Raw genomic sequence first — 282,916 nt, 5'->3', positions numbered from 1 at the left:
TGTTAGACCTGCCAAAAAAATTGGAAATAATCAAAAAAGTGCGATACTCAAAGTGTACACTGAAGGGGGTGCCATTTCAGTCCTGTGTGTCTGAACCATGAGTCAGCAGCCATAAATCATGTGCCAGCAGCCTAGTTTACCATGTTTTGATAATCCATTAATTATAATGAAACATGTTATATAAAGGTATTTTTAAACGAGTGCATTCTACTTTACATTACTATTATAGGACACCCAACATGTAGATTATTCATTCTAAATGTCTTAAAACATGTTTTCCCTACAAATTCAGATTTTTAATGACTCCTTTTCTTTCTGTGTGTAGATCAAGAACAGAAAAAAAGGAGAACAAAATAATCAACTACATAGGGAAATTCTTGGCCATGTCAATTGTCAAACCGTTGGTTACCATTCATTCATTAAACAAGAGAGGAATGAGATTTCAATATAGCTGTTGTTTTGACAGCGTATTTCAGTTACCTAAAAGATGGATGAACCAGTCCCATTCACACTCAGTTGAGGGTTCCTTACAGGCTTAATAAGTAGCTGCTTACCATTTTCACTCGTGGCTTATCAGAGAAGTGCAAAACTATTTCTGGATGCTCCAGTAATTTTATTGTATAAATTTTAATCGATTAGTGTATTCATTTTTCCCAAAACCTTTTTTGCAGTTTAAGGTTGACAAATGGAGCAGTATCTGGCAATATGCAGGAGTGAATAGTGGACGGTACACCAGCGTACGTGAGCTCAAGCTGCTACACTCATTCAGATAAGGCCAGTTCTGGACACCTATGCAATAAATGCTCTTTTCAGAAAGGACCCCTCCCTTAGTTCTGTTTAAGTTATTGATGCAGTACATTATACACTCAGCAGCCACTTTATTAGGTTCAACTTTCTGTTACCAGGTTAGAGCCCCATTTGCCTTAAGAAATGACATAATTCTTTGTGGCATAGATTCCAAAAGGTGCTGGGGAAAATTCCTCAGGGATTTTGGTACATATTGGCATGACAGCATCACGCAGTTGCTGCAGATTTGTCAGTTTCACATCCAAGAATATCCTATTCTGCCACATCCCAAAGGTGCTCTATTGGATTGAGATCTGGTGACTGTGGAGGCTAATTGAGTACAGTGAACTCATTAACATGTTCAAGAATCCAGCTGGAGATGATTTGAGCTTTGTGACATAGTGAGTTATCCTGGTGGAAGTAGCCATCAGAAGATGGGTACAGTGCGGTAATAAAGATATGGACATGGTCAGCAACAATACTCAGGTAGGCTATGGCATTTAAACAATGCTCAGTTGGTACTAAGGGGCCCTTAGTGTGCCAAGAAAGTATTCCTCACACCATCACATCACTACCATCAGCTGGAACCCTTGATACAAGGTAGGATGGATCCATGCTTTCATGTTGTTGACGCCAAATTCTCACCCTACCATCCAAATGTCTTTCCAATCTTCGAATATTCAGTTATGATAAATCTGAGCAAATTGTAGCCTCAGTTGCCTGTTCTTAGCTGACAGGAGTGGCACCCAGTGTGGTCTCCTGCTTCTGTAACCCATTTGCTTCAAGGCTTGACATGTTGTGCATTCAGAGATGCAGTTCTGCACACCTCGGTTGTATCGAGTGGTTATCTGAGTTACTGTTTCCTTTCTATCAGCTTGAAACAGTCTGGACATTCTCTTTTGACCTTGGGCATCAACAATGCATTTTCACCCCAACTGCCACTCACTAGATATTTTCCCTTTTTCAGACCATTCTCTGTAAACTCTAGAGTTAATTGTACAGGAAACCCAAGTAGATGAGCAGTTTCTGAAATATTCAGACCAGCCCGTCTAGCACCAACAGCAATGCCATGGTCAAAGTCACTTAAATCACCTTTCTTCCCTATTCTGATGCTCAGTTTCAACTTCAGCAGGTTGTCTCGACAATGTCTACAGGCCTAAATGCATTGAGTTTCTGTCATGTGATTGGCTGATTAGATATTTGTGTTAACAAGCAGTTGAGCAGGTGAACCTAATAAAGTTGCACATGTATTTAAAAATGTTGTTAGCTGAAAAAAAAGTATTTTTACACTTGAATAACCAAAGAAAAGCACACAAATGGCTTAATTAGAAACTTCCATGGAACATTATATCGAATGATATAACATAATGAGGAGAAAAGATTACAAATTGAAATTTTTCAGCTGAAAATGCTAGAGATAGATAGATAGATAGATAGATAGATAGATAGATAGATAGATAGATAGATAGATCATCAGGTAGGCAGGCAGGGGGGGGGGGGGGGGGGGGGTCGTGGAGAGAGAGAAAGAGAAATTCAAATCAGGAAAAAATTACAAACCAAAAGGAAAAAAACCCAACAAAAACAAAACAGTGTTGTGGCACTTTAATAACAAATATTATAGAGAGTGCTGTGTTCTTAACAGAAGAACCAAGAATTATGACCTCCATATGTTTAAACAGGTCCGAGCCCAGAAGGGGCAGGGTTTGAAAAGTGTAGTGGGGTGCAGCTTGGCATCTTCTCCCTGTGTTTGTTCAGAGCTGTGGTAGAAATAGGAGAAACAGTTAGCGACACCTCCCCCTCTTGTCATGGAGCAATATTGACAGGCTTACTCAGGCCTCTTACTCTGGGTGGTCCCTATTTGTACACATGTATGACAGGACCTATGGTGAAACATTAGATGAAACATATTACACAAAAATGTAACCAACATTTAGACTTGTCTAATGATTCATACAAATGATACCTGTACATTCCATGATTTAAGTCTGTGATGTATTTTAAAGTTTAATTTAGATGATGAATAGAAGTTGGGATGAAAGAGTATTTAAAACCTGTTACTTTTTATTCTTGGAACCTTGAGCCTTTGACTTGATTTCAACAACTAAAGTTAAGAATATATTGGGTGAGTTCTGTATGACAGCATGCACTCTGCTTTCCATATTACTTGCTTGTTAAACAGATCTGTCAGATTGAAATTTTGAGACCATGCATTTTACAGTTTGATTTATTCTGTTTTGTTGCTGACATTAAAATTTCAAAATCAGGCCAACAGATCAAAAATAAAGGGAGACTCAACACAAGATTTATAAAATTTGTAAAAGATTTATAAAAGAGTAACATAACAGTAGGACTCACATTAAGACTCAGCTTCCTTAGAGAGTAGGTGCCACTGTCCATTTTTATAGATGGCTTCTGTGTTTTCATTTAAAGTCAGTTTTAAATATATGACAGTTTCCAGATATTTATACATGTCAATAATCTTCATTGCCTGGTCATTGAGGATTGTTTCCTGTGTTTAGCTAAAATCATTAGTTTTTGTAAAATTTAGTTGTAGAAAAGACTCATCTCACCAGTTAACAAAATCACTGGACAATGACTGGTTTCATTTTCAGTCAGTAAGTTTTCAGTGAATTTTAAGATGAATCTGTTATCAAATTTACTGTGACAACCATATTATGATATAAATCTTTTGATGCAGTCTTCTCTTTTCTGCCATATTGCCAACTAGATATGCTAATCAATAATAAGACTTGAAAATGTAAGTTATTATAAATGTTTTTACAACTTTTTGAATTTTTGAACAATAAGTCTTTTTAAATGGTTGCTTAACTGAGTGGAGTAAAGGAGAACCTTTCTTCAGTTTACCGACAATTATAATTATGGCAGAAAAAAATGTATAGTAATAATAAAGTTTATCATATCATTAAGTATACCCACTGACGTATTGCACAAAAGAGATTTGTTTTTCGTTGACCTCACATCTTGCATCAGATACTTCAAGTGTGGCTTATAAAGTATTTCTTACAATAGTCATGCAAGAGAGTAACATGTGAAATCAACAGAAGTGTGAATGTCTTCATACTTCAAAGTCTTCTTAAAAATCATTTCTCCACATGCCTTGTAAACAACACAGTAAATTGTAAACTATTGAACTGTGAAACTAATGTATGCATGTTTTTAAGGCGTGAAACTAAACATTTCATTTTAAAATCCTTCATTTTATACATTTTTACCATTATTTTACCAAATATTTGCACATCTCCTGATGTCTATAAATGTTATTAAACTGAAACATAAGTATTTTTATAAAGTGGAGAATCAGAGTGCAACAGGCTTTTGGTGGCTTCAGAGATAAGAAAGTGACGCTACTATCTCAAATAACAGACTTCAGTTTTCTGTCAAATTTTCTGACTACGGGGCGGTTACACAGAGCGATCATTTATTCTTTACTACTTAACTTTGAATTTTCAGGCTTCTGACCAGATGCATTTTAAATTTTTTTTGTGGCTAGTTGCTAATAAGTGTAATTTGGCTTCACTACACAAATTCTAAGTGATGCTCCCTTCCCCAAATGTTGCTTGACGAACATCCATCCATTATCCAACCCGCTATATCCTAACCACAGGTCACAGGAGTCTGCTGGAGCCAATCCCAGCCAACACAGGGCAGGAAACAAACCCCAGGCAGGGCGCGCTCACACACACACCCACACACTAGGGACAATTTAAGATCGTCAATCCACCTAACCTGCATGGGAGGAAACCCACGCAGACACAGGGAGAACATGCAAACTCCACGCAGGGAGGACCCGGGAAGTGAACCCAGATCTCCTAACTGCGAGGCAGCAGCACTACCACTGCGCCACTGTGCTCCACTGCTTGACGAACAGTGAATGGTAATAGAACCTATTCTAGTTTATCACTAGTTTATGTCCATTGTTTATACTAATCTTTTCTTAAGGCTTTGTTTTTCATTTGCATTAGAGATCAGTTGTCATAATAATCGTTTTAAATTATCTAAATATTTAAATACATTTCTAAACCTGCCTCCTGATGTAATATTCATTGCCTGCAAAATCATCAACCTGTCCCATACAGACCATTCAGAATTTGTTCATTGCAAATTAATCAGCTTGTTTATCACACCTCAAACTATTTAATGTGACTGCATTTCTCTCAATAATTATCAATGCTGAAAATCTCTCTCTCTATCTAGACCTTTCCTCTTATCATTGGCATCTGCATACAGTAGTTCTAAAAAGGTGACTATTTCTTTTAGTCTTGTCTGAAATTCAATGCTTCACAAATCTATCATGGTGATTTGTAACATTTCTCTTTCTGAGTTTGTTTTCTCACCCCTGTCTTCTTTACTGTTGTTTAACAATTTTCTGTTTGAAGTTCTTATCATCTGCTTTCCTCTGCTCTACTATATTTGTCTCCCTTTAAAATCAGACTGTAGGTGTTCTTTTTGTCCCGCTGTTGACATGAATGTAGTGCTGATGCCAAGTGTCAGCATGAATTCTGTGGCTCTTTACATGGGTCTTTTAGGTAGCTCACTATCCGTAAAAGGACTCCTAGCCTTTGCTGCATAGATGTTATTTTGTTTGTGATAGTGCAGGTTTGCCATTTTTATAGGCATCGCTGCTGTTGGCTGATGGAATGTCAGTTCATACTATGGGTGACTCATTACTGGATGATGCAACTTGTCAGTGCTGTTACAATATATACTAATGTGTGTGCTTATTTGATTTGTCCAAAATATGGTGTAAAGTAATTTGCAATGAGCTCCACACTGTGAACACAAAAAAGATGTACATGTTGTTATAAGTATTCTTATTTTTGCTAATTCTTTCAGATATTTTGTGTCAGAATTTGGAGTTGTTTATCATTTTGGGACCATTTTGACTCTTATTTAGGGTTGTGTATGTTGGCTGTCATTCTAGGTGCCTGTCTCTAGGGCACACGCAGTTGTTATGGGTGTGTCTTGGACACTGATTTTGCAGTGATGGCATAAAGGTCTTCTGGAGTGATACTTATCTATCCACACTGCAGGTAAAATCCTTTTTCAATTGTACTACAAAAAAAATGTTGTGTATATGAAATCTCTTGTGTGCTGATCTTTGCTATTGCTTTTTGACTGTGAGTTTGTCTTTCATTTTGATTTGGTGCATGGCCTATCCTGATCTTTCTGGTTATGACAGGCCCTCTGATTCTAATTCATTTCAGTTCAAGTAGTGTGACACCAGCTTTATTATGCTGAAAGAAGACCTGAGGATTTAGCCTTCCTTTTGCACACCATGAATTTGTTTAGTAGTTGTTTCATTTTACCAATGTACAAACCTTCTCACTCTTCACTGCATTTGACCGCATAACCAATGTTGTTGCTCAGAAATAATTGAGAATAGCTGATTCATATGTGGACACCTGAAAGTTCTGTGTATCTTACTGGATCCACAGTCAGGACACATACAATCCTCCGTTTATCACTATCATTCATTGTACCATCGTTTTCATCATTACCAATGTTTTCTGCTCTCAGGTCCAGCAAAAATGCTCTCTTTCAATTTAGCCTCAGACTAACCAGCAAAGTTTTGTGAGAAATAATTTAAACAGACTCCATCTATTGACAGGACATTGACAAACTGCTTTACCTTATTTCTAGCTGGCCTTTCCTTCTGAACATATATGTCAATTCTTGTCTCTGCTGTCCCCTTCTCTAGGGAAAACCTTGGTATTATGCATGGCCTGACCATGGACCCAGAAAGATACACAGAGAACTTCCAGGAACCACATCAACAGTGCTCAATGTAGTTAATAGCTGTTAAAAAAGCTCTTCAGTATTAAAACATAGATTATAATTATTAGAGAAAATTAAATTCTACAAATAACCATTGAAATAAAATACTGATGTTCAACTGAGAAAACTTGGGAATTGTGTGTGTCCTGACTGCGGACCCAAAAAGATATACATTGAACTTTCAGGTCTCCACATAAACCAGTGGTACTCCATGTAGATAAATAAAAACTGTTAAAACAAAAAAAATGTTTGCTTTAGAAACAGATTTGACTATTTGAGAATATTTAAATTCAAACAAATTATCATTAAAATAAAATTTTATATTTAAGTTTGCTGTGAAAACATTCAAATTAAAAACATTTATAACCGTCGACTAAAAATATGATGGATGTTCAAAAACTTTCTGCACTTTCATATTTTCGTTCGGAGGAATAGTAATTGGGCATTAAAAAGTTGGTACGACGCTGGGAAAATTTCATTGCCAGCGAAGATGACTATGTAGAAAAGTGATGTAATTTGTTTTTGAAATTCTTAATAGAGTTAAAAAATCTGTGGAAACTTTTTGAACGTCCCTCGTATGTTTTGTGATGGAGAAAAATGGTTTACAATTCAGCAATCAAAAACATATAAATTACATGAAACAATCAAGACTCTTTTTTTTCAAATTATACCTAGGAAATCTAAAGCAAAGGCCTCAATCTGAAGTTGTTTGTTGTCAGTGTTTATACCCAGCACTCTGAAAGTTGTTTTTCAGAATCTCAGGGAATTGCTGTCCAGGTAAAAAAAATGGCACATTTCCACTCTGTTCGACAAACTGAAAATTTGAATCGTTATTATTATTATTTTTTAAATATTTAATATTTAAAACATGTTCTTTAAAAACCTATCAACATATGTGAAATTTGATTTTTTTTTTTATTTGTTTGGTGGGCAAACATTTTCTGCATATGGGCCAAGAAGCCTGGCCAAAGTAACTTGTTGAGCTTTTACCTTGCATTACTTTGTGTCATTTGACAAGATGTTTTTATTTCTTCTCCTCCTATTTTTTGTTATTCTTTCTTTTTTTCTTACGGTATACTCACTGTCACCTGCTTACTGAAATGACTGACACTGAGTCTTCATTCTCCACCCCCTTAAATCGGGTCTTCAGTGTTTTCAGAACCTCTACTAATGCTTCATGCACTAAAGCCATAAAATAGTGGGAGACTCTGGCAAGTTCAAATCAAATCAACCCCCACCCATAAGAAAGTGAGCTAGGCCAACAAAATAAAACTTTAATAGCAGGAAAAATAAGTAAATAAATGCATAAATATATGCATAAATAAATAAATAAATAAATAAATAAATAAATAAATGAAGAGAATCCACTTCCTCAAGTTAAATGCTTATTCTAAAATGTTATTGATTAGTTTCTGCCAAGTTCTAAAAAACGTTCTGCACAGATCCTCTAAGTGAGAATTACATTTTTTCCAATTTCAAATAATATATAACATCAGTTACCCACTGACTTAAAAGAGGTGGGTTAAGAATCTTCCAGTTGAGCAAGATAAGTCTACGTGTCAATAGTGTAGTGAAAGAAATGTGTTGTTCAAAAGTTAAACTTGGAGAGTAATTGTTCATAGGATTCAAAGACATTGTCTATGTATATATCTCTAAGTGATTAAATCTCAAATGTTTTCCAGAAATTAAAAATTACACACGTTTGAGTGGCTAGAAAAAGGTGGTTATCATGCAGAGGTACCACAGATTAAAGCTTCTTTATCTTGAAGTACTTCCTACATTGGTTCCATATTCTGAAGGAATGAAGCACAATTGGGTTGTTAGTACTGTATATTGACGATAAGTTGTATTTACTGGGGTACAAAGTACAAAGGACTACAAAGAAGTACTGCAGGATTTTATTTCTATTGCGGACCAAGCCTGTATATGTTCATCTATTTGTGTCCATGTCCAGGTTTTAATAGCTTGTATATTTGCTGCCCTGTAATAAAACTGAAAGTTAGGTAGAGCCATGCCACCTTCTGCCTTAGGTCTTTGTAGGGTCGCCCTTTGGATGTATGGATGTTTTGAATTCCAAATAAATGAGTTATGATTGAATCACACTTCTTAGAAAATGATTTATTGATGTATATTGGAATGATCTGAAATAGAAAAGAAGCTTAGGAAGGATTTTCATGTTGACAGTGATAATGCTTCCAGCTAAAGTGAGATGAAGGGTAGACCATCTATGCAAGTCTTGCTTAAATTTTTCCATGCAGACGGCAAAATTTTATTGATAAAGAGCTTTATGTTTACTTATAATGATTACCCCTAGGTATTTACGCACACGTTTTTTTGATGTCGCAGCTGGTGTGCATTAAGAGAAGCATCAATTTTGACACGTGATTTATTTGTAACGTGCGCAGCCAATTTTTGACATGTTCCTGTTGGTTGTATTGAGTCCTATTTTGTTGTGCAAATATCTTTCATGTGTGAAAACAGCAAGTGACTTCTACGCTGTCTATCTCACCACAGCAAATAATGGAGGATGGACGAATCAGGACTGGGCTTTCAAGACCAATCCCTACTATCATTTACCATTTGTTTAAGAACAATTTTGTGTGGATTGCAAATATGTATGAATATTACATTGGGTAAAACTAGAGCAAGAATTACAAGGGAAACTTAAAATAACTTTCAATCATTTAATTTGATCCCGAGTGTACATACATACAGTAACAAGTGATAAAAAAAAAAAATACCTCAAGCATGGCTACGGAAGAGAAAGACAGAAAATATTGCATGTCTGGAATTAATTCGGACAATAATCAAATCTGTATAAATCAACTGTCACCTAATGACATTTCTAACATGTGATCCAAAAAATGTAAGATTTAGGGCGGCTGTGGAATAAAATTTCATGTCTAATCTAGTATTACATGTTTTGCTATTACATTGAACTTTATTTTGCTGTCATGTTAACACCTGATTAATGCTTCTAAATTTCTGATTACATCTGTCATTTATAATTTTGAGGTTAGAAGTTTTGATGACATATAAATCTATAAAAAAATCTATAAATCTTTTGATCTAAGCCAAGAGTTCTTTTTTCACAGCCACCCTAAATCTGAAATTTTTTGGATCATACAATAATTTCATATAAACAAACATGATTTTTTATGGCCATGCTTGAGGTATTTTTTGTAAATCAGTTCTTAATTTTCACATACCTATATTTCTACATTTGCGGAATGCCATACTCGTAACATAACTTACATGAATATTTGTATCTATGGTTTCAAGCATGTTATAAAAGTTGTAGTTAATACTTTCAACTAGAAGAGCAATCAAATCAACCTCATATTGTATCAGGCTATCACAGATTACCTGATCACTTTAGTTTTGAAATGTCACTACCATCGTGAGCAATTGTTGACTGAAATGACTGATTGCGAAACCGTGTAACAATGTGTTTGGAAACATTACAAACATATTCACGCTGGCTGCATTCAGTTTAACACTAATTATGTTTTATTTTAAAGCACGCAGAATGAGTCCAAATCAACGCCTGGGCTATTCGAGTAACGTTTGTACTTCTTTTTTTCCTTTGTATTTATTATTGTTTTATTTGAAGATTTCTTCTTTTTTTATTTTCCATGTGACGCCAGGGCCACCCAAATGCTGGGGACTGTGTGATGTCTCACCCTACACACATGGTAGTTACCCCCCTGGGTAGAACTCCAAAGAAACTCCAGACTGATAAGGAGAAAGAAGAACGGAATAAAACATTTCACCACAGGAAATGAGTTAAAGGCATCCGTGTTGGAGAGTTTTAATCTCACGCTAAAATCTAAAATGTGGAAATTTTGAAGTGTGTGTAATACGAGAACCTACATTGATAAATTGCTGGATCTAGTATATTCTTATGACAAAAGTTATCATCAAAGGATAAAAATGGCTCCTTTTGATGTAAATACTTTAAATTAATGGAAAGTTTTAAAAAACCTTATATGACATCGCTAATACCCCTGGTCATCTGCTGTGGCCAAAACATCTGGGGCCTCATGTATAATGCCGTGCTTAGCGTATTGGCAAAACTGGAAATTTGCGTATGCACTAAAAAATTCAGATGTACAAAACCATGCGTAAACCAACTTCCACGCACTTCCGCTCCATAAATCCCAATCAGCATGAAATATAACGCATGTGCACAGGCCTGCCACCCCACCCCCTCTCAGAATTTTGCATATTTTAATATACAAATAAATATAAATATAACCTTTTCTAGTGTTTGGTTAAAAGACAATGGCAAAAGCATGTGAAAAAGAAGAATTTCAGCGAATATGAAGTGGAGGCAACGAAAAACGTACTATTTGTTAGCTTACTCAGTGGTATAAACAAAAACAGCTTGGCGGAGACACTCAAAAGTTCAAGTTCAGAAAGTTGCACAGTGCCCGAAATAAAAAAGAAGTGGTCAGACATCACAGTTGATGTGAAAAGACGAATCGTAGCCCACCATCTATTCTGTTTCAGACAATATTAGAAAAGCTGACCCATGTGCGATGGTCAGGCGGTGAAGGTGCTGCTGGCTGTGCTGAGCATGTGTTCAGGTGCTGGCTGCACACACACCTCTGCCTTGGAAACCGCTGGGAGGTCATCTGGCTAAGTGCTGAAGGACGCTGTTCCGGAGTCACAAAATGCAATAGTGGATGCAATTCAAGATGTGGCAAATGAACTAAGGAATATAAGAGCTGTACTATGTGATATTGACCATAAATTAAATTAATTGGTTAAAAAATAAATGCTGCATCTGATTACTCGTTTTTATATTCTGCTAATTACATTCAAATGAAATGAATGGAATGGTGTCAGATTTGGCTGATCATTTGGTGGGTCCGGTTTATCACACCACATCTCTTCAGGTACAGGTAAGCCACGATTGTGTGCCACATTATGAAGCACACTATATGCTTGCACAATGTGACACACATTGTGTGCACTATAGAGCAGCACATTAATAGTGTGGAAATGGTTTCTATTTATATAAGCAACTTTATTCTCTGAAGGTGTCTTTATAGTGTAGCATCAGCACCAAGCACCACAATGCATCGATTCTCTGCTCTTTATACTTTAAAGGATCTCTTGCCTTTTGCTACACTAATTGGAAAAAGCACCTATGACAGTGCAGAGTTGCCATTTTCATAGGCTCTCCTTCTATTGATGATGTAATGCCAGCTCATTCTTTTGGTAATTCATCCCTGGCTAAGGTAACTTTATCCAGCACTGTTGGAATAGCAACATGCGTGCAGTTGACTGCTCCGATTACATTTGGAAAACCTGACGTTACTTCGAATTGCTTTTCCCAGTTCAACCACAGTGTAGGGAAATCGTATCTATCTGGATGACAAGTGCATAATACCATCCTATACAGCTGGCATGGCGCGACTCAGTGATGACTGAAAAATTCCTGATCAGTCAGCAAGCTCACGTTGGAAAGCTCCTCTGGCTAAAGACCTGAGAGTGGACAGTTCCAAAGGAGCAGACAGAGCACAATTCCTCAAAGCTGGCCCCAGTTAAGCACACATCTCCAACAGGGTAGTTCTTGGAAATCGAAATCAACTCAGAAGCCAGACATCATCATCTATTAAAACGTGCTCTCTTCTAACTTCCATCTGTGATGTCGTCTAACAACGCTAAAGCAGGCATAGTAGTTGGAATAGTTTGCATCATTATATTGTTAGAGAATTAATACAATCAAGTGCATTAAATTTGTAAACGATATGCAGTTAATTTTGGTGTATTTGATAAAACCGGCATCAAAGATATAAATCTAAAAAAGAAAAGCTGACCACAGAAACACTAGCACTGCTTTGACGCTGGGTGCCGCCAGTGTGCAAAACCTAGAAGAAACGTGAATATCCAAGACGAGAGAGGGTTTATATACAGTAGTACATATCGAAGTGAGCATGGAAACGCAAAACACATTTTTTGCTTATGTACCCTTTATAAATAATGTCCCTGGTGTATCATTGTGCTTTTTATATGTGAATCTATACTAGATCATAAAGGAATAAGGAGGAAATGATTGGAATTGAAAGCCAGCTCTTCGGTGCTGCGCCTGCAGCAAGCTACGCAATGACAAGCTATTCCCTATTCACTTTACTCATCGGACGCAGACACTAGCGTCAATAGAGTTGGCCTCAGACTCGCGCATGCTCACTGACTTTTTTGCGTAAATTACGCAAGTTTTTTTCGCGTAAACCCTTCCTGAGTACACACCAGCGTAGGAATTTACGTGGCGCCTCCGAGCAGCCATGAGTCGAGGTAATTCTTGGTAGCGAAATCTAGTCAGATCGCTTTCTGCTACCACGATTCTGCCAAGAATTGAAAGCTCGGGCCAATCGCGGCCCGTATCTATACCAAGAACTGACCATGCACAACCCGGTTCGGCTACCAAGAATTGGCCAATGATGGCTCGGTCGGCTACCAAGAATTGGCGAGTCACGGCTCGTGTTGGCTACCAAAATTCAGAAAGGGCGGGCCAGCCTCTTGTCAGTTAATGTATTCTGCAGAAGCTTGTTCGAGTCTGCACACAGACGCTTTGCGATTTGCGTTTCATTTTGAACCTTCTAAAATTGTTACTCACGAGTGTCGGTTTGTGCAGATATATTTACATTCACGTACACATTTTCTGAATGATTTTTTTAACCATTCTTGGTGCAGTTTATTACATTTATTAAATATGTGTGCAAAACGTGTAAAGACATAATAATGTATAAATATAATAAACATTGAATTGTATAATCATAGTTTCATTTTTTATACTTAACACTAATTTCACAAGTTGTTCATATCAATGCTAATACAGAATAATAATAATACAGTAATTATAGTTATACTCGATATTAACATTGATGTTATAAAATATGCTTATAAAATAGACCTACACCTTTAATACTGAGACGATTCTAATCGTACTGTAGAACAGCATATATATGGGGTACAGGTCGTAACGTTTTATTTATTATGAACATGTTCTACTTAAGTTTGCATATGCTGGGTTTATGTCCAAATGTTCGTTAATGGCGTTTTTGTCTGATAGCCAAGATTTAGTCAGTTCTCTGGCACTTTTAGTACTGGCCTTAAATCTTACTTGTACATTGTCCCAGTTAAACGTATGTCCTGTTGATTTTGTATGCGTATAGATCTGTGATCGTGAGTCCTTCCTTCTAATGGCGTTGCGATGTTCCTGTATGCGAGTTGCAATTCTTTTTGATGTTTGTCCTGCGTATACCGCTGGACAAGAACTGCATGGAATGCTATAAACTTCGTTTCGCGTTTCTGCTGTCAATTTCTTGTTTTTAGCGTTGAAAAGGATAGTGCGCAGATTGTTCGTGGGTTTCTGTGCTATTCTTATGCCTGATTTGGCCAGGGTATATATAAAAGATGATCCGCTGTGGCATCCCCTAACGGGAGCAGCCGAATGAAGAAGAAGAAGATATATATAATTAACTAAATGGTGTGTGTGCTGTTTAGATAGATAGTTTACTATAAGAATATAAATATTTCCCTTTGCAATATTTCCAAATATTTATTTTTACCTACTTAAAATTAATTAAATGTCAGCATCAACTAGAATATATTACTTCCCAAATTTTATAAATACATACAAACACAAGGCTGTGAACTATTATTTATTCATTCTTATTGTGCTTTCATGGTTATTGTACGCCTCTTGATTATCTGTGCGGCCGCCTGAGACCATGGTAAAGGTGCTGTATAAGTAAGTGAAATGCGTTATTATTTGTTATAATTATGATTAAATAGAATTTGCAGGCAGTTTGTTTAATTGTGATTTTAACTATGCTTGTTGTCCATACGTCCATCCATCCATCCATTTTCCAACCCGCTGAATCCGAACACAGGGTCACGGGGTGTCCATACGTTCCTTAACAAATCAATCATTCATTAAACAGTTTTTGTTTAATCAAAAAATAAAAATAAACAACTAAATCTGTAAAGTAGAATTCAAAGCACCGTTCGTCAAAGAGAAAGTTTTAAAAAATATATATTTTAGAGATATGTTCTTTCACTCAGCAATGTGCCATGAACGGGTTTCGAACCCGGATCCCTGCAATAATTTCTGGTAGATTGTCTCTCAAGAATCGCAGCTATACCTCGACTAATACGTGAGAACCTTAGCCCAAGGCTCCCTACGTAAGCCTGGTTAAGACTTCGAACATCAGGACGCCCCTGCACAGGAACTGTTCATTTCAAGTTGACATGTTATAAACTTTCATTTCATGAGGACATTTTTTCAATCTTGATTACATGTACGGTAGCGCAGTGGTAGCGCTGCTGCCTCGCAGTAAGGAGACCCGGGTTCGCTTCCTGGGTCCTCCCTGCGTGGAGTTTGCATGTTCTCCCCGTGTCTGCGTGGGTTTCCTCCGGGCACTCCGGTTTCCTCCCACAGTCCAAAGACATGCAGGTTAGGTCAATTGGCGATTCTAAATTGGCCCTAGTGTGTGCTTGGTGTGTGGGTGTTTGTGTGTGTGTGTGACCTGCGGTGGGTTGGCACCCTGCCCAGGATTGGTGCCCTGTGTTGGCTGGGACTGGCTCCAGCAGGCCCCCGTGACCCTGTGTTCGGATTCAGCGGGTTGGAAAATGGATGGATGGATGATTACATGTAGCAGTCATCTTTTAATCACCATTTCAAATGCACGCTCTTATGTCAAGTTCACGCTCTGGAAGAATACTCTTCATGACCTGCTTGCGGCTGCAACCACTGCCGCCGCGAGACAACAAGCCACCGCTGCCGCTTGTAGTCTAAACCAGCCAGGTTCGCGTACCCTGCATTCTCCACCCAGGCTTCCTTTCTACCTTTGCATTTTCAAAGCCGATTCTTTATCTCATGTTCTGCACTTTTAATGTCACTTTTCCCTCGTGCCAGTTTCTTCATTCTGCGCTCTCAGCTTGTACTGTTCATTTCATACCTTCATTTTCTCTTCACTTTACGCGCTCCCTCCCAATGCCTCCTTCCACTCTCTGCATTCTAAAGCTTCATTTCAGGACGTCACTTTCTTCCTTTTTCCTTGCACTTACGCTTTTTATTATTCACTTTGAAAACTCGCGTTGTACTCTTCCTTTCGCACTCTTTACTTCATTACGAGACTACCGTGGGAAAAGTGTCTCTTCCATCTATGGTATTCTCGATCTTACATGACCGCAGTGTCACTTGCCTGCCTCTTCTTCTTTCTGACTCTGTTGCTTGTGTCACCTACCCTTCATCATATACTTTATTTCCCCAAAGTGTCAAGTTTTTGGATTACTGAGTAGTTCTGACACGTGGGAGCTAGCAGCCTCCCACTGAACTACTGCCTACGCACTGACAAAAGATTCTCTATTCACTGTACTCTTTGGCCGCATACACTTATGCTAGAAGAGTCAGCCTCATACTCACCCATTGTCCCAATTTTTTTTTCTGTAAGACACACCAAGAGTCCTTGCGCAAACCTTTTGTGAATACCAACCTGCATTGGAATTGAAGTAGGTAAAGGCTCCTTGCATAAACCTGTTGTAAATTTTGGACCGCAGGAAGCCCCTGCACAGGGCCTTTTCATTTCAAGCTGAGGTGTTTTAACGTTCCCATGCTGCTGACATTTTTAAATCTTGATCTTGCATGCTGCAGTCTTCTTCTAATGAAGATTACAAATGTATGCTTTGCTGTAAAGTTCACCCTTTTAAATGTTAGTCTTTTGACCATGCCAGCAGGGTATATTGCCAGCCACATCGTGGTGATGAGTGACATCTGCTGCCCACCGTTCAATAGACCCTAGTATACTTCATTTGTTTTTACTTTTCATTCTGAACTTTATCTTCAGGATTTTAATTACAATTCTTCATTTCACCTTGTGGATTTTTAATGTCACTCTGAGGTCATGCCATTTTCTTCATTCCATGCTGTCAGCTTGTAGCGTTCATTTTATACCTTCACTTTTTCTTCAGTTTACGCACCCACTTCTTGTTCTTCCTGTCATTCTCTGCATTTTAAATCTTCATTTCAGGCTGTCACTTGTTGTTTACCTGCACATTTGTTTTTCATTGTTGACTTTGCCTACTCCATTTGTTTTCTTCTTGTCCCACATTTTACTTCATTCAGAGACCACAGTGGGAAATGTGTCTCTTCCATCTATCTTATCCTCGATCTCACATGAACGTATTGTCATTCGCCTTCCTCTTTTTCTTTCTTGCGCCTTCACTCGCGTCATCTTCCTTTTCATTGTATCCTAATATGTCCACAAACTGTCATGTTTTTAGAATACTGAGTAGTCCTTACACGTTGGAGAGTAGTAATATCAGAAAGAAACTGTAAAAAAGGAAGAAATTGATGATTGATGACCTTAAGCCCTGCCCCCAATTATGATTTATGAAATATGGTTTATGAAATTTACTCCTGCCCCCTATGGGGGATAGACATCTACCATAATTGATGATCTCTAAGCCCCTCCTTTTAGGTGGAGAGGCTTCGTAAACCAAACCCAAACCAACCCCATTACTGATTCCCACAACCAGGAACCTTTGATAGCTGGACTAGTCGTCTCCCAAGTGAACCAGCTGACAAGTCAAATCCTGCTACTGTGGATTTGAGAATTCTATTTTGCAAGAATTATATGTTGCAATACTCTTGAAAACCATTCACTTGAGACATCTGCAAGGATAGCTCGGCTCAATGCAGAGCCATCTGAGAAAAGCTGCCTCAATTTATGACCTTAGTGTCTGGATACCCACAGGCCTCATTCAAATCAAATACAATTAACAACTTGCCTTTTTCTTTACTGACAAAATCTTCCTGTCTTTGATTGAATCAACACATTCCCTATTTCCCTTTTTGTCATTTTTGTTCTTTCTGGACTATTTAGAGCACGGACAGCTTGTATTATAAGCTTCTCGCCTAGCTGCAAATTTTAGAAAAGTCACGTCAATGGAAAGAGTCACATCTCACCTGTGTTTTCATGAAACAATGGAGTTTTTGGTTTGGGCTCTTTGTGGGGGAAAGATCTTCTAAATCATTAAGCCATCTGCACTTTGTTGTGTAGCGTGTACTCTACTACCATTACTAGGCAATTGATCAAAAGAAAGAATGTGTTGTGTTGTGAACCTGGCATAGTGGTGCTGTGTAATATAAAACATGGATTGATTTATTGAAGTCTAAAGTACTCACTAAAACATTTCTTTTTCTCCTCCTCCATGTTTAGGTAGGTCCTATTGAAGGTGATGTAACCAGATTGAGTTCTTTTCTAAGCAGCTGTGTCCAGAGTGTTTCAGAATAGCCAGTGGAGTATGAAAAGTAATTTTGAGAGATGTTTATACCCTATTGCTGGACAGTGAGGTTGGATTAAAGCAGCACCTCATGCAGAGACACTTCTCAGAGCATTGAATAAATGTCATTCAAAAAGCAGCGTGGAAAACCAGTATGAACCTTCTACAGTGTCATAAAAGACAACTTCATGACAAGAAAGATGACAAGCCATGAGTAGTTTGACATAAGCTCTTCATATGGTACGACCTCTGCCTCCAATTTCATGGTCTCTATTTATTGGTTCTTCAAGGATTACGTTAACAGCAGGGAGAAGTAAACTTCTGTGAGACTTTGTCAAGGTCTGTTTAAGGACTGAGTTAGCTGGACACTGCCATCTTCTCTCCAGGGATTAGCATTGCTTAACAGGCTTGTAAACCAAAGAGCAAATATGCAACCACATGGAACCCCTATGAATCTGTCAGTGTCATAGAAGGAAATACAAAAAACTATAGGAAAACTGAGCTTTAGTGGGTTATTTCCAGTCCTCTGTAAGCTTTTCATTATACATCACCTAGGACTGCTGACATGACTCTTCTTGGTGACGAAGCTGTACAATTCAGGATCTCCTTTGCTTAAAATGAATGGCAGCCAGGTGGCTGCCTTTTTTGGAGAAAACTGTGGTCTACCATTCAGCAGAATGCAGTGTTGACAGAATGAATCAACCAAATGTAATGGCCATGTTTGAATGGTAAGCTGAAATCATTTGTTGGTGAACCACACACACAGTGAAGATCATATCACTGTATGGAGATATTTATTGAGTGTTTTGCAGGATTTTGCTATCTGGTTTCCTGCTGTTTACAAAGAATTTCTGTAGGTTTTTTGTAACTTTTTAAATAACAGGTTTATTTTTTGGTGTCGTCAACGTTATTTCTGAAGAATGGCAACCATCCCTCATGGATATTTTATGTGTGAAAACCACAATGAGCCCTGAGCTCAGTATGATCAATAAAGAGGCATAGTATCACTTGCTTTGTGTTTATTTCCATTCAGCAGAAATAAGTTAATGTGCAGTGGCTGTTGTGAACATTTTGATCTTTTAATGTAATGTTGATCAAAGGTGAATTTTTGTGACTTGAGCAAGGTGGACAATCAAAAGGACAAGACAGGCAGGATGGAATTGGGGGTGAATCACAGAACTCTTAGAAAGTCACTGACAAATTAATAGGAAAACATGCGCTTGAAGTCAAAGCAAAAAGTCAAAAAACCTTGAAAAGAACTTGCTCGAGAAATGAGTTTGACACGTGTAGACAATAAAAGAGTTTATCACTAGCCTTTAAAGAAGATGGCCACCAAAACCATGTGAACATGCTCTAGTGATATCACTCACAAACACACATTCAGAACGTGTTGGCTAGTCTTAGCAGGTCAATACTAAAATTGTGTCAATCGATGACCTTACAAATATGATATAATAATAGTAATAGTAAAAGTTAAAAAAAAAATGAAAGCAAAAGAGCAAAACATGCAAAGTGATGGTGACTGTGATAAATTGCTTAAAGGGGACGTTGACTGTTTTAGAATTCCAAAATTCTGCAGGTCAGTGCAATCTATATAAGAAGCTCTCAATGCACAGAAGAATGTTAAAGCGTCCAGAAGAGCTTATTCTTTTTATACTGTACAAACACACTAGAGTGTGATTGTCATGTTCACATTTACTGAAATAAACCTGACTGCAGGGAAATCGCTCTAGAGTTCGAAGAAAACGCTCCAGTGAACTGGGTGTGAAAATGCTTTTGAAACTGTCCAAACTGAGTACCTTATAATGGCATAACAGTACAAGGTTTCTGTCATAGGCTTCATTTACATCATAAGAAAATCATACTGTGTTATGGACAGCCAAAGCTTAAGTTCATTTGAGTAGTGAGGTGCCCACAGATTCTCAATCATAGGGCTCTGTGACTCACTATGGCAAAACCAAAGTGGTTTGATTTCATGGTATCCAGTCACTGGACATAATGGTGGATTCATGCATGTGTGGGACACAACAGTGAGGGACAACTAAGCTCTATCTGAAATGTCTGATTTATACAGAATGAACCGGAGAGCTAAGTGTAAAGGGAGAAAAACTAAACTGATAGGCCACTTTGAAATATTGAAGGCTAACATAACTGAATAAAACAATGTAGTCCACCGTGAGAGGCAGTCCTATTTCTCTAAAATTATAAACTGTAATACTGGTAATCTGAGTTTTATTCTCAATTATCAATCAACTTTTAAACTCAGCTCACTCAATGGAATGCCTCTGAAAAACTACTAGTGAAACCTGCAAGGCTTTTGTTATATTTTATAAAAACAAAGAAAATTATATTAGATATAATATAGTACATTCCCCCATAGTTAATCCAATTGGATTGCAGCATTCCATTTTAAATAAATAAAATTCTTTGACTGGAATAGATCTACGAAAACTATGTAGAATTATTTCTTAACTGAAACCCTCCACCTGCGCCTTTGACCCAGTGCCACAGGCTTTTTAAAGAAGTCTCTGATGTGCTAATTGATGGTATACTTGACATAGTGAACCCATCAGTAGATACAGGGGGTCTTCCCTGACCATCTTAAGACCGCAGTTGTTAAACTCTTGCTCAAGAAAAATAATCTTGACTCCTTTGTTTTTGATAACTTTAGACCAATTACTAACCTGCCTTTCTTAAGTAAAATCTGAGAAAATGCAGTAATTAGGCAGCTAAATGATTACTGTATTCCATGTTTCAGTCAGGTTTTAGAACAAATCATAGTACAGAAAGTGCATTAGTTAAAGTACTAAATGATTTATGGGTTGATGTGGATAGAGGCTACATATCTATACTTGTTCTCTTAGATTTGAGCGTAGCATTTGACAACACAGACCACAGTATTCTTATAAATCGCCTTACACAGTGGGTGGGCCACTCTGGTAGCCTCTTAAATTGGTTGCAGTCTTAATTAATAAGTAGAAAATTCTTTGTTAGTTGTGGTGATTGTACTTTGGAGGCCCACAATATTGTATATGATGTACCACAAGGATCTATTCTGGTTCCACTTCTCTTTTCAATCTACATGCTTTCATTAGGAAAGATTATCTTAAAGCACAAGGTGAGCTACCACAGCTGTGCTGATGACTCAGAGATGTATTTTTATATAGCGCCTGATGACCCTGATGCTCTTGGCCCTCTGATCCAATGTCCTAGCAGCATTTCCAATTGGATGAGCATTAACTTTCTCAACCTAAATAAGGAGATAACAGAAATCTTAGTGACTGGCAAACATGGATATAGTAAGGGCATTAGAAATAAACTTGAGGTAAAAAATTTAGGGGGAACTATTAAGTCTGAGCTGAACTTCCATCCATCCATTTTCCTACCCGCTGAATCCGAACACAGGGTCATGGGGGTCTGCTGGAGCCAATCCCAGCCAACACAGGAACCAATCCTGGGCAGGGTGCCAACCCACCGCAGGACACACACAAACACACCTGGGCCAATTCAGAATCACCAATCCACCTAACCTGCATGTCTTTGGACTGTGGGAAGAAACCCACACAGACATGGGGAGAACATGCAAACTCCACGCAGGGAGGACCCGGGAAGTGAACCCAGGTCCCCAGGTCTCCCAACTGCGAGGCAGCAGCGCTACCCACTGCGCCACCGTGCCGCCCGAGCTGAACTTTAAATCACATATTAATCATATTACTGGGACTGCATTATTTTCACTTAAGGAATATAGTAAAAGTTACACCTCTTATAAATTTACATGATGCTGAAAAATTATAGTTCACACTTTTGTTTTTAGTTGACTAAATTATTATAATGCACTGCTAACAGAACTATCTAAGAAAGACATCAAACGAATACAATTAGTACAGAATGCAGTAGCCAAAATCTGAACTAGTAAAAGAAAATTTGAGCACATCTCACCAGTTTTAGCATTGTTATATTTGTTACCCATGTCATTTAGAACTGACTTTAAAATACTACTATTGGTTTACAAAGCTGTAAATAATCTTGCTCCGTCCTATATTTTGGAATTCCTATCTCCCTACAATCCAAGTCATAACTTTAAATCTTTGAATGGAGGTCTTCTTATAATTCCAACAGCAGGCTTAAAAGAAGAGTTTAGGTGGCCTTTTGCTGTTACGCACCTAAAATCTGGAATACTTTACGAACAGAAATTCGCCAGGCTAGTACTATGGTTCATTTCAAAAACTGCGAAGAACCCATTATTTTAATATAGCTTTTTTTGTAGCTACATTTTAATAGTATTTCCTGATAGACTATATGGGCATAGAATTATCATATTTTCAGGGATCTGCAATCTGTATTAATCTCTACTAAACTCTGCTATTTTTTCTGGTTCTTCACTACCACCACCTGAGCAAGGCAACATGCAGCACCCTGTGCTAGTGGACTGAAGGTGGGCATCTCAGCTTTCCACAAGACAAACATCAACAATTACAATCATGTGAAGACTGAAAACAAAGAGAACTGAGTTACAAACATTTATGTTAGAAAGAATGCCCAGTGGGGGCTTTGCGATCAATGTTGGCTTTGGAACCCCTGCAGATTTTATTTTGTATCTGCAGCCTAACTGGAGTTTCTTTTTGTCTGTTTTTTCTCTCCTCCCAGCCATCTGACCTTACTTACCTTTTGCCTTTGTTACTTATTCTTTAATATTATTGCCTAATCTTATTTGTTTTTCATTTCAGATAACTTTCTTTTTGTCATCTTGTAAAGCACTTTGAGGTACATTGCCCGTATGAAAATGTGCTATATAAATAAATGTTATTGTTGTTGTTGCCTGTTTTTGTATTTTCCTCTCCTGGTCACTCTCACATACTGTATACTTTGCAGTGATAACACATGTTTCTTGGAAAAAAAATGAAAAAACTGGACAGGAAAATATTATCTCAAATTATTACCCTAACAACCACATCACACAGAATGCTACATGGATAGATTAGTAAGATCAAATCCAATTGCACAATGGAATTATTTAAAATCAAACTAAAGATAAAATATCTTGGTCACATTAACTAAAATGAAGCAAGATTAGATAAAGCTCAGAAGTTAAATAGTCATAGAGGTGGACAAAATATAAAAAAATATGTTTTTTATGGAGTTTTGTAACACCATGCTTTAACACTTTACAAAACAAAACTACAGTGTCATTGTTTATACTGGCAGATACTTTGGTGCGGTGGTAATGGCTTTCATCTTTAACTGATGAGGTTATCTGTTCAGGTTATGTGTTTCTGAGAAAGTCATTTAACCTCTATACTTTAGTATATAAAAACAATGGTGTCCTCAACCTAAATAACCCAGTGAACTAATGATTGGATTTCAAAATACAGAATTATCTTTTACAGTTCTACAGTTGAGCTACTAGGGGGCCAAACTACTTTTATTACAAATACAGTACACTTGTTTCCATATTTCTGTACTGGGAGTACTAACAATAATAATAATAATAATAATTCATTACATTTGTATAACAATAAGTGAGTCACCAAGGATAGCACACAAGTAAAATGTGAAGTATACACAAGAAAACATCCATCCATCCAGTTTCCAACCCACTGAATCCGAACACAGGGTCACGGGGGTCTGCTGGAGCCAATTCCAGCGAATACAGGGCGCAAGGCAGGGAACCAATCCCGGGCAGGGCGCCAACCCACCGCAGACACAAGAAAACAAAGCAGCAAAATTCCATTAAGATGTTCAGTATAAAAAAAAATATCTATCTTTGCATTTACTAAAAGGCAGGTAGCCTGCTTATGAATCGATCAATCTTTAGTTTATTCAGCACTGTTCACAAAGTGCTATAACGCATGAAGTACGCCGCATACAATTCAACTGATTTTATATAGTGCTCTCACTGGACACAAGTTCAGAGTGCTTGCACAAATTTTCTGCTATAAAACAATAACTGAAATAGTTAAAAAATATATCTGTGTCATACACATACCATAAATTAGTTTCATCACACAGTAAAACAAAGCAGTAACCATTTAATTAACTTTAACAAATCAGGACAATATAACTTCATTTGTATTATTATTAAGACTAGGGGGCTTTGCCCCCTGCTCACTTCGCTCACCAATCCTTGTTTTTGTTTTTCCGGATACACACTTTTATGATTTTTTTTCTTTGAATTGTTGCTATTTCATTAGTTTCACTTTTATTTCTGAACTTCTGTAAAAACAATATTTGGAATCTTTTGAGTCCCAATGTGCTGAATCTTTTTAATGAGGTCAGTGAGACATGTGTTTAATGACTTTGTACCATAATTCAGCAGTTAATAATTTTTTTTTGCAAAGTAACCAATAAATGCATGTGAGGTAAACTCTGTTTTTGAAATTCTCTTGACTTAAACTTTAAAGCCTTACAATATTTAAATACTTCTGACATATCACCTGTGTCCATATATTTGATCTCTATTCGCCTTTTCGTTATTTCTCCAAGTAATAATTTCTCTTTCTTTGCGCTAATGCGATGTTTACTTTCTTTGTTTTGACAGTCATTTTTTTCTGCTTTCAAATTCTGTATCTTGCTCTGCATGTGTTTCACACCTACGTTTTTTTTGAGTCTTTTGAATTCCAGTTTTCATTATCTCTAACCTGCTCTGCATGTGTTTGGCCCCTTTGTTCTATAACCTGTTTATGACATTTTACTTTGTTTTCTACTCTGTCTTTTATTTCTGACCTCGCTTTGTCCTGCTTTTACTTCAATGACACCTGGTCTGTGGTGATTATTTTCCCTTTTTCGAGTAATAATTTCCATTTGTTTGCGCTACTGCAATCTTTACTTTCTTTTTTTTATACTTTCTAATTTTCCTACTTTCATATTCTTTAACTTTCTCCACATGTGCAATGAGCCTTTTTTTTTGAGCCTTTCGAATTCCATTGCTTTCATAATCTCTAACCTGCTCTGCATGTGTATAGTGCCAAAGTCCGGATTGGACGTGCTTTTTTTTTCAATTCCACTTGTTCCGGGCTGATAATTACTTTCCTTATTTTCTGAATTTGCACCTAGATTATTCTTTTTCTTTTTTGTTTCTCCAATGCTTTTGAGTCTCTTTTCTCCATGCTGCTTCTTCTTCGCTTAGTCGTCTATGTTTCATCTATAACATATTGTCCTTATATGCTTTATATGCGCTGAGAGCCCTGGATCTGTGTGTGCTCAAAGCCAAAACACGACTGAGTGTGTTGTCCGCCCCATGCTCTTATTTGGTTGTAAATAGGGCGTGTCTTGAAAGAATCGCATGTTCTATGTCATCGCGAGATGGTCCTGAGTCAATCTCTTGGCACAAAGTCTCATGTTTAAGGTCCCCGTGAGACGCTCCATGGCCAGTCTCTTTAGTCTCGCGGGTCTTTTAAGTGTCTTCCGTGATCTTAACGTGAAGATCATGTCTCAACGCCCTACTGTTTCTCTGCAAGATTTTTTTTTATAATAGAGAGACATAGCCAGTTGACAATAGAGGAGAGGAAAACATAAGCTTCTGTAAATTGCATTCCTTGAAAAAATTATTTGTGGAAGGGTGGGTGTCAATGACTGGATTCATCAACAGTGTTGGTTACCTAGACCAGCTGGCTACCCAACTTCTGGCCATTCTGTAATGCAAAAACATGCTGGGCATTCTAATTAGAAAACTAAATTCTTTTTTTCATTCTTGTATTCCAAAGCTCCCAATATCTCTGAGGTCACTTCCCATGTCAGAAGTAGCAACCTCTCAGTTTGTCAGTGATATCAAAACTTATTTCTACAGGTCTCTCCTTTGTGGTTAGTGAACTACCTCTGCAGAATGTGATTTGGTGGTAGAGAGGGAAAATTAAATAAGAGGGGCTGCTGGTTCAGTGATTGTTTTATGTATGGAATGTGCATCATTTTTTCATGGCTGGATTTGTTGTACATTTATTTAGTTTTTTTTCTGAGCTAACTCCCCAAAGATGTGTGTCAGTTTCTTTGCTGCTTAGAATTAGGACTGGACCACTGAGGAAGTGGTACCCTGTCTATAGTTGCTTCATACCTAAGGCTGCCTAAGGCAGTAAAGGTATACGTTTCTCCAAAATGAAATTGCTCAAGAACAGTTGGAATTTTAACAGCTGTTTACAGTTTGCAAGAAGCTTTAACTTTCACCTATTTCAAACTACACTTGTGGAAACTGCTAATGTTTCAGGATGGATTCCTACCATGTGTGCAGTTGATTTCCTTGTTTGATGACCTTTTTGTTCATTTTTGTGTCATTTATTTATGTTAATGTTACTTTTGTTTATTATTTGCTTTGTTCTCTGTGTTATGTTCCATATGTTTTCTGGCTGGTTTCCCAAGAGGTGGGACCACCTGTCCATCCATGCTCAGTCCCATAAATGCAAGGACTTTCCACATTTCCTGGCATGGTGCAGTGACAAGATCAGCAACTGCAATTGGCAAATCTGACATACCCCACAACAAAAAGTCGTGTAACGTGACATGAGCTTAAAGCTTCCTGCATTTCTTCTTCCATTTTTCATAAAGTAGTTTTGCTGTGCATATAGGGGTCAGGGAACAAGCAATAGACCTGCCAACTTGCTTGCATCTGACTCAGAGGCTGTTGGGTGCTCCCAATCCTGACCTTTTCCAAATAAGAATAGCCAGTGGAAGGCTCAGCCTTCCTACTTCACCCAGCCTAGAAAAGTGATGATCTGCATCCATGACTGGACAGGTGGGTGTGAGCCCCAGGAGCCACTCTTTCTACTGTGTTTTTTTGTGTTTTTTCTGGATTCCTGATCTTTTTTTACTCTGTTTTCTAACCATTGTTTGGATTCTGTACTGGGACTTCATTGTTTTTGGAATTGTCTTTTGCAGGCATTGTAGTGCTGTTGTCTCACAGTAAGGAGACCAGGGTTCACATCCAAGGTTGTCACTGCATGGAGTTTGGATGCTCTCTTCGTATCTGTGTGGGTTTCCACAGGGTGCTCAGGTTATGGAATTTTTAGTTAATGTATAATGTTTACAATTTATTACAAGTACATACTTATATGAAGTTTTGATAATGAATTTATTAAAACAAGAGGAAAGGGGCTGAAGGCAAATAAAGGGTTAACTAAACATGGCTTAAAGTTTGAGAATTTGTGAGGCTTTTGCCTCATCTTAGAGGAGCCACCAACATCATTACTAAGGTTAAAATGAAGTAAGTGAGTAATGAACACCTCCTTAAAAAGCGAGGACAAACTAGTGAGAAAACCTGTAGGACACCCCTAATAATGAAGCGATATTTAGAATAATGTAAGAATCGACATGTATATGAAGTTACTGGTGGCTGTAGTTGACTAGTTAAGATGATAGAATTCTGCATATTAAAAGTTAGATGACATGATGTATTGGATGAAGTAATTGGTAGCAGGAAAGCATAAAAGCAAATGAATTGGATTATTGATTACTCACTCCATGGACTGAGACATGTAGGCATATCTATGTGCAAGTAAAGAATTGTTCTGCATTCTCATGTGGTCTCCGTGAATGTCTTCTTTGAAAATAGGGGAAAGTTTTTTTTTCCAGAACATGGTTTCCTCCCACAGTTCAAAGACATGTAGGTTAGGTGTACCAGGGATATAAACTGGCCCCTGATGTGTCTGTGTGTGTTTGTTAACTAAGGATCAGCATGCTGCTCCGGCTTATATGGCTCATTTCACATCAAGATAAGCTCCAGTTCCTTGCAAATCTGAACTGTTTGGAATGAGTCCTAAAAATAGATGTATGGATTATAAATAAAATGTTAAAATCATTTTGCTCAGTTAAATGACTGAATACAACATGAACAACGTTCTCTGCTTCAAATGGATAAATAAAAAGGTTTAATTGCAACCTCATTAAAATACCATATCAAAGTATTACAGATTGAAAATGGGAGCTTATATACTGGAGTCCTTTACAGGCTGCACAGTGTACATCTTGGTGATAATGGTGATAAACGTTAAAGTGCAGTGTGATTGTTTTGCAGTGATCTATGATTGTGATTGATTGTAGATTGTGCCACACTTGAAAGGTCAGTAGTCCCCTTTACAGTTTTCAGTTGTACAATTAGTGTATTCATTGATAACCATAATGTAAAACTGCGGTGGGCTGGCGCCTTGCCCGGGGTTTGTTTCCTGTCTTGTGCCCTGTGTTGGCTGGGATTGGCTCCAGCAGACCCCCGTGACCCTGTAGTTAGGATATAGCAGGTTGGATAATGGATGGATGGATGGATGGATGGATAATGTAAAAGGAGAATGTCCATGCAAATTACACACATACCATCACTTTTTTCCTTCAAATGCCTAAGGCTGCATTGCCGTGCCATTGCTGAATTTGACTGCTCTCTCGCTGTGAAGAAGAATAGGCTCTAGTTCATTCTTTAGTTTTTTCCCCTAGTATAGATAGATAGATAGATAGATAGATAGATAGATAGATAGATAGATAGATAGATAGATAGATAGATAGATAGATAGATAGATAGATAGATAGATAGATAGATAGATAGATAGATAGATAGATACTTTATTAATCCCGATGGGAAATTCACAATATATATAGTCACATGCAAATAATATAAACAATGACCACATTGAAAAAAACATGTTTTCCTTGCCAAAAAAGTTTGAGGAACTATAGTCTTTGAATCACTTTCCACTGCAAGCTCTTTTTCCAGCTGAACTAGCAAGATGTGCTACATCCTCATCATTTTCACCTATTGGGGTACAGTAGCACCCTCAATACCCTGTGAGTAATGTTCTATGTGTTTTAGCTGGACAATGGCAAGTTACTCATGCACCACTTTGTTTGGTGCTCAGGCGTATTAGTTCCTTTCATTACTTTGAACTACCCCTTGTTCCCTTCTCTGGTTTGAGATGCTTTGTAAAGAAAATGGAGGCAATACCAGAACTGTCTTACTCTTTATCCAATTGTCTGAATATTTAGAGGATGTTTTGTTATTCATTTTGATTTCTAATTACTTTACAAGGTCATTAGCTGTGCTGCCTCTATATGATTGGTGGAAATCTAAAAAATCAATGTAAATGTCAGCATTAATATTTGCAGTGCATTTTATAATGCATGCACTAACTGAATCAATTGCATTTGGTATTTCAACAGATTATACATCATAAACATTTGTAGTAATAAAATGCATTGCATTTGTCATTCCAACAAATGGTGCATTTGTTGTATGCCATTTGGTGTGACATTTGTAAAAGCAGTGCCAGTGGTTGTGACGCACCATCTGTTGGATAAAAAAGACATAGTACAACACACAGACACACAAACACTTGTCCTTTTATTAAAGTAGATATTCAATTGTGTTTTCAATATAACTTTATTTGTTTTTTGTGTTGATCAGTGCCAAAAAATCCATGTTAAACACATTCCAATTTAATATTGAAATATCATAAATTGTTATAAAGACCAAGGGGACTAAATTTTTCCCTTGCTTTATACAGTCATATTTTATATATTTACTAGATATGTATAAGTCATCTTTTTTTATTTATCTCAATTCTCCTTCCCATTATCCTGCTCTCCCTTCTACAGGAAGCAATTTCAAGGCTAAATGTGATAAATTCAAAGCTTTGAAGAAGAAATAGTAATAAACTATACAATGTTCTCAAACAGCTGAAACTGATACATCACTGTGATACAGCCCATCATTTTCATATGAAACTGAGTACCAACAGAGCAACATCACCTATATGGTTGTGTTCATAAATGGGTTCTCCCATCAAAAAAATGCTGATATGTAAGAAGAGACACAGAAGAGGATGTACAGAAGGGAACTTCTTATATGTCTAGATTACTGTAAAACTGCCAGCATAAAACCAGACCTCTGCAACAATTGATAGCACAAGAACTTTAGGAATTAATAGATGGACAAATAAAACCAGAAAGCATAATCACGCCCAGGAGTAACAGTCCAATAAAAATGTTCACATGCTCTGGAGAAAAATGGCTCCAGATGAGAAGAAAAAAGTTGGAACTCACTTAAAAAAGAGATAAAACTGTTATCTTTTAGATTGTGGTTTAGCTGATATCATTTGCGTATATCATTGCAATTGTACATTGTAGCAATTAAATGAGATAGACAGATTTCCCATCCACCAATATCCACAAACCCTTCCATCTCTCCATAGCAGCTGTGAATCCCCACTTCTCAATATCTCCCTTCATGTTCTCGTGTAGCTCCTTTCCCAAAATCATTTCTACTCAGATGTGAATAGGTCTGGTTTGGGAGGAGCTCCTAATCTGAAAACCAAACCGGACACCTTCTTCTGGGGAATTCCGGGCTTGATATGAATTGTACCAGAAGGGATAGGAATAGTTGCCCTTACTGGACGTCTTCACTGTGGAATGAAGAAGGAAATTATATTGTTAGCAACAATGCCCCCTCGTGTCTCTGAATGGTATTGCATACCTCTGATGAGCCCGGAAGGCAATCCTTCAGCACACATGCGTGACACCCTTTTCAAAGCTTCTCTCTAAGAGAATCTGCAGTTGGACAATTCAAACACAGAAGAAATATGTCAAATGTTAAAGTGCCTGAAATGAAATATCAATGTACTGTCAGAACAGAATTGGTAACATTTTTACTTTTTTAATCTTTGACCCCTTCATAACAAACTTATTAGAAGCATGTCTCACTTCAGAGAGAACATAAAATGCAGAAAGTAATTATTCATTCAGTTTCTAAGCCCACTTATTTACATTTTTGGCCCATATCAGCAACTTTACAATATGTAAAAAGAACACATAGCGGAATTAATAAATTCACAACTGGTAGACATCAAGGTGAGTGTTGTTAAATATTTGGAAGATACCTTTACCCCAAGCCATTTTTAAGATTAGAAAAGATTAGAATTATGTGCTTTTTTTAAGCAAGTTGGCATCAAACCTGTCCAGCGACAAGTGTTACACAGCAATTCAAATTTATGGAATAAAAAAAAACCTTAGGTTTTAAGGTCCGGTGTTTCTACACCAAACTGTCCGTATACACTCTTAAAAATAAAAGTGCCGAAGTGTTTTCTCAGAGCGATGTCATGGAGGAGCCATTGTTGGTTTATAAAAGGACCATCCACATGAAGTTTCTAGAAAGAACTTTTATTTATTTAGCTACCTTACAGGTTCCATAAACAGCTATTGTCCTGCATTTGCGACCAGGGATCCTCTTTCCTTCTTCTCACTGAGGTAAGCACTGCCACTCCAGGGTGAGAGGGGGCGCTGTTGCAGTATCTTCTCTATTCCCCACAACCTGGAAATGATGCCTGTGATCTGAATTTAAGTTTAAAAAGAGCTCCCAAACAGTGAACTGTGCCCTCATGCACCATTTTTGTTTCTTTTGTTAAAATTAAATGGGGATTACTGGGTTGGTGCTACTCCTCCGCATCGAAAGGAGTCAGATGAGGTGGCTCGGGCATCTGATCAGGATGCCTCCTGGACGCCTCCCTGGTGAAGTGTTCCGGGCACATCTAACCGGGAGGAGGCCCAGGGGAAGAACCAGGACACGCTGGAGGGACTATGTCTCTCGACTGGCCTGGGAACGCCTTGGGATTCCCCCGGAAGAGCTAGAAGAAGTGGCTGGGGAGAAGGAAGTCTGGGCATCTCTGCTCAAGCTGCTGCCCCCGTGACCTGACCTCGGATAAGCGGAAGAGAACACAGGGTCACGCCGGAGCCAATCTCAGCCAACACAGGGCACAAGGCAGGAACCAATGCTGGGCCGGGTGCCAACCCACCGCAGGACACACACAAACACCAAGCACACACTAGGGACAATTTAGAATCGCCAGTCCACCATGTTTTTGGACTGTGGGAGGAAACCGGAGCGCCCGGAGGAAACCCACGCAGACACGGGGAGAACATGCAAACTCCACGCAGGGAGGACCCGGGAAGCAAACCCAGGTCCCCAGGTCTCCCAACTGCAAGGCAGCAGCGCTACCCACTGCGCCACTGTGCTATAGAACTACTCCCTTAATAATCCAGGGATCCCGATCTCATTCTCCACCAGAACACTTTCTGCATGGTGTTTATAGGTTCTTTTCAGGACTGAAAGTGTTTTCTCGGAGTAATTTTTAAACATACCACAGACAGGAGGGTTATGTTGATTGGTGACTTTCACAAGTATAAGAGAGTGTGGCTGTGGAGGTAAGTGTGCCTTGTGTTGGCTCTACATTCATGGTTGCTTTTGAGTGAGTTGCTTTTGTGGGAGGATTTTACAAGTACTGCAAGCTCAGCTGCTATCTCTGCCCTTTGATTCTTTTTTAAATCTACTGTTGTGTTATCATGTTATCAGATGTACTATACATAACATGAAAGGCACAAGCTAAGCTCTTAGATTCTTTTCTTAATGGAGATAGGAAAAAATGTTAAATGCCATGTTATACCACCATTACCCATAACCTCTTAAGTGTCTCACTGTCTGCCTTTTATTATATGTATTCAACTCTAGAGCCTCTTTGACACTTGGACTGTCTTTAACATTCAACTTTACTTTACATTTTCAGATCTCAGCAGATGGAGCAAGGTTACAAGTGTCCATTTTTGCCACTGAGCTGAGCTCTTTACATAAGCGGCAGATAAGCAGAAAGTGTCCATTTCAGCTGGACTGAGAGAACTCTTTGAAAAAAAGTCTAAAGCTGGGGTATATGAATGTGCCATGCAATGGACTGCCATCCCATAGAGAAATAACATTTGCTGTCAGTGAGTAGATTTAGAAAAACACAGTGATAAAATCCGTAAAAGATTTTTGTTTTAGAGGATACAAGCAAATGAAAGAGGGTTTATGTGGAATGAAGGCAATTTACAGTCACCATCCATCATAATAGCTGTACTTATTCCAAACCCAAAAAATCAAAGTCCAGGTGCATCTTTGCCGATCTGAAGATCCATGGTACCTCAGAAGGAACACTTTCAAAGATGAATCTGCACAATCTGCCCTACAGAACATTCACAACAGCTTTTCACAAATGTTTTACTGGACTTATACAAATATTCACCTTTAATTCACTGAATTTGTGTTGTCATATTGCAAAAGGTAGTTCAATGAATTTATTCAGAGGGTTAGGCTTTATCACTTTGAATTGCTAACATCATCGATCGTCAATCCATTATTGAACTAACCTGATTCAGTGCAGTGTTACCAGAGCCAGATCCTCATCATGAAACTCTACATTGTTAAGTCTGAAAAAAAGAGTGTTTGACTGTGACAGAATAATAGCAATATAGTGTTGTACCGTGTTAAGCCATATATTGATACAGGAGAAAGTAGGGCGAAATGACACCTTTTATTGGCTAACTAAACAGATTACAAATGCAAGCTTTCGACGCAGCTAAGGCCCCTTCATCAGGCAAGGTGTAATTAAAATAAAATGCATTATTAAAATAAAGATCACATTTTTTTCTTCCTTCGTCTTGAATTGAATTACAGGATAACAGCATTTGGTCTTAAAGAAATGCTGGGATGGACAAATAGTTATTTTCCCTGTGTATCTGCACTGCTGGATGGTTCTATTCAATAAGGGCGTGCACAAAAAGGCGACCTTCAAAATGGCGACCTCAATTGGGCGCGGAGAATAAAAGCGCACATAAATAAAAGCGATCTTCAAAAGGGTGACCTCAATTGAGCGCCGAATAAATGCGCGCGCAAATAAAGGAGCGCTTCAAAAGGATGACCTTCGGAGCGAATTAAATTAATTGTCCTTGATTATGCAAATAGACCGCATCTCGAATATCTACGTGGCATTGCACATAATCTACAGCTTCAAGTGTAACTTGCTTTCACCTTTTTATACATTCAGTCATACCGCCAACACCCTAAATATTCCCCATGCCAGGAGAAATCTGAACAATTTTCGTTTTTTTACTTTACATTTATTCAAGCAGTATTTACCTGCTGAAATATCTGCTGAAATGTTTCAAATAAATGGTCAATCAAAAGACGTAGCTTGAACAAGCGGTCACGGTTTGGATCTTTCTTATCTGGCTCAGGTAACGGGTAGCAGTCCAGTTGAGATGCTGGGGATACACCCACTCATCGCCATCATCCGATGCGTCGTCATTCACAGTATAATGCAGCGCATGTTGCTGATCATCATTGTCGCTAAAATCTTCTTCAGAACTGCTACAATCATGATCAGAATTATTGTCCAAAATCGCCTGCAAAACCTCACTTGAAGTCAGTTTTTATATGTTCAATCATTGCCTTTATCTAATAAATTTTCTGTAATTTTGTTGCGTTTGCATTTATTCGCTGCACCCAATTGACGTCACCCTTTTGAAGCACTCCTTTATTTATGCGCGCAGTTATTCGGCGCTCAATTGAGGTCGTCCTTTTGAAGCTCGCCTTTATTTGCGCGCGCCTTTATTCGGCGCTCAATTGAGGTCGCCCTTTTGAAGATCGCTTTTATTTATGTGCGCTTTTATTCGCCGCGCCCAATTGAGGTCGCCCTTTTGAAGGTCGCCTTTATGTGCGCGCCCTTATTGACGGATACCCTGCTGGTTTGCCCACCTCAGACAACTGGACACCAGGGGGCAGCATTTGCAGAACTGTTCCTGTGATGATCTTCAGCGGGAGCAATTGCCCTTTCAAAGACTTGCAAAACAATAAGAAAATGTTAGGCTCACCCTAGGCTTGCATGACTTAGTACAAAGGCAATAATACTCTATTTTAAAAGTGGACAAAAACTGGAGGAACAACTGTGTGGAGTAGAAAAAAAAATAGAGCAGATAACTGAGTGACAAATAGAGATGTGTTTATATTTTGTAAATAAGAGTAAAGTTTTCTCTTCTGTTTTCACTTTTAATAATAAAAAGCCAAACAAAATAGAAGCATGAATGTGATGACAGTTAAATGAATATCTAATAAAAATTGTTTTTGCCATTTGTATGCCATTCCGCATTCCCAAATAAAATATGCACACCCAATGTAGAACATGTAAAACCCCATGTAGCTCATTTTATATCAAATAAAGACATAAGATTAATTTATGTTAGCCTTTCATTTCATTACAGTGTGTGTGTGTGTGTGCATAAATATATGTAATAGACATGAGTGACAGAGGCAGAATAAGTCTAACATAAGCTGGGGTGCCAACAGGGCCAACCCCGTTTAATACTGGGAAATAAATAAATAAATCAACAGGTGCATGGTGGCCCTCTAACATAGATACTTCACAGGTAATGGCATTTAAGGAAGAAAATAGTCAGGCTTTGGGGAAGCTCAAATCTATCAGGCGCTCAGGTCCAAAATGCGACGCCACCTTCTGAGGATGTCCACTCTTATATCATCTGGACTGTAATGAACAGGTCTTTTCTGGCTCAGTTGCTCTCACTTGGCGTTTTCTAGGCACTGTGAGAGAAGGAGACAACAGATTTAGTGATAGCCCTTGGTGGTACTACATACCTCAGGTGAGCCAGGAAGGTGATCCCCTAACATTCATGAGTGTCTATATATTCATACTATACATACAGTATATATACTTCTGGGAGCTCTTGAACCTGACACCGTTGGTAATGTCACCAAGATGAGCTGACAAATGAGGACATTTCTCAAATGAAGCCAGGGGATATTTCCAAAAGTGCCAATGTGCTTTTATTTCAAAACAACAAACAGTGTCCAAACAAAAAGTGCAGTGCACAGACCCAACAGCCACGAGCTCCTTTCGGCCGACCTCCATCTTGGCTTCCTTACGGACATTACTGCCAGACCATCCGAGGTCGGCTCTCCTCCCTTCATCCTTTGTGCTCACGTAGTCGCTCCTCAGATCCCTTGGGAGGACACCTGCCTTGCTCACCCCACTCCAACAGAACATTCAGTGGGGCAGACTAGCCCCTAGAGTACTACCAACAAACGCTCCTTCGCGGGGCCCCAGCTTGTGCTGTCTCCTTACAGGTGGCCATATTGTACCTGCTAGTACTGCTCTTTCCTGTCCTTTAACCTCCCTTATCTTCCTCTTTTCCTCGATCCATCTATGATTTCATGATCCATCTATCCCCCTTTTCCTGGTATAAAAAACACTGTTGACAGTTCCAAAAATATTAATCTTTCAAACAAGCCCAAGTTCAGAACCAGAATATCATATATCAAAAACAAAAACAAACAAAAAAAAACATTACAGCATTGAAGAATCCTATGAAGAGCTGAAAGACAGAAGATTAATGCTAATACCCAAGTAGCCATCTTAAGTCTATTGTGATCCCCACCTGCAGGCTCAAAATACAAAAAGCAAGGAACATAAAAGAGAAGACTCATACTTGCGTAATATCTCATAAACAGCATGACAAAATAATATTAACTGAAGTACAACAAAATACACCTGAAAGAGAGCAGCAACACATTCAGCTACAAAACAAACCAGACATTAAACTAAGTAACTAAAAAAAGAAAAAACTTGAGGCAGGCATAAAACTGTGGATATACACTATAGCATAAGGCAGGCATTTTGCATATAAGCTGAATCTTTGTCATTTACTATGAGAATGTCACATATAAGAGTGACAATTGCTATGTTTTAAAATATTTTTTCTGCCTTTCCCTTTGTTTTCTGTAGAACCTGTTTAGGCACTTTAGGCATTTTTGACTGTGTGGAATCTATTTGTTTAATTTACTTTCTCCTTCAGCTTAATTACCTAGTGGTTAATTTATTTTCATGTTCTAAAGCAATGACGTTTGTTTTTTCATGGTTGCTATCATATTGGCAGTTGTTTGTTGAACGAGATATGTTGTTTCTATGGGTAGGTGACAATCTCTAATGCTGTACACTTCCTAGTTGTCTGAGATGAAGGATTCAAAACCAAAAATTTCGTTATGGTTATCGAGTCTTAGTGTTCATGGTTTAGATTCTTTACTTTCAATTTTTACTACAATTTTAATTTAGTGATTTACTGTAGCCATTTTGCTTATCAGAACCGTTGGAAACAATCCTTGACCTGTTGCTTGTGATCCCTATAATATTTATCTGCCTTTTTCTGTTTCAGTTTAATATTTCCAATTTTGCACAGAAAAGAAAAAACACTAAAAATGTAAAAAATACATATCAGTACTAGAAACAATGTGGAGTATAGCAGACAACTGCATCCTGGGACTAAAGGTTATGCCCTACTCCGACAGGACATAAAAGTAAGTCCTGAGCAAAGGCGATCATGGAGATCTTATCCAGATCTTCAGAATTCCCAGAGACATCTGTTAAACTATTGCAGTGCAATGAACAACATTCTTGAGGACATTGGTGGAAATAAAATGAAAGTGCATTCAGTACAGCTAAATGAATCTGGAACAGCTTCCTGAGCCATTCCTCTGGAGCAAAAACCTTGACAACTTTTAAAGGTATGTGGGTGAGACAACAGGACAACTAAACTATTAGCTGCTGGGCTGAATAATCTCTTCTTTTTGGCCAATAGTCTCTGTCTCTCATTGTTCTTCCATTCATCCATTGTCTAAACCTGCTTATCCAGACCAGGGTCACGGTGGGATCTGAACCCTATCTCAGCAAGCACTGGGCACAAGGCAGGAACAATCCCTGGACAAGGTGCCAGTCCATCACTAAGTGAATGCACACACAACATTTTATGTCCCTGCATATTTAAAATACGTTTACATCACCAGCATAAAAAAAACAATGTCACGCGCAGGTGCATGAGAGAAAGAGAGGCTGGGAACATGCATTGATTCAGCACGTTCCCAAATTAGGAACTGAGTGCAGCACAGTGAAAGATGACGCCTCAGAACCACACAAGTTTGAATAGGATATTGTGAGGTTTTTTACAGTGGCTGGAGTACCAGTCCTGCCACCAACCATCCATGTTTTCCCTTCAAATTGGATGACTTGCTAGCTGGGCATGATTCAGGTTAATGTCATTCCCAGGATAGAACAATTACAGGTTAAGGGCCTTGCTCAATGGCCCAATGGAGTGGAATCATTTGTGGCATGTACAGGATTTCAACCGGCAATCTTCCGATTGTCGGTGCAGATCTCTAGCCTCAGAGCCACCACTCCGATCCTGTACATGGAAGACCAGTAAATGTACCCTAAGCCAGGGGCCGGCGCTGTTATCTGATCTTTTATTTCTTTCTCCCTTTGCAGACTGGGTGGTTGATGGCTGTACCATCACTGACATCATCTCTGGTGTCCATCCTCCTCGGATCCGCCCCTTTCTTTCTGGGTTCGTAAAGACATTACTGCAAATAATTGTAAATTTATTCTTAACAACTGCCAAATTATACAGGGTTACTACTGTGTACCCCAAATCTTTATCTAAATTTGTTGTGTCATTTTGCAACAGATAATATTAACCAATGATACTGGCTTGTCATAACAGTTTAAGTAACAATTCTAGAGTCACATAGTAAGTCAGCAGGCTGTAGGTGCAATCTTTTTAGATTCAGAGCCCAGGACTACATGAGGTGTGTCACTTCTCACCTGGAAATAACTGAGACACTAGACATATTCATCTACACTATGTCTTGTCTAAGGCTTAAAGGCCTGAAACTAAACTTATCAATCCATTTGCAAAAAAAAAAAAATATATATATATAGCATATCAAAATCACTCTTTAGGCTGAGTCCCTCTGTCAGAGTTTTGGTGTAGCTTTAAAAAGAATGGGAATGGATATAAACCTACATAATACAGCCTAATCCAAGCAAAATTTCTTGGGATCCACCCATCCATCTGTTTTCCAAACCCATTTTATCCTGAACAGATAGTAAGACACTGAGCCTGGACAGGTTGCTGGTCCTTAGTTAACAAAGATGTTTAAATTAACTAACTCATTTATTTTCTAAACCGATTTAATCCCCAGGCAGGTTGCAGGGAAACTGGGGCCATTCCCAGCAAGCATAGGATGCAAGATGGGCCTAGGACAGGATGCCAGTCCATCACAGGGTGAACAAACAGACTCATATTAGGGATAGCTTAATAGTGCTAACCTGTGGGAGGGAACATTTCCGGAGATGTTAATTAGTCGTTTATCTTGACTATCTATCTCTGCTTTTAACCCCTTCCGAAATGCCACTCCTGTGCTTGGTCATCATAATTGTTTAATAAAATCTTCCATAAAAGTGCACAACATAAATACTGTAATAACCAATCTTAATGCACATAGAAAATCTAGGCAATACGGCATAAACACCAATAATTTAATTAAAGTTACTACTTTAGATGAACAATGTATTAAAACTATAAAAACATATCATAGATTAAACAAAAAATACACGCAGAGCGGCGCTAATAAAAATAACTTAATTCCTGTTCCATATATCAATAACGCACATAGTATTCATCTCTGCTCCTCCGAAACATTGAATATGGCTCTATTAAATGTTAGAGCTTTAACTAACAAGACGTTTTTTATCAACGATCTTATTAGTGATAAAAAAATAGATTTTATTGCACTAAGTGAAACGTGGCTTAGCTCAGATGGCGCAGCTGTTTTAATCGAATCTGCGCCTCCGGATTACAGTTTTACTCGTGCTGATCGCCAAGGAAAGAGAGGTGGAGGGCTAGCAAACATTTACTCAAGCAGGTTAAAATGTAAAAATATCAGTTTTGGTAAATTCAAGTCTTTTGAGTATCTCGCCATTGTTATTCAGGGAGATTCTCACGTTCTAGTATTATTCGTGTATAGACCTCCAAAAGTCAACGCGTCTTTCTTTGAGGAATTCTCTGACTTGATGTCAATCTTAATTACGAACTATGACACACTCTTAATAGTCGGCGACTTTAATTTTCATATAGATAATCAATGTGACCAGAAAGTAAAAGAATTTATGAACCTCCTGGACTCTTTTGATTTGAGACAGCTCGTTAATCAGCCTACACATAAAGCAGGTCATACGTTAGACTTAGTAATTACTAAAGGACTAAAAGTTGATATAAAACAGGTCATTGATACGGGTCTATCAGACCATTTTCTTCTACTCTTTAATATAGAAATAATGATAGAAAACACTCATGAGAAGCATATTGTTAAAAAACGGTTCTTTGACTCATCAGCAGCTTTAAAACTTTCAAACATTCTAACCAATCAGTCCGTTTATAGTGCCAACTATAATAGCGAGGAGAATGTAAATAGTAAGGTGGAAAGATTTAATACTAAAGTGAGGGCTGCTGTTGACTTAGTTGCACCTGAAAAGACAGTTAAAAAATCTTCTAGCATTGTTATACCATGGAAGACCCAAAGAGTGTCTGATTTAAAGAGAACATGCCGTAGAGCTGAGCGTAAATGGAGGAAAACTAAACTAACTATTGACTATGAAATATTAAAAATTAAAATAACAGAATACAATAACACAGTCCGTCTTGAGAGGCGCTGCTATTTCTCTAAGCTTATAAATAACAATGCTAGTAATCCCAGAGTCTTATTTTCGACAATTGATCATCTGTTAAACCCAGGTAACTCAAAGGAATGCCTCCTAAGTACTTCCAGTAAAACCTGTGAGGCTATCGCTGTATTTTTCAATCAAAAAATTAATGATATTAGAAATAACATAGTATATCTCCCCAACACTAAGGATCCTCCTAAACCCCAGTACCCCATAATAAACAAATTAAAGTCTTTCACTAGGATAGATTTACCTGATTTACATAAAATAATTTCTCAAATGAAACCCTCCACCTGTGCCCTTGACCCAATACCAACAAATTTTTTCAAAGAAGTATCGGGCGTGCTTAGTGATAATGTTCTTGACATAGTAAATTCGTCATTAGATACGGGGGTCTTCCCAGACTGTCTTAAGACTGCGGTAGTTAAACCCCTACTTAAGAAAAATAATCTCGATCCCTCTGCTCTTGAAAATTATAGACCCATCTCTAACCTGCCTTTCTTAAGTAAAATTCTAGAGAAGGCAGTCATTATACAGTTAAATGAGCACCTCAATAAACATGCTATTCTTGATAAATTTCAGTCAGGTTTTAGAACAAATCATAGCACAGAAACTGCACTCGTTAAAGTAGTAAATGACTTGCGGGTAAATGCAGACAGAGGCCATTTATCTGTTCTCATCCTCTTAGATCTGAGTGCCGCATTTGACACCATTGATCATAATATTCTTAAGAAACGCCTTAGTCAATGGGTGGGCTTCTCTGGCAGTGTCTTAAATTGGTTTGAATCCTACCTGGCAGGGAGAAAATTCTTTGTTAGTTGTGGTAATTATAACTCAAAGACACATGATATCCTATATGGTGTTCCACAAGGCTCTATCCTGGGTCCACTGCTCTTCTCAATCTACATGCTTCCATTAGGTCAGATTATCTCAGGGCACAACGTGAGCTACCACAGCTATGCTGATGACACACAGCTGTATTTATCAATAGCACCTGATGACCCCAAATCTTTTGATTCGCTAACACAATGTCTAACTTGTATCTCAGAATGGATGAATAGTAACTTTCTCAAATTAAATAAAGAAAAAAACGAAATCTTAGTGATTGGCAATAATGGATACAATGAGGCTATTAGAAATAAACTGGATGCATTAGGATTAAAAGTCAAATCAGAGGTAAAAAGCTTAGGGGTAACCGTTGATTGTAATCTGAATTTTAAATCGCATATTAATCAGATCACTAGGACAGCATTTTTTCACCTAAGAAACATAGCAAAAGTTAGACCTCTTATATCATCGAAAGATGCAGAGAAATTAGTTCATGCGTTTGTTTTCAGTCGGCTAGATTACTGTAACGCACTCCTCTCAGGACTACCCAAAAAAGACATCAATCGTTTGCAACTAGTGCAGAATGCAGCTGCTAGAATCCTTACCAGGAAAAGAAAATCCGAACACATTTCTCCAGTTTTGATGTCACTACACTGGTTACCTGTGTCATTCAGAATTGACTTTAAAATTCTGCTTATGGTTTATAAAGCTTTAAATAATCTCGCCCCGGCTTATATATTGGAATGTCTGACACCTTATATTCCAAATCGTAACCTCAGATCCTCAACTGAGTGTCTCCTTAGAATTCCAAGAGCAAAACTTAAAAGAAGTGGTGAGGCGGCCTTCTGCTGTTATGCACCTAAAATCTGGAATAGCCTGCCAGTAGGAATTCGCCAGGCTAATACAGTGGAGCACTTTAAAAAACTACTGAAAACACATTATTTTAACATGGCCTTCTCATAACTTCACTGTAATTTAATCCTGATACTCTGTATATCTAATTCATTATAATAACTATTCATTCAAAATCAGTACTAACCCCTACTCTCTCTTCTGTTTCCTTTTCCGGTGTCCTGTTGGTGGTGGCGCACGCCACCACCATCTACCCAAAGCACCATGATGTTCCAACAATGATGGATGGATTAAAAGCCAGAAGTCTGTATGACCATCAGCATCAAGTGACTCCGTGAAAAGCCCGAACTACAAAGAGGACTATTTCATTTATGTTAGTTAGAATGCCCAAAGGGGACTGGGCGGTCTCGTGGCCTGGAACCCCTACAGATTTTATTTTTTTCTCCAGCCTTCTGGAGTTTTTTTTTTGTTTTTTCTGTCCACCCTGGCCATCGGACCTTACTCCTTTCTATGTTAATTAATGTTGTCTTATTTTAATTTCTTATTTTGTCTTTTATTTTTCTTCTCTTCATTATGTAAAGCACTTTGAGCTACGTTTTGTATGAAAATGTGCTATATAAATAAATGTTGTTGTTGTTGTTGTAATTGGTACAATTTGCATCCCAGATTTTGTTAAACCTTGAACACAAAGGGTGAACTTATTCTACGGCTTAGTTAGCAGACCATACTTCCCATTTTACTTATTTGCCTCTGTATTCTCCTGTGATATAAAGAGGCACACCCTCACCATAACTTCAGTAAATGTTTAATGAGATTCTCTCACTAACATTCCTTTTTTCACTTTCTTGCTATGCTTCTAGCAGACTTTTGTCAGTTTCTACATATTGTGCCTTCTGAAGAGAGGATGCCACTTGCGTTGCAACACTATAGACAACCTAAGTCTTGTCAGACTGGTTTAGTGAATATAATATAGCCCAAAGAAATTACAGGTTCAATAAGAATATTCATATCTTTTCCTTGAGTCATGACTAGCTGTACTTTCCTAAAATCTTGAAGGAACCACTTAGCTAGAAAATGTGTCTGGTAGAATATCACAGCTGTATGTGGGTCATCTTCATACGCAGAGCTGTCTGTCTATGAATTTATGTTAATTTATTTGAGTATAGGATCCAGGAGCCTGAAGTTTTTCACAGAAGCAATAAATACAAGACAAGCATTGTGGAGAAGAAGATATGGTTGCTATCCTGACTCTAATTTGACTTCTGTTTCAGTTCACTTCTTGTGTAGAATTTGCATGGGCTCCATTTGCTAACAGACTTTTTGCTTTCCATTCACAGCCTAGTTTGTCTGGCCCCAGTATGAATTAAGGCACTTAAAAAAAGACAGAGTACACATATTTTCTAAATTATGCTTGAAGTTCAAAATGAGAGATTAAGACAAGTATGCATTTGCAAGTTTACTCAGTTTTCTTACAGTAAAATAGTGCTTTGGTGGCAATATGGCACAGTAGTTAGCACTGTTTTGTCACAGATCCAGAGTTCTGGGTTTGAAGCCCAAACTGGGGTCAGATTTATAAAACCTGTGTACGCACAAAAAGTGTCTTGAACTTAGGGTTAGGGTTAGAGCTGTGCATATGCAGCTTTCCACACAAAAGTTGGAATTTGTAACAATTTGACTGGAGAACTGGCGTATATTTACAACTCTGACCCATCAGTATGCAATATTTCAGATAATCTGGGAAATGACGATAACTGTGATCAGGTAGGGAAATGCAGTCAAACCATTAAATGAGGGCTTGCATGTATAATAATTAATATCTCCAAGCTATTATTATAATGTGTCTTGATGTGACAAACATATTAAATTTCAAAAGTGATGGCAGTAATGTATAGACTCTGTTTTAATTCTGTTTTAAGACAGCCAATGCGGTGACTCCTGGCTCCTTTTAAAAGGCACCCGGAAGTGCTCCAGATGCTTGATTGCCCATTTCCGGCTGCACTTCCGGTTGTGGTGAAAACACTGCCCATAAGGGCTCAGCAGCTCCTGCTGCAGCACCCCCTGGTGGCGCCTACGGATCCCAACAGGGCAGCACCGCACTCCAACTCTCATGAAGCCCTGTGGGAGTCCAAGGCACTGCTGCAACCCAGGGGGGTTGCCATCTAGCATCCCGGGGGTTGGTATTGGGTAGCCCCTGCTTGCTCCTCCGGAACATATACTGAAGGGGTGTCCCGGCCGGGCATGGGCTCCAGGCATCCACCACAGCATTTATTGTTTCTAATGAACCAGCTTACGAGCTACCTATACTTGCACACACAATATGTTTGAACTTTTTCAGATTATCTAACAACATGCATATGGATATTTGGATGAGGCAGTGGAAACTATCAAATTAAAATTCTTCTGTAGGAGATACTGAAAGGTTTTTGCTCAAAGTGACATGGTGGCTTATAAGCCAGTAGCCTTCACATTTAAATACTACATAAAATCTTAGCAAGTGTAATGTTGTAGCAAAGGCTTTTCTTTTTCCACGAATCCTAACCTTAGATTCTTTGCTATGTGGGAGCATATACTTCAGACTGTGCAAAAATACAAAGCTCTTTCATCTGGACTCTAGAATTGTTAGCCATGGTGTGTCCACTAGGAAGCTGGGATTTCTGCTTCTGAATTGCATCCTTACCACCGGAGCTGTTTCACCCAAGACTATGTGCAGACTACTGTATCTACTACACCCATGTGTTTGTGTTACCCAGACTCTTGCTCATGATTACCAGAGTCAAGGATTGTCAGCTATAGTATGTCCACTAAGCAGCTGGGGCTTCAACCACTAAGATACACCCTTGCAGATATAGACTACAACATACACAGACACTATTGAGAACGTCTTCTCTCATCCCTGCTGACCTGAACTCAATAATGATCTATTAATTCCCAGGAGAGAAACCACAGGCAAAAATACCAAAAGCAGAAGCATAGGAAGAAAAATTACATAAAGTTTACAACCTGGACTCTGTAGCTGCAGTGGTTTTAAGGTCATGTTCATTCTCTGTTCAAGCAGCAAATTTCTTAGTTACAGAACGTCTCCAGAAGCAGATTCACAGCAGTTTATGTCATTCTCAGATGGAAAAGAAGAAGACCACCTCTCCAGGTTATTGTCTGGTTTTATATCTCCTATCTATTAGGCGTGCCCATCCTGAGTGGGCTCAGTCATGGCCCCTTGTTATGCTTACGTTAAAGCAAAACACCCAGTAAATAACTAATATACAAATTCATTATTCAAATGGTCAGATTGGGCCTTTTGTCCAAATAGAAAAGCAATCAATTGATAAACCTTAACCAATTCAAATAGGGATGCTAAAATGAAGATCATTTGTTAAACCATAACCAAATTAAACAATTCCAGAGTGAAGTCCAAGGTAGTCCTCCTGTGGGTGCACCTCATTCATCAGAATGACACAGAAGAAAGTTAAACATAATGCAGTTCCAAATCAAAATTGTCATCTGCATGTCAGCCAGCAGTATATCTGATTCCTTAGAGACAAATAATAGCTTGAGCCTATCCTAGCAGCATGAAGTGCATGAGAGAAGCCTACTCTGGACACGAGACAACCATGAACAATTACATTAGGTCAGTGAAAAGTCCCGACAGGAAAGGGAACTGAAGTACCAAGAAGAGAGCCGACATAAACCTAAGTAGAATGTGCTAAATCCACATGACAGTGATGAGACTACACTGTTAAAAACTGCCAGAATTTCACAAGAATTAACCCTGATTTTTCAGAATAAAACACTTTAATGAAAAATATATCTCGTAGTAACAGCAGCCTAACCTCTTCTGTCATAAGACAGCAAATTGCTATGAAATTGTGTTTGGACTGGTCCGTGTTTCATTGTGGGACATTTTCACTGCATCCATTTTCATACTGCATTTCAATTATATGTGTGGTAAGGTGACAGTTAAAAGTCAAAGTCCTGGCTACTGTGACACTGATTGAAACTTGTCTGATGTTCTGCAAAAATTAGAAAGTTTTTAATTCACACACAGAGAACCAAGGACACAAGGAATAAGTGACCAAATAGAGAGAAGGACAGGAGACGGGCTTTAGGGACTTTCAAAACTCAACTTGTGGAATATTTTGGGGAAAAATAGGTGAATACACTGTAAAACAAAATCCTATAAAAAACATATTACATTAACTATGCATTTTCACAGTCAAAAAACTGTGATTTTAAAAAGATAAATAGATAAATGCAGGTATTCAGTTTTAGCTGTCAGTATCAATTTATTGTTTTATGTGCAAGACGATTTTTATGAATAATTGTTGTTTGCTGTAAAGTCACGATGGCACAGAAAACTAAATTTGCATAAAATTAGTAAATTTGCATAAGGAACGCCCCCTTTGCAGCAGCACTGTAAATTGTTCCCGATGACTCCCACAGCATTGCTCTGTGAGAAACAAAAACTTAAAGATGGCAAGCAAACAAGTTTTTTCTCTGTGTGCTGCAGGGTTTTTTTGTCGTGATTTATGGTAGTTTTTTGTTTCTGATATACTGACGAGCCTATAGCACACCCTACATCATAAAAACAACCTTTCCTTTTCCATAGGACAACATGAAGCAGTTCTACTAGACACTGGAATTGTACCCATAGAATAAAGTAGTTGAATTGCTAGTCATTTCGGTTACAAACAACTGAAACTTCTTTTCATAACCTTTTTAACTAAAATTGCTTTAATAAATAAACAGTAAATTACTGGCCATTGAATTGCCATATTATTACAGCTAATGTAAAAATTCAGGAAATTACTGTAAGTCAAATGCTTAATGACAGTAATTTTGTGGTCCAGTTTACCATGATGTCACTGCATAGTATTGTGTTTTTGTTGTCATATACAGTAATATGATACAGTAAAATACTGTGAAAGTAATCCAGTTAGTAGCAAGTAAAAAATTTACTTTAAGTTTATGATACATTTTTTTTTTACTGAGTAGGAATTGAACCTAGGTTCACAGAGCTTTGCAGCAACACTAATAATGGGTGGACCACCATGTATCCCCATGCCAGCAGCTCATGCTTTTCTGCAAATGTTGGTTTTGTAAATTTAGCTATGCAGGTGAAAATGAATGGAATGGTTATATTATCCTTAAAAAGAATACTCCACCCCAAAATGATGCTTTTCATATGTTGCTTGCCCTGTGTGTTTGTAGTTATAACTGAGTTAAATTTTTATTCTCCTGTTTACATGCAGAGTAGAGTGAAGTTTCTAATACAATATAAGTCAATGGTGACCAGCTTTAGACAATAGCAACCAAGATCAAAACATCAATGAAAAAATTCATGCAGCTGTATGGACGCAACCTTCCAAACCCATGTATTTTTACTAAAGTATTGTAGTCGTACAGTGTTGTACCATGTTAGCCATAAAGGATGCCATAAGAAGTCAGCAATATGACATGTTTTATTAGCTAACTGAACAGATTACAATATGCAGACTTTAGAGGCAAGTTAGGGCCCTTCTTCAGACAAATTGTAATACAGAAATTGAAGCTCCCTGTGCTTATATAAACACTAGGATAGAGACCACATTGAAAAAGCTTTACATGGGTCATCTTCAATGTAAAAAATATATATTTAATAAAAAATATTTTTTAAAAAGCATGCTTATATTAAGTTAAAAAGTGTACTAAAAAGTAAAAAATAAGTCTCTCATACATCACTCGTAAAATAAAAGCGTAGGTGCTTAGCTTTTGCTAAGATTTTATTGATTGATGAAAAGCACCCACGCTTTTATCCCTTGTGTGTGCTTGGTGTGTGTGTGTGTGTGTGTATGTGTGTGTGTGTGTGCCCTGCCCGGGGCTTATTTCCTGCCTTGCACCCTGTGTTGGCTGGGATTGGCTCCAGCAGACCCCCGTGACTCTGTAGTTAGGATATAGCACGTTGGATAATGGATGGATAGTCTTGGGTTTGTTTTAGTATAGTTTTGTAATCAATATTTTAACACTTCCTTTAATATTTCTATCCATTACTAGCGTCATCTATTGGTGAAATCTTTAACTATTCTTCATATGAAAAGTTCATTTCTTAATTAACAGGGATTAATTGATCAATTAGTGAAACTGATTATTGATTCATGTATTATCATGAAGTTAGTAAGTGTGCAAAATTTCAAGTCATTTGGAAAATAGAAAGTGGGTGAAATATTGATTACAAGATTTGTACCAGACAACAAACAGGTGAAGTTAAAAGAAGTGTGGTAATAATAATAATAATAGTAAAAATAATTAAAAAATAGACCTCTCCAGGCTACGATTCATGTAGCAGAAGAGAAGAACAATGTATAGTTAAGATCCTTTGATAAGATAACTATCTGAAAAAGTCTTTTGAAGTTTTTGATGAGTTTTCCATAAAATGTGGATCTGTGGTCAAATTGTCTGGGTCAGTCAGAGAGATTGAAATGTGTTAAATTTTAGCATCAGTTTCACTTCCCATTCCTTTCTCTCCTGCTGTGACTTGAGGTTGCCCATAAGCACTGTGACTTTAAAGTCCTTCTCACAGTGTCCATTGCTTCTGATGTGAGTTCCTATAAGAACATTTCTCTTGTCATGCTTAATGCGGAACCGGTGTAATTTCATTCTTTGGCGGAGTGTTTGTCCAGTTTCTGCCATATATAGGGCAATGTTGGGACATTTCATACACATGATTATGTAGGCCACATTAGATGATCTGCAGGGAAATGATCCCTTTAGGCAATGTTCTTGTTGGCAGTGTGGTATAATTACACAATCTGTATTATAAAGGTGACCACAAGTTTTAAATCTTTTCTGTAGGCAGGAAGTTAACTCAGGGAGATTCGGAGAATTAGTTGCTGCAGGTTTTGTGGCTGAAATAAATCATTTCTAGAAAACACTCCAGTGAACAAAAATGAAACTTGTTCAGGTGCCATTGAGAACTTCAACTGAAGACCCATTTCCCATCATCATATTTATATTCATATCCACAATTGCAGTACTTTGGGTTTATTTAGCAGCAGGCTGTGAAACTGCAGGGTGAATTGACCTTCTGAATCTTGAAGCATCTCATATACACAAGTCTGAAGCCTATTCCCTGCATAATAATGTTCTCTTTCGCTTTTCTTAAACTTTTAATCTTTAATTATACACGTCTGTTGGTGAACTTTACACTCTCAATATCATATGATAAGCAATATTAACCAATGAAAACGCTAGTACTGGGCTGGATTTGGGACCAATTAATGACAGGAGGCGGGTCTTCAATTCAACTGCTTTGTCTAATTTGAGCACATTCTGTTTTAATTCACAAATTTTTTTTCCAAACATGGTTTATTTAACAAAATGTTAATAAAAATACATGTATTTGGAAAGTTGTGTGCATATGACAGGATGACTTAATGTAAATTATGAAGGATTTTTCATGGACGTTTTGATATTGGATTATATGTTGGTCACCACTGACTTATATTGCATCAGAAACTTTTTATTGTTTAAATCTCCGCTCTGTATGAGAAATGCCATTACATTTTTTTTCTTGGCCATCACTACATACAAAACCAGGTGAGTCACATGTGGAAAATATAATTTGATGGCTGGAGTATTCCTTTAATTTTTACTGAAAATTTAAAACATTACTTAATTTAAAATATTACAGGTAGACACCCAAAATAGTTTCTGACCCCAAATATTGTATACGTGGTCATATTTTCTATGTCGCAAGCATTCTAATTTAAAGACATACCACAATGTCATCTTCTTAGCGCACTAAATATACCAGGGTGTTTAACTTTCTAAGCTTATTTTTTCAATGTTTGTCTGGGCTTAAAACAATGGCAGTATAATCTTACTTTTAAAAATAAAATGAAGCTGCAATCAAAAGTAAAGCAGACGTTAAAAAAATATTAATTCAGTTTGATTGAGCCCTAGTCATGGCCCTGACATATGAGATGTGACAAGTGAATTTTGCTGAGGATCTGGTGAGAAACACGCAGGGATTCGTTATGCAGGGTTGATGGTGTGTGCTTACCTTCCATAATCGTCAAATGCATATAGTAGTTACTTAATTTGTATAAAATGCACAAAGACTGGACAGACTTCATATTTCTCTTAGCATACCGTTTCATATGGCGAGATACAGCTTGGAGTTGACCGAGAATTTATCTTGCATTTCTCGATGCACTGCTGAAAGCGATGGCGGTGGCGGAGGCGTTAACTTCTCTTTTTCTTTCTCCTTCTCACAAACACGCACACACCTCTTCGGCTAAGAGACAGGGCAAACAGCAACGAGGAAGTACATCGGTGATTTACTTTTTTAGCGACTTCCCCCTCTTTCCCGAGCAGGTAGACAATACCGCGCAGCTTCCTCGTCAGGTGGAATTCTTCTCAGTCCCTGACAGGAGAGTCACGTGGATCGCACGGTCATCTCATTCGCAGTAAAGTTAATTTCGGCCAGCGATACAAAGCAATAGGTGAGTTCGAGCGTCTGCTCTCGAAGTGTATTTCTTAATCTTTGCTATTTAACGAGATTCATGTTCCATTGGTTAGCGTGCGTCGTCATGGAAACAGGGAATTTCCGAGAGACCCCCTCCCGTAAACTCAGATTTCAACAGGTGTTTGTAGCAGGTGTCAAAGACCAGTGCAATAAACGTCAGAGGAAGATTTTTTTCGTCTTTATTCTTTCTTAGAGCTAATAGAGTAGGACAGTAGGTGGCGGATGTTGTGTATTAACAAAAGTTTAATCGTATAGTGCGGAGTGACTTCTGTGGACTTTAAACTTGTCCCGTTGTCCTAGTCCAAAGAATGGTTATTTTTCCAAAGTAGGTTGTCTTGATGTGGTTCTGTACCAGAGTGTGTATTGCAGGAGAGTCGGGGTTGACCTTTTCCTGGCAATCGTGCAATTGCAAAAAAAAGTATCCAGAAATGACACGATTTCTGAATTAGTTTTCAACTTTTCCGCGAACATGAGCACACTTAAACGGTATAAATAAGCACAACTCCACTTGACACTTCCATATCTAACGGATTATTTGATAGAGGTGGTGTTCGGGTGGTCATTCTCGAGGTGTTCAAAATGCCAACAATGTGTGTCATTGGCGTAAGTGGGCGAGTGTGCCCTGCATTGAACTGGTTGGGCTGACACCCTGCCTGGGACTGATTCTGTTTGCTCTCAATGTCGTCTGGGTCCACCATCCCGTACTTTTAAAGACAGTTCAGAACATATAGATGGATACATCCATCTATCCATCTATTTTCCAACCCGCTGAATCCGAACACAGGGTCACGGAGGTCTATTGCAGCCAATCCCAGCCAACATAGGGCGCAAGGCAGGGCGCCAACCCACCGCAAGACACACACACACCAAGCGCACAGTAGGGACAATTTAGAATCTCCAATCCACCTAACCTGCATGTCTTTGGACTGTGGGAGGAAACCGGAGCACCCGGAGGAAACCCGCGCAGACACGGGAGAACATGCAAACTCCACCCAGGGAGGACCCGGGAAGCGAACCCGGGTTTCCTTACTGCGAGGCAGCAGCGCTACCACTGCGTCACCGTGCCGCCCCTATAGATGGATACATTTGTATTATAATTCTGTTGTTTTTAAGAGAATATTTAACAGAAGTGCACATTCAGTGTCTTCTGTTATTTACCAACACCGAAAGTAAAATTTACATTAACTGAATGAGCAATTGAAAGGCTAAAGGACTGGGGTCATCATGAAACTGTCCCACTAGCTTCAATGGGAAATCCTGAACATGTTTTCTTCTCTTGAAAGCGTTTACTTGCAACATTGAAATTGCATTAAGAACGCTTCCCCACAGGTCTGGGTTCCAGGGTTCAAATCCAGATCAGCATGCAGTTTGCTCTTCTCTGTTTCCTTTTTGAATGTGTCATGCAATGGAGTTACAATCCTTTCAAGCGTAGTTCTTACCCCTTGTCCAGAACATCTAAGATGGTATATGGCACCTGCAATTTTGAGTTAGATTAAGCAGTTTTGAGTGTTGCTGGATGAAAACATACATGTAAAATCAATTTAATCATAAAACGAGTGGTACAGTAAAATCATGGTTAGTGCTACTGCCTCATGAATTCAGTGGTCCTGGGTATTTGCATCTCACTGCCAATCATTGTCTGTATAGTGTTTGAATATTCTCCTTGTTTATTTATGGGTACTTCAAAGATTTGCAGGTTAGGTTAATTGATGATTCCAAATTGCCCCCTACATTCTTAAAATTACTGGTTCTGAAATGGCACTTTACTGGGCTGTGTGGCTCCTTGTAGCACCATTGATTGAGAGACAACCGTTTCATTCTGGGAAGGCTTCTTTGCAAGTAATATGTGGACAAAATAGAAATCTTGAGACCTGGCAGGATACAACAAATCAAGAAAACCTGAACTTATCCTAAATTATAAGCAGGAACATTTTGGAATTTCACAAAGCTATTACCATCTATTGATGGTTACTCTAGTTATGGAATCTTTTAGTGATCTAAGTAAATAAAGGTTATTTCTGGAGTCTTTATATGATTGGTTCTTATGTCAAGTGAAGTGGCTTTATTGTCATAACATCCATACAGAGTATTGCAGCATACAATGGCAAAATAACATTTTTCAGGACCGCAGTGTAACATTTACATAACCACAGGACAAGTGCAAAAAAGGTGAAAAAAAATACTACAAACAGATAAATAAATGCTAAATAATAACTGAAAATATAGTAATAACTTTGAAATAGTAATAAATAACAACAACTAGCAGCTAATAAAAAGCCAACAGTAGAAAAAGTTATAACAAATGTATAAATAAGCTTCTAGGAACAGATTTGAGGGCAGGTGGCATCACAGAGTTCAGAATCCGAAGAGCCAAGGGGTAGAAGCTGGTAAAGAACCTGGCAGAACTGCATCAGATGCTACTGCACCTTCTGCCAGATGGAAGTGGGCCAAAGAAACTGGGAGAATTGGGAGCGATCCTTTTTAATATTGTAGGCTTTGCGGTTGCAATGTTTTATAAAGATGCCTTAAATAGAGGGCAGAGAGATGTCAATGATCTTTTTTTTTTGTTTTTGGGGAACCAAAAACTTTGGCGTCTTTATTTTTAAGAGTGTATGTGGGTGTATGCTTGTGACTAGGCCCTAGGATGAACCACCATCCCATCCATGGTTGGATCCTGACTTGTGTCTAGTGCTGCAAGGACAGGCTCTGGCTCATCCCAACCTTGAATTGGATTAAGCTTGCTTGATTTCCTAATATTACTTTATAATGTTTTGTTTTAAATCAACTGATACTTGTGGAATTTTTGGGGTTGCAAAAAGTGGTGCAGCAGGCAATACTGCCGCCTCATATTACTTGATCTGTGGTTCGATTCCAGTTGTGAGTAGAGATTGATTATCCGTTCTGTGCTTGCATAGACTTCTTCTACTAAAGACTTTATTTTTCTCACAATTTGAGGGCACACCATTCATAAATTATGCTGGTGCTATGCTGATTTTTCCACTGGACCAACTTTGCCTTGTACTCACTGCTTCTTGGATGGGCTTTTGATTTTTTGTGACACCTTTCAGAGGTAAAGATACCTGGAAAAATGCTAGAATGCTAGAAAAATGGATTGGTGTTTGTGGAAAAAACACAGAATATCATATGATTTAAAATTCCTGTTCATTGCAGTGGTGAGCCCTGTTGTCTCACTGGTGGATTGTCTTGAGCTAAAATCCCATAAACTCTCTATTCTTCTAATGGCTAATTGGGCTTTCTTCTGAGTGCTCCAGGTTTCCTTCCACATTCCCAAAGATGTGCATGTCAGTCGGAGTGGAATTGTTTGTAAACGGATCATTAGACTAACTGGTGTCCTCTGCACCACTGGTTCCTTCTTTCTATCCAGTGACACCAGGGCAGGCTCCATTCTCTGAATCTCTGAATTGAATTAAATGGATTTGAGAATGTTATAGCTCTTTCTTTTGCTACCTGCTTGTGCGTCTGCTTTGTTTCTTTGTTGTTTTTTTAAGCTATTAACATTAACAGATCTAAAAGAAATAGTTCTTGCATATTTTGCCAGAGGTGTGGCCCTGTGGAAAGCAGAAAAACATATTCCTACTCAGCCCTGCCTTAATGGTTGGGCTTGGTAACATACATTGAGAATCAGCAGCTGAGGGCCATGGAGTTGTGCCTCTCAAAATTATTCACCCCTTAAAAGTTTGCACATTTTATCATTATACAACATTGAATCACACTGTAGGCAATGTGGCAATGAGTCTTTTTCTCTTAATCATCATTAAATCCACTGTGATTCAGTGTTGTATAATAATAAATTGTGAAAATGTCTAAGGGAGAGAATGTTTTTTAATAGGCATTTCAAGTGCAGCTCAGTAACCTCATTTTTCCACCTGTTCTATAATTGTATTAAAAATATCTCAGCACACTTAATACATGATACAATTGTTCCTAGTACTGTCATGTTCTGTGGTTTGATGGTGGTACTTGAATCAGCAGTCTCGTGGCTTATGGTCTAGTACCTTGTGAGTATAAGAGCATAAGAAATTTTGTGAACAAGAAGAGAATGTGCAGTTCATCAAGTTTGTTTGGTGCTAATTGCTATGTTTTCTCAGTATCTTATCCAGATTTTTTAAAAAGCTGTCAGGGTCTCCATGTCATCTTCATGACTCATTAGTTTCTTTCAGAGTCCATAAACCCTTTGCATGAGGAAGAGGTTCATTATTTCTATTCTGACATATCATGTAATATGATGCTTTATAACCTGCTCAACCTACTTCCTCTTGACCTCTACTTGTATCCTCATGTATTTGGCTATAATAATTACCAGTAAATTAAAAACTGTTCTGGATTAACTGCAGCTGTTGTTGATCAGTGCATATTGCTTGTTGGTGGTTCAGTGGTAAGCATTACTGCTTCACGGATTCAGCATCCTGGGTTAGAATCCCGTGCTTGCTTGGTGTTTGTGTCAAGTTTGTACATTCTCCCTGTGTCTGTGTGGGCTTTTCTCTGGATACTTTTTCATCTTCATCCCCCTTGACCTCTCGGTTGGGTTAATTGACAGTGCCAGTCTGGTCCTGTTTGACTGTGTATATTAATGAGTGGACTCTGTGATATTTCATTGCTGCTTTGTTGTTATGTTACGCTGCAGCCTCCCATGACCCTGGAGTGAATTAAGTGAGAATGTCACTTTATATTTGGAAAGGAGTTTATTAGACCACCCAACATAGATGAGATAAATTTTGCAATATGCCAAAGAGGCGGTTGACAGCCAGATGTTCTAGATCAGGGGTAGGCAACGTCGGTCCTGGAGTGCCACAGTATGTGCAGGTTTTTGTTCCAACCCAGTTCCTTAACGAGAACTCAATTATTGCTGATGAAGCACATATTGCTTAAGTGACATTTTAATGCTTCATTTTAGTGGTCTCGCTTGTTAAGGTTCTCCAATCTTAATTGCTTATTTCAATCTTAAACTGCTGCATTCAGTGTTTTAATTGCTCCTTATTAGCAATAAGATGTAAAACAGGGGTAGGCAATGTCGGTCCTGGTGAGCCGCAGTGGCTACAGGTTTTCATTCAACCCAATTGCTTAATTAGAAACCAATCATTGCCAATCTCAGACCTTATTTAATTTTATGGCTTGTTAGTCTGTGCAATGTAAGGCATTTATATCGTAGATTTTTTACCTTTCCAAGGATATCATCCAAATGATTTGAAGCCTAAAACAGATCATTTTCAGTCTGTCACATTTTTCTATTAAGTGTTTTATTAAATCAAACCGTGCATGATGAACACACACAGATGTAATTGGAAAAAAGCTAGCTGGAGAACTGCTAGCTGCTTTGTCTTTTACATCTTATTGCTAATAAGGAGCAATTAAAACACTGAATGCAGCAGTTTAAGATTGAAATAAGCAATTAAGGTTGGAGAACCTTAACAAGCGAGACCACTAAAATGAAGCATTAAAATGTCACTTAAGCAATATGTGCTTCATCAGCAATAATTGAGTTCTCGTTAAGGAACTGGGTTGGAACAAAAACCTGCACATACTGTGGCACTCCAGGACCGACGTTGCCTACCCCTGTTCTAGATCACCAGAACTGTGACCGTGTCTGACTTTTGCTGACTATAACTGACCGTCAACTCCCTCAGAGGTTTATGTTCTCCCTGAAGGCTGTTGACTGAATATTTTGTTTCCCTCTCATTCATTGTCAATTGGCCGTTTCGCAATTATCATGTTAATGGACATATATTGTTACAATTGCTATTTTCACCACATTAAATTTACTGTTTTTCTATGTGTTTACTTAATTTGTATTTTTATGCATGTAAATAATGTAATGTGCATTACAGCTATAAATATGTTACTGTGGTCTGGAACTTCACTGAGTGAAGAATACTATACAAATATAAATGGAATTCAATTGGTTTACATTATATATTGTTCACAGTGAGCAACAAAACATTGGTTGAGTGAATAATAAGAATGAAATTTTCTGTTATTAAGAAGAAAAGCAATATTTGGATACTTTTTTATTCTCCCTGAATTCATTTTTCAATATTCACATGACTATATACTGTACATTTTTATATCCATTTATTCTCATTGATCCTGTTTCCTGGATTCAAATCCCTCATTTAAGTTTCTGTCACATTATGTGACTTCTAGTCATAGAGCATGTCAGACTTGGTGCTATGCAAAGGTTTAAAAGGTATGACAAATTCAGCCACTACCTCTGTGCTTTTTCTCATTTTTCCATACCTCCATGGTATGCAAAACATGAGACATCATACAGATGAGTTCCGCTTGTATTTGTGATGTCCAAAACACCCACGTTCTAATTCCTTGTGGCTGAATTATATAAATTGAACTTCTGGAGAAGCATTCATTATTTGTCAGCTTTCGTGCATATGGAGCCCGCCAGTATAATTAAAGACAAAATTAAACCTTTTTGATTTCAGGGCGAGTCACAGATTAGTTGGAGCAAGTCATTAGTTTGGAGGTATGTCACATTATGTGGCTGTTTTCACAACAGTGTGCCGCTGATTGTCTTTGAGCCACTAAGGCTATGACTGAAAATGTCTGGAAAAGTCGTGTAATGTGACATGACCTTTAGTTGTTGTCACTTGGCAGTACATTGCACATTGCCCTGCCACCCCACAGACTTTCAGGTAAGCTTATTTTCCATCTCTATATTGAGTCCACTGTGAGTGAGTCTGTGTGTATGCCCTTCAGTTGGCTAGTACACCGTCCAAGGTTGTTTACCACCTTGTAACCAGTGCTGCCAAGTTAGACCTTGGATTGAACAAAGAAAGTTCAGAAAATAGACTGAAAGAAATACAAATAAAAAAACTGTAAAGCAGCAATTGGAATCTTTTATTACACTGAATGTAGATCCTCTAACAGGATTATTATAAGGCAATAAAAACATCAGAAAATATATTATCATGTTTTCAGTAGGAAATACTGTATTTTACAGAAATTATCTATATCTGTACATTCTACTAATTTTAAAATCATCATCTGCAATGGAAGAGCAATGTGTTGCTCTCTGTTGTGGGTTATTTCTTTTGGGCTTTGCCAATAGTACTTCACTTGGTTTTAGTGACATGAACAGCTTAATAAATAATAAAAAAGTTTGATGTTTGCTGTTCACCAGATGAATGAATAAATGTCAGGTGTGTGGACAGTATTTGGTAAATAGATAGATAGATAGATAGATAGATAGATAGATAGATAGATAGATAGATAGATAGATAGATAGATAGATAGATAGATAGATAGATATCCCTTGCAATTTATGATGTAGGACACCCACAAATGCAAAAAGCCATAAATACGTTTTACAACAACAACAACATTTATTTATATAGCACATTTTCATACAAATACTGTAGCTCAAAGTGCTTTACATGATGAAGAAAGAGAAAAATGACAAAATAAATAAGAATTAAAATTAAGGAACACTAATTAACATAGAATAAAAGTAAAGTTTGATGGCCAGGGAGGACAGAAAAAACCAAAAAGAAACTCCAGACGGCTGGAGAAAAAAATAAAATCTGCAGGGGTGCCAGGCCATGAGACCACCCAGCCCCCTCTAGGCATTTTACCTAACATAAATTACATCAATCAGTCCTCATTGTATTCAGGGTTCACATGGAAGAATTTTATGACTTCTGTCCTTTAAACCATCAATGTAGGCCATCACGGTGCTTTGATTAGGTGGTGGTGGCACAGGTCACCACTACAGAAAACTGGAGAAAGAACAGAAGAGAGAGTAGGGGTTAGTACGGATTTTGGAGCCACCATGAATAATAATGATTGTTAATTGAATATACAGAGTATCAGGATTTAACTAAGATGAAGCTATGAGAAAGCCATGTTAAAGTAATGTGTTTTCAGCAGTTTTTTTAAAGTGCTCCACATTATTAGCCTGGCGAATTCCTATTGGCAAGCTATTCCAGATTTTAGGTGCATAATAGCAGAAGGCTGCCTCACTACTTCTTTTAAGTTTAGCTCTTGGAATTCTAAGTAGACACTCATTTGAAGATATTAGATTATGATCTAAGGTTTTAGGCCCATAAATTTATGTTCTAAGCTTATTACACTAAAAAAGTTGGGAAAACGCAAGACAGAATGATCACTGTGCAAGCAAATCATGTGTGTGAGGTTGGCTGCTAAGACCTCCGACGAAATGTGTAGTTCAGCAGTTCTCTAATAAACTCTAACATTTTACAAAATTTTACTTCTTATAATAAATTTGTCAAATGGCACAGTGCTACCAGGGTAGTAGCGGGATTTGCAGTCCATTTAAGTAGCGCTGCTACAGTGTTGGCAGGGTTTTTCTACATCAGGCTGCAAAACTCGCAAAATAATTTACATATTAATTATTGATGAGGGCGGTATGGTGGCGCAGTGGTAGCGCTGCTGCCTCGCAGTAAGGAGACCTGGGTTCGCTTCCCGGTCCTCCCTGCGTGGAGTTTGCATGTTCTCTCCGTGTCTGCGTGGGTTTCCTCGGGGTACTCCGGTTTCCTCCCACAGTCCAAAGACATGCAGGTTAGGTGCATTGGTGATTGTAAATTGGCCCAAGTGTGTGCTTGGTGTGTGTGTGTGTCCTGTGGTGGGTTGGCGCCCTGCCCGGGATTGGTTCCTAACTTGCACCCTGTGTTGGCTGGGATTGGCTCCAGCAGACCCCCATAACCCTGTGTTCGGATTCAGCGGGTTAGAAAATGGATGGATGGATGGATTATTGATGATAATCCCACTAATAGGCAGATCCATGAATTGTAAACCCACGAATCATAAGGGCTAACCTGTACTTTATTTGTCCCCAAGAGGAAATTAAAATTTTACTGAAGCTCAAGGTGTATATATTTACCTTCTGGTTCTTTCTTCAATATCCACTTGTGTCTGAATAATGTGGCTCCGGTACTACATCTCTCAACTTCATTCCCCTTAAAGCCTGCTTCTTACACTCTGTCATTATTTTCAAAGCCCCTTTCTAACCTCCTGTCTAGTTTTATAGTATATAGCCCATTCTTGAAGGTGACTTTCTCAGTGTGCCTTCCATGCCTTTTCTCCACCTTGTGTGCTTCCTACTCACAGTTCCTCTTTTGATTGAATCACCAAGGCCAAACTGACCAATCAGATTGCTCTGAGGGACTAGCAAAACACACACTGTTTTATTATATAGTAGATTACAAGCATGGGAGTTCTGTCAATGCAACACCAGGGACTGATTATGTAATCCAGGACCCTGGAAGTGCTTATATTGAGATACAGTTTAATATGACCTTCTTTCCCTTGGTCGAGTTGTTCTAGAGAAAGGACGCAGCTGGTAACGAGGAGTTAAATAGCCAGAGGGAGAACGAAAAGTCAGGGTGTTGTAAAGTGAGCAGGGAGAGCACACCCAACAGAATAGCCAGAGTATATTAATGTTTGGCTAGACAATGAGGGTAGAGATGTCTGTTATTTTTCACTTTTGTCATACTTTGTGTTTATACCTGTGTATCTGGTACCTTCATTTAATAATGTTACTTTATTTGTTACTTTAAGATCCTGTGTTGATGTTTGGCGCTCGAGGACAGTTCAAGTGTGCCCTGACAGTCCACAATATTCTCAACTAATCTAAGATTCAATCTTTGAGTAGGTCATTTTCCTGATGGAAGTTCCAAAACTCGTTTTATTCATTTTTTTGTCATGCATGCATATCTGAGGGTCACCTTCCATACCCTCTGCCACTCTGAGTAACGTGGGGGCACTGTCACTGATGGTATTATCTCTTTTTTCACCCCGAACCCGGAGGAACCACCCAATGAGGGCAACTGATTCCACCACTTCCCGTCCAGTGACTATAAAGCCAAGGTGCTTCTGGCAGGGGTCATCAGTTCTGGGAAGAGCAGGACCCCTGAACGGAGTTCCTACCTGATAAAGTTACAGCTTTACAGAGCCTTGAAGCAACTCTCTCTTATTCAAATCATATTATTATTGGTGACTCACCCAGTTTTGATGGGTTAAAATTTAGAAAGCTTAATGGACATTGAGGTGGTGTGGTGGTGCAGTGCTGCCTCGCAACTTCAGAAAACTGTCTTGAGTGTATCATTTATGTGGACCTCACATGTTCTCCCCAAGTCTGATCACAGAGGTTTTCCCCTAACCATCTAGAGGACAAAAATAGAAAATTATTTAATGTGAAGTAATTATACAAACATGATGAAATATTCAAAATTTTAGCAATGGCTCAGAATTTCCATTTTGATCAATTCCAAGCAAGGTCATGATTAAAATTGTGTTTGTTTTTCTTTTATAGTGGCAGAGATCTAATCATAGCAGGCATTATTACATTGAAAGAGTAGAGGATGGCAACTTAATAAAAGAGCAAACAACCAAAAGCAAGTGATCATTAAATAATAGTGCCCACGGAAAATAAAATGGAGCTGAGCAACTGTCAGGAAGAGATAGATTCTGTGTCAATATTATTGTGTATTTTGTGATCAGGAGATTAAAAAGGCTAGACAGAGAGAGAAACAGGTTCAGGTAAAGGATAAGAAGAGCTCAAAACCAGCAAAACCAACAAGAACATAAAACTAAGTAGGTTTTTGGAGCAAAGGAAGACTTAAAGTTAAAACTCTGAGCATAATTCAGCAATCAAACTAACCAAGAATAAGACCCAAGGACACTCAGCAAAGATTTGTTTTGAAAATCCCTAAAGTAGGATATCCAGAGGCTGTGGTGGCATTTTTATATATGCTGTCAGTGATGATGTTGCACATCACAAAGTTTGGGTTATATGACCAAAAAAAGTTCACTTAAGTCTCAGAAAAGATGGCTGTAGAAATGAAAGAAGGACCTCACCAGACAGATGGCAGCAGGTCGCTGTCACAAAACTAAAAATAAGCAAGCACGATAAACCCAATTATAAACTCAAATGGCACATTGAACTGATGCAAATTTGAACATTATTAAGACAGCAAAAACAAGCCATGAATAAATAACGTTGTGCAAATTAAACAAAAAGTAGTAAAACAATGAAATAAAACAAATTCAAACAATCAAAAGAGCAGAGTTACCGAATCTCCTGAGCCAAAAAAGAGAACTACTATCATCCATCCCGCTATATCCTAACTACAGGGTCACGGGGGTCTGCTAGAGCCAATCCCAGCCAACACAGGGCACAAGGCAGGGCACGCACACACACACCCACACACCAAGCACGCACTAGGGACAATTTAGGATCGCCAATGCACCTAACCTGCATGTCTTTGGACTGTGGGAGGAAACCGGAGTACTCGGAGGAAACCCACGCAGACACAGGGAGAACATGCAAACTCCATGCAGGGAGGACCCGGGAAGTGAACCCAGGTCTTCTTACTGCGAGGCAGTAGCACTACCCACTGTGCCACCGTGCTGCCCCTCCAAGTACTGGCCGAACCCGAGTGTGTTTAGCTTCCGAGATCAGACGAGATCGGGTGCATTCACACTGGTGTGGCCGTAAGCACTACTATCATTACTGACAAATATTTAGTTACAGCAATATGTAAATAGTTGGTGTTTTCAGTTGACTTTTGCTTCATATACAGCACTACAGTATAATGTTGATGTGCGAGCAGCATGACAGAATCAGACTTCTGGTGACAGAAGTTCACACAATGCCTTGAAAAATAACTAAAATGCAGCAGTGTGCTTCACAACACAAATGATATAAGTGCGCTTTGACACATTGTTGTGCAGGTTATTAGCATCTGTGGCAGTAGTTCTCAAAGATTTCTTGTTTGTGGTGCTCTGTGTATAAATTGGGGGGTGTCCTAATTGTGGTGTTGGTTCAGTAATTGCTTCCATAATGTTTGAAGCGCAGTGTTTAAGAATCACTGATCTATGGCATAGGAGTCATGTGTTTAATCTGATGTTTCTTAAGAATTGTTCGATAGTTTAAAAAAAAAGGATGTAAATTGAAAAAAATAAACCTGAATGGGAATGATGGGTGGTAGTGTAAAAATCCAAGACAAACTGCCAGCTTTGTAAAAACCACCTGGACTCCCAGGTAGGCAGGTAAAAAGAGGACATTTTCAGGGAAACCTGGATGTATGTTAACCCTTCAAGTAGGCATCCGTCAGTCTCGGGAGACCATGGAGTTGAGCATTGTGTTCAGCTTCTAAAGCAACATCTGTTGTGATTTACCAGGTCTTTGCGGGAATGACAGTCTCTACTGCATTCAGTGCAGACAAAGTCTGATGTTGGTTTTTCTGTTCCGAGTTTAATCTTTCTTCTTAGACATTTCATCTCTGTCTGTCAAGCGAGTGATTCTTTGAAATGGGAGAAGCCTTTTGCACCGCCTGCTTCCAGGATTGCTGTTCAGAGGCTGTTGTTTCCCATGTGTCTGTGTCTATGTCTAAGGCCTTCATGTCTCTCTTGCAGACATCTTTGAATCACAACAGTGGTCTGTCTGCAGGCCTTTTCCCATTTACCAGTTCTTCATACAATAGGTCTCTGGGAATTTCGGCCTACACCCATACTACCGACATGTCCGAGCCAGCACATCTGCCTTTGCTTCAGGAGCATGATGTGCTACTGATGCTCCCACTTGGAATTTCCCTCTGTGTAAGAGCAGGAAGGTGGTTGATTAATTGCAATGTTTGAGAATCACTGATCTACAGTATTCTTGTTTTAGTTCATCTGATGTTTGTTAAGAAATGTACAATATTTAAAAAAAAAGAATAGAAAAGGATGTGACTTGAAAAAACGTAAACATCATAGTGTGAAAAACTTCCAGCTTTGTAAAAACCACCTGGATGCCCGGATAGGCAGCTAAGAAGAGGACATTTCCAGAGAAACCCAGACGTATGCTAACTCTGCGAAGTAGAGTACAAAGTAATATAAAAATGGAGTATGGTCAGAACAACTGAGGGCATACTCTGTAGCTTAGGGTCATTGTCATTCTAAAAGATAGTTCATAAAAGAGGACAGACATGTTGCAGTCTTAAGTAAAGTCAATCGTTTATTCATTATTTATTACTGATTACTGTTAACTTTCTCAAACTACAGTGTGTCAAGTTCTCAGTTTGTGCCACTGCCTGTTTTTGCCTAGGGAAAATACACACTAGGGAGCCGAAATATATGTCAGTCCTTCTGTGAATCATCCCAGCTAGTTTGTCACATTATTTTGGTAGCTGGCCTAAACAAAGGTGTATAATTTTTATTGGATCGTCTTGATTAAAGTGAAAAGCTACAATACCAAGAACTGAGGGCATGTTTAGAACTACCCAGTTAGAAGAGTTCTAAAATCAATAACTCAATAGTTAAGTAATGTTAGTGACATTAAACATGGTAAGGAGTTGCCAGTTTTTCACCTGTGACAGAGAGACCCCAAACGAAAGGCAGAATGTGCTGAACATAGTTCCTGTTCAACTTTAATGGAGTTATAATTCATTTGAACTATTCTAGACTTAGGTTTAAACATTTTGTGCATCATTTTTATTATACTTCTTTGTGTTGAATTTCAATGATTTTCTTGTTTTACTGTCATGTTAGTGTTATTTTCTCTTGTGCTCTTTTCATGGGTATAATGTGACTCATAAGGAAAAGAGGCAGAGAAATGTTTTAAGTGTTTCAGAAGATTGAAAGGAGCACAGCCAAGACTATTATAAAGAGTGATGTCAAAATACTGAGGGGCAAAACAGAGGAATCTTATTCAATAATGAGCAAAGGTCAAAACTAGAAGAACCAAAATATCTAGCACCTGTAATGTCTTAAGATGAAAAAGGCACACATATTTTTTAAAGGGAGATTGAGAAATAAAAGTCACAAAATCAGCAAAGGTCAAAACACTGAATCTTTTTTATCACAGCCAAATCACTAAATAAAGATGTAGACAAAATAATGTTACACAAATTCTGAAACCAAAAAGACTATATGAAGTACAGGCACACTCCAAGTTTTTAGACCCCCATCCAATCTCAGATAATTAGAAAATGTGTAACCCCTGACCTTTATATGCTCCAATGAGTAACATCACAGATTGTGACAGCTGCAGGATTGTTGTCCTGCAGAGCAATTTGTCTAGCAGCCCTACATTAGCTAAGTCCAAAATAGCAGTGTGGCAAGTGATGTGATTTTTGTATAGCTTACTTTTAGTTGTTTAAGACGTGCTCATCATTCTGGAAGCTCTATGCCCCTAGTGGTCCTGTTTAAACTGAATAATCACTAGGGGAGAGGTGAGTGTGATTGTTAAACAACATACTGTAATGACACTTTTAAGCACAAAGGCAGGTGCAGTGGAGCAAATTGGATGGTAAAAAAGATTGGTGGTGAAAAGATAGGATGAGGAAAAGAAGTAAGACAGGTGTAATCAGAGTGAAGCACAATCTCGATCAGAAAGAAATAAGGAAAGAGAAGAAGATTCTTTCAAATGAGCTAGGGAGTTTTTAAAGGACATTAAATTATGAGAGATGGAGAGCAAGTATGAGTGGAGCTGCAAGTGCCTGCTGGGAATATGTCGAGGAGGTCGGGAAGTGGGATGTGTTAAGTTCCACTGGGAATACAATGGGAAAGACATAAGGTGAGTCTGGCCATCAAGTGCCAGTGACAGCTGCTTTGAATACCTCTTATCGGTATAGGATGGGAAGGTGAGCTGGTGAAGATAGCACAGAGCACAATTAAAATGGGCTGCTAGGAATACTCAGGTGCTATGGAGATGCCAGCACGTGAGTCGAGGCCGAGTCAACTAGAGCTGAGAAGTGTGCATACCTATGAATATGACGAAGACCACTATGGTTTGAATTCTAAAATCAAAGATGTTTTTTAATGTTTTATTTCAGCAAGTGTTTACTCCAATTAACAAAATCACTCCATAAACTAAAGATAAAATTCTGTTTGTCAGAGAAAGCTAAAAATGTGTACTGTATCACTTTGCATACAATAAGTACTGTATCTCATGCTTTCTTTCCGAGGACATTAAGTGAGCTGGTTTCATCCATGTCAACCCTGAATATGTAGAGTTATAAATAGAACTCGTGGGGATGACGTCTGTGACTGTTTTTATGTTAAAATATCAATAACTTGGCCAATCCAGTCATAATTACACTTGAAGCCAAGCCCTTCTGTCACTTACTGTTACTAGGGAGCCATTAGGGAAAGCTTCTCCTTTCTGTAGATGGGACCACTAAGGTAACCACCTACTTTCTGTAAATTTTTTCTCTTTCAATTACTACTGGAGTGTTTCCATATTTTAGACTATAACTTTAATATGTAAAAATGCTCTTTAACTGTTTCTTTACTTTAAATTTTTTTTGAACTGCAATTTAAAACTGCTGTTTTACAGATCCAACTGACAATAAGGGTAACAGTTAAAAAATGCTGTTAGAAACGCCTCATCACAATTTGCCTCTTTATGCTGCACTTCGAATAGATGGAATATCAATTGTCTTGGGCATTTTAGTCCTTGTGGCACTCAGCCTGCTTCTGCTTTGCAGTTGGTGTGAAAAGGGGTGAGTAATGTAGGTTTTGTTCAAGTGTCTAATAAATAGACATTATTTACTTTTCATATTCTACCCAGACTTTGGACACATTTTCAAGAGAGTAGGGAATGCCATTAGGGACCATTGTTATTGCACATCCACCATGTGACTTAGCTTCAAAACTGAGTCCTAATTGCACTAAGTTAATTAGGCCTTTCTTTGGGATGACATTATATCTTCTCTTACTGACAGAGGGTATAAGTTATATGATAATCAGCAACAGAATATAGATTATCTTGTTACACATCAGTATTTAAAAACTAGACTTCTTTAAGGAAATATACCTTAACATTTTAAGTAAAATGTTAAGCATATTTAGCATATTAGCTTAAATAAATTTCCCCCTGGGGACAAATAAAGTTTCTATCTATCTATCTATCTATCTATCTATCTATCTATCTATCTATCTATCTATCTATCTATCTATCTATCTATCTATCTATCTATCTATCTATCTATCTATCTATCTATCTATCTATCTATCTATCTATCTATCTATCTATCTATCTATCTATGTCAAGTGGAAAAGAAATGTGTATACTTTTGTGTTTGCTTGCCCCTATAGGGTTGAGCTTCCATGCTCAATTCCTGTGGCCCCCATACAAACTAGGGCGGCTGCCCTCTCGTGGTCCAGGGGAGGCATAGTCAGCACTAAGCACAAAAATTCCCTGCAGGATTGCACCATTGTTGAACAATATATTGAGATAGTGAGATTTCTTTGAGAAGAGAGAGTGAAACCTGCTGAAATTTACCAAAAGCTGTTGGCATATGCAGATCAGTAAGATGTCTATGTCCCCATCTTGCACAAACTTTATGGTACCCCAAGTGACCATGCACTATGTGCAGATCCATAGCTGATATCCAAATGTGCAAGAACAGTGGGAAATGTAATCCATCGAACTTCACTGATGACAACTTTCACCACATCAGTGTGGGCTTGTATGAGGTTGATGGTCAACCAGATCGAGCTCTGTCAGTTACAGCTGTTCTTCCTGCTTTAAACCTTCCTACCCATTCATAAACCTTTTGATGAATCATGCTGTTTTATTTCCATACTGAACCAATATCCTTTGGTGAATTTCAGCAGCTTTCATTCCCTCTGCCCAAAGAAATCTCACTCCTGCATATTATTCAACAATGGTGCGATCACGCAGCATAGCATCCATGTTCATCTGACCTTGGCTTCAATTAGATTAACAACAGAGCACTGCACAGTGAGTCTTCCAACTACTCATAAGCCATCACAAACATGTTGTATTGTGTCAGCTTCTATCTTTTGTGGTTACTGTATAATTTTCAAATTGCCTTTACTTTTTGACTTGTCCTTTTACTAAAAAGGAGTATTGATTCAAGTAGCATAAATGTATAATAATATTCACAAGGTAAAAACAATGTGCGTTCAGAATTGGTGCAGGTACCTTAAGACATTAATCACAGCATGTACAGTATGTAATAGCTGATGTTTTGTCTCTTTCAGGAAAAAACGATTGTTTGCAGATTCTAATGGTGTTTTACCAGTGAGTTTCGTGAGTAAAGTTTATTTTCCATTTTTTTAATTAGGAACATCAAATAGTGACCACGTTTTAATTAAAATTTAGGACACAACACTCTTATTTTCACCCCTCTCTTAAAACCTCTAGACTCCTAGTTTCAATTGGAGGAGCAAGCCTCCTTTTTTATCTGTATTTTGCAGTAGCATCTTAAAAGAAGTCTGTTATCTGTTCTGTTTTTCTTTATCCATTTAAGGATGTGATCATATAGCAAAATTAGGATGCATTTGTCTGTCCATCTACTTGTGGACAACCAGTTTCACGCTTGCAGTGTTGTGAGAAGCCAGAGCCTATTCCTACAGCAATGGATGCTAGGCAGGAATGAAACCTGGAACTCCATCACAGAGAACATTTACATAAACATCCACATTCACATTCACATACTGGATGGATTAAGAATGGCTTATTAACCTCACCATTACATCTTTAAAATGAAGGATCACATTGTAGAAGCCACAGAAAAATTGCAGCATAAAAGCTTTACTCAGACATACTGAGCTTAGAAAATGTGGTCTTATCCACTGTACAATAATTCTGGACATTTGGAACCACAATCTATATAAAAATAGCTATATTGGAGACATAAAAATAAACAGTTCCTTCTATTATAGACTACAAAGACAAATACATCTAACATTAGGAACACGAAGGAGATGTCCTGTATGCATAATCTTTCTACTCATTTTTAGAATGGCCTTTTGCTCACTGCAGGGAACTGGAGCCTACTCTAAAGCTAATGCATCAGTAAAACCAACCCTAGATGGTATCACCAGTCCATCACATAGCAAACCCATCCATTCTGCATCATTCTTCATTTGGGATGGACCAGTTCACATTTATAAGCAACATTAAAACATATTTGAGTCTGAAAAGAAAAGTATACAAGCAAACACTCAAACAATATGCATACTCCACACAGAAGGCCTTCCAACTGATAATCAGAACTGAAACAGACACAAAATTAATCTACACTTCTTACACCAGACTTTGCTAAAAATGAAACTAAAATAAATTCAATGAGAGAAACACTTGAAAAAACACCATACCGTCATACCAGAAACACCTAATGGTCTTGTGTGGGCATGTTTGTAGAAGCATTGTTGGATTGGGAAATTGTTGTGCTACCACAAAATTCTGACCTCCACACTGTTGTTTTCCAGTAATAGTCTAGCTTCTCTAACACCCAGCCACAAATGTATTCACTCCCTCCTGATTACAAGATGCCAGATCAATGGGTTGGGTAAAGAGTTGTACTCAAAATTCAATTCACTAGTGACTTCTGAACTTATTGAAGCTGAAACCCCTGACTGATTAGTTTTAAGAGACAAGCACCTAACCTGCCATTAAACTCACGTAGTCTTCTCTGCGGCACGAAGGACGGGTTGGAGACAGAGCTTAGGGGACAAGAACGAAGCTCAGCACAACAAGGACAGACAAGGTCGGGGTTAGGATTTCATACTCGCCCGTGTAATGTTATCCTCATTTTGCATGGTTAGAGGTGAGCAGGTTGCAGTTAGCGGTCATTTGCCATCCCTCTTATGTCTGTGAGAAGCTTTATTTAATCTGCCAAAGCATTTCTTCATTTTCCTCTTAAAATAATCAGTTTATAAAATGCTGTATAAGCTCCAAAATACCCATATGAAAAGAGCAGTTGCTCAGGTTTCAATTAAGTTATTAAATAATTTTTAGAGTCATATTTATGATGAGTTTCTTTCTGCTGTCTTCCATTGAAATGTATGTGAACTGTTAACTTGTTATAGTCTGTGGGCTTTGAACCAAGGTAACGTCTATCTCATGTTACTTTATTTCACATAAGTTATGGTGTTTTAATTCACAGTTTTCTGTATGTGAAGGTTTGGACTGTAATGCATTATGTTTTTAAGACACAATTCCATATTATTGTGAATTAATGTGGTGGCTGTGGCCCTAAAGTTAAGAAACCACATACTTCACTGCAACTAATGTAAAGACATTGGACTGATTGTGTTTTATCCACTCCCCCCGTGCTCCATCCCCCCACCAATCTCTGTCCCTGCCCCATTCCAAGACCCGCAGTGAGGACCTTCTCACTAAGTGGCTTCAGTTCTCTATATATTCTATACTTTTTAGCATTTCTTAGCTGTAGTCATCTACTGTGTTAAGGGAGCCATTTCTCAGCCAGGTTCATTCCTGGATGGTGTCCAACTTCATATTTAGTGACTCCTTTGTTCATTTTTTTTTCTTCTATTTTTGTTGATTATGTACATTATTCTTTATATTTATTATTATTACATGATTTGAATCTGGGTTAAATTTTGCAATCAATTTTTTACCCACTTTTACCAAACTGATTTCCTTTAAAGTTTGCATTCATGCTAATCTCCAGTGACAATGCAATTTTTCATCAGTTTTGACTCGGAATGTGTACATTAATTTTGTCAAATTTAAATTTCTCTTTTCCTTATATTATACTTTTAGTAATTACATATATGTAGTGCTTTTAGCCAACACACATATGTATGAAAAATTAGTGGTGTTGATGAAGTGGTTAGTGTGTTGGACTTTCGATCAAACGGTCAAAAGTTCAAGACCAATGTAGACAAATTAATTAAAAAAAAATCATTTTCATTAATTGATATTGAAGTTTTGTCAAATTACTTCAATATGACAGTTTAGCAGCATTGGTCAAGTGGTTAGTTAGTATGTTGGACATTTCCAGTACTTCACATGTGTAAGGTTTCACCATGGTTAGGATTTTCTGAAATGAGAAATGAACATGAATTAATGTTACGTTTCACTTTAAGATCGTACGTTCCATTCCACTGTCACTAATGTAATTTCTGTCAAATCACCTTCCTACTGAGTCAAGGTTTTTGTAAAGTACCGAGGACTGTGTGGCATTAGGTTGGCTAAAAATATATATAAAAAGGTTCATAAGTGACATGATTTTATTCAAAAATGCACTAAGAAGTAAAACTTTTTTTTTCTTGTACAAAGATTTTGTTGGTGACGTGTGACTAAAATTCTTTAAATAATTCCATAAAAAATAACTTACAATTTGAAAATGTATCCAATTATAACCATTATCCTACATACTTTGATCAATTTTTATATGATGTGTCATTTTCTTTCCATAGTTAAGCTGGTTAGAAATTTCACTTTAACTGATCTAAGCATTGTAATTATATTAAATTAATTCTTTTATGGGTGCCCCAAGATTTTGTTCTTAGTCACTGTTTTGGCTCTGTTTGTGACCCTGTTTTAGGGCAGCACAGTGGCACAGTAGTTGCACTGTTGCCACCCAGTAAGGAGACCGGGTCCTCCCTGTGTCTGCATGGATTTTCTCCTGGTGCTCTGAGTTCCTCCCACAGGCGTGCAGGTTAGGTGTATTGGCAATTCTAAATTGGCCTTGGCGTGTGGTTGGACCCTGTTCAGGACTATGTGGGTTAGAAAATCACTGACTGCCTCTGTTTTGAAATATGAATATGACTATTGTTTCATATTCTGGGCTTTGCTTACTTGATTCTTGCTTTCCTGGTTTTGACCGTTCCTGGTTTTGATTGCGATGATACTATATCAAAGAGTGGGTTAGAGAGGATCATCCTTGGTTAATCAAGCACACATAAATTCATCTATTGGATTGAATAGTTAGGGGTGGGGGTAATGAATAAGGAAATAGCTGTGATTAATTTTTTTTTATCAAATTCCTGCTGGCCCATGCAGACAGTGCACACATGCTGACTCCTTTTGTGATGTTACCAGTTAACTTAAGCTGCAAAAGGATATGAGAGGAAAACCAAAATACCTGAAGGAATATCCATGTAAACATGGGGATGATGTGGAAACTCAATATCTTCTATTGTATTTTTTAATGATTTATACTCTTTGATTATACCTTTTCAATAAATTTGAGAGATGGCGTGTGAGAACGGCAGTCATATTAAATAATCTTATTGTTTAAATGCAGTATGCTGCTAATATCTTGTCAATGCATGGGGTTATTTAGAAAACCAAGTAACAATCACAAAAATCCAAACTGGCTTGTGTTTTTAATTCCAGTCTCCTTTTACCAGAATGGGGATTAACTTTCAGGTGAGTCCTCGAGTGGCTAGTGATTTTCTCTGCTGGGTGCCTTGAGCAATCTCTCAGGCAGAGTCTATTCTGCTTTGTCAAAGCATGATGAGCTGCCATCTCTGTGGTGGAGATTTCTTTTATACTCTTTCAGGTCCATGTAGTTGGAGGGGGTGATCCTCATGTCTCCTCTCTAACCCTTTTGAGTTAGGCTAGCACTCCTGAGTATCCAATCTCCCTTTTCTGGTGTGTCCCCATGTTATTCACGCTTGATCTCCTCCTAAAACAGAACAGGACAGACTCTGAGGCATCTTCAGTTTTCAGATAGATTTTCAGAGGACTTTCCTGTGCATCCCACTTGCGAACTGTGACAAAATAAATGCACATTTTTAATGTGTATATGAATTTTTTATGTTCTGATTATAAAAAAAAAATTCTCCTAACAACAATAAAAAAAATATAAAATAAAAGGATTTTATGGAAATGCTAGCTAAAATCAGGTAATTCACAAAATTTTATTGCATGTGCCTTGTGAGGGTGTTTGTGGCGAAAGTCACCAAATAACAAAGATTAAATGACAGATTGATTAAGTGTATCAGTTTTTAATCTGTCTTAAGAAAGCAGTTGTTTTCATTCTGCACATTTTACTATCTTTGCTTTTTTGCCAACTATATTTTCCATTTCAGAAACAGCGAAGAGATGTGGACAATACACCAGCAGACAATTCAACATCCTCAAAAAGCATTTTAGATAACACCACAAGATTTGAAGGGGGTATGCAGCCACCTTTATTTTTCTCTACAGTACATTATATTTTCTTAAGCAGTAAGTTAATTAGATTGTGTGACCTTTCCAAACTAGCAACTTTCAGATTACTTTCAATATTCCCAAATTTGTGATTTCATTACTTATGTCATCTGTAAAAACGGCCTGGCAATGCTTTTTATCTTCATCCTTTTAATGACTTGTTAGCCATAAACATTAATGTTAAAATGGTTTAAAAGAATATAAATACAGTACAGTACTTGTTCATTAGTCCTCTAACTCAGATTTATTTACTGAAGATTATTAACTTAAATCCAGACAGGCAACATAAGAACAAAAGAAATTTGACAAACAAAAGAAACCCAATCAGTCCATCAAGCTCATTTGTTCAGCTAAAAGCTAAGATGTCAGAATGTCTCATTCAGACACTTCTTAAAGGTTCTCAAAGTTTCTGCTCCAGCTCCATGACCCAGTAGTTCTTTTCAGATTCCCACAACTCTTTGAATGAAGAAGTGCTTCCTGAGTTCAGTCTTAAAACATTTTAGCAAAGTATTCGTTCAGAAAGCTTTGTGGACACCAGGGGGCACTCCAGCTCCCTACATACCAAACAGAAGCAGGCTCTGGACACAAGTTAAAAGACAAAGAGTCTATAATTGTGTGAAAACTCTCTTTTTAAGTGTTTCCAACAACCATAACCATAAATACATGCAATAAAGCACAACTGCAAGCATAAGCACAACTCTTTTTTTCCCTTTCACACCGGTCACTACTTCCTCCACTACTCCTCGCATGCTTCATTCACCTTCCACCCAACTCTGGCTCATCCATCTATGGCAGGCAGCTCCTTTTATCTTCCTTCCAAGAGTACTTCCAGTGATACAACACTGCAGCTCTGAAGCACTTCCAGGTGAGGTTGGAGCCATATGGAGTAGGGGTTCCCAAATCCCACAGCTCCCCCTGGCAGTCCACAGGGGACTCAGCAAGGTTTTCCCCTGGGACTACAATACTCAGCAAGCCTCGTAGGCACCCATACAAGAATCTAGTCTTATTACACTGCATACTCCACTTCCCTAAATATGTTTCAGTAATTATGACCCAGGACCATTATAACTGTGCTTTAATTGTAAATTAAGATATGTAAACAGTTGAACTCTGTATTTGTACTTGTAAATTGTGTTAGGACTGGTGTTTCGTATATAAAGACAATATATACAATAAAATATTGTGATTATTTCAAATAGAATTGTATTTGACATATTATACTGTATGGAAAATCTGTTGAAAGGGTACAGTAAGTTTGGTATTTTTCAAGTTGAAGTTATTTTCTTTGCAAGCATAGTCTACTTATATATGTATCTGTGAAATGAAATTATGTTCTAAAGTTAAGCATTTTCTATACTTTTTTTTAAATACATAGCCAATCATGGAATTTTATAATAAAAGCTATGAGGAACATGGAGCTACCAGAAAATAAAAGCTGGAATTACTGAATACATCCTCTTTGAATTGGCAAAGGTTTCAATATTCGAGTACATGCCTTCTGTGTTTCCAATGCATGTATGAGACAACAAAAAGGATCTGGAAATAAACATTTTATTATTGTCACAAACTAGGAGTCACAAACCATGCAAGTGCCTAACATACCCGCTAAATGGGAAAAAAATCAAACCTGGCTAGTAACAAGGAATAACACATCTCTCTCTATTATAAAAAAAAATCTTAGAAGGAGATGAGACACTTACATGTCCTGTGAGACAAGTCATTGTGCCAAGAGATTTAACCACCAGAGTAGATGACAAAGTAGAACATCATAAAGAATTTAAAAATGTTGGCGCAGTACACATGAAGAGCAGGTTAGAGATAATGAAAGTACTAAAATTCGAAAGTCTCAAAAAAAGGGTAGTAAACATCGTATTACCGCAAACAAACAGAAATTATTACTTGGTGAAATAATGGAACAGCGAAAAGAGATCAAATATATTGTTTGATTTAAACTTTAAGTTGGAGACTTGTAGATTGTCTAATTCGTGTTGCCAGTGAGAATTAAGAGATTCCAAAAACGTTGGCGCGGTATGAAGTCTCACGAGACGGTGACTTTTGCCATTAGATTCTTTCAAGTCAAGGCGTACTTATAACCATTTTCAAACAAGACCACGGTCATCTAACCTCAGTCCTGTGAATGCTTTTGGCAGACACAGTTCCTGTGCTCTCAGCTCATAAATTTAATCAGGACAATAATTTTATATGTTCTAGATGACATGTCAACGACTAAGCAAAGAAGAAAGAGCATGGACAAACATTCGAAAAAGTTGTTTTATTTATTAGAGAGAAAGAAACGATATTCACTCACGGGCAGTTATACATTGTGTTGTCACGATGTAAGTCCAAATGCAGAATCAAAATTCAATACAATCTCGAAGAGAAGTTAATTCTAAATATTGTTTTTACTAACGTATTAAACTAAAAGTGAAAATAATGCATATGTAACAATTCCCATGAAAATAACAATCTGTTTAAATCGTATATCTGGTTAACCAAACCTGGGGGTGGGCGAGCAAAGTGAGCAGGGGTCAGAGCCCCCTTGTAACTTTATAAAATGAAAAGGGTTATTTCCACAAAAATGTTCTGAAACAAAAGAAAGTTCCATATAGCACAAAAGGCAAAAAGGAGCTGTTTAAAATAGAAGGCAATCCAGGTTAACATATACAAAAATGCTGTGCAAAGTCAAAAACAGAGCAAACAGGTGAAAAATCCAGTAATTCACAAAAGTACTGAAAAATGCACAAGTACAGTAAACTTACCACTCCCAGGCACATTCAAAATGAACCACAAAGAACTGAGGAAGATTTATAGGGTAGAGGGTGGTTCCTGGTGGTGGCTGGCAGGTTGCTCTAGTCTTGGGGGTCCACCTATAAAATACATGGGCCATGACAGAGGGAGCTTAAAGATAGGATCAAAAACAAAGAACAATGCATGTAGTCAACAAAAGCAACATTAGCATAAATAACAGGCACAAAAACAAACCAACATGAAACAAGACTTTGAACCCAAGCTAGGTGAGGAACCCTGGCTAAATCATGACAATTACATATTCCTGGTACTAGTTTTTTTAGGTAAGGATATGTTTTGGATTTGCTGTGCCATAGAAGTGTGGCCTTCCTGTGAGGATTTCTCATATAACTACAGAAGTATATCAACACGATACCAAGGACATTATAATAATTATTTACATTTATATTAAACCTTTCTCACTACTCAAAGTGCTCTCCATGCACACGAACCCATGATCTCTTTACTGTAAGGCAGCAGTGCTACCACTGCGTCACCTACCACAAACAGTTTAATGGGATTTTTGTCTTTCGAGAGAAAACCATGCCACGGGGAGTGAAAGGTTGTTGCGAAGGAAGACAAGCGCTAATGTAGTGCACACATCTGGTCATCTTTTAAAATAGCCATTTTTTTAGTTCAAAAATGACATGTATAAGCTACAATGTGTGTGTAATCTCAAGACATTGATCAAACATTGATAACTTTCTTGACTTGAAAAATGGGCTCCTAACCAGACTTGATTGCTGCAGCAATGCTTTGCTTTACTTTGTATGTGCCATTGTGCACTATTTCTGTTTAATGTTTTTCTGTTAATCAAAAGGGGTAAACTGGCTGGTGCCCCAACATTTATTGAGATCTAGTGCCGTACCTCACACATTCACAATATTTATATTGCTACACGAGTGTGCACTGGGGGCAACTTAAAGGCTCAGATGATGGTTTCCCACCGGAACATAAGATGGCGCTGTTGACTAACACCTTCTCTCTTCCTCCCTCTGCAAAACCGGAAGATTGACAGATTTAACAATCAATGTCACTTTTTGTGTCCACCTGTTTTGAGACTTGCATCTGCGATGACGTTTTTCTTTTAACGCGTTTATAACTCGTATGTTCTTTAAGAAATGAGGGGTTTGCTTATGGGTGCCTCAACTCTTCACAGTTCACACAATTTTTCCCCACTCTTACAGTGGTGTAGTTGGCAGGAATTTCCAAACATTGCTAGATGATGGAGCAACAGGACACCATAGCCAGTATACACACCTTGACGGCAGAAATCTGGGCATTGAAATTCCAAGTAGGGGAGCAATGGGCTCGGCTCACTGAGGAGGAAGTACGTAACCAGACACGTGCTGTACTTCAACAGGAATGACCATTGGGAGTGTCCCAGGTATTACATCTGTTACACCCCAATTTGATTTGGCAGTAGAGCATGATCATGTGGTGACTGTATGATGTGGAAACGTAACACTGTCTCGCACAGATGTCTCTACAAGACTGATGGCAAGATGTTATGGAATGTCGATCCACTCACTAAAGTCACTCCGGATCCACTCTCTGACTTACATTTTCAATTTAGGCAAACTCCCGCCTCTTTCAATAGTGGAATAGTGGAACAGTGGAATGGCGATTCCCTTAAATTTGCCAAGAAAGCAGTGGTCCTTGTGCCTTTTGCTTACTGGGAGGTCCCACTAGACTCTACAGGTTTCTCACCATTTGAATTACTATATAGGCATCAACCCTGTGGGCTACTGGACATTCTAAAAGAGGTATGGGAGGAAGAGGCTGTCCTCTCTACTAACAGTTTAAAGTATATTGTGCAATTATACGATAGGTTTGACAAAATTTCACCAGTTCTAAAAGAAAATATGGAGCCCGTGCAATTAGCTCAGGCTTGCTATTATGACCATGGTACTATACTGTGGGTCTTTCAACCCAGAGACCAAGTCATGGTTTAAATTCCCACTACCCATTCTAAATTACTGGAACATTGGCAAGGCCCTTATGAAATTAAGGAGAGGAATGTGCTGGTCGACCATTTGGTGAATCAACCAAACTGTCGTCCAGCCGAACAAGTTTACCACATGAATCTGTTGAATCCGTGGAAGGACAAGGTCTCCAATCCCAACTCTGGACAACCTTATTCTTACTTCACTCAAAACACCAGCCTTAATTTCAGTCCCAATTTGATGGCCAAACAATGACAAAAGCTCAAAGCAGCTTTCTTGTTTGTTCTGGAAGTGGTGAATGAGCAACCTGGAAGAACTTCCCTGATTGCCCACAACATCATTGCGGAATTGGGGGTCATCACCCATATCATCTCCTGGAAGCAAAAAAAGCAGAAGTGGAGCTTGAGATCAGGAGGATGCTAGACCTTGGTGTTATTGAGGAAAATTTTAGTCCCTTGTCCAGCACCATAGTCCTGGTCCCTACACCTGATGGTAGGTAGCGCTTTTGCAATGACTCTCGTCAGCTTAATCAAGTTTCACAGTTCAGTGCGTATGTGATGTCACGTGTGGATGAAATCCTGGAGTGACAGGGTAAGGCTCAATACTTGACATGATGAGCGGGTACTGGCAAATTCCTTTAATGGTTTCTACCATGGAAAAGACAGCATTTAGTACCCCTTGTGGCCATTGGCAGAATTGTATTCTCCCATTTGAACTGCATGGGGCTTCTGTGACTTTCCAGCATCTGGTGGATAGAGTATTTCTGCCCCACAATACATATAGTACCGCCTATCTGGATGACGTGCTCATCTAATCCTACATGTGGGAAGAACGTACAGCAGATTCATGTTATACTCCTGACACTAAGTGAATGTGGCCTATGCATTGATCCGAAGAAATGTTTCTTTGGATTGACTGAGGTAAGATATTTAGGCTACTATGTGGACAGGGATACAGATTATCCACAATGTGGCCCCATAAGAAAAACAAGAGGTAAATCCAAGCTTTCTTAGGATTAATGAGCTACTACTGATGGTTTGTTCCTCATTTTTCTGAGAGAGTTGTGCCCTTGACTGATCTAACAAAGAAGCCCTTGCACGGTGGTATGGGATGCAAAAACAGAAGCCACATTCCGTGACTTCAAGCAGGCCCTTACATCGGCATCAGTATCGATAATGCCTCATTTAACTTTTCCTTTTATCTTACAGACTGACGCTTTTGACACAGGTCTTGGTACTGTGCTGTGCCAAGGCGTCAGTGTTATTGAACACTGTATCATATTCCTGAGCTGGAAACTACTTGATTGGGAAACCAGGTATGCGGTGGTGGACAGAGAGGCCTTGGCTATCTAATGTGCTATTAACCAGTTGCGATACTACTTCCTGGGTCGTGAGTTCACTATAGTGACTAACCATGGTCCATTACAGTGGATGGCTCTTCAGAAGGAGTCAAACCCACATATTACCAGGTGGTTCTTGGATCTACAACCTTTTCAGTTTAAAGTCCTTCATCATCAGAGCTATCTCCATGCCAACACTGATACTCTCTCTCAGGTTCTTGACCTTGCAGTTCGTAATTCCTGACCCGATGGGTCTGAGCTATGGGGGTTCCTGTCACATGCATGCACATTGGGGTAAAGCGTAAAGGCTCAGATAATGGTAATTTTCTGCCAGAGCACAAGAGGGCACTGTTGACTAATCCCTTATCTCTTTCTCCTTTGCGGACTGAGAGATTGATGGCTTTCACACCCTTAATGTCATTTCTTGTGTGTGCCTGTGCTGACCCAGTGCTTCTTGCTGGAAGTCCTTATCAACAGGAGCCCCACCATCTTGAGTGGTCTCTTTTGAGACTTGCTTCTGCGACAACATTTTTCTTTTCTTTTAACACATTGTGAGAGCTAGCCTGAACACCATCAGACAGACACTGGCTCTACTAGAAAACACACGCTTTTATTTACAATAAAGTCCCCAAACACAGTCCCGCACAGCACACAGTGCTCCCACACCAATCACCCCAAATCACGGGCCTTTTAACGTTTGTAGGCCGCCTTTCTTCTGTTCGCTGGAGCTTCATCCTCCTCCAGCATCCGACTCTTGCTTCCCAACTGTAGGAAGGCGGCCCCTTTTATAATCACCTGGATGTGCTCCAGGTGCTTGCTGATGTTCTTCTGGCGGCACTTCCTGGTGTGGCGGAAGTGCCGCATGAGCACCCGGAAGCACTCCGGGCGTCCCTGGAAGGTCTTTCCTCCACCTTCCCAGGTGTGGCAGAAGTGCAGATCTCCCAGGCTCTATGAGGCTTGGGGCACCCCCTGGCGGTAGCCACGGTCTCTAATGGGTTTGAGCCTCCACACTCTGTCTCTGTGGTCCCCTCACTATCCAGGAGCGGCTGACCCCTCATGGCCCAGGGGACGTATAGATTGCCTCCCGGTCCTTCCAGGTGTCCCGGCTGGGTCTGACCCCCAACCTCCTGCCACAACATTTATAACTCACATTTTTTTTAATTATATGAGGTTTGCCTATGGGTGCCCCAACTCTTCACAGTTGTCGTGTTCTTTCTTAAATTATATAATAAATATATTTTTTTGGTTTAGTGAATCTACAATCTCTAACAAAAATATACCTATGGTTCATGTGCCCCTGGCTGGATACACATATACCACGTTTGTGAGATGAAATAACTTTGACTAGAAAAATACCAAACTTATCCTTAAATGTACAGTATAAACAGCAGAGATATTAAGAGTGTTAGGTGTTAAAATGAATGATTATTGTTTTACTTTCCTGTTATTGTTTGTGGTATTGCAGGTGATGATAACCATGTAATGTCACATAAAAGGAAACTCCCACAGCTCCCAGATGGAAAAAGGCCATCAGTTCAAAGACGAAGCAGTCAAAATACAGCCAACCTGTATGAATCCATCAATGAAATTGAAAATGAATTGCCATTAAGCAACCAGGTACCACCTATTCCGGTGGCAGAGTGTAGCAATCTGTATGAAGAAATAAACTTAGCATTGGAGACAAACGTAAAACTTGATAATTACACCAAAAATGCTATGGGAACTGAAGATGATCAGAAATTGGCAATAGAAGTGGAAGATTGCAATGAAATAAGTGTACAGTCAAAGGATGGTTTTGAGAAGGTTGTGGAAGCTAAAAACAAGCATATGATTACAGTGGAAGTGGAAGACTTCAGTGAAAAAGTACTGACAACTGAAGATGGACATAAAAAGGCAGTGGAAGGGGAAGATGAACTTTCAGTTATAGTAGAAGTAGAAGACTGCACTATCAGTGATGAGCACAATGGCTCACACTATTCTAAAATTGGAAATCCAAAGAAAATTGTGCCAGTCGATTGTGAACTTGGAACACTGACACAAAATACTGAACCTGGAGATGTGGCACAAGCTATTGACAGTCTGAGTGTTTCAAAAATGGAGACAAACGGTGAATCTGGAGTGAAAAAGATACCACTCTATGCGAAAGTGAACAAATTAAGAGCCACGCCCAAGGATTCGGAGAACATTATACAGTCATCATAGATTTCTTTCATATTCTGAAAAGAACTAAAATCATTGTTTTCATGCGAAATGATGCTTAAATTACAGTTAGCATTTAAGTTCTTTCAGTGTCCAAGCAAATGCAGCAGGGGTCCTATCTGCTGAATATGATTATTGTGAAGGCTAGAATCATCCATTAAGAAAAATACTGAACTGTGTCATTATAGCAGCGCATTTACCAAATGTGTTGCTGTTGTGACAAAAAAAATCTATATATGGTGTGATTTTGGTACTCTGGTTTTCTTCTTACATCTTAAACATGTAAATAATTGGGAGCCCTATACTAGCCAAGTGTGAATCTGGTGGTGTGTTCTGCAGTGGACTGGATTACCATCCAGTGTTGGTTTCCAGTGCTGCCTGAATGATATTTTGGATCCGCCACTCAGAATTATATATGGAATATGGATATAGACTAATGAATGCATGGGATCCAGCGAATGCCAGGCAAATTATGTTTGACAATTTTTATTTAAGATCTACAGAAGCTCTGAACCGCACAATGAAACAAACTATGGGATAACCCCTATCCCGTACATACATGTAAAGAATTATTTCCAGAGACAGAAGAGAGTTTGGTTAAATGTGTTAAAGATGAAAATTGCCGGTTCAAATCCTGTAAACGCCAGAAGTGACTCTACTCTGTTGAGCCCTTGAGTAAGGCCCTTAACTCTTATTGACATTAATCTGCATCTAGCCCTGCAGGGAAAATTGGAGGTTGGTGGCAGGATTGCCATTCCAGCCGCCGTAATAAACCTCACACTGTTCCAGTGTGGTGCTGAGGTGTCATTCACTGCACTTGGGTCCTAATCCAGGTGGTTCATTGTGTGGTGGGTGCGGCTACGAGCTATCAGTGCATGCTCCCAACCTCTCTTTCTGTCTGGAACTTCCTATCTGAGGCTGCATTTCTCATTTATAGCCTATTATTTTGAGACAAGTAAACACGCAGACTTCTGGTCATCAAATAAACATGGTTCAGTTAAGTCAAGCTGAACATTTTCATTTTGGTTACACATTCTGTTGTTTTCACGGCCCATGGTTAGCACCTCACCAATGTAACCTTTGCAAATTGTGCTCTTCAACCAAACATTGATGCAAGGATGTCAAAGCAATGTTTGCATATGGGCAGAGGTTGTGAATATTGGACAATCTTCTTGTTTGTCAGCATGCATTTCTCTGTCATTGTCGTCCTTGCATTCCACATTGTGGAGTATGTCTGCATGCTGTGTTTGGCTTGACAATCAGGAAATGTCACTGCTAGAGTACTTTATCACTCAGTCATCATGGTGTGCGGCATGGTATTTTGCAATCATAACTATCGATTTGGTGTGAGGACAGGCGATTATCTGTCTTTGTCGCACATGCATTCTGTGTCCTGTTTTTGATGCTTAGCAGATGGAGCTGCTATTCTTCTTCTTCTTCCTATGAGTGGCCTCAGTAATGCGGTTCACACTCAGCAGATGTCACCACTGCTCTTTTATTTTCTGCCATGTCACCTTCTTGAACAATGTGTCGTAAGAAAATAGCAAATGCTGATCACCTGAATTAAGAACTTTTTTAAGAGTAGTGCTACCACCTGACAAATGTATGAGAGGCTAGTAAAAATTTGATGTAAGGACTACATATTAATCTTCCCGCTAGAGTCAGGTTCCAGAAATACAAACATACACATACAGTAATTACCAGAATTTTTTTTCTGCATTTTAATACATTTTTTTCTCATTTGAAATATTTAATTTTCTATTTCTAGCTCACATCAGACTGGAACAACCTATACAGGACAAATGGTATCCATAGAATGTAATTTTCTTTAGAAAGACAGCTAAAATATTCTGAAACCTTTATCATTTGAAAATGTATCCCTTAATAATACTATTTTAGTGTTGTCTTACAGCCAGGGATTTTTTTTGGTTTAGAATGGTGCATTCTGTTGTGAACTGGAGTTCTTTATCTGACAAAGTGTGTTGAGGTCTCCTAAAAGACCCATAAAGCAAGCCAGGATCTTCACTGGCCATTCCTGAAAAGGCCCAAATCTGACCAGCTTGCCCGCTAACCACTGCCTGCAGGCTTCAGCGAGACTAGGCCCGACATGAGGGAACTGGCCTTTAAAGTTCAAAATGCTCTTAACAGTCTCAAAAATATATAGAACTGCTCTGCAAAAGGGAGAAAACTGGGAAAACTGTGACTTGTAACCAAAAGGCAACAGGCATTCTTTATAAATAAGCATATTTAATTAATTGTGTTAATCTGACATCTAAGAGGAATATGTTAATATAACTAGTAAAAGATATAATATGAGCAAACATCACTATTAGTTCATTTCTTTGAGTGTTTTTGTGTACTTGATTTCACATTTGATATACATACTTTACTGTTCTCAAGGATTTGTGTTTTCTCTGCATTTGTATAATGGCATTTCTATTCCTGTTTAAATATGTATTTTTTTAACACCATTTTCATTTTTATGATTATTTTAAGTGTCTCTATGGTAAATTATTACATAGTAAAATCACTTCTCAATATAGGATATTTATTTTATAATTTAATTTATATTTATGGTAATAATCATAATAATTCTTTACATTTATATAACACTTTTCTCATTACTCAAAGCATGACTGGGGAGACACTTCTACCTCCACCTTCTAATGTGTTGCACCCACTTGGATGATATGATGGCAGTCAGTTTTGTGCCAGTATACTCAGCACATATTAGCTGTGGTGAATTGACAAGAAACAGTTAACTAATTCGAGACAGGAGATGATTATAGGGCCAGAATGACTAAGCTATGGTGGGCAATTTAGCGAGGACATCAGGATACATCTTGCTGTTTATGAAGGATGTCCAGGGATCTTTATGACCACGAATAGCATGGAACTCAGTTTTACATCTCATCCGAAGTATGTCACCATCACTGCACTTGAGCATTGTGATCCACATTCAGACCACAGATTAAGTGCCTCATGCTGGCCTCACTAACACCTCTTCCAGCAGCAACCCAAGCTGTTCCTAGATGGACTTCCAAACATACTTAGCTTCAGGTGGATTACTTGTCCAGTTCAATGGAGTCAACTTTTCATTAAGGGAATTGCTGCTTGTGGTGCTGAATGGCTTTGTTTGAGTTCACAGCAGAATGATATGATTTCTATACATCACCGACAACACAGGATCACCTTGGCTTTCACCAGTCAGATGTGCTTCACCAAAGTGCCTTTGAACTGATCCACACAAATGACCAAGCTATGTTTAGATGCCAGGTACATTTTGCTCTAAATCCTGATCCCTTCAAAGGGGAACCAGAAACTGAAGGTGTACAAAGATGTAAATGGCCCTGGAATTTCTAATAATATTGTCAACTATGATTCTCATTGAATACCACCAGAGAACTCTTCTTTTCTGGAGTGCAGTTTCTACTGCTGAGTGTCCCGTAGACAATTCTTTAGGTTTCCTGGCACTTAATTTTCAAGGATGGCTGAAATTCTTCCTGGATAAAATAAGATATTTTTAAAGAAGGCACCATGTTACCTTTCCATCTGGTGCTGTTTGCAATTACTACACCACTGCAACTACCATCCTTCCTTGAGATCAGAACCAAGACTTTGATATTTTAAACAAAGCACAAGCTGGAATTTACTCCAATGGAATGCTGTGCTAGGGGGGGATTGGTGCTGGGATTTTCAGAAATTTACCAGTTTATTCATGTAGCTGACATGATGTATTGTACGGAAAACCATATCACAGAGTGGCCTGATGGTGTTCAGCCTGCTGACAAAGCACAGACGACGGGTTTGAGTTCAGGCCAATAATGCCAGGCTGGCCTACAAAGGAGGAAGGCCAGATTATATTATTGCTTGTCAAAGAGCCTCAACAAATGATGAGGGAGAGGGAACATTTGCGTCAGCATTCCTTGCGGATGCCCTTCTGTTTTACTACAGGAAAGCAGTCCTATATGAACATGACCTCAATGGAAAAATCTTTTCTGTTCTAGACAAAGGAGTAAGGAATAAAAAAGTGGTGCAGAATCAGAAAAGAGGCCATTAGATCCAAATTCATTACTGGGTGCCATGATGAAGGAAGACCAATTCATCTATGTCTCCTACACAAGTGTAACTCCTCTATACTCTTTTGAGAAAGCTTTTAACCCTAATGTGTCTACCAGGAATGTAATTACATCTGGGTGATAGCCACAAAGCCAGTGACCACCAATCAAAGAGGAAAATGAATCATTTAGCATGATAGGCAGACTAGAGACGTTGATCAACAATAGTCATATCTGCAATACACTGAAAATATTTGGAGGACAATAAAGAGCTGCAGCATTGGGAAGATTCCTTAATAAGCTGGACCTTAGCAATGATTTAACCATCGAATTAAATGATATCCTCAACAATGACATATTTTCTAATTTGGAAGGTTTAAGTATATGGTGTATGAAAAGGATACACTGGTAGAGTGGTTTCCTCACAATAAATAATGAAAAAGCGGTGATTGCATTTGTCTACAGCGCTTTGTCTGTCAGCCGCAATTTAGATTTTAAGTGATTGATTTTGATTTACTTCAAATTTGTGCCTTTATGTTGGGCAGGATGGCGTTCTTTTTCTATAATCCGTAGTGGACGCACTCCCTCAAAGATTTGAATTGAAAATAATATGGACTTCATCTGCACTGTAATCCCACCACACTTTGAAAATACAGTGCTCCTGTACTCAATTTGTTCTTGCACTGAGCCTGGGTTAAACTGCAAGAAAACAAAAACAGAAATGCTGCATTCAGGTGTGATGTTTCACCTTCCCAGTTCACTGTGCTCATGAGAGTTTCAGGTTGGAATATTCTGAAAAATGTGAGGTCACTGTTGATTTGTTATTTGGTCTGCAAAAAAAAAAAGTCAATATAAATAGCATTTTTAGTGAAAATAAATAGCAAATAGGGCGGCACGGTGGCGCAGTTGGTAGCGCTGCTGCCTCGCAGTTGGGAGATCTGGGGACCTGGGTTCGCTTCCCGGGTCCTCCCTGTGTGGAGTTTGCATGTTCTCCCCGTGTCTGCGTGGGTTTCCTCCGGGGACTCCGGTTTCCTCCCACAGTCCAAAGACATGCAGGTTAGGTGGATTGGCGATTCTAAATTGGCCCTAATGTGTGCTTGGTTTGTGGGTGTGTTTGTGTGTGTCCTGCGGCGGGTTGGCACCCTGCCCGGGATTGGTTCCTGCCTTGTGCCCTGTGTTGGCTGGGATTGGCTCCAGCAGACCCCCGTGACCCTGTGTTCGGATTCAGCGGGTTGGAAAATGGATGGATGGATAAATAGCAAATTATACATATTGAATATGTATCGCTTTATTCCAAATGCATTTTGACCAAAATATGACATTTCTGGCTGACCAAGTTATTTCTTTAATTTTTAACAACTGACAAAGGTGAAAGGTCAGCATTACATCACAGGTCTGACAATTTTGTCGATTTTGACCAATACTGATACTCTGTGTAAGAAAGAACAGAGCTGACTATACTTCCTTAGAAGAATGGCGTCTTTGAATATCTGCAATAAGATGCTGCAGATGTTCTATCAGACGGTTGTGGCGAGCGCCTTCTTCTATGTGGTGGTGTGCAGGGGAGGCAGCATAAAGAAGAGGGACGCCTCATGCCTGGACAAACTGGTGAGGAAGGCAGGCTCTATTGTAGGCATGGAGCTGGACAGTTTGACATTCGTGGCAGAGTGACAGGCGCTGAGCAGGCTCCTGTCAATCATAGAGAATCCACTGCATCCACTAAACAGTATCATCTCAAGACAGAAGAGCAGCTTCAGCGACAGACTGCTGTCACTGTCCTGCTCCACTGACAGACTGAGGAGATCGCTCCTCCCCCACACTATGCGACTCTTCAATTCCACCCGGGGCAGTGTTATACCTGCATTGTTATCACTCTTTAATTTAATATTGTTCTTTATCAGTATGCTGCTGCTGGAGTATGTGAATTTCCCCTTGGGATTAATAAAGTATCTATCTATCTATCTATCTATCTATCTATCTATCTATCTATCTATCTATCTATCTATCTATCTATCTATCTATCTATCTATCTATCTATCTATCTATCTATCTATCTATCTATCTATCTATCTATCTATCTATCTATCTATCTATCTATCTATCTATTTTGGTAGCTTAATTTAGCATCAGCTGCACTGACCAGTGGTACATCGGGTGACTTGAGTTCAATCCCTGACCTGGATAAACAGGGATCGGGATTCAAAGCCCAACCATGACACACCCAACCTTGTCATGCAAACCAGCCACGTCAACATCAAAAAGCCCAATGAAATCAAAAGTTCTACTAGCAAACCAATAGGAACATGTAGATAAGGGACAATTTACGGATGGTTGGCAGATACATGAACACATGCCACGAGATAACTGAGGAGGTAATTTGGAATTTTCTCACAGACTGTGGCAATTACTCACATGTCTTCAGTGCATCAAGAGCTAGGAAAGGTTCCTGCATAAGCAAAAGCACTGAAGTCCAACTTAATGGGGGTGTGGCATGTCAGTCATTTCAGTAAACATGTAACAATGAGTGTTCTATCAAAATAAAAAAAGGAACAAAAAAGAAAAGAGAAGTAATAAATGCATTTCATCAAATGGAACAAAGCAACGCAAGGTAAAAACTCAATCAGTACAGGTGGAGAGTAAGGGGGGCATGGGGGGTCGGAATATGTTTTTTGGCCTAGGCCCCCATATTCTGAAGATGTTTGCTTCTCCAAAAACAATTCTTAAGCAAATTTCAGATACGTTTATATGTTTTTAAGAAACAAGTTTTTAACAAAAATGACCTGAATATAAATGACTGGCAGAAAGAGAAAAATGTGGCATTTTTATCACCTCGACCACAATTCGATGAGGTTCTGGAGGGCACTTTTAAAAGTGCTAGATAAAGACCCTGCTAACTAATGCCCTCATATTAAGGGCATTGCTTTAAATATCCATTGAAATTTTGATTAAAATTGATTATTTAATGTGATTTTTCTATAATTTTAGGCGCTAAAAACCATTTTTCTACATCACATATTTTTTTTCACAAAACACACTTTTTTGTAATCTATTGTCTTTTTAATTTTTTTCATTACAGTTTATTAAATATCAATATTTGAATGATTGTAAGATTTTCTAAAATTAATTTTTTAATAGTTACTAACTAGAATGAGCACCATTAGTTCATATATGGAGACCTGAAACTTCTGTGTATCTTACTGGGTCAGCAGTCAGGCCATACAAAATTCCTGGGTATTCTCTGTGAGAATACAGGTCTGTATTCTCCCTGCAGACATGGGGAGAACATGCAAACTCCACACAGGGAGGACTCGGGAAGCGAACCCAGGTCTCCTTACTGCGAGACAGCAGCGCTATTCACTGCACCCAATGTTGTTACATTTTAAATTAAATTTGTTTTAATTTTTTTTATTTAAATGTGCATAATGGACACATTCTAATTGCATTTTTATATTTAATTTCTTTGAGCTTTTAAAAAGTATATCACGTTAACTCCTGAAAATATTGAAGTATTCAGTAAATATATTATTTGCATAATGCAGTCCCTACCTCTGTAAAAGGTAGATAAGGTTAAAGCAAACTATTGATTATAACCTTTGCCTCACATGCAGACAATAATCCTTGTTTGCATAGCTCACATGTCAGAATTGCTTTCAGCACTCTATAAAACATTGCTCTTCCAGTTCTGTAGCTGTAGTTGGAAAAAGAAATAGCAACCATGTCAATCTCCAGCCTGCTTCTCTCGGACACTTCAACTGCGTGTCTGATTTGTGTTTTCACTCTCCTTGCTTTATACTTTTTCTTTTCTAAGAAATCCCAAAACTCAGAGTACAACTTTCCTCCTGGACCAACACCTCTGCCTCTGCTGGGCAACATCAACATTTTCAACATGAGGTTTCCGCATCTGACCCTTCACAAGGTGAGTAGTAAGAACAAGTTGGGGAGCAGGATTGCCAGATAATTACAGTCCTTGGAATGAAAAAGGATTGATGAATATGTGCTGCTGCACTGTCGGCAGGGAGTCTCTCAAAGTAGAAGTGAAACTGAGAATAATGTACAGTACATTAAAGTTTGCTTGTTTTTATTATAGAGAGAGACATAGCTGAATTTGTGCAGTATTTTATTATAGCAAATTGTATAATGTCATAGTGTGAGGATATGTATTGTAAGAGGGACAGGAATCCCATGCAGACCTCATTTCTGCCTTGTGCCAAGTGCTTTTGGGACAGAGAAACCCATACGTCCTTTACTCCAGTTACACTTGCCAACTCATGCTGTAAGATCCCAAGACATTCCTAGGCTAACTGAGAGACATAATCCTTTCAGTGCGCCCTGGGTCTTCCCCGGAGTCTCCTCCCAGCTGGTCATGCATAAAACCACCACAGGGAGGCATCCAAGAGGCATCAGTATCAGATGCCCAAACCACCTCAATTGGCTCCTTTTTGAGGCGGAGGGTCAGTGGCTCTAATCTAAGCCTCTCCTTGATGTCGGCACTTTTCACCCTGTCTCTATGGAAGAGCCCTACCACCCCGCTGGGAAACTCATTTCAGTAGCTTGCACCCATGATCCCATTCTTTCAGTCATTACCCAAAGCTCATGATCATAGATGAGGGTATTGACATAGATCAGCTGGTAAATCGAGAGCATAACTGTACTCACTACCCCAATCCATTTGTCTATCTCAGTATCCCTTTTCCCCTCAGTCATGAACAAAACCCTCTCAGAGAGGACGGTCCACCTTTTTCCTACTGAGGACCATGTCCTCAGATTTGGAGGTGCTGATCCTCACCCCTGCCGCTTCACACTCGTTCACAAAACTGATCCTCCTTTGACTGTAACAGGGACTTTTAATGCGCGTCTTTCATCTTCTCTGTGCAAGGGCAAATTAAGACCCCACAGACCTCAGAATCCAAAACGACTTCACTTGCCACACCAGGTACATACACTCACACATAATGAATAGCACATTTGTCAGTAATAAATCAGGTGCAGGTATCGAAATAGAAAAACAATAAACTCCAAAACTTTCTACGACCCTTTTCATATTCATAAGAATTACTTACGAAGGTTTTGAAAACACTTCAGTTTTTTTGTCCTGTGCCTCTTGACTCACCAGTATGAGAAAACCCCACATATGATGTATTGTTTGACTTGTCTTGAGTTATGCAAGACATCAGGCATTTTGGGAATCCCCCATATTTTTGCTCCTCTAGGCTCAAAAAACCTTAATTTTTATATCATTTTGGGCCATACTAGTGCATTTGTGTAGGAAATTACAGCCTTATGATAAAGAGTAAACCAATAGGTGTCTTCATCAAAAATGATCAGAAGGACTTGAAGTTGTGCATGACACATCAACTGATTCCCTAGTGGAATATGAGGAATCAAAAGTACTCCTTTTTACAAAACTTTAAAAAATGGGGATTGGAAATATAGGCATGTGGAATATCATTATATTCTATTTTGAAGTTGCTTATTATACATATGATAATATTGTTAATAACTGATTCTTTACCAGCAGGTTAAAAATGACAAATTTCAAAAATATGAGTGGGTATCTTTTTAGATTATTTCATGGTCAGCGATGATGAATATGATAGTATTTTAAATTTTTTTCTATTGCAATTGAGAATATTTAGACCCACAAGAAGAACATGACATGATCTGACATGACAAAGAGAATTCTTAGTTTGAGTTTGCCGCTTTTTGGTACGTCTTTGTTGTCTGTTGCATTGTTATTCATTTCTATACTGATGTTATCAGACTGTGCTGCTATTTCCTGACTATCTGTAAGGTCAGGTGTATTACTCTCAACTGTGCTATGTAGAGTTTGTTCTAATCATTATTTTGGTAATTTATTTATTTATGTTAAAGCTGCAAATATCAAGTATAGTTTTTGACAAAACAACATGTTTTACTTTTCTTTCTCTGTTTTAATTTTTCCTTTCATTGTACCACTTGGTTCTCTTGTCGAATGGCCATCCTTTTGGATTTTTGTGCCACAGTAATATATCAAATATACAACCTCATAAAAGTAACCTATGAGACACCTGCACTCTTTTTAATTTTCATTATCTTTATTATTTAAAAGCTGTTTATTTAGGTTTGATTAGAATTGTGATGATTGAAGGTGTATGCTGAATAGTGAATTGGTTTAGGTGTCTGTACTGTCAATGAAAACTCAAACTTTTCCTGTTATTGGGCATTTTTTTTCTCTTGTGAACAGAGCCAAAGGGTATGCAATGAAGTAATTTTCCTTAAGACATGTTGTCTTATTTAGGGTTAGGGTTAGGGTTAGGGTTACAGAACACAGAAAAGTGCGGACACAATTTTTCAACAGGCAAAACACAGTCCAAAGCGCACAAACACAATATTTTTCCTTTTCTCCTTCACTTCTCATTTCCACTACTCCAGTAAAGCCTCGTCCTCCTCCTCCCGACTCTGGCTTTACGAGTAGTGGCTGCTGGCTCCTTTTATAAGGAACCCAGAAGTGCTCCAGGTGCTTGATTACTCATTTCCGGCAGCACTTCCAGGTATGGCAGAAGAACTGCCCATAAGGGCTCAGCAGCTCTTGCTGCAGCACCCCCTGGCGGCACCTGCGGATCCCAAGAAGGCTGTACCAAACTCCAACTCCCAAGAAGCCCTGTGGGAGGTTGCCATCTAACGACCCGGGGGAGGCCAGATCCCCCAGCACTCCCAGTGTGGAGGTGTCCCGTGTGACTCCATAACACCCATTTCCTTGAGCTGGGCAAAGCAGGTACAAAGAATGAATATAAAGAGTAGATTTTACTGTTGTAACTTATAGAAAAGTTGGATGAAAGAGTGGGACAAATAAGCAAACACTAAAATATACACATTTCTTTTCCACTTGACATATAATTTTAGATAGATAGATAGATAGATAGATAGATAGATAGATAGATAGATAGATAGATAGATAGATAGATAGATAGATAGATAGATAGATAGATAGATAGATAGATAGATAGATAGATAGATAGATAGATAGATAGATAGATAGATTCATTCTTTATTTGTCTCAAGGGGGAAATTTAGCTTTTTACAGTACCTCTAGAAATATTATAACAAAAAACAGCAACATCAGCCTCCCTCAAATTCACACAAAGGAACTATAAAAAAGAAGAAAACTTCTGATTTGTGTAAAGATGAAAGGGCAGTCCCAGTGAGGCCTTATGAAACTACATTGCTGTTGGTATAAAGGAGCCCCAATAGCATTTCTTGACATGCGTCTGCTGAATAATTTGTTGGCTGAACACCCTCAGTGTTAGTGTATCAGAGAGAGAATATGCAGTATTGTTCATAATGGAGCTCAGTTTTGTTTTAATTCTCTCCTTTTCTATGATGTTCAGGGGGTCCAGAGTGTGTCCCAAACCTGAGCCAGCTCTTTTAATTAGTTTATTGATTTGGTGGGCCTCTCTTGAAGTGATGTTACCATCACAATGTACAGAATCACACTGGCCATCATAGAGTAATAAAACATGTACTCATCAACAACCGTTTACCTCTGTAAAGTTAAAACACAAATGTTTTACACATTTTAATACAAGAATCCCTGATATACAATATTAGATTCATTAGATTTTCTGTTTGGTACACTGACACACTGACACTGAAGCATGCTGTAATTCTAAGCTTCATTGAAATACTTTGAGCAATCACTAGTACTTTTGTAAAATGTAAATAAAAAAAAAATATATCTCCAAAAATGTTTGCATTTATTTTTGTACTGTGTGGAAGAAAATGTTTTGTGCTTTGCCTTAATGGGACTGATAGCATGCTTTAGTGCTGTGGAATAGCCTGCTAAGAAAAAGTAAGGTTAAAATGTAATGTCTCTGTAAATTGTAAGGTTAAAATGTAACATCTCTGTAAATTGTATTGCGCAAGATAAGAAAGAGTGGAATGCACTGCATGTACACATTCCTGCAAAGGTTTGATATAGGGGGAAATGGACTTGAACCAATTAGATAACATGTACAATGCAGAGCAGCATATGCATGAAAGAAACAAGCAAAACAATGAAGAATTGCGCAGGATGATTAAGCCGTTCTCCTGAAAAGATCAATCAGTAAAAGGTTAGCTTTTCATCATGTGTTGTGTACCCTTATTCTGATAACAATGTGGTTAAAAATAAGATTTTGTGTCTCTGTTCGCCCCCTGCCTCAAAGCTGGCTGCAGGGGTCTTCCCTCCCTTCTCAGGAGAAGGAAATACTGTAAATACTGTTTCTTCATACCTGGGTTTTTTTCTGTTTGACTTTCTTCCACAACTGACCATCTGAAGAAAGCAGACGTCCAGCACTTCAGTCTGAATGGATTCCTCTTTAACGCTTCAGGATTACTGGATTAACTCCATCATCCTAACATGAGAAATGGAGTTTGTAAAATGGACAGATTAATGCTGGCACAATGCAGATATTAATCTATATTCTTATTGAATAATATGTAACATTTAACTCAAACTCTGTCATTGTTGGGAAATCTTTAATGAGTGAAGAATTATAATTCTCAAAAAAAAAATTAAGATCATTTTGTATTGATTTTCCTTACTTTTATTTTTATTATTTCCTTTTTCAGCTTTCTGAGAAATATGGTGGCGTGTTTACCTTCCACATGGGCTCCACAAAGTTCATCATTTTATGTGGATATGATGCAGTGAAGGAGGCCTTAGTCAATCAGCCAGATGACTTTGGAGATCGAGGCTTAAGAACGATTAATAAAGAGCTTTCCAGAGGAGATGGTAAGAGGCTGAAAAGTAATCAGCATATGATGTTTCTGAGAGCTATAATAAAATGATCATTTCTAGTATTATTCCATTTTAAAAAGATAAAGATAAGACTGGGTAAAATTTCCATTCCTCCTTATGCTAAAGTAGGTTTTCCTTGAGTTTACAGACAAGGTGTAAAACTAAAAGGTTACTTAAAACTGAGGTGAAATGGGTGTAAGGAAGAGTATGCAACATAAGGGGTTGGTGTCCTTTCCATGAATCTTAAAAAGCACTTCAAACCAACACTCATCTACACACTCAGATGTCTGAACTTCTCCCACAATTGTGTGAAGGAGGTGAGGTTGCTCCCATTACTGTTTCATACATTTACAGTATGTTACAGGTATGTATGTGTGCTGTACATTATTTCTTTACTATTAATACTAATCTTTTGTTTTTGACCGGTGGATTTAATTATTTATTCTTCCTTTTAAACATTAGATTTTGTTGTTGTCCTTTGTCTCTATGTAAACATATGTCTGATATGCCCTTTAATATACATTGCAGCCAAAATTTATTTGTATACTGTGACATAATGATCAAAAATAGAAATGAAATTGAGGATATTGGAGAACAAATTTTAAAAATGGTCTAAAATGTTACAATTACTTGTGTGCTATGTAAAGAAACAAGAAAAAACTGTTATTCAAAACATTTTCACGAAGCGTTTTCAAATTATGTAATTTATTGCCTTCAAACAATTTGTACAACTGGCCATTTATAGAGTTGAATGAATATGTCAGAATGGGAGGAGTTCTGAGTGACAGTTAAGATTATTTAATACAACACATAACAGCAGGTGTTCCAAATAGGCAAGTAATTGGGTGCCCTTAGTAGCCACCAAGTAGCCTTGGTGGTCATTCTCCACACAAGAATTTGTAGGGTTAGTTGAGTTTTCCAACATGACTAAAACTGCTGAAATACCCAATGCATTGAGGGAAAGAGTCATAGAATTACACATTCAGAATGTTTTTGTTGGAAAAATTGTAACAAGACTTGATATGAGGCACACTATCGTGCACAAAGTCATTCAGAAATTCAAGAAGTCTGGTGAAATTGTCAATCTGGAGGGAAAAGGGAGAAAAAGAAAGACCAGTTCAAGGACAAACAGGTACATCAAAGAGTTTGCCATGAAAAACCAAAAGTTTTCTGCTCCACAATTTGCAAAGCAAGTCAAGGAGGCTACAGGAATTCAGGTTTGCACAAAGACAATAAAGAACAGGCTGAACGAACGTGGGCCGTATGGAAGGGTTCCTCGTAAGAAGCCTTACGAGTAAAAAGAACAAACTGAGACATCTTAAATTTGCCAAAGAAAATGTTGACAAGTCCATCTGCTTCTGGAAATCAATTTTATGGTCTGATGAATCGAAAAATTGAACATGTTTGGATGAGATGGTGGTGGGAGAATGTTGGTTGGGGTTGCATGGCAGCTTCTGGTGTTAGCAATTTGCATTTTATTGTAGGAATCATGAATTCTCATTTGCTGCCAAATGTCTTGGGTGACTCAATATTTTAATAATAAATAATAATAATAATTCATTACATTTATATAGCGCTTTTCTCAGTACTCAAAGCGCTATCCACACAGGGAGAAACCGGGAAGCAAACCCACAATCTTCCACAGTCTCCTTACTGCAAAGCAGCAGCACTAACACTGCGCCACCTGTGAGGACATTTTCCAGCAAGATAACAACCCCAAGCACACAGCAAAGTGTTTTGAAGCCTTCCTTGCCAAAAAAAAAAAGGTGAAAGTACTTGAGTGACCCCCACAAAGTCCGGATCTCACTCCTATTGAGCACCTCTGGGATGAGATGAAAAGGAAATACCCAGTAGACCCACCAAGCAACAAACAGAACTTGAAAGACATGCTCCAGTGCACATGGGAGTGCCTTGACCCAGCCATTTGCATCATCCTTGTTGAAAACATGCCCAGGAGGCTGCATGATGTTATTGCTGCCAAAGGAGGACCTACCAAATACTGAGCAGGACTTTGAGAAAACCCCAATGTACAGGTGTACAAATAATTGTTTGAAGGCAATAAATTACATAATTTGGAAACATTTCCAGAATATGTTTTGAATAAATGTTTTCTTGTTTCTTTGCATAGCACACAAGTAATTGTAACATTTTAGACAGTTTTTAGTTTGTTTTTCAATATCCTCAATTTCATTTCCATTTTGAACCAGTTTTTCACAGTTTACAGATAATTTTTGGCTGCACTGCACATGCTAATAATAATAATAATAATTCTTTGCATTTATATAGCGCTTTTCTCACTACTCACATAGATTTTCACCTTACGATACAATTCACTATTTTTCATTGCTTTGATAAAAGGTCCCAAACAGCAAGATTGGAGTGAAGCCTCCAGAAATGCTCAACATATAGCTTTAATGGCCTGCCAGGCCTCACCACATTGGGGTATATCCCTGCTCCAGTGCCCAGCCATAGACTTTGCAGAGAGTCTGTGAGATGGATTTTAGCCTCAAAAGAACTTAAGAGTGACAAAAATGTATCACAAAGTAGGGTAACCATCAACCTTGGCTTGTGGACAAAGGGTAAACAAAAATTGTTACAAAAAGAATTTATTAATGAAAATGAAAAAAATACAAGGGCATGCTCCTAATAGCAAAAAAAAGGCTAAGGAGTTGCCTAAAAGTCAGTCGCAAAATAAAAAGGTCTCAACACATAATCCAGAACCAGAATTCACTAAATAGAGCAAAAAGATGACAAAAACCAGCAAAACAACAAAAAAATAACAATATAAAAAAGTCCAGAATGTTCTCCTGTTCCTGTTTCCTCAGCTGGGGCCTTAAATATCCAGAATGAGGGCTCTGCAAGAGTGATGTCAGAGAGGCCACAAAGCACAAGAAACATTCTGACATTTAAAGACACATTAATTAAACTACTAATAAACAAAATCAACAGAAAAGAATATAAAAATAAGACACACAATTATTCAGAATTAACAAAAACAACAATAAAATACATACATGCACAAAAATACCCAAGAGGTATCTACTCTCCTGGCCTGTGATTACTTTATTGCTGGTTGGAGACCATTGTGACCGGACTCTCAGAAAACAAGAAATCAACTCTTGTGTGATGGCCAAAGAAGTGAGTCTGATACCCTTAAATGAACAAGTCATCAGAATAAATGTTCCTTACAGCACCCACAATATATTAGCTCTTCTGTTGACGTCCTGTAGAGCTGCTATGTCTTTTTAATACCAAGGAGACAATAACTGCATAGAGTATTCCAGATAAACATTTATGTATATAATGTAATATTCTGTCTTGGTTTTTCACTTTTTTTCTAACATATAATTTTTTTCTGAAAGATGACCCTCCTTTCTGCTCCTCATTGGGGTTTTGAATCATGAATTACACATATGTTTTTGAAAATTAAGGGCATTTATTAAGTGTGAAAGATTGCTGGACACAAACAGACAGAGAGACAGCCAGATGTCCACAAACACACACGTTTATTTTCTTTTCAGCGCACACAAATCACCAGCAAACTCATTCCTTTACTTTCCTTCTACCACCTCTACTCCTCTCTCGCAATTTCCGTCCTCTTCCACCCGACTCCTGCTCCCCGAATGAAGTGAGACAGCCTTTTTTATACTGCACCCAGAAGTGCTCCAGGTACTTCCTAATTAACGGGAGTGACGGAAGTGCTGCATGTGAGTTCAGCTCCTCTTCTGGCAGCACTTCTGGGTGTGGCGGAAGTGCTGTATGCCAAGGCACCGGAACTGTCCAGGCGCCCCCTGGTGGTGGCCACGGACCCTTACAGTGGACCGGATTCTATCCAGGGGTGCTGCCCTCTTGCGCCCCAGGGAAGATATTGCCCCTCTCCTGGTCCTTCCCTTCTCAAGGTGACCTGGTGAGGCAAGGTCCCTGGTCATCTGCCACATAACATATATATATGTTTGTGCCATTTTTGATGCCACATTTGTTTTTGAATGGATACCATCATTTGTTTACTGTTACCTGGGAAGCTAACTGGATTTACAGGGTGTGTGACATCACTGAAGCAATGGTTCATAAGGTCAGCCTCAGCATCTGACACTGTGGATAAATCACAGCTCTTGACTAGAGATTTTTCATTTGTTTTCTTAAAAGACACTCGTTTGGTTAACAATCTTTTGCTCCATCTTTTGACTACAATTTCTGATTAACGTACTGGCTTTACCAAGATTTTTTTTTTAATCCTTTAGTTATGATTTTAGCTTTGTTTTCTACTATGTCTCTTTACCATCTTTTAGCACAGCATATACCATATTTTCATACATTAGTGTAATTCAAACTGTTTTCCAAGTATTTAAAGAAAAGGTAAACTTATGAAGGAGAAAAAAATCGAACAAATGGTAAAAAACGAATAACCCAAGCTTTTAAGCCTTTATTGGTATTAATGGTTAAAGTCAATGTCAATTTTTTTAATTGATTTTAATTAGAAACAGATAACATTCCATACAGTCAAGGCAAACTTAACAAATCAAATCAAAATTCAACCCCCACCCAAAAGAAAGAGAGAAGAGCCCGCAAATGAAGCTATTCCGTAAAAGAGACAAGAAAGGAAGGGTATCCTATTCCTCTGAGATAGAAGCTTATTCCAAAATATTATTGATTAGATCCTGCCATATTTTAAAAAGTTTTGAAGAGATCCTCTAAATTAGAATTAGTTTTTTCCAATTTCAAGTAGTATAGAATATCAGTTACCTACGGACTTAAGTGTGGTGGGGTGACATTCTTCCAGTTGAGCAAGATAAGTCTACATGCTAGTAATGTAGTAAAGGCAATTACAGTTTGTTTGTCCTTCTCCACTTTGAAGCCATCTGGGAGGACATCAAACTCCTCTGTTAATGGGTTAGGAGTGATTGTGACACTAAGGCCATCTGATAGGCATGCAAAGATGTCCAAAATATTGTTAATATGGTGAACACCCAGAACATGTGGCCGAGTGAGGCTGGAGCTAGATTGCAATGTTTACTGGCTGAACCTTACCCTCAATGTCAAATTTGATAACACATGCTATTTCTAGATCATCAAAGAGTAAAGGAATAGAATGTTAATTTCACAAGCTTGTTATACCACTTAGACAGAACTTGTCTTCAATTTTCATTGTAGGTTTCTATATAACCAAGAATTATATTATCCATCCATCCATCCATTATCCACCACTTATCCGAGGTCGGGTCGCGGGGGCAGCTGCCTAAGCGGAGAAGCCCAGACCTTTCTCTCCCCGGTCACCTCCTCCAGCTCTTATGGGAGGACCCCAAGGTATTCCCAGGCCAGCTGGGAGATGCAGTTAGGTCCATAAATATTTGGACAGAGACAACTTTTTTCTAATTTTGGTTCTGTACATTACCACAATGAATTTTAAATGAAACAACTCAGATGCAGTTGAAGTGCAGACTTTCAGCTTTGATTCAGTGGGGTGAACAAAACGATTGCATAAAAATGTGAGGCAACTAAAGCATTTTTTAACACAATCCCTTCATTTCAGGGGCTCAAAAGTAATTGGACAAATTAAATAACTGGAAATAAAATGTTCATTTCTAATACTTGGTTGAAAACCCTTTGCTGGCAATGACAGCCTGAAGTCTTGAACTCATGGACATCACCAGATGCTGGGCTTCCTCCTTTTTAATGCTCTGCCAGGCCTTTACTGCAGCGGCTTTCAGTTGCTGTTTGTTTGTGGGCCTTTCTGTGAAATGCATGCTCAATTGAGTTAAGATCAGGTGACTGAATTGGCCATTCAAGAATTTTCCACTTCTTTGCTTTAATAAACTCCTGGGTTGCTTTAGCTGTATGTTTTGGGTCATTGTCCATCTGTATCATGAAATGCCGCCCAATCGATTCGACTGCATTTAGTTGGATTTGAGCAGACAGTATGTCTCTGAACACCTCAGAATTCATTCGGCTGCTTCTGTCCTGTGTCACAACATCAATAAACACTAGTGTCCCAGTGCCACTGGCAGCCATGCACGCCTAAGCCATCACACTGCCTCCACCGTGTTTTACAGATGATGTGGTATGCTTTGGCTAATGAGCTGTTCCACGCCTTCTCCATACTTTTTTCTTGCCATTATTCTGGTAGAGGTTGATCTTGGTTTCATCTGTCCAAAGAATGTTTTTCCAAAACTTTGCTGGCTTTTTTAGATGTTCTTTAGCAAAGTCCATTCTATCCTTTCTATTCTTGAGGCTTATGAGTGGCTTACACCTTGCAGTGCACCCTCTGTATTTACTTTCATGCAGTCTTCTCTTTATGGTAGACTTGGATATTGATATGCCTACCCCCTGGAGAGTGTTGTTCACTTGGTTGGCTGTTGTGAAGGGGTTTCTCTTCACCATGGAAATGATTCTGCAATCATCCACCACCGTTGTCTTCCGTGGATGTCCAGATCTTTTTGTGTTGCTGAGTTCACCAGTGCTTGCTTTCTTTCTCAGGATGTACCAAACTGTAGGTTTTGCCACTCGTAATATTGTACCAATTTCTCGGATGGGTTTTTCTGTTTTTGCATCTTAAGGATGGCTTCTTTCACCTGCATGGAGAGCTCCTTTGATCGCATGTTGTCTGTTCACAGCAAAATCTTCCACATGCAAGCACCACACCTCAAATCAACTCCAGGCCTTTTATCTGCTTAATTGATAATGACATAACGACGGACTTGCCCACACCTGCCCATGAAATAGCCTTTGAGTCAATTGTCTAATTACTTTTGAGCCCCTGAAATGAAGGGATTGTGTTAAAAAAATGCTTTAGTTGCCTCACATATTTATGTAATCGTTTTGTTCACCCCACTGAATTAAAGCTGAAAGTCTTCACTTCAACTGCATCTGAGTTGTTTCATTTAAAATTCATTGTGGTAATGTACAGAGCCAAAATTAGAAAAAGTTGTTTCTGTCCAAATATTTATGGACCTAACTGTATAATCCCTCTAGCGTGTCCTGGGTCTGCCCCGTGGCCTTCTCCAAGTGGGGCATGCCCAGAACACCCCCCCCAGGGAGGCATCCAGGGGGCATCCTGACCAGATGCCCAAACCACCTCAACTGACTCCTCTCAGTGCAGAGGAGCAGCGATTCTACTCCGAGTCTCTCCCGGATAACTGAACTCCTCACCCCGTCTCTAAGGGAAAGTCCAGCCACCCTGCGGAGAAAACTAATTTCAGCCGCATGTATCCGCGAGCTTGCTCTTTCGGTCACTACCCAAAGCTCGTGGCCATAGGTGAGGGTAGGAACGTAGATCGACTGGTAAATCGACAACCTCGCCTTTTGGCTCAGCTATCTCTTCACCACGACGGAATGCTGCAGAGCCCACATTACTGCGGATGCCGCACCGATTCATCTGTCATCCTCCCGCTCCATTCTTCCCTCACTCGTGAACAAGACCCCAAGATACTTGAACTCCTCCACTTGAGGCAATAATGTGTTCCCAACCCAGAGAAAGAATTCCACCTTTTTCCAGCTGAGAACCATGGCCTCAGATTTAGAGGTGCTGACTCTAATACCCACCGCTTCACACTCGGCTGTGAACCGCTCCAGTGAGAGCTGGAGGTCATTGTCCGATGAAGCCAACAGAACCACGTCATCCACAAATAGCAGAGATGAGTTTCTGAGGTCACCGAACCATACCCCCTCCGCTCCTTGGCTGCGCCTAGAAATTCTGTCCATAAAACTTATGAACAGAATCGGTGACAAAGGGCAGCCCTGGCGGAGTCCAACCACAACAGGAAACGAGTCTGACTTATTACCGGCAATGCGGACCAAGCTCCTGCTCCTCCTGTACAGAGACTGAATGGCTCGTAACAACGAGCCTTGTACCCCGTACTCTCGAAGCACACCCTACAGGATGCTTCGAGGGACATGGCCGAATGCCTTCTCCAAATCCACAAAACACATGTGGACTGGTTGGGCAAACTCTCCTGCCCCCTCCAGGATCCTGGCCAGGGTGTAGAGCTGGTCCAGTGTTCCACGGCCAGGACGGAAACCGCATTGTTCCTCTTGAATCCGAGATTCGACCATCGACTGAACTCTCTTCTTCAGCACCCCTGAATAGACCTTACCAGGGAGGTTGAGGAGTGTGATCCCCCTATAGTTGGAGGACATCCTCCGGTCACCCTTCTTAAAAAGGGGGACCACCACCCCGGTTTGCCAATCCAGAGGTACTGCCCCCGATGTCCATGCAATGTTGCAGAGACGTGTCAACCAGGACAGCCCCACAACATCCAGAGCCTTGAGGAACCCAGGGTGAACTTCGTCCACCCCTGGGGCCCCGCCATCTCGGAGCTTTTAAACTACCTCGGCGACATTGGCCCCTGATATGGACACCCCACCGGGGAGAATTATATTAGCCTTTTTAATTTCTTCTGTTCACTGTCTACCTGTAGATACTTGTATTTCCATTTTTATATTAAAGTATACTTTTCCAGAAGCTGCATTTTGTAATTAATCCTAATCTTTTCACTTTCTATGTGCACAAAATTGTAATTGTATTTACCAGTTACCTGGCCACATATAAATTTCATAAAGATCCATCTTGTTTGCTCACTGATTTAACTGGACTTCATTTGAAATGTCAGATTAAAGTAAAAGGTTGTTATGGAAGCTCATTTGTGTCAAAATAAAATTCAATCCAACATGCTAACTACATTGCAATGCAATGCATATGCATGTAGTACATTTAATTTTAGCTAATTTTTATTGTGTCATAATTAAAAATACATCAAGCAAATGTTTGATTGCATTTCACTATGGCACACAGTTTTCATGTCACTTTAAATGCGTATTGCTTTTTAATTCATGTTTTTGTCATAACTAAACACAAATCAAACATATCGCAGTTTGCTTAGCAGCATCTCCAAGTGTATTGCACTTTGATTGAAGATCACACGTTAATCGTGCTCAAACTAAATGAAATCAGTTGACCAATGAGTGTCAAATGGTGGGGTAAGGGATGTCAACAATTGGGGTAATAGGCATTTCAATCATGAGTGTGTTCACCCAGCGCTAAAGATGGAGAGTAGGGTATTAATAAGGCAGGAGATCCTCTGTCTCATTGAACAGGTGGACTCTAGTGCTATAAATGGCAGTTTCATTTTTTTCTGTGTTAACTGGATACTGGAAAGGGAAAAAAACAGCAAAAGGAAAAGGATTCCCAGCTGCTACAGTGTCATCCATAGAACACATCCAAGAGCTAATGTCCCAAAGAGCTGCAGCATATGATTATGTGGGTCATGAACCAGGGTGTCGTACACAAATATTCCCCTAAATACGATGTGTAAATGCCTGCAGATGGAGATGACCATACCGGCTACTGCTAAACTTCTTGAGTTTTGGTCCAGACTATAAAAAGAAGAAGAATAAAACAATGTGATATAGGCAAGCATAACACAGTATTTAAACAATTCAACATAAGAGTACACTTTTTCAGTGAGACCCAAAAAAGACTTCACTATTTTGGTTACTCACTCCACATTGATGAAACGTATTTTTTCAGCCCAAACCAGAAATGTTTTCTGTGGAAGCGAAATGTCTCGTTCCCCAACTGTTGACACCCCTTCACCAAATCATTTGACGCTGATTGGTCATTTGATTACATTCAGCTTTGGCATGGTTAACATGTGGTCTTGAATTGAAATACAATACACTCGGAACAGCTGCTACGCTTTGCTTTGCTTTTAGTTATGACATGCAATCTATGGACATGAAATAAAATGTACAATGCTTCCGTATTTGCATTTTAAACTTATACAAAAGTTGTGTGCCATAGTGAAAAGCAATCAATTGTTTGGTTGATGAGTTTTTAATTGTGACGCGATTATATATAATTAAATGCTCATGTGCATATGCATTGCATTACAATGTAGTTAACATGTTGGATTGCATTTAATTTTGGTACAAATAATCTGCCATAGGTCATCATGTTCATTTGGACACAAAATTCACTCAATACTGGTATTTCCTACTTATGTAAGAAAGGTGACTGTTTAACTTATCGTATCACTTTCCTGGCACTGACTGATTATGTGATAAGAAATCAACACACAGTTTGTCTTTTTAGATGTAAAAGTGGACATCCTTGATTCAGCATTTCTCCGTAGTCCTCGTTTTACTGTGGCCTTATCATCTGAAACAAAACACCTCATTCAATTCCTTTAGAAGTTACAGTATCACATTTTATTATTGACATGACTAGGGGAAAAGTTACGATACTGTACTATGCAGCAGAATAACAGTTTAGTCACCTTCACAAGTTACAGTATCACTTGTTTTTATTATTGACTTGACTAGGGGAAAAGTTACAGTGCTGTAATATGGAGCAGACTATTCACACAGAACTAACACTAAAGAGTTTTAAAGCTTATGACCATAAAACAATCCAATCACAATCATAAAGCAATAAAATAACAGAGAGAACAAGGTCATTTCTAACTTTTATGTCAACTTACTTAATTTCATCATAAAGATTTTACTTTTGGCTATTCTGCAGGCATTGTCTTTGGCCGTGGAGAGTCCTGGAAGACTATGCGTCGCTTTACCCTTTCAACCCTCCGTGATTTTGGAATGGGCAAAAGAACGATTGAAGACAGGATTGTTGAGGAATGCCAGAAGCTAATGGATGTTTTTGAATCTCACAAAGGTAACCTGGAACTAGAAGTGTTTCTAAAATTGTTTTGGTCTATTCCTCTACATTCGTCTTACACTTCATATTTATAAACTCAGTCACACCTTAATGGAACTTGTTTTAGTGTGGAGCACTTAGTCACATCTGCATTCGTTCTGCATTTCCAAAGCTCCCAGCCCTTAAGGTGCTGCACATCTTATGGCAGAACCTATTTTCTGTGAACTTTGCCATTCTTACTGTTAGTAGAACTCAGTAAATGATCAACAATTTACTTGTGCAGTTAACAACCTGCCCCCATCAGTACTGAGATAAGGCTAATGCTTAAATCTAAACTAAACTACTTAATGTTATATGTGCAAGGAATATATCACTTGTGTTATTTTCTTTTTACAGTACACAAATAAAGATTCTGAATCAAACAGGTTCCAATAAAGGTAGCACACTGGGTTAAACCTTACATCCCTTAGGTTCAAATCCCATCCAGTGCACTGTCTCTGTGAAGTTTACATGTTCTTTCAGTGTATGTATGGTGGTTTCTACAGTTAGGTAGCTCTAAGTTGACCCTAAATATGTAAGGGCAGGAGTGTGTCCTATGATATGCTACTCCTTCTTTGCCCTCAGTGACATCAGGATAAGCTCCAGCAATCTGCCATCAAGTTTAGGATTAAGCAGAATCAGAAAGTGAATGAATGAATGATTGAATGTTCAAGTCTAGTTGCTCCTTGATTATTTTTATCTGATGATTTAATAACATTTAGATGGCACCATTCTCAAAGACTTTATGCATTCAGTTACACTCCTCAGAAATATTAACCTTTACCATAACAGGAATTTGGCCCCTAAATGTCAATTTATTTCATTTTAATTCATTCTTATATTGAAATGGCACCTTGTAAAGGCATTGACATTTGCCCTTTTCCCTAATGCTTCCTGAATAAGCTTTGGCTCCTCATAACCCTGAATTGGTTTAAGTGGGTTTGGGAATCTTACATTATTGTTATAACATATCATTTTGATTATATGTATAACTCACTGAATATTAAAATATGAATTTATTAATTTATTTAATCCCTAGCTGTACTACCCATCTAAGATGGGTTGAAATCTAAGTAATCAACATAAGCTTCAGCATTAACATTTACAGTTCACCATCTGTTGGAATGTATCTTATATTACATGAAGTAATATAAGGTATTGCATTTGTCATTCCAACAGAAGAATCATAATCAACATTTGTAGAAATAAAATGCATTTTACAAATGTTTGTAATGTGCCATCTGTTGGAATGATACAGTATATATATATATATATATATATATATATATATATATATATATATATATATATATATATATATGGGGGATGAGGAACAACCAGTTTGTTACCCTTGTTAATGTCCCCCAGACCACTACAGTGCACTGAAGGTTAAAACCACATGAGTATTGGGGAGGACAGATAGACTGGCCCTGCCCAATTGCACTCTGTGGTGGGAGAAGTCTGCATGGAAACTTAGTGCCGCTAATGTGAGCTCCTTGGGGGCACATGCAGACCTTTGAGCAGTGGCCAGATAACCTGGAAACAGCAATGAAGGCTCACCCAGATGGGTTTCCTGACCTGGGCTTAAAAGGCCCCTGCTGTCAGTATACAGGAGGCCTTGGAGTTGGTAGCTAGGCCAGCAATAGAAGCAACAACGTAAATAAAATGGCCAGAAGGCATAGGGTTTTATTATTCTTAAGCCTCTGTGTGTTTATGGGACAATGTTTTGAATGTCCACCTGTTTTGGGTAATAAAACTGTTTTCTTTTCTCACTTCTGGTCTTTTTTGGTTGTCATTTGGGCTCAGGAACGAAGCATGAGTGTCCCTAACAGTCCTCTACAGTATATAAGGGTAGTCCACAAACCAGTGCCAAGAGTTGATGTTTGTAGAATAATTTCTCCACCAGGCTTATTTTTGTATATTAAGGATAACTTGCTTACCTGTGAAATTTCAGCCTGATTGTGAAACACTTTTAGTACTGGCCTTAAATTTTACTTTTATGTTGTCCCAGTTGAATGTGTGTCCTGTCGATTTAGTATGTGCATAGATCAAAGATAGTGCGTCCTTTCTTCTGACGGCGTTGCGATGTTCCTGTACACGTGTTGAGATTCTTTTTGACGTTTGTCCTATGTATACAGCTGAGCAAGAATTGCATGGAATACTATAAACTGCGTTTCACGTTTCGGCTGTCGATTTCTTGTTTTTAGCATTAAACAGGACCATGCGCAGATTGTTGGTGGGTTTATGTGCTATTCTGATGCCCCACTTGTGAATGTGTTTCTATGTATTGCCTTTGATTCTTTTAAGTCTAAGCATTATCCTCTGATGAAGACCCCTGATAGGGGTTGAAAGCTCAAGGAATAAAAAACTATTTTATGATACGTGATTCTTTTTTCTCCCTTCGTGGATCTCCAGCTGCAAATATGCAAACCGTATCACAGACCATATATATATATATATATATATATATATATATATATATATATATATATATATATATATATATATATATATAGTGAGCAAATCCTCTGTAGTTTGCTTCGCTGTGAGTTTGGCAAAAATCAGAGAAATGTTTGGGAACTTCACAAAACTACAGTAAACACATTATACTGTATATATATAGTACCCTCCAATATTATTGGCACTCCTTAATAAGTTAAGTTAATAAGAAGGGTTACAAAAAATCTTTTATTAAAAATATGTATTTCTTGATGAGGGCTTTGTTTTCTTTGAATGAACTTGTTTCAATTAAAAGCTCAGATGTTTCTCATTATTTTATTGCAAGATGTCTGTCCTTCAGGAAACATATAACATGTACTGTATATGCACAGATTGTTTCATAATAATTTGGTACACATTTTTATAGAAATTAATGGCAGAGTCCTGTTACTATAGTTAAAGATTACTTTATTTTATTTGTTTTTTCTATTTAAAGGTCAGCCATTTAATCCAAAAATGATCATCAACTCAGCCGTCTCCAATATCATCTGCTCCATCATTTTTGGGGACCGGTTTGATTACCAGGATTCTCATTTCCTCCACCTGCAAACAATTATGAATGAAAGTTTCAAATTAAGTATAAGCCCACAGATTCAGGTAAAGACACTATAGCTTTGTTTTTTAAGTAAGTCAGATCTACTATGCCAGGTTAAGTAGCAATTCTAAACTGGACCACTATAGGTGTTAACCAATGCACCGTATTGGCACTGACACCCAGGACTGGTTCTAAGCACCAAAAATATCATGCCATGCTCTGCCCTTCACGCTCTCTGATATAATGTTGCTTGTTGGATTTTTAGGGATTTTATTCCACCATGCATCCACCCAGTATTCCAGATGCCCCATTAATATTTTGGTTTATAACCAGGGCTGCTGACATCATATAGGATTCATTCCTTTGTTGTGTCCACTTTCAGCTATAATAACCTCCTCCATTTCAACCATATATTGGCATAATCACTATCAGAAATTAAATGGAAGAACCTGTCTTTTATCATGAGAGTCACTTTAACTGACAACCTTGTGCATAACTGTCCAGTGCCTTACGTACAGTTAGGTCTATAAGTATTTAGATAGTGATACAATTTTGATAACTTTGGCTCTGTTTGCCACCACAATGGATTTGAAATGAAGCAATCAAGATGTGACTGAAATGTAGAATTGCAGTTTTAGTTTAAGTTGTTTAGCAAAAACATTGTATAAGCCATTTTGAAGACAGACATTTGTATACATGGTCTCCCAAATTTCATGGGCTGAAAAGTATTTGGACAAGTTAACATAATCATGAATATAATGATCATTTTCAATACTTGGTTGAAAATCCTTTGCAGTTAATGACTGCCTGAAGTCTGAACCCATGGCAATCACCAACTGCTGGGTTTCCACACTAGTGATACTTTGCCATGCCTTTACTGCAGCTGTCTGCAGTTTCTGCTTGTTTGTTGGACTTTCTGCCATCAGTTTTGTCCTCAGCAATTGAAATGCATGTCCAATTGAGTTGAGGTCAGTTGATTGAATTAGCCATTGAAGAATCTTCAATTATTTTGCCTTGAAAAGCACTTGTTTTGCTGTCACAGTATGTTTTGGCTCATTGTCCATCTATACTGTGAAGCATTATCCTATCAGTTTGGCAGCATTGGGCTGACTCTGAGCAGACAGTATAACTCTGTGCACTTCAGAATTAATTCTGCTGCTTCTGCCAACAGTCATATCAACAATAAACACCAGTAACTGACTTCCATTCACAGCCATTCATGATCATGTCATAACACTGCCGCCACCAAGTTTCACAGATGATGTGGTATTCATCAGATCATGAGCTGTTTCTTCTCATCTCCACCCAATTTTCTTCCTAACATTCTGGTGTATATTGATCTTAGTTCCCTTTGTCCAAATCAAATTGTTCCAGAACTGGACAGGCTTTAAAAAATTGTTTTCTGGCAAAATCTAATCTGCCCTTCCTATGCTTGAGGTTTGCCAGTGGTTTGTACCTTGTCGTATACCCTCTGTCTTTACTTTCATGAAGTCTTCTCTTGATTGCAGACTTTGGCAATGATAGGTGTACCTCCCAGAAGGTGTTCTTGGTTTGGTTATGTCTTGAAGGGGTTTTTCTTCACCAAGGAAAGAATTTTGCAATCATCCAGCAAAGTTGTTTTCTATTATTGTCCAGGGCTTCTGGATTTGATGATCTCACCAGTGTGTTCCTTCTTTTTAAGAATGTACCAAATGGTTTATTTGACCACTCCTTGTGTTTTACTGCTATCTCTCGAAAGGTGTGTTTGTTTTCTTAGCCTAATGATGGACTGCTTTTAGTTGTATGGGCATCTCTTTGGACTTTATATTGAGAGTTCACAGTGACAGCTTCCAAATGCAAATTCCGCACTTGGAATCAATTCCAGAAATTTTACCTGCTTATTACTTAATGAAATAATGAGGGAACTTCTCCCCCTTGGCTATGGAGCAGCTTGTCAGTCAAATGTCCACATACTTTTGAGCCCCAGAAAATATGGGAACCATGTATAAAAATGTATTTGACGTCTAAACAACTGATGCAATATTTTTGTTAAACCCCTGAAATTAAAGCTGAAAGTTTACATCTACACTTCAATCACATAACGATTGCTTTATTTCAATTCCATTGTCAACATATAGAGCCAAAATTATGAAAATTGTGTCACTGTCCAAATATTTATGGACCTGACTCTCTATAGCAGATCATACATATGTTATATAGTACCTGCCAAATAAGACAAAGAGTAAATAACACGTGTTTCACCCTATTTGAGGCTCGCACTTCTGCTTCCCCTGCCAGGGAACGAATGTGGTGGATATCTGCTGTCTGGCTGACCAACCACACTAGTTACCTGGGAGGTTATAACCCAAATATCAGCTTGTGATCAGACATATGTATGTAATAGTTAAATCTACCCTGTCAAAAAAGTGAAACAGTCGCTGTGGAGGTTTGATTCCCCGCAAGGGGAAGCAAAAGTGCAAGTCTGAACACCTGATGAGCCCCAAATAGGGCAAAACATGTGTTGTGTACTCTTTGTATTATTTGGCAGGTACTATATACTGTATATATACAGTGCATCTGTCTTCCTGTTGCCAGTTGTCAGGTTTTTGCCAAAGAGAAAAGAGGAGAATGAACTTTGCCAACCCTCGATTTGGGATGACTCTCATGATTCTCCATTCTAATGATCCTACCACATGCAAATGTCAAAAAGGGGTACATGCCTCAGAATAATCAAGAAAAATACAGTGCTCCTCTGGGTCCGGCTCACCAAGGCAGGTCTAATCCTAAACAGATTAGCCTCATACTTACAGTATATATATATATATATATATATATATATATATATATATATATATATATATATATATATATATATATATATATATATATATATATATACAGTAATCCCTCCTCCATCGCGGGGTTTGCGTTCCAGAGCCACCCGTGAAATAAGAAAATCCGCGAAGTAGAAACCATATGTTTATATGGTTATTTTTATATTGTCATGCTTGGGTCACAGATTTGCGCAGAAACACAGGAGGTTGTAGAGAGACAGGAATGTTATTCAAACACTGCAAACAAACATTTGTCTCTTTTTCAAAAGTTTAAACTGTGCTCCATGACAAGACAGAGATGACAGTTCAGTCTCACAATTAAAAGAATGCAAATATATCTTCCTCTTCAAAGGAGCAAACAAATCATTAGGGCTGTTTGGCTTGTAAGTATGCGAAGCACCGCGGCACAAAGCTGTTGAAGGCGGCAGCTCACACCCCCTCCGTCAGGAGCAGAGAGAGAGATGGAGAGAGACAGATAAAAAAAATCAATACGTGCCCTTTGAGCTTTTAAGTATGCGAAGCACCGTGCAGCATACTTAAAAGCTGCACACAGAAGGTAGCAACGTGAAGATAATCTTTCAGCATTTTTAGACGAGCGTCCGTATCGTCTAGGTGTGCGAACAGCCCCCCTGCTCACACACCCTACGTCAGGATCACAGATAGTCAGCGCAAGAGAGAGAAAGAAAAGTAAGTTGGGTAGCTTCTCAGCCATCTGCCAATAGCGTCCCTTGTATGAAATCAACTGGGCAAACCAACTGAGGAAGCATGTACCAGAAATTAAAAGACCCATTGTCCGCAGAAACCCACGAAGCAGTGAAAAATGCGCGATATATATTTAAATATGCTTACATATAAAATCCGCGATGGAGTGAAGCCGCGAAAGGCGAAGCGCGATATAGCGAGGGATTACTGTATATATATATATATTTATTTATTTACTAGGGGGGCCAAGCACCCTGGCGCCCAACCCCCAGTTGCGGCCAGAAAATTTGTAAAATCTGTAAATGTACAAAAGAATCATTATTATTTATTGGAATCAAAAATCACGAAATTCTATAAATACGTAAAGGAAAAATTAAGTATTATTTAACGGAATATTCCCTTTAAACTGAAGTCCACTATGCTCGATGAGATAAGAGACTAAATAAACGATCCATTCATTTTAACTGACATTCTTACAGATAAAAAAAACTTTTTTAAAGAATGACTAATTTAAATAATAACAGGAAAAATCACATGAAAACTTAAAGTGGTATGCAATGGGTCATCATAACTCATGCTTCAGCTAACTAAATTACCTAAATACATACATTTGTGTTATGAATAGATAATTTTTTTAATTAAAAACCACGGCTTTCTTGATATTTTAGTTTATAATTTAAAAACGGAATAAGAATCTGAAAATCTAACAACATTACATTAAAATTTGATAAATTCTGAAAAGAATGATACCAAACATATATATGTAGGTTTTAAAATAAGCCTGATTTAAAGCGTGACAAAAATGTGACATAAAACGTCACATAAAATCGTTGTACAAAATTGTTGCATTTTTAGGTTTAGGATTTTATATATAGAGAGTAGATATATATGTACACCTATATATAATATGTATATATAACACAATCTAAACTATTTTAAAACACTCATTATTTATAATATTAAAGCATTAGCAGTATGATTCAGACCTGTGTTCACCTTTCTAATACACTTTTTTCTCTTTTTTAGCTCTACAACATTTTTCCATTTTTAGGGTTCTTATTCTCTGATTACAAGAAAGCAACACAAATCAACAAGGAGTTCCGAAAATTTTTTTTCGGTGTTTATGAAGACCGTAAATATAAAGTGGACAAAAATGATCTGCGCAGCTTTATTGATTCCTTCATCTCTAGACAGCAAGAAGAGGTAAAAGTGTGTTAAGGTTGTAACGTAACATAAAAGTGCTATTTAATCCAGATTAGGATCACGAGTTGCTAAAGTGTATCTTGACAGAAATGGACCCAGCGAAGGAAACAGAAAACTGTTCCACTCACAAACACAACTAGTTCAGAGGTGCCAGTTAATATAATATATGGGTCTTTGGGATTGTGGAGTGAAAACCCATGCAGATTGTCTCATATCAGGCCGCGTTTTCACTTTCTAGAGCCACTTTGCTACAGAGAAGGCACACTTTCACAGAGATAGCAGTTTAACAAGTGCAGGATCAGCACAGTTCTCATAACTCACGGTAGTAAAATGTTTTATAATTGATTTATTGTGTGGTGCAATCGGCTTTTACCCGTCTGTGTTGCTCGCCTCTTTGGAGGGCCTCATCTCCCATAGCCACGCCTCATTGCAGCAGGACTGCTGTCTACAGGGTGCCTTTGACTTCTGTTAATTACAGGAAGACACAAACAGACCTGAATTCTATAGAAAATTAAAAATGTTTGGCTTTTGTCTTGAAGGTCTCCAAGGTCAAGAATAAGAAATGTTTTTAAAGAACTGTGTTAAGTTTTATTTGTGCATCTTTGAACCCAATATGCGACAAGATATGGGAAGAACATCGAAACTCCACAGAGACAACATCAAGTGTGAGCTTCACACTCTTGCAGCACTTGACGCTGTGAAGAGGAGAACATCCCAATACTTCCCAAAACTTAAGGATGTGTCATACTCCGACACTTCTACTTTAGGTCCAAGTTGCTTTCATTTAGTTTTGAGTATACTAAACTATTTCTGTCAGACAACGCAGTTACAGGAACTTGTCTTCTGTTACACTCACTGATATAACAGTATAATATAACAAAACAATATACAGTATTCTAGTATGGCAGCAAAAGTTTGATGTGACAGAAATGAGAATGTTGAGATAGGTGTATGGAGTTTCAAAAAAGAACAGGTTAAGAAATGAGACAAAGAGAGGTACAATAAAAGTGGGAGAGATATCTAAGTATGTATAGGAAGGCAGGTTGAAGTGGTATGGACATGTGATGAAGTTAAACAATGAATATGTGGCCAAAAAGAGTAATGAGAATGTGAATACAAGGGAAGAGAAAGTGAGGGAAGCCAAAGCAGAGGAGGATGGATAAAGTAAAAGAAGATCTGAAGGATCTGGTGAGGTGGTGCAGGACTGAGCTGTATGGTGAAGGTTCAGCAAGCACATCGACCCCATATAGAAGAAGAAGAAAAAGAAGAAGTGCACATCGCACAATGCATAACTAAAACAACATGACAACATATAGAACTGCACTTATTATGTCATTAAAGGTAAAACCATTTAAGTTGGACAGAGGTGGTTGTCGATCTTGTTGAGACAGAATTTAATCAACAAGTTTCATGTATCAGAATGACTTTAGTAGAAAAGAGACTACACTGAATGGTTCTTGCTTTATGTAAACAGTAACATTTTCCACTTGTGTTTATGCAGATTAAAAGATTTATACAAGTGGAGAAAAACATATGCTGTTGAACATTTCTTTGAAGACAAGTTATATTTTCAGGACATTTCAGAATGCAATTTTTCTTTTATCACCATAGTTGGGAGGCACTGTTGCTTCACAGTTACGTGACCAGGGTTCACATCATGGAGTGGTGTTTACATGTTCTCCTCCAGGTGATGTGGTGACCATAGTGAGGGGAGTATGTGTGTGTGCTCACCCTGAAATGGACTGGAACCCCATCTAGACATTATTCCTGCCTTATACCCTATGATTGCTTGGATCAGCTCAGGCTAAAGTGGATTTGGAAATGGGTGGATGAATGATTCAACCCCATAATTATAGGCCCCAAGGTGGTTTCTTTGGAATCTTTGAAAACTGGAATATTGCTTCCCCTTCTTCCTTATGGCTGCCTTTTGATATATTATACATTTCAATTCACTTATAATGTCCTCAGGGGCGGCACAGTGGCGCAGTGGGTAGCGCTGCTGCCTCGCAGTTGGGAGACCGGGGGACCTGGGTTCGCTTCCCGGGTCCTCCCTGCGTGGAGTTTGCATGTTCTCCCCGTGTCTGCGTGGGTTTCCTCCGGTTTCCTCCCACAGTCCAAAGACATGCAGGTTAGGTGGATTGGTGATTCTAAATTGGCACTAGTGTGTGCTTGCTGTGTGGGTGTGTTTGTATGTGTCCTGCGGTGGGTTGGCACCCTGCCCGGGATTGGTTCCTGCCTTGTGCCCTGTGTTGGCTGGGATTGGCTCCAGCAGACCCATGTGTTTGGATTCAGCGGGTTGGAAAATGGATGGATGTCCTCAAACATGTTGATACAATATGGTTATATCAATATTTAAAACATGTCACATGTTTATTTATGAACAATTTTTACAAGAAAAAGCTGTTCAGCCTAGCATACTGTAGCTTGTCAGTTGCTATTCACCTAATGCTTGTGCATACTATTTATTTTTGTTTATACAGTATAGTCAGTCAGTCATTTTCCAACCTGCTATATCCTAACACAGGGTCACGGGGGTCTGCTAGAGCCAATCCCAGCTAACACAGGGCGCATGTTTATATAGTATATGTTTTGAAATTCCTTTCATTTTGTTTATATATATATTTTTAAAACTCTCTTATATCTCTATATACTGGTTGTTATGCATTTGTTTCAGTAGTTTGCTCTTGGTAAATTATTAGGGCAGCACATTATCCTTAAAACATCTTTCCATTACCTCTAGATGGAGTTAGTAGGAAGATGTTTTTACACTTGTTATTCATGACAGGTTCCTCCCATATTTCAGAGAACAAACGAATGTATTAGTAGCAGTAACCTTTTGGGTGTTTCAGATTTGCTTCCATGCCTTGCATCTTATTGTATGCCTTTTTATTTTTTAACAGGAAGTAAAAAACACAAAGTCACATTTTCATGAAGGGAACATGATTGCTTCATCATTAAACTTGTTTGCGGCTGGAACAGAGACCACCTCTACCACCCTGCGCTGGGGCCTGCTGCTGATGATGAAACATCCCGAAGTGCAGGGTGAGTCTGTTTGTGCTGATGTCATCCCTGTTTAACATGTGGATATACCTTTTGGCCCTTTGCTTGCTCATTGCGTCTCCTGTTATTATTCTCATTAAATTTTTATGCATGTTATCCAGAGTACTTCTGCATTACAGCTAAAGAGACTTGGGCTTTCTGTGTTTTCTTTCATGCCCTAGGCAACTGGAAAGCTACATTGACCCAGTAACAGTGCTGTTTCAATCTGTCTAGATTTGGCTCTTGCCTTGTACCCGCTACTGCCAGGATAGGCTATAGTATTGACGTGGTCTGAGAATAAAGATGAATAGAAGTTATTATTATTTTTATTATTATTATTATTATTATTATTATTATTATTATTATTATTATATCTCATGTAATTTAATGTTTTGTTTTAATAACGCTGTATTCGTAACAACGAACAGCACTGTGAATTATAAATGTGCTTTAGTTTTGCCGAACTAGAAATAAAAGGAATCTTTTTTTATCCATTTTTATCCACCAATGGTTCTTTTGATTCTAGATTATTCTAAAACAATATACAGTATTGACATGCCAGCAGCACGGTGATGCTGTGGTTCAAATCCCAGGCTAGTTGGGTGTTGTGCTTGCACATTTTTCTTATGTCCATGTGGATTTTCTTCTTCTCATATGTGCACATTAAGCGTATTTGTGACTGCTTCCTTCTGTCTTAAGACAATGTTGCTATCGCCCTAAAATTAGATTAATTTGGCACTGTAAATGTATGACCACATAGGCAGTTACTTACCTTTCCTGTTTTATTTTTTAATCCCTTTAGCAAAAGTCCATCAAGAAATAGAAAATGTTATCGGGAAGGACCGCTGCCCACAGACTGAAGACAGGAAGAGCATGCCCTACACAGATGCAGTTATACATGAAATCCAAAGGTTTAGCAATGTGGCACCTATGAGCCTCTTGCATCAGACTGCCACGGACACAACTTTTCAAGGATACCGAATTCCCAAGGTAAGAACATTCCTACATTTTCTACATCTCAGATCTACTTGTGTATGACAAAGTCTGTGTCTCTCAGACAATAAGGAGCAACAATCCAGTTCTGAATTAATGTTTACTAAGTAAAATTTGCTAGCATTTCCCAGGGTGGAGCAGTAGTGTAGTGATTAGGGACTCTGCTCTGTTGGGCCCTTGAGCAAGGCCATTAACCTGCAATTGCTGAGCACTTTGAGTAGTGAAAAAAGCACTATATACAGTGCATCCGGAAAGTATTCACAGCGCATCACTTTTTCCACATTTTGTTATGTTACAGCCTTATTCCAAAATGGATTAAATTCATTTTTTTCCTCAGAATTCTACACACAACACCCCATAATGACAACGTGAAAAAAGTTTACTTGAGGTTTTTTGCAAATTTATTAAAAATAAAAAAACTGAGAAAGCACATGTACATAAGGCTGTGCCTTTGCTCAATACTTTGTCGATGCACCTTTGGCAGCAATTACAGCCTCAAGTCTTTTTGAATGTGATGCCACAAGCTTGGCACACCTATCCTTGGCCAGTTTCGCCCATTCCTCTTTGCAGTACCTCTCAAGCTCCATCAGGTTGGATGGGAAGCGTCGGTGCACAGCCATTTTAAGATCTCTCCAGAGATGTTCAATCGGATTCAAGTCTTGGCTCTGGCTGGGCCACTCAAGGACATTCACAGAGTTGTCCTGAAGCCACTCCTTTGATATCTTGGCTGTGTGCTTAGGGTCGTTGTCCTGCTGAAAGATGAACCATCGCTCCAGTCTGAGGTCAAGAGCGCTCTGGAGCAGGTTTTCATCCAGGATGTCTCTGTACATTGCTGCAGTCATCTTTCCCTTTATCCTGACTAGTCTCCCAGTCCCTGCTGCTGAAAAACATCCCCACAGCATGATGCTGCCACCACTATGCTTTACTGTAGGGATGGTATTGGCCTTGTGATGAGCGGTGCCTGGTTTCCTCCAAATGTGACACCTGGCATTCACACCAAAGAGTTCAATCTTTGTCTCATCAGACCAGAGAATTTTCTTTCTCATGGTCTGAGAGTCCTTCAGGTGCTTTTTGGCAAACTCCAGGCAGGGTGCCATGTGCCTATTACTAAGGAGTGGCATCCGTCTGGCCACTCTACCATACAAGTCTGATAGGTGGATTGCTGCAGAGATGGTTGTCCTTCTGGAAGGTTCTCCTCTCTCCACAGAGGACCTCTGGAGCTCTGACAGAGTGACCATCGGGTTCTTGGTCACCTCCCAAACTAAGGCCCTGCTCCCCCGATCGCTCAGTTTAGATGGCTGGCCAGCTCTAGGAAGAGTCCTGGTGGTTTCGAACTTCTTCCACTTACGGATGATGGAGGCCACTCTGCTCATTGGGACCTTCAAAACAGCAGATTTGTGCCTCGAGACAATCCTGTCTCGGAGGTCTACAGACAATTCCTTTGACTTCATGCTTGGTTTGTGCTCTGACATGAACTGTCAACTGTGGGGCCTAATATAGACAGATGTGTGCCTTTCCAAATCATGTCTAGTCAACTGAATTTACCACAGGTGGACTCCAAGTAAGCTGCAAAAACATCTCAAGGATGATCAGGGGAAACAGGATGCACCTGAGCTCAATTTTGAGGTTCATGGCAAAGGCTGTGAATACTTATGTACATGTGATTTCTCAATTTTTTTAATAAATTTGCAAAAATCTCAAGTAAACTTTTTTCACATTCTCATTATGGGGTGTTGTGTGTAGAATTCTGAGGAAAAAAATTAATTTAATCCATTTTGGAATAAGGCTGTAACATAACAAAATGTGGAAAAAGTGATGTGCTGTCAATACTTTCCAGATGCACTGTAAATGTAAAGAATTATTATTACTCATGCCATACAGCTCAGAGAAACTGGACTTGAATCCTTCTCTGGATTGTTATGTGTTAATATTTGAACATTCTGTCTGGGGCTGATACAGCGCATTGCCGCACCCACCACATGCCAAACCACCTCAGGATCCCAGATTGGACTGTCTCAAAATGGACTCCTTCACTAGAAAGGACTTGAAGCAAATATTCTTAAGGACTAGAGCCAGCTGAGCAAATCCCAGCCTTCAATGCACAATATCCTCTGTGTTTCCCCAGGGCACCCCCGTGATCCCAGTGCTCTCCTCTGTTCTCTTTGACAAGACTCAGTGGGCCACACCCTACAAGTTCAACCCCACCCACTTCCTGGATGACCAGGGAAAGTTCGTCAGGAGAGATGCATTTTTGCCGTTCTCAGCAGGTACAGTTTTGTCATTTTTCTTTGCAGGTATCTGCCTTCAGAGATGGTTTCTAAAGGAGATGTTTATCTCTCAGAATCTTTTGTGATTTAGAGCTAAAGTCCAATTTAAAGGTTTTATCATTGAAAATCATAGGTGAATGTTACATTAATTAGCAACTCTGAATTAGCTTGGTTTGAGTAAGTGAGTGTTCACCCTGTAATGAACAAAATCCCCATCTAGGGTTAGTTCCTCTCTTGCTTTAGATAGGCACTAGACCCCTGTAATCCTGTCTTGGATAATTGCATTAGAAAAGGTATAAAGTAAAAAAGAAAAATGGAATACGAGGAGTAAAAAAATGCCAAAAGTAATGAGAAAACATCTTTACCAGAATCAGAATCACATTTATTTGCCAAGTATGTTTGCATACAAGGAAACTGACTGTTTTTTGATGACTCTCAAAGTATAGTTAGATGACAGACATTCTCATAACTGATAAGTACATACCTGCAAAAAATGCAGTGTAAACATAATGCATACAAAGTGCAAGGCAGCGCTAGAAATGCTGAAATAAATATACATTAGCTATATGTAAGACTATTGTGAGATATTGGGGAGGGGAATAGTGAGCAAGGACAGCCAAATTAAGCTTTGGTGAGCTTGATTACTTGTGGAAAGAAACTATTCTTATATCTGCTTGTTTTGGCATAGTTTAGTCTATAAAGCCTGCCAGATGGGAGAAGTTCAAAATGTGTGGGGTCGGTGATGATCTTCCCTGCCCGTTTCATGACTCTGGTATAGTGCAGGTCCTATAAGGTTGGAAGACTAGTGCCAATGATCTGTTCTAAATCTTATTTAGTTGCTGATCCAAACCATACTATGGATGAGCTGAAAACAGACTCAGTGATTGCTGTGTAGTATTAAATAAGCAACTCCTGTGGTACTTTCAACTCCCTCGGCTTTCACAGAAAGTACATCTGCTGCTGTGCATTTGTTATTATGGAGTCTGTGTTGGTCAAGTCTCAGGTGATTATAGAGCCCAGAATCGTGAAGATTTCCACAAGTGACACCCTATTGTTAAGTGTGGTGAGGGGAAGAAATGAGAGAGGGGGAATGTTCCTGAAGTCAACTATCATCTCCACAGTTTTGTACATGTTTAGCTCCAGCACACCAAAGAGCCAGCTGCTCAACCTCCTTTCTCTATGCAGATTTGTCACTGCTCCTGATGAGTCCAATAATGTTTGTGTCAACCACATATTAGTAGAGCTTGACAGAGAGATCCTTAGAGGTGCAGTCATCAGTACAGAGGTAGAAAAGTAGGTGGGGAGGAGCACAAGTCCCTGGAGGGCAGCAGTGCTAACTGAATATGAGCTAGAGATTTTCTCCAGTTTCAGCTGCTGTTTCCTATTTGTCAGGAAATTGGTAATCCATTGACAGGTGGAGGCAGGAACAGAAAGCTGGGTGAATTTAGAGTCTCGGGATAATTACATTAAACCCCCAAGCTGAAGTCCACAAACAAAATCCTTATATAGGTCCCTGGGTTGTCAAGATGTAGTGCAGACCCATTTTGACTGCATCATCTACTGACCCGTTTGCTCAGTAGGCAAACTGAACAAAGACCAACAGGGAAATTATGGTGTCCTTCAAGTGAGCTAACACCAGTCTCTCAAAGTTTGTCATGACCACAGATGTCAAAGCAACAGGCCTATATTCATTCTATCCAGTTATGCAGCATTATTTGGAGGCTGGTATGATTGTGGCTTGTTTGACGCATATGAGAACTTCACACAGCACTAATGACTTGTTGTAAAGCTATGTAAAGACACCGGCCACTAATCAGCACAGATTTTCAAGCAGGACGGTGAGAAGCCATCTGGATCTGCTGCTTTCTTGGTGTTGTGTCCCTTGCATCCTCTTCACAGAGATTTATTGCAGGTTGAATGGTAGAAGGTGTGGGGGTGAAGGTTGTGATTGTTTGCATACTGGGGGAGCTGAAGCCAGTGTGGGATGTGACCTTGGGTTTATCAGGCCTGCAGTACTAGGGTGTTGTACTGTGTTAGCCATTATGAATATAGTGAAAAGTCAAGCAAAATGACACCTTTTATTACATCTTGCCTATAGAAGGGGCCTGTGTTGCCTCAAAACCTTGCATACTGTAATCTTTTTAGTTAGCCAATAACATAATAATTGACTTCAAACCTGCAGTAAAACTCCCTCAAGTTGTCAGCCCGATTGTTCTTGGAAATTTGGGGGTATAGTTTCCTGTAGTTGATGATGTCTTGCAGACCTTTCCACATTGATTCAGGATCATTGGCTGAAAATGTATTTTTAGCTTTTCAGAGTGGTTCTCCTTAGTCAGTCTAATTTTTTTTTTGTGAGTGTGTTTCCTGACTGCCAAAACTGTGTCCTGTCTCCACTTCACTCTGCCTCCACTATTAACATCTTTACCAGTTAGATATTAAAATGCAAAGAATGCAGTAGACTTAATAAACTCCCATTGTAGCTGCGGGTGCGTAAGGCAGGCTCAAGCACGGGTCAAATGTGTACCGAAAGAAATCTCTCAATCCGAAAGTTCATTTTAAAAGATTTAGTGAAAATTCAAAGCAAATAATCCACACAAGAATAAAGAAAAAAGGTTGTTACACATGTAGAATAAAAAGCAAAAACAAATGAGAAAGTGTTTCTTCTATAAAGTTATCTTTTCTTGTTAAACCTCAGTTTTTTCTATACTTAAAGATGCTTTATTTTGTATTCAGTACATTCTAACGTACGACACTGCACATTTAATAGAGCATGTTAACTTTCATACTATTGAGCACGTAAGGCATGGTTTAAATCCGTGTCCCCTCCATGTCTTACACATGGCAAGGCAGGTCACTAACTGAGTCTATTCTATAGTCAGAGGGGCAAAAAGTAGTTAGAATATAACAATTCAATTCAACCTCCCATAGACAATACACTAATATTTAGGCAAGCATGTAATATACTGTAGCTTAAAGAACTAGCAAATGGCTCTTACACCCATTATTAAAAAAATCACTGAATGCAGCATGTGAATTTATTTAAACTTTTTGTCCTTTTCTAAAATTAATTGTAATAATATTAGTGGTGATATCCTGATTGTTATTTATATTTTTCAGCTCTTTCTGAAATCTATTTGATGTCTATCAATAAATAAAATATTTTAAGTGTAAGGTACACATGGAAGCAGCATGACAAAAGCAACAGATAAAAGTAGGAAAATTGTAGGAAATGTGGGAAAAAGTGATGAGCTGAGGAACTCAAGAGAAAAGGAAGGGCACACATTGCATATTGGTTAAGCATGAAAATAATAATTTCATTGAACTCTGTATACCTGACAATAAATCTGAACTGATTTTATTACACTGCATTGATTTTATATCAAAAATGAACCACCACCATTGACCACCTGCATGTGAACAATGAGTTCACAACACCCATCAACATTCAGCATTACACACTTTCTGTGGCTGCAACGAAACAGAATGAAGTGATACAAACAAATTACAGATTTGTTTTGCTAGTGTGTGCTGAGTCACTCTTGTTGAGAATATGGTAGAAGTGAAGAGAACGTGTTTGACTGAAAGTAGCTTTTACTGTTACTTGTCAGCAGAAATGTATTTGAGCCCATAATATAATGAATTATAAGGCTCACATTAGGTTATTGCATAATCAAATACACGGCTGATAGCACAAACAATAAACTTTGCACCATAAGAGGACTAACCTTAGACTTGAACCTTATCTCTTTAACTTTCTCACTGGAGTGTGACCCGAGGGTGGTCTTTTCTTGATACCACACCTTGTAGTTTAATTTCTGCTGATACATTAATATTTTAGGATAATTTGTTCCATGCTAAATTCCTTAATTTTTTCTTACCTTCTTATCTTTCAGGTCGCAGAGTGTGCCTTGGCGAGACCCTAGCCAAAATGGAACTGTTTTTATTCTTCACCATGCTTTTGCAGAAGTTTGTCTTTCGGCCACCAGCAGGAGTAACTCCTGAACAGCTGGATCTTTCACCAATGCCTGGTTTAACACTAACTCCAAAGGACTTTAAAATGTGTGCTGTGAGCCATTAAAAAGCAGCCTCCAGTGATATAATTATTTAGCTGGTTAAAAAATAAAGTCATTTTTTGTTTGACTGCATGAATTCCTGTTTTATTTCTGGAATGGTAGAGTGACACAAAGCAAGATCAAAGCCAAAGATTTCCTTCATAAATGATTGGAGGTCTGATGGTGGTGCCCTACTTTCATGTCTGGTACCTGCCTTGTACCCATTGCTACCATAATATAGAGTTAGATCCATAAGTATTTGGACAGTGATGCAATTTTCATAATTTTGACTCTGTATGCCACCACAATGGATTTGAAATGAAGAAATCGTTACATGATTGAAGTGTAAGCTTTCAGTATCAATTCAAAAGGTTTACAATAATATTATATGAGCCATTTAGGGATGACAGCTATTTTTATGTGTGGTCCCCCATTTACAGGGGCCCAAAGTATATGGACATTTGACTGAAAAGCTGTTCCATAGCCAGGTGTGAGCAGGTCCCTAATTTTTTTAATTAACTATTAAGCAGGTAGAAGGCCTGCAGTTGATTCCAAGTGTGGAATTTACATTTGATAGATAGATAGATAGATAGATAGATAGATAGATAGATAGATAGATAGATAGATAGATAGATAGATAGATAGATAGATAGATAGATAGATAGATAGATAGATAGATAGATAGATCTTGTCATTGTCACTTTTACAAAGGAACAACACAATTGAAGGTGCAGTCGACTCAATGTGAGGCATAAGAGTTAAAAGACAAGAAGAGAGAAAATAATAACAAAATGAATAGTAATAAAAGTGCGTTACAAATATATACAAATTGCACTTGTTATATATATAAATTGCACTGGTTAAATGTACAAATTGCACTGGTTGAGTTAAGATTTATATTGCACATTGGGAGAATGATATGGAGCAGTTTTATTTTGAGTTCAGGGCCATGATTGCTTTTGGATAAAAGCTGTTTTGAAGGCGGTTTGTCCTGGTGTTCGTTGCTCTGTATCTCTTGCCTGATGGCAAAAGTTGGATGAGGCAATGACCGGGATGTGATGAGTCCTGTGAGATGTCTATTGCTTTTTTGTGGCATCGGGAGGTGTAGATTTGTTCCAGGGTGGGGAGAGTAAAGCCAGTTGTTCTCTCCACTGTTCTGAGGACCCTGTGGAGCGCTTTCCTTTCTGAGGAAGTGCAGCTGCCATACCAAACACACAGTCCGCTTGTGAGCACACTCTCGATGGAACAGTGATAAAAGGCAAGGAGGAGATTTTTAGGAAGATGGTTCTTGCTGAGGATTCTCAAAAAATTCATTCTCTGTTGTGCCTTCTTCAGCAGCTCCTTGGTGCTGGCGCTCCAAGTCAGATCATCCTCCAGCTCAATGCCCAGAAACCTGAACACTGGGACCCTCTCCACACAGGCCCCGCCAGTGATGAGTGGCTGTATGTCAGTTTTGTTTTTTCTAAAGTCAATAACAAGCTCCTTCATTTTTGTGGTGTTGAGGAGCACGTGATTGACTCTGCACCACTCTGACAGCCGCTCCACCTTGTCCCTGTATGCTAGCTCACACTCCTTGCCCGAGAAGAGTCCGACCACTGTCGTGTCATCCGCAAATTTTATGATCTTGTTGCTGTGGTCAGTGGGGACATAGTCATATGTGTAGAAGGTGTAGAGGAGCGGGCTGAGCACACAACCCTGCAGTGTCCTGGTGTTGAGGCTGAGAGCAGTGGAGGTGTGGGGACCCAGCCTGACCCTCTGGGAGTGACCAGACAGGAAGTCCAGTATCCAACTGCAGGTGAGTGATGGGAGTTCCCAGATCTGCCAGTTTGGACACTAGTCATTGTGGGAGGATGGTGTTAAACGCTGAGCTGAAGTCCACGAAGAGCAGTCTGACGTAACTCCCATGCTGCTCCAGGTGGGTCAGGAAGCCGTGAACTCTCAATATGAGGTCCAAAGAGGCAAAAACAGGCCATCATTAGGCAGAGAAAACAAAACAAACCTATCAGTGAGACAGTAGAAACACCAGGAGTGGTCAAATCAACCATCTGATATTCTTAAAAAGAAGGAACACACTGGTGAACTCAGCAAACTAGAAGGTCTAAAAAGCCACAAAAGACAACTGTGTAGGATGATTGAAGAATTCTGTTGTTGGTGAAGAAGAACTTACAACTTTAGCCAAACCAAGAACACTTTCTAGAGGGTAGACCTATCATGGCCAAAGTCTGCAATCAAGGGAAGACTTCATGAAAGTAAAGACAGAGGGTTTACCACAAGGTGCAAACCACTGGTAAACCTCAAGCATTGGAAGGGAAGATTAGACTTTGCCAGAAAGCATTTTTAAAAGCCTGTTCTGAAACAATTTTCTTTGGACAAAGGAAACTAAGATCAATATGTACCAGAATAATGGAAAGAAAAGAAACGGCTCATGATCAGATGAATACCACGTCATCTGTGAAACATGGTCAAGGCAGTTTTATGGCATGATCATGCATGGCTGCCAATGGAAGTCATTTACTGTGTTTATTGATGTTATGATTGCTGGCAGAAGTTGCAGGATAAATTCTGAAATGTACAGGGCTATACTGTCTGCTCAGAGTCAGACAAATGCTGCAAAACGGATAGGATGACGCTTCACAGGACAGATGGACAATGTATCAAAACACGCTATAATAGCAAACCAAGTGCTTTTCAAAGCAAAGAACTGGAAGATTCTTCAATGGCCAAGTCAATCCACCAACCTCAACAGAATTGCTGAAGCCAAAACTGGTGGCAGAAAGTCTAACGAACAAGCAGCACTTGAAGACAGCTGTAGTAAAGGCCTGGCAAAGTATCACTAGGGTGGAAACCCAGCACTTGGTGATGGCTATGGGTTCAGATTTCAGGCAGTCATTGACTGAAAAGGATTTGCAATCAAATATTAAATTATGATCATTATGATTATATTAGTTTGTCCAATTTAGCGCTTTGAGTACTGAGAAAAGCGCTATATAAATGTAATGAATTATTATTATTATTATTAAATGCTTTTGAGTTCCAAAAAATGGGGAGACCATGTATAAAAATGTCTGTTTTTTCTAAAAAGCTCATACAATATTTTTGTTAAACCCCTTGAATTAAAGTCTATACTTCAATCACATCTTTATTGCTTTTTTCAAATCTGTTGTGATGGTATACAGAGACAAAATTATGAAAATTGTGTCACTGTCCTAAACACTGTACAAATACTGACATTGATTAAGCAAGTTTGAAAAATGACTGACAGTGATAAAATTTAGCAAGTTCATGTGATAAACATTATTACACTTTGGCACAGGAATGCTACAGTGAGAGCTAGTAAACTCTTAAGACATCTACACAGGAAGAGAGCCAAGATTCCACACAAATCTTTCTAGATGGTTTATTTATGTATAGTGACAAAAATATCTAAATATTAGGGTGTGGGTCCGAGTTTGTGAACTGTCTTCAAAAATGTGTTTATTTGAGAAGAAACTCAAAGATGCTTTAAGGAAGGAAAGGTCAGGAGCAAAGTCAGACAATCAAGATTCAGATCAATAATCTCTTGTTGCTCATCTGCAACTTCCAAAATTCTTGATCAAAGTTTCCTTCTGACGCCCCTCATGTTTGCTGTTCCATTGCATAACACATTCCAGCCAATTAAGTTCTGCACATCCCTGTGGCTCATTGTCTCATACATCCAAGTTGCTTTCATTCTTGGAGTCTTTATGCTGTATGCACTTACATTTTTTTTATGTAAACTTGCTTCAGCATCATAAAGTTAACTCTTCCTAGCTCTTTTCACCTCCGAATAAAAAAACTTCACTTCATTTTTTACCATACTAACACTAATTTTTTTTTGTTACTATCATTCTTAGTAGGATAACTCAGCTGGGAATAAAGACGCTCTTATTTATTTCCAGATTCCCATCAAATTTTCAGAACTGGAAGAAATTTACTGTTTAATTGAAACACCACCATTCTCTATCAGCTCCTTCACTGATGTGGAACATAAGTTTATTTTTTATTTTATTTTATTTTTTTACTGATTTTATTAAAAGCAAGTAACATTCCATACAGTCAAGTCAAGCTTAAAAAAACTAAATTCACCCCCCACCCAAGAGAAAGAGAGGAATGCTAACAGCCAAAGTAAAACTTTAAAAGTGGAAACGAGAGAAAAGAATCCTTTTCCCCTGTAAGAAAATAAAGATGAGGGAGATTAGAAGAACCATGGGTTCCTCAAAGCTCTGGATGTTGTGGGGCTGTCCTGATTGACACGTCTCTGCAGCATCGCATGGACATCGGGGGCAGTCCCTCTGGATTGGCAAACCGGGGTGGTGGTTCCCCTTTTTAAGAAGGGTGACCGGAGGATGTGCTCCAACTATAGGGGGATCACACTCCTCAGCCTCCATGGTAAGGTCTATTCAGGGGTGCTGGAGAAGAGAGTTCGGTCGATGGTCGAATTTCGGATTCAAGAGGAACAATGCGGATTCCATCCCGGCCATGGAACACTGGACCAGCTCTACACCCTGGCCAGGATCCTGGAGGGGGCATGGGAGTTTGCCCAACCAGTCCACATGCGTTTTGTGGATTTGGAGAAGGCATTTGACTGTGTCCCTTGAAGCATCCTGTGGGGATGTGCTCCAAGAGTACGGGGTACAAGGCTCATTGTTACAAGCCATTCAGTCCCTGTACAGGAGGAGCAGGAGCTTGGTCCACATTGCCGGTAATAAGTCAGACTCGTTTCCTGTTGGAGGGCTGCCCTTTGTCACCGATTCTGTTCATAAGTTGTATGGACAGAATTTCTAGGCGCAGCCAAGGAGTGGAGGGGGTCTTGTTCGGTAACCTCAGAATCTCGTCTCTGCTGTTTGCGGATGACGTGGTTCTGTTGGCTTCATCGCATCGGACAGTGACCTCCAGCTCTCACTGGAGCAGTTCGCAGCCAAGTGCGAAGCAGCGGGGATGAGAGTCAGCACCTCTAAATCTGAGGCCATGGTTCTCAACCGGAAAAGGGTGGAATGCTCTTTCCGGGTTGGGAGCACAGTGCTGCCTCAAGTGGAGGAGTTCAAGTATCTCGGGGTCTTGTTCACGAGTGAGGGAAGAATGGAGAGGGAGGTTGACAGATGGATCGCCGCGGCATCCGCAGTAATGTGGGCTCTGAAACAGTCTGTTGTGGTGAAGAGAGAGCTGAGCCAAAAGGTGAGGCTGTCGATTTACCAGTCGATCTACATTCCTACCCTCACCTATGGCCATGAGCTTTGGGTAGTGACCGAAAGAGCGGCTGAAATGAGTTTTCTCTGCAGGGTGGCTGGACTTTCCCTTAGAGATAGGGTGAGGAGTTCAGTTATCCGGGAGAGACTCGGAGTAGAATATCTGCTCCTCCGCTGAGAGGAGTCAGTTGAGGTGGTTTGGGCATCTGGTCAGGATGCCCCCTGGACGCCTCCCTGGGGGGGTGTTCTGGGCATGTCCCACTGGGAGAAGGCCACGGGGCAGACCCAGGACACGCTGGAGGGATTATATCTCCCGGCTGGCCTTGGAACGTCTCGGGGTCCTCCCAGAGGAGCTGGAGGAGGTGGCTGGGGAGAGGGAGGTCTTGGCTTTCCTGCTTAGGCTGCTGCCCCCGCGACTCGACCTCGGATAAGCAGTGGATAATGGATGGATGGATGGATGGAGATTAGAAGATTTGGGGCACCTTAAGGCAAACCCTGTATATTAAAAGAAAAAAATAAAACAAATTCAATTGTTGGCAAAAATTTCTTTCCAGGCGCAAGTCCAAGTGTAGACTGAAGTCAATATGGCATTGAAATCCCTTAAGAGGAGGCTAAAGCAGAGGGCCAGGTTTATGGGACCAGAACTCAGAAGTAATGTCAGATATCTTCCTGTTGCCAGTTGTCAGGTTTTTGCCAGAGAGAAAAGAGGAGAATGAACATTTCCAACCCTTGATTTGCGGTGACTCTCATGGTTCTCCATTCTAATGATCCTACCACATGCAAATGTCAAAAAGGGGTACTTGCCTCAGAATAATCAAAAAAATACAGTGCTCCTCTGGGTCCGGCTTACCAAGGCAGGTCTAATCCTAAACAGATTAGCCTCATACTTAAATGTAATGATCTGGCACCAAAAATGGGACCAAGACTTTTCAAGTCTAAATAAAAAAAAAGATATATATTTGTCAGAGGTGACTGCTCTAAAACTACAATGAAAGCTTTACATCCTCTGAAATGTCACAAAAAATCAACAAATATGTACTGTTGTACTCACATTGCTATTACAAAGAGTGTGCTAGAATGTGTTGTACTTCATGGCTATATCATTCAGAAACAGCAATAATTTCTTGCAGGTCATCTAACGTGATTTTTGATCCCATACATTCCCGTGGCAGCACAATCTATTAAAACCCATTGAAGTACAGCCATTTGATAGTTTTCCTTATGAGGAGAGACTCAGAATTAAACAGCAGGGCAGATCAACAACCAAGATTGATTTGGTTCAAAAGTCAGAGAAAAATAACCAGTCTTTTCAAACTCTCCTGGTATGACAAGGTGAGGTGGCTGACTGGAAGTGCAGTGACAAAGAGAATATACTGTTGGCCATGCCTCTTAATGAAATCATCTCAGGGTGTTTGGTCAAAACTGGCTTTTGGGGATCTGGCTAACTTTGACAAGGCATACAAAAGACATGAGAAAAGCAATGAACATGTGAGTTCATGTGCACGGATAAGTTGTCTTGGCTGGGTCAGAGTAGAGCATGCAATTAATGATGGTGTTCATAGTCAGATGGCAAACACACAATGACACAGTGAAAAAAAACGGCCTTTCTTAACCGCCTAATTGATGTCACTTCACTGCTTGACCTTCAAGAGTTGGCATTCAGAGGGCACGATGAGGGTAGTGAATCTGCTAACAAGTTGAATTACAGAGAATTCAATGAAACATTATTCAAATATGATTCTATTTCAGCCACACACTTCGAGTCAACTTCTGTGTTTTCTGGTATGCCCCATTCCATTCAAAAATATTTGATTTCTATTGCAGTGTGACAGTTTAAGAGGTCCCCGTGACCCCTTGAACCCTCAGACCAGACGTTAGACACCAAATAAAAGTCCAAATAATGTTTTATTATAATAATACAGTACACAAAGCACCCTCCTCTCCACAATACTTAATAAATCAATAATCACTACAATAAACAATACTCAATCCTCCACTCCCAGACGCTTAGCCAGCCTGCCTCCCAACTCATCTTGTCAGTCTGGGATTTCCCAGAGTCCTTTATAGTCCGTGACCCAGAAGTGTTTCTGTCCCTCAGTCCATGTGACTTTCTATCACTTCCGGGTCAGGTAAAAACTTCTTTTCTTCATCACCCCGGAAGCACTTTATTTCTTCCAACCATGTGACTAGGATTTACTTCCGGGCAGTATGGAAAATAAACTAGTCTGTGTCTCCCTGCAGCGTCCCCTGGCGGCCCCGACATTATCCAGCAGGGCTGTGTATTAAAACTTGATAGTGCATGATGCCCTGCTGGAATTCGGGGCATCTCCACGTTGAAAGGAGGGCTCCATCTAGCGGCCTGGGGGTATTGGCCGGGATGAATGGCCGGCCATATCCCACATGCAGCCACTGTTGTTGATGAAATCAAATGTCAAGTTCAAACTGCTCCCTTTTTTGCATGGTAAAGTAGATGAGACAACTGACATTTCCTGTCATGCACAACTGTCTGTCATAGTTTGATATGCCAACACTGCAGGTCAAATTCAGGAACAATTTGTTGGAGATGCCCAGTCTGTAAATGAAAATATACAGGGCTACAATTACAAACAAAAACTTGTGGCTCAAACATATGATGGGGCTGCTGTCATGGCTTCCTCTCTGAATGGACTTCGTGCTAAAGTTAAAGCAATAGCTCCCAGTGCAATATTTGTACACTGCTATGCACACAGACAGAACCTGGTGTTGTCTCAGGAGGCAAAATGCTTGTCTGAATCCAGAATGCTTTTTACTGTATATTTCCCTCTGGGTTTGCCACATTTTGTTCAAAATCTACCAACAGGGTGTCTTTTCTTGAGTATGCAGGGTGTTCAAGGTTGTCCAGAAATGTTACTACTTGGTGGAAGTTTACATCACGTTTAGTGAGCACTGTGGTGAGCAACTATGATAAACTACTGTGGACTTATGAAAAGAATACTGAGGATGAGACTCAATGCTGCCAAAGGCTTCTTAAGGAAATTGGTGGATTCTGAGTGTGTTTTCATGTTGAACACTTATGAACAAATCTTCTCAGAAACTAATGTGGTCTTTGACATTGTGAAGCAGAGGGCTATGGATGTTCTTTACTGCAAACAAAGAATTGACAATGTGCTTTCCATTACAAAGGAGAAGACGTCAGAGGAGGCTTTCAAAGCTGTTTATTTGAAAGAGGAAAGACCCTCAAAATGAGCCTAGGTGAAAGCATTGGTGTCTGTCACAATTGCAGGATCCCCAGGAGCATTACAGAAATCCGTTATTGGCCATACCAGACAATCTCATGGAGCAGAGTTTTCATCATTTTCAAAATATAGAAAGCATGCCCTTTCCTAGAATCAATCAATCCAGGGAAATTTGACAAAATGAGACTGGTGTTTCCTGAGGAGCCATTCCAAAGTGTCCTGAAAAGTTATGATCATTTCTTTGAATCAGAGAGAGGAGACTGAGATCTGAACCACAAGCTCTATATTTAAATCATAACTTGCAGAGCAACAGGGTTAAACTGTGTGATTTCTTGGTGTTTTTTAAAGACACGGAGTTGGATAGTGAAATGCCTCAGCTATACAAGCTATTGTGGAAACAATTGGAGCTACATCAGTAGGTGTAGAGAGGAGCTCCTTCTGCTTAAAATGAGTCATGCTGTACAGCCACAACACAATGGGCCAAAACTGTTTAAGCAACCTTGCTCTGCTGTCCATTGAGAGGAAACTGGTCCCACTTTGGCATGACAGGGCCACAGACCATTTTGTACAAAAAGAAAGAAGGGAAGAATTTACATAAAGATAACATGATGCAATAAGGCATATAATGTGCTTCCTGTGTTTGAAAGACCACCAGTCACTGCCACAATACAAGGGTAAGAATTTGTAGAATTCTTTGCATAGGGCAGCAAACAAAGTGGCAACTGTTTTTTTTTTTTGTTTTGTTTGATGAGAAACAATGAAGAAAGACAAAAAGTGGATTAGAAGGAAGAGGGGAGGAACGTGATACACCACTTGTCTTGAAGACTGACCTTAGTTGAAGACAGAAGAATAAAAGAAGAATAAGGGATGGAAAACTGGGATCTTTAGTGTCTGGAACATGCAGGTTCCTCAAAAATATCCCTTAGAGTGTTAATACCATAGACGAACGGAAAAATAAATAGGCTATTCAGCAGTGTGTAAAGCTTTACACCAGTTATCACTTGTTTATGTCGACATGCCATTCCATGACCCCCAGGGTTAGAATCAATGTCTTATATCAAATATCTTATCTCTTTCTTAATCCTTTAACATGGAGTTTACTGCTGCATAACACCAACATTTACCTGACGGGTTCACGTCCCCTAGTAATGTGCTTTTCAAAGTTATTCTTCTGGGTCATTTCCTTGTGCCCTTAAGCTGTAGATCTACATACCACATACACTTACACTGCTGATGTTTTGCTTGTTTGATAACTTGTTCTTAGTGTCCAAGGATTTTCAGGCAATGAGCCCAGTTTTCTCAAACAAATTAGTCCATATTTGGAGTCAATTCCCAAAGTTCCAGATGGAGTAAAACGTTTGTTTTTTTAGCACAACAGTGATACAAGAGTTCATTCCTTGTAAGTTTTGGACATTATTTGCATGCTATTGACCCGTCAGAATATAAATTAAGTTCATGAAGATCATCCATTGACGCAAATTCCTTCAGAATTTAAATATATTTAATTTAGATTTATTCTGTGACTTTATAAAATTTGAAGCTTGCTTTGGAAATGTCTTTCCTGGAATTCTAGGGCAGGTTTGTTTTTTCTCCAAAACTCTCTGTTGACATTTTCATGTCATTTTCTGGTGAGGAAGATTATATGCAAATTAACCTCTTATTTCAATTGTTGGTAAAGCAAAAAAAAAAAGCAAAAAGCAAAAACGAGTCATTATTTTTTGTAATAATATTAAATCTCAGTGTTAATGCATCATTCCCATCCTCTAAATAGACTGAAGCTCTTCCAAGTGGAATGATCTTAATCATTGATCCATTCTGATTCTGCCTTTTTCAGCACATATTTTGATATATTTAATCATGAAAGAGAAACATGCTGATAACTGTATGAAATAACACTTTGCTTTTCATGGACTAAACCCACTAACACACTTTAACACATAAATGTGAGGTTATATACTGTAGAAAAAGGAACGAGCAAATTGAAATGACCAAGAAGTGCCTTTAAAAACGGAAAATCTAGCATTAGTCAAGTGAAGTCAGATTTATTTCTAAAAGCACATTTAAAACAACAGATGTTGTACCAAAGCGCTGTACAAAGGGGAAATAAAATAAACACAATACAGCAAATAGTATAAAAACAGATTAATAAACAATCAATTAAAACCATCCCCCACCAGGGCCGGATTTTCCTATAGGCTAACTAGGCTTCAGCCTAGGGCCTCAAGATCAAGAGGGGCCTACATTCAAATTGTTAGCAAAATTTTATTATCTCTCATGTAATTTACAAACTTAAAAATGGAAGGTGAAAGGGCCTCATAAGTGGAATAGCCTAGGGCCTCTTTTCATATAAATCCGGCCCTGTCCCCCACACACTTACACAGTTAAAGGTGAAGGAGCAGAAGTGGGTCTTAAGTTGAGGTTTATAAAGCTCAGTAGAAGAAGAAGACCTGAATGGAGAGGCAGATTATTCCAAAGCCTAAGAGAAACAACTGAAATAGCTCTGTCTCCCCTAGATTTCAGCCACGATCTTGGAGACACGACAGAGTTAATTTGGGTAATCCCACATATAAAGAGTTACAGTAGTCTAGCCGAGATGTGATAAAAGCATGAATGATTGTTTCCAAGTCTTTCAGTGAGAGAAAAGATTGTAGTATTGAGATTTGCCTCAGTTGGCAAAAACTGGACTTGACTACCATGGAAATATATTTACCAGAACTTAGTGACGACTCAAAGATGACACCCAGGTTCTTGACATCATTATGAATCGTTGTTGAAAGGAGCATAACTAAGTTATGATTTCAGTATTGGATGAGGTAGGACCAAAAATAATGACCTCGATTTTATTCTCATTTTGTTCTAAGAAATTTTACGCCATTCGATATTTAATATCATCAAGGCACTCCATCAGCTTTTTTACAGGTGAAATGATGTCAGGTCTGACTTTGAGGTATAGCTCGGTGTCATCAGCATAGCACTGGTAAGCAGCACCATGTTTTTGAAAGACGCTCGTCAGGGGAGCAGATACAGGGCAAATAAAAGAGGGGCCAAAATGGAACCTTGTAGAACACCTTGTATGAGAGGCACTGGCTGAGAGAAGTTACCATCTATGTTAACTCTTTTAGGGCTTTTTTTTTTTTTCCTTTTCTCCCAGGGCTGAATATTTTTCCAAAAAACTCAGTTTCTAAAAAGCAACAGTTTCACACATAAATCAGCATAAAATACTTATTTATGACAAATGTCACTGTGTTTTTTGTTCCAAGAGCCTCTGCAGTACTGTATGTAAATTCACATACTTATTACATACCTGTTTGTCTCATCACTCATACGCTGAAAGGCACTTTCTGGAAATTAAACAGCTACCCGTCTTTCTTTGTCGATTTCCAGATCTCTTGCATTCAAATCAAAGTTCGATGAACCAGTCTGATTCAGCGATAATACACGAAAAACAAAATAATAAATAAATAGTACTCACAGAGTGTTTACCGTTGTGCATTCACTTCGTTGTCTTGCCTGATGTTGATGCCATTCTACATGTTTGCTCTATGCTACTCACGCACATGCAAAAATCTGACATCAGATCAATGAGTCTAACAGTCCTCCTAGCAAAGAAGGTCTACCTATAATGTAATAGTGAGTTTTTTCGACGTTCACAGCTGATTATCACCATCTACTCCTCTTCCCTCAAACCCTGCTGTCGACAGCTGCCCTAAAAGAGTTAACAGACATAGATCTACCTTTAAGAAAACACTCAAACCATTTCAATGCACGGCCTTGAATGCCAACTTCACACTCAAGCCGTTTTAACAGAACGCCATCGTCCACCATGTCAAATGCTGTACTAAGATCCAACAGAACTAAAAATGCATAAGAACCCGAGTCCAAGGTTAATAGAATATTTTTTGTCGCATTTAATAAAGCAGATTCTGCACTATGAACACTATGAAATGCCATGAAACTAGCATTAATAACAAGTATGGTGTTTGCATCAATTGTTTCACAAAATAAATGAAAAATGGCCATGTTTACATTTTCCTGGTTCAGACAAAAAACTATTTGACATTTCAAAAATAGGCAGTTTCTGAAAATAACAATCACATATAACTTGAACATGTCCAGTACATTCAGAAATTATTTAGACCCCTTCACGTTCATCACATTTTGCAAAGTTTTAGACATTTTTGCAAATATATTAAAAATGAAAACTGAAAAACTGAATTTCTAAGATCCTGTTTTCATTTTGTGATACTGAGTGTTGCTTGAAGAGGGAAAAAAATAATTTAAATAATTTTAGCGGAAGGTTGCAGCATAGCAAATTCTGAAAAAAGTGAAGGGGTCTGAATACTTTCTGAATGCACTATATGGTATATGAAGATCCCTTCATGAGTAACAAGCAGTACAGACAATGGGTTAACCTCTTTACAAAATGTAGCTTGAAGGAAATACATCTCCTGTGTGCAGCAAAAAGATTAATATATAAAATAAAATAAAAAAAAATAAAATAAAATGAAACTGATCAGAGATTACTGATATATGAAAATCAAAGATTTTAACAGTGCACTATGTATTTTTTTTGTTTATTCATGTCCAAAACAGAGTTTAACTGTAAGGGATCTTCAAACATAGAATAACAGCAAAAATGCATCAATCGGGATGGAGATTGGATAGAAAAGCAAAGCTGGGTTTGACTGACAGGAAGTCATTTCCTATTAATTAAGTGAAATGTAGTAACATCAAGGGCGGCACGGTGGCGCAGTGGGTAGCGCTGCTGCCTCGCAGTTGGGAGACCTGGGTTCGCTTCCCGGGTCCTCCCTGCGTGGAGTTTGCATGTTCTCCCCGTGTCTGCATGTCCAAAGACATGCAGGTTAGGTGGATTGGCAATTCTAAATTGGCCTGTGGGTGTGTTTGTGTGTTTCCTGCAGTGGGTTGGCACCCTGCCCAGGATTGTTTCCTTGCCTTGTGCCCTGGGATTGGCTCCAGCAGACCCCCGTGACCCTGTGTTTGGATTCAGCAGGTTGGACAATGGATGGATGGATAGTAACATCAATTTGCTCATTATGTTTGGCATACATAAACATAAACAGCTTGAGCATGGGAAAGGTGCTATATAAATAAAATGTACTATTAGCATTTATTATTAAATAGTGGAAAAGAAAAAACATACAGCCAGCTGTTTTTTTGACATTCAGAATTCTGGTGTGGTCACACAGACCTGTGAAAGAGTTTTTGTGTGTGTGTATGTCAGTGTGAGTGAGTGAATGAGTGAGTGAGTGAGTGAGTGAGTGAGTGAGTGAGTGAGTGAGTGAGTGAGTGAGTGAGTGAATGGGAGAGGGAGAGAGACGATCACGTGACTAAAGAGCAGCAGTGCCATTAATCTCAGGGAGAATCCTGGCTTGGATCAGTTCACAGAGTTGGGCTGGTGAGCGCAGATGATGTTACTTTTGACCACAATTGAGTGACGTAAGTTGGTAGCATGAATGAGCAGGCATGAAACACAGCAGAAAAAATATCATTAGAGCCACTTGGAAGAAGGTGTTGAAGATCACAGCAGTGGCAGCACCATTAGAGGGTGGTCAGGGGAGGAGATGGCCTTCAGTAAATGTCATGTGAGGGGGAGGAACACCACATTTCACAGTCAATCAAAAATATTTTCATACAGTGTGGCAGGCGGCTGGCGTCCATGCTCAGCCGGGACGCCCCTGCACACTATATTCAGGGGGAGCAGCCGTGGACAGTGCAATACCTCCCCCTGGACGCTAGATGGCCGCCCCCCAGAGGTTGAACCGGTGCCTCGGTTTCCCACAGGGCTCCCTGGGAATTGGAGTTGGGTGCAGCCCCTGGAGCACTCCTGGGTGAACTATAAAAGGAGCCAGCGACCACCACTCAGCAGCCAGAGTCGGGTGGAGGAGGACAAGGTTGCTTGGGAAGAGTTGTGGTGCCAAAGAAGAGAAAGTGCGGTGGATTAGTGGTGTGCCTTATTTGGGACAGTGTTGTGTCTGTGGGTATGAGGAAGGAATAGCCCACAGACGAAGAAAATAAAAAGTATTTCTTTTATTTTACACGTGCCTCCCGTGTCCAATCTGTGTCAGGTCAGGCGCTATATAGCGTCTTCTTACAACAGTAACAAGAACACTATTAAAATTATTATCAGATACTGAACATATACTGAACGTACTAAGTTCACAGTCAGTTCACGTGATTACTTGGGAGGCGTGATGACGCGACACGCAATTCCGTCTCCTACGGCCATCTTGCTGCCTTCCATTACAGTATATGGACAAAAAAGAGGTTCCAGTTATGACCATTACGCGTATAATTTCGAAATGAAACCTGCCTAACTTTTGTAAGTAAGCTGTAAGGAATGAGCCTGCCAAATTTCAGCCTTCTACCTACACGGGAAGTTGGAGAATTAGTGATGAGTGAGTGAGTGAGTGAGTGAGTGAGTGAGTGAGTGAGTGAGTGAGTGAGTGAGTCAGTCAGTCAGTCAGTCAGTCAGTCACGATTCCCACGTAGTTGGCTGCCTGCCTATATAAGGCTGTCCGTCGCTCCGGTCTCTTCATTCCTTTCCTTGCTTCGCCACTGTATTCATGTCTCCCTGCTGATAACTGCAGCCTTTTTATTTAATCCACGGCTTCTCTGCTGTTTTATTGTTTGTTTATTACGATTATAGTTTGTGGCACGTGGCTGGGGGTGGTACCCAGCCGGGACGCCCAGAAGGACAGGAGGAGGGCTCATGCCTCCTCCGGACAGCCAGGGAGCGTCCTCATGCCTGGAGGACTTGGGACCTCAGCACTTCCGCCACACTAGGAAGTGCTGGGGGGAAGAAGGAAAAAGAGACACCCGGAGTGCTTCCGGAAAGACAGCCGGCACTTCCGCCACACAGGGGCGTGTCAAAGGAAGATTGCTGGGAACCACCTGGAGCACATCCGGGTGACTATAAATGGGGCCGCCTCCCTCCCATCAATGAGCTGGAGTCGGGAGCAGGAGCAGGACGAAGCTCCTGGAGAGAGAGTAGAGGTGGCCCAGGGACAAGGCGAGAGAAGGCCCAGGAGAAGGGAGACTGGGGCTAAAGCACTGTGAGTTGTGCAGGACTGTGATTATACTTGTGTTGTGTGGACGACAAATAAAAGGTGTTTTGCATAAAGATGCAGTGTCGGTCTGATGGTGTCCGGGCAAGTCTCACAGTTATTGTGTAGGTATTTTAGACTTAGTTTACATTGTTCAGGTACCCATTTCCTTTATCGTTCCAACTGTACCCCCATTAACATGTCTATCGAGGTGATCACCATCGATCAAAGAACTGTCACTTACCAAGTGGTTTCCATGCCCGGAGATGGCGACTGCCTTTTCCATTCTCTGTATTACACATTGCATGGCCATATCAGGCTCACTCTTGATATCTGGAGGAACATTGTGTCTTGTGACAGGTTCAAGGTGTGGACTAATGACGGTACAAGACATAATTATACTACACAGGAGCACTATAAGAGTGAAATGCTTAAGCCCTTCACCATGTGAGTTGATGGCTGCCGCTGAATTGTTCGGTTGTCGCTTTCAAGTGTACTGAAATGGCCAAATATTTTACACCTTTGGACAACTGCCAATGCCTCTTAAACATCTTAGATTCACAGGTGATGATTTGAGTAGTGGACACTTTGATGTTTATGAATGTTTAAACTCTCAAAAGCTGGATGTGAAGTTATCGATGAAACCCATTTCAATTCAAACGCCTCCAATTTCCAGTAAGGCTCTGCTTCGCAATGACAATTAATAAGTCTTAGGGACAGACCCTACAAAAGGTTGGCATTGATTTGAGGTAAGATTGCTTTTCACATGGCCAACTATACGTTGCATGCTCAAGAGTAAGCTCAGCGCACAGCTTGGTCATATTACAACCGGAAGGCCGAACTGACAACGTGGTATACAAAGAGATCCTTAATAAATAATTATTGCTATATTTTCCCTCAGTTTAAAAAGGTTTACTTTTCTTCTTAATAAAAATTTTAAAGCAATACTTCGCCGCTGCGAAGCGCGGGTATTTTGCTAGTTAAAAATAAATAAATGTAAATAGAATGATAAAATAGTAACATTATAAAAACAGAACTCTTGCATGTAAATTGTGTATGTACCAATACATACATAACTTATATGTATAAATAAAATAACAAAATAGAACCACTCTGCATTCATCCATCCATTATCCAACCCGCTATATCCGAACTACAGGGATCTGCTGGAGCCAATCCCAGCCAAAACAGGGCACAAGGCAGGAAACAAACCCCAGGGAGGGCGCCAGCCCACCGCAGCACACACACACCAAGCACAATTTAGGTTCGCCAATGCACCTAACCTGCATGTCTTTGGACTGTGGGAGGAAACCTGTGCAGACATGGGGAGAACATGCAAACTCCATGCAGGGAGGACCCAGGAAGTGAACCCAGGTCTCCTAACTGCAAGGTAGCAGCGCTACCCACTGCGCCATTGTGCCACCCCTACCACTCTGCATGCAAATAACTTATTTAACTGATAAATAAGTTAAATAAACCTTATATAGAAAACCTTAAATAGAATAAGGAAGTACAATAAATAAATAACATTAGAAACACGTCACTGATAAATTGAAGGACTTAACATTACAAAAGTCTTGTAAAATCAGAAATGCCTTGACTTTCTTGCAGCAAAATCACTTATAATATCTTCATATGATATATCTGTAGTGGCCATAGTGTTCTTGCTGAAATGTGCCAATGCTCCTGCCTCCAAGACCTTCTCTCCTCAGGTGTACTCTCCCACTTTAGTACCTCCAGACCCAAGGAACAAGCTAAGCAGCAGCAATGACAGGAGGAAATTGTCAGAACTGCACCTGGGTTGGCATTCACTCACTGTGTTGTGCCGCACTTGAAGAGGAAGAGGAGAGGACTGGGACTGTATCTGTCTGGAAGGCTGCATGTCACATGGGAAGACCAGGGGGTGGGTCCTGACTCCTGGTCCTGGCAGTGGCTAACTGTAGGAGGTGAAGTGGCTCTGCTTCACTGTTACATGGATGGCATACAAGTAGTAAGGAGGCTGCATGATGCACGAGATGCCTGGCATGCTCCTTGCACTAGTGTATGCAGACTGTGCTGTGCATAGTGCAGACAGTTCAGGCGCTGCTACGTCGCAAAACATAAACATTTCTTTGTTTACTGATCTGGTCCGGACAATGTTTTTCTAAACAAAATAAAGATAGGAATCTCAGAAATGTGCCTTGACCACTACAGTGCGACCTAGGCCCTTGTCCAGACAGCCTATGCCCAGAAATAGCCCTAAGTATAAGCACTCTTTAAGATATACTACAACTCAGTACTTGTAACATTCTGTTTTCCTGCTGAAATAGTGAAATATCACAGACTTTAGAACATAAAACGTTTCCTGAAAAATGTTTAAAAGTTTTCTGCTCTTAAAAGGTTTGCTGTGTTCCTATCTCCTTGACACATAAATGCAAAGCCTATGCTCTTGGGACTCATTTTTGGGAAAACACAGATAAGCTGTCATGAAGATGATGAATTGTTTGTGATGAGAAACATTACAATAAACAAGGCATAGGACTGAAAATGTTTTTAATGTAGAAAAGGCAATTCCCCATCTTCTCCTCCTCCTTCTCCTCCTTCTCCTCCTCCTCCTCCTCCTAGCTGGTGGCATCGCTCAGAAGATCTATGCTTTGAGATTATATTGTCATTTCAGTCATGCAGCTTCTAGTGGTCAAGACGACACTGGTCATTATTCTACTTTTTCCTGCTGTACTGGGTGAAAGTGGCACCAGTTGTCCAGGTGAGTATAAGAAGTGCTGTTTTCAAAGACGTTTTGCATGAAAGATAAAATGTTAGGATATAATGAATATTTTAAATAACAATAAAACATAGACTATGTGTCTTGTTGCTCATTCTTGTGCTTTGTCATATTTTGAACAAACATAAAAGCAGAGTCACATTCACAGTGACGCATGTGTGCTGAGTCTGGACTAACAGCTCGGTTGCAAAAGTACAGCGAGAACTTTTGTAACTGTTTGGACTATTTAAGCTATTATTTTTTTAACTTATTTAACTTTTTCATTCAAATGTGTTACAACAGGGCAAGTTTTTCTAGCACCTTAAAATACAGGTATGTGTGAAGTGTTAAGGTAGTAATAGTAGCAGTACTATTAGTATTATCATGTGTACTGGGGACAATAGAATTCTTACTTGTATATCTAACTAATGGTATGTGGAACAGTGACAAACAAGAATGTATGTTTAAATGTGTTGGAGAAAAGCCGTTTTAATGGTTAGCCTAAAAGACTTGAAAGCCACTCTGAACATACATCATGCATAAACTGTCTATTGAATCTTCTCCGCAGAGGTAAAAGTGCTCAACTTGGGCTCTGAAAAATTCACAGTCTTGCAGGGATGTCCTGGGTCTGCAGGCACACCTGGTACACCTGGACAAAATGGTTTTCCTGGAAGCAATGGACAAAATGGTGCTCCAGGGATTAAAGGTGAGCACTTGGCAATTTAAAATCAAACAAAGGGGGGCATGGAAACACCACAGTATTTAGGTTCATAGGATCAATGTTGTTACAGACTTGAGGGAAATTCTAATCAAAAAGCAACACATCAACACTCTCTGGTTCTATGGTCAGTGAATATTGCTGCCTTACCTGGAAACATCTGTCTTCTTTATATCGAAACTTCTGTCTCTATTGGTGCAGTGGTTATGGCTGCTATCTCACAGGTCCAGAACCCAGTAACTGTGTGGCATTTGCACATTCCCCTGTATCTGTGTTTATTTTTCTCCAGATAATCTCTTATCCAGAGTGATATATTAATTGGTGACCCTGAATTAGCCCTATATTTGAGAATGAGTGGGAGTGTGTGCATGAGTGTCCCCTGCAATGGCCAGGCAGCACATCCAGAGTTAGTTATTGCCTGACATCTGATGTTGCCAGGATAGGCTCCTGGCCCGTCAGCCCCGACTAAACAGATAATGTATACAGCAGTCACTATCATTAACACCTGTAATAAAGCACCATCATTTTACACGTATTCTTCAATGTGATTGTGTAGAAATTTACTTGCATTTGAGTGATCCTTGTAGAAATGTTGGGACCTCACTTTAAAATAACAAGAAACATATTGAGAACTGAGCTAATGTTGAAGTAAAGTAGAAATTGTTATGGTGGGCCTACTACTCACAGAATTGAATCTTAATGGTGGTCATTTTTGGTGGTACAGGGGAGAAAGGGGATCAAGGTACCTACGGCAAGATAGGTCCTCAAGGAGAGAAGGGAGACAAAGGAGACAAAGGAAGCCAAGGTAAAACGCAGCCTTCATTTCCGAAGGCAAATCATTTTATTTTAGTGCACTCAGCCCTGGATAGAAGGTAAGTAATTTCTTGAAAAAGGAAAATAAAGTTTTTTTGATAATTTTAATTTGATTTAGCCCAATCAATATTAAGCATTCATAAATGGTTTGCCTTTTGAAGTGGAGTAATTGTTCCAAGTACATCACCAAAGTAGCTGTGCTCCACAAGCTGAGCAGTTTGTTTAAAAATGGTCTGAACAGGGCTAAAACTCAAATATTCAGATTAAAGAAAAGGGGGAGATAAAAATAAACACAAGTATCCATTTCACAAGCTCTTTAAGGGGTGTTTTGCAGAGGATGTGTTGTTTAGAGAAGAGTGTTTGTAGTAATTTCAACAATTGTGTTTTTGCAATCTAAGATATAGTAGAATGTACAAAATAAACACTTAAAAACCTTTTTCTAAGGAGTATATGTCACCACTTGCAATGTACCTATAGTGACCTTTGACTGGTTTACAGATTATTATGATATGTTCAACAATTTAGCAAAATGCATTAATCTTTGGTTAATTTCAGCATCATGGTGCTTATGATAAGTTTCAGGGCTCTATGGTACTTTCTTGAGTGTTATCTGCTATCTAAATTCACTTTACCATAATTCATGAAAATGTGTTTTCTAGCATATTATCTAGTCAGGCTTGTTGAATGATAGAGCAAAAACACTTTATTTATTTATTTTGAATGAGTGAAGTTATGTTTTGGATGCTCAGTGGTCTGTGATGCTCAGATGGCATTGCACTCTTAATATTAAGAGTGTGGGTTCAAAGTTCACTATTAAGTCAATCACTAAATGTGATGTGTGATAAAAAAATTAAAAACAAAAAAAAAAGGACTGGGTATGTCTATAACTTCAGTTTTCTTCAATCATTTATCTACATTCTCAAATGTTAATGGTTTAAAATTTCTTTTGGTCATGAATAATCACAATGTTGTAGGTCTGCAAATGTAGTCTGAATGAGTTGTTCCGGTGTCAGAAATCACTTGATATGACAAAAGAGATAAATATGAAAGGCACTGTATACAAGTAAGCATGAAAGGTATGATATAATACATAGATAAATGTAAATACATTTGAAATGCGCTATATAATACTGTAAATCAGTGGTTCCCAAACTTGGTCCTGGGGACCCACGGTGGCTTCAGGTTTTTGTTCCAACCAGATTCACAATCAGTGATAATAATCGATAACAACTGAGCTCATTTAATTATCTGGTATTTTTTAATCTTCTCTTATTTTGCATTCAGAAAAACATAACAGTATGGTTTTTACGTTTATAAGACCTTTATAAATATTTCTATTTTTTTCTAAAGTAATAACTGTTTCTCTCTTTTGTTGATTTCTTATTACTTTCCCCTTTTCCTGTGTAGTTTGCTCCCTTCGTTATACACTAATAGTGACAATTAGCAACCAGCATAGCAGACACCCGGGATGATAAAAGCAGCAATGACTTCAGTGTCAGACTTTCTAATTAGTAAATAATTAATTAAATAACCAGAAAATCTGGAAAAGCAGAATACTGAAAGTACTGTTAACGACTTAAAAAAAACCTACATATTCCCCATATAACTGCTCATTACATTTTAATATAAATCTAGCAAACTTAGTCTGTAATTTCTACATTGACTCGAAAACACAGAAAGTGGGAAATAATGACTCACTTAATTAGGCTAAGACTCCAATGAAAAATGGAAGTCGGTTGGAACAAAAATCTGCAGCCACAGTGTGTCCCCAGGATCGAGTTTGGTATCCACTGCTATAGATAGATATAAAGAACATTATTATACATATAAATGTGAAAGGCATGTTATAATAAATACATGATTTATTGCTCCCAATTATGATTTCTTACACATATAAAAAGCAGTCAGATATTCACAAAAAAAGAGAATCTACTGGACTAAAATCTATGATTATGGCTACAGAAATCATCAACCAATTCAGTGTAGCTTGGAAGAACATTTCAGCAGCCCAGAAAGGCATTATCTAATCTAATAAATTTCAGGGGTGATAACACCATAGAAACACTGTCATAAAACCCTCACTCCTTAACTCTACTAGGCTCACTTAAAGCTGCTCACTTAAAGCTACCGTCTGCAATTTCTTTCTTTCTTCTTTCGGCTGCTCCCATTAGGAATCGAAAGAGTGGATCATCTTTTTTCAACATCTTCCTATCCTCTGCAACTTGTTCTGTTACAGCCATCACCTGCATGTCCTCTCTCACCACATCCATAAACCTTCGCTTAGGCCTTCATCTTTTTGTCTTGCCTGGCAGATCTATCCTTAGCATCCTTCTCTCAATATACCCAGCATCTCTCCTCTGCACATGTCCAAACCAGCGCAATCTCGCCTCTCTGACGTTGTCTCCCAACCATCCAACTTGATCTGACCCTCTAATGTCCTCATTTCTAATCCTGTCCATCCTTGTCACACCCAGTGCAAATCTTAGCATCTTTAACTCTGCTACCTCCAGCTCTGTCTCTTGCTTTCCGGTCAGTGCCACCGTCTCCAACCCATATAACATAGCTGGTCTCACTACCATCCTGTAGACCTTCCCTTTCACTCTTACTGATATTCGTCTGTCACAAATCACTCCTGACACTCTTCTCCACCCATTCCACCCTGCCTGCACTCTCTTTTTCACCTCTCTTCCACAATCCTCATTACTCTGTACCGTTGATCCCAAGTATTTAAACTCATCCACCTTCGCCAACTCTACTCCTTGCATCCTCACCATTCCTCTGACCTCCCTCTCATTTACACACATGTATTCTGTCTTGTTCCTACTGACCTTCATTCCTCTCCTCTCTAGAACATGTCTCCACCTCTCCTCAACCTGCTCCCTACTATCACTACAGATCACAATGTCATCAGCTAACATCATAGTCCACAGGGACTCCTGTCTAATCTCGTCTGTCAATCTGTCTATCACCATTGCAAATAAGAAAGGGCTCAGAGCCGATCCCTGATGCAATCCCACCTCCAACTTGAATGCATCTGTCACTCCTACCGCAGACCTCACCACTGTCACACTTCCCTCATACATATCCTGTACAACTCTTACGTACTTCTCTGCCACTGCATAAGCTCACTGCACCATTCTTGTAAAATTTTCACTTCTTAACATCTTTTGCACTGTATACACTGCATTTTAACTGACAAATATATGAATTGAAAGGTGAAAAAATTGTCTAGTTATGTTATTGCACCCTGGCTAATGGAAATGGCTTGACCTGATAGTTTAAAAAGTGTAGCAGCAGAAACAAATGAAAATTGTTTGTTAATGGATTAGAAAAAAAGTTTTTCAGTTTTCTTTTAGTTCTGTTGAGGCAAATATTGTAGTTTTAGCGCCATCTACTGTTCTTATTTTAACTAACATATTACAATATGTATTGAATGTTGAGATAAAAACGTCACAGGCTTGCTTGCACAAACTTTCTTATAAACACATACATACTTACATACACATACTCATACGTGCATATGTGAAAATGAAAGCTGAATTTATTTGCTGTTGCATTTATTCAATATTGTATCTCTAAATTCAGAGCTGTTACATTCTAAACTGTAATATGGCATCCTAAAAATAAATGCACCTTGTATTTCAAATCTTTCTTTTGTTTTTATGTGCACAGGAATCTGCGCAACCTTCAATGATTCTCTTTGTCAGATAGGTAAGACAGTTTTTACATTCAACATGCACCACGGGGTTTGAGAATGTCATCTTAGGGGATTTAAGGGTATGGCCATGTGGTGACTCTGAATGAGTTTGTATATATATTAGACATGTAGTATTTTATAAAGCTCTTTCCTGAATGTGGACCATCATTTTACTTCTATACTTCACATATTCTGTTTTTGCACTAAAGTTAATCAATAAATGCAATCTCAAAAACCCTCATAAAAGTCATTTTTCAATCAAGCAGAATTTCTTTAAAGTGCAAAAATCATGTTAATTTAATAATAATGGTAAACTCACTAACTTATGTGCTATGTAAACCTAAAAAAGAATTTCATTTTTTGTCTTTAAACATCAAACAAGTGGACGTGAGATCAGGCTACAGCCATCCTGTAGGAATCTTTTCTACTTCCCATTACAGGTGCCCGGAACTGCCTGCAGCATCTCGAGCAGGGACACACAATCAGTGGCTGGTACACAGTGTACTCCGACACCTGCAAAGCGGTGACAGTCTACTGTGACATGGACACCGAGGGTGGAGGCTGGACAGTAAGTATTCTCACACTAAAAATGCTAAAGGCTATATGACTTAATTCAGTTAGCAGAAAATTGGACGTATCAGTTTTCATCAAATGTGTTATGCTATTTAGGCTATTTATCCATTTTATTATATTAATACAAAAAATTCTGTAATTAAATAATTATGGTGAGTAAAAAAATGATTTATTTTCTAATGATGTTTAATTTCTTACTGTCATGAAGGAGGTAAACAAGTCTTTTTATTAAGTTTTTTGCTCTCCGTAATGTGATCATCACAGGTTTTTCAACGACGCATGGATGGCTCAGTGGATTTCTATCGAAAATGGAATCCATACAAATTTGGCTTTGGAAAACAGCAATCTGAGTTCTGGCTTGGAAATGAAAACATTCATATTCTGACTCGAAATGGTAATAATTTTGAAGTAGAGTTATGCAAACTGAATAGTTGGGTGGTGCAACTTTGGTCTTAGAGATAATGGTGATTGCAAAATTTCAGCTTAATATTGTCTTATGCAGAGTAAAGTTCTGTTGGAGTGACCATTGGGTTCTAGATCTCATCCCTGACCAAGGCCCATCTTTGCCAAGCTATTCAGTTTGGCTGGACATGTCTTTGTGGTTCTAAACTTCTTCCAATTCACAGTGTGAATTGTAGGGCCTTATACAGAGAGGTGTGTGTCTTTCTAAATGATGTCCAGTCAATTCTGTGAGCCACATGTGCACTCCAATCAAGTTCTAGACACATCTTAAGGATAATTAAAGCAAACAGGATTCACTTGACAGAACTTTGGAGAGCAAGAGCAAATATTTTGAATACTTATAGAAATGAGGGATTTCAGATTTTGATTTTTTTTTTAAATTATAAACTTTTTTAAACCCATACTTTCACTTTGTCACTAAGATTTATTGAGTGTACATTGATGGGAAGAAATGGCAAACTTATCCATTAAACTTCCATCTGTAACACAATAAAATGTGAAGAGAGGGAAGGGGTCTGGTCTGAATTCTTTCTGATCCACTATACCTCATTCTGTTTCAGAACAGACCATATATTCAGAGAATTGTCTTTTTTATATATAAAATATAAACATAACAATAATTATTCCTTACATTTATATAGCACTTTTCTCAGTACCCAAAGCGCTATCCACACCGGGAGGAACCAGGAAGCAAACCCACAATCTTCCACAGTCTCCTTACTGCAAAGCAGCAGCACTACCACTGCGCCACCTGTGAGGTTGTCACATACGGAATGTGACTGCTTTGCTGTGTGTTAAATCACACAAACGCATTTCCTAACTTCTGTGTGGCCTAGTGGCTAATAAGCTACATTTGTTTTCAGATCCCATCACTGTCTCCATGGGTACCCTAGGGTAGGTCACCTAACACAACCGTGTTCCCAATGTAGAAGAGCTGGTATGAAATATAGAGTTGGCTCATCCTTTTGGTTATTGGAATGGTGAGTTACAGCTGAACAGGACTGGTTACCGAATCAGGAGAGTCACCATAATGCCCAATTAGCTCCTGACGTGTGACAGGAAACCAAAGGATTGGCAAAAGTTTGGTCGCTTTGTCTCTCAATTTCCCTAACTGCCATTTTATCATCTTGATAAGACCATCTCTCTCTTGGCGGTCACATTCAGATGGGCAAGCTGCTTGGCCTAATGCAGACGATGTGCTAGCTAAGAAAAAAACTGAGTTTAACTAAAAGTTTATGTGATGCCTGAAATTATACATCTAGCACTATCAAGATGTAAGGTGTACAATGCAACATTCTGCTTTCTTTTTTTTATGGCACTAGTTATAAGATTTAATGTTTAATACATGAATAAATGTGTAACTGTTTCTCCTGCATGTTCTGGTACTCTGTCTTCCTACCTGAGGTCAAAAATATAAAAGGTAATGTAAAATATGAGGGATATAACAAGGATTTGGGGACATTTTGTTAAGGTCTACATAATAAAGAGTATAAAGGTGAGAAAAGGGTCATCCTATGATCCTAACACAACAAAATACTTATTCTGCTGGGAGGCCACTGTAATGGATGGACGGCAGGGTTGGATGGTCACCCTGACTTGGTTGGTGATCCCTTTCCTGGTCATGAAGCCAAAATAAAGGAAGGACAGTAGGAGACTGTCTACTGGGCCATTCTTTGGGTGACCACATCCCTCTGATCAAGCTTCCATTTGGGCACCCAATGGGTTGCATAGGAGTTATAGTCTCATGGGGGAGCCCTGTCTGAGTTCTTAGGTGCCACTGGAGGGAGACCCCTCTGTCTAATAGAGATTCTGCCTGACTTGGATGTGTTTTCTGGAGGCAAAATTGAATTACTCCAAAGCCTGGCTTAGAGTGAGCATAGGATAACAGCAAGCATTGGCAGTGATGTAACTACTGGTACTTTAGATAAATTCATAAAATGTGATTAGATTAATGCAAGTTTGCAAGTGACCAAAACATCCCTGACAACACTGAACTCAAGGCAATCACCAAACCTGAATAGGGAACCTGACATAGGGCATCCAATTTAGAGTCATTAATTAACTTAACGCATAGGCCTTTGGGAAACTGAACTTATACCTGAGTATTGGGAAAAAAACACACATAAACAAAGGTGGAGTGAAAATAAGTTGTGGGATTCAAACCTAGGATGCTGGATTTGCAAGTTAGCAACACTAAACAATCTGCAAAACTAACCGTTATTTCATACAGAGTGAGGTGGTAAAGCTTCTACTGCAATTAGGATTTAGTGAGTTCAGGAAATGGATAGATGGATAGAACTGAAAAAGGAAATTTGACAGGTGTACTCATAAGCTTTTGTTATACAGACATTACCAGTACAGTAGGTTCTTTTGTCCTTTCCACTTTTCTTAAACTGCCTTTTTTACCCCATTTTTGTATTTGTATTTAGGTAATTATGAACTCCGAGTGGATTTAGAAGACTTTGACAATAATAAAGTCTATGCAAACTATGCTTCTTTCAAATTGGAGGGTGAGACAGATCTATACAGACTTCGCCTGGGAAAATACACGGGAGGCTCTGTAGGTATGTCATTCAGTCTAAGGAATGTAGAGATGTCTGTGTTTAAAAAACAGAGACGCAAACCAAGCTTTTGTAATAAATCCCAAGTACAAAGTAACAAAGTAAAGCATTCATTTCTTTTTAGGTTATTTGTCAGGGCTAATTTATTTTGTGAGGTATTATAGAGCTGTGACAGCCTCATGCAGTGTGATGTTTTCAAAGATTAATATAGTAAATCATACTTATTTTTTTGTTCTGTTCAAAGGTGATTCTCTTACTCTTCATAACAACAAGCCATTCTCCACATATGACAATGATAACGATGAAGGCACTCAAAACTGTGCGGTCACTGTGAGCGGAGCATGGTGGTACACAAACTGCTATGCTTCCAATTTAAATGGGAAATATCTGAAGGGGCAAGGAGGGTCTTCAAGTTATGGCCTTGATTGGGCCTCAGGGAAAGGGATCGGCTACTCTTACAAGTACGCTGATATGAAGTTTCGCTGATTTTGTCACCTGCTGTTCTAACATCCAATATTTTTTTTTTGGAAACCACAAACAAATGCTAAAATGTAAAGCATTATAGGAGTACCAGCTTCTGAAGTGAATGCATTTCCTTGACAAATATGGCGAATTACGCTTCTGTGTTTTCTGTAGTTCAGATAACTATAAACTTTTTGAAACATTTCTATTATACTTCCATAACTGAAAAATTATATTTTTATTTAGCTTTCTTGAAATTATATTTGTATTGTTTATTTATATGCCTAAAATGTGTATAATTCTATTGTATATTACTAAAAATAAACATTTAACTAAAAATTTAATTTTCTGCAAACTGTACAATTTAAACATTTTCCTAACATACAGTAGGACAATGACAGTAGACTGAATTTTAATTAATTACTAGATTTTCAATTTATTTTCATTCATTAATTTCACTGATGGGCGGCAGTGAGTAGCGCTGCTGCCTCGCAGTTCGGAGACCTGGGTTCGCATCCTGGGTCCTCCCTGTGTGGAGTTTGCATGTTCTCCCCTTGTCCTCGTGGGTTTCCTCCGGGTACTCCGGTTTCCGCCCACAGTCCAAAGGCATGCAGGTTAGGTGCATTGGCGATTATAAATTGTCCGTAGTGTGTGCTTGGTGTATGTGTGTTTGTGTGTGTGCCCTGCGGTGGGCTGGTGCCCTGCCCGGGGTTTGTTTCATGCCTTGTGCCCTGTGTTACCTGGGATTGGATCCAGCAGACCCCCGTGACCCTGTAGTTAGGATATAGCGGGTTGGATAATGGATTGATGGAATTTCACTGATACAATCTTTAAATCAGGAGCTTATCTTAGACTCATCACTTGAACTAAACCTAGATGGAATGCCAGTCCTTGACAAGTATTTATACTCATATCCTTCTGAATTTTGTGAACTGCTTGGTAACTCAATAAAAAACAAATTGTAATAATTAAAATGAACATATAAAAGGGTTTTTTACAACTGTCTAACTTAAAGTTGCCATCCCAGTCCAGGCACTGCCAGTGTGAAATTTACATATTCTCCCCATGTTTGTTGGGGGCTCCTGCCACATCTTAAAGATGGGCATGTTACATTTAGGCAGGTGTGCCCTGTAATGGTCCGGTACCCCAACTAGGGTTGGGTCCTGTGTTGTATCCAAACCTGTCAGGACAGACTCAAGCTCCTCATTTCCCTGAACTGGATAAGTGAGTTACAAAATGTAGGAGAATAAAGTTTGACATTTTACACATGATTGTGACTTTCTTCCTTGTGCCTGGTGCTGTTGACAGAGAGTCTGGCTCTGCTTTCTCATGGCTCCAAAATGAGTAAAGCAGGTCTCGAAAATAAATGAATGAATGGCATACTGGACAGCACTTCTGTCTCACAGAGCCAGTATCCTGGGTTCAAATACCACACCAGCCAGTTTTTGTAGATTTCAAATGTTCTTTGCATCTGTATGGGTTTTCTTCGAACATTCAAAAAGAATTGTAGGTGTGACCACAAGGGGGCGCCAGAGAGACCAAACCTACAGACACAGTAATACAGCACAAACTCTATGAATAAAATAAAGGATTTTTATTCTACCAAAGCATGCTCCACAATCACCTCTCCAAACATAAGCCACAATAATACAATAAGGCACAATAAACCAACAATTCTTCCTCCTTCTCCACCTCTGCTGAGTTTTGCCCACTGCCTTCCAACTCTGACTCAACCATGTGTGTCAGCAGGCTTCCTTTTATGCTGGACCCAGGAATGCTTCCAGTGCCATTCTGTCTCCTCTAGGAAGCACTTCCATGCCATAGACAAAGTAGGGTGGTCCTCCCTCGACAGCACCCTGTACCAATCCCAAGGGACCCCTACACGGCTGCACTTCTTGAACTCCATGTCCCTACCACCCCTGCAGGTGTCCCAACTGGGTTCCCATACAAGGAACACTACCACCAAGCGCATGGGAGATGGAACCACTACCCAGTTCTGGCTTCCACTGGTCCATCCATTATTTTATACTAGCTGGGCACAGAGTTATCTTTCTGCCCACCCTGCCAATCCATCCATTGTTCCTCTTGTATTGGTCCAGGTCCAGGTAATAATAACCCATGCTCCTCCCTGGCCAGAATACCTGTTCTTGTCCTATAAGGTTAATTGGAAATTCCAAGTTCTTTCTGCCTGAAGTGGAGCCTGTCATGGACCGGTGCCCGAACCAAGGCTGCTTCCTGCCTTGTGCACAGCGTTGCTGGGGTAGTCTTTGGCTCCCTTAAATAGTGAATTGGATTAAGCGAATTTGACAATTTTATTTTATCTAAGACAGGGGTCGCCAGCTCCGGACCTGGAGTACCACCATGGCTGCAGGTTTTCATTCAAACCCTTTTCTTAATGAGTGACCTGTTTTTGCTGTTAATTAACTTCTTTTGAACTAATTGTAATCGATTTGCTCTTGAAGACTCAGACCCCTTAATTGTTTCTTTTTCCTTAATTAGCAGCCAAACAATACAGAGATACAAACTGAGCCAAAACAACTGGTGTCCAAAGTACAATATCTGAAAATAAAGAAAGATGAAGGTCTCAGGAATGTCAATCTGCTCAGGTCCCCAAAACATTTTAACAGGGCTCTTAGAAAGAGAAAATCAACAATTTCAGAAATGTCTACTAATGTACCACACGAGCAGCAACAAGTCTTGGAATTAAAGAACAGGTTTAATTAACAAGAAGAATCAGTGCCTAATTAAGCAAATGGTTGGAGTGAAATTGGTTGGAGTCTGAGGCCCTGACTTAGTTGGTCTTCTGTTGGCTCCCTCACTTCACATTTCATTACTGTTTGGGTGCCATTTAAGGAAAGAAATGAAGCATTTCAGAGGAACGTGAAGAAATTCAGGAGAACAAATCTTAAAAAGGCAATTCAATTAAAATGAATTCACAAGAAGTTAATTAGCAGCACAAACAGCACACTCATTAAAAAAAATGTTAGAATGAAAACCTGCAGCCACGGTGGTCCTCTAGGAATGGGCTTGGTGACCCCTGACCTGAGATGCAGTATAGTTACCCAATCGAGTAAATACAGTAATGTGTAAAAACTATTTTTCTCATCCATTTAATCCAAAGTCAGGGACACAGTGAGCCCGAATGTGTCCAGCAACACTGGTTAACTCTCATAAACGAGTTAGGAAGGCTCATGGGTCATCCCAAATCTAGCAGCACTGAATGCTAGATTTGGACCTGTCCTGACACAGAACATTTGTGTTTTGGGTGTCTAATCATTGCAGGGTAAACTCAGACTGAGCTAAAAGAGGGTCTGTAATTTCCCTGCTAATTTCTTCGGCACACTTTCGTGAGGTGCGGATTATTGACGGGGTATTTGCGCCTATTCGTAGACATAACATTATTCAGACGGTAGAGGTCAGGATTGAGCGAGAAAACCCAAAATAAAAGTAAAGTGCGAAAGAAGAAGTTTGAGCCACGTGATATCAGAGTTCTTCTGAGAAGGCATCAAAGATTAGTAATGAGCCCGCGTGCTGGGAACTGTGCATTTACTGGATCACCTGTCAGCGGGGAAAGGTGAGAGAGAAACGGGGACATGGATGCATTCGATTATGCCTCGTTACCCCGTCAGCCTGTCGACTCTTCGAACAGTGCCGCAGCTGGCAGTTTATGGCAGGATTCCCTGGCCATTGCGTTCAGCAGCAACTCAAAAAATCCCTTGTCTCCCAAGAGCCGAGGGAGAGCAGTAACGGTGGTATACATTTTAACGGAAGACGGCGTGCGGCCCGAGAAACAGGAGGATATCGCTTCCCTGAAATGCCTGAAGGAGGCTTGTGCTGCTGTGCACGCCGAATGGAAAGCCATTCCCTTCGAGAGTCTAGCCCTGGGGACGACGGAGGTGCTGGATTGTTTTTACAATGCAGGTGAGAAGCGGCGTCGGGGGGTATTCCGTCTGCAGAATTACCTGGTGGACGAGGGAAGAGAGGCGGGGGGCACACACGATGGCAGATGACATTTGGAAACTTCTGTATTTTGATCGTTGTAAAGTTTGCGTAAGCAGCGCAACAGCTAAAAAGTGACGTGATGTCCTATTGTCCGTGATCTTTAACCAAGAGCTAATAAGCATTAAAAGATCACTTGGAGGGCTGCAGTTGTACAGTAACATAGAAAATGTAAGCCTAAAGATAATTTTGAGGACTGCTACTGTACACTAACACAGAAAACGTAAACATAAGAATATCATGTTGAGGACAGCTAGTGTACAGTATTGTGGTGCAGATACTGTAATCACACAGTTACTGCCTGCGCTGACTGTATGCACAGGTATGCTGGACATGGCGCCGTTTTTACTTTGGCAGAGTCATTCTTTTTTATATATAGAATACTGCTGTAGTAATATAGTCCTAAAGTGTTTTACATGCTTTGTAGTTTGTTATACATTTAATAAATATAGTATATATAAAACAAGGTACAGACTGATCCATTTGCTGTTGGGCTTCCAGTGAGCTAATGGAGGTGAAAGATCCTGTATTCAAGATGCATAATACAGTATAACGATCTCAATCCGGTTTAATCCAGTTCATGCGTTTGAATATTCCGTTTTGTGTCTTTTTAAAGTTTCTGCATAACTTCAGAAATTAACTCATTTTCAAGGTGAATGGAGGAGCGTGGCGACACATTGGTGATCGCTGTTGATGTACATCTCTACACACTTGGGCTTCATTCCACAATGTAGATTTTGCATAATCTTACCAAATGTGTCTCAGTGTTTCGCCTGTGCATCTTAAAGATGTGTTATAGTAAGTACTGACTCCAGATTAGGCAGGTGTGAGTCAGTGTGCCCAGCAATGAGCTGTAGACTCCTGCCTTGTGGTCAGTGCTGCCAAAATTAGGCAATGGCTGCCCTGTTATGGAAAGTATAAGCAAAGAAGATTATAAAATGGTCATAGGAATAGGAGGATAGTTGTAGACTCTTCTTAAAGATTACTTTGCAAAATATACAGTATATTTGTCATCTTTAAAGTGTATTTGACCTTTTGTAATAATTTTTAAAATCAAAATGACAAGTAGTCCAGTTGACAGACAAAATTGACCTGGTGATAATACGAGCATGAATGTATACTTTGATGAGATCTTGCTATTGTGCCTTGAGCATCTGGTGGGGCTTAAAGGGGCTGCTCTTAAATGGTTCATGTCATATCTTACTGATGGGCACTTTCCAGTGACTTTCAATTCCTCTTTTTCATCTACTGCTCCTGTTAAATGTGGTGTTCCTTGTAGATCCATTCTGGGTCCTATTTTATTTTCTACTAGCTGATTACCCAGTGGCTTCACTTACTGAGTGTAAGGGAAAAAAATAAAATGTAATCTATAAGTTATTAAACAGTAAAACATTAACATTTAAGAAGTAAAGATACATTGTGCATCACTGGAGTGGTTTCGGGTAAACTACATTTTAAAGGCGCTATAACACAACAGGTAAGTAGTATTAACAGCAGCTAAAATGTATTTGGATCATCTCTCGGTAGTAGATCCCTTGTGAAAGGCACTACACGACCGCTGTGGTATAGAAGTTACATTTTCTATGTGATCGTCCAAATTTCTGCCTGACAACCTTGCACTATGTTTCTGTGATTTACTTCTTAAAATAATTGATCACAAAAGCAACCTTGAATGTTGCTGGGTTTTAGTGACCCGAACTCACCTTAAGGGACAATAAGTAGTCGTGCAGGGCAATTTACAAACAGAGTCCTGCTTCGATGGCGCAGATTACACTCATTTGCAAAGATTTCCACTCTCCCAGGAGCCGACGGGACACTTGAACTGTCATAAACAGTGCGAGAAGAGAGGACGCTGCCCGAAACCGCGAAGCTCTCGACCCGGCGGAGCAGCCCGACATTCCGCGCCTGCCAGCATCCACTTTGTTCTCATGACCCCTGGCCGCTGAAGGAGGTCTCGTCTTCACATTGTTTACAGCTCAGCGCAGTTAAAATGTAGAAAGACACAAAGCTGTTTTCCTTATGTTTTCTACTATCAAGTACTGCCAACTAAAAAAAAGTTACAATGTGGCAGTTTCCTCGACAGTCACGTGGATGAATGGTCATGCGTAATTTCCATATCGCGTGATCATACGTAATTTCTGTTTCAAACGCGAAAAGAATTTTATATAGATTTACCTTCATTTGGGAATAAAATGACAGCTGTTCACTTTTCATTAATTTTCAACAATCTCCCATTTTACATATAATATTAGAAGACATTTTTATAGAAGGCAGAAAAGGTATAATTCTGATCTTTCAATAAATTTTGTTAGTCTAAGTCAGGGGTCCTCAATCACAGTCCTGGAGGGCCGCAGTGGCTGCAGGTTTTTGCTCCAACCCAATTGCTTAATAAGAAGCATTTATTCTTCAAGTGACAGTTCTGCTTCACTTTAGTAGTCTTGCTTATTAAGATTTTGAACCCTTATTGCTTTTTTTAGTCTTAAACAGCTGTATTCTTGGTTTTTAATTGCTCCTAATTAGCAATAACATGCAAATAACAAAAGAGACCAGCATTTCTCCATTTAATTTGTTACCATTTACACTCGTGTATTTATCATGCATTATTGGGTTTAATTAATTTAATAGATACTTTATTAAATTAGAAATTATCTATCTAATTAAATACTTGGAAGGAAAGTGAAGGACTGAGATGAGCCTTCAAATTATTTGGATGATATCCTTAGAAAGGGGAAGAAAATCTAGGATATGAGAATTACCTGACATAGCAGTGTTAAAGCACTAACAAGCCATGAAATTAAATTATTGGCAAGAATTGCTTTCTAATTAAGCAACCGGGCTAGATCAAAAACCTGCAGCCACTGCGGCTCTCCAGGACTGTGATTGAGGACTAAGTCATGCCCTGAAGAAAATTAAAGTGCCCTCGCATCCTTAAGGGCTGAAACAGCATTTTTACAGAAGTCGTACATTATAAGGGATGAACAGTTTGGTCTGAAAAGAAGCTGGGTTGGTCAGATTTTGCATAATAAATATGATACAAAAACCAGAAGTAAGGAAATTTTAATTTAAAAAAACAGTTCCATTTGTAGCCAGTGATGTAGTAGTGTCCGTCTCTGAAGGGTGGTATATTATGGTGGTGTGGATGTATACTAATCAAAATTAAATCTGGAAAATGTGTACACACCAAATATTTATGGCAGAGAATTTATACTTCAGGGCCAAGTTCACATTACAAGCCTCATTGCTCAATTCCGATTTTTTTGCTCAGATCAGATTTGCCTATCTTGGCAGTTCATATTCATAAGTACAAGTGACCTGTAATTAACTGTAATGTGAATGCATCTGTCCTCTGAAACGGTATGCATGTACACCTTGATACAAATATGAGGTTTTTTGATACAAATGTGAGACTACTTATGGTACTGAAACTGACAAAATGAATGGAATTGGAGCTAGTGTATGCATCACATTTTGTTCTGGACTGTACATGATTAGGTCAAGAAGGTGACAAAAGCCAAATGACTAGCATTTGTTTTCACAGCTATTTCTGCACCGAGAGAAGTGTGGGAATGAGAAAGGAGCCAGCCAAGGTGGAACCATAAGATGTTGTCACAAGTTCCTCCATTGCTGTTTAGTCATGCTGCTGGTGCTGTCTGATGATGGCAGCACTCGGGCCACGTATATAGGCAAAAAAAACAAAAAAAACACGAGTGCCAGTCTGACTGTTGTCATTCATGGCACATGGCCACATTTTAATAAGTATCCGACCTCGTACCACATATGGAAATGACTGAAATTTGATTTGAAAAGATTGGATTTCTGTGTCCACAGCCCTGAAAACCTCAAATTTGTGTCACATTGAGGTAAAACAATTGGATTTGAGTCACTTCAGCCTGGAAATGTAAACCAGATGCTAAGGTACTTGCATTAGTTCCGAAGTATACGCTTATAATGGCAGGACACTTTAAATGTGTATTAAGTCCAGACATAGCTGTGCCCTCAGCAACTGCTGTCATACAGTACTATCTAATACTTTGACTGTAGTTTAGTATTTCCTTATAGATCACAATCTTTCTAAAAAGTGGGAATTTCTCTATTCAGAATCACGAGAATATTCTTTCTATTGTTTAATACATTTTACAGTATATATATATACTGTACCTGATGAGGACCTCATAAATTTCATTTTCAGATATGATATTTTCTTATAGAGCAATACTTGTTCTGAGACGGCTGCAGGAACAGTCTGAGAAATGCTGAAAGCAGGTTTAAGAGCAGAAAAGATCGCTTATGTCTCATATAAAAAATAAATTGCTGGCTAGAATGGTATCGGAGCTGATTACTGCTCAGGAATATTCCAGATTGCTGTATAGGAAAATATTATCATTATGTGCCTCACTGCTGTGCTCATCGGTAACATTACCGACGGTGATGGGTTCAAGGGCTCCCGGAAGCAAGATGGGAGCATGAAGCGAACCCACATCATCACAGGTTAACTCTGCAATTGATCATTTGACTTGTGGGGGGTGGTATGACACAACAGTTTATCATTCATTAATTTATATTATTATCATTATTACAACGGAGAAAAAGCCAGTGATATTTTAATGCGGCAAATACATAATCATTGGAGTTTATTAAAAAAAATAAAACCTTCATCTTGTTAGAAATATTTATTGAAGCTAGATCATATAAATCTCTACCAAAACATTGTCAAGTGTAAATTACTATCTTTCCAAGGAAAAATTAAAACTTGCTACAATGTATATCATATATACCAATTTAACTTCTCAATAATGTTGTTAAGATCTTTGTGAAAACTTGAGCCAAAAGAGTAATACGTGCATCCCTCTTAATATCAAAAGGTCAGACTAGATTTATGCTTATGTTTGTTTAGTCTGATGCTTACTATACGATCTTCAGCACTCGCCTAATGTTATATATACAGACATAAACAGAATCTCCAGGGGTCTTGCATTCTTTGTTGCAGACAAAGCTTTTGATAGAGTTGAGTTGGATTATCTTTTTAATAATACTGTGAATATCTGGGTTTGGCCCTACTATGTTGGTTGTAGTACTTTTTATAAGTCTAGAAGTCTGTCTGTAGCCTATTAATAATATGAACTCAATTATTTCAAACTAAATGCAGAACTTTGCAAGAGTGTCTGTTATCACTGGGTGCTATTGAACTAAAGTTAAATGAAATTAAAGTTTTTGAAAAAATGAAATTCAGTCATTACTGAACTGGAATGTGTTTTATTATGTGCCAAACACACCATAATTCAACTAAAACTGTTCATTGGTCACATATATCTCATCTAAAATTATCAATATCACACTCGGGCTGATCTGTCCAGTGAGTGATGTCAAGTGCCTGCATTGGTAGGTTTCATGTCCTATACGTAAACCATTTTATTGTTAGGTTTAAAATCGCTCCTAACACCTTATACTAGGTGAGATATGAAAAATGCGTTGTAATATTCTATATTACACTATTAGCACAAAAACAATTTACTCAGGTGAAAAAAACTCAATTCACTCCTATAACTCAATGGCAACTGTGATGTTCTATATTATCTGAAATTCTCTCCATAATGATCAGTTCAAATTTGTTTTTAACTTGGCAAGAACTCCTTAATATAATGATGTTAACATGCTGGGAGTATGCTGAATCCTTTTGTTTATTTGCTTTGTTACTGTATAAAAAGAACCATTTTAGACAGGACTGTCTAATTGTGTAGGTCACTATGGTGGGTGGGGGGATGAGTGTTGAATTTCTTGAGTTTCTATGAACACTGTTATTCTTGCTGTGTTATTTTCAGGTTGTGTTTTGCTGTTATGTACTGTTCTTAAAATAAAAAAAAATATACAAATAAAATTACAATTGTGTTTGAGTTCATTCCTTAGTGGTGTGTTGAAATATCAAGTAAGAGGAATAGTTTTATGGTGTAATAAAGTATTTATTTCTAAAGATGAGAAGGGTAAGCTGTCCTCATCAACTAATTGGGCCTTATTCTTATGGGCGTAAGTATCTCTGGATCACAGCTAATTGAACTGCACCCAGCCTGTTTTTTGTATGTACAGTATATACAGTAGGTTATTGTACCTGTAAGTGTCATTTTGTTTCAGGCCATTTGTGTGAGTGCACAATAGATAGCGCTGCTGCTTCATTGGTGTGTAGTGTGTGCAGTGCACACGTGTTTGCTCTTTCTATGAGAGTTTTCTTTGTGTACTCTGGCTTTTGCCCTCATCTTGACAGTGTATGAATTACATTAGTGTGATTGGCAAATAATAAATTGGCCAGTCAGAGTAAGTGAGCGTGTAAGTCCTGTTCAGTCCATGGATGATTCCAGCCTTCTGCTTGATACAACTGGGCTTAGATTTAGCTCCCCCATGAACCAAAAATGGAGTAAGCAGGTTTAGAAATTGGATTGATGGACATGGTCTCCTTCTGGTGAGTTTCTACATGATAATAATTTCTGTACTTGTTTTGTATTTGTTCATTAGGGTACCCCAGTGGCTCCACTGAAAACCAGTACCACATTATAAGCTGCATATCTGAAAATGCTTGGTATAAAGAGGTCAAATTTATTTATTCAGCTCAAAGAATTATACAGATCAGCTCAATAATTAAAAGCTGAACTCTACAAAGAGAGAACTCAAGGTGAAAGTTAGTGGGCCACATTAGTGATAACTCCGTGCTGCTTGCAAGTTTCTTTATAGTTTGTGTAATTTGGTCAAGGGTGGCACAGTGGGTATTGCTGCAGCCCACTTGTTGAAGTTCTCATATCTTCTCAGTGCCACAGAATAATAAATTATGACTTTGTAAATAAGGAGGAGTGTGTGTAATTGATTGATGTGTGTCATTTACTGAAAGCAATGGATTCCAATTAAGGATATTTGGAGCAAACATTTGCAACTGCGGTGCCACAGTGCCAGGACTAGACATCACTGGAGCAGAGTTGTATTTGAATTTCACAGGACAACTGAACATTCTGATCTATCAGTGCGCACACCCTCATGATTATGGTAGACCTTGCCACCAGCCTATCAATTCTGTAGTTTTCTGCTTTCATGGTGAATTGTGTGCAACTATGAAGATGTTTTTAAAAATGGTCCTGGAGATGTGCAAATTTTCAAGAAACTGACACAAAATAGTTTTTTTTTTTTTTTTTAGATTACAGAATTCTTGTTACCAAAGACAAAATCCAAGAATCCAAACCTTAAGCAAAGTCAAAACAAAAATTGCCTGAAATTTATATATAAACTACATGAATATTACCAGAACCAAAGCACTGAGACTATAAATTGAATCCATAAGTCAACGCCTTTGATTTACTAACCAGAATACCAAACGCTGATTTCCGCTCTAACACTGTTCAAGGTTTAAATATGTAATCTCGGTCAGAGGGCTGAAACATTGCACTGATTTTTATAGCATTGCCATTGTAACATGACTTGTAGTGTCTCTTGGGAGGCATTCCATAGCAACAGTGCAGTATGTCCAAACAACTCAAGAAAATCTTGAGACTTTAAATTTGTGTTATAATGCATGTAAAATTAAATAACATTAATATTGTTCTCAGTAAAAAAAATAATCTAACACACACATGGCCATGTTGTTATTAATCACTTATTTAGCTAATGCCTTTATCCAAAGTGACATACAACATTTGAAATACAATTGGTTGCATTTCATTTGTTTTTTTTTCCCCCAATTGTTTCCAGTTGGAGCACAGGCAGGTAAAGTGACTTACTCAAGGTCACATCATACTCAGAATCAGAATCACTTTATTGCTAGCATGTGAAACATACCAGAATTGACTTTGGTTAGGCGTAGTGGTAGCGCTGCTGCCTCACAGTAAGGAGGCCTGGGTTCGCTTCCCGGGTCCTCCCTTGCATGGAGTTTGCATGTTCTCCCCGTGTCTGTGTGGGTCTCCTCCGGATGCTCCGGTTTCTTACCACAGTCCACAGACATGCAGGTTAGGTGCATTGGCGATACTAAATTGTCCCTAGTGTGTGCTTGGTGTGTGTGCCCTACCCGGGGTTTGTTTCCAGCCTTGCGCCCTGCGTTGGCTGGGATTGGCTCCAGCAGATCCCCGTGACCCTGTAGATAGGATATAGCGGGATGGACTTTGGTTAGGTTCAAAACATGAGATGCAAGACATAACCAACTCGAGACAACACAAGTTCATCCCACCATTAATCTGACATTGTGCAAACCATTATACAAATACAACAGTTTCTTGAACCCAACAATTACAAACTTCAATAGTCAACTCAATTAAATGGAATAACTAAACAAAATAATATAGATATCAGTACAAGTTGAATAAGTATGAAGTATTTACGAATAGACTAATCACACTGTTACCAGTTATATGTTGCAAAAGCAGTTGGGAGTAACCCTATGCAAGTTTATTTAGGATCTGAATAATTTGACGAAAGAAGCTGCAGAGATGGAATATAGTTCGAGTCGTAATAGACCCGTACCTCCTCTGTGCTGGCAATGAAATGAACAGATGGCTGCTGGGGTGGATGGAGTCAGCTGCAATCTTTCCAGCTCTTTTTTTTCTTCTATCGATGAACAGATCTCTTAATGTTGGGAGACAACAGCCAATGATTTTCTCAGCTGAACAATTCACCTGCTACATCAGAGTCTTACAAACAGAGGAGGCAGAAGAAAACCAAATGGTCATTGAGGAGGTCACGATACTCTCAATGATTACCGAGTAACAATTTAACAATATACACCTTGATATGCCAAGCTTCTTAAAGAAGAACAATCTCTGCCTGGCTTTCTTCATGGTGGAGATGTTGTACTTGTCCCATTTTAATGTGTTAATGAAAATAGTCCCTAGGAATGGAAACGACTGAACGACAGACACAGTCTGGCCAATAATTTGCAAAGGTGGACAGTTAAGTGTCCGTAGTGGGATCTGAACCCACAATCAAAGGGTTTGAAATCCATAGCTTTAACCACTACACCACACTGAATATGTTGAAAATTCAGAACAAATGATCAGAAAAAAATGTATCTAAGATAAAATGAGTTATTGACAGGATGCCCAGTGTTTACTGATTTGAGCGGATGCCCTACCAGAAGTAACAAGACTAGTCATGAAGGACTCCACTTTGAACCCATAGAATCTGGGGAACACATATTGAGATGTCTGGCATTTTCTCAGACATCTGAAGAAGTAAATGCATTGGTGAGGCTTCTTGCCTGGCACCTGCTTTCTGTTTTTATTTAAGTTTAATAACTATTATGAAAATTTGTCTCATGTCAATGTATATTTATGTAGCTCAAAAGAATTTTAAACACACATTTGTATATTCAAACAATATTTTAAATATGACACATTATTATCTCAGTTACTGTTCCTGAGCCTGACTGTAAACAAACAATTATCTAACCGGGACTTGCCATGAGCTGAATTTGGACAATGAATCATTATGCTTAGTATGTCCCGCAACTACTATAAATATGACAGGTCTGCAGAGGTACTTGAAATTCATTTCCAGTGTTTAAAAATAAATAAAAGTCCAAGTGGGATGAATTGAATTAAGAATTTATTTCCTGTTAGTTGGAAACACACATTTTTTTGCCTATAGGAATATGACTTCAAGTTTAGTCAAATGAACAGGAACAATGAATTGCAATACATTAGAGTTCTGTTTTTTAGTATTTGGTGTTATGCAAACTTATTGGAAATAAACCATAAACTCTAACACTATTTCAGATGTTGCTGTGGTGGAAATGAGTGATTCCTTTTGTCAGCCATCCATTTTTTATCACCTGGGTGTAAGGGAGAGCTTCCGAATGACAAACAATATTCTTTTGTATTGCTATGAAAAGGATTCTGTCAAGGTAAGAAAGGTTAAAGTTAATTGAACTCTTTTTTAAAAAAAAAAAAAACACACAGACACTGCCAGCATAGGAATTTTCAAATCTATTTTCCTTTTACGCTTGCACAGATTTTCAAAGAACTGTTTCTTCTTTAGATTTAGTAGCATCTCACAGGGGATAGACCATTTAGGCCCACAAGTGAGGGGATTTTGACTCAGCCCTGTAGGATAGATTGCTCACTTATCAGCCTTGCATCATTCATTTTGCAAAACAGCCACCTGGTGTCATAATCCTTTAAATAAAACCTCAACTAAGTGCTGTTGCAAGATATAACATGCAATGCCATGTCGATGTTTGAGCCTATAATAACATGAAATTCAATTATTGGTTCCCTCTGGGTTAGGCTAGCATCTGTATGATTCACAAACAACAATTACAACTTATTATTCCACATGCAAGAAGCTCTTATCTATGCTGTCCTTATAGTCACTATGAAACATTTTATATAAAATAACTGTGAACTGTTTTTGTGTAATCAAATTGCAATGAATGCTGATTAGTACCAAAGGAATTTGAAGAGCTGGTAATGGAATTACTGAAATGCTAGTTATTGCAATCCTTCTGCCTATGTATGTAATATAAACATCACATACATCTGTCTGTCAGTTATGTTTTTGGGTCACCCAAGTAAACGATTTTTAAAGATAGTTATAGTATCTGAACAGTAAACGATTAGTTGTTCATTAAAACACTATATAACGAGAATACGCACAAGTAACCTATGATAAAATAAAGAGTAACAAGTATGCCTGGAGTTTTTCAAATAAGTCAATACTTTGTAACCTCACTTGGGGTACAGAAATGAAACACTTTTTACTTTGGTACAATGCTGTCTATTTCTTATAGTCCTATCGTAAATTCTTCTAGTGCTTTTTTCAGGACATGCCTTAAGTCCTCGGTTGACTTTGGCTGTTTTTTGTTCTTTTCCATGCCCAAATGATCTCCAACAGCTTCAGTTATGTTGATGTTGGGACTTTAAAGTGGCCAGTCTAATACCATAAGTGTTTCATCTATAGTCTTAGTTGTATTTGTATTGTTTGGGGTCATTAATCATACAGAAAATAGTTTTTCAAAGGTGCACAATGCTGAAAAATCAAATCTGTTTATATTTCTCAGCAGTGGCCCATTCCATTTATTTTGGACTAGATACCCTACACCTCCGAAATCTACCCTAGGCAGAGGTACCACTGTGCTTCACAGAAGGCTGCAAAAGGCCATCAAGTGTACATCTCACCAAAACCTTCTTTCAACTTAGTGCCATCTTTGTGAACCAGAAACATATTCTAATGTTATATGGCGCGTTAATGAACAAACAGACATGTAAGGCCCAGCTAAATAGTTTTAAAGTAGTAAATTGTTTTTTGGAAAGTGTGTGAGGACATATGTGACTGTATGCAAGAGTTTTCTCACTACAATAAACCTGCATCCCTTCCTGAATGTATTTCTATCATGTGCAGAAATCTTCTCAGATAGGCTTGACTCCCTTCAAACCACTTGTGAAATCAGCATATTTATTAAATAATGGAACAAATATTAAGTGTACATGCAATTTTATATATATATAAAAAAAACAAAACTTTTTTATTTTGCTAAAGAAATTAATTGCAGAGATTAATTTGGCCAGACTTCTAGAGCTCTAACCCTTGTGCAATATCAGTTTATTGTTTAGAAAAAGGTAATAATGGTTACTCACCATTAAAATATTGAATGTTGTTTCAGTTAAAATGCTATATATGTGAATTTGATTGGGTTCTGAATTGTTTGCTTTATTACGGTCTTTGTATTTGTTTTATAGGAGGATATCCTGCAGAAAATTATGGTATGTATAATAAGATGATTTGGTTTAACTGACCCTTCATTAGAATTTTTTTGTGAAATACTGTAAATATGAAGCTGTTAAAAGCATTTTAAACATCTAGGACTGTAATGTAACGTATACCTTGGAACAAAATAGCTTTTGAATATTTATCCCTATAAAATATTAACCAAGCATAGTGTGAAATTCCTAGTGTTTGTTTTGATAAAAATTGCTTTTTACTTTCTTTAGGTTTGCTCTTGATCATAGAGCTTCAAATAGAAAAGAGTAAGAGTTCTATGAAATTAATAACAGTAGATCATGTGCTTGTTTTAAACATGATGAAAGAGCTGTAGCATTTATCCTCCAGTGACTGTAAACTAAAATGTCTCTGAAACGACCTTTGGTATTGCTAAGTTTTAATGTTGTTTTTGTGGTACAGTAAGTTAATGTTTCAAAGATTTTCTTTGGCGGGAAGAATTGTAATAGCTTACATGCAGTTTTATTGGTGAGAGGTCAGCTAAAGGTTTTTTGAAGCTACAGATTTTTTTTTTTTAATAGAAATAAGTGTATCTTTTATTTTTTTTAGCTAATCCATATTAAAATTTGCTCCTTAACATGATTAGAGTGTTTGCTTTCTGTGTTAAGCAAATGACAGTTACTGCTTTTCACTGATCCTTTTGCTAAATCAATCTTCATTTAGCACACACAAATATAGTTCTGTTTAGGCTGGAATAGTAAAGATATAGTTTCATTATTTCTGTTAAAACAGATAAAGAGTAGTAATCTATTTAAATGACTATAGCATATGCAAATAGTATTTTCTTCTTCTCAGAATTCACTTTTCATTCACTGGTTCATATACAGTACAGTATCTGTTTCAGAGAGCACATGTGCAGTATTGTGCATTGGTTTGCTTTCTATAGATCAGTGTTGCCTAAATTGTATTAACAATATGTTGCTGACATGTTATGCAAGGATAAAGCTAGCAACAAGTCTTCTGTGCTCATTCTGCTACATCTCTCCTCTGCCTTTGACACAGTCAGTCACCCTCACCGATCTTAGCATAACCAGGACTTCCACCATATGGTTTGAGTCCTACCTTTTGGGGAGATCCTACTGTGTGTCCTGGTGTGGAGAGATGTCAAAGGTGAAACAGGTGAACACTGGGGTACCCCAAGAATCAATACTGGGCTCTCTTTTTCTCTCTGCACCTCCTCTATAGGCCCTATCATCCAGTCCTGTGATTTTTTTTTTTTTTTTTTTTTTTTTTTTTTTCCCTCTCTTGTGTGTACTATGTCGATGATACAGTACATAGTACTGTTCCTTAAAGTACATAGTATTGTTCCTTCCAGAAGACCACATGATATAAGTTAGAATCACTGGATGTACCACTGATATTGCAAGCTGGATGAAGGAACTCCATCTCCAGCTCAACCTGTCAAAGATGGGCCTTCTTATTATCCTTACATGTTCAGCACCCCATCTCTGTTCAGTTTGGCTCACTATCATAAACACCTGGAAAGTAAGCATGGAAACTTTGGGTTGGAAGGGGGGTGGGGGAGTGGTTGGTGATCAGCTTTCTTTCAATACAATATTTCTATAGTTTCTCAGTCTTAAAGGTTGACTCTGTACAATATATGCAAGATCAGACTGTATTTGACAGAATGCAGTGCAAATTCCTTGTCAGTTTTGGTCTTGTCATATTTGGACTACTGCAACTCTCTGCTGGCATGTGCATCGACATATGTCATCAAGTCACTGCTGATGATTCAAAATGCAGCAACACATCTGGTGTTGAACCAGCTGAGGTGGGCACATATCACTCTTCTTTTCAGATCTCTACACTGGCTTCCTGTACACATATTAAGCTAAGATCCTTGTTGCTTGCCTACTGACAAGGTCCGGTGCCACCATTAAGGCGAATTAGGCATTTGCTTAGGGTGCAGATCATGGGGGGGGGGGGGGGGTTTGACCCAGCCGCACAGGTTAGGTACCGAACAGTCAGTTGGCACACTAATAAGCTTGGCCTAGGGCACAAAATAACCAAGCACTGGCACTGCCTACAGAGTATTCAATAGGTCTGCACCTATATACATGGAGAGACTTGTGAGGTTCTATGGTGCTTCTTGACCACTCAGGTTTGCTGTTGAATGCCATCTGGTGATGCCACCTCTGCTTAATATCAAATCTCAGTTTATACTCTCCATGTGTAGCTTCTGGCTGGTGGAACAAGCAGTCCATCTCTATTTGCAATTCTGACACCCAGAATGCTATATTATTATATAGCCATTAGGTTTTTGTAACCTAGGAAATGTAGATAGATAGATAGATACTTTATTAATCCCAAGGGGAAATTCACATACTCCAGCAGCAGCATACTGATACAAAAAAACAATATTAAATTAAAGATTGATGATAATTCAGGTTAAAAACAGACAATAACTATGTATAATGTTAATGTTTACCCCCCCAACCCCCCCCCCCCCCCCCCCCCCCCCCCCCCCCCGCGTGGAATTGAAGAGTCGCATAGTTTGGGGGAGGAACGATCTTCTCAGTCTGTCAGTGGAGCAGGACAGTGACAGTAGTCTGTCGCTGAATTTGCTCTTCTGTCTGGAGATGACACTGTTTAGTGGATGCAGTGGATTCTCCATAATTGATAGGAGCCTGCTGAGCGCAATACAATACTTGCTTGTATTTCGATCTGAGCTCTTCAGTAGGGATGGTCAATTTTGCATCTTTGTCCTGTAACACCTGTTCCCAAACAGTACTCCAAACTGACTGTTACTCAATTAATTTTGATCTCTTTTATAGGTCACTCTTTGGATAAAATCGTCAGCTAAGCAAATAAATGTAAATGTAATAATAAGTGTTCAATTTAACTGCATAGTGCTTTTTCACTTGTCTAAATTAAAGTGCATTTTCCAGGGATGGATAGATGGATCGACAGTACTTTATTTGTCCAAAGGGGAAATATAGCTTTTCCAGGAGCTCAAGAATAACATCGGCCCCTCTTGAACTTACACACGAATTACAAAAAAGAAACAATTTCTGACTAATAAGAGAGCAGTCACAGTGAGGCATTGTAAAGTTGTGTTGGTATAGATATTAACATGCCCCAGTAGTGTTTCTATACACACCTTTGTTGAACAATTTGTTGGCTTAAAGTTCTTCGAGATTTCGTGTTAGAATGAAGATGTCATTCATAAGGGCCATTAGTTTTGTCTTAATTCTCTCCTTCACTACTGCCTCCAGCATGTTGAGAATGCATCCCATAACTAAGAGGAGGAGGAGGTTGGTAGCATGCGCTGATAGTTTGTGTGTTGCTGCACCCACCACAAACCAACTGGATTGGGACCTGAGTGCAGCGGGTGACACCTCAGTACCACACTGGAGCAGTGTGTGATTTATTTTTTAAAATTTTTTTTTTAAATCGTGGCTGCAGTGACAATCCAACTAAGACTGACTTCATAATCATCTTGTTGATTCAGTGGGTCTCTCCTGAAGTGATGTTACCAGCCCAGCACAAAACAGTACAGAAAATTGTCCTGGCTATCCCAGAGTTATAGAAGATGTAAAGTTTGTCACATCCCATATTTAAAGGAATGTTGTCCCCTAAAGAAAAAGAGCCTTCTCTGCCCTTCTTATATAGTTCCTCTGAGTTATGAGACAAGTCCAGCCTGTCATTGATGTGGACTGTCTCCACATCCACTCCATAAAAGGAGACTGGGCATAGAGGCCCTTTGATGAGGCAAAAATCAATATCCAGTTTCTTGGTTTTGCTGATGTTAAGTGCCAGATATTTCTCTTATCGCGTTTTACGTGCTCTGGTATTATATTTTTAGGATGAGGTTTACAGGTGAGCAGAAAAGGAGAGTTGTCTCCCCTCGTGGTATTCCAGTGCTACATCCACATAAAAGAAACAGTTCTTGAGCCTCATAAACTGCTCTCTGCTGGTCATATAGTCCTTTATTCAGGACACCATAGGTTCATCCACCAGCATATCCCTGACTTCTTAACAGGGATGGCTGGATTGTATTGAAGGTACTGGACAATTTAAAAAACCTAATCCTTAAATGCTGCCAGCTTTGTCCAGATGGGATTAAGCCATGTGGAGGAGATAGATAATTGCATCATCCACTCCACTCTTTACTTAAAGGTAGACTGCAGTGAGCCCAAATGATCTTTTACAAGAGGACTTCTGTAGTCCGGGGCCTGCATATCGAAGATCTTCATGTTGTGGGATGCAAGAGCCACTGATCTAAAGTTATTATGTGTATAGGCCCCCTGCCTTCTTTGGAATTGCAACAACACAGAATGTTCTCTGCAGCAGTGGTACTTTCGGGAGCTTTCATGACAGACTGAAAAAGTAACCTGAGGATACCACAAAGCTGGTTAGCGTAGGCCTTGAATACCTGAGGACTGACTTCATTTGGTCCGGTGGGTTGTATTTGATTAATTCAATTACTTGTCTAGGTCCTTTTTTTTTTCTTTGCATGTCCTCTCTGGGGCCCCATATTTGTGACTGGAATCAACCAAAAAATTTTTGATTTTTTTTTTTTTTTTTTAAATTAAAGATTTTGTTTCTATCGATGTAACATTTGTTTTGTACTTTTTACTTACGGTTTGGGCCGGACAGAGAGTTTGAAAGTGGTATATGCTAAATTCATGTTAACAGGATATAAACAAGGCACAGGAGAGAATTCATAATGAAATAAATCTCTGTTTCCATCTTCAGTTTCAGAGTCTGCCCCTTACAATTCACAACAAGGTAATTTAAATGTTCACTTCATGTGTGTAGCTTTGATTACGTTGAACCTTCAAGGGAGGGTGGTGTACAGGCAGGCTATCCTTCAAAAGAAAGGAACACAAACAGCTTGAAAGCAGCACTTGGAGCAAAAGGTCTTCAGTTCTCTATCCACCCCCCTTGGATGAATACTGCTCTACCAAATTAATGTACATATGTGCAATATCTGTGTTGTCTGTTGATTCCTCATTAGCTAGCTATACTGTATGTGAGCAGAATGACTGACACCATCTACTACTCAACTTTGGGTATGGTTTGTGAAAATGTGAACACAACTTGAAACATTGCCCATTGATTTACCACTAGCAAGCTCAAGTAAAATGCCTGTCATACACTGTTTTTAATGTCTCCACATATAGTGTAGGGCCATTAAGCCGCGGGCCAGTAATCCGCGAATTCGCTTAAGCTGCGCAAAAAGCTTGGATCCCAATTTTTTGACATTATGGATCGTACGGACCTAAACATGACCTCTCAAACACTCAAGACAGGTGTTGACAGCTGTCATTTTGGCATTTCGAATGTCCGTGATTGACATGCTATGCCCTATCGCGGATTAAATATTTAAATGCTGGCTTATAACTTCAAAGAGGTATTTATAGAAGATTAGTCTTTTATTTATCAATAAACCATAAAATAGCTTACAATGAAATTCAAATATTTAATCTGTTTTATCCACGCTGAGTGTCAGCGTTATGGAGGCCACCATTGTAACCGATTCACACATTACAATGCTACAAAGTTAATCCGCGGTAAATCTGCAAAAAATCGACTCGTATTTAAAGTATTATTTTTAATTCGATAATCTGATAAAACTTGAAATTGTATAAATATGAGTCACAAACCCAACATAAATCACTTCAGTTTCTGAATCTATAGCACATCATATTTGCTTTAAAAATTTTTATGCCATGAGTAATAAACGTAAACACGCTTCATATGATGTTCAGCAAAAGCTGGATGTCATCGATTATATGCATTTAATATGCAGCACGCAATATCGCGATCGTGAAACTACGGCGCTACTTTCAAAATGGCGACTCGCGGGTCAACACGTGAGAGAGGATTGTGATCAAAAAACATTTTTCATTATTTATTGTAATTTATGCATTATCAATAAATTTTTAAGTCGCGGACCACCTAAGCCGCAGTTAAGCACTTTGGACCCCAATCACCGTTGCTTAATGGCCCTACACTGTATGCGTAGTCAGTATCCATGTAGTTTGGAGGAAAGCCCTTATTTCTCATTCTTGTTGAGTTAGTGAATGGGCGAGTATTTTTCTGATCAGCTTCTATTAAGGTTTTGTTTTTCTTGTACCTAACATCAGACTGGAGGATAGGATTCACTGAAAGGGCCATGCTGGTGAAGATAGTGGCATTTCACATTGGACTTTTTGGAAAGATGGCATTATGAAGACATATTGTTTGTTCCTTCCATATCTGTTTTCCTTTTCAAACATTTTGACTTGAGAATTCTGAATGTTACTTTATGGTAAATCAGGAAAAATTATATGATTGGGTATAACCACTGTGGATTTTCATGAGCAAAAAATGACTTTCTATTATTTGGTGATATGAATGAGTGGATGATTGGATTAGATTGCTCAGTACGGAGTATGAAAGTGTGTCTGTTAAAGTGTGTGTGTGTGGGGGGGGTAGGGGGTGGGTGATTGGAGTTCTGCCTGGCTGAGCTCAAAGAAATCTCTTTGAGAGTTTTGCCCGAGGACTGATTTGATTCATTTTACTGAATTATTTTTTCCCCAGGTCTGCTTCTTGGCTGCTGCCTTTTCTGGTGGCCTCTTATATCTTTTGCAATAGTTTTGATGATTTTCTATTATGTTCAGTATTTACAGTATTACCATGTGATTAAAAAAAGTTTCATGGAAGCTGTAGCATATATTTAAGTATACTAGAATATATACAGTAACTAACTAGCTAAAGTACCCAGAATTTCCTGGGTGTGTTTGTATCATGGTTAAGAAAGCAAATATATATATATTTTTTTTTAAATGAAAAGTTTTGTTTTTGGTTGCTCTAATGCAAGGGTCCCATCTGTTATCCACACTACTTCTCTTATAACTATTAATTTCTGTGCTGTCATGAGCCTACAATGTTTTCTTTTTGTGGATGACTAGATTGTGGTAACTCCTTACTGGGTTGAACCCATGAAAGCTACTTCTTTGTATTTCCTGATTTACTGTGGTTTTATGAATAGATGCTTAATCTCACATAATAAACAGGATGCCTTATTGAATAATTCAATTATTGATATGGCATGTAAGTTGAGCACAACTATAGTTTTTTGTGTTGTTTCCTTTATTGAACCCCATATTCATGATGAAACTTTTGATACTCTACATCTTAAGTTGTGTTAGATGTACCATACAGGTAAAATTTCATGAACTTCCACTTAGCTGGAGTAACCCCATTTCTCAATGGAACTTTTGAAAGCCCTTCAAGTATTTTAATTGGGAACAACCGCAAGTAACATGAAAATGGCAAACAGATAAGATGTGATCTGAGTATTGAAAGGAGGTCCTTAGTATGTGAAATGGATAAATAACATCAAACAAATTCAAAAGACAGAGTATAATGATTTTATTTATATACTATCAAAAGAGATTGTTTGTTTTTTTTCTGCTTTGTCCAGTACAAAGTGCAGGCTAAAATTTATCATAAATGTGTGGCTAATAAAATACGATTGGAGAGGTGAGACAGTAGTTTTCAAGGTTTTTTGAAAGAAATATCTGAAAATAGTCTCAACTAATGTTCTATATTTTTTATTAATGAAATCCATAAAATCAAAGCAACTAATGTAAGTTGGAATTATGACATAAAATCAATATTAGTCTTAATTGGCTGTAGTTATTAAAAACCATCTGTGGGCAATTTATATTTTTATAAAGTAATGAGGAGCAGCATTCATTTTTTCAGAACTTGTAATATTTATTTACATTTTTTAAAAGTAATTTCCATATTTAAATCCCGTTTCACTGGCACATTTTAGTTATTCACAAAGGTTAGGCTTACGGTTCACAAAATATCACAGATCCTGAATTACTGTTGCTAATAAGGCTTCACACAGAACTTTGTAATGTAATTTAAATACTGATCTAAAATGACCTAATTAACAGGAGTGAATATTGCATTTTGAATGTCGGCACCATGGGTGATAAACGGATCTAACACACGAGTATGAGAATGTGTTGTATAGTTCTTTTGTAATTTTAGACCTCCAGAGCATGGAATGTGGCATCAGAATAAGAACCTTGGATATCCCCAATTATTGATATAGTGCTGTACAGTCATGTTTTACTGCTTTCATGGATTTGAGATTGCAATGTATGCTATTACAAGAATTCCTGGATGAAGGAGTGCAGCCATTTATGACATAAAGTACATTTTAATCAGTTTATGAATCTGTGTATTGTTTTATTATTTGTACATATGAGAGGTAATGTTTTCTGTTGTGGTATTGTATTTGTAAATTTTTCTAAGTGTAGTGATTTTATTATCAGTGAAGTATATGAGTTAGCTGAATTTGTGAAACAAATCACAGATTAAAAACAGTTTGTGAGGATTTTTGTTTTCACATTTGCATGAATATTAAAGTCCCTGATCAAGATCAGAATTCATGCCAAACATGGTACAATGTTGGTAAATATGAATGAATGTGGCATGAGGGATCTGTAAATAAAAATATAATTAATTGGGTTAGAGCTTTTAGTTTTCAGACCTGAAAGAGTATACTGTCATGTAAACAGTATAAATGATTGTATAACCACCACTTTGACCAGCTGTGGATGATATGTGAAAAGATTAAAACAAGCGAGACCCCAACATAAGGGAATGTTGTCTAAATCTGCAAGGCAAGTTACATGAGAAATCAAAATTCCTGTGGAAAATCTGCTTTTAAGCTGTAATTATTGTCAAAAATTTGTGTTTATAGTTGGTTTTGAGTTAGTAGAACAGAGTAATATTTCAAGTACCTCTTTAATGGCAGTTTATACTTGAAGGTGAGAGACCAATTCAAAACCAGTACAAACTACAAACCCTTTGTGGTAAATTCATATTGCTAACTGGTTTTGATTGGTTAGTTAATGTAATACAAATGTGCAATTATCGTTTTATTTATTTTCTTTTATTTTTTCAAAGGAGCAGTGTGGTACCTACACATTCATTCCTTACATAATATCTCCTCAAGGAAAGGTCCTTGCCTGTGAAGCAGGGATGGTGAAATGTTTACCAGATCTTTGCCAACCTGGCTTTAATCTGGATCCTCTGTTCACGTCGCTTTCTGAACGCCTCATTAAACATTTGGGTGATATCCATATTCATTCCTGGTGAGTAGAAATGAGACTTGGTTTATATTTTACTTGCTAGTGCAAGGGTGCACAACACCTTGTATTTTGGCTTTCTATATAAAGCTTAATTAGTTTTGGAACTTGGAGGGCAAATGTTGTAAAGCATTTTGCAAAATTATCTATAAAAATACTAAATACTTTTGATATCTAAAATAATATAGTGGGTTGGATAATGGATGGATAGTAGTTATTCTGGAATGATTTTTTTTTTTTGTTCCCTGTTTTGCTTTCAGACAAACTATGTAAAATTTTCTGTTTGCTCATATTAATAAGTTAACATGCATCCAGAATGTTAATAAAGATATCATCAGTTTACCATTTGTGCATACAGTCTCTGGATGTGCTAGTGACCTGTGTATGAATTTTTATGAATATTGCACAGTGGTTAGTAGTGCTGCCTTGTGAATCCAATATCCTGGATTTCCATCCTGCACATAGATGTTGACTGTGGACAGTTTGCATGTTTTTTTCCTTTTCTGAATTGGCTTTTCTCTGTGTTCTCCAGTTTTCCTCACACATCTCTAATGATGTGTAGGTTAGATTTTAATGACCTTGTATAGGCCCTGTGTTAGCCTGTCTGTCCACTATCCTCAATTAAGTTAACTGGGTTTGAGATAGAGCTTTATTTGTCCATAGAGGGGAAATTTGGCTTTTTACAGAAGCTCTTTAAATCGATACACACATAAATAGTTAAATAAACAAATACACATATATATGTGTAATATGTAATACATCTATCTCCTATATCTCTCTATTATAAAAAAAATCTTGGAAGGAGACTAAACGTGATTTTCTCGGAGAAATACTTACACGTCCTTGTGAGACTAGGACTTTTAACATGAGATTCTTTCAAGTCACGCCATACTTACAACCTTTGGAAGCAAGTCCCGCGAGACGGTGACTTTTGCCATTGGATTCTTTCAAGTCACGCCGTACTTACGACTATTTTCAAACAAGACCACAGTCCTCTAACCTCAGTCGTGTAAATGCTTTTGGCAGACACACTTCCTGTGCTCTCAGCTCTTCTAAATTTTATCAGGACAATAATTTTATACATTCTAGATGACACGTCAATGACTAAAAGAACAAAGAGCATGGACAAACATTTCAAAAAGTAGTTTTACTTATTAGAGAGAAAAATGATATTCACTCGCAGGCAGTTATACGTTGCGTTGTCACGATGCAAGTTCAAACACGGAATCAAAATTCAATGCGATCTTGAAGAAAATTTAATTCCAAATATTGTTTTTATTAAAGTTTTAAAGTAAAATTGAAAGTAATGCATATGTAACAATTCTCATGAAAATAACAATCTTTTTAAATTGTATATCCAGTTAATCTAACCCCGGGGTGGGCAAGCAAAGCGAGCAGGTATGTGTGTATGTATATAATACGTCTGTCTGTTTGTATGTCTGTCCGCTTTTCTTGACAGAACTACTTAACGGATTTAGATTGGGATTTTTCTATAATTTGCTTGAACATTCCGGTTGATTTTGCAGCTTCTGTCATCATGCAAGAATCCTAGTTCGCTTGCAGGAGCGATACATTTGCGAGAATCCGAGAGAGATGCCAAAGGGAGGGGGGCAGGGCCCTCCTCACTCACGCATCAGCCTCGGGGCATACCTTACATCTATCTGCTTAGCTAGTGAACAAGAGAAATACTTAACGGATTTAGATTGGGTTTTTTCCTAGAATTTGCTTGAACATTCCGGTTGATTTTGCGACTTCTCTCACCCCGCTAAGAATCTTAGTTCATTTGCAGAAGCAATATATTCACGCTAATCCGAAACGGATAATGCAGGCCCTTGGGGGTTAAGCATGACGTCAGGAGTGGGGAGTTGGTATACCTCTCCGTTTTGGAGTGTAACTTGCTTCCACTTAGCTAGCAATACCCATTTGATTATTGATTTTTAAAGTTTGTCCTGTTTCACTACTGCGTGGGTGGACCTGTGGGGGACGGCTATTATATGTGTGTGTGTGTGTGTATCCAAGTATGTAAATTCATTTGGTGTACCACTCAATTCTAGAAGATATGTAGTTTTATAAGCTAGCAAAATGAAAGGTTTGATACAATCTTAATTGTTTCCATGGCCAGATTAAGGTGGGTGCTATTGATGCTGCAGCATTAGGCCCATTCCTGAAATAGGCCCAGATGAAAACAGACGAGAATTTTCCGGAAGCTGAACAGTTTTCCTTTGCTATATTAATCTCAAAATAATTCTTAGAATGAAATTTGGAGTCTGACTTTCGGACGCCTAGACACAGCGTTACTTATTATACAGTTACTATTGTTCTTTGCGCTGTGATGTAACTATAACGTCATTGTGTTTATTGTTAACCGAAGATTTCAAGTTAATGCTATCAATTTTACGTTAAACAGTTTACTTAGTAATTTAGCTCGAGAAACGGCAATATAAGTAAGCAGCACTAGCGCAGTAGTTAGGGTGACAATATGCCTAGGTTAAGTTGATCTGGTTTAGCCTTTTCTGCATTAAGTGCACTTTTCAGACAATTGCTATTGAATGTTGATGTTACATAGTTTGATGTTAATCTCGAGTTGTTATGATACTACTTTGTTATTATTATTCATGTTCAATAAAGGCTGGCTGGTTCCGTCGCAAGCAATTAAGGCTCCTTGGTCAGTCTGAGTGCGCATGTACAGTGAGTGTCGAATGCACATGCACCAATGCCAAGAAAAAAAATAGGCCTTTTTTGCGCTGCAGCATCAGGCCCAATTTCGTCATAATTCGGCCCTGATTATTTCTGGATAGTTAAGTGGTATCCAAAAATGAGGTGCATTATGTACTGCACCCTGAGCTCTGAATGTCTTGGTCTTGCTTTTGTGTCACAGTAATTTTCTAGAATTCTTTTAAGGTTAGAAGAGAAGCAGAGGGGTTATATATGTTTTTTAGGAAAAGCACACACCTACTACCAGCAATAAGCACAGAGAATTTGTGTGTATTTATTGCAATAAAGACAGCACTTATTTAAATATATATTAATGAACTGAATAATGGTTTCTGTAATATTTAGCTACACTGATTGAATGAATCCTAAAGGATTATAAAATGTCACAATGTGAAGTAAAGTGCTCCAAATTGCCTTTCACTCTGTGTGTTAGCAGCAGGTCACCATTCTTTCACATATCATCATATAATTTTATAAAAGAGTAAAGTGTATTTTGTCATTTAAAGTATATGCCCTTGGGTTGATAATTGATCAAAAATTATGCTGAAAACGGCATAGTTCTTCATGGATTGGATTGCAGTGGTATCTGTCATGAACAGTTGTCATTTGGACAAACACCCTTATTGGGGTGTGTTTGTGTTAAGACTGACAGAAGTTCATTGCTTCTCTAGGTAGTGTGGCCTTCACAAGCACAGCCAGAAATTGAATAGAACGCTCTGCTTATTTTACTTTTATCAATGTTGTTCACATGTACAAAACTAAGTAGTTGTTGCATTAAGGTATATGTATGTAAGCACAAAAAATTTGGATAAAATACATGTTATGTGCTCCACCAATCCAAACCACAAAGCATATTACATGAGTCTCTGATTTGTGTATCTTGGGGTCTAGCCTACTGTCGCAACAACAAGACGTATCGAAATATTTTCCCTGCCCTCTCTGTCAACGTTAATCTGTCTGTTGCATGTGTCATCATCTCCTATTTCATGAGCCATTGTTTTTAGAACATTTATCCTGCTTTCTGCTGAGAGTGTTGCATGCTACTAGGAGTGTTCTTTAACTTCTGGAATTACTACTGGGTGCAACTGAATGTGCATTTCAAAACTTTTTAAGAGTCAGTCTGCTGTTTTGCCTTTTATGCCGCAAACATATTCACCCATTATATAGTGACTTCATTATCCTGTCTGTACTCTTTGGTATGCATTTTTTAGTTCTGTAGAAGAGGTTGTTTAAGCTCCCTGTGCTTTTTTCTATACACAATTCATTATAGTAGCAAATAAGATAATAATTTGTAAATAAGATGCAAGTCTTTCTTCTAGATATGCACACTTACAGTATTTGCCTGCTATTGCACAGATTTGCACCACAGAAAACAAATTTAACTTTTTAGAAGACATCCCTTTTGGAAGCTTTTTCTTATCAGCCATCCTTTTTTAAAACTGCTTGAGTTTATCCTGCTGAGTCTTTCTTCTAGACTTTGGCTTGCCTGCTCTAAATTTCTCACCCTTCTCTCAAAGCCCAAGTCCAAGGTGGAACATTTTGAAAGTGATTTAAATATTTGAAGCTAGCTGGTAAATGAACAAGTTATGAAATACTGTACTGTATCCCAACTGATTTCAACTTTGAGGTAGTGTATAAAAATAGTAGATTACTATAAAGTGTTTTGGTTTTCATTTTTCTAACCAAAGGCTTCTGTTGTGGATTGAAGATCTGAATGACTTGGTTTGAGTGTGTGTACATTGTGCTGTCAAAGTGCCCTTTCTTCAGTGGTATAATTATGAGTCTGAGACGAGTATTATTAGGGATTACAGAAAATGGGACCATGGAATGAGATTGCTGTGTTGTTTGTTTTGATGTTTTGTATGATAGCATCACACCCTGGTCTCGTTGCAAAGCCTTTTATCCTATGTCAATGTTGTTTTGCTACTTGGCTGCCGTGATTTTTTTTTTTTTTTTTTGAATGTGTATTTTTAAAGTATTAAATGACAGGTTAAAAAAAAAAGCAGTATGTGCATGACAAGGCTGCACTATTTTGTTTAAATGATGGTTTTATTTTTTTGTTCGTAATTTTTGTGTCAACCTTTTTAATGTCATTACCAAGGAGGTGAGAGCTATTTCATTTAATCATGTCAGTTAATTAAAGTCAATGTAGGACTACTAAAATCTAACGCTTAGGATGTCTGATGTTCTGGCATTTTTGTTCTGGTGTGCTTCTTTTACTTTTTGGTGTTTTCTTTCCTGTTCCGTGGCTTTGCACCAGTCTATCCCACAAGAAAACACTATTTTCCTAGTATTCTAGTTGATGTTTTTCTTTTTTGTGCTCTGCTAACTACTGGTGGCCAGCCGTTAATACACTATGTCCAAATTACAAAGGCCTTCTGAAGCATCTCCTTTCATTCTGAGAGCTAATGAGAACTCCCACACACATGCACGCTAAGGACTGCGTCTAAGCACTACAAGCAGAGTTCTTGTTGGTGACATTGATTGAGTTGTCTCTTACTCAACCCCCACCGTTTTGCATAGCACTGTTGCTGCATTCCAACCATGCACAGTGAAAATTCTGCCAACAACAGCAAATGACTTGCCATGGAATCAATCGCGCCACAGTCCGTCCCTTTCTTGACATTTACACTGTGGTAACTGCTGGTAACCAGCCACAAACCAGCAATGTCTGGATTACAGAGGTTCTTAGGAGTAGCTCCATTATGCCATGTGCTAATAGAAAAACTCCTACAGTTGCGTGTGCAGGAACTTTCTCAATGCACTTGCAAGAAGAGTTCTTCTTAGTGGCATCAGCTGAGCTACAGTATGTATTACTCTATCCCCAAATTTTTTGTGTACCACTGCTACCAAATACTGCCATATATAGTTGTCAGCAAAGCCTTGACATCTACAGTCAGCACTAAATAATCTGATGTAACAACCCATAAAATATATATATTTCTGCTTCTAAAACAGTCCTTCAATAATGCAGTAATCCACCATGCATGTACATAAAGATTGTGCTAAAATACGAAGCAATTGTAAATTGAGCAGTTTATAGTCTCTGTTATTAAGATTGGATGAAGGAAACCTCTGGTCTGTCTGGTGGAGGCTATAGTTGGTTTTTTAAATACCTCATGCTGGTTTTATGCAGTATATGGGGCCATACGGTGTACCAGCAAACCACAAGCTCAAGGTTTGCTTTATTGGTTGCAAATCGGAAATCAATGGAAAGATAAAAATTACTCCTATAGGGGGAAAAATGGCAGATTTTTACATTAATAATCTATGGCTGTCTTTGCATCAAGGAACACCTCATTTGCAAACCAAATGCCACAATTAAATGTTATGGATATTCTCCTCTTGGGCTAAAAACGTGAAGAACAACTTCTAATGACAGCCTGTACCCTTCCTACAGTCCGTTTGTTATGTATGTTACTGCTGTCATGAATTGAGTGGCCTCTAGTCAGGCTTAAAACTATTTTCTCTTTTTTATGTGAAAAATCTAATATCTATCAATGTACCTTAATACTAAATATTTGAGATTCAGTATCTATAGATTTTTTTTCATATATTTATTCATCACCCTTATTCAGTTTAATTTTAAGGTCACGGGGAGCAGCAACCTATTATGTGCTATGAGGCCATGGCGGCATTTCATGATTAAGCTAACTACAAATCTCAATATAGTACATGTGTGACAGAGTTGGTGGAGAGATACATTTGACTCCAGAGGCAAGAAAATTCTGCAGAATCTAGGAAATAAAAGTTGTTACAGACGGCACTTATCAGCTCCCTTTGTAATGTAAGATCTCTCTAACTATCTGGTCTTAAACGTGATTATCAAAGGTATCCTTTTTCCTCAGACTATCAACAGCTTTTGACATCCTAACGTTGAATGCAATGCCAGCCATAGTATACATGCAAGTAGCGATGTGTTTTTTTTTTTTTTTTTCTCTTTCTCTTTTTATTCCACTTCCATAAAAAATGTGTGTCTTATACGGACCTTCACATAGAACTGGAATTGACTATCATGTACTTAAATCCCATTTTAAGTATGTAAATTACACCACTTCCTAAAGTAACCGGAATACCAGCATCATCCTGACAATCGACTGAAATTTATTTATTTTTTTTGTTTAAAAAAAGATATGTTGGTGGGTAGCAATGCCTGAGTTATGCCTTAGGCCGATTTTATACTTCATGCGTCGCAACGTGTGCTCCAGCAGACGCTACTGCTATGAAAGCGTAGTGATTAACAACTGGGTTTACAATGGTCTACTTTAATGATAAAGTAAACTAAGAGGTTAAAGTGGACATTTTGAGATTAAAACCAAAAATATCCAGTTTAATCACAGAATGCACCTTTTCACCACATCCTTAATTTTTTTTTCTGTGTGGCTCAAATATGCTGCTATGCATTCTGATGCTGTTGTGAAGGTGCAAAAAAAAAAAAAATGGCACAGAAGATATGTGAGACCTTAAAAATGTATTGTGTCATTATGTTGGGGAGTATGCAACACTTGAATTTAAAAGCACCACGAATGCATTTGTATGTCAGCATTTTACTGCACACATCGAACCATTCATCAAACATCGAGGCATGCACGTCGATCCTGGAGGATCCTCAAAGCAGCTTTCTGTCACATGTAGATAGTAAATAGAGACGCTGACTTCACATTCCGACTCTTTTCACACTGTGCCCCCTGACTTTTTGCTGGTACTACAACTCGTGCACGTGTGACGTTAATTTCTGAGGACGCGCTCGTAGGACGTGTCAAACGAATGTGTGGCAGCCATGATGCATAAGCGTTCTGAGCGTGAAATATAAACGAGCCCTTAGACCCTTTTACATAAAGATTCCTTGGAGATAGAATTAACACTATTCATTTCAGACATTTAAGAGAAATAGCAGAAAATACATTTTTGTATCATCTTTGGAAAACAAATTAGTTCTGTCTTAAACAAAACTATTTAAATAGACATGTATCTGCCTAGTCAATGTAAAAGGTTTCTAACTGTATTGGCTATTAAAAAATACCATTTTGTTGTTTCTTTTTCCTTATTTACAAAACCATGCTCAGATAAATTATTAAATGTTCTCTTTTTTGTAAAACAATTTTTTAGAAATAGTGATATACAAAATTTAATTTCTTTTACCTTATATTTACTTTCTATATAGCCAATTCAGACCAGCAGGTGACAAGCAAAAATATACTGCAGTAAGGAACATTTTGGTCTCTGCATATTACTAAACTGCTCTTTGTCCATTACCTTCACAGTGAATATTTCCGGGAAATGATCCAAAATGATATCCGCAGTGCCAGGGAAAGGTACAGTGGAGTGGAACTTAGTAGAGAGCTGGCAAAAATACAGCAGCGACTAGATACGGTGGAGCTTCTAAGTCCTGACATAGTTATGAACTTGTTGTTGTCCTATAGAGATGTGCAGGTACGTGTCTGGAATAGTTTTAACAGAGAAATATTATTTATATTTGAAATACATGCTGAAATTCACATGTAACAAATCATAAATAAATAAGTAACTAATTTTTTGTTCCTATCATTTTCTGTTTTGATGTGGCCATTTCATAGGGCTATAACCGATATGGGTTGACAAGTGTTCATTACTCAATAAGAAACTAAGTAGTGAAAACACAATTCTATCTGATAGCTTGATAATTTGCACCACCATTGGAGAATCATAGTTGACTGGTGATCACAGATTCCCCTATTTGTAAGCTAAACTTTGCAGTTCCAAACTGTAAAAACTAGCATCTGGTTAAATGTCTTGCTTGGTGTAATGTCTAGGTAGGTGTAAAAGCAATTTAAAGAAGAAATGAGCCATTAAAAAGTATTATGCACTTCCCTTCAAATCATAATTAGTTTTCCATTCAGTCTTAATTTTTCCTAGCTACATGTCTTCTGTCTAGATTTGTTTCTGTAGTGGAGTTTTGAATCGAAAAAGAAGAGAGAGCCTGGGGCTTTTACAATCAAAACTTTTGTCTTTCATACATACCATTATTTCTGCTCCTGGATGCATCTTAACAGTTAAAAAAAAAAAAAAAGGTCTTTGTTGGGTCACCAACAAGTAGGAACATGAAGCAATACCTGAAACTTGTGTTTGTGGGATTCCTTAAATGGCTAATTTCTGATTATTTGCCCTTTGTTTATAGACTCCTGTTTTTTCCAATTGGGAGAACCTAATGTCTGTTGAAGTGGGTCTCTTTAATTGTTTTGCTATTGTATAACTTATGTCACTTTTTAAATCCTGGGTTGGCAAGCATTTTCTTTGCCTGAGTGTTAGAACTTCACTGTTCATTTTTTCATCTTATCCTTTGTTACTCTTTAATACATTACTATATTTTGCATTTAAATGTGTCTGTATTTTTAATTGTATAATTTGATTTATATCTCCTGGATCACATTTCTGTTTTGAGCTAAATTTATACTGTTTATCATATTGAGCAGCATGGTGATGCAGTGGTCATCACTTCATCTTCATAACTCCAGGGTCTTGGGTTGAAATTCTTTCCTTTTTCATTGCCTCCATGAATTTCACATACTCTCCTTATGCTTATGGGGTTCTCTTCCTGGTTACTATAGTTTTTCTCTCATGTCTCAAGGACTTGCTTGTTATATTAACTGCTGACTCTCAATTGACCCAAAGAGATGCTGTATGCATGCTTGTGGCTTGTGATGGACCTCTGCCATTTACTGCCTGCATGGGCTGTGGCTCTTATAACCTTTTACTGTTATAACTGGTTTGTTTCTTTGTCTGCCTTGGTGTATATTATGTATTCTCAACATACGTTCATACATTTAACTTATGGGGCTCCGTTGTTCTTCTAAATTACAAGGAATTTATGTCAATTTAGTTTTTTATTCCAAATGACCCTGGTATGAATGATTTAGGATGTGTTGCTGAATGCTAGAATGGTGAAGCATTATGTATAAGCAGTGTGGTTTATACTTGAATTTTTAAGCACTTAGCCAAATAACCATGTTTTTTTCCTACCTAGTTGACATAGATGTTTTTTTCTCACCGTTATCGTATGTCATTAAGAAGTAAAATGCTGAATAAACTGAACATGGTTGATTCTAACTCAGATTAGCTAAGATGAACAGTTCCAACAAAGTTTTTTCTTCTTCTATTAAAGTCATGAAGCATGTATCTTGAATTTTTTTAATAGGATTATGATGCCATTATAAATTTGGTTGAGATGCTACAAGATCTTCCAACTTCTGATGTGGCTGAACTGCACAATGTTAAGTTTCAGTATGCCTTTGCATTAAATAGGTGAGTTTTGCTTATCCACATATTGTTTGAGTTCATTTCTTCTATTTTTAAAGTTAATCATTCTCAATTTGTCATGCCATTAACCTGATAAAGCATATTGTATGGCCCATCCTTTAGAAAGAAACACTTTCAGTTGAAATCAGGAAAGAGAATATATTGTAGTATTGGCACTAAACCACAAACAAGGCTTTTGAAAGATTCTTTACTCCTTCACACAAATTTTACAGGAACATTAGCACACAGCACTAGGTCAGGTTTTTTTGTGTGGTAAACTCCATTCCCAGTGTTTCCCCGGAATGTACAGGAGAGTCCCTGAGAAGGAAGAAAGCATTGTCCATCCAAACTTGGAGCTGTCTTCCCTTATTCCAGCATGATTTTGATATTGTTCTATGGGCCATATCTGGTTACAGATGGTGCATAGGGTCCTTAGAGTTATCGGCTTTTTTGCTGTCTTTCTCTCCGGTCTCCCCTGTGGTCTTGTGGGCTTTGGAGTTGGTTTAGGGTCTGGGGATGTGATTCTTGATCCTTGTCCTCCAGGCTCCCCTGGCTCTATAGGCTTTGAGTTAGGTTTTGGGAATTAGCTTCCTCGCCTCTAAGTTCCAGGGGCTTATCAACTTTTTTGCTGTCTTTCTCCAGCCTCCCCTGGACAATTTTATCCACAGGTTATTAGGCAATAAACCAGTCACTCCTGCTGACAACTGTGTGACTGTTTATTGGGTACATTATCTGTATTGCATTTAATATGTGCTATTGCATTCATTTTTGTTATCATCACACTACTGTCACTAGTCTGTCGGAGGCATGCAAATAAGAATTTTGTTGTACTGTGTACACATTATAATAAATTTGAACTTGAATTTGAGCATAGCATCCAGGAAATCAACATGTTCTGTTGTATACGTGAAACTTGATACAGAGCAGGGGTTACCAGGCAAACGGTGCCCCATAGTCAGTCCAAAAATAAGCACATACCACATCATTTGTGACATTTTGGTTCTAGGAAAGCTAAAGTGGCTGCAGATTTTTGTTTCACATAGTTTCATAATTAGAAGTTGGTTACAGCTGCTAAAGATGCACACTTTTGTTGTAAATTTAGTTCACAAACTTGTTAAGATTCAGAGAGTTAATTCCTTCTTTTAAGTTTGAACAACTTCATATATATTCTTTTCATTTATTGTCTGTTTTGCCTGCATTTTTATCACTGTTTAATTAAATATGCTGGTGCTGGAGTATGTGAATTTCACCTTGGGATTAATTATCTATCTAATCTATCTCCATCGGATTGTTAACACTAAAATTTGAATAACACAGAGACTAACAGTTAACCATTTAACTTTTCACTTGTTTGTGCTCAACATAAAGTGTCTTATTTCAATAAAATATTTGGCAAAAAATAGAAACAGAATATGTGAGAAACTTGAAAGTACTTACCTATTCCAGTTCCTAGAACATTTTGGTGATGATCTCAACAAGAGAAAATTCATATGTCAGAAGGACAGACCTAAGAAGCTGTAGAATTAAACTAACAGTAATGGTGTTCTACTAATTAAGAAACTGACTGCAGCAAGTGTGCAGCCGCTACTGCTCTCCAGGAGTAAAGCGCAACACCATGCAGTATTACTGCTGCACTTTTCAAACACAGATGCAGTCCTGCTAATTTGAAAACTGGAAATAAAAAATATGGTATCCAGTGGACAGCAGAAAATGCAATGTCTGCTGTTAATTTCACTTTTACACAAATGAAAAGCTTTTGAGAAAATTTATTTCAACCCATAAATGTGAATAGATAAAGGAGAAATTGTTAGGTGCCCACTATTGAAATAATTAATAGTCTGTTCTTTACCATCAATCGGAAATCTCTGATGTTTTTTAACTTTTTTTTTTCTCCCAGGAGGAATCAATCTGGAGACAGAATGAGAGCTTTGAATGTCATTCTGTCTGTGGTGGAAAATGGGGAGCAAATTGCATCTGACCTGTATTGCCTGTGTGGACGAATTTATAAAGACATGTTTATCAGCTCTGGGTTTATAGACTATGAAAGCAGGGACAAAGCCTGTCACTGGTAAATTCAATTTTATTAACTTTTAAAATATGGTTTTGACTGCAAAAGCAAAAAATACGTGCGTGATGCTTTATTTTTATGAAAAAATTATCTTATGGATTTCAGTGGAAACAGACATTTTGATATCCTTAGAAAATGTTGTTTTAAAGTGTTATGCTTGACTGGCACTCAGTAGTCTTATGAGCTGATTAGGTCTTGCATGAATTCCAATTATTCATCTTCGAGTTTTAAGTGCAGATACTAATACTTCTTGGAATTTCATAAAATATTTTTTTATGTATTTTGGATTTTAAAAGAAAGACTAATGAATTTTGATGTCAAAGCTTAAGGTTTGACTTTAACAGGCTGTTGCACTTTGGATATATTTTGATTACATTTTCACCATATACTGAACTGATGTTGTGAATATGGAGAAAGTCTTGGGCTCTAAACATTTATTTAGTAATTGAATATCCAGTCAGTGTACCTAGCATACCCTGATAACAGCAGAGGATTTATTACGAGCTTGTAATAAAAGGATGTAGGTTTATTTACATTGATTGTTTGTTTATTATGAAGGTAAAATGTATAGTTTAAAAATCTTGTTGCGGATATATTATTTTTTCTTGTACAGTATGTTTGAATGCATTTTATTAAGCAAAAGATTTTATATTGTGTGTTTAAAATTCTTTTGATCACTAGTGCTTTAAATAGAGTACAATTTAGTGTCTCGTTTTCTAAGGTGTAGTTTATTAAGCACCTTGTGATTGTGTGCTGTATGAAGAGGCTCTATATTAATCTCCTTAACGTTAGACCTGAGCATCACTCTGGCAACTGTATAGACATAACTTGTGTAAGCATTAGACCCGAGGATAATTCGGGCTGTAAATGCTAACAGCTTTAGTCCCGAGCGTTACTCAGGCAAAGTCTTGTGGCGTGTCTTACATAAGCATCGGGTCCGAGCGTTATGACTTGGCAACAGTGTAGATGCATCTTCTCCTAGCCTCATAATGGCAGCTTGTAAGAAACATTTCTTAGCAGCCCAGGTGCTGCACACTGTTGAAACTGATATGAGCTGTGATGTTGAGGAGCCTCTCATCAGCAGTGATGACGAAGTGAATCTGTCTTCAGGCAGTGAAATTGAAACAGACAATGAAACCAAACGTGATTCTGATGAATCTGAAAATGATGCTTGCATTTGGGCTTCTGTTGACCCTGCTTCAAATAAACCAGCACCACCTTGTTTTGGTTTTGTGGGGTAGTCCGGAATAAAAATAAACATTAACAGCCAAGATCCACTTATTTTCTTGAAGTTATTTCTAGATTGTAACACGATCACAAAAACTGTTGAGATGAACAGTTATGCCAAACAGTGTCAAGTAAATAACTGTACACTTGAGCAGTTTTCTCGTTCAAAGATATACCCCACAAAAAACATATTTTGACAGTATACACAGTATAATTATCATTTCATATTATTTATTTGTGTCACGATTATACTTTTTACACTTGTGCCTTTGTACTTTTGGTGTTTTGCACATTTTACTGTAGAAAGATGACATTTAAAGAAAATGCTTTTTACATGTTGTTTTTTTTTTTTTTTTTTTTTGAGAAAAAAATAATTCTAAGGAGATTAAATAAAAAATGGTAGTTTTTTTTTTTTGACTGACTCCCATCTCGACCTAGGTATGCAACTGCATTTGAAAGTGAGCCTACACTCCACTCGGGAATCAACACAGCTGTCCTCCTAATAGCTGCTGGTCACCAGTTTGAAACTTCAGCAAGATTGCGTAAAATAGGTAAGGCACCGTATGCATAGCATTCTGAGACTGAAGTATACAGGAAGAGAGGTGTGTGTACATAATACTTATTTTACTTTGTTGTAATATTATTTTTTTTTTATTTTAATTTTACGATGTAGTTTATTTATATGCTGTTGGATGTATTGCTATATTGGTACTTATTAAGTAAATAAAGCACTAGATGTGACTTTTAATTTAGAAAGACTGTTTCTAAGCACAGGAGAGATTGACAAAAATGAGTGAGTGAACAAGAGGTAGAATGAGAGTGCTAAACCAAGGGAAACTGATGAATAACACAAGAATAATGTGAGTGAGCAGAAGGGATGGCTAAAGAGAGACACAACAAAAGCAATCATCAGGCAAGTAAAAGAGAAAGCAAAAGACAGATAATACAAGCAAGGTGGATTTGTGGGGAAGATGGTTCCTGTCATTCAGTGAGCCTAGTCCTCCTCCAGTGTTGTGGGACAGTCTTCATTTTGTAAAGTATACAATACTATTAGTGCATTCAGAAAAATCCATTCAACACTGCGTTTTGGGACCTGATGGAAACCTTAACCTTTTCCAGCAGCATCAGGTGAATGTCACATCCAAGCCCTTTGCAGGGCATTTGTTTTTTGCTGGGTACATTCGTGCATGCACCCACAGCCTTGCACACAAATCTAAATTGATCTTGTATGTTTGTTCTTCTTTGCAGGTGTGAGGTTGAGCAGTCTCCTAGGAAGAAAGGGAAGCCTGGAGAAAATGGAATTTTACTGGGATGTTGGCTTCTACCTTGGGGCTAGCATATTGGCAAATGACCACAGTAAAGCAATACAAGCCTCAGAGAAGCTTTATAGATTAAAAGTGCCAGCATGGTAAGCAAGTCTGCACTTTGCAAATTGAAACCCACCTCCTACCCTGCAGCTATGTTACTGCAAGGTCACACCATATGAAATTAATATTTTTTCTTTCATAACTGACTAAATTTTGATCTGTTCTGCAGTTTTAAAAATTTCAACAAATATTGAAGCTCATTTGGTGTTACACATTAATTCCTTATTTAACAAAGCTAAATAAAACATTTTGCAACTTGAGAATATGGATAAGTAGGACTGGTCAAAGAATATTCTTCATCACTAACTCAATTCTAAATATATGCATCCACACAACATTTAATACCTCATTATTAATTAAGAAAAATGCAGTCTTTATAAAACATGTTTTGTGACACATCGTTACAAAGCAAACTGCTAACTGAGCTGTCACATGTGAGCCAGAGCTAATCTCCTGGACCTTGGCTAACATCCATCCATCCATCCATTTTCCAACCCGCTGAATCCGAACACAGGGTCACGGGGGTCTGCTGGAGCCAATCCCAGCCAACACAGGGCACAAGGCAGGGAACCAATCCTGGGCAGGGTGCCAACCCACCGCAGGACACATACAAACACACCCACACACCAAGCACACACTAGGGCCAATTTAGAATCACCAATCCACCTAACCTGCATGTCTTTGGAGTGTGGGAGGAAACCGGAGCGCCCGGAGTAAACCCACGCAGACACAGGGAGAACATGCAAACTCCACGCAGGGCGGACCCGGGAAGCGAACCCAGGTCCCCAGATCTCCTTGGCTAACATACCACCAACAAATACTGAAGGAATGATTAATATCATGCATTCTATCAATTACTGGAATACGTACATTTTTATTATGTAATTGATTTAGTGGGAGCTATATGACCCTGTATATTTCATGCTTGAACAGTTGTGAAAAAGAGATCTATTGTCTTTATACTTTACAGAAATAAAGCAACTTACTATTAGGTTGGATCACCTTAGTTCATTTATTTTCTACATTGGTTTGATAGTAATTAGATGCATCTTTTTAATAAACTGTAGGCATTTGGCTGAAAATGGCTCAGTGCCCTAATTCCATCATACCAATTTGTTGAAACTGAACTTATTCATTTACATAGGCAGAGCACAAAAAAGCAGAAGACCATTCTGATAACAAGAGTTCTTGAATAAAACTTGGATTAGCTTCTTGTCATATAAAACCAAAATGTAAAACTGTAGTTCATTCAGAATTGTCACTTTGAACTCATAAAAACGTAAAAGCAGAAATGATGTAATGACTTGTCAGTGAGGCACACAAATGAGCTTCACATTAACAGATCCGCTGCAATGAAAAACATGTAGTATCTGGGGATTTCCAAAGGCGGCTAAATCTACACACGTAATATGTCTCTCAAAGAGCTGTCTTGTAATGGCCAGTCAGTCTCTCCCTAAATCTAGCTAACAAAACAATATGTAATAAAATCAGATTGACTCCATATCTGCTAGCATTCATAACTCTCCCTAACTGTGTCAGTGACTGTGTAAGAGAACCGTACTGTATTGCCTCATTTTTAATGAAATAAAACCTTCAACAAATAAAGCTGAAAATAAAATCCTCAGCCAGTTATTAAAAGTCACGATTGCACTAAATTTAAGAATGTGTTGCAACTGTTGTCTCATAGTTAACAAGAAGATCATTCATTTCCTGTTCCTAAATTACTGGAAGCAACTAATACAAATGTCAGAAATGGATGTGGGGTGTTAGGGGAAGCTTGTGCTAGTAATGAGTTTTTATCTAGTTTTTTTTCTTGATTTCTAAATTTGAGATGTTTCTTTTTATCAGCAGGAACATGAGGAAATAATGTAAGGAACAGTATTGATTTATGTAACTTGTAGCTGCCCATATATTTTTAAAGCTAAAGTTGTATGGTGTGAAGTCCCAAACATCTCCACTCACCATTGCCCTTTTTAAAATATTGAATGAGATTTACAGATGAAAAGCTGAATTTTTATTGACTTCTTTTTTTGTTTTCTTTTAAACACAGTGAGATGTTTGACTTTTGTGTATTATGCATCTTTTGGATAAATAGTGTCCTAATGCAGTTTATCAAAGGTTGAATACAGATGTTCCCAAAATCTCTACAAAGGGTAAAGAGGAATACATTGCATACCGTTGTGAATTTAAAGCACGTGATACAAGTATGTCCACATTAAACAACAATGTGACTAAAACATTGTATAGTTCCAGCAGTGAAAGCTAATCCTTATTTAAACCTGCCTTTTCTAAAACTTCAGGAGACCCGATTGTGTACTTCCTTAGGAGACTCTGGTCTGTTGATGTATACAGCAAATACTGGAAATGTTTTACAAGCCCTTAGTAGCCATAGTGTTGTTCTTCAAAGTGGACTCCTAGGAAAGCAACCTGAGTTCATAAGACACACAATGGATGAACAGATTTATCACAAAACCCTGCTCCATCACAAAGCTAACCCAGGACAAACTGGAAGCAATTTTGGAAAAGAGAATGGTGGCAAAATTTGTGCCATCATGAAAAATCTGCTCCATCTCCTCCTCTAGGAAGTGTTCTCTTGGAGCACTTTCAGCCACAGGGTCATTCAACCACGGTGTGCTAAATAGCTCCTCTGGGGACCTTTAGTCTCTGTTGCTATCAGGCAATTCCGTGCTTCCCCACCACCAACACCCCAGACTAAATACTTATACTCTTCAATTTGCTATTTCTTCACAGTACACATTTATTAATTTGCTATTTCTTCACAGTACACATTTATTATTTATTTGTGTATCACTCGATTGATTGTATTATTTGTCTTGTGAGTCTGTATCTTTTGTTTTTTATGTTTCTGCTGCAGTATGCATCTGAATTTCTCCTTTTGGGATTAATAAAGTTTATCCTATCAAATCTAAAATATTACTAAATGTTCCCATTGAACAAAAATGCAGCACCAACCAAAAGTTATTTACAGATCATAAAAAACGAAAAGTACAAAATGACATGAATGTTGAGAAAAACAAACACTGTTATCCCTTGCAACTCACGGGGGTTATGGGCATGGGACCCCCACAAACAAGTTTTGGGCTCATGTTTACTGTATATTCTAAGTGTACTGCACTAAACAAGATGCAAAACATTGTGAGAAATGTGAGGTAAAATGATCACTGTGTGTGGTAATCATGTGTGTGAGGTTGGCTGCTGAGACAAAGATGCGTGGCTTCCACTAGACGAAGTGCACAATTCAACAGTTCTTTAGTGAACTGTAACTTTTTACAAAATTTAACTTATTATAATAAAGTTGTGGGTATATTTATGGTAATAAACAACAAAAAGGATTAATGTTATATATAAAAAAACAAACAAAACATTAAGCACAAAATGATTAACAATAAACACAACACAGTGCAGTTTCGCAAATGCAAAGGATGGTGGTATAGTTATGAAATGAAATCCCCAGTGAATAGCCTCTTGAAAGTTTATGTAAAGTGTTTGTCCTACCATGAAGCAAATGTATGTATAGATTTATAGAAGTTGGAAGCAACTTCCAGACAAACGAACAAGATCACACAAAAAAGCAGGCACAAGATAAGAACATAAATCCAAACAAAACTGTAATCCAATGGGTGTAATATAATCCAGTTGTGCAGTGAAGTGTTGAAACAAAAATACACCACCAATTGCCAGCCAGCCAGTTTCTAATGGCTCACTGAACTAGTGCCGTCGTCTTTTACCCAGCAGCCCTCATGGCAACTGCTTGAAGCTGCCCAATGACTTAGTACTTCTGGGGTTTCTAAATTTTTGGTCCATTTAAGTAGCGCTGCTACAGCGTCATCTGCAATTTTTTTGCAATTAGATCACAAAATAATTTACTGTACATTTTATTATTAATAACAAATCCACAAATAGGTGGATCCACAAGTTGTTAACCCATGACTTGCAAGGGCTGACCTTTATTACTTTCTGCTATAAAAATGTTTAAAATGTATAACCTGCACAGACAGGTTACCAGTTTGAACAATGCATTAGGTAACACAAGGAAGAAGCTGGTTTGAAGGTTAGCAAGATAAAGATAAGGATTTTTGGTATCATCATCTTGTTGTGTTTTTTTTTTTTTTTTGGTTACTTACCATACAGGTACCTGGCCTCCTTAACAGAGACGTATTATCTATATAAGCAGTTTGCTAAAGTGCCCCAAGACAATTTCCCCAAACAGGATCTTTTTGAATTTTGGATGAATCTCTTGTTTGAAGCATGCAAGCCTACGCTTACTGAGAAGCCATGGCCGGTAAGGCAAATGTAACAATCTTGTAGTTAGTCAAGAACTATACAGGAATATTTATGAAATTACTCTGTTGGGCGGCATTGTTCTGTATTTTAGGGTTAACATTTGTAATGAGTACTGTACATGTCTATATTTTAATAAAGCTATGCTCAACCGTAAAGCATATTAATAGAGTGCTTTTGTTGCTTCCTTATAAAACTACAGCATACTGCAGGGTGAGCCAAAATGAAGTACCACATTTCTCAAGGTCATTGCGCAAGGTAGAGGCAGCTAAGTGGGTTGGGGTGGGAGTCCTTTGATAGGCGATCCCTTGTAGTTTTCATTCGGCAACACGCCTTGTTCTGATGCACACAGTGCTTTTGCTGTTGAAGCATTCTTCAAAAACAACAAATCCATCATCACTACGCAACATGCCTTCTAAACGCACTTCAGCATTCCTTCTAATGGTGATGTCCCAAATCGGAAAAGAAGTTCATCAATGGGTGGCTAAATTTAGACAGACAGGTACAACATTGAACAGAAACTCTCCAATCCATCCTTGGACTGTACAAATGCCTGAAAACATCCAAGCTGTAAGGGCATCAATTTTGTAGTCTTATAGAAGTTCAGCACACAAACATGCTTCCGCCTTAGGCATTTCCAACACGTCTTTCAGGAGGATTTTGCATGAGGACCTTAATTTCCATCCATACAACATGATGGTAGTGCAAGAACTCACTTAGACAGACTGGGAGAGCCATAGAGAGTTGTGAGCGAACATTCTGCAAACTGTTCATCGAGATGCCATCATCATGTGCAGCGACAAGGCACATTTCCATTTGAATGGTTGCGTAAATATGCAAAACTTTTGCTATTGGGATGAAACCAACCCTCGTGAACTTCATCAGAGACCCCTGCACAGTGAGCGGGTTATGGTTTGGTGCGGCGTGGCAGAATTTGGCATTGTAGGCCCTTACTTTTTTGAGAAGGGGGGAGCAACGATCACCATCACTTCAGAACATTACATTGAAATGCTAGAGAACTTTTTGCGGCCACAACTGGAAGAAATGGGTGTGATGGATGCCTGGTTTCAACAGGATGGAGCGACAGCTCATATGGCGTGGAGATCCATGCAAGTTTTGCGGGAGATGTTGAAGGGGAAGCTGATCTCCCTGTGTAGCGATGTCGGGTGGCCTTCACATTCACCTGATCTCGCTCCGTGCAATGTCTTCTTGTGGGGACTATCTCAAGTCGAAGGTATACACACACCGACCTCAAAAACCTTGAAGCCCTCAAGGACGCTATTCGACACGAAATCGCCACTATTCCCCTTGAAATGTATGAACGAGTCATGTGAGTGTTCAGGAATCATCTCAAAGTGTATCGCTAATGATGGCCACCACCTTGAAGACATCATTATTAAAGCACAATGAAAAAAATCTATTTTGTATACCCTTTCTTGTGTCAGAATATAATCTATTTTATCTTGGTGTTTTTGTAGAATAAACTTTTGAAATGTGGTACTTCTTTTGGGCTCACCCTGTATTAAAATAAGGTCTTCCGTAGCTAAACCCGTGGCAACTTTCCAAATGCTTCCACTTTCTCCCCTGTATGTGTAATTCCTTGCCCTTTTTTTCTAATATAGCAATTTTCTCATAATGTACTTGCAATTCTAGTTATAATGACCATCCTATAATTACCTGGTTAGACCAGACTACAATTTATAATAAATTGGTCCAGTTTTTTTATGAGTTTTAATGATCTGTATTGACATTCAAGGAAATGAATCATTCCTTGTTTGTATTTTTTAAATAGTAACTTGTTTGAGACCTGTACAGGAGTAAATATGAGCATTTCTGAATATAAGCCCAGTAGTAAACTGGATTATCCGCCAGAGTTGCCCTGTGGCAATGTTGATTGGGATTAAGCTTTTGACTCTTTACAGTTCTTCAGATGTGAAAAGGATGAATATATTACAAAAGTAAATATTCTAAAGAATTGGCCTACAGGGTTCAAAACAATCATGGCAGTGAACAACTGTAGATCAACATTTGAGTCTGGCAAACATTTTCATCTGCTTTTGTCATGTTTGACTCAGTACAAAGGGCAATGTAGGAGGTAAATGCTGCACGCCTTTACAAGCTGGGTGTTGAGATCTTTCAAGTTAGCTATGTAAATAATCTTATTGTGTTTAAAGAATAGAGAGTGGTGTTTGTATTATCTGTTTCTAGAACACTGTAAATCAAATTGGACAGCATTTAGTCTGCTTGTAAGCATTATTCTGCAAGTAAATTATCTAATTGCTTTTGTACAGTTGTCATTGTGATTTTGTTTTTGTACTTGTTTAAATAATAATTCAAAATTTGTTTCAAATTATAAAAACCCATCCTGTGCTCAGGACAAGATTAGCAGCCAATTTCTGCCTCTCGACTTCTACTGTGGTCAAACACCATCTTTACTGTGGTGTTCTGGACTACAGGCAAAAAGTTACAGAAGAACTGGTGGTTACTAAACTAAGAAATTAAGAAACACTATGAACTAGTATGAAAAGCATTCTACTCTTTTGAGCTATCTATTAAAAAAAGGAAACAGTGGCAGTATACCAAATAGCCATTTTATTAGGTAATCAACTTATACATCATCAGAGCATGATTTCAACAAACTCTTGAAACTGTCATGAAGAGATGCTTTTTCTTCTCCAGTATACAACCTACAGTTGAAGTAAGAAGTTTACATACACTTAGGCTGAATTCTTTAAAACTCATTTTATAACCCCTTCTCAAATTTTATACTAACAAACTATACATTTGGAATATTGATTAAGACATCTACTTTGTTCAGGGCAACAGTAATAATAATAATAATTCATTACATTTATATAGCGCTTTTCTCAGTACTCAAAGCGCTATCCACACAGGGAGGAACCGGGAAGCGAACCCACAATCTTCCAGTCTCCTTACTGCAAAATTTTTTTCCAACAATTTTCAAGACGGAGTACTTCACTTTTTCTTGACCATATTACAATTCTGGTGGGTCATAAGTTTACGTACAGTTTGTTAACTGTGCCTTTTAAACTGCTTGGAAAATTTCAAGAAATGTCACGCTGTTAGGCAGTTAGACTTATAATTGCATTGTATATTTGATGCAAAATTGATGATATTGGATTGCTAGTTTAAACTGCTAGTTCCACCTGTTCTCATTTCATTGACATCTGGCCAAAAGGTATTCTTTGGTGGACATGTACAAATTTAGGAGTGGAACCCAGAGTCATTGTTATAGATGAAGTTTTTGATAAATTTTTGAGAATCAATAATAACGTGTCTGCAGTGGGTTGGCACCCTGCCCGGGTTTGGTTTCTGCCTTGTGCCCTGTGTTGGCTGGGATTGGCTCCAGCAGACCCCTGTGACCCTGTGTTTGGATTCAGCGGGTTGGAAAATGGATGGATGGATGGTCTTGTCTCTGAGGCAAATTTGCAAAGGGTAACACTGTTTTGAGTACACTAGTCCCAACATAATAAGCACAAACATGTTTTACACAGACATTCTTCTCTAGCATACTCATTGTAGGAGGGTTGCTAAATTAAAACTTAAGCAGCTTTTTTTTTTTTTTTAATGGTGTAACAGTATTCTGTATTTTAATTACCACACTTACATGTATTTTCTTTTATTTAAAAAAAAATCTTAAATGTATAATTCTAGTGGAAAACCTTGACTATACCAGCAGAGAGGCAGTAAAAAAAAAAAATCAGATTCGGCGTCCTTGAGAAGTATGTTAAATCTGAACTTAAAACAACCATCTGATTTTTATATTTATAAATATACTATAAGGTCTTCACATAGTAAATCAGTATTATCAGTGAGCTACTTTCTAATTGATTGAGAACTGCAGTGTCCTTTGTTAATGGAAACTCCCTTCAAGTGAATCTGTTTTTTACTTTAATGCAGTCTACATACATACTGTATATAATACAGTTAACAATTCTGTGTTGCCACTAAATTTTGCCAGCATAATCATTGAGTAACCATTAGTCCTTATAATTTTCCTAATTTAATCTTTGAAGGTTGTACTTTGCTTTTTATTTTGATCCATTTTTATTCTGGCCCATGATTTTAGATCACCTCTAACAAGCCTGCAACAACCGGTAAAGCTGCCAAACCATTTAAAGTCTTTGCTGTAGCTATTGCTACTTTAGTCGTATTGTATTTACCTCATTTATTATTTATCAAGGTATCATAGTTCCTTTGATGTACATTTTTAAATACTAATTACAGATACATAAAAATACATGTAATTATAAGGGTTGCTCGTCTGATAACACGGCATTGATTTGCAGATTCTCATCTTGGAACCAACCAAAATTTTTCAGCCCTCCTACCTCAGTGTTTCTAATGAAGATAAAGAGATTGGAACTGTGAAACTCTGGCACATCTCTTCTCAAGACAAGGTAACTGCCCTCCCAAGGGAAAGAAAACGGTCTTTACCTTTTGAAAGAGTAGAGCACTTTGTTTCCATTTTAAATTTGTGCATTTAAAACTTGAGCATGTACATGTGTGCCTACAGTCTGTGTGTAGTCATGATCTATTAGTATATTTTAAAAGGATGAGAAAGACTGGCTTTAAAATTGGTTTTGTAAAGATGATCTGCACTTTTCCCCCAACATACATAGCAGTAGAGTGTTAGCCATAGATTGATAGAGGAGAAAATAGGGTGAAATGACACCTTTTATTGGCTAACTAAATAGATTACAAATGCAAGTTTTCAAGGCAGCTAAGGCCCCTTCCTTGTTACATCTTGCCTGATGAAGGGGCCTTAGCTTGCATTTGTAATCTATTTATTTAGTTAGCCAATAAAAGGTGTCATTTCATTGTATTTTCCCCCAACATACAGTACATCTTTTTTTTAATATAAAAAAACAATACTGCACAATTATTGTGCACACTATCAGTTACATTGTGTCAGTGAGTGTAAAATTAAAGCAGAAATAAAGTGAGGGTTCTTAAATAATTTTAATACATTTAACAGAGGATATATATATATATAAATGTTGTTTATCCTGTGAAGATCTTTTTATGTTTTTGTGCTTTGGGCATTCATGCTTTTCTGTCTACCTTTTAATTTATTTGTTAAATTTTTCTTTTTGCATTATTTTATTTTCAGCAGAAAGGCACACACAGCTGGACATTCCCTTCATCCTCAATTCGGGGTGTGAGGTAGGAGATAAACTTGCTATGATCTGAAGTTAATCTTTTTCCTTATTTGTCAATTGTTAAACATAGAGATGAACATTTGTTGTTGATTCCCCATTTTAGCTTTATAGAAAAGTTTTAATATTTGCTTAATCAATAATCTAATAGTCTGATTCTTTGTCTTTCTCTTTCTGTCTCTCACAAACACACACTTACATTTCCTGTCTGTTGCTCCTTATTCTTTAGCCATATGTTATTTGTTTGTTCAATTTGGATAAAACAAAGACATTTTGGTCTTGGTAACTTTTATGTCACTCGCAGGTATAAATTGACATTTAATTCTGGTAATTGAGTGCTTCTCAATTAAGGAAAATAATTATTTAAATTTATTTTAGCACAAGGCTGCAACAATATGGGAAAAAAAGTGAATGTGTCTGAATACTTTCTGAAGGCAATATTTACTGCTGCTATTGTGTTCACCCTGTTTTGACTCACTTCATTGCCTTTGAGAAGAACTGTGTATTTATTCAGATTTTCTCTTATGTCATGCATGACTAAAAAGTTATAAATTTACATTTTTCACTCATCCACAGCGTTTCAAAGTATGATGAACGTTGCTGTTTCCTCTATGTGTTGCAAAACTCTGATGACTTCCAACTTTATTTTCCTAGTGAACAGCACTGCAAAAGGTACAGTAGGTGTATTTATACTTTCGTATGTCCAGCTTCAGCGAGAGTGAAAATGCAATATGTTCATTGTCTAACAATTATTTTCTAGGTTCTGCAGCAATGTAAACTCCTTTGTTAAAGACAATGTTTTGTGTTTGGATGATTCGGGGGATTGTTCTGAAGGCATTTTAGAGGTGAGATACTGTCTCTTGTGTAATTAATTTGTAATACACTGGAAACTGAACAATTACTGGCCATTATACATATACTGTAGTTACATGCTTAATTAACCCTGAACATTCAATCAAAAAGGAAGCACTAAATTAAAATGTATTGTTAGATCTACAATTTGTAATGAAAGGGAGAGACACAAGATATAAATTATTTTGTGCCATTTCTTTTTTAAAGTTCTACAGAGAGTAGTAATCTTAAGGTATCCAAAAGACTTGGGTACCCCAATAGAGGGTGGTTTTCAAAGCCAATAAAGAAAGAGATCACGAGTGGACATTTGTAAGCTGCTACAATGCGGAGGTCAGCTATAGTGTATGCACCTTTAGTAATCTATTGCCTTAGGTGCTCTTGGTGGTGCTAATTTTCATAAAGATGGAAGGTAGAAATCATGGAGCCAAATAGCAACATCCCAAGATGACCATTTGAGACAATTGATCTCTCCATTATTAATATGCACTTTGCCTGTGGTTTATTAAATACCATAATAAATAAGAAATCCCATATTTTTTTAGAATGGACAAAAGCCTATGATGCAATTGATTGAAAACTTTCTCATGGCAGGAGAGTTATTGACGCATTCTAGAGATTAAATGTGTCCTACACTGGAGACTTGCTATGCTCCCATTTAATGCACAATAGATGACATTCTAGTGGTTTTGTTTGTAAGTTTATTATTTTCTCATTTGACCTAATTTACCATGACCTGTTCAATTATTTTGAAAAAACATGAGTCTTCCTGAATTGTGCAGTTTATTTGTGTGCATTTTGTCTGTTTTGTGTTTATGTTGAATTACTAATTATTGTAGCAAAGTGCCCTTGTTTTTAATCTATGCTCACCCACCACATCAAATTCAATCCAAAAGACCATATCTAAGATTTTTCACTTAGGTGTGTAAGTCTATATTTTAAGTGGAATTAATTTCAGATATTTTTTTATTTGCAGTATGACTATGAGTACACAGACAGTGGTGATAAAGTGGTCTTGGGTAAAGGAACATATGGAGTAGTATATGCTGGTCGAGATCTGAGTAAACAAGTCCGCATTGCGATCAAAGAGATTCCTGAAAAAGACAGCCGGTAAAGAAGAATACGTTTTTAAATTGCGAAACTTTGATACTGATGACTATTGCTGGGAATTTGTGGCTTGTTTTTATTTGGGACAGTATTATTTTCAAATACATCATGTGGTGTATTTTTATAAAGTATAGTTAATATTACACAGTTATCATTTTTAATTCTATCCTTAAATGTTTTCCAATTTTAGGGTCTTGTCCTTTTTACAAAACAGATAGCACTGCTTTGATGCTGATGCTTCTTTATATGAATGACATGTGGCTGGAAGCTTATTTTTTAATTAAAATTTGTAATGTCAAACCTACAGATACTCCCAGATTCTTCACGAAGAGATTACCTTGCACAAGCGATTGAAGCACAGGAATATTGTACAATATTTGGGCTCCATTAGCCAAGATGGTTTTATAAAAATATTTATGGAAGAGGTTCCTGGAGGTATGTTCCACTATAAATTCAGCCTGCTGCATCTTTTTGTTTCCTCTCCTTGTTAGATTTTTTTTTTTTATGATGAATTGTTATCTTCATTCCCCTTGACAATTTATTTTCTTTTACCACACAGCTGTTAATTCTTAGTTATAGTAGTTATAAGTCTGCCTAACATACAAGAAAAATATACACAGGCATCTTTAAAAGACAATATGGAGTTGTTGTTTTTATTGACTGGCATAATACATGTGACCATTTGTTGTATTCTGCTGTTGTTTTCAATATTTTTGTGTTCCGAGGTGTAGTGTGTATTACCCACATCATCAGCATCTGTCTATCTTGACAGATAATGGTTGTGCTTTGGATAGTCTTGATCAGTCCTATTGTGAGCATCATCTGGAGTGGCTCAATGACCCAATCCTGGTGTGGCAGTCTCTCCCACAGACAAAGGCTGAGATTGCTGTCTCTGCCTTCTGCATTGTCGTCTGTCCTCCAGTTGTTGCTTGCACTTTTCCTTGACGACTCCTCACATAGCGTGTCACCAGAAACCCCAGTCATCTGCAAGAAGTTCCCAGCTCATGGGGTCAATGCCTGCAAGTGTCAGGCCACATTTGCAGACGTCTTTAAAACGCTTTGTTGGTCGGCCCGTAGGGCAGTGTCCAATGGCAAGCTTGCCATACATAACATCTTTTGGTATGAGGCAATCTTTCATATATATAGTATACCATTGCAGGATGAACACACACGTATCAGGAGCCAATTTACCATTGTCAGTCCTTCTAACTTGCATGTTATTGGACTGTGGGAGGAAACCCATGTAGGCACAGGGAGAATATGCAAACTGCACAACACCGCTGGGGAGCACCAGGGTTTCCTTGTTATAAGACAGCAGAGCTATCACAGTGCCACCACAAATTACATTAAGCTGCCTTTTGATATATACTTTGTTCATTGTGCTTAATTTGGAATGGTTGCATTCTGTACTTTAAGCAAACTTGTGTAGTAAAATCTTTGGAAGTAAACATACTTCTGGATTGTTTCAGATATTATATATGTGTGTGTATTATTATAATATAGTTGGCTGATGTTCACATTGACTTGCAAAATAAGGATACAGTACAATTGTTTTCATATGCATAATGTATATACTGTATTTCTTTATATATTGGTATTTGTAGGGTAGGAGCATTAAATGACTAGCTTAGGGTCATACAGTGAGTCAGGAATTGATTAAAGGGCCTTGAGATTTAAAGATCAATGGCCAGTGCAACACACTGCCCACCTTATCCATAATCCAGAAACCTAGTAAAATGTGTTGTTTCGAGAGGTGAATTTTTGATTTTATGTTCACTTTTTAATCAAAATGCATCATTCCCTAGTTGTTGTTTTTCTTTCTCTCTAAACAGTGCATATTGTAAAAGGTATTCACTCGCTTAGACATTTTCACATTTCACATTCGGGTCACTTTGCTGAGCCGTGTTTACACTTGGACATTAAAGAGCTTTTTTTCCTTTTAATCAGTCTCAAAAAAGCCAAATTAAATCCACTGTGATTCATTGTTAATGATAAAATGTAAAAATCTTATATACATTATATACATTTTATAGTCTCTGTAATTGATTAGTTTGTCTTTTGTTTGAGCATGTTCAGTTGTATAAATGCGTAAATTATGATATCTTTTCATTTGTATTAATTTGTACTTCATAGAGGCAATAATGATTCCTTTCTCTCAGGAAGTTTATCATCTCTGCTGAGAGCCAAATGGGGACCTCTTAAGGATAATGAAGCCACAATTATTTATTATACAAAACAGATTCTGGAAGGCTTGAAGTACTTGCATGACAATCAGATTGTACACAGAGACATTAAGGTATTGCATACTGATTTTTGTATAAAGTGTTTATTCTAACTGATTAATAAGAATGCTCATTTTTCTTTTGTTAAAGGGTGCAAAGTTCATAACATTCTCTCTCTTTTTCAGGGTGACAATGTACTTATTAATACTTACAGTGGACTTCTGAAAATTTCAGATTTTGGAACATCGAAAAGACTGGCTGGAATCAACCCTTGCACAGAGACCTTTACAGGTTTGAATGTACTATGGCTAGAAGTTGCAAAAAGATTAGGTTAACAGATGCACTGGCAGCTTAATTTATGGAAGCCCTTATCTAAATTAAAATTATATAATTGGCCATTAACATTGCTAGTGGGAATGAAGAACCTTCATTGTTTTAACACTAGCTGCTCCAGTTGGACAAGAGTTAATTCTCACTAGTGCTTTAGTACCCCTATTCAGGTATAAATAGTATATGATCACTGAACTACCACCAGTGGTTTAATAGTTGCCTTCCAGTCTGGTCTGTTTCTTTTATGCTCTCCATCTCCTTTTGAATTTAATTTAGATAGCGTTTTCTTAAAATTACTGATAAAACAACTTGTGTTTTAACTTTTCTAAAATCTTACTGAAAGATATTCTGATTGAAACATTAAGGAGTGTTGTATATTTATAATTTTATCTGTGAAATCTAAGGGACTCTCCAGTACATGGCTCCAGAAATAATTGACAAGGGCCCTCGAGGTTATGGGAAGCCTGCAGATATTTGGTCTCTGGGATGCACTATAATTGAAATGGCAACAGGGAAGCCACCCTTCTTTGAGCTTGGGAGCCCACAAGCAGCTATGTTTAAGGTAATCCAGTTTAGAATGGGTAACATATGTGACTGTTTTTGTTGAAAAATAAATGACTTCTGTTGTTGTCCTTAATGCTGAATGTTTAAAGAAAATACTGAAGCCTCTTTAAGTTGCATTTGTTGCAGCTGTCTTGTAATTTTTGCAGTGCATTTCATTTTTTTTTTTGTTTTTTTTGGTGTATAAACAGCTAATTCCTTCTGATCACTCAGTGCTTGTAATGATACATTTAGCTTGTTCTTCCAATTCTGTTATATAAATGGCAAAAGAAAGCCTATACTAAAATGTATTATCATATTGGGGTCACTGACAATCATAAATATTTTGTTCATGGAAATAGAAAGAATTTTACAATGGCAAGACAGCAGGGTACTTCATCCTTACATACATGATCTTCAAGCTTCAAAGGGTGTGACAGCCTGCTTTGAATTCTTGGAATTGTGCTTCTCACCCAAAAGCCTACCAGTCAAATGTAAATATATTTTTCTGACTAACTCTTGTTTAGTCATTGCCATTATTACATATAATGAGGCTGGCCATCTACCTCTTCTGCACATGTGACTTTAAAGTTTTGAGCCTCTTTTATTAACCAACAAATATGTTTGCATTATGCTCAGTTAGACATGAACATAAGAAGCAATGTAGAGGTGACCTGTATGAACTTTAGGAATTATCAGAATACTTCTGCACTGTCATGATTCAGGTGTTTAAAAGTGAGTTAATCTACTCCCAATTACCATTACGTAAGCAGTTGTTCGGTTTTCACCAGAGCTTGTCTGAGCTGGAAGCGTTTGTATTGAAGCAGATTCTTTCTGCTTATTCAGCAGAATAACTAACTCTCATAGTTTTTCTTGCAATTATGTTTTCACTTGGTTGTTGAAGATATTTTCATTGTCTAACTATATTTTGAAATTCTTTCTATTGTTTTAGATTTTACTGATATGTCATTGTAGTGACTGTAGTTCACCTAATCACATCTCTGAGTGCTTCTGCTTCTCCACACACAATTTCAATCCCATCTTTATATAATGTAACTAGTGACTCCTATTCCATAAGGACTATTCTGACTTTTTGCCTAGCATGGGATTGTATGACATCCCATGGTGAGCTTGTATTTCTCTGAAATGAATTTAAACATCAGTATGGATATTCTAAAACTCTTGTCCCTATAATTTAAAAAAAAATAAATTTTCTTGCTACTTTTGAAATGTTTTTTAAGTGTCTTGTGCAAGCAAAGGCACCATAACATTTCATGCTTTTCACAAATCAATTCATTTCTATGTGCTTTCACCAGTAAATGTTATGTTTTCTCAGTGTTTTCAGCCAAATGTTGTATTTTTGATAAAATGACGTGGTTTTAAAACCTCTGCATTGATTTTTTTTTAGCAGTTTGTAACAAACAGCATAAATATCATCAGCCCAAAGATAAATGGCAAGTCATGTATGCTTAGCCATAGTTACTACATCTCCGTTATTTAATAAGGCAAGTCCACTATCTAAATCTTCCTCTGTGCGGGTTTCATTTCCATTTTCCAAGCTCATCCAGACTGATCGGTAGCCACCCTTCAAGGTGGTAATGGAGCAGAAAACTTTTTAAAGCCAGTTGCCCTTCCTGGTGCCACTGCCAACCTCTTTTATTTACCTTTTTGACACAATTGCACACATTATGTTTCAAGAACAACGAAACTTACAGGGAAACCGATCTGAATTACACGGTTAAGTGCAAAAGTTGTCATTCAATATTAAATTCTACAGAAAGTGAAGGCATGGGATCAGAAAACCACAAGGATTAATGTTAAAGGCATTTTAATACTAGGCCCTGGGGTGAAATTAAATTTATAGATTTAGGTTTTTTTTTATCTGTTAAGAAACAGTGACTGGTTTGTTTATAGTAAATCAGTACCAGAGTGTTGGATTTTCAACAAGTAGCAAATTCTGTGTTTAGTAGTTTCTTTAACATATTTTATTATTTCCCTTTCTACATCAAATGAATAAAAAAGCTTGTTATTCATGGAAAATAAAATAAGCTTACCGAGCGATCAGGGAAATGTGATGGCAGGTTGTTGACTAGACTTAGTGATGTATTCTGGATCAGACAGTTTTGGGGACCCTTGGTCTTGCCTATAAAAGTTTCATTAGTCTTTCTGATCAAAAGACCAATGCTTGGAAAAGGTACACTGAGGATGTGCTCTATTTTAAGGAGAGGGGTGTTATTATCCTCTTGTTGCCAGTGTGTAACCCCACATTGATTTAATCAATAATTTAAAATGAAGTATGCCCCTATTAGTAAAAGCAGTGCCTGAGTTTTGTTGTTCTCAGTTCTTGGCTTTGGTTTGAATTGCTACTTTCCATTTTTGCCGTAGATTTTTTTTTTCTTTTGACTTCCCCCTACAGGACCGGTTTATTGAATATGCACTATACGTTACCTTCAAATTATAATTATAGATTTAATGTTTTTCCCCTGTTTTTACTGAGTTTGTAATGAACTCTGCCTTTAAAAACACATTACTAGTTGGTTGTTTATTCATTCCTGTCTTTCAAGTGACTTAACAAAACTGACTGTATTTTTTTCCATAGACTGGAGTTAACTCTTCCTCTGTTGTTTTTTTTCCCTTCCCTTTTTGGCTCTCTGTACTAAATCTAAAGAATCTGAGGTCAGCTTGATTCATGCAGAATCTACCGATGTTCTGAATATATTCCAGACTGCTCCTTTTTAAATGCTTTTCAGCATTTGGTGAATCCATAGGCTTTAGGCTCACTGATGCAATGTGGAGTCCAAGAAGGAGAAGCTATTGTGGAAAATGCTTCACTCCTAGAGATCTTCATGAAGTTGCGACCAAGGTGAAGATAAGTGAGAGAGGGAGAGAAAGAAATTACTTCTTTGTTGGAAAATTCACTTTGTACTTATCTATCCCATCCACTGGGTACTCCAGAACTGGGATAAATATATATGTTTTCAGGATTAGAGACAAATCATTTTTTATACCCAGCTTTTATACCAATTCAACTTCTTATTAATGCAAATATCTAATCAGCCAATCACATGGCAGAAACTCAGTGCATTTAGGCATGTAGACATTGTCAAGATGACCTGCTGAAGTTCAAACTGGGCATCAGAATTGGGAAGAATGGTGATTTAAGTGACTTTGAACATGGCATGTTTGCTGGTACCAGACATGTTGGTCTGAGTATTTCAGAAACTGGAATTTTCACACATGCCCATCTCTAGAGTTTACAGAGAATGGTCTGGAAAAAGGAAAATATCCAGTGAGTGTCGTTTCTCTGGGTGAAAATGCCTTGTTGAGGTCAGATGACAATGGCCTGACTGGTTTGAACTGACAGAATTGCAACAGTAACTCAAATATCCACTTGTTACAACCAAAGTATGCAGAAGAGCATCTCTGAACACACACAACACGTCGAACCTTGAAGCAGATGGGCTAAAGCAGCAGGAGACCGTACCGGGTGCCACTCCTGTCAGCTAAGAACAGGCAACCAAGGCTACAGTTCATATGGGCTCACCATAATTGGACAGAAGAAGATTGGAAAAATGTTGCCTGGTCTGATGAGTCTCGATTTCTGCTGTGACATTCAGATAGTAGGGTCAGATTTTGGCAACAACAGCATGAAAGCATAGATCCATCCTGCCTTTTATTAACGGTTCAGGCTGGTGGTGGTGGTGGTTGAGTAATGGGGTGGGGGATATTTTCTTGGCACACATTGGGCCCCTTAGTGTCTACTGAACTTCGTTTAAATGCCACAGCCTACCTGAGTATTGTTGCTGACAATATCAATCCCTTTATGACCACAGTGTACTCATCTTCTGATGGCTACTTCCAGTAGGATAACGCGCCATATCACAAAGCTCAAATCATCTCAAACTGGTTTCTTGAACATGAGTTCACTGTAGTCAAATGGCCTCCACAGTCACCAGATCTCAATCCAATAGAGCACATTTGGGATGTGGTGGAACAAGAGATTCACATCCTGGATGTGCAGATTACAAATCTGCAGCAAGTGAGTGATGCTGTTATGTCTATATGGACCAAAGTTCCTGTGGAATGTTTCCAGCACCTTGTTGAATATGTGCCAAGGCTTGGCACATCTGTACTGGTATCCTCTGAAAATCTTCTGTGATAGCTGCACGTACAGTAGCTCAGCCACATTGTGATGTTGATGCATCTTGTCTTTTAGGTAACCCCACAGGAAAAAGTCTGGAGGGGTCAAATTGGGAGACAGAGCCAGCCATTCCACAGGCCCAGTGTTGCAGGAATATTTCGTTCAACCACTGTCACACTGGTATGGCGTAGTGTGGCAGTGCCCCATCTTGTTGCCACCATAGCTAATCAATGTCTGGTCATTGTTACTCCCAATCTCAGGCTACATAGTGATGCCATTTTTGATGCTTTTCATGCAGTAATTTAAATGAGAAAAGTCATATACAGTGGAACCTTGGTTCACGACCATAATTCGTTCCAAAACACTGGTCGTAAACCGATTTGGTCGTGAACCGAAGCAATTTCCCCCATAGGATTGTATGTAAATACAAGTAGTCCGTTCCAGACCATATGAACTGTATGTAAATATATATATTTTTTAAGTTTTTTAAGCACAAATATAGTTAATTAAACTATAGAATGCACAGCGTAATAGTAAACTAAATGTAAAAACATTGAATAACACTGAGAAAACCTTGAACAACAGAGTAAACTAACACTGCAATAGTTTGTGCTATAGCGCTACCAACCGCTGGCTAAAAACACTTTTTCTTTTAATGAGTTTTAAGCACAGGGAAAAAATGAAAATTTGAAAAAATCCGTAATTTAATAAACCACCAAGAAAAGTAACATTGCAACAATGCACGCTATGAACCGATCTCTGTAAACAGAAGTGAAAACAAAATCAAGCCCAGTGCATTCTTTAACTGCCTTCTCTACCTTATGCGTCCAGCCCCCTCTCTCTCACGCTGCCTGTGTATGTGCGTCTGTCTCTCTCTCGCGCTGCCTGTGTGTGTGTGTGTCGCGCTCTGTCCCTGTGCATTTCCTGTGAAGCGAGCAAGAGAGAGAGACTGAACATGTACAAACCGAAAACTGGCTTGTTCGTATACCGATTGTGTGGTTGTGAACCGAGGCAAAGGTTTGGCGAACTTTTTGGTTGTAAACCGATTTGTACGTGTACTGAGACGTTCGTGAACCGAGGTTCCATTGTACATAAATATGGGCCACCCTGTAAATAAAGAAATAATAGGGCAGAGTATAGTGTTACATAATATGAACAGGAAAGGATCCAGCTTTGACAGCTATAATGAATCTGCTGTTGATAGGCACAGCACTACTCTATGAAACTATACAAGCTCTCTCATATGCAGGTAAAAGGTGAGCCATAGTATTGCCTACCCAGTGATGACATGAGTATATGCTATGTCAAACACTGTCAGAAAATTAACTGTGTTTAAAGCTTCCGACAGGTCTAAAAGATGGGAGCAAATGATGGGTGACTGTGGGTCTCATTTGACTCTCTTAGGTTAAACCCAGTTTTGTAGGTGTGTATCAAATGTAATTGTAAAAAATTACATTGATACAGGGAGAATGTACAAAAACATTGTTTGCAAAATAAGAAATTAACCATTTTCTGTGAAGCTGTGAGGCCAATTAGTTAACCCCTGTGCCATCATATCACTCTTACATTGGTTAAGCCAGGTGAAATTATTCCTCTCTGTCAATATAGGGGTGTTTATTATGTTTATTGTGTTTGTGTTTGATAGTGGATTAGTTTTTTATTATTTTTTTTAATACCTTGTTTTTCTTATCATATGAATTGTAGCATAAGAAGGTACACATATGCATGCAAGTCTAATAGAAAGCCATCAGTTGTATTTATCGTATTTAGTGTAATTTTTGTATGTGTCATCTAGTGTTGTCTCAAAAAATAAACCCTTTTATAAAGTATTTGAAACATATAGGTTAACATTCAAAAATCCGGCAACCTCCGGACCTGAGGAGTGCCGGATTTTCAAAAATGCCAGATTTTGGATGGTTATATATGCTGTATATATTTAACAGAAAATGACTACCTGTACAGTCCTTTTAAAGATAGAAAATTAAACACTAAACGAAAAGCAAATGGTTCGCACAGACACGCTGCTATCAAGTTTTTTTTTTTTTTTGTTTTTTTTTAGCACTTCCACTTTCTCTGCGATCGACAATGCGCGATGTTTACGTTTTACGCCACTCTCTTTTCTTTGCTGAATCCATAATGGGGCTACACAGCAGCAAATAAATGATAAAAAAAAAAGGAATGAGCAGGAATGCTTGTTAGCAAAGAGCAAGCAAGACCCAACAATCTGATTATCGACTACAGCGCCTCCAGAAAACAATGGCATGCCAACGCAGTAAATTTGAAAATGTGCTCTGAAATCCATGCCGGAAATCTGAAGGAACCGGACTATCGATGGCCAGATTTTTGAATGTCAACCTGTACAGTGTTATGAAGGTAGATCATATTGCTCACCCTAGAAAGCTGAATGCAACACATGCCAGTGCAGTGATACCCAATTCTCATTCCATAATTAAAGTCAGCAAGTATATGTAGATAGCTGAAGGAGTGGAGAGAAGCTCTCTCTTAGTGAACTAGTTGAATTTCATTGTTTTGTACTGAAGCAGAAGAAAAAGTGAACACACCCGGTTTGAGTTTTAAGATAGATTTGTGCAATAGTGACAGCTGGTGTTTTAGTTAAGTAGACTGTTAAGAAATCTGTGTGAAGTGTTTCTGCCCATATTGTCTTCCCTCAATGCTTGAAACACCCTCCTCTTCTCTTATTAATGCTGAAATCAGCCTAATGCTGCCCAAACTACACCATGAACCCTTTACTTCTACCAGTTAAAATGTATAATCCTATGTCATAGTGAACATTAAAAGCACAGGAACGATAGTGGGTAAACAACTGCTTAGTGCAGTTGTGTGCGTGAGTGAGGCTTGCGATGGACTGACAATCTGTCCAGTGCTGTTTCCCTGCCTTGGCTGCTAGGCTAGGCTAGGCTTCCTGTGATCCTAACTTACTTTAGATTAAGCAGTTTTCATGTTGTGTAAAGTATAGACCGGATTTCATAGTTTTGTTCAAAACTATTGTATCTTGGGACTCAAAATTATATATAATATATATATATATATATATATATATATATATATAATATAATACAATATATTCCATTTTTATGCATAGTGTTGAAAATCTACATATTCAAATTGAAGCTAAGTTGAAACAGCAGTGGTTTTTATCTGTATTTTTCTTGATACATGAATTCATTACTAAAAAGATATTTTACTCTACCATTATTCTGTTACTTGTTTAATAATTGATCACACTGAACCAGCTAACTATATTGAGATGTTTTCTGTACCTTAAATATGTGTTTATTGTAATATTAATGTTTGAAATAATTTCTGTCTTTGGGTTTCCAAATTAACGCAGCAACATAAACTGGATCTGATCTTTTGATTCATGTGGTCAGAAAAAGCTTTTTAGTCTGCATTTTTGTGCTCTGTCAAAAGAAAAAATGTAAAGGATGTGTACCAATCAGCTGGTTCTTTTATGTTTCCAGGTGGGAATGTTTAAGATTCACCCGCCAGTACCAGAATGCATGTCTGAAGAAGCGAATGCTTTCATCTTAAAGTGCTTTGAGCCAGACCCTGATCGTAGAACTACTGCTACACACTTACTGCAGGATCCATTTCTGAAGACAGTGAGTCGGAAGAAAAATAAAGGAGTTACAGAGACTACAGTGAATGAAAAAATAGCAGGTGCGTCTTACAGAGAAAATTTAAACAAGCCATCATTACCAGAGCTGAGGATAAAGAAAATTAGGATTGAACTTTTTTTTTTTTTGGTGGGTTTTATATGCAGGGCTAAAAGGAGGAAAATAAAATGTAAAATGTTTAAAAAAAAAAAAAAAAAAAAAAAAAAAATCAGAATCCTCTTAATACCATATTAATTCCTGGTATTTAGAGCAATAGATTAGGCACTATACTCCACGTGCTACACTGCCTTTATATCTATAATTTTTTTATTAACTGCTGGGTCTTTGGAGTTTCTTGTTGCCAAAATATACAAAAAGTAGTTTGTGTATGGTATTATAGTTTTTCTGTTCCAGGTTATTAAGCTGGGACATGATAACATAATATTTGGAATTATGGGTTCAAAAGTATGCATTATTTTTAGGCCCCTTGATGACCCAGCTTCCTATTCCCCCTTTTGTTCTATTTTTCATTTTAACTTCTATATGTAATGGGCCACCAAAGGTTGAGGAAAGAGGCAGTATGTATCATATGACCCAGGGCAATAGGCATGTGTGCCAGTACAACTGAAAGAGACTTGCAACCTGAGTGTATACTTTCTGAGGACACCAGAAGGCAGGCGACACAGGAGACTTTAGACTTGCCTGTGCCTCCCTTCAGAATGGTCAAGGAGGTAATTCCAGGGTGACGTGATTTCCTAGCTATTAGAAGGTACAGTACACAGTCTCAGATCAGAATGTACAGATAAGGCAAGCTGCCTTTTAGGACTGAGAGGTGATGGACGAGAGCCTTCTAGTGCGCTGTACTTACTAGGAAGACATTTTAAACTGCTTCACAGTCTGTGGCATACTAAGTTTAGAGTTAGGACAAATGCAAAACCAGTGGGAGAAAGAGGCCAGTGTCAGAGAGAGACCAGAGATGAGCAAAACAAATATTTCATTTGATTTTTGATTTGTTATACTTTGTTAATCCCCGAGGGGAAATTGTCTTTTCGCATGATCTTTGGGGGTCAGAGTGCAGGATCAGCCATTGTACAGCGCCTCTGGATGTGGTTCTTTCAGATGGGCTACTCCAACCTTTTTTCAGGTGTGTGTAGATAGGACCAAGGTAGTAAATTGGGGGTCTATGCTCCTTATTTTTATATAATTTGTATCTCTCTTTGTTCCTTCCCATGTAGTCATTTTATAATATAACATCATTTTTGTGAGTTTTGCAGTGTTTTTAGTCCTTCTGAGTGAGGTGGTTTGTTGTGTTTTTTATGCTGTGTTCAAACCTTTCTATATCTGGCTCTCCAAGAATATATTAACGATAACTGTATGTGTAAGTTATGTATTATGTTTGTGTATGTGTGTGTGTGTGTGTGTGTGTACTGATGGAAAAAGAAGCACATTTTTCAATCATAGTTGTAACTTGTGCACTTTCATAAACATCTGTCAATTTGTTTTAATCCCTATTAACAGCAATATAACATGTACAGAGAGGCATTGAAACTTCCCAAACGTGAATGCTTGTTAGGTGTTCCTTTACCTAACAAATTTCAGGTGGGAACAGTGCATGATCGGTCACTTGTAAAAACGCCTTGATTCAAAACTTAAGTTAGACTGACAACATACTTGGAAAGTTTTCTGTACATTCCACAATACCTTGAACGTAACCCGAAGCATGGAATGACTATATATAGATTAACCCGCAACCATTATGTGCTGACGGCAGGCAAGTTTTTAGCTGGGCCACAGAACAAATGAACAGACAAGATCTGTTTGCCTTCAACTGAGTACAACAGAACAGAACTAACACATTAGATTGCAACCCATACTGCTGTAAAAACTGCTAGCATCAATGGAAATGACAGAGAGGTTCAAGTTCCATGCTATTGTCCTGAGCCAAGGAGTGTCAGTGGTCCTATGCTGACATCTGTTACATGATTTAATCCTACATCAAGACAACATCAGGCCATACCTAGGTGTTGTGGTCACAACAGACATGAGTGCTGCCATGGCCTTCTCTCTTGGTCTTCTCTGCTGAACTTAACCTCACAGAGAACCTTTGGGTTGCTCTGAATTGCAACCTTAAAATGGCCAACAACATTTTTAGGAATGGGATAACATTACACAACCGCGGATTTGGACACGTATTGGTTCTGTGTGCCAGAGGTGTCAAGATGTGATGACTACAAGAGTCTGTTGTATAAGATACTGTAGGATTGTTAATAAAGTTCAAAGTTGGCATTGTTTTCCAGTTGTATGTTTAATATGCTGTTTTATTTTTCTTTTATACTCATTTGTTTATACTTATTTCAGCATTGAATGTTGTGTGTGTGTGTGCATATAAAAATATACAGTATATAATGTACAGCGTATGTATATATACAAGGTTTACCAGTAGGTCTTTTTATAATGAACTTTGGCTGAAGTGATCAGTCCTTAATGGGATCAGGGTCCAGTTTGAACGCTGACTTCCAGTATCTTGACTGGTAATATAGCAACATAAGTGGAAGGGCCGGAGCCGTACCCACTGGGGAAGAGCTGCTGCCAGAGTTCACCCAAATAAGCCTCCCCTGCTTTAAGGAAAACAATACAGATGTAATTAATGACTGTGCTTTACTCTTAATATGATATGTATGTGGGTAAATACTGTATATATTAAAATAATGTTTTTCTAGATTTGTATTGCAACACACCTCTTAACAGTTGTATTGTATTTATTATTCAGGTGACTATCAAAGAAGCTTATCAGTTCCAACAAGAACCATGGTGCAAAATGCCCACCTTGTCAATGAAACATCATCATTCGACAATAAAAAAGTTGCTTTAAATTGGTCAAAATGTGAGACCAAACCTTCTATCAGTGAAAATAATCTCTCATCCAGTTTTCTCAGGTATGTGATATGCCTTCATCTTTTACTTAGTCAAAGGGAATATCCATCACTGTTTATTGAGGTCCTGATGTACTCTTCTAATTTTGTAACAGTTACTTTTAATTATACGTTAGCCTTGTTGTTTGCTCTTCCACTTAATGTTCTTTTTCTCTGATGTATTCTTTCCTGATCCTATTCTGGAACATGTGATGTATGAAAAGCATGGTTCTTTCAGGTAAACTTGAGTAACTTTTAAGTGATTGTCCTTGCGCGTTATTAATGAACATCGCAATGCAACACGTACTGGAAATTGAAGTCAATTGCTTTCGAAAGGGATACATCATTTCTCTTTCCGATTCCGGTTAGAATAGCAGCCTTGATTACATGACAGTGTTGCCACATTTCTCACAAACTTGATATATACATTTTTTTCTAAATTAAGTTAAAATTTACTGTTTTAGGGTTTTCCTTAATTTTTCAAATCATGTTTATGCATTTAATTTTTGTTTAAATCAACAAAACTGTAGATTTTAGATATTTCTCTCTCACTTAGTAATTGCATTATGACAACTATTGCAGCAGACAAACTTTCTTTCTTGTTTATTAGCGTAATAATGTAACTCAAACTTTGCACGTACTGTAGGGCACCACTGGCAGGATTAAGTAGCTATATGGGAACAGATTTAATCATTGTGCGAGATATATAATATATATATAATATACAGTGGAACCTCTAGATACGAGTTTAATTCGTTCCAGAACTGAGCTTGTATAGCGAATTTCTCGTATCTAGAACAAACTTCCCCATTGAAAATAATGGAAATCCAGTTAATCCGTTCTGCACCCCAAATATATCAACATAAAAATCAATTTTCCTAACAAATAACACTGATAAATTATATATACTGTAGTCTACCTTTAATAAATAACACTGGTAAATAATATAACTGATTATTGAAAGAATCAAAACAGGTGTCCGAAGTGCAATAGAGCATTCAATAAATCTTTAAATAAATAATCCTTAAAACAGTTGTGAAGTGGAGGTTTAAAATACACAAGAATAACAATCCTTTAACACGAAGTTAAAACGTCAACAGGAAGCAGTCTTTAAAAAAAACAGATGACAATCCCCGGTGCTTCTTCTCGGTTAGCGTCTCACCTGCTTCTCCCATGCGGGCTCTGCAACAGGCGAGACACTCTTAATGCAGCTGACCTTCTCTACACCGTCCTGCTTCAGCTGTTTGGCTCGCCTGTTCAGCTCACTGTTCAGCTACACGCGAGCCTGCACTCACTCGCTCTCCCGCACCGACTTCCTACTGCTGCCGATGCCTGCTGCTTCCTGCCTCCTCCTGCAACCTCCGTTCTCTCTCCTCTCATTTTTTTTACTTCTTCTCCCCCTTAACTGGCTCGCACTTCTCTATATATGCGGGGAGGACATGGCAGCTGCAGCCCATCAGCCACAGGAACAATCATGGATGTGGGCAGTTTCCCACCTGTGCACTTAGGTGAGAAACGCAGACACCGCAGATCGCCCTGCAGCTCGCTACAGCTACCACGCCCCCTCGCTAAGCCGCGAGCTATACCCACAGCCTGGCTCGTGGCTTGTTACGCGAGCCAATGCTCGTATTTAGATCTGAATTTTTCGCTCATACTTTCCTCGTATTTTGAATTTCTCGTATACAGAGGTGATCGTATCTCGAGGTTCCACTGTATATATAATAAAACAAAATCACAAAAATGCCTTGACAGATTTGGTTGAAATTTGGTATAGGAAAAAAAATTAGCCGGCATATTTGTTTTTTTTTTCTTTTTATTTCTCGATATCTGTTAATATTATGCCAACTTAATATTCTGCACTATGCTGAGCGTGTGCTTTATGCCAATGAAGGACCCAGCAGAAGTGCTTGCCGGGGCAAGTGAATACCACCAGCAACCAATAGGCTAGATAGTTAGAGATGGGGTGGTGTCCCAGACAGGATAAAATCATTGTCATCATGTTATGAAATAAAAAAAATAAAGTTCTATAAACTCAATGAAAATGCACAGATCAGTGGTTAGAAAGTGTTGTTTTTGTTATTGACTACCCGCACTCTTTAATGCATAACAGTTCTCATCTTGGATATCCGTTCCACTCCGTCGACCTCCTGGTGTGAAGTATTTAATGCCTCAAAGCAATGACAAGCAAGCAGATCCCCTTCAATAACAGGACAGACTTTGTCAAGCAGCTCATATCACCAGCACATAAACAACACCCTCCAGTAGCACAGCAACAAGGGAGGCGGTTTTTGTATGGGTATCGAGTGCTGTAAAGTTTTGTAAGTAGTGGGTCCATCACCAAAGGGTGAAAGGTGGGATAACAGCTGTGCAGCTCTTCAATAGTGCTGTGATTGAAGGGGAGTGAGTGGTGCGATTAAAGCTGCATGGCAGTTCAAAGTGCTGTGAGGCACCCTGAGAAAAGGTACGTTTTAATTAAAAAGAATGCACTTTATTGAAAAATTGTGTTTTGCAGTGACCATCAACAAAAGCCAAGTCATTAGAAAAAGGCAGGAATTGTTCTAATGCAGCAAAGTTTTAGTCTAGAACAATTGTGCTCTTTCAAGAATAACCATTTCAAGTGACCTAATAATAATAATATTATTATTATTTATTATTACTCGTTATTTGAGTGACGCTTTTATGCAAGGCGACTTTCAACATTGGAGATATAATTGGTTATATTTCCTTTGTTTTTCCAATTGAAGCACAGTCAAGTGAATTGACTTGGTTGTTAATGGGGTGAAGTGACTTGGTCATTGTCGCACAATGTCAGTAGCAGGGTTTGAACCCACAATGTAATGGTTTGAAATCCTACATTAAAAGCATTAACAAGTACAACACACTGCTTTCCACTAATATTAGCACTTGGTTTAAGAACAAAAAAATACAATATTGTGTACAGAAAAGAATATAGTTAATTACATATTACTGTACTTTGAATATACCCAATTAACAGACAGCACTGTAATTGGCGCCCATTGTATTAGAGTTTCCCAGGCAAGCTGGATAACATATCTAGTTTTGAAATGAATTGCAGATCTTGCAGAAATAAATAACAGATATTTTTAAGTTCTACCAGGTTAGTTTCTAGCTTGCACTTACTGTGACCCAGAAATGTTTTTCAATAAATAAATGGATGGAAGGACTTCTTTTTAACAACATACACCAAAGTTAAACTGATTGCATCATCAGTTAAGACACAATGCAAGGCACAGCTCAAGTATGCACAGCAGGCACTTCGTTGACTACATTGTTTGAGGAATGGACTACATTTTTTAAGGTACTGAGATGTTTTTCCTTTCCTGAATTTGAGAGATATAAGCCAAGTGATGTCAAAATAATTTTAAACCAGCGAGTTTGCAATCTGGTAGGTACAGACCTGGATAAGGAATAGGGTAAAAGGTGCAGATTCCATGCTAGGCATGAGATCCTATTACATCTCTTTATGCCACAGGACAGACTAAATTGTTTAAGGTTAATTTCTTAATGAGAAGTCAATGATTGCTATTGAAGCACCTTATTGCTCAGGCAACATTTTAAAGCTTCATTTTAGTGGTCTTGCTTGTTAAAACTTACCACCCTTAATTGATTATTTTAGTCTTCAACAGCTGCATTCATTGTTTTTAACTGCTCCTTATTAGCAATAAAATGCAAATGACAAAGGAACTAGCAGTTCTCCATCTAACTTGTCTCCATTTACACTAGTTTGTATTCATTGTAAAATATTTGGTAAGTAACTGAAGGGAAAATAAGTGAACGACTGAGAATTAACCATTTAAGGCTTCAAATCTTTAAATCTGCGAAATAAGAAATATCTCACATGACGGAGTTAAAAAAACTAACAAGCCATGGAATTAAATAAGATCTGTAACTGACAAGGATTGGTTTCTAATTAAGCAACTGAGTTGGAACAAAAACCCACAACCACCGTGATCCTCTAGGACTACCGCTGTTCACATCTGCCCTGCGTGTACTTCATTAGCACTATTGCTTAGTATTCAGCTTTCAAAGACAATGACAAACTAACCAACCACACCAAAGCCAAACTGACCAATCAGATTGTTCAGAGGACCTTAGTGTTTTATTGTATAGTAGTTAGATGGGGTGTGTATCTATCTATCTATCAACCCGCTGAATCCGAACACAGGGTCACGGGGGTCTGCTGGAGCCAATCCCAGCCAACACAGGGCACAAGGCAGGAACCAATCCCGGGCAGGATACACACAAACACACCAAGCACACACTAGGGCCAATTTAGAATCGCCAATCCTCCTAACCAGCATGTCTTTGGACTGTGGGAGGAAACCGGAGCGCCCGGAGGAAACCCACACAGACACGGGGAGAACATGCAAACTCCACGCAGGGAGGACCCGGGAAGCGAACCCAGGTCCCCAGCCGACTAGCTGACCAACCACAAGCGTTACCTGGTAGGTAACCACCCAAACAATCAGATTGTGATTCAGACTGCAAATGCCATGTGTGTGTGTGTGTGTGTGTATATGTATATATATATTAATGATTTTTTTTTTTTTATTAATATGCTATGTTGGACTGAGTAGGTTGGTACTCACCAACCTTTGGTTTATTTACTGCTTACATATGATCCATATAGTGCTCACTATTACGGTAAATGCATCACATAAACCTTAATTGATTATCTGCAGTGTTCCAGATGAGCCACTCTATGATGCTAGCAGTCCTGCTGCTCCAGAAGAAAACTTGGGGATGTTCATGCTCCGGAAAGACAGCGAGCGCAGAGCAACATTGCACAAGATTCTTTCTGAGGACAGTCGGACTGTAATTCAACATATGCTTGAATCTCAGGTTCAGGTATGTAGGCTGGGTACTAACTCCATGATAGATAGTCAGCTTTAAAATTATTAAGTTATGGTTTGAAATTTTTGTTGGTTGGCACTTCATGTGACCTTCACTTATTTTACATGTGCATTTTTTTTTCCTGGCTGCAGATAATGCTCTGCTAAATTGAAAGGTCTTACAACAGAACTAAATAAACTTTTTTTTTTTTTTTTTTTTTTTGAACCGACGGCAATGTCTTTATTGCATTGTGTTCTGTACTGAGATATGAGATTATGTTAAGAAATGCCAAACTCCATATGTCGTAGATACACAAACCTGTTCAGTTTGATTAATGATAATCAGGTTATACACTGCTTTGGACTGGGTAACAAATAAAATACTTTTGAAGGATTAGACAAATGTATAAGTAATATTGTTATCCACTGCAACTGCAGTGACAGATGTCACTTAAATAAAAAGAATCTTTCTCTAAGTATGTAAATGAACAAAAATTTAAATGTTCAAAGCTCATTCTCAAAAAATGTACATCACCTGAAGAAGAGAGTTGTGGAAAGAAGAAGCTTGAAAATTAAAGGACTAATGCAATTCCTTATAGTAGGAACTGCTTAAGTGTTAATATCCATAGTAAATAGAAAAATACAGTACACTTAAAAATTAGCTTTCAAGATTGTCACCTGTTTTTGACCTTTCTATGGGGTCAACATGCCTGATTTACCTTCTCCATGCAGCTCTCTCCTGTACTGCCTCACCCGTCCAGCCCTTTTCCTTCAGATATTTATTGTTCTTTTATCCATCCACTTCCACTTCTGTTTCTCCCACTTTCTCTTCCCCTGTACTTCCATTCCCATCACTCTTTTGCCCACATATTGTCTCTTCTCATCACATGTCCGTATCATTTCAGCTTACTTTTCTGCATGTTCATAGATATCTCTCCTACTTTTGTTGTACCTCTGATTGATTGTCTCACTTTGTAACATCACACATCCATCTCAACATTCTCCTTTCTGCCACATCCATTTTCTTCTCCTGCCCTCCTTTTCACTGCCCTTTGTTCCAGCTCCATGCATCTTTGCTGATCTTACCACTGTCTTAAAAAAAAAAATCTTACCTTTAACCTTCACGTTGATTCCCTCGTCAAAGCCATTAATGATGAAATTGGATAAATACAGATATCATAATGTGCAAAAATGTATCCTGCTTCACTAGTCATACACATGTAAGACATATCACAATTGCTGCTACCATTATGTCAGTGAAATTTAATTACGTTGGGCCAAGGGGGTCTGTTTTATGTGGCACGAAGCATAAAGATTCCATCTGGTTTGCACTTTTGGAAATTTTTGAGATTTATTGCCAGTTCTGTTTTAATTGATACTTCTTTAGCAGGCTCACTTCTTCAACTGCAAATGTGAATATTTTAGGCTACCTTTGTTCTCATTTAAACATGTGTTTGCTTTGGTTAAAAGAGGTGATCTAAATTTGAGTGTACTGTTCACTGGGCTAATACCTAAGAAGTGATCTGTGCTCATACTGGAAGTAAATGCATTTCTGAAAGTTATGCTGCACTTCTTATTTAACATAAAGCTCAACCAATCGCAGAAACAGCATTTTACTGAATGCCATTTAGCACCTGATGTTGAATGTGGGAATACAGTAGCTTTATATAAACTACAGCTAAACACAACAATATGCCTTTTTTTCACAATATTTAGGGATTCTTGTACTCTAATGCATTTTTGTAAAGCATGTACAAGTTAAAACTTTCAATGATTTAATCAGTGTGAAACACTTATGTTTACATAAGTTTTTTTTAACTTACTCTGCTTCATATTCATATATTTAAAGGGAGGAGAGGAGCCTGGCTTCACTGCAGAACACATCAGTCAGCTTCTGTCTGGCCTGAAGGAGTATATCCGCAGCTCGGATCAAAAGGCCCTATCTGGTGCCCTTCAAAAGCTTAATCAAAAGCTGTTTATGGATGGTATTCCCGTCAGTTCCTTGCAGGTGGTGTTGTTTAGTTTTCAAGACGCAGTGAGTATTTTTTTTAACTTAACTGTATTTTATATGTATCTCTGTATTATATAAAAAAAATCCTGGTAGGAGATGAGACTTTTTAGCCTGGGACAAGATATGACTTTTTCAGGGAGATACTTTCAAGTCCCACAAGGTGAGACCAAGAGATTTAACCATGCCTGGGGCCAGATATAAAAGACAAAGTAGATGGCAAAGTAGAACATCGTAAAGAGGTTCCAAAACGTTGGTGCGATACACATGCAGAGCAGGTTAGAGGTAATGGAAGTACGAAAATTCAAAAGTCTCAAAAAAATGATAGTAAAGATCGCATTAGTGCAAACAAACGGAAATTATCACTCGGTGAAATAACAGAACGGTGAAAAGAGATCAAATATATTGTTCAGATTTAAACTTTAAGTCTGAGACTTGTAGATAATCTAATTCATGTTGCCATCAGGGAAAAGTAGTGTTTCTTCTCAATTAAGAGGCATATCTGTGAGAATTAAAAGATTTGTTGTTTGGTGAAAGTGAAGTCCACATATGCGAAGTGGCTGGCGTGTAATACAGGCCAGGGGGTTGGCAAGCAAAACGAGCAGTGGGTGAAGCACCCTAGTTTGCAAAAAAAAAGTGTACATACTTCATGGTGCAGTTTCGGGTGAACACAATATAAGTGAAGAATGCGTAGACAGAACTTTTCTTCACTAGAGGTCATTTGTCTTCAATTGTGTTTTTTTGTTTAAATTAATTGTGTTACATTAAAACTAAATTAGATGCATGGGTGTATTTAATGTCAGTGTTTACTTTTTTGGAGTATTTCAAATGGTCTTCCCTTTCAGAAAGAAGAATGTTAACCAAGACACACTAAAAGTACCCTGTCTTTATCACATTTCCTTTTGAATTTAATTCACCGCTGTAACCTCTCCACAGTGGAGGTTTCCAGCCAGTGCATTGACTTCAGAAATCCTCACAGTCTCACCACTTGCTTCTGGTGATACATGAGTACAGGGTTCATAATTTGTTTTTCAAAGTATTACTGCCACCTCCCTAGAACATCTCCTGTAAATGTTACCCTTCTGCATTATCGTAAATTTGTGAGACTTACCAGGAATGTTTATCGGGTTCATCTTCTCTCACCTTGAAGTTTAACACCCACAGATAGGATTGCTATGTGTGTGTATACTTCTGTCTAGACCAGTGGTTCTCAAACTGTGGGGCGGGCCCACCTAGGGGGGCGCGAAGTAACAAAAAGGGGGGCATGAAGATGTGAAAAAAAGAAAACAAGAATCGAAAATATGAAAAATACATCTATTGAAACCAAAACAAATTAACTTTAAACTACATTCTGATACTAGAAAAATAAATATAGAGTTAGATAAATGTCGATAAAAGTTAAGTAGGTATAATAAAATATGCATCTATGACATATCATTAATTTAAAAAGTACAAATTGGTATTAGTGGGCTTCTTTCAAAAAAACGTTAGGGGGGGCGTGATTAAAACTATTATAAAAACTCGGGTTGCAAATACTTAAAGGTTGAGAAACGCTGATCTAGACAAACTCTCAAGTTGTGTCAATTGCAAGTCACTCCGCAATATTCTGCATAAGATACTTGATACAGAGATTCATGATAACCAGCTGTAACAAATATATGGCTATCATCAAAACACACAGAAAAGCTCAACTCTTTTGATTACACGCTACTTACTAACCAAACTATGTCTTACTTTTACCGCACTAGTTCTAATTATTGAGGAGCGACCTCAACAGCCTTGATAAACCCTGTGATTATCACAGTAGCTATCAAACTGACACTTTATACCCATTTATTATTTCAATCACTGTAGATAAAAAACAAAGTATAGACAATATAAAAGCAACTTGGTATTTAATGTATAACAATCCCAAATAGAAGAAAATATAATATAAAATAAATAGCAAAGTCTGGATATAAGCAGTCTTAGAAAATCTTACTGAAAATCAGAAGTGTCAGGCAGTGGATGTTCTTGACGGCTTTTGTTTTAGTAATTTGGGTTGTTAATAGTTACATTTTCTGACATCCAAATGAGATGATCTCACGTCTCTTGATTGTTGATGTCACCCTTCTGTTGTTTTTCTTCCTCCACTTTTTTTTCCTCTTTTTGGGTTGTCAGACTGGCCATATTTAAGTTACAATGCACACATGGGGTTTTGGGACATGTGACCTTGCACACATTTGATTGGCCATCCTGTCCTAATGACGAATGACTCTGGTCAAAGTATTTGATCTTTTAAGTACCTCTGCGCTCATTCCTTTCCCAAGCTGTAAACTAAAAATAAAATAATAATAAAAGAACTTAAAATATGCTGACTGGAACAAATGGATAAATTACTAGTACAGAACAAAAGGATGCTTACAATGCCTGTAAATTCAGTTCATCATGGTTCCTTTGAACAAAATTATTAAAATTTGTTACAAACAATTTGCAGTTAAAAATCAGAAGACTTTCCACACCAGAATACCCTCTTTTCCTGAGAACACTATTCTCTCAGCCATTACTGAGTTATCATATTACTTTGCCAAAAGTAGTTCTCTTTTTACGTGGATGTTTATTTTATCCTTCACTACTGCTCTTTCATTCATGGCCTACCAGTACTTCTCACTCTGTAACATAAACCTTCCTACTCATACAATTGGAATTAATATTTAGTAAAATGAAAATTGCTGTTTTATCCACCCATCTTTTACCGAACCCATATAATGAGGTTCATAGACGCCAGGGCTGGAGTCTAACTTGGTAAATTATGAGCTGTAGTTCAGAAGTGACTTTTAACTCGCACCTCACTGTACACTAGTGATCCATCCATCAGCCCATTCACAAATGCACACCTTTATTAACCTCGTCATACAGTCAACCCAGATTTGCCAGCACCCAGTTGAGTTAAAAAGAGTGCAAGGAAAGCATTTTGAAAATGAATGACTTTCTACGCATTAACATTTTTATGTTATTGAGCAACACATCACATACTGCAGGCATAAAAATCATACCAATGCTATATTCCGAAACACGCAGCCTTATTTAAGGCCTCCCACCACTTTATATGTCGGCCCAACAGAACATGAAAGAAAGAATGACTGCTCGGGATATTCTTGTTTGTTTAATTCCTCTGAATATTCCAGTCTACACTCCCCAAGCCATGAATTGAATATTGCAGTTGTTGCTTATACATCCACACCATTTATGCAATTTCAAAATTATAAACTTAACAAAACATTCTCAAATCCCTTTAATCCAATTCAGAGATATCTAGGACCATAACATTTCCCAAACAGAACACCAGTATATCACAGGGCTCACTTGTTCACACGCCCACATTCACAGTCCCACTACTAATTTTCAAAATCGGTTAAATCAAACTAGAATTGCAAGAAGATGATTAGGTACAAGTCATAAATCATCACAAACAGGATTTCAGGATAGTCTTTTTAAATTGTCATCTCAGTCTACTGTGAGAGCCCAATGAAAACCAGTAGTTGCTTATCCCTTGAAACAGCTAAATATTTCATTCTGCATATGTGCAATAACGCTGTACATTTTGTGGAGTGCACCTAGTAAGCCGTTGTATTATCATGTTTGTTTGTGCAAAGACAGTGTCCTTTCCATCATCATCCACCTACTGTGGACATGACTCACACTGTCGCAGATTATGATATATTGCTGTTTTTCAATTCCTGTGCTTGTGTAGTGTATGTTTGAAGAGGAGTATGGTCATATTTCTGTCGGTGTTCTTGTGTTTCTGCAGATGAGTTGTTAATTCCTATTAGATTTCACTGTCCGGTACATAGTTTTGTGTATTTGTTGCATTTTTTATCTGTGAATTTTTATTTTTCTGTTTACACACTGGCTGATTTTTAGTCTTATAAATCATTATAATCCTATACATTAATTAAGTGTTCTAAAAACAGTAAAACCACATGGTAAAGTATTGTATAATTTCAGTTCTGTTATTTCCACACATGACTTATCTCCCACTTCCTTCTTACCTCACACATGAACAAGACCCTGAAATATTTAGACTCCTTTGCTCGAGGCAGCACCTCATCCTCAACCTGAAGAGGGCACTCCACCCTTTTCTGGGTCAGAACCCTGACTTCAGAATTGGAGGTGCTGATCCTCATCTTGGCCACTTCACCTTCCACTGCAATCTGTACCAGTATACATCTGAGGGAAGAGGACCACATCATCTGCTAAAAAGGAAGAGATGTGATCCAGATGCCACTGAACTGGATACCTTCCACTCCTTGGCTGCATCTAGTAACTCTACCCATTAAAATGATGATCAAAATCAGTGACAAAGGGCAGCCGTAGCAGAGTCCCACACTTACCGGGAACAAGTCTGACTTACTGCCGACAATGTGGACTAAGTTTTTGCTCCAGTTGTACAAAGACTGAATAGTCTGCAGCTGCAGGCCCAGAACCTCATATTCCTGAAGCATCCCCCTAGAAGAATCCCCCGAGGGATGTGATTGTATTTCTTTTTGAAGTCCATAAAACACTTGTAAACTGGTTAAGCATTTTCCCCGTGAACTTTAGCTATATAACAGAAATGCTGAAACCGGATGAACACACAAATACACAGACACACAAATAGACACTTGTCCTTTTATTAAGGTGTATTATATATTCTCCTACTTCAGATCTGTAAGATTTGATTCAATTGCTGTTTTAAAAGGACAGTTTCTTAAATGGGTCACTTGTGAAAGGTGATTGCAATAGGAGAAAAGTTAAGAGGCAGAACATTCTACTCTCTTCTTGTCACTCTCAAGTTCGTGACTGTGCTTTTTTTTAATGTACTTAAGTTTCCAAACTGTTAAAAGGACTCAGTGTCTCAGCGGTTTTCTGTATGTGGGTGTTTTTCTATAAAAAAAAAAAAAACCTTGAAATGTTGCCCTTCACTATGAATTTTTTTTACTCTTGATTCAATATTTTTGCCTTAATGTGTATACTGTAGCCAACACCAGGATGGAAACAGTGACGCCACACAGAATTTAAAAAAGAAAAGCAAATAAGCCTTGTAAGCTTTTGCCCTTTGATTATGCATTTTCACTCATGACCCAATAGTTTTGCATGTATGGTGTGCACTGTAGCGAGCACTGAGACGCACAACAGTGACACCAGTCAAAATTAATAGCTCAGCCCTTCATTTATTGGCTTTGTGTTTGTTTTATTAAAATAGGGTTGCTCAACGTCCAAACTTTAAACAACAAATGCAAGCATTCCGTTTGACCTTGTAAATGGTTAGTTTCAGTTACTCTATTCTGCTAGTCAGTTGTAGTGAGAGCAGTCACTCTTCTTGTCTCTCTTCCACCGGATTTTCAATTTCTTGCTTACTCTCTCTCCCTCTACTCCGTTAAAGCTGTCATTGCCATTCTTGGAATCCCCTTTTAAATTCTCTGTGACATCATGAGTGGGCTAATATAGTCCTTCCGGGAAATATCATTCTGAAATGTCAGTGCTACTCTAAGGACACAGTTGTTAGCTAATAATTTTATCAGTCTGCCTGCCAGTACAAAACTTTACAGATGATGCTTCTAAACTGCTTATTTCTTAATATTTCTGTGATTACATTTTAGATTTCATCTTCATAAACATTTTAAAGTGCATTTTTGGCCAAATTTAAAATAAATGTACAGTGATCCCTCGCTATATCGCGATTCGCCTTTCGCGGCTTCACTCTATTGCGGATTTTATATGTAAGCATATTTAAATATATATCGCGGATTTTTTGCTGGTTCGCGGATTTCTGAGGACAATGGGTCTTTTAATTTCTGGTACATGCTTCCTCAGTTGGTTTGCCCAGTTGATTTCATACAAGGGACGCAATTGGCAGATGGCTGAGAAGCTACCCAGCTTACTTTTCTCTGTCTCTCTTGCGCTGACTTTCTCTGATCCTGACGTAGGGGGTATGAGCAGGGGGGCTGTTCGCATACCTAGACGATACGGACACTCGTCTAAAAATGCTGAAAGATTATCTTCACGTTGCTACCTTCTGTGTGCAGCTGCTTCGTGAAGCGACATGCTGCACGGTGCTTCACATACTTAAAAGCTCAAAGGGCACGTATTGATTTTTCACTGTTTTGTTTTTCTCTGTCTCTCTCTCTCTCTCCCTGCTCCTGACGGAGGGGGTGTGAGCTGCCGCCTTCAACAGCTTTGTGCCGGCGGTGCTTCGCATACTTAAAAGCCAAACAGCCCTATAGATTTGTTTGCTTTCCTCTCTGTTTCTGACAGCCTGTGCTCCTGACGCGCACTCCTTTGAAGAGGAAGACATGTTTGCATTCTTTTAATTGTGAGACAGAACTGTCATCTCTGTCTTGTCATGGAGCACAGTTTAAACTTTTGAAAAAGAGACAAATGTTTGTTTGCAGTGTTTGAATAACGTTCCTGTCTCTCTACAACCTCCTGTGTTTCTGCGCAAATCTGTGACCCAAGCATGACAATATAAAAATAACCATATAAACATATGGTTTCTACTTCGCGGGTTTTCTTATTTCGTGGGTGGCTCTGGAACGCAACCCCCACGATGGAGGAGGGATTACTGTATCCCTATATGGAGATGATGTTAAGGTAACAGTTAAAGTGTGTAAGCAAGTTGTGCTCTTTTCTCCATAGCACATTTATTTTGGTAGTTAACTACTTTCTGGTGCCCCTCTGAGTAGACAAAGTAGTGTCTGTCTAACTATTTATTTGTACCAAGGGTGAAATTTAGCTTTTAGAGAAACTAAATAAATAAATATAACAAACATCAAACCCTTAACCCCTGATGCACACTGGAATAAATAAAAAGAAGGAAAATTTCTTACTTGGCTAGAGAAGAAAAAAGCAGCCATAGTAACGGTGAATAAAAGGTGTTTTTTTGCTTGACTTCCCATTATGTTTAACAAGAAAAACAGAAATAGCTAAAATGCAAGAAGCCATAGAAGAGAAAATAGCTAAGGGTCACAGCTCCTAATAAAGGGAAAACATATGGTACAGTTACAGTAAATCACTGGTGTGACTGAGAATTTTAAAAAAGTGCATCCCAGCAACAACAAACACACAACATATGACAGCAAGCAACTGAAACAATTTTTTTTGCTATTCTATGACTTTAAGCTGGATAAAATCTGTCTTACAGAAACTCTCAAACTTGACGAGTAATGATACCACAATGCAAATTGCATAACTAACCAGCTTCATGAGCAGTTATTTAGCATTCTTAGAAGAGGAAACATTACTGCTAAAATTACTAGTCTGATAGAAAAACCTCGTATACTTGGGTGAGCAGGCTGTTCTCAATATCCTGTCCTAACCAGGCACAGCCTTTTTTTAAATGATTTCTTAATTTTGGTTTACAGCAAACCTCTAGTTGACAAAGGTATACATTGAGAATTAGGACAAATAGAAGAAATATTTCTGTGCTGTATATGGTTTTTATTTGAAAAAGGTGTAAAATGTAGTTTTGTTATTGTTATAAAGGTAAAGAAGGTTTTGAGACAGCAGAATATTAAGCCACATTGGATGTTTGCACTGGATAATCTTCTAAGAAAAGCTGTGCAAGCTGCAATTGCTGTTCTCCTCCCAGGTATAGTAAAATCATTCTTCAATTTCTGTAATGGTTATAAAGAGAGGGAAATAATTGTGACCACTGAAAATGTGTATGAAATGCAGGGAGAATAGAAAATCATGAGTTTTATGTTCAATTAAATTAAGGTAAGGTGTCATTTTGGCACAGAGATTAGCATTTCCTTATAGCTTCAATGTCACAGCCAAGCTATGGACATTGTCTTCAGGCCTACATGGACGTTTCTCCAGATGCTGCAGCTCCCTCCCACTTACCAAAGAAACATGTGTTAGGTGCCTGTGTGACTGCTCCATTCAGAATTTGGTGCTATTTTGAATTAACTAGTGCCATTGCTTCATCTCCTGCAATGAAATAAGCAGGAGTGAAAAATTACTGAAATGAGTAAATTAATTCTGCATTGCCCATCTGTAGATGGCAGTTTTGCTCTTTAACATGTGTTTCTTTTGTGTCTGGAAGTTAGTTTTTTTTCTTCTTTTTCTGTGGACCTTCATATCTTCATTGTACAGGTGAGTAACACTAATGTTACTTGTCTGTCCTTGTTCTTTAGAACTCAAGCTGCATCTCCAGTCGTCTTTTGAGACTGATGATCAAGAAACAGTGGATCAAAATGAGGATCTCAAAGAAAAAGCCATAGTTTCTCCTTCTCCGAAAGAAGATGGTCAGGACAGTACACTACGATATGAGTTAAACGGAGACCCTGTCAGTACTTGTACATTTCAGAGTGCCTCAGTAAATGTCTCCCCACTGGTACTTCAGTTAAATGACCTTAGAGCAGAAACAGTCAAGTAAGAGCGCACCGCTATTCATTTAATTTAGTCAAGACTTTTGTCAAAAATTTTTATGCACTATTGTATAAATGTGTATAGCACATCCCTAAAATGTCACAATGGTTATTTAATGTTATGAAGATGACTTAGCAAAAGTTCTTCAAAATATTATTAGTTATATTGATAGGGCAAACCTATTCCAACGTCACTGATCAGGACTTCAAATGCTAACTGAAGTTATCGTAGGCTGGAGCCTATCCTGGCAGTCCTGACTTCAAGATAGTAAATGGCCCTGAATCGGGTTTGTGTGCATTTTAGAGCTCACTCGTGTGCACTCACACACCCAAATAGATTTACTTACACCGTAGTTTTAAAAATTTTTAAAACTGGAACAGAGGAAGTTAAAGTGACTGGTATAATGTGTCAAAAATCCTGTGGTAGAATTTTATCTACTAAGCAGCATTGCCACCATCCACATCAACGAATGAGCACATTTGCAATTAAACTCCAAAGCTAAGGAACCATGAATATATAAAACCAAATCCTGTGATCAGTCTGCTCTTTTATTTTGTATTAACTTATCAAAGCATCCAGTCTTTCACCTACATTTTGTTACACTTTTGGGAGTCTCATTTTCCCTTTTAAATGTGACCTACAGATAAATCAACTAGAAGAATTTGTGCAATATATATATAGCATGTTTGTCCAAGCCACATTTATCACCCACATATTTTGGGAGCTCCCAATGATCCTTTACTGGGAGAAAATATTTTAACATGTACCTTTGATGTCAAAGGTTGTTCTCACATTTTTCTTGTGTTGCTTATTGTTTTCCTTATTCTGTCACTTATTGTAGGCGTTTAAAGTGTTCTGTCCTCATGCTGCTCTCTGTATCCTTATGCTGATAAAAATTAGAAAGTGACTTTCTCTAGCAAATGTTACCTTTCATTCTTTGCTGTGGAATAAATCTGAAATATGACTACATGCAAATTAACTTTCAAATCTGTATTAATGTGCTCGTGTAAAGGCTAGACCCCAAATATTTCCTAGCATAAAAAAGGCTTGTAGTGCCTGTAAGTGTTTTGTCTGAGCCAGTTACTGAAAGAAATAATTTTTTATATTTTTATTTCATTTAAGAGACTTTTACATGATATTTACAGATTACTGGCTCAGCTTACCGAGAAAGAAAGGGAATACCAAGATCTGCTGAGGAAAATGGTGAAGAGAAAGGATGAAGAGATTGATCATCTTCAGAGGCAGACATCCTCCGCTCCTATAGGTACGGGTCAGTTCTCAAATTGGACAATCACAGTGGTGGGAGTTGGAGTGTGCTGCCCCTCTCTCTCTTTCTTTCTTTCTTTATATATATATATATATATATATATATATATATATATATATAATCAGACATCTGTCTGTAGTTAAGAGAACTACTTAACAAATTTAGATATGATTTTTTTTTTTATAATTTGCTTGGACATTCTGGTCGATTTTGCGACTTCTCTCATCATGTTAAGTATTACACTTCGGTTGCGGCACCGATTCATTCGTGCAAATCCAAGAGACAGGCTACAGGCCGAGGGGAGGGGCAAGCAGGACCTCAGCAGTAGGGAGCTGGGCAGGGGGACTTCCTCACTCAATCGCTAGCCTACGTTCGAATTGCTCTATGTCCCGCCACATGTTTGAGCGTACCTTGCCTCCGCTTAGCTAGCAATACCTGTTTGTTCAGCAGGCATCATCATCTAGAGATCGTTAAAGAGTAACGTTTGATGTTTTTGCAAGCAAGATCAGAGCTATGTGTGTTTTAGAGTGTACCTGCTCAATGGCAGAGATATCACAGCCACATGCTTTTCCCCCCATACAGGGGATGCTCTCCCATCAGAGCTGAACACGATAAGATACAGTGCCAAAGTTTGACATGTGAGTGTACCTACCTTCTGCTTGGCCAGAGATACCTTGCCAACTTTTTACATTTTTGGCAAAGAGATCACAGCTACATTCTCACACCTGATAGCAAAACCAAAAATATTGTACAGTGATCCCTCGCTATATCGCGCTTCGCCTTTCGCGGCTTCACTCTATCGCGGATTTTATATGTAAGCATATTTAAATATATATTGCGGATTTTTTTCTGGTTCGCAGATTTCTGCGGACAATGGGGCTTTTAATTTCTGGTACATGCTTCCTCAGTTGGTTTGCCCAGTTGATTTCATACAAGGGACGCAATTGGCAGATGGCTGAGAAGAAACTCAACTTACTTTTCTCTCTCTCTCGCGCTGACTTTCTCTGATCCTGACGTAGGGGGATTGAGCAGGGGGGCTGTTCGCACACCTAGACGATACGGACGCTCGTCTAAAAATGCTGAAAGATTATCTTCACGTTGCTACCTTCTGTGCAGCTGCTTCGTGAAGCGACATGCTGCACGGTGCTTCACATACTTAAAAGCTCGAAGGGCACGTATTGATTTTTGACTGTTCGTTTTTCTCTGTCTCTCTCTATCTCTCTCTCTCTTTCTCTGCTCCTGACGGAGGGGGTGTGAGCTGCCGCCTTCAACAGCTTTGTGCCGCAGTGCTTCGCATACTTAAAAGCAAAACAGCCCTATTGATTTGTTTGCTTTCCTCTTTCTTTCTGACAGTCTCTGCTCCTGATGCGCACTCCTTTTGAAGAGGAAGATATGTTTGCATTCTTTTAATTGTGAGACGGAACTGTCATCTCTGTCTTGTCATGGAGCACAGTTTAAACTTTTGAAAAAGAGACAAATGTTTGTTTGCAGTGTTTGAATAACGTTCCTGTCTCTCTACAACCTCCTGTGTTTCTGCGCAAATCTGTGACCCAAGCATGACAATATAAAAATAACCATATAAACATATGGTTTCTACTTCGCAGATTTTCTTATTTCGCGGGTGGCTCTGGAACGCAACCCCCGCGATGGAGGAGGGATTACTGTATATCAAGAGGTTCCCTGATACAAAAGCTATCAGTATAAACTCTTCCCAATACAAATTGTTATATAATTTTTTTATTATTTATTTTTAAATTTTGTCCTATTTCACTACTACTCAGGCGGAGCCGCAGGGGACAGCAAATACTATATATGTTTGATACTAAATTGATTTTAATTGAAGCCAAGTTACAGAACACTTCATACTATTAGAGTTTATGGTTTAAAACTGTAAACCAGTGCCAAAAATTGTTTAATATGTCTTCAGTATTAATATATTTAAAATTAAGTAGTAATCTTATTGGACAAAGCATTCTATTGAAAGCCTCATTTGGAAGGAACAAATGTTGGATTTGTTAACGCTGTATTATTCTGAAATCATGCTAACGTCTTGCTTAAAGAAAAAAGAAAATTTATTTGTGTGAATTGTCTGAAGTGTTTTTAAATGTTGAGAATTTGAACATTTTTCCAGTGTAGTTTTAAATGTGTGCTGTACCCATGATTCTCAATCCCATCATTGCTGAAAAACATTTTTTGGACAGAGACATAATTTCAGCCAAAATCTTTCTTGGATATTAGACAATTCTTTTGACCTGTCTTTTTTAAATTGGTTTATTTTGCAATACTGGTTGCATTAATGTAGGGGTCTCCAACTCCAGTCTGGGAGTGCTACTGTGGTTGCAGGCATTCATTTTCTTAATTAGTAGCCGTTTTCTCCTGCTAATTAACTTTTTGCCTTTATTTTAATTGACTTGCTACTCTGACCCCTTAATTGTTTTTTTTCTTTAATTAGCAACCAAACAATAATAAAATACAAAATGACCAAAACCTTTCCATCAAATAATGTCTGAAAATAAAAGGTAAAGGTCTCGGATCTGCTCTGCTCTATGAAATATTTTGACAATGTCCTTAGAAAAGGAAATTCAACAGCTCTGAAAATGTCTGCTGTGGCAAAATGAGAGCAGCAAAAGGCCATGGAATTAAATAACTGGTTTAATTAACAGCAAGAATTGGCTTCTAATTAAGAAACTAGTTGAAGTGAAATAGGTTGGAGTTTGTGACCAGACTTAGCTGTTCATCTTTTGGCTCACTTCTCATTTTTGCTTGGGTGCCATTTAAGATAAAAAGAAGTAATTCTGAGGATATAATCTTAAAAAAATATTCAATTAAAATGTAGGGAAAAGAAGTTAATTAGCAGCAATATGTCACTAATTTAAAAACAGAATGAAAAACAGGACCAGCATTGAAGATCCCTGCACTAATGGCGCAAAATTGCAGTTCTTGTTTTATACCATTAGGTGGAGACTTTTTTCTATTATTTAATGGGAAGCAAAAATGTAGACTACTGGTTCATTTTCCACCACCTTGTTATTGTGATGTTTGTGCCAATCTGTTTCTCTGTTTTTTTTTTTTGTTTTTTTTTTTATTTATTTATTTTTACATTTTTACAGATTGTATTGATGGGATATTATAATTTCTTCAAGGGAAAGGACATAAAATGCAAAATAAACAATTAGCAGACAGACGCAACTGAAAAATAGACTATAAACAAATTGTTGTATGTTTAGCTGCTTATATATTTAAATAGTAACCTGCAGTTTAATATTTTAATAAGTAATTACAAATTTGCTTGGATACACAGTATCTACAGCACCTCAAAGAACTGTATTTACTGCATTTCAACAAATCCAGTCTCACCTCTTTAAAGTGTTACTAACAAATAAATAAATATGTCTTGAAACGGCTATTTTTATTCTAGCTTCCCGTATTTGATGCCTGCTGCCTTGGACAGAATTCAGATAATACTGACTGCCAATTTAATTCATAAATTTAAATAATTTTGTCTTTATCTCTACTTGTGACTTTTGACCAACACCCTTTCAGCTATGCAGCTCCTACTCTTAAACTCAAGTGACTGTCCGGCCATTACTTTAGTGCATGACAGTAGATTTATCCACCTGCCTTGAAAGGGTCACTCTACTCTTTTACTTTGTACCCTCCTTGTAGTTTTATATTGTAGTTGTGTTCGATTGGAAATAGTTGCTTTTATTACCTAATACTACTTAGGGTACACAGAAATATCAGTATCCAATTTTGTAATTTTTCCCTCTAGTGGTACTTGATCTGTGCAGCATCTTGCATTATACTTTCACTGTATCACTAGTGCTGTGCACCCTGCCACCATTCTTTTGGATTTAGATGTGCTCCTTTTGATATATCCATTTAAAGTTTCTCTAGGATAACTGCAAGCTCCAGGATGTACCTGTTATTGGTATATTTCTTGTAGTTGCTGTGTTATTGTTTTGTTTTTTTTTTGTTCAGTTTTTGTCAATCACCTTGTGATGATACTTGCTATTAGCTATTAACCGCTTACCTAATATTGTATATGTCCCCCTATACTCCACAAGATTTCTGAAGGTGTCCTGCAGTATCTGGCACAAAGACATTAGTGCCAGACCCATAAAGTTTCCAAAACCTTTAAGCCCTGTGAGCTGCAAGGTGGAGCCTCCATGGCACATCCCACACTTGCTGAATCGGATTGAAACCAGCGGAATTTGGAGGCCAAGTCAACACCTTGGACTCTTTGTCACATTCCTCAAACCATTCATGAACAATTTTTGCAGTGTGACATGGTTTATTATCCTACCGAAAGAGTTCATTGCCATTATGGAATACCTCTGCTATGAAGGGGTATTTGTGATCTTCAGCAATCTGTAGGTTGGTGTTACATGTCAAAATAATATCCACATGAATGCCAAGGTTTCTCAGCAAAACCATTACCCAGGGCTGACTTGCCTTCTTCCCATAGAGCATCCTGCTTCTATCTCTTCCCTAGATAAACAGCACACACACACACACCTGGCCATCCACATAGTCTAAAAGAAAGCAGACCAGGTCACCTTCTTCCATTGCTTCATGGTCTAGTTCTGATGCTTATATGTCCATTGTAGGCACTTTAGGCAGTGTACAAGGGTCTACATGGGCACTCTAATAACCAGTCTTTGGCTACACAGCCCTATACACAGCAAGCTGCAATGCACAGTGTGTTCTGACTCCTTTATTCCATGGCCGGCATTACATTTTTCAGCAATTTGTGATACAGTTCCTCTTCTATGGGATCGGAACAGATAAACTAGCTTTTGCTCCCCACATGCATCAGTGAGCCTTGGGTCTTTATCTTTTACAGACTGTATGTGGGGAGGACACAGTCCTGATTGAGACTCTGCTTAATTTCAGGGCTTGCACACTCCCTCAGTCACTCTCACTCATATAAAGTCAGTTTAGAGCAACCAATAAATTCTACACTCTTGTTTTAAGGATTAGGGTGAAAACTGTAGTGCTTGCTGATAATCTGCTGTAACACTAGGGAGTGAGACGAGGGAAGAGTCGGGGTAGCTCCATTGTGAACCCCGTTTAAAAGAAGAATAAACAAAAACAGTTAAAGTAATAAAGCCAATATAAAGATAATTGGCCGTGGCTAATTTACACAAAAGGGTTAGGCTTGTAACCATCTCAAGGTAGGAGCTGTGTCTCCTGTTCTTTCTGGACCAATATTGAACGCCTTCTTCCAATGGTTGGTGGCTTTATATACGGTTGGATCCGGAATAAAAGGTACTTCCGAGGAAACAAATGAAGTGATCTCATTCAGTCTCCATGTTCTCCCACAGATGAATGGTGGAGAAAGTATTATCGGCTATGCCCCCATCTGGCACAGAGTGGTACTGCTTATCTTATCAGAGCCCTAAAATGAATTCCGTAAGCACTGATGTCTGACAATCCACAGACACACAAAGAAAATGTGCAGACACCACAAAGACAGTGAATGGGCTTGATATCTAAACCAGGAGCTGTGTAACATCAGTGCTAACCACTCTGCTACTTATAAAGTTGACTTTTACTTTCAAAAACTGTTCTGGCAAAAAGGACAGCATATTTATTTAAGTTTATTTAACCTATGGATTCTTACAAGAATAAGGAATCTGAAATTCTTAAATGGCTATGTTTTCTTGTAATTTGATAGAGTATCATTATTATGAGGTAAAAAAATAAGGCATATTATTCTGTTAAATCTGGTCTGGACCGGATGTGATTAACCAAGTAAATAAAGCCCCTTTGTAAAACAAATTTGTGAAACTGATATTTCAGCATTGCAGGTATCTCTTATTTAATACCTTCCTAAATGCCTAGTTCGCTTTTCAAATGTAAGAAAACATTTCTAAATGAAACAAAATATGTTGCTCTTGTATTATGTTAATAGCATTCTATTAATAACCACACACCTCTAGGCCCTCATATGTTTCACATAGTTTCATCTTCCCCTGTATCCATCCATCCATCCATTATCCAACCTGCTGAATCCGAACACAGGGTCACGGGGGTCTGCTAGAGCCAATCCCAGCCAACACAGGGCACAAGGCAGGAACCAATCCCGGGCAGGGTGCCAACCCACCGCAGGACACACACACACACACACACACACCAAGCACACACTAGGGCCAATTTAGAATCCCCAATCCACCTAACCTGTATGTCTTTGGACTGTGGGAGGAAACCGGAGCGCCCGGAGGAAGCCCACGCAGACACGGGGAGAACATGCAAACTCCACGCAGGGAGGACCCAGGAAGTGAACCCTGGTCTCCTAACTGTGAGGCAGCAGCGCTGCCACTGTGCCGCCCCTTCCCCTGTATTACCAGGATATCATGCCTATATAATTATTAACTTTACTACAGGCTCTAGAGCACATTCTCATATTTACATCAACAATGCTCAAAATGTACATCTTAAACAAATATATACATAAACTGTCAAATTTGGTAAAAATATAGTGAAACAGAACCTCAGTAAAAATATGAAATATGAAAATACAGTCCAACATTAGAATTAAAACCTACCCATTTTGACATTCAAAGAGAGAAAACTCCAAAACTCAAGTCAGCAACATTCGTTTAGGAAACAAAACCTGGAGCACAAGTCACAGTTCTAATAGCTTTGGCAACTGTTTTCTTCAGAAATTAGCATTAATCATTTTCAGTAATTAAAAATTGAATATAGTAATATATAAGAATATCCACTCCTGTAGGGCACCTTGCTTTATTAGTTGTTATATTGCCAAACAGCCCAGGCCATCTTAAACATCTGTTGTATGTTGCAGATATTGAGTGTCTTATAAACACCACATAAAAGATCCACCTTTAATGAAATCTTCAGACAGTCCAGTCTATATGCAAATAGGTGTTAATTAAAATAAAAAAATGCTAATGCTCTGATGGTTAAATATTGATGCTTTTGGTAGTCAATTAACAGTAGACATGCCTGTGGCTAAGAATGTCATCTTGTATGTACAGGTCAGAGAATGACCGAGCAGTGTTATAAGTTCAAATCCCACAGTGAATACGTTCGTGTATTTTTTCAGGAAGTTAGGAGAATTGCCTAAGTTTGAGGGCAGTTATTTTTTTATTAACCATCTGTTACACTTAATAGACATTTATTCTTCAATTTGGATTAATTTTGTTCAGTATCACCTGTCCAAACTACAGAGAATTAATTCCTGAGCTCAACAATAGTAACTGATACTCTCATGTATTACAGTGAACGTAGCTCAAAGTGTTTTACAAAGTTTAAAATACAACTTTCTTTATGAGATACAAGTATTTGCATATATGCTATTGTATACTGAATGTAAAACCTGAAACTCCACTAACTTGCTTTGGAAATTCTTGGAATAAAGACAGTCATTTGAAAATATATGTGGTCGACCCTTTTCAAGTGATATTTGGCAAACATGAAGTATCATGTAGGAAACAGTGGATTTTTGTTGGCCTGATCATCAAGGCAGTTAAAGGAGATGAGATGAAATCTAAAAATACAATGAGATTCATTGAATTTGTACATGTCTGAGTACAGTCGACCCTTGATATATGACCGGCCTGACATGCAAACAACTTGCTTTACAAGCAAAATGTTTGTTTTGAATTACGACCAACATCTTGCGTTGCGACCCGAATGCGGTCACATATATCTGCTTGTGCGATTGTAAACAAACAGCCGAGAGCGTTTGTAAGCGTCAGTCGGAGCCCAGATACATGTGTTTGTGGACGTAATTTCGGTCAGTGCAGTGATTTATATAATTTTTTTCGATAATTGCTAAGGAAGGAAGTGAAGGTAAAGAAAGCGATCACAATCGAAATGAAGAAAGAAATTGTGTGGAAATATGAGAGTGGCATTCGTGTGACCAATCTCGCTAATATGTACAGCATGTCGAAACCCACCATCTCGACAATTTTACAAAGAAAAGATTTGAATAAGGAAACTCCTTCCAAACAATAACCACCTTCCATTTCATTCTCCTCCTCCTTCCTTCCTGCAAGCCAAAGATGTCAACTTAAATGGTGAGTACAGTATGAAATTGTTGTTTCTGGTAGGCTAGGCACTTTTTATAACTTTTTGGTTAGTACATTAGAAAAATTATTGGTGTTTTTGGTAAATTATGCACATTATACAACCCTTTTCTATTAAAAAAAGTTAAGTAAGTGTTGCTGTGGGCGGTTCGGAACACATTAAGGGCATTTCCATTATTTTTTATGGGAAAAATAGTCTTGACTTACAACCAATTGAGTTACAACCAGCCCTTGCGATCGAATTGAGTTTGTAATGTCAAGGATCCACTGTACCTTCTACTTTGATCAGCACTGCGCTACTTTGTTTTCTGTTCATTACATTTCACGTGTAACCCCTCAGATAGCCTTCTTTTGACTACCATTTTAAACCTATTTTCATTGCCCTGCTATTCTTTTGAAAAGCTGAGGAAATAATTTCTTTGGTAAAAGGCCTACTATATAAATCTCTTGGACTTTCTGATAATGTTTGTACTTCAACTCTTAAAAGTTTCAAGATTCAGGCCCACATAGTTGCTTCTGTATTCTGAAATGTTTAATCTCCTATATAATCAAGAACAGTTACTTTTCTGTTTGTCTTGCGTCTTCATTCTTAAGTGTTCTGCCCTGTTGAGTTTAATGAGTTGGTCACATTTTGATTTTCATTGCTTGCACAGGTGTACAGCTGTAATGCAGTAACAGAAATTATTAAACCATATATAATTTACATACATGAACACGCATACTAGGCTAAACAGCAGTTTTAATTTGATTAAGTTTGTGAGAATATAAAATCTGTTAGTGTTCTAATTGAGATATGGCCAAGTTGACGATGGAGGAGAGGAATACAAAAAACATAAGTAATTGGGATATTTTTCTTTCTTTCAGACATTCCCCTCAGGTTCAACCATTTCAAGGAATCAGAAGATTTAGAAAGCTCAGCATTAAGAAAGTGGCTTCTTTCTGTGGGTGCAGATGAAGACACTACAACCAGAGTAAGGAACTAGGGAGTGTATCATGCAGTTGTTCATGCTGTAACATGCTCTTTGTGTTTTGCTTTTTTTTCCACTGCCTTACCAATATACCTGGCAGCCAAAGGTGAAGTAGGAATGTTGGCCATCTGTTTTGATTCTGTTCAGTACCTTTACTCAGCTCGGTTGCAAGCAGTTTTGTCAAGTGCTCCGAAGTACAGATGCACCGTAATAAGCTTAGTTGATTTTTGGTACACAAAATTGTGTTTATGATAACGGGTAACAAAAGTGTATAGTGAATGTGGTCCACGAGAACTTAAACCCATTTCCCCCATAGGATCAATGCTGTGGGTAACACGAGTTAACGGAGATTATTTTCTCCTATATGCTGGGTTGTCTAAGAGATGAGGAGTTAAAGTTGCTGCTGGCCAGTGAACGGTTGAGCACAGAGCTGAGGAACAAAACTCATCAAGGCTTCAGATTCATTAAAAAAATTCTGTGTTCTATGCATTATGGTATGGAGACAGAAAAATGATTCCTTAAGACCTATCATACAAGCCACATCCTACTAGGAAGTAGTATACTATAAAAATAAAATAGATTGGTTTTAATAGTGAAATGTCTTTTGGCCTTCCTCTGTAATAAACCTTCGTCAGTGCCAGCTTCCACTTAATTTCTACTTTTAACCTCTGCCTGCAGAGTGAAAACGGATTTCAATGTTGTTTTGCCATTCAGTATTTCTAGACTTTGGTCAAAATGTTGACAGCTTTATATTTGTCAGTTTATGTATAATTTACTACATTGTCTAAATAAAGATTTTCACAGCTTAAATGTGGATATTGCCCAGTCCCTTGTTTACTCCTTAATGTTGGTCTTTGACAACTGGCATCATGAGGTCCACTACAGCAGTTAATGAGCAGAAGACCAGCGGTACACAGTGATTTGTCTCCTTGTGTCTTTCTAAATGGAGAGGGGAAACAAACAAAGTTTGCCTTGTTTCACAGGTTTATATAGTTTTGATTTTTCCTTCTTTTGTAATGACTAACAACCATCCATCCATCCATCCATCCATTGTCTCCCGCTTATCCGAGGTCGGGTCGCGGGGGCAGCAGCTTGAGCAGAGATGCCCAGACTTCCCTCTCCCCGGCCACTTCTTCTAGCTCTTCCGGGAGAATCCCAAGGCGTTCCCAGGCCAGTCGAGAGACATAGTCCCTCCAGCGTGTCCTGGGTCTTCCCCGGGGCCTCCTCCCAGTTGGACGTGCCCGGAACACCTCACCAGGGAGGCGTCCAGGAGGCATCCTGATCAGATGCCCGAGCCACCTCATCTGACTCCTCTCGATGCGGAGGAGCAGCGGCTCTACTCTGAGCCCCTCCCGGATGACTGAGCTTCTCACCCTATCTTTAAGGGAAAGCCCAGACACCCTGCGGAGGAAACTCATTTCAGCCGCTTGTATTCGCGATCTCGTTCTTTCGGTCACTACCCATAGCTCATGACCATAGGTGAGGGTAGGAACATAGATCGACTGGTAAATTGAGAGCTTCGCCTTGCGGCTCAGCTCCTTTTTCACCACGACAGACCGATGCAATGCCCGCATTACTGCGGATGCCGCACCGATCCGCCTGTCGATCTCACGCTCCATTCTTCCCTCACTCGTGAACAAGACCCCGAGATACTTGAACTCCTCCACTTGGGGCAGGATCTCGCTACCAACCCTGAGAGGGCACTCCACCCTTTTCCGGCTGAGGACCATGGTCTCGGATTTGGAGGTGCTGATTCTCATCCCAGCCGCATCACACTCGGCTGCGAACCGATCCAGACAGAGCTGAAGATCACGGCCTGATGAAGCAAACAGGACAACATCATCTGCAAAAAGCAGTGACCCAATCCTGAGCCCACCAAACTGGACCCCCTCAACACCCTGGCTGCGCCTAGAAATTCTGTCCATAAAAGATATGAACAGAATCGGTGACAAAGGGCAGCCCTGGCGGAGTCCAACTCTCACTGGAAACGGGTTCGACTTACTGCCGGCAATGCGGACCAAGCTCTGGCACCGATCGTACAGGGACTGAACAGCCCTTATCAGGGGGGCCGGTACCCCATACTCTCGGAGTACCCCCCACAGGATTCCCCGAGGGACACGGTCGAATGCCTTTTCTAAGTCCACAAAACACATGTAGACTGGTTGGGCAAACTCCCATGCACCCTCCAGGACCCTGCTAAGGGTATAGAGCTGGTCCACTGTTCCGCGACCAGGACGAAAACCACACTGTTCCTCCTGAATCCGAGGCTCGACTATCCGACGGACCCTCCTCTCCAGGACCCCTGAATAGACTTTTCCAGGGAGGCTGAGGAGTGTGATCCCTCTGTAGTTAGAACACACCCTCCGATCCCCCTTCTTAAAGAGGGGGACCACCACCCCGGTCTGCCAATCCAGAGGCACTGTCCCTGATGTCCATGCGATGTTGCAGAGGCGTGTCAGCCAAGACAGTCCTACAACATCCAGAGCCTTGAGGAACTCCGGGCGTATCTCATCCACCCCCGGGGCCCTACCACCAAGGAGTTTTTTGACCACCTCGGTGACCTCAGTCCCAGAGATGGGGGAGCCCACCTCTGAGTCCCCAGGCTCTGCTTCCTCATTGGAAGGCATGTTAATGGGATTGAGGAGGTCTTCGAAGTATTCCCCCCACCGACCCACAACATCCCGAGTCGAGGTCAGCAGCGCACCATCCCCACCATATACAGTGTTGACACTGCACTGCTTCCCCTTCCTGAGACGCCGGATGGTGGACCAGAATCTCCTCGAAGCCGTCCGAAAGTCATTCTCCATGGCCTCCCCAAACTCCTCCCACGCCCGAGTTTTTGCCTCAGCAACCACCAAAGCCGCATTCCGCTTGGCCTGCCGGTACCTATCAGCTGCCTCCGGGGTCCCACAGGACAAAAGGGTCCTGTAGGACTCCTTCTTCAGCTTGACGGCATCCTTCACCGCCGGTGTCCACCAGCGGGTTCGGGGATTGCCGCCACGACAGGCACCGACCACCTTACGGCCACAGCTCCGGTCAGCTGCCTCAACAATAGAGGCACGGAACATGGCCCATTCGGACTCAATGTCCCCCACCTCCCTCGGGATGTGGTCGAAGTTCTGCCGGAGCTACTTCTGACAGGGGGCTCTGCCAGACGTTCCCAGCAGACCCTCACAACACATTTGGGCCTACCACGCCTGACCGGCATCCTCCCCCACCATCGAAGCCAACTCACCACCAGGTGGTGATCAGTTGACAGCTCCGCCCCTCTCTTCACCCGAGTGTCCAAGACATGTGGCCGCAAGTCCGACGACACGACCACAAAGTCGATCATCGAACTGAGGCCTAGGGTGTCCTGGTGCCAAGTGCACATATGAACACCCCTATGCTTGAACATGGTGTTCGTTATGGACAATCCGTGACGAGCACAGAAGTCCAATAACAAAACACTGCTCGGGTTCAGATCAGGGGGGCCATTCCTCCCAATCACGCCCTTCCAGGTCTCACTGTCATTGCCCACATGAGCATTGAAGTCTCCCAGCAGAACGAGGGAGTCCCCAGAAGGTATGCCCTCTAGCACCCCCTCCAGGGACTCCAAAAAGGGTGGGTACTCCGAACTGCTGTTCGGTGCATACGCACAAACAACAGTTAGGACCCGTCCCCCCACCCGAAGGCGAAGGGAGGCTACCCTCTCATCCACCGGGGTAAACCCCAATGTATAGGCTCCAAGTTGGGGGGCAATAAGTATACCCACACCTGCTCGGCGCCTCTCACCGGGGGCAACTCCAGAGTGGTAGAGAGTCCAGCCCCTCTCAAGGAGATTGGTTCCAGAGTCCAAGCTGTGCGTCGAGGTGAGTCCGACTATATCTAGCCGGAACCTCTCAACTTCGCGCACTAGCTCAGGCTCCTTCCCCTTCAGAGAGGTGACATTCCACGTCCCAAGAGCCAGTTTCTGTAGCCGAGGATCGGACCGCCAAGGTCCCCGCCTTCGGCCACCACCCAACTCACACTGCACCCGACCTCCTTGGCCCCTCCCATAGGTGATGAGCCCATGGGAAGGGGGACCCATGTTGCCTCTTCGGGCTGTGCCCGGCCGAGCCCCATGGGTGCAGGCCCGGCCACCAGGCGCTCGCCATCGAGCCCCACCTCCAGGCCTGGCTCCAGAGTGGGGCCCCGGTGACCCGTGTCCGGGCAAGGGAAAACGCCGTCCAAAATTGTTTTTCTTCATAGGAGGTTTGTTTAACCGCTCTTTGTCTCATCCCTCACCTAGGACCAGTTTGCCTTGGGTGGCCCTACCAGGGGCATAAAGCCCCGGACAACAGAGCTAACAACAAGGATGATAATTTGATCTTTGGGGTATAAATTATAAGATCCTTGCCACTAGAATCATGGATCCTTATTGAATAAATTAAGAGGTATCCTGTGATTGCTTGCATGCCATTGATGAAATGTGTCATCCTCCGGAGAGAGTCCTCGGTGTCCACCAGACAACATTTTTATTTATTTGCTTCCCACAATTGGTTGTGTATGCAAATGAATTTCTTGCCACTACCCTAGTGCACTGTTTGAAGTATTGGGGTCTTAATTTAATTATTCCTTTTTGAGATGGAAACACTGAGGGTGAATTTCTAAATCAGCCTTACAGAGGAGTATATGAAGTTAGCTAATACATCATTAATGTTTGTTCAGATAATTTAAGTTTTTGAATCATGTTTTTATTTCCTGGCTTTAACAAGCACTTCTGTTTTTCAGCTGCTTGCTCATGAATTTACTCTGCAGAGTTTGCTTTTTATTGCCACAAAGGATGATCTGAAATACTGTGGAATAAGGTAAAAACAAATAACTATCTGTAATATTTTAAGTACACATTGATTTCACTTTTTTAATAAACCTGTGTAACTGTTTAATTTTTAATAGATAATTTAAAAAATCATTTTCAATTCAGAAATTAAATTTACATTTTTTTTTTTTTTTTGAAAGCACACTTCCACTTATAAGCCCAAGAAATAGACAGTAATTAAATATGCTGTACAGTTAAAAAAAAAAAAAAAACATAAAATAATAGAGAGAAAAGAACAAATGAATGAACAAACAAACAAAATGAATTTGTTCCCAGAGGAGATTTGGCTTTTTACGATGCTCATTAAATAAGTAAATAAATAAACACACATACTCGCACACTATGGTTATGACAGGTAGTAAAAGCAAAAAAAACACAACATTAAAGCACAAGCAAATAAAGATTAATCCTATTCAAAGAAATAATCATTCACTATATACTATATACTATATACTGTACAGTGGAGTAGAAGCAAAGGTCTGTAATACGGTTTGCATATTTGTAGCCAGAGATCACAAAGGGAGAAAATGAGTCACATCTTAGTTTTTTTTATCGCTAAGCTTTCGACAGCCTACAAGGTGTCATCATCAGGGGAAAATGATTAGATATACAAGAATCAAAGGCAATGTATAGCATTTGATGAAAGGGCGGGGAGGTAGGTGGGTGTAAGAGGGGTGGATTAATACGATGGTGTTCAGTGGGTGTTGGTCATAAAGTCTTTTTTTATTATTTGGGTGTTCTTCTTTTTAATCCTGCATATGTTTAAAAATTATGGGACAAAACACTTGCAACACCTATACAGGAACATCGAAATGCCATCACAAGGAAAGACCCACGGTCTCTGATTTACACACATACAAGTTCCACTGTGAAAGTAAAATTCAGGTTCAATACTAAGAGTTCCAGAGAGCTAGCTGAATCGTGGCTCTCTAGTGAAAACGCCATTAACAGACATTTGGACTTGAATCCAGCTTGGGCAGGTCTTAAAAAGAAAGATACATGAAGTGTCATTGCAGGTGGCCAAAAATAGAAGGAATATGTATGACCTAAAAACTGTGAAAACCACTGCAATAAGTAAAAAGCAATATGAGCTAGTAATATCAAGACCACCATCAATAATTGTTATAAATTAAAATAATACGTCTTTAGTCTTGCTTTAAAAGTGAAGGCTGAAGTCATCTCTCTCTAATATGAATAGGTATACCATTCCAGAGGTTAAGAACGCTATAGCTGAGGGTTGTCTTTGCTACAGTACTTTTAGTTAATCAGAAAATGTTAAAAAGAGCCTCTACTGTATGCTGAAATAGCAGTGAGTTCCGTGAAGTAACGTTATTAATACGTTTTTAAGGAAAAAGATGGAGGGGAGGGTAAGCCATATACGTCTTGCTAGCGGCTATGGCATCATGCAGTACAAGGCAAAGATTTTGACTGCTGTCTTTCTGAGTTACAAAGTGTGTATTGCTTGCAGACAGACAGATCGATAAGCAGATATGAAAGACAGTATATGATAGATAGATAGATGCTTTATTGATCCCGAGGGAAATTTAAGAAATTCATTGCTAAGTTCAAACCCACAAATAATCAAAACAACACCACAAATCAACCAGGACTCACATAATAATTTTATGCTTAGCTTGTATTAAAGAATCTTTCAGTGCATAAATCCACAGATAGTTTGTATCAGGAGACCCAAGGTAAAAAGTCAAAATAGAGAAATGCAGCTGGTGCTGGTGCTGGTGCTGGTGCAGGTGCTCTGGTTGTGTGTCGTCTTCAAGATGTTGTAGGAGTGAGCAAAAATTTGGAGTATTGAAGGTTACTGGAGGTAGCAATTCAAAAGTCCAAGATTTGTGCACATCGACAGCTGTGGTGCCACAGCAATTTTAGTTTTGAGCAATTGTGAGCTTTATGATGTTACATAAGGATAATATTATTTTGATACAGTAAACCAGCCAGAATCTAACTGGGAGTTTTGCATGACAAAGTAAACTAATACACTAAAAACTGATTGCTTTAATGCTAGAATTATTAACAGTAACACAAATGTGTTGAAGTTACATGTAGCTATGATAACACTGCAAAACAGAATCTTGGCCAAGTCCAAATGAAGATTAGTATAATATAAATAAATGCATGATATTTAGAAAAGACATGCAAAATCAAAAAGGTGGAATGTGTTTGTTTACTTTAATAAAATGTTCGATTTTAGAGCTGTGTTACAAAAAAGATATACAGTAATCCCTCCTCCATCGCAGGGGTTGCGTTCCAGAGCCACCTGCGAAATAAGAAAATCCGCGAAGTAGAAACCATATGTTTATATGGTTATTTTTATATTGTCATGCTTGGGTCACAGATTTGCGCAGAAACACAGGAGGTTGTAGAGAGACAGGAACGTTATTCAAACACTGCAAACAAACATTTGTCTCTTTTTCAAAAGTTTAAACTGTACTCCATGACAAGACAGAGATGACAGTTCCGTCTCACAATTAAAAGAATGCAAACATATCTTCCTCTTCAAAGGAGTGCCCGTCAGGAGCATATAAAGTCACAGAGATAGAGAAAAGCAAACAAATCAATAGGGCTGTTTGGCTTAAGTGTGCGAAGCACAAAGCTGTTGAAGGCGGCAGCTCACACCCCCTCCGTCAGGAGCAGACAGAGAGAGAGAGAGAGAGACAGAGTTTGTTTTTCAAGCAAAAATCAATACGTGCCCTTCGAGCTTTTAAGTATGCGAAGCACCGTGCAGCATGTCGTTTCAGGAAGCAGCTGCACAAAAGATAGCAACGTGAAGATAATCTTTCAGCATTTTTAGACAAGCGTCCGTATCGTCTAGGTGTGTGAACAGCCCCCCTGCTCAATCCCCCTATGTCAGGATCAGAGAAAGTCAGCGCAAGAGAGACAGAGAAAAGTAAGTTGGGTAGCTTCTCAGCCATCTGCCAATAGCGTCCCTTGTATGAAATCAACTGGGCAAACCAACTGAGGAAGCATGTACCAGAAATTAAAAGACCTATTGTCCGCAGAAATCCGCGAACCAGCAAAAAATCCGCGATATATATTTAAATATGCTTACATATAAAATCCGCGATGGAGTGAAGCCGCGAAAGGAGAAGCGCGATATAGCGAGGGATTACTGTAACAGCACTAGAGAGAGCCCAGGACGAGTGATTCCATGACCATGGGGTGAGAGGTATGAAGAAACATTGAAGGAGCTGAATCATTTCAATATAAGGAAAAGGGAGTTAAGAGGAAACCCAACAGAAGTGTTTGCAATTATGAAAGGAATTACTAGAGTGCTTTTACTATGAAGTGAGTTCATCGACACAAGAACAGAAGGTACCTGGTTAAGCATATGTTTTGCACAGTCATTAAAGTTTTCGTCACGCCAAGAACTGCAGACGTGGAATGCTTTATGAAATAGTGTGAATGATACTATTTTGAGAACTTTTGCCCAGTTGATATTTTGCAAATGTTAGATAAGTAGGAATGGATGAGTATCTTGGGCTGAATGGCTTTTCTTGTCAAAAATGTTCTTATGACAAATAAATACACACAGTACTGTATATAAAATAAATAAGTGAATTAAACAATAGTTCAATTGCATGCTTGGCCAGCCCAACCCCTAAGCACCGAGTCAGCTGTTGTGATTTTATTTGTTCCATAAACACTAGGCCAGTGATGTCACCTGTCCACCCTTCTCTGCTGAATTATATGGAAATAGCTGCATTACTTCAGGCTGTTATTTTTTTTTTTTTTTTTTGAACCACCCACACTTTTTGCTATTAAAAGTAAAACATGCCTTTTCCCCTTTAAGGTAGCAAGAGATTTAAGAAGCAAACTTTTACAGTCCAGGCTGATGGATGAGATTAGACAGCAGTCCCCGTGGATTATGATGTTTGCTGTTGACATTGTGATCTGTAGTGAGAGTAGGGAGCAGGTCAAGGAGTGATATGGAATGAAGGTCAGTAGGACCAAGACAGAATACATGTGTGTGAATTAGACGAAGGTCAGTGGAATGGTGAGGATGCAGGGAGTAGAGTTAGCGAAGGTGGATGAGCTTAAATACTTGGATTCAACAGAACAGAGTAACGGGGATTGTGGAAAAGAGGTGAAAAAGAGAGTGGAAATGGGTGGAGAAGAGTGTCAGGAGTAATTTGTGACAGATGGGTATCGGCAAGAGTGAAAGGTAAGGTCTACAGGATGGTAGTGAGACCAGCTATGTTATATGGGTTGGAGACGGTGGCACTTATCAGAAAGCAGGAGACAGAGCTGGAGGTGGCAGAGTTAAAGATGTTAAGTTTGCATTGGGTGTGACGAAGATGGATAGGATTAGAAATGAGGACATTAGAGGGTCAGCTGAGGTGGGACGGTTGGGAGACGGTCAGAGAGGCGAGATTGTGTTGGTTTGGACATGTGCAGAGGAGAGATGCTGGGTATATTGGGAAAAGGATGCTAAGGATAGACCTGCCAGGGAAGAGGAAAAGAGGAAGGCCTAAGAGAAGATTTATGGACGTGGTGAGAGAGGACATGCAGGTGATAGGTGTGGCAGAGCAAGATGTAGAGGACAGAAAGATATGGAAAAAGATGATTCACTGTGGCAACCCCTAACGGGAGCAACAAAAGAAGAAGAGACAAAATAAGCATCATGTTTTTTTTTTTATCACTTTTTGCACAGATTCTGTTTTGGTATGTGCTAAATGTTCCGTTTGTTTATGTGATTAGGGGTGATTTATCTTTTTATGACCTTATTTACTCTTAAAAAAAATTAATAAATAAATAAAATGGGCTTTATGCTGGCTTCTTGCAGTATGTAATGGCATGGATTACTTGGTTATTTTTTAGAGCTGTAGACAATCCATATTCCACATAATACCATCTCTCATAAATTTATTGTGGAATTTAAAGCATTTTCCACATTGTTGGCAAATGTGATGTGGTAAAAAAGCAAGATCAGTCCTCACACAACACTGTTTCTCATTTCCTTCTCTGTCTCTCACATTTGTGGCACTTGTGTAACACAGGCATTGAGTGCGGATAATGAAGAATTCCTTTTGTTGTACCTTCTTTCCTTCAGGGGTGGAATGCTCTGTCGACTGTGGGCAACAATAGAATCTCACAGAAAATTGCACACCAAAGAGCTGAGCAGAGCACCACAGGGCACTTGACAGCTTCATTGTTTACCTCCCGGAGAACATAAAGACCTTTTGGACAACATAAAATTGAAGACGCCATTTAGAGAGACAAGACTGAGCAAGTGGATTCATGTCCTGATGAGCCTATGGGAACTTGAAACAAACATCAAAATATTCCACAGAAAAGCATAAAGATAGAGACTTTTCAGTATATTTTATAAATAAAATCACTAAAGTGACCCCAAAATCAAGATTTATTGACTTCATTTGATATCCACATTTTGTTTTATCAGCTAAGTGGATTCACCACAGCTCTGTAAATCCTTCATTTCACAGACATTGACCTCTGTTAAAAGGCCCTGTGTTCAGTAAAACATGTCTGGCCCTCCTGACTGGCAGAACATTGTGTGTTTTCATCAGTAAGTAAGATTTTACATGTAGTTTGGTGTACATATCATGCGTGTTGGACCTACTGGCTCAGGCAACAGAATTAATGTAATAACGAATATTTAATTTATATGGCAATAAAATATATTTTAGCTATTAAATGCTGTGTTATTTAAAGTTAACCCTAAGTGCCATGTATATTCTGCTGTCCCAACTATATGTATTTTGCCGGACTCATTTGTGAAGGCATAGATATATATCCATCTTGTTCAAAAGCATATTTTTTTAAATTGAAATGAAGTCTACACACTTTCATTAATTTGTCTGTTTTATTTATTATAAGTTTGCTTTAAAATCAGCACACATAATAATTAACGATGTCGCGTGTACAGAGCTAAATTCTCTTTGCCTTCAAATTCAACAAAAGCGCAGACAGGTTTGTGAATTTCCACGAACTTGGTGAAATCATTAAAGTCAGTGTGGAAGGAGAAACTGAAGTAGTTTTGATAGGATTATAATGGTACAGTGGTCTTTGAAGTGTCCCTGAGGGCTAGTGAAACGTCTGCCAATTATGGTGTACTGATTATTGTAGTCAAAAATGTGTCTTGAGCTGTGTGGCAGTAGTGCTAGCCACTGTGCCACCGTGCTTCCCTCAGATAAAATAATACTCGTGAGTCCACAATACCCAAGCTCTCTCTGTCTCTCTCTGCATTTAACAAGCTCCTGTCACAACAGCTAACCACCACCCACAGAGTCTGTGAAGTGAACTACCAGCATGTACATACTCAGTGAGCTGTCTCTGTCGCGACCTGATCTGCGGTACATAGTGAGGAGCATAACCTGCTTAATCTAGCAGTGAAGACGAAACATACAATGAATCTATACTGAACTGCAAAGTGTTTTCTCAATATTCTCTTTATTGTCAGCTAATGTACCCCTCAAATTAATTTACTCCGAGTTTCGTATCTGCACAGTTCAGATCATGAGATGTTGAGGGAAGTTTTATTTCCAAATGGGATGTAAATCCATCTGATGATATCATGTATTCGTTTATATGACCTAAATTATTCACACATGCACAGCACAAATTGAGCAGGTAGGACAGATCGCGTAGTGACACTCTTATCCAACTTTGGCTGCTACAGCTCTGTGATTCCACACAAGCCTTGCAGAGCATCATGGGGCTATGGAGGGGGGATGTTTGGTTAAGCTGGTTTGTTCTCTGATAACCGTTTACATATAAAAAGTCTAATTTCTTCTAACCTGGTATCTATTAAATATGAATTTCCAGTGAGCAATGAATAGCCTGAATTTGACGTAACACTGAATGTGTTTCTGGCCTCCCTGATTGATGCTCACTTAAAGCAGAAGGAAGAGGTTTCGCTGCCTGACGTATTATTTACTAAACGTCCCTGTTGTGTGATGCATTCAGTGTTGCAATTGTCACCGCCATGTAGTTGTGTGCATTAAGTAAAATAATGTATTAATATTATTGTGGTTATTTTTTTTTTCTTCTGTTGCTAACAGGAGTAAACAACTCAAGTTAGATTTTTTAAAAATTATTATTAAATAAAAATGTTTGCTGATTTTTTTTTTTGTGGTTACATTTCTAAAAGGCTTTGTGATGATCTAAGGGCAAAAATAATTTTATATTCCTATCAAATAGTTCTTCATCAGAACTTATGAAGTTATGTTACCATTCAGACATACAGTATGTCAGCTTTTGAAAAAGTTCAGCTTGTCACTTCGGGGAACACACAAAACAATATTTGTCAGTTATAATAAAAATAGATGACCCAAAGAAGAAAATGAAACTCTGCGTACAAAGAATGGAAAACAACTTCTTTAACAACTGACCAAAATAACGAGTAAGAAACGGGAATTGAAAATTACAATTCTTTGTATCATCTGAAACTTATTGTGATCAATCATTTATAAAATGTCATTAGTTAAATTTGAAGACTTATAATAGGCATGAAGCAAAGGTTTTTTTTTGTGGATGCTGGGTCCATTGAATCCTAATTAACAAGTGAAAAATGATCCATCAGTGAATTAAAAATATATATGTTGATTGATCTTTCCTCGGATGTTGTATTAAATTTGAAGATAAGTTTATTTCTTCATACATTTTAGGTAAAAATTATATCGAATGTGGACTTTTAAATGTGCACGCATTTAGGATCCTACTCCAGTTTGCTTCAACATGCTTATGTGAAAGTTGATATTTGATTGTAACTGCAAACTAAACAAAATATCAAAATTGGTTAAATATGACACATACGTTAAGGCTCTCGTTAACAAACCTTATGCCAAATATTGATAATTTGTGTCATGCAATCTCATTTACATTCATCATGCTTAAAACATGATTTTTACTGTTACATCTTTTAGCATAACCTTATTTTGTAACTGCATATATTTGTAATTTTCTTTTTGATTAACACATTTTTTCAGATAACTCATTCTTTTTTTTTATTTGGGGTTCCACAGATTGAACTTTTTTCACATGGGGCTCCGCTCTCCCAAAAAGTTTAAGAAACTCAGTTCTAGGGAACTGTACTGTTTACATGCCATTCACTGGCCTTCATGAATTCACTGGATTCACTGAAGGATGTCCATGTTTGGAGTTCATAATATCAATGGCTCAAGACTCTTCTTTATCTACTAAGTATTTTCTGAAACACCAGCTGTATGACAAATTTTCAGGAAAAAATTCTGTGAACACGGTCACCAGCAAACCCAGCAAATTTGCTACGAAAAATGATTGTGAAATTCACCAAAGCATTGCTGGTGACAATAATGACCCTATAAACTTGCTCTCTTTCTAATCAGTTTGATTATCATTTATATTCAAACTAGTCATTTAGCCTGTTACAACAACGGGCGCTAGAACAGTAGTGCATAAACATTAGTAGGAACAGTCTATATTAAATGGCAAGGGACTTTGACCTCATTCTTTTTGTTGTTCGTATTTTTCTTTCTTTCAGCCTTTCTTTTGTTGATGTTTACTTGCTGAGCTGACCGTTCTTCGTGGGCTGCCACCGTGTATTGTGTGTCTTTAATTTTCTGTGACAGTAATACTGTCTTGTACGGCTCTATTCAATAAGGGCGCGCACAAAAAGGCGAGCTTCAAAAGGGCGACCTCAATTGAGCGCGGCGAATAAAGGCGTTCGTAGATAATTTAGTTCAAATAGCTCTGGAATATGTGAAGAGCAACAAAGGTGCAGATCTTTATTTACGCGCGCCTTTATTCGCTGCGCCCAATTGAGGTCGCCCTTTTGAGGCTCGCCTTTTTGTGCGCGGCTTTATTGAAGGATGCCTGTGCGCGCCCTTATTGAAGGATACTGTCTTGTACGTCCTCTGTCTTGTACGTCCGTAATATACCTTTAATTTTCTCTGGCGGTAATACAGGCGTGCGCGTCGGTAATATGCCTTTAATCTCCTCTGACAGTAATACTGGCTTGTATGTGGCTGTAATATGCGTCACTGTATTGTGTACCTTTAATTTCCTCTCGCAGTAATACTGGCTTGTATTTCCGTAAAATGCCTCTAACTTTCTCTGACAGTAATATCGCGCATCGCACCGTGCCCCGCGCATGCGCATTTCACCAGAAGACACCCACACACGGACACCTGGACGCACACAGGGATTATATATATATATATTTAATATATATATACATATATATATATATATATATAATATAAAGTATAGAATAGCGAGGAGAACTGGTTTAATTAAAGTGCATATGGAGAAATGCAATATGCTTTCCTGGAGTGTCCAGTGCCCTTTATCCATTTGCTGTTCCCAAAGTGTGAGACCGAGCCCTCTGCAAGTAAATATTATTGTTGCACTGATTGATTGTGATCCACGAGAAAGTTGGGTGTGTAGTATCAGAAAGATGACTACACACTTAAAAATCTCATCGCTTTCATGTTCGTGTTGTATTCTCAAATGTGCAACAGTGTATAATGTCAGGCAGGCAGTCGAAGAGGTTGGGTGAACAGCAGTCACAGGTGACTTTCTGTAAACTGCAGTGTATTCTTGGACTGGACATTGAATCTAGAGAAGTCATAATAGAAATGAATCAATGCTTGTGAAGTTCAATTTTCAACAATAAAAGTATAAAATGTGCACCAAAGCCCAACCCCTACAACTGTTAAAGAAGTGGTGCCCTTCCTGACGTAACTCTCCCCATTTATCCGGGCTTGGGACCAGCACGAAGAAACACACTGGTTTGTGCATCCCCTGTGGCTGGGTTGGTACACATAGTATAGTATAGTATAGTATAGTATAGTATAGTATAATAAATACTTGAGTAAGTGAGCTGGTTTGAAGTGGTGGATGGAAACTGTGGGGCAAGCAGAAGCTTTTCTGCTCTTTTTTTAGTTAGAGGTCAGTGCTTCACATAACTGAACCAAGCAGATAGAGTACTACATTGAATTGTCATGTTAAGCCTTCTGGGCTGTGTGGACACTTTTTTGTGACTGAAGACAGAGAAGAAATTAAAATTAGTAAAAACCTTTTATTGATACATACCAGACAAGGGTAAAATGACAGAGAAATACAGTCCTAGGACACCGCACTTCATCTGCCTCGAGCGCAGATATCCTTGCTCTTTTATACCTTTCTAGTCTCCTGATCGTTGACCATGTAAGCAATAAAAATAGCGTCCTGACTCATTTTGTATTATTCCAATTGGTAAAGTCTTTACCCTAAAGGTATATTTTCTTGTCACACACATCATTGAAAGAAAACTTCCAGAAAGTATATATGCTTTTTGTCACGTACGCAAAACACAAACAAGTTTGATCATTCTGTTCTATTTTCTGTACTTACACACATACATTTTGTTCAATTACATCATTTTATGTTTTTACACTCCTCCCTTTTTGAACAAAATGATGTGGGCAGTAGAATTAAATTGAAATGGTTGATGAGGGGGGGGGGGGGGGGATGGGGAGGAGAAAATGGAAGAAGCTATACGAGACATGTGCTCCTCATGTAGCATATATGCCCTTTCCATAGAGGCGGCAAAGTACTTAGATAGAGATCACCACCCATCCTTGGGTAGCATGAGAGGGTGCGGGTAACAGTCAACAGAAAAAGTATTTTTAAGATAGCCATTTCTTGCAATGCGATGCGTGGATCCAGGCAGGCAGTCCTTCAACTTTCACGGCATGTGGTGTGGATAGAAGAATTTGGAATGGTCCTCTCCACCTAGGCTGATGCCAGAGTTTCCTCCGAGTATCTCGAACCAGGATCCAGGTGCCCAAGGGAATTGGTAAATCCTTAGAAGGTGGGCTGGTCCTCCAGGCTTGATTAACCTGCTGGTGGACTTCCTTCAACGAGGTTCGGAGACCTGCAAGACTAGAGAGAAGATCATTGTCCACAGTATGCAAATTCACATTTTCTACAACCATGCCAATGGGCATGGGATGTCCGGTCAGAATCTCAAACGGCGATAGTCCCAGTTGTCGGTGTGTCCGTCCCCTTAGTCCCATTAAAGCTAAGGGTAGTGCATCCGGCCATGATAAATTAGTTTGTTCACAAATTTTTGCGAGTTTAGCTTTTAAAGTGCCATTGCATCGTTCTACGATGCCTCCGCTTTAGGGATGGTATTTACAATAATGGTGCACATTAATTTGGAGCCAGGGGGTTAATTCATTTATAACGGAGTTCACAAAATGAGTGTCATTATCTGTTTGTAACTTTTGAGGGATACCCCATCTTGGAATAATCTCTTTAATTAGTGCTTTAGCTACTGTTTTGGCATCGTTGTGTTTTGAAGGGAAAGCCTCTACCCATCGGGAGAACACATCGACAATCACAAGACAATATCGGTACCCTTTAGACGGGGTTAGTTCAATGAAATCCATTTGGAGGTGTTCAAACGGACCCATTGGATTAGGGGTAACGGCGGGACTTACCTGGGTACCTTTTCCCACATTAAATTTTTGACATATTGCACAGCGTCTGCAAAATTGCTCTGCATATGTAGAGAAACCTACAGCTTCCCAATGTTTTTCAACATCTCGAACCATGGCATCTCTACCTGCGTGATCGAGGCCATGGGCGATTTTTGCCATTCCTGGGAAAGAGGCTTTTGGGAGAAAAGGTTTGTTAGTGTGTTTATGAGTCCAGACTCCATCAGAGAGGGACCCTTCTTTGGACCATTTTCTCCTTTCGATATCCGTGGCTGCACTCTGTAAAGAAATAATTTGATTATCAGGGTCCTGGTCATTTCTCTGTTGGAATAAAGAAATTGGTGTCTTATTATATGCAGCCTCTTTAGCAAAGTGGTCAGCTAATTCATTTCCTTTGCTAACAGGATCCTGTTTTCCTGTGTGAGCTTGACATTTAACAATCGCTAGCTTCGATGGTTTGGTTATAGCTTCTAAAAGGGATTCAATCAATTTCTGATGTTGGATGGGTTTGCCAGTACTGGGCTTAAATCCCCTTAGTTTCCATAGTGCTCCATGATCATGGCAGACTCCAAAAGCATACCTGGAATCCGTATAAATTGTTACGATCTTCCCTTCAGACAGCTGACATGCTCGAGTGAGTGCTACGAGTTCAGCTGCTTGTGCACTCAAGCTTGATGAAATTCGATTTGCTTCCAGCAGGCGGTCCCCTTGGACCACTGTGTAACTGGTTGAGGGTGCTCCATTTTTCAATCGCAAGGAACATCCATCCACAAAAATCATTTCTCCAGTTTCTATAGGTGTTTCCTGTAGATCTACTCTAGGTTTTACAACCTTTGCTATTTCATCATGGCAATTATGTGGTTCTCCTTCGTTGTTAATTGGGAGAAGAGTGGCTGGATTTAAAGTGGAGCATCTTTCAATTGTAACATTTGACAAAGTACAGAGTACATTCTGATAGTGTATTGCCCTAGCAGTAGTGAGATGTGAAATTTTGGCTTGTACTAGGATAGAATGTACAGCGTGAGGCACTTTAACTGTTAGGGGGCTCATGAGAACTACATCCGTGCTTGCTAATACAGCTTCTGTTGTTGCAGCCACAGCACGAAGACACGGAGGAAGTGCTGCGGCCACTGGATCCAGTTTTTTAGAAAAATAAGCCACCGGTCTTTGTTTATCTCCATGTTGTTGCGTCAGTACTGCATTCATAAATCCTTGCTTTTCGTCCACGAACAAAGTGAATGGACGAGAATGATCAGGCAAACCAAGCGCGGGCGCAGATAGAAGAGCAGTTTTTAGTTCACAGAGAGCCTTCTCAGCCTGTTCATTCCATTGGACCTGGCCAGAAAGGGGGATGCCAGGAGTATTAGCCAATTGTTGCAACGGCTGTGCTCTTTCAGTAAAATTTAGAACCCACTGTCTGCAGTAGCCCAGAATACCTAAAACAGACATAACCTGTTGTTTTGTGACCGGTCTAGGAAGATTTTGGATGGCTGTAATGCGATCGCTAGAGAGAGCTCTTGTTCCATACGTAATGTCATGACCTAGATATTTTACAGTTGTTTTGATTAGCTGCAGCTTAACTTTAGAAACTTTATGGCCATTGTCCCCCAAAAACAGCAACAATTTCTGGGTATCTTTTGTACAATCATCTTCCGTAGCGCTACATATCATTATGTCATCTACATACTGTATCAATGTACTACCTCTGTCCGGCCAAAAGCCTTCTAAATTTTGGGCAAGAGCTTGTCCATATACACAAGGGGCTTCAGTGTATCCCTGAGGCATGACGGTCCATGTCCAACGGCGGTTTTGGAAAGTAAAAGCAAACCAAAATTGAGAATCAGGGTGTACAGGAATAGAAAAGAAAGCATTAGCTAGGTCAATAACGGAGAAGTACCGAGCGGAAGGAGGGATAGTAGAGAGGATAGTGGAAGGATTAGGGACGATAGGGGCCCTAGGGAAGATGGCAGAATTTACTTGTCGCAAGTCTTGTACGAAACGCCATGAACCGTCAGCCTTTTTTACAGGTAGAATGGGGGAATTGACTGGAGAGTATTCAATTGGAATAATAGCACCGCGTTTGACGAGATCGGAATGTATGGCGGAGATGCCAGCCTCTGCTTCGGGAGACAGAGGATATTGGGCACGGTGCGGGCGGAAGGAGGATTTCGGGTGGATCACCAGAGGCTCACAATGGGCTATCCTTCCATAATCATTCTTTCCCTGGGACCATAGTGAATCAGGGAGCATAGAGAGCCAAGAAGGGAAAGTGCCAAGAAGGGAAAGTGGTTTGCAATGAACAAGCAAAAGAGGAAGGACGGCACAAAGCGCGATGTACTAAACAATCAGTTTGAAGCACCACTTTAGTTATTAAACGGTCAGGAGTATCAAAAATACCTGGAGTAACTTGTAACCAGTCTGTTCTTTTAAGGCATTGTTCTACCCATGGTCCTATTTTCCCCCATTTAACAGTGCGTGATTTAGCTAAGGAAATATGAGGCACTGAGCCGCCAAGATAAAATATATGTTGTGAGCATGTAAGATGAACAGAAGCAGCTGCCTTTGTGGATGAAATAAAAACACAGGAGATGTGAAGGGTTTCGGGGCGAGTACCAGAAGTAAGGAAAGATTCTAGCCAGGGGGTGTCTACTTCTATAGGGAAGTATTGGGCAGTACAGTGTAAAATGTCAGGGGCCTGTAAATTGGGAAAGAGACAGGGGGAAAAAGAGTGTAGGGCTTTGAGGAGAATGGTGTGTGGGGAAATATTTAAAGTCCAAGCTGCAAAAGAGGGTTTGGGGTAAGGGGCAATTTGACACAACAACTTGGGGGTAGAACAGAAAAAACCTTTGTCAGTCATAGAAATAGAAAGAGAAAGTTTTGTCATGAGATCTCTTCCTAAAAGGTTAACTGGACAGAGCTGATTTAAAAGAAAACGATGTAGTAAGGTATGTCCGCCAGGACGTGACTGGACTTGAAGAGGTTTTGATACTTGGAGAAGGTGAGGTTGTCCAGAAGCAGTAAGCACAGTAACAGTCTCGTTCGAGGCAGGGACCTTTGCCAGCGAGAGGGTAGATCGAGTGGCACCAGTGTCGATTAAGAAAATAGTCTCAGTGCCATCAATGAACAATGTCAGTAAAGGATCAGTCTCTGAATTATGGGTGAGCAAAGGTAGTTGAAAAGAGTGGCTGGAGGTCCCTGCGTTTTCCTATGGCCAGTATTGTTGGTCAGGGGTGTCAGAAAAAACAGGTGGAATAGGGGGAGGCGGGGGCTGTTGCTGTCTGTGAGGGCACTCCCGACGAAAATGTCCAGTTTCACCACAGGCGTAGCAAGAGTAGGAATTAACATTGGGATTAAAGGGAGAGGGAATAAAAGGATTGTTATTGTGGTCAGCAGGAGGAGCTCCAAAACCACCTCGTCCTCTTCCTCGTCCTCGTCCCCTTCCTCTAAGGCCATATCCTCGGCCTCGGTCAGGAGTATTCCTGGTATAATAGTTCATCTGTGCTGCCAATAATTTGGCATGAGAGTCCGATTCCTTCTGCTTAGTTTGTTTTTCAGCATGTTCAGCATGTCGTTTGACTTCATCAAACACGGCACTTTCCCACTCAATACAGGAAGTGCGGACCTTGTTTTGTATATCAAGGCGCAAACCGGAAACAAAAGGTGGAACTGCAGCTCGGGTGCGGTCATCAACATTTTCCAAGCCCGAGTGATTAGCCATAAGGTCTTGAATCCTATGTGCCCATTCATCAACCGTCTCGTCTCTCTTTTGTTTTGCAGCAGAAATAAGGGACCAGTCTGTTCCTTTTTTATATTTTTCTGTAATATTTTGTCTCAACGCCTCCCATTGTGGGTTAAATTCGCCTTCTCCACCAATCCCCTGTCCTCGAGTTAAAGCTGGGTTCCATACCCATGGAACGTCATTGCGGACACCCCTGCAAACAGTGGCCCATGTGGTCCCAAGCTTTCGACGAAGTACCTGGGTCCATTCAGCAGCGTTAGGCTTATACATGCTATCTAACTGATCAAGTTGTTCAACAAATTTTAGTCCTCCTACTTCCTTTGGATCTGGAAGTGCATTCACGACATCCTTTAGTTCTTGGATGTCCCAGTTCCGATTTATCATAACTGTTGTGGGATTTTGGGGTCCGGCTGGATGGGCAGGGTTATAATGGGGATTGGGACCTTCTATTAAAGGGCAAGTGTCTAGTACGGGGTGGGTCATAGTGATCTGTGCCTGGGGGATCATCGGGGGAAACTTCTGCCAGTTGTAGTGTAGGGGGGGGGCAGTCGGAATGGGGGATAGAGGAGGGGATAATGGAGGTGCCTGAGGTTGGTACTGAGGAGGGGAAAAAATAATAGGATAAAGGGGGTCTTTATTTGGATTATTCTTCCTTTTCCTCCCGTCTGCCTGTGGTTCAGTGCCTGTCTGAACTTTCTGTAATGTAATTAGTAATTCCTCTTTCTCCTTTTTAGCCTTTCCCTCATTTGCCCGCAACAATTCATTCTGTTTCTGTACTGCTTCTAAATTTCTGTCTTTTATTACTAATTCCCATCTATCGAACATATCCATTCGATACGGTCCACTATTATAACAACCCTGCTTATTCCTACACAGGATCTTCCTAGCTTCCTGTATTTCACTTACATCTCCTGTCCCCTCTATCGGCCAATGCCCACCACTCTGTCTATTCCATTTCTTACATGCCTTCTTGAAATCTAAACCTGTCTTCTTTTCTATAAATTTCCTAGGAGACCCATTTTTACGGGGCGTCTGTTGATCCTCCGAAAATAATTCTTCCAGCGTTAATGATTTTGATCCCCCTGTGCGGCGATTAACAGGCTTACTGTTATAAGTTCCCATTATGTCCCCTTGCTCTTCCCGGGTCCTGTATTTAATTTTCCAACTATATACTGATTCGCCTAATCCCTTGTACGTATGAATCAGCGAGGTATTAAGTGTGCCACTCACTATTCCCTTACTGTTCCCTTCTTTAGTCCCAAGGGGAGACACACAACTATCGGTCCTGTCCCAGTTCCCAGGAGAACACGGTATTCCTATTAGTATGTAGATTTATTATTCCGTCCTAACAGCAAACCTGCAATCTGTGCTCTTTTTCTGTTTATGTTTCCATATATATATATATACCACCCCGTTACTCGTCCCGTTAGCCTGTCCGCTCACATCCCCGGATTCCAGCTCAGGTGACTTCGTGTCCGATTCGGTTCAGCAGAATACTACATCAATACGTCCAGCCGAGTCTAGGATATGGGTGAGGCCAGTATCCTTTCGTCAGACCTTTCGTATGTGTCAAACTGCTTGGGTCAAGTCTCCATCACCTTAAGCAACCCGTTGAGATATGAATATGACTAGACGGTCAACAGGAAACTCGCCCTCCCGTAATTTAGAAAATAAAAAAATGTTCGGAAATTCCCCGGTGCTTACCCCAGCCTGGAAGTGTGCAAGCTCTGTCTGGAAATCCGTTCAGTCACTGTGGATGTAGCAAAGAGGAGACCAGGGGCTCCTCACGCAAGAACTCTTTCAGGACAGGGCAGTCCTAACTTTTGCCGGAGTTGCATGCTCTGCTGCCGGAGCTCAAGTTGACGGCAGTCCGCTGGTAAGACGGATCACTGAAATGGTCTCGCTGGAGGAGTCGACCGGCCGTCTCTTGCCCCACGTCCGGGCGCCAAAAAACTGTGGACACTTTTTTGTGACTGAAGACAGAGAAGAAATTAAAATTAGTAAAAACCTTTTATTGATACATACCAGACAAGGGTAAAATGACAGAGAAATACAGTCCTAGGACACCGCACTTCATCTGCCTCGAGCGCAGATATCCTTGCTCTTTTATACCTTTCTAGTCTCCTGATCATTGACCATGTAAGCAATAAAAATAGCGTCCTGACTCATTTTGTATTATTCCAATTGGTAAAGTCTTTACCCTAAAGGTATATTTTCTTGTCACACACATCATTGAAAGAAAACTTCCAGAAAGTATATATGCTTTTTGTCACGTACGCAAAACACAAACAAGTTTGATCATTCTGTCCTATTTTCTGTACTTACACACATACATTTTGTTCAATTACATCATTTTATGTTTTTACAGCTGTTATTTAGCTAATTTGTAATTAATTCCAATTATTCCTGTCCTGTTCTGTCAGAGTGTAAGTCTTCTGTCATCAGTGTTTCACTTATGTTTTCTTGGATCAACAGAGTAGTTTTATTAATATGATAGAACACACATTGTCCTATACTTCATGTTTACAACAACAACAACATTTATTTATATAGCACATTTTCATACAAAGAGTAGCTCAAAGTGCTTTACAAAATAAAGAAAAATAAAAGACAAAAATAAGAAATTAAAAAAGGCAACATTAGTTAAATTAGTTTACTGTCTTCTTTACCTGACCTAAAGTCTGTTTACTTAACTTCATGAACGAAAATATTTTCAATTTCAAGTTCAGAATTATTGCAATAGGGATATATAGTATGCTACAATTTTAACCTGACTGTTTCCTTCAGTCTGTTGACAATTTCACCACCACACAATGCATACCCATACATTAATACAACCTCAGATGATGTACGCAAGAAATACACATCAGGTACACCAGGGGTCCTCAATCACAGTCCTGGAGGGCCGCAGTGGCTGCAGGTTTTTGTTCTAACCTGTTTGCTTAATTAGAAAGCAATTCTTGCCAATAATTTAATTTCATGGCTTGTGAGTGCTTTAACTCTGTTATGTCAGGTAATTGTCATATCCTAAATTTTCTTCCTCTTTCTAAGGATATCATCCAAATGATTTGAAGGCTAAAATGGAGGAGTAATTCTCAGTCCTTCACTTTTTTCTCTTTACTTTCCTTCCAAGTGTTTAATTAAACCCAATAGTACATGATAAATACGCACAGGTGTAAATGGTAACAAGCCAACTGGAGAAATGCTGGTCCCTTTTGTTATTTGTATGTTGCTAATTAGGACCAATTAAAAACCAAGAAAACAGCTGATTAACACTAAAGTAAGCAATAAGGTTTCAAAATCTTAACAAGTGAGACAACTAAAGTGGAGCATAATTGTTACTTGGGCAATAAGTTCTTCTTATTAAGCAGTTGGGTTGGAGCAAAAACCTGCAGCCACTGTGGCCCACCAGGACCGTGATTGAGGACCCCTGAGGTACACTCATTCAGCTGTCATTCAGTGTCTGTTGAGTAGCTCTACGACATAAAGATTAAAACTGTCCTTGAATCTCATGATATGAATTTTAATGACCCTGTACCATTTGCTAGAATGGGAAAGAGAAAGAAGTGACTGTCCACAATGGCCTGAGGTCTTTTGTAACACTGTTTGCTTTTCTAGGGTATTGTGTGTTATGTATGTCCAGTACAGGAAGAGCTGTGTGGCCGAAATGTTCTGTGCCTATGTTGCCACTCACTGTGGTGCTTTGCCGTCTTGAGCTAAACCAGTGCCATAGCTGGATTATGACACCAGTGAGTAATAGCCTCAGATGGGCACATATAAACATTGATGAGCCTTGATGGAGCTACTCAGCTTTCCTGTGACGTCCAAGAAATAAAGGCGGCTTTACTAACAGCTTGAGATGTTGTCATCACAGATACAGATACACAGAAATTTAAAGCTGCTTTCCTTCTACAGATAATACCACAGATGTACAGTAGATTAGAGTGTAGGCTGCCTCCTTCTTCCTGAAGTCTTTGATCAGCACCTTGTTTCTGTTGTCATTAAGAGCAAGACTGTTGTCCCAGCACCACTGAGTGAGCACATAAACCCCTTCACTGTAAGCCATATGATTATAGTTGGTTGTCAGTCTGTGGTGGTTGTGGTGTCGTCATCAACAGATTTAAAGATTAGATTGGAATTGTGTCTTGCCACAGTAGGTGAACAAGGCAAACCCCAGCAAGCCAAGTGACACTGTTATGGACTGGTGTGGAGGAGCTGATGCAGGTATGCCAGGGTCTTGTTTGGACTTCCAGAACCCCGATGAGGATTGTGGCCCTAAGTCAAAGATTTGTAAAGTTTCTTTAAAATTAATGATTAAAGTTAATGTAAGTGTACATATGGTATATAGGTCAGGTAAGGTTGGGGAGCATGTACTGGTACAGTATGTTGCCTTTCCCAGCACATGATGAAACCTGGTTGGCAAACCCCCAAGCAGACACTGGTTCCAGTTGCCCCCTTCATGGAAATGACCATCTATCTGCTGCAACCAGGGGATACATGGGCGTCCCATTGACCTGGTGCAGCCGCTCGGGTGCTAAACAATGAGGATCACCCTCGTGGAATCCTTTCACATGGCCGTAGTGCCGTAACTGACCCTCACTCGCAATGCAGGTAATGTGCCTCATTCAGGACTCCATGAGCAACCGTTCATTCTACACAAAGTCAAACCAGTGGTACCCAAGGATTCTCCATAAAGTCACAGTACTGAAAGATTCCAGTCTTTGTCTCAGGTCACTGGATGGTGTCCATGTCTCACAACCGTATAACAAAACAGAAAGCACCAGGACTCAAAGACTTGGGCCATTGTCCTTTTGTAAAGATATCAGGAGCACCACACACCCATATTCAGTGACCTCATGACCCTTCCATGCTCTCCCAATTCATCTACTGACTTCATAGAAAGAATCACCAGAGACGTGAATGTCACTGCCAAGGTAAGTAAACCTCTCAATGAAGTGGACATTTTCTCCACAGACCGACACACTGCTGATGGCTGTGCCTAAGAGGTCACCAAACGCCTGGATCTTGGTTTTCATCAGGACACTCGCTCAGTCTCTCGAGCACCCCGATCAGAGCTTCTGTTGATTCTGCAAAGATCACAGCATCGTCGGCAAAGTCAAGATCAGTGAATCTTTCTACACCAACAGATACCCCCCAGCCACTGGACCTCACAACCTTGCCCAACACCTAGTCCATGCAAGCATGGAACAGAGTTGGAGCAAGAACACACAGCTAACAAACCCCTGTATCAAATGGGAAAACGCAGAGGTTCTGCCTCCACTCTGCGCGCAGCACTCAAAGTACCAGTGTACAGACCACCCTTGATATCCAGAAACCTCAGGGAGATCCTGCAAAGTCTCAAGATGTCCCACATGGCAGCTCGATCAACTGAGTTGAACGCTTTAAATCGACAAAGCCTGCAAAGAGTCTCGGCTGATATTCGCATTTGCACACCATGAGAACCCTCAGTGTCAGGATGCGGTCAATGGTAGACAACTTTTTTTTTTCTATTATTTTTTATTTTTTTATTTTATTGTAATCATTCCACACAAAGAGATTAATTTTTACAAAAAATAGGATTGAAAACAAATCAACCCCAGAGAAAGAGAGCATGGCCAACAGAGTAAAACTTAAAGCTAACAAAAATAAGTAAACTGATGAGCTTAATAAGCGGATAAAGATAAATGGAGAAGAAAAAGAAATGGGGAGAGAATCTGCTTCCTCAGTGCTTTAAGAGCTTATTCTAAAATATTATTGATTAGATCCTGCCAGGTTTTGAAAAAGTTCTGCACAGATCCTCTAAGTGAGAATTTGATTTTTTCCAATTTCAAATGATATAAAACATCAGTTACCCACTGACTTAAAAGAGGAGAGTTAGGATTCTTCCAGTTGAGCAGGATAAGTCTGCGTGCCAATAGTGTAGTAAAGTCAATCACAGTTTGTTTGTCCTTCTCCACTTTAAGCCCATCTGGGAGTACAACAAACACAGCTGTTAATGGATTAGGAGGGATTGTGACACCAAGGCTGTCTGAAAGGCACTTAAACATATTTGTCTAGAATGATGTTAATTTGCCGCAGGCCCAGAACATGTGAACCAGTGAGGCTGGAACTCAATTTCAGAGTTCGCAGGTTGGATCTTGCCCTGGAAACATTTTGGACAATTTTAAGTGAGACAGATGTGCTCGATATATAATTTTGAGTTGAATAATTGTATGCTTTGTGCATATGGAGCTCAAGTGAATTCTCTGCATTGCTGCCTTCCACTCCTTTTCTGATATGTTGAGTGAGAGATCCTTTTCCCATTGTCCTCTTAGATCTTTGAAAGGGAAGGACTGTAAAATAATTTTATATATTGCAGAAATGCTGTCTGAGTGCTCGAAAGTGAGCAATATTTTTTCCAGCACAGAGGAAGGTGGGAGATGAGGAAAATCGGGCAGGTTCTGTTTAAGAAAGTTTCTAATTTGAAGATAGTGAAAGAAATGTGTTGTTGGAAAGTTAAATTTGGAATGTAATTGTTCATAGTATGCAAAGATGTTGTCTATATAAAGATCTCTAAGCAATTTAATCCCAAATGTTTTCCAGATATTAAAAACTGCATATGTTTGCGAGGGTTGAAAAAGGTGGTTCTCATGCAGAGGTGCCACAGATAAAAGATTCTCCATCTTAAAATGCTTTCTACATTAGTTCCATATTCTGAGTGAGTGAAGCACAATTGGGTTATTAGTATATTGGCGATAACTTGCATTTATTGGGGCACAAAGCAGGGAATATAAAGAAGTACTGCAGGATTCTATTTCAATAAACACCAAGCCTGTGTATGTACATTTATTTGTGTCTAGGTTTTTATAGCTTGTATGTTTGCTGCCCAGTAATAAAACTGAAAGTTGGGTAGAGCCATGCCACGTTCTGTCTTAGGTCTTTGTAGAATCACTCTGGATACGTGGATGTTTTAAGTTCCAAATAAATGAGGTTATGGTTGAATCTAATTTCTTAAAAAATTATTATATTGGAATATTTTGAAATAAAAAGAGAAGCTTAGGAAGGATATTCATCTTAACATTTTTAATTATCCAAGGCTAGAGTGAGATGAAGGGTTGACCATCTATGCAAGTCTTGCTTAATTTTTTCCATACAGATGGCGAAATTTTGTTGATAAAGAGCTTTATGTTTACTTGTGATGTTTACCCCTAGGTATTTAAACTGATCTGCAATGATTAAAGGAAAGGTGTCCAATCTAATATTGTAAGCTTGAGAATTCACTGGAAAGAGCACACTTTTATTCAAATTAATTCTGATACCAGAAATCTTTTGAGATTCTGTTAGTGCTGTTAGGACTGCAGGCACAGTATATTGTGGGTCTGATAAATATAGTACCATATCATCTGCATATAGAGAAATTTTCTGTTCAAGTCATTCTCTGATAATCCCCTTTATCTGATAAGCATTTCGACAGTGAACTGCTAGTGGTTCAATGGCGATTGCAAAAAATAGTGGTGACAAGGGGCATCCTTGTCTGGTACCACGTTCTAGTTTAAAGTAGTCTGAACAAATGTTGTTAATAAATACTGAAGCTTCTTGGTTGGCATACAGTAGTTTGATCCATGCACAAATGTTCAGGCCAAACCCAAATTTCTCTAATGTAGTGAAAAGGTAGTTCCATTCAATCATATCAAATGTTTTTTCTGCATCCAATGATAATATCATCGCTGGGGTGTTTGACTTTGCGGGTGAATATATTACATTAAACAGGCATCGAAGATTGGAAGCTAAGTGTTAGCCTTTAATAAATCCAGTTTGATCTTGTGATATTACTGAAGGCAGCACTTTCTCCATCCTTCTAGCTAGGACTTTGGAGAGTATCTTAACATCATTATTCAGAAGTGAAATTGGTCTGTATGATGCACTTTGTAATAAGTCCTTATTTTATTTAGGAAAGAGAGTGATTAATGCTTGGCGAAAAGTTTGAGGTAGAATTTGATTGTTTCTAGCTTCTGTAAATATTGCTAATAAGAGGGGAGCTAGCTGAATGGAAAATTTCTTATAAAATTCGACAGGGTAGCCACCAGGGCCTGCTGCTTTCCCATTCAGAATTACTAGATGCTATAAAGTCACTTCAGATAGCACCAAAGGTTTATCCAATTCCTCTGCACTAAGAGTATCTATTTGTGATATTTGTAATGCATCCAGGAATACATTAGATTGTGTGTTGTCTTCTTTAAACTCAGTAAAATATAAGGATTTATAGTAGTCTCTAAATGTGTGCATTATAATTTTATGGTCAATGATTTTGTCTCCGTTCGTGTTGGTGATTGCTGGGATTGCATTGCGAACTTCTTGCTTGTGGATTTGTTGAGCTAAGAGCTTATTAGCTTTCTCTCCATGTTCATAGTAATGATGTCTTGATTTAAAAATTAGTTGTTCAGTTTCTTTAGTTGTTAAGAGGTTGAGCTCTGAATGCAGAGCCTGACTTTTCCTATGAAGAGTATCACTTGGACACCTGGCATGTTCGTGATCTATTCTAGTAATTTCACTTGGTTTCTAATTTATTTCTGTGGGATAGATATGAAATAATCTGTCTTCTTAAGAAGGCCTTCAGGGTTTCCCTGAATATTCCTGCAGAGACCTCTGAGGATGTATTTGTCTAAAGAAAAAAACTGAGTTGCTTTGATAAAAATTCTGTACAGTTCTTGTCTGCTAATAAAAGTGGGTTAAGACGCCATCTGCGAGATGAGTATGTGGGGCATAATGATTTTAGCTCCAAGATCAGAGGGGCATGGTCGGGAAATAACAATAGTGTCATACTTGCAAGATTTAATCATAGGTGAGAAATCATTATCTATAAAGAAATAAATAAGTCTTGAGTAGCAATGATGCACTGGTAAGTAGAAGGAATATGTTCTTGAGTTTGGGTTCAGAAACCTCCAGGGGTCTGATAAGTTGTGGACAGTTACAAACTGTGTAATTGTCTTTGCAGTGTTAGATGTCATCACCCCTGTGACAGGAGACCTATCTAAGACTGAATTTAAAACACAATTAAAATCTCCAGTCATTATAATTTTATGAGTGTTCACATTGGGAATGGATACAAATACATTTTGCATGAATTCCCTATCATCTACATTTGGTGCATAAACATTTATCAAAATTACTTTACAGTTAAATAAATTGCCCATGACAATCGCACATCTCCCTTCAGGATCAGATACTACATCTGATACTACAAATGTAGTAGTATTCTATGTATGAGAATTCCCACACCTCTAGTTTTCTTTGTAAAGCTGGAATGGAACATTTGGCCAGTCCAGTCTTTTTGCAGCCGGAACTGTTCCTTGTTTAATAAGTGGGTCTCCTGTAAAAATACTATTTTACCATTTAGACCTTTTAGGTGAGAGAATACTTTCTCTGTCTTTAATTCATGATTCAGGCCTTTAACATTCCAGCTCACAAAGTTAGCTGTCCCAGGATTAAAAGGATAGATTAGATATAGCTTGTGTTCTCCCCCCCCCCCCCCCCATTTTTTGCCTTCCCACATGAGGCTGGACCCCACTTCACAAAGTCCCAGTCCTCTGACATACCTAGAGACAGAGCATGTCCAGAACAAAACAAGCTCCCCAGCAGCGGCGTTTGAGGATTAAAAATAGAGATATCTATTGCCTATTAAGTCTAAATACTATAAGCATAAAATATAATCTTCAGCAGTCTTGAAATGTTATGATAGTAAACCCAGGGAATGGTGTTAAAAAAGTGGCCCTGGATAAGCATAGTAAACCCTAATGCAATAATAACAATAACCATAAACCAAGGGTATGATGTTAAACTGACTCCTTTAGAATAGTAAAAAGAAAAAAAAAGACAAAAAAGAAAAATGTTACTACTTTAATTTCTTCCACACATACATGTATATTTGTAATTAAAACATAAACAGAAAGTGGCCAAGAAGAGAAAAGGATGTGTAATTATGGTACCAGTATCATTACAAGTGGATCAGACAGCAGGTAATATCTTCTTGTCATGCCATGACGGATACGACTCACGATCATATTTCAAAAAAGTGTCGGGATCAGCTTTCTTAACTCTTTTTCTGCTTCCTCCATAGTGGTGAAGATGTAATATTTGTCTTGAATATCCACTTTCAGTTTGGCAGGATATAAGAAGCTGTATCTGGTATCGACTTTCCATAACTGCTGTTTAATGTCGGAAAATAGTGGCACATTTAACAGCTGTTGAGAGTGAGAAATCAGGAAAATATGAATGTGGTTATTTTCAAATATAATCTCTTGTTTCTGTCTGAGAAGTGACATTACATTAAACTTAGATTGTAATCTCTTGAAGCGCACAAGAAGAGTCCTACATTTCGAGGTATTTCATCCACATATGCGATAAGCTGCTGCTATCTCGGTGTATGATTTAAAGTCCTCTCCAATTCTTTTTGAGAGTAGTTCAGCTACGAATTTCACTGGCTGTTTCAATTCGAGTCATGAATGTCTGCTTAACGTCTTCCAGCTGATCGGCAAGTGCTCTCAGTTTAAACACATTTCCTGAATGTGTTCCTCAATTTTTCCCAGCATACCTTTAAAGGCTGCATCAAAGCAATTATATACACGTTTTTCCAAGTCTTTATTATCCAGCTGCAGCTCCTGCATCTCCAGCCGCAGCTCTTGTAGCTCCAGCCGCAGCTTCTTGTTTGTCTTGAGCAAGCCATTTATTTCTTTCTTTATATTTTTCTGAATGTCTTTCTTGAGCTCCTTTATGGCCATTGCCATTGTTGCGATCATTTTGGCTTTTGTGCTTCGCCGGTGAAGTGGCAATTCCTATTAAAGCCGATGGTTCCGCCTCGCAAGGAGTAGATGAAAACGTGGACTGCAAGGCCATTTCCAGTTTCAAGTGATCTTCTGGAATCAGCGAGCTATCGTGACCTACATCACTTGCTCATTCGCTCCCATTTTAGCTCTTGACAGGAGACGATGCAGCAAAGCAGGGTCCTCGGGAGTCTCTGAAAGGCCGTAACTTGCACTTGGACTTAATGCCTGTCTAGACTTGGATGTAGCTTTAGATTTCTTTTCCGTTTCTTTATGATCCCCTTTCTTGTTGCTCATGTTTATATACTGTAGTGGAAATTCCTCAGGTTGGGTAAATACAGGATACCTTGGAATAATAAGAAATAAGAGAAAAAGTAAAGCCGCTGCTAATGGAGCTCCACTTTAGATGTCCATCTCCCGTAACGGATGAGACCAACTGATGGTAGACTTCTTAGGTGTAACACCAGACTGCTCCAGTTGCTGGTAGGTGAGCAAGTGATTACAGATTCAACTGAGGATGACATCTGTGGTTGCCGCAATCCATGCGATAACCCTTCCCTTTCCAGATAGGGACGACAAGTCCTGTTTTCCAGTCAATTGGGATGATTCTTGTCTCCCAAATGGAAACAAAGATTGCTTGCAATGCAAGGAGGACAGCCTTACCACCAGCCTAGAGAAGTTCACCCCAGATACCACAGATCCCTGCAGCCTTCCCTATTTTCAGCTGGTTCACCACCTGTGCAATCTCAGTGAGATTGGGTGGTTCACAACTAATTGAAGGATCAGCCTCAAGAACCGTGGAGCCAGAGATGTCCAGCACCCTAATCAGAAGTTCAGCTTTAAACGGCTGCTCAAAGTAGCCAGCCCAGCGGATCACAACTGCAGTGTCATCTGTAATGACCATTCCATCACCCACCCTGATTGCGACTGTCTGAGGAACAGATTCTGATGTGTGTAAAGCTTCAATTACTCTTTAAGCAGGACATGGGTCACTAGACTATGGATGGTATGTCACTTGCTCAAATATTCCTCTAACAAATGCTCCCTATCTGCCCTCAGAGGCCTTGCAGCCATCCTCCTCAGTTCCTGGTAGAGACCGGAGTTGCCATTAAGTTTGTCACTGCAACTCCTCTTAATGATATCCAGAGTGCCCTGTGAGATGAAACACCTCCTTCTGGGAACCCCGGTAACAGCAATACAACCCTCAGCAACCTTCAGGGACTTCTCACGGAATGTCTTGTTTAAGGGCATAGTCTTAACACCACCACTCAAGAAACAAACTTGTGAATCTGTTTTTCTTAAACTCTCTGTCACTGCAGCTCAGGGCCTTTTCATTCTTCTATTGATGCATCTGTTTAAACACACTTGTACTGTGTAGGGTGGGTAAGGGCCCCTGCTGGCATGCCTTCTTAGTTAAATGACCAGGGGAGACAGCATGCACAGTGCATTATTTCTCCCAGATTGCTAGATGGCAGCCCCCCTGGATTGCAGTGGTGTCTCAGATTCCCACAGGGCATGCCCAGAGTTGGAGATTGGTGGCTTAGCCCTGTTGGGTTCCAGGGGTGCTGCAGGTACTGCAGTGCTCTACTTCATTGGGCTTTCAAGGGAAGTGCTTCTGGAGCATGCAAACGGGCCACAGGAAGTACTCCCAGGTACAACATAACAGAAGCCCACTGGCTTCATTTGGGGAGCCAGAGTCGACAGCTGGAGGACAACGTAGGCCAGAATGAGTGGAGGAGGGAAAGAAGTGACTGAAAGAGAGAGGAAGCTAAAATATTGCTGTGTGCTTATTGTGCTTTGTATCTGTGCTTGGTGCAGTGGGAAACACTTACCTAAGAAGGGTTTCCCATGAATCAAAACTATTTTTTGCTTTTACACTTGTGTCTGAGCTAGTCTGTTTTGGCTACAAGGGGTGTAAACTCCTGGCAGGAATGATAGCAGTTGGTCAAAGACTTAACAGACACCACTCTGCTGAACAGCATGATTATTGTATTTTGGGCTGGCACATGTAGACAGTGTGACTTTCGGGGTCAGGGTATAGTACACAGTTGTTTACATACATCTTTTATAAGTGGACACCAGACTGGGTCTGTAATATTTCTAAAATATTTCAGTAAAATATTGAAGTTAAAAAAGCTCAAAAGATATTATTAATTAAATGTGCCTTACCATGGTGCCTTACCATGTTGCGTATTTTTCTACTCATTTTTGCCCCATGAAATTTCACATACAGAGTCTCACAGAGCCCAGCATTTTCAGTCTTTCTTAATTAATTAAGATGGATGTTGCCCAGTGGTGAACTGGCACCCACTTATCCAAGACAACCTACAATATTTGAGATAGTTACTTCCATTTCTTTTCTTTTTCCAACTGGAGCACTGGAGCAGGTGAAATGACTTGCTTATGGTCACAAAGTGTCAGTGGTGAAATTTGAACCCACAATGTTACGGACACTGCGCCACACTGTCTGGCACCCCATCCACGTTTGGCTACTGTTTTGCACTCAGTGCCCTTCTGACCCTAAATTTTGAGCAGAATCAAGCAAGTCAGAAATGCATACAGTTATTGGTGTCATGAATCGAGACCCCAGAGGTGTAGATATTTTTTGTGGATTTCGCTATAGGACCCTTATAGCAGTAAGAATTTTATTTTGGGTTAGCTGTTCTTAATTCAGGACATTCCTAAAAAAAATGGAGAAATACAGTATCACTGAGGATTTGAGTGCTCCACAAACCTGCCAGGGTATGAATATACAATATTGAAGGCATTAAATGTTGTTTAAAAATAAAATGTTCAATATACTAGCGGTTTTGGAGAACTTTGGAATGTTTTTGCCTCTCATTAGATAAACAGGATATCCTTAACAGATTATAATCTAAAACCTCAGAACCTTTACTTGTAAATTTTGATTACAAGAAAAATTCAAAGCCCATCTCTTTGTTTTTACAAATTGGATTAATTACTTTATTATAATGTGTTGTTATTTAACTAGCTTCCCATGCATGGTTCTCTAAAAGAATGGCCGGATATTGAAAAGATTACACTTGATTAAGCCTCCTGTCCTCCTCAGACGTGGTGTTATTGTGTCCTCTCTCATAGCCCTGGTCTGAAAGTCCTCAAGATGTGAGCCACATTACAACATTCCCCCTCAGCTTTGTCACTTGTGCTCCAGTGTCTCGATCAACGAAAGCAGCGCCTCTTAGTAAAGATTCTTTTAGCCATACACAATAGCAAATCCAACCATTTTTATGACTCATTTGTCTTGTTGAGAGTTGCTGAGGGCTGCAGTTACAGGCGAACGAGAACTGGAAAGATGTCTGGACCATCACAGGGTTCAGAAACACAGACTGCCTGATACGCCCATACATTATAAATGTGACAAGTGGAACCTTTTGGAAGAAGGACGTGTGGATTTTTGGTCACAGGTAAGTTTTATGAATTTTAATTTATCTTTCAAAATTGTGTGTTAGAACCATAACAAGAGAGTACTGCATGTTTTTACTGATGAAGTATTCATTGGTAACATCCTCCAGAATTCAAGCACCTCATTTGATTCCTTGTGTTTCTTTCGGGGCCAATTCCAGACGTGCCAGTTGTAATTTATTTATTTATTATGTTAGTGTTGTACAGCTCCTGTCAGAATCCTTACTACTTATTTCTAAGTGCATATCATCTGATCATGAAATTTAGGTCAGCTTGCAGTCTAGAAGATGCGCTGTACTCTTGGGGATGACTTGCAAGTGTAAAACGAGCATACCAGACATTCTTAAAAGCATTCTTTTGGCTTGTTTAATGTTCCCTTGGTTACACGCCGTGTCATCTTCCTGTTTGCCTTTCGAGGGGTGTGTGCATTTTCTAACAATGGTGTCACATCTTAGGCCCTGCACTTTGTAACCTTTATTTCGCAATGGACAAGAACCTAACTTTAAGAAAGAAAATTGCTTGGATATTTATTTTTAATCAGAAGATCTTTCAATTTTTTTTTAGTTTTGTATTTGGGTGAAGGGGATGGCCAGCGAATAAGTCCAGGAATTCAAAAGTCCCTCTTCACAAAGATCTCCAGCATTGTGAGAGAGCGCCACATGGGGAAGAGCAGAACTTCCATAAAATGCCTGTCTGGAATAGCAGTGACCACTAGAGGGCAATGTGCCCTGTGAATGTCCTATTGTGCCCAGGAGGCAGAATAGACCTAAACAGCACAGCAGAAACAAGTACGAAATGCATACATGGCGAGGCCTTCAGACCAGCTGGTTTGAAAGCTGGTACATTTTTTAACTTTCTAGCCAGTTTGTCCAAGAGTTTATTATCTCAATTTTGTTTTCCATATTTTTTAGCATTGAGTCATATTCAAAAATTCCAATGATAATAGAATGTAATTATATTTATCAGTAGTACACGCAAATGTTTTTTATTTTTTATACATTTTTTTTTATTTGACATGACTAACATAACTTTCATAGGCAGCAGAGTCCTACTCAAGTAGTGAAAACATTGGACGTTGAGGTTCTGTGCCTAATTAGAGTTCAAAGTTCTTAAACATACAATTTTTCAAAGAAGTAACCAATGAAAAAAAAATCAGTTGGTATCATTGGCATTCCACATGCCTGGTTTAAATCTCATCTCTCGGATCGTACTCGGTTTGTACAGTTAAAATATTCGACATCACAAGTTTGCCCAGTTGTTAGTGGTGTTCCCCAGGGCTCGGTCTTAGGCCCCTTTCTATTTATTATTTAGATTATGCCTCTCGGTGATATTTTTAGGAAATTTGATATTCATTTCAACTGTTATGCTGATGACACCCAGCTTTATCTGTCTATAAGCCTGATTCCACTCTTCCAGCCACTTTTCTCTGACTGCTTGGTTGTCTGCTAACATTCACAATTTAAATACTGATAAAACAGAGGTTCTTCTGGTAGAAACTAAAACTGTTTTGGCCAAATGTAACTATATTTCTTGGACTATTGATAATTCCCTGCTCTCTTCTTCCTCTCATGTTAAGGTGTTATTCTCGATAGTACCTTAAAATTTGAAATGCATATTAATAATATCACTCAATCTGCATATTTCCATCTACATAATATTAGCCGTCTATGCCTGTTTTTTACAGCCAATAGCACTGCTATTCTTGTACGTGCTCTTGTTACATCTCATATTGATTATTGTAATTCTGTTTTTTCTGATCTTCCTCACAAACTTCTCAACAAACTTCATCTGGTTCAGAATGCTGCTCCTCGTTTAATTACCAGAATCCTTTCCACAGAACACATTACTCCTGCTCTTTAGCATCTCTGCTGGCTCCCTGCTAGATTCCGCGTTGATTTTAAGATTTTACTTTATTTTCAAGACCCTTCACAATTTGGCACCATCGTATCTCTTTGATTTTCTTCAAATCTCTACTCCTTCCTGTATTCTTATATCCTTCTTCTCTATTAATCTTATTATACCTTCTGCTATACCTAACTACTGACTATTGCTATTAATGTGTTTTGTAAAATGTCCTTAAGTGTTTTAAAAGGTGCCCATAAATAAAATAAATAATAATAATCTCTCATTCACTCTGAACTACATTGTTCCTGTTCCAGGCTGGCACCTCTTCGGCTAATGACTACAGACCAGTAGCACTTACATCTCACATCATGAAGACCTTTGAGAAGCTGGTCCTGGACTATACGAGTTCTCTTATGGTACACCACCTGAACCCAAAGGAGTTTGCCAATCGGACAAAGACTGGAGTGGAGGATGCAGTTATCTGTCTGCTCCACAAGGTTCATTCTCACCTGGACAAAGCTGGCAGCACTGTGAGGATTATGTTTTTTGATTTCTCCAGTTCTGTTCAATCCCACCCAGCCATCCCAGTTAAACTCAGAGATTTTCAAGTGTATATCCAATGGTGTCCTGGATAACACACTGCTGGGAAGACCACAATTTGTGAGACTCAAAAACAGCATTTCTGAGCAACACTGGAGCACCACAAGGAACAGTCCTGTCTCCTTTTCTCTTCACTCTGCCCACCACAGACTATAAATATAACACAAGGTCCTGCAGAAATTCTCAGATGATTCTGTAATTATGGGGTGTATTGATAAAGGGGATGAGACAGAGTATAGGAGTCAGGTGAAGAACTTTGTTTCTTGGTGCAAAAAGAATTGTCTGCAGCTAAACATCAGCAAAAACAAGGAACCGGTTATTGACTTTCACTGCACCAAAGAACCTCCATGTCTGGTCACCATTTAAGGAGTGGACATAGAGGTGGTCCAATCCTACAAGTACGTGGGACTCCACATCAATGATGGTTGTACTGATCTCAGAACACAGGAATTATATATAAGAAAGGGCAGAGCAGGCTCTTCTTCCTAAAGAGACTGCATTCCTTTAATTTGGGAAGTGACATTCTTCACATCTTCTATAATTCTGTGATGACCAGTGCAATTTTCAACATTGTGGTGTGATGGGCTGGTAACATCATTTGAGGAGAGGCCCACTGAATCAACAAGCTAATTAAAAGGGCAGGCTTAGTTATAGAATGCATTCTGGACCCCCCAGGAGGTCGTAGCAAAAGAGAGAATTAAAACAAAACTGAGGGCTGTCATAAACAATGCTGCACATCACCCTACAAATCACATTAGTTTTATACTTAATTGTTCTCCACATTGTCATATCCTTCCCTGTGGTTCAGCTAAGGCACCATTTTAGCATATGCTTGGTGTGGTGAGCCACTACTAGGCCAGCCTCCTAACACATCTGCTGCTAAGGGGGGCTTTTTATAGAAGGATTTTTGTACGACCTAACAAATTATTAAAATAATGTATAATTGTAGTCATTTTCATGTTTTATACGTATTCTTTTGCTTAATGAGTACCCAGCTGTGACAGGCCTTTTCTTTGTAGATTAGAGGTGCTGGTAGCACTTTGGACTTTGTACTGTCTGGTATGTCCCACTGAATTATTATACAAGTGCTGGCCTCTTGATTGCCACCATTAATTATAAATACAGGCATCTTGGCATTACCCGGGAATACCAGGCATTTTACCTTTTGAACATATTTTCACAATAGTTAAGGTATAGCATGTGATGCAACACTGTTAGCACATTCCTGAAGTATTTTAATTGGTTTTATGAGAAATATTATGTGTAATACAGAAGAATATTTATCTATCTAGATCTTTGAGTGTCTGTGTGTATGGATTAAATATACAAACACTGTAGATTCACATGTTCACCCTGATGTCTCGGCATTGGGCCACACTCACACATGCCCATCTCCGTCCAATTTAGGGCTGCAATAAACTGAACATGAACATCTTTATGATGTGGAGAAAAACATGGAGCACATGAATAAATAAACCTACAAGGTGATGGAATTAATATACAAAGTCCACAGAGACAATGACCAGAGGCCTCATTTATAAAACTTTGAGTAGATTCGATCGTGGAAATATGCAATTACCTAAAAAAATGGAAAATGTGTACACCAAAAAAATAAGATGTATAGAACTCAGCACCCGCACATTACTGCGCAACTTACTCTGTATAAATCACACCTTGTAAATAAGCAGATGTGCATGCGCCTCAAACTTCGCCCTGAAGCATCCATATATGGGGCATGCTAATTAAAACTCATACATATGCAGACTTGATGCTGCAGAACTTTATTGTCTGATAAATTAGCCTTCCACTTGATGCATCGAGACCCCACCACGTTCATCCAAGAGTATCTGGCTGTGCTCTTCTGCTAAGAATGCAAGATCATACACAGCATTATATCGCTGCTCCTTTGTGTTCTGGGAGTCTACAATGAATCATATAGGCCATATAAAACACTAAGGGTTCAGGCAGTTAACTTGCCAACAAGCCATTCACCGTGTACAGTACTGTAGAAACCTCAAAACAAATGAATTGCTGGTTGACCCAGGCCACTGTGATTTGTCAGCCAAATCTTGGCATCACAGATGACTTGTGCATTAATGCAATGTCACTGCTTGTGGTTAACAAAAGCAGCACCATTTTTGTTAGTTGCCCTTATTGCAATGTGAATGCAATTAAGTGTTCTGATTATGTTAGCAGAACTGGACACTGCTGCAAAGCGACGTTTTATGTTGGCAAAAACATGTTATATAACCATGAACCCACATCATATGAAAACTGGATGTAGCACCTCACACATCAGTTAATGGCTTCCATCGCAGTGGGCATGATGGCGTGAAGCCTTCCTGACATATTCCTGTCCTGTCGGCCAGTTTCCTGATACGTAGCAGCAGCTAGGCAATGTAAACTCACAAAAACCAAAAAGGCTGTTCAGTGCGAATACACAGCATTGGCTATCTTTCAAAATAGCTAAAATAGAGTCTGTGCATTATTTTCATTATTTTTGAGATGTAATATGTTTGTCACTTCTATGAAAATTATAATAATGTCACAGTGACATGAATTATTATGTGTGTGAGTCATTATTTTGCTGCTTTGGCTGCATTTCCCAGCTTGCTCAAGAGAGTCCTCATTTCCCAGTTTTTCCAAAATGTGGTCAAAGTTGCCATAAATATATGTATACTCCTGTGTTAAGTTTCCCTTTATAAATTCTTTATACGCTTGTGTGAGAAGTGAGTACACACCTTTTAAGCCTCTTTTTGTGCAGACACAAACTTTATAAATGAGACACCCGGTCAGGGCCCATTTGACACACTCCATGATTATAAGGTCTTATGGAGAAACACTGATGAGAGAAAAAGGAAAGGGACAAAAAAGGTAAGAGAAGTGTCTGATTTGATACAGAAATTATGAGAATGCCATTTTGTTCAATGTGCTTTAAACTGAATTTACATTTAGCATGAAACAAACAAAGAGTGACCAGGACCGTGTATCACAGATGTATCTCATTTCACAAAGGGAAACAGCATGGCAGTCAAACCAGATTGGTAAGAGCTGAAAGCCTGAGGCATGGCAATTTAACATAAATATATAAAATGTGACTTTCAGTTTGCTAATAGTTCAATAAATTATGCTGTCTTGTTTCCTTATGATTGTTCTTACATGTAGATAGACAGAACTTTATTTATCCCTAGGGGAACTTTTGGCTTGTTAGAGAAAGTCATTAAATAAATGAATAGCTAGATAAATATATACATTAGGGGGTTCCCCCCTGCTCGCTTCATTCGCCAAACCCCCCGGCCTGTGCCACACACCAGCCACTTCGCGTCTCTGCCACTCACATTGTGAAGAGGGGGGCTGAACACATCCCAAGGAGACGCGGTTGCAAGTCCGAAACCCACTTTTAAACGGTGATACAATTGGAAACAAATAGTTTTTTTTTTTTTTTTTTACCTCCTCTTTGCTCGATCAGCTTCTGGCTTGCTGCTGCTGCTGCCATACCACATGAAGATCTGCATCTGGCATGGGGCTTTGAACATTTAAAAGCCTGTACAGCAGCTGTCCTGCTCTTTGTCTTTTACTTCCAGCCCCAGGCGTGGTTAAATCTGTTGGCACAAAGTCTTGTTTCACGGGATGTGAGTTCTTGATATTTTTTAGTTTAGAATTTAAAAATGGAATAAGAATCTGAAAATATAACAACATCATATTAAAGTTTGATAAATCCTGAAAAGAATGATACCAAACACATATAAGTAGGTTTTAAAATAAGCCTGATTTAAAGTGTGACAAAAACATCACATAAAATCGTTGCACTTTTAGGCCTAGGATATGTATATGTACACCCACACGTTGGTCTGAATACACACCAGAATAACTAAAAAGCAAGAATATTGTAAAAAAAAAAAAAGTAAACTCCTGACTTGGCTGTCACAGTCAAGCATTATGCAGATGTGTTGCTGTTAGTATAAAGGAGCCCCAGCTGCATTTCGTGACACACTTTTTTTGAATAATTTGTTGGCTGAAAGTCCTCAGTGTAAGTGTGTCAGAGAGAAGATGTGTAGCTTTGTTTTGTTCTCATTCTCTGCTTCACTACTACATCCAGGGATGTTTTGCTTTAGTTTTTTAAAGAAGCTCAATACATACAGAACATGTACAAGCACATTGTTCAACGCGATTGGTCCGCTTGGTGAGGCGGCTGGTCTTCTTCCTGATTCTGTACATCCACTTGTCCACCTCTGCACTGTACTCATTCATTAGTTGCTCCAGTGCAGAGGGTCTGTGCAAATCTGTGGACCTCTCAGCAGGCTTCTGCTGGTCTGACAGCCTTTTTATTCTCACTATTGGACAAACATGTAGTGGAGCCTAGTGGCTAAACTCCTGGACTTTCAGGCTTTCCCTTTCTGCCCACACTTTGCTGTATTTGACACTTAGGTAGTCGCTTACACTCCACAACACAATAAATCTATGTAAACCATAGCACTGCTGCACCCTGAACTTGTAAATGTCCTTTAATAGTGACAGACAGCGACTATATTGGTTCTAGCAGCATGGCACTCCAGTTGCCATTTGTCTCAGATTTTTATCTTGATTTTAAGGATTTCACTTCAGTGAATAAATTACAAATCGGCGGAGCCCTTTACATCTGGATTGTATCCAGTTGTAATTTTGTCAGATTACATTTACACGTGACATTCAGATATGTCTACAGCATTGGCATTGTGTTCATATAAAGATCTGATATCAACATTCTCACGCAAAATGCAAATCAGTTTGTACTTGTGATTGTTGTACGTAGATAGGAAACAAGCTTGAATTTTGCACATCTTGTGTAAAATGTGAATCTACTAGATTGCGAGGGAACTTGGCCAGGTTACTTTTGGCAAACTCTGTAACTTGCATGTCATAAAAAATGTTTTGATGAGACATTTTATTTGAGGCACATACTGTCTGTTCTAAGGTTGCCAAGATAATGTTAATTTACAAACCTCCAAAGAATCCCATACAGAGAGTATTCCATATAATATTTATTATGATTAAGTATTATTGTTACTATTATTATGTTACATTATATTTCTTAGTGCCATTGATATTTCTTTTATTCTTTTGTGTTTTTATATTTTACCTGCATTTAACTGTTAAATGTTGCACATTCTGTACCAAACCTTACAAGCAGTGATATTTAAAATACTGTAATTACCCATTTTCTACCTCAACGCTCCAGACCCCTGTGTTTAAATCTGTCTGGGTGGCATTTATTGTCTCAGCTGTCCATGAGGACCTTCTCATATTTCAAAGACATGAAGATCAGGTTGACTCTAAATTGGCCTGGTATGAGTGATTCTGCCCTCTGGTGGACTTGCACCTCTTCCAGGGCCAATTCTTGTTTTGCAACCTTTTCAGATGTCTCTGATCATATATGAAGAAGGCTGTCTGTGAAAGAAGGTGCATCAGCATGGTGCCTGCACCTCTTTTGTGATCTTTTCCAATCTATTGTAATAAATTCTGGACTTTTATTGTACAGGATTGGTTGATTGGTATCTCTAAACTGGCCTGATATTGGTTGAGTGCACACTGTTGACTTCCTCTCCTTTTAAGGATTGGCCTTTAATAAGCTCCACCCCCTTGGAGGTCTTTGAATTGAAGCAGTTTGAGTAGGCAGATGGATTGAGCAGCTTCCAATCCCTGTGGAGCGCACTAAGTCTTCTGACGTCCTGCTGCCATCCCAGATCCTTTCTGCTGAAATGTCGTCACTTAAGGCAAAATGCAGAGACCTTTGCTGATATCCATCATTCAGTTCTCTTAAAGATGTATCTCTTGTAATGGATCATTGCCCATCCAGAGAGCCCCAGTGCCATTAAGTCTCCCACCTACACTATTTGCATATGAGAAGGATGTTCAGTGTCCTCCATTTGGCATATCATGAAAAGCTGTTTTTTTTTTTTTTAAACAACACTGTCTTTTTCATTCAAGCATCCAACCATCCATTTTCTACCCATCTGTGAATGATGAAGCCTGACCAACCAGCCTGGGCAACAAAGTAGCAACCTATCCTAGAGGGGACACCTTTATACATACAAGAAAATGAATTGCTTGTTCATGCTCTCAGCCACCAGATCTTTTATCTTGACAGGTCACTGTGACTGTTGTGAAGTGTAATAAGTTCATGATTGGTAGAAAAGAACATGTGCTTTAAGCTGCTGAGCACAGATTCTAACTTTAGGGGTCAACAAGATTTGAATCGCCTGCACTGGCTCGTTTCCAAATCCTGCCAGCGGGCAGTTCGTGTTACATGTTGTTT

General features: G+C 38.7%; 4 protein-coding genes and 1 pseudogene across 6 annotated transcripts; all 5 read left to right on the top strand.

Moving 5' to 3' along the window:
• The first annotated feature begins 49,998 nt into the window (after positions 1–49,998).
• LOC114665190 (uncharacterized) lies at positions 49,999–83,119 on the top strand. Of its 2 annotated transcripts, none has more exons than XM_028819618.2 (5): positions 49,999–50,377; positions 65,711–65,876; positions 67,384–67,423; positions 72,193–72,280; positions 79,851–83,119. In XM_028819618.2, exons 2-5 carry the CDS (start codon positions 65,743–65,745, stop codon positions 80,585–80,587), a joined length of 999 nt encoding a protein of 332 aa, XP_028675451.1. In that variant the 5' UTR covers positions 49,999–50,377; positions 65,711–65,742; the 3' UTR covers positions 80,588–83,119. The 2 variants fall into 2 exon arrangements, with proteins under 2 accessions (XP_028675451.1, XP_028675449.1); XM_028819616.2 differs by having other exon boundaries at positions 50,000–50,377; positions 67,384–67,432; positions 79,851–83,118.
• A 621-nt stretch (positions 83,120–83,740) lies between these two features.
• Positions 83,741–85,487, top strand: LOC114664360 (aryl hydrocarbon receptor-like; annotated as a pseudogene).
• Positions 85,488–88,219: 2,732 nt separating this feature from the next.
• On the top strand, positions 88,220–122,283 carry LOC114665270 (cytochrome P450 2K1-like). The gene is made up of 9 exons (XM_028819737.2): positions 88,220–88,558; positions 93,232–93,394; positions 103,917–104,066; positions 107,023–107,183; positions 111,663–111,839; positions 114,740–114,881; positions 115,681–115,868; positions 117,997–118,138; positions 122,032–122,283. Exons 1-9 carry the CDS (start codon positions 88,358–88,360, stop codon positions 122,214–122,216), a joined length of 1,509 nt encoding a protein of 502 aa, XP_028675570.1. The 5' UTR covers positions 88,220–88,357; the 3' UTR covers positions 122,217–122,283.
• Positions 122,284–140,259: 17,976 nt separating this feature from the next.
• Positions 140,260–150,043, top strand: LOC114665271 (ficolin-2-like). Its single transcript, XM_028819738.2, has 8 exons — positions 140,260–140,416; positions 140,982–141,119; positions 141,856–141,936; positions 145,617–145,655; positions 146,082–146,209; positions 146,479–146,608; positions 149,106–149,240; positions 149,482–150,043. Exons 1-8 carry the CDS (start codon positions 140,332–140,334, stop codon positions 149,721–149,723), a joined length of 978 nt encoding a protein of 325 aa, XP_028675571.1. The 5' UTR covers positions 140,260–140,331; the 3' UTR covers positions 149,724–150,043.
• A 3,044-nt stretch (positions 150,044–153,087) lies between these two features.
• Positions 153,088–250,856, top strand: si:ch211-1i11.3 (mitogen-activated protein kinase kinase kinase 5). 2 transcript variants are annotated; one of them, XM_028819736.2, is made up of 29 exons: positions 153,088–153,620; positions 163,439–163,566; positions 165,401–165,424; positions 174,360–174,547; positions 182,521–182,689; positions 184,431–184,537; positions 186,429–186,599; positions 188,265–188,377; positions 189,075–189,234; positions 193,346–193,496; positions 197,806–197,916; positions 198,633–198,682; positions 199,252–199,347; positions 199,436–199,520; positions 200,501–200,634; positions 200,939–201,066; positions 202,791–202,927; positions 203,039–203,144; positions 203,588–203,745; positions 211,347–211,545; positions 214,252–214,417; positions 219,097–219,262; positions 221,096–221,281; positions 228,758–228,863; positions 229,411–229,648; positions 230,791–230,909; positions 239,834–239,940; positions 244,690–244,766; positions 249,843–250,856. In XM_028819736.2, the coding sequence occupies exons 1-29, from the start codon at positions 153,293–153,295 to the stop codon at positions 249,931–249,933; spliced, it is 3,999 nt and encodes a 1,332-aa protein (XP_028675569.2). In that variant the 5' UTR covers positions 153,088–153,292; the 3' UTR covers positions 249,934–250,856. The 2 variants fall into 2 exon arrangements, with proteins under 2 accessions (XP_028675569.2, XP_028675568.2); XM_028819735.2 differs by having other exon boundaries at positions 198,630–198,682.
• Positions 250,857–282,916: the final 32,060 nt, after the last annotated feature.

This window comes from Erpetoichthys calabaricus, chromosome 14, assembly GCF_900747795.2.
Source record: "Erpetoichthys calabaricus chromosome 14, fErpCal1.3, whole genome shotgun sequence".
Classification (NCBI taxonomy): Eukaryota; Metazoa; Chordata; class Cladistia; order Polypteriformes; family Polypteridae; genus Erpetoichthys; species Erpetoichthys calabaricus.
This window is presented reverse-complemented; position numbering and strand designations above follow the sequence as displayed.

Bases quoted from the DNA above. Each gene is read 5' to 3' on its own strand.
- LOC114665190 (XM_028819616.2), top strand. From the start codon at position 65,743: ATGCTGTTAGAAACGCCTCATCACAATTTGCCTCTTTATGCTGCACTT. The intron at 67,433-72,192 runs GTGAGTAAAGTT...TTTCCATTTCAG, and splicing joins GTGTTTTACCAGTGAGTTTC to AAACAGCGAAGAGATGTGGA. The intron at 72,281-79,850 runs GTATGCAGCCAC...GTGGTATTGCAG, and splicing joins CACCACAAGATTTGAAGGGG to GTGATGATAACCATGTAATG.
- LOC114665270 (XM_028819737.2), top strand. From the start codon at position 88,358: ATGTCAATCTCCAGCCTGCTTCTCTCGGACACTTCAACTGCGTGTCTG. The intron at 93,395-103,916 runs GTAAGAGGCTGA...GCTATTCTGCAG, and splicing joins AGAGCTTTCCAGAGGAGATG to GCATTGTCTTTGGCCGTGGA. The intron at 111,840-114,739 runs GTAAAAGTGTGT...ATTTTTTAACAG, and splicing joins TCTCTAGACAGCAAGAAGAG to GAAGTAAAAAACACAAAGTC.
- LOC114665271 (XM_028819738.2), top strand. From the start codon at position 140,332: ATGCAGCTTCTAGTGGTCAAGACGACACTGGTCATTATTCTACTTTTT. The intron at 141,120-141,855 runs GTGAGCACTTGG...TTGGTGGTACAG, and splicing joins TGGTGCTCCAGGGATTAAAG to GGGAGAAAGGGGATCAAGGT. The intron at 146,210-146,478 runs GTAAGTATTCTC...TGATCATCACAG, and splicing joins CCGAGGGTGGAGGCTGGACA to GTTTTTCAACGACGCATGGA.
- si:ch211-1i11.3 (XM_028819735.2), top strand. From the start codon at position 153,293: ATGGATGCATTCGATTATGCCTCGTTACCCCGTCAGCCTGTCGACTCT. The intron at 199,521-200,500 runs GTGAGATACTGT...TTTTATTTGCAG, and splicing joins GTTCTGAAGGCATTTTAGAG to TATGACTATGAGTACACAGA. The intron at 203,145-203,587 runs GTTTGAATGTAC...GTGAAATCTAAG, and splicing joins TTGCACAGAGACCTTTACAG to GGACTCTCCAGTACATGGCT.